Source organism: Ictidomys tridecemlineatus, chromosome 8 (assembly GCF_052094955.1).
Source record: "Ictidomys tridecemlineatus isolate mIctTri1 chromosome 8, mIctTri1.hap1, whole genome shotgun sequence".
Taxonomy (NCBI): domain Eukaryota; kingdom Metazoa; phylum Chordata; class Mammalia; order Rodentia; family Sciuridae; genus Ictidomys; species Ictidomys tridecemlineatus.
In genome coordinates this window covers 57,358,761-57,647,118 of record NC_135484.1, presented here as the reverse complement: position 1 = coordinate 57,647,118, position 288,358 = coordinate 57,358,761, and the positions used below count along the sequence as shown (strand labels likewise).

Below are 288,358 nucleotides of genomic sequence, written 5' to 3'. Positions count from 1 at the left end.
CTCTGTCAGATGAATAGTTGGCAAATATTTTCTGTAGGTTCTCTCTTCACTGATTGTTTCTTTAGCTGTGCAAAAAATTTTAGTTTGATGTCATCCCATTTGGCAAGTTTTACTTTTGCTTCCCATGTGTTGGGGTGCTTGCTGTCCAGAAAATCATTGCCTATACCAATGTCTTGAAGTATTTCCCCTATGTTTTATTCTGGTAGTTTTAGATCTTGCACTTAAGTCTTTGATCCATCTTGATTTGCTTTGTACAGGGTGAGAAAGTGGTTGAGTTTCAGACTTCTGAACTGAAGACAGAAATATCCATTTTCCCCAGCACCTTTTACTAACGAGGCTATTCTTTATCCAGTATATGTTTTTGGTGCCTCTGTAAAGAATCACTTGGCTGTTAGATATGTGGGCTTATTTTAGGATTTCTATTCTGTTCCATCAGTCTGTGTCTGTTTTGATGCCAATGCCATGTTGCTTGGGTTACTATGTCTTGAAATTAGGTATTGTAATGCCCCCAGCTCTACTCTTTTTTTTATCTTTTATAAAATTCCCATATAAATTTTAGGATTTCCTTTTCTAGTCCTGTGGAGAATGTCATTGGTATTTTGATGTGGATTGCATTGAACTTATAGATTGCTTTGGGTAGTATGGATATTTTAACAACATGCTTCTGGTACAAGAATGTGAGAGGTCTTTCCATCTTCATGTGTCTTTAGTTTCTTTCATCAATGTTTTGTCATTTTTATTGTAAAGGTCTTTTACTTCCTTGGTTAAGCTTGTTCCTGGGTATTTTTATCTTTTTTGTAGTTGTTGGGAACCAGCTTGCTTTCATGATTTCTTAGCTTTTCCATACACCAATAACAAATTTACTATCATTTTTATCTTGATTTTTGTATTCTGTTTTACTGAATTCATTTATCAGTTTAATAGTCTTTTGGAGGACCCCATAGGTTTTTCTATAGAGAATCATATCAAAGGCAAATAAGGACAACTTGACTTATTCCTTCCTAATTATATGTCTTTTCTTTCTTTCTCTTGCTTAATTGCTCTGGCAAATTTTATCAAATGCTTTTTCTGCATCTATTGAAATGTTCATATGAATTTTATCCTTCATTTTGTTGATTATAACATTTATCTTTGCATCCCTAGAATGAAACTGACCTGTTCAATGAACGACCTTTTTGATGTGCTGTAGAATCTGAGTTGCTAATAATTTGTTGAGAATTTTTGCATCTAATAAACATAGTTCTTTTTTTGTTGGTGTAATCATGTTAGGTTTTAGTAACAGAAATGTTGGCCTCATAGAATGAGTTTGGAAGGGTTCCTTCCTTAATCTTTGGGACTGAGAAAAATTAGCATTAGTTCTTCAAAAAAAAATGGGTAAAACTCAGTAAGGAAGATATCAGATCTGATTCAATCTCATTACTTGAAATTGGTCTATCTAGTTCAGTGTTTCTTTTATGTTCTCATGGGCTTTGGGTAGGTCATATGTATCCTGAAATTTTCCCATTTATTTTAGTTTTTCCAATTTGTTAGTATATAATTTTTAAAAACAATCCCTAATAATTCTTTGCATTCTCTGTTATTGGTTGTATTTTTTTTCCTTTTTCACCTGACTATATTTGAGCATTACCTTTTCTTTTTGGCTAGTCTAGCTAAAGTTTTGTCAATTGCATGGATCATTTCGAAAAACCAACCCTTTCATTGATCTTCTGTATCTTATCTATTTCATTTCTGCTCTGGTCTTTGTTATTACTTCCCTTCTTTTAATTTCAGGGTAGGTTCTTTGTTTTTTAAATCCTTGTGATGTATAGGTAAGTTGTTTATTTGAAATCTGGGATTTTTGTTTTTATGTAGGCACTTACTGCCATAGACTTCCTTGTTAGTACTGCTTTTATTGTATCCCACAAGTTTTGGTATTTATTTCCATTTTCATTTGTTTCAAGGAATTTTTAAATCCACCCTCACCCCCTTTTTGGTGATCATTCAGTAGTGGATTGAATCTTCATGTATTTGTGTAATTTCTAAAAATTTATTTTGTTAACTTCTAGCTTTATTCCATTGTGATAAGAATAGATACACAGTATGACTTTAATTTTTAAAAATTTGTTCAATTGTTTTGTAGTCTAATATATGGTCTATTCTAGGGAAAGTTCCTTGCACTGAAGTACATTCCTCAGCTTTGGGATGGAATATTCTGTAAATATCCATTGAGTCCGTTTGATTTAGAATGCTAGCATTTCCTTTTTTTCTAATATGGATGATTTGTCCATCAATGAAAGTAGGGTGTTGAAATCTTCTACTATTATAGTATCAGAGTCTACCTCTCTCCCTTTAGGTCTATTATTGTTTGTTTAATAAAATTGGGTGTTTCAACATTAGGGTTATAAGGATTTACTATCATATCTTTTTGAATTGATCCCTTGTTACACAGTGACCTTCTTTTTTCCTTAGCTTTTTCTTAAAGTCTGTTTTGCCAGGTAAGTATAGTTTTTGCTCACTTTAGATTTCCATTTGCTTGCAATATCATTTTTCATCCTTGTTAGTCTATTTGTGTATTTATTGGTAAGTTTCTTGTACTCAGAATATTGTTACATTTTGTTTTTATATCCATTCAGCCAATCTGTGTCTTTTTTTAAAAAAAAGAGAAAGAGAATTTTTCAATGTTTATTTTTTAGTTTTCAGTGGATACATCTTTATTTTTATGTGGTGCTGAGGATCGAACCCAGAGACCCACGCATGCCAGGTGAGCACGTTACTGCTTGAGCCACATCCCCAGCCCAATCTGTCTTTTAATTGGAGAATTTAGTCCATTTGCACTTAAAGTTATTATTGATAGGTGAGCATTTAGCGCCTACCATTTTGATTTTCTTCAACTTTTAAATGTTCTTTGTTCTTCATTTATTTTGTGGTTTGATGGTGGTTTACTGGATTGATAATGTTTCGTTCTTTTCTCTTTAGTGTCTACTATTGTTGGATTTATATTTTCACGAAGGTAGTTGGGTTTCTTTCACATCTAGATATAGGACTCTTTGAAGCATCTGGTCTGGTGGTTATGACTTCCTTGTTTTTGCTTGTCTTGGAAGGACTTTATTACTCATTTCCAAAGGATATCCTTGCTGGTTATAGTATTCTTGGTTGGAAGTTTGAACTCAGTATATCATTTCACTTCTTCCTGGTTTGTAGGAGGGTTTCTGCTGAGAAATCTGCTGTAAGTCTTACAGGCATACCCTTAAATATGACTTGGTGCTTTTCTCTTGCAGATTTTAGAGCTTACTCTGTCTTGTAGTTTTGCCAGTTTGACTATAATATGCTATAGTGAATATCTTTTCTAATTATGTGTATTTGGGATCTTATAAACCTCCTGTACATTAAAATCTATATCTTTTCCAATATTAAGGAAGTTTTCTGATCTTATTGAGTAGGTTTTCTGTGCCCTTAAGTTTTTGGGTTTTTTTTTAACATTTATTTATTTCTATGTGGTGCTGAGGACTGAACCCAGTGCCTCACACATGCGAGGAAAGCACTCTACCACTGAGCCACAGTTCCAAAGTTTTTTCTCCTTACCTTCAGGTATCAAAAAATGTAGATATATGGGCTGGGGTTATGGCTTAATGGTAGAGCACTTGCCTTGAATGTGTGAGGCACTGGGTTCAATTCTCAATACTGCATATCAATGAAAAAATAAAGGTCCATCAACACTTTAAATAAATAAGATTTTTTTTTTAAAAAATGTAGTTATTTGTTCAGTGCTGTCCTAAATGTCTTAAATAGTCTTTCTTTTTCATCTGACTGGTATATTGTAAGAAACCTGTTCTTCAGGTTCACATATTCATTCTTCTGCTGGATCAAGTCTGTTATTGATGAATGTTCTCATTCCTAGGAGAGGGAGAAGTGATTTCCCATCATGATTCCCCAGCAGGCGAGGGGAATGGAGGACTTCTTAGTATCAAGCAGAAAACTTCAAAAATGATGCCTAAGGAGTGATAACCAACTTTGAGAGTTCATGGTGCTTATAGCTATTCATGCTCAGTGGGAGTTAGGGTTCTTATTCTGGTGCATTCAATATTAAACACCTCATTATTGACTAAGATTTTTAATTTTTAGAACACATGAAGTTCTATTGGTTATGAAGATCTGATTTTCTCCTTATCTAAGACTCAGAGCAAAGAATTAATCTATTGCACTGTAATATTGAAGCAAGGACTTAACTGTGACTTTCAAGTATTAAATAAGATATGTGGATTTTTGAGATCTATAAAATGAGGCCAAACATCAGGAAACATGAAACACAAAGAAAATCCACAGGAATTTTCCTTTTAGAGGAAAAAGAATAAAATATTAGGGCCTTATTCAACTACTAGCAATGTGAATTATAGTAATGCAAAAGTAAATGTTTAAAGAATAAAAAGGATATGTAGAGTCAACATAAAAAATATGCGTACTGTTTCCCTCTATACAGTAATAAACATTCTTTTAACATTATTTTGCTGTATCACTACTTAAGATATTTTCCCACATGCACATATAATAATTTTTTGCAAGATTTCCTATATTGCATTCAGAAATTTTTAGCACATATGAATTCAAGAATGCAGCCAATTTTTGAAGAAAAAAGGCTTTTACCACAAAGTAAAAGAATTTTTAATAGAATTATGAAAGAGGATGTTGAAGAATTTGATTAGACAGTATTTGTAAGTATCCACTTTTTCTTTTTTGACAGTGTAGATTTTACCCTTAAGGTTTTCATAATTAAGGCAAATAAGAAAAATTGAGTAAGAACTTGAAGTGTTACAGTACTTAGACTGCAAAAATAAAACAACTCTCAGAGGTGTTTGTGGAAAATGATTTTCAAAGCACTGGGCAGAGGTCTTATTTAATTTCTGATCAGTATTCCCTTTACCTCTTCTAACTCAAAGGTTAAAAGGCATTGATGTCATTAACCTAATGGAATGTCTGACTATATTTCTGAATTCAATATTATATCTTGAAATAATTTAAGAAAAAAATCTGCACTGGAAGTTTAAAATTATCTCAAACTGTTCATGGGCTGATTGGTTGGAGGGGAGAAAGCAGGATGAGACTGGAAGAGAGAGTGGGCATGATCAATGTGTAATTCATGCACATGCATGTAGGAAAGTATAACAGTAAAACACACTTATTTGTACAATTAGAAGTGTTAATAAAAAGTATTGTTCACAAGGCTGGACCTGCAAAGTCCTGATAATTGATTTGTAGACCTATCTCAAAGAAGGGAAGGGAACTATTTTTATGTGCCAGTAACTGTTTGAGGAATTTTACATAAATAGTTTTGTCAAATTTTCTCCACCACGGACCCTAATCATTATTATTTGCATAGTGCAGAAATGGTACAGAAAGGTACTTTGGTCAAGGTTTCATGGCTGATTCATAGAAGACTTGGGAATGAAGCCTAGTTCCTGTCTCTTATTCTTTCAAGATCCTCCCTCCCCCCTTTGGCTTTCTGCAGTGTCACTTTGAGTCCATGGGGGTATTTAAAACAAATCCTTCTTGGACTTTGTCAGGTTTCCTGAGTCTGTGGATTAAGATCTTTAAAGTCTGGGAAACTCTGATTTTATTTCTTCCGGTATTACTCTGCTTCTTTCTTCTCTCTCTCTCTGTGACTCAAAATGAATGTAAACTTCCGTACTGTATCTTCTGCCTAATACCTTCACTTTTAAATTTTCTTCTCTTGTTTCTCTGACTTCACTATAGACTATTTTAAAAAGCACTAAAAGTTTCCAAGGTTGCCCTTTATTATTATGAACATAATTGTATTAGTTTTTATCTAATAATTCTAATGTTTGTGGCTCATGTTGTCTTACTTCTTTATGTACCACATTTTTTTGGGGGGGGGTGCTGGGCATTTTATTTGGAAAAAAAAATACAGAAATAATTTAAACTAGAATGATGTTTTTTTCTTTCCTGAAGTATTTCCTTCTGCAAACACCCGAGGATGATAATAGTACAAGGTCAATGTTTGATATTTGATGAGAGGTCAGTATCCTCTTTCATTGTGTCACCCTTCAGAGGCCCAGCCCTGGACCTTGGGAGGGAGTGTGCAGCTTCTAATCTCTGTTGGTACTAGACTTTAATTTTAACATACCTTCCTACCACCTCCCTGTTCTTACAAGATCACCTTGTAGCTGCTCTTTCCAGATTGGCCAGAATCTCCAGGATAAAAGAGCTTCTCTCTTCAAAATTTTGGCCTGGTAAATCCTTCTTATTTATTTCTATTATGCTTTTAAGATTAAAAAAATTTTAATCCAGATTTTGTAGGGGATGTCAGTGAAAGAATTGGTCCAAGCGACCTCATCTGCTCTTTTCAGCTGGAGGTAGCCTTCAGCTCTTCTCATGATGCCTCTTGCTACCTAGATTCCCACAGGCAAACTGTCCTTTACTGAAAAAGTTTGGATGCAGAGAAAACCGAAGCCTGATTACCACAATGAAAAGCAAGAGCTAACTAAATGCCTGGCAGGCTTCCTTCGTCCTGTGACGTTCACCTTCTGCTTTTGGTGGGCTCTCCAACTCTCGTGCACACAACAGTTCAGAAAGCTTGTGGCCAATTCACTTTCCTGGTTGGCTTGGTGGTGGGATGCAGGAGGGGAGGAAGAGATATCAACTGTGTGTAACTGAGTCTGGCTTATATTATTTTCATTAATTTGGAGAATCCATGATCAAGACCTGACCAGACCATATGCTAAGAGTCACGGAGGCTATGTTGAGGGAATAAACCACCTTTGTTCTTCCCTCTGCTTGGTGTGTTCTCTCCAGATCTTCACATGCTTTGTGCCTCACTGTGGCACAAAGGTCTCTCCTCTGGGCCCTTTCCTGACCAGCCTATCTGGTGTGGCCTCTGTTCTGTCCTCTGAGCCTGCATTATTTTCCCTCATTTACAACATTATGCATTTTTTTAAACTTTAGTTATCCCCCTCCTCTTGCACTAAAACAAGAACCTGATGGGAGCCAACAATCTCTCAGCTTCGCTTGCCATGTTCTGACTTCCTCCTTAGTTAAGATGTTCTGCCTTGTTTTCTGTAAAATATAACACTTGATTTGGTAGCACAATCTACTTTTCAAATTTTATTTTTATGAAAAGAAATTCAAGATGACTTTTTTAGCTCATGTTTTTATACTGATTTCTTGGCTGAGAATTCTTTGTGCCTAAGTGTGTTTTAAGCATTATGCTTATTTCACAAACTTACTGGGGACATAAAAAATGAATAAAAAAAATATCGGCAATTGTACTATTCTATTTTTTTTAATTTTTATCCGCCACGATCCAATTCTTATCTATATGGATAAATGTTTTTAAGTCTGAGATCTGCTGAATAAATTGACAAATATAGATATTAAATATAGTTTCTCAGAATAAGGATTTGGGTGCTTTTGTCTTCATTTTTTGTTTTATGTTTTAAATATTTAAACCTTTAAATTTTTAACTGATAGTGAAAAATGGAGTATTTTATCAAAAATTCAGTGTCTCTGAGGAAGTTGAAAATACTATTCCAACTTGCAAAGGGCAGAAGGGCAAGGAATAAAAAAATACAAGGGTAGTAACAAGATGATTTCTTATTCACCACATTCAACGAAACATGACAAATTCATGAATATAAAAGAAAAGCTTATTTGGTAAGACAAAGAATGACTTTTACAAAAAGAAGTCTTTAAGCAATGAGCAATGTATCTCCCGTTGCAGGTAATATAATACAACAATGTTACAGTTAGTAACATAATACCGGTCCTTGTAATCATACTGTGTTCAGTGTCTATTCAATTATTTAAGCCTTTAAATATTATTTTCATATCAGTTTAACCAAAAGTAGTCAATACAACCATTTGAACATTTTCATAGTGATGACACTGGATGCATTTAATCAAAATCTGGCATCTGTTTAAAAGTAGGAAATTCTCAATTTACTACATTGTACTGCATGATAAAAACAACTGGTCCAAAGAATATATTTGAAATACACACCCAGTGGATAACACTTAAAACAGAAAGAAGTTAATTATTTTTTCATGCAAAATTAGCTGAATCTCAAAACCATTAATCTGAACAAAGGAAGCAGCCACATTTTATATAATTAGGATCATACAAATACATTGTATTTGTATGATCCTAATTATATAAAATTCTAAAACAGGCAAAAATAACCTAAAGTGGCAGAAAGGCAGATTTTTGTTTGCCAGGGGAAAGGTGAACTACATGTAAAAGTATATGAGGAATCTCTTAAGCATGAGGGAAATGATTTATATTTATAAATGATTATGGTGATGATCACATGGATATATGGTTATCAAACTCAAACTTTATGCTTAATATGGGTACATTTTATTGTATGTAAATTATACCTTAAAGTTGATTGGAAAAAGATAGGCAATATAGCTTTCCCAAATTGTTATTACTGTTTTTCATCAAAACAATTCCAAACCATATGAAACATTGTTACATTATCTGTTAAAGTACTGTTAACATTCCCAATAGCCATATTTTCTTAAACTTTTTGGCATTTAGTAAACATCTTTAGAATCTTCCCGATAGGATCCTCCACACTTAAGCAAACATTCCCAGCAGACTTTGAACAAAATTGTTTTTTTGCTTATTCTCTTTGATTGTTAGTGGATATGATAGTTTTAATCATTTTAATATAAATATCTAGTTTAAAAAGTACATTGAAGGAGTAGGGCAGATTGGAGAATGCCAATTTCCTTATTTCTTAGGATAGTTATTGCAAATAATAACTTATTGAACATTTTTGTTATTTTCTTATTTTTTTTAAATGTCAGCAGAATGCATTACAATTCTTATTACACATATACAGCATAGTTTTTCATATTTCTGGTTGTATATGAAGTATGTTGACACCAATTTGTGTCTTCATTCATGTACTTTGGATAATGATGTCTGTCATATTTTACCATCCTTGCTAACCCCCTGCCCCCTTTCCCTCCCACCCCTCTGCCCTATCTAAAGTTCATCTATTCCTCCCATGCTCCCCCTCCCTACCCCACTATAATCAGCCTCCTTATATCAGAGAAAACATTTGGCATTTGGGTTTTTGGGATTGGTTAACTTCACTCAGCATTATCTTCTCCAACACCATCCATTTACCTGCAAATGCCATGATTTTATTCTCTTTTATTGCTGAGTAAAATTCCATTGTATATATGCCACATTTTTTTAATCCATTCATCTACTGAAGGGCATCTTGGTTAGCTCCATAGTTTAGCTATTGTGAATTGTGCTGCTATAACCATTGATGTGGCTGTGTCCCTGTAGTATGCTGATATTAAGTCCTCTGGGTATAGACCAAGGAGAGGGATAGCTGGGTCCAATGGTGGTTCCATTCCCAGATTTCCAAGGAATCTCCATTCTGCTTTCCTTAATGGCTGCACCAATTTGCAGTCCCACCAGCTATGTATGAGTGTACCTTTTCCCCCGCATCCTTGCCAACACTTATTGTTTGGCTCCATAATAGCTGCCATTGGAGTGAGATGATTGGAATGAGATGATATCTTAGAGTAGTTTTGATTTGCATCTCTCTAATTGCTAGAGATGATGAACATTTTTTCATATATTTGTTGATTGATTGTATATCCTCTGAGAAGTGTCTGTTCAAATCCTTGGCCCATTTATTGATTGGGTTATTTTTGTTTTTGTTTTTTGGTGCTTAGCTTTTTGAGTTCTTTATATACCCTAGAGATTAGTGCTCTGTCTTATGTGTGAGGGGTAAAAATTTGCTCCCAGGATGTATTTATGTGTATTATTATTTTTAATTGTTATTTTTCTTATATTTAGGAATTAGGTTTATATTAGCAAAATAGAGCAAAAAAAAAAAAAAAAAAAGGAGATAGAAAATCCCAGTGGGGCTGGAGGTGTGGCCTAAAGGAAGAGCATTTTCCCAGCATTTGTGAGGCCTGGATTTCAATCCCCAGCACAAAATAAAACCCAAAGCAAAATTACTTACATTGTGAACCTCACAGTAAACAGTACAGAATAAAACAAAGAAGTCTTGGAATCCGTCTGTGCTAGCAGCTTCTGTGCAGCTTGTTACAAAGTCCCTACTTTTTTTCACTCAGACTGAGAAAGTCATTAATTTTCTTCATTAATTCTGCTGATGCTGGTTCTCTTATAATAGCCATCCTGCAGCTCAGTTTGCTAGAATTGGTTTGTAGATTCTGGGTCTATTGATAACCCTTACTGACCTTGTAAAATTCAGATCCTCATTATGGCAAAAGTCCAAAGAGCTTCAAGAAACAAAATATTTTGGTACAAATATGTGATTCTGTAAACAATGGATGGAGAAGGGGTTTCTCTGCAATGAGAGGCCATGCTGCCCAAACCAACAATGTTCTTGAGAAGCCCATTTGTGTGTTTGTGTGTGTGTGTGTGTGTGTGTGTGTGTACGCGTGCATGCATTTTCCAATAGGCCACAGCTAGCTCCCTATTCCAGCATCTTTAGTACTCTCAGAAATTAAGGATAATGCCTGTGCCAACGAGAAAACACTAAATCTCATACTGATCTGTGTTGTTATGGGAATCTCTTATTGCAAAATTGAATTCCTGCATAAGAGAATTGTTCCATGCAATAAGATGTAATCTTTTAAATCTTCTACCATTGGTTTCTTAAGTCTGGAGAATTTTTAGAATTGTGAATGTGTTAGTGAAAATAACTTTGTGAAACCCAGAGAGCCAGCTTTTTATTCACATTCATAAAAACTAAATCCTTATTTCCTAGAAAAGCCAAGCAAATTATGGCATTCCCTATTGTAACTCATCAGCTCGTTAATAATTTTCATTGAGTGTCCACCCACAGTCTGCAGAAGCCTGTTTTGCATACTCTGGAGGATTAGGAGAGGAAATAACGGAGGAGGTTTATACCCCACCCCTGAGGCACATACATTTTAATTAGGATTAAATGAGAAACAGAAGAATATGGTGTGTGTCTATCCGTTCACACATATATACACATATCTACTGCCGCCTATTTTAGTCAGACATAGATTAACAAGGGATGGTGGGTGTGTTTAGGGAACAGAGGAATACCTGGATTAGAAAGTAAAATAGGAAAAGGAGAAAGACTCTTCCTCCCACCACAGAAACCAGTGTGCAGGTGTTTTCTCTACCTGCTTCAATTAGGAGGAATATCTACTTATCTGGCTTGTGATATTATCAGTCACGGATAGATATAAAATAACAAGCTCATTTTATAAGAGGTAGCAAAATGATGATGTTCTAGATCTATCAAATTTTTCTGCTTCAACCATTTATTTAGCTATGAATTCCCTAAATTCCCTAGAACCCGAAGCCTGAGGGAAAGTTGCACACAGGTTTTATTGGGAGATACAACCCAAGAGCAGCTGGAGTGAATCTGAAGGGAAATGATGTGGGAAGGAAGAAAAGCAAAGGCAGGAGTGCATGTTACTGAGCTGGCATTGCCTTGCAAAAATACACAGCTGCCTTCTTGGTCACATAGGACATCTTCCTGGGTGCCAGGGGGAGATCCTACACTTTGGAAGCGTCCATAGGGGAGGAAGGAGGCAAGTTTATCTTGATGATTTCCCATATACTATCTTTCACTGGTGAAATTTCACCTTAGGAGCTGTTATCTCCTTTATACTTCTGGAGTTACAGACTGCCCCAGGCAGCAGCTGGAGAAGCCAGATCCCTGCATTAATGGTCTAGCTCTTCATCTGGGCCCAGAAATAATGGGAGGAACCAGAGCTGTGGTGCTCACCTCCTCAGGTTGGAGCTGGGCATCAAATAACCATGTGCCAGACCCAGGCCCAGCCTGACCTCTGGGGAGGCAAGCCAGGTGGCAATGTTAGGAGAGCAGGAACAGTGGCAGTGGAATATCCAGTAGCAATTGGCCAAGGAAGAGATGGGGTATGCAAACATGAGGACATCTTATATGCTTTGAAGTACACTTCAAATAAGGAACATAAGATTAATGCTTGACTTTTTTTCTCTTCTAAATCCATGTCCACCTTCCCTTTGTTGGCCAATGGGAGCCATGGCAAGTCGTTTCCTGACTCCTGATGTGTCCCCCAAAGTCTTGGAGAACTTCCATGCTTCTGGGCATGTTTACTGCCCCACACCTGGAACGAATGCTTCTGCAGGGAGCCACGGTTCATTTTGGTGGGGAATGGTATCCAGAGCCATAGTCTGAAGTGTGAAGTAGCAGGATACAGAAGGTAAATCCAAGTGGGGAAAGAAAAATCTTGTTAAAGATTTTTGGAAAGTTTCAAAAAGCAAAAGAAAAAAATTAAGTTCTCAACAGGAAAACAATTGACAAGTGCATGAGGAAAAAGCACATGCAAAACAAGGGGACAGAAAAGAATTTCTTTGGAATGGTGACGTATTTGTGTGGAAAAACAGAAAGGGCCCATGGAAGAGTCCTGTGATGAGGGAGAGGGTAGAGGAATCGAGTCTGGAGATAAACATAATTGTCAGTATGTGTTGTGTTGCAAGCTGTGCTAACATGTTAGAATTGTGTGGATAATTAAGAATGCTTGAATTCAGGTGAGAAGCACCAATTGGGAATATAATTTGGTCACTTCCAAATGAGACGTTGACCTTGAAACAACTTTTGGGTTTAGCTTGGCAGAGCAAAGACTGCAATTCTCTGCATAGATGGTAGAAACTTAGGCAGGGGCAGTTAGGGCATGAGGGCACACCTGGAAGGTAACTACTGCAGATAGCCACGAGAATCCCTCAAGTCCCCAGAGCTGCTCTGCAGTTTCATCTACAGCTCATCTCTTGATTTCTAGCCTTGATTCCCATAGTGACCACTCATTAGGAACTCTCTTCCTCTTTTCAACTTTCTGACTTAGCTTCTCCTTCTTGGACAAGGATTCCCACTTAGTAGTGGGAGCTACCTTTTGGAAACTGAGGTCACGCCTGGTGGATCCTCAGAGTGCAGACTTGTGGACAGTGTTTTAGGACTGAATGACTTTAGAATAGGACCTCCCCAGGCAAGTTTAAAATGAGACCCTGTAAACAGTATCACATTACATAGGATAAATCTAAGCATCGGTAATGAAGACAGTCCAGATACCATGTCTTAAGTAAAAGTTTCTTCCGGTTATAAAGAGTAGCAGAGTGAGCATTTCAGGTCAATGGGACAGCTTTGATCACAGGAGGACGTGAGTCCATTCCAGGCCTCAGCTCTGCCATCCTCTGGCCAGCATGTGTATTAGATTCCTCTAGGAATCTTGTTAAAATGCAGATTGCTTTAGTATGTCTGGGGTGGGACCTGGGATTCTGATTTTTAAAGAGTTCCCAGGGGATGTGGTACTGCTGTTTCCTGATCACACTGGAGTAGTGAAACCCTAGGGTACTCTGTGCACTGTCAAGGCTAAGACTGCCACATCTGGGCTCTAACCTTCAGGAATGGGGAAGGCTGAGAGTCCCTTTGGTGTCTTAAATCTCAGGCTGGAGGTGGCATGTTATCACTTCTTACATTCTTTGGGTAAAAACTTCTATGGCTACACTCGTGTGATCTTGCTGGATAGCAGTGTATACAGCTATGGTTCTATCACTATCAAAGAGTAAAGAGCAGATGTTGGCAGACAAATGGCAGTCCCTGCCACAATGGTTTAAGATCCCCTCCCAGAGAGACCTCTGGTGGTCACCCAATCAGTTGAGGTACACTCAGAAGCGTCCAGGAGGTTTTCCAGAACAGGGCTCCAAAGCATTCTTTCCTTCAGCACATACTTGAAAAATTCCACCCCCAGAATTTTCCTGAGTGCAGAGGTGGCCTATCTGGGGGAGAGAGCGTGAGCAGGCTTTCTTTTCACTTCCATGACTTTGGAAGTGAACAAGATGACCAGATTATGTCTCTTCAAGATCTACTTGTTTAATGCTGCCTTTTTCAGTGAGAATAAATTGATGCTTCAAACCCAGTTTTATGTTATTCCGACAATGACAGGCTGGATCTGCTATGCTGCAGCTTTTTCTCTCTGATAAGTGAGATAGGATAATAATCGAGTCTAGGCAGTTGGCAAGATGCACAGGCCTGAGAGTTGAATCATAATCATAGTACATTTACAATAAAGCCCCGGTTTATTTCACAGACAAATGGCAACATTAGATGGTGAAATAGCACAAGGATATTGAATGTACAGCTTATATTGTTCATAAGTGGTATTTGCTCTTCTATTTTTATTTAAGTGATCGAAAGTGTCTGGTTTATTTACTGAAGGAAATTTTCATTTCCTGATATTCTTAATAATCAAGCAAATAGAATTAACTAAAAATGGAACAATATAATTTGCTTTAGCCAAAAGGCTAGAAGGGAAAGGAATAATCAAGTAAGCACTCATGGCTGCTTTAATATGTCCTTCATAAAAAAAAATATGAAGGCAGAGATACTAGAATGTTCTCTGAAAAAAATTAAATATGTATATTCTCCCCTCAAAATACAGGACTAGAGGACAACGAGCTGCTAGTTGGATTTTCTTCCTGGCATAGCATTTTTTTTTTGTACTGCCTTTCATTGAAATGAAAAATTTCAGTGTAAGACAAAAAAACTGGAATATAACTTGAAATCAGATAAAATCTATGTCCTTCTATTAGCTCCCAACAGTTGTTTCCAATTATTGTGACCAGATTTTCTCATTTGTGCTTTTTAGAGAAATAACATTTGTATTTTAGGAAGACAGTTGAGAATCACTTTATATAAATGCTCCAGACGGTAGCAGCAGTGTGGAAAAGTAGGAAAAGTTCTCCTTGGATTGAGTCAAAATGTAGACTTAATCCTTGCTACTGTGTTTTTTAGTAATCATGGTAAAAATAGCCAGGGTGAAGATGGTAAGGACAATAGCCTGTGTTTACAGCAGATTTACTGATTTCCAGAGCTTTCCACGTGTTAGCTCACTGAACCCTTATAAAAACTTTGCAGCAATATTTTATTTATTTATTTTTTAATAGAACCCAGGTCTTTGCATATGTTAGCCAAGCACTCTACCATTGGGCTAAACTACCAGCCCACAGTCTTCATTTTATAGTTGAGGAACAATGAACTATAAAGATGCTAAATGTTTCCGCCAAAGTCACCCAGCTAACACAGCAGACATTGCTCACAGGGTGTTTCTTCTTGATATATCACCAATGGGTATTTCCTAGCCCCCCTCAGATGAGGATGGCAGCTGGAAGGTGAGAGTGCGCCATTTCTAGATGAAAGTTTTAAGAAGTACTTTGTTCTTTCAGTTTCTGCCGGCTGAGTACAGACTGTGACCTGTGACGATCCCTGGGAGATGGTGGGGCCATAGGTGCAAGGAACCTGGGTCTCTGAGTCTTCCTTGGAATATCACATAGATGAAAAATGACCTGCTACTCTGAACCATTACATCTTTGAGGGGCTACTTATTGCTAAGGTGTAGTCCCACTGCAGGGGACTGAATCTGTATTTGAAACCAGACAGTCTGGCTGCATAGTTCACTTGGAGTAAATCACTTCTTCATCTGAAAAATGGAAAGGGCTGAGTGTGTAGTCCTGTGGTAGAGCACATGTTTGGTGTGTACAAGACCCTGGGTTCAATCCCCAACCCTAAAAAGTAAAAACAAATGATCATTACAACTCCTGTCTCCAGGCTTCTAAACCCATGTTCCTGAGGTCTATATAGGAGGCTAAATTCTGTGTAGTTCCTGATTCCATTTAGGACAGGATAAGAAGTATCCTGTCAAGGTGTTAGCCTGTGGTTTTGGTAAATAGTCTACCCAGGATCAAAGCTTGTCATGGCAAGTGCCAGAATACTCTCTTGGGGGAGTCTTGGTCATCAGCTGGGGGGCTTTCCAGGCTCCTGAATGATTGCCATGCATGGTCCTGATGAGATGTCAGGGTATGCCCAGCACATCCCGTCTCTGTGCTGTGAGACAGGCCTATCCTCTCAACTCCAGTTCCTTCCACCATGAGAGATTCTGCCAACCTACCTGACCATCTGCCCTGCCTGCATTAAAAGGGTGGTTGTAAGACAGGGTTTTGGTGTATGAAAGTGTGTTGCAAAAAGTATGGTATAAAACTATATAGTAACATTTTTTTAAATGTTTGCTCTCATTTAGAAGAGGGATTTTATTTTGTTCAAATAAATATTGAAGAAATGATCCAGATGATTTTTAAATACCCTGTGAACCATGTCTGCTAGGTTAGCTGGGTGACCTTGGCAGAGTCATTTAGCATCTTTGTGTAGCTCCTTGTTCCTCAACTATAAAATGAAGACTATGGGCTGGTAGTTTAGCTCAGGGGTAGAGTGTTTACCGAACATACGCAAAGACCTGGGTTCTATTAAAAATAAAGAAATGATCCAGTGAATATTTTTTAGAAATTAGATTTTGCAGATAAAATTCAAATATTCCATGTTCCAAGAGAGCTTTAGAAGAAATTGGAGTGAAAAATGAAGGTGGTGTTGGAGTATGAAAGTAATTACCAAAGATCACAACTGAGAAGTGTTAATAGCTGCGGATAACACATTCACTAGCAATTTTTAATGGCACAGGCTGCTGGTTCCTTTGCGGATTCTTTTATGCTGAATTATGGCACTGAAATAAACTGTTAATTACAAAATGCTGAGAGGAAGCCTTCTCAATGGTGACCTATAACTCTTATTTGCTCCTCTTTGGCAGTTGTTGCCCCAAAGCATCATAAGTGCTGTCTCTAGGGTTGAAAGTGTTTCTATAATACTAATTTTAATTCATGAGGAGAGGGCTCTTGTCCAGATCCACTTATCCTGGTCGATTTTAAGGAATTGGGTTTCAGCTTCCAGGCAAAGCAAATTCAGAATAAATTAAGATAGAAACATCAGGATAAAGAGAAGACTGATTTGCTTGAAGTACTTTTATCTGCTTGAGTCGGCGCCCATTGCAATGCACGCACACAGAGTAGCCCCCTTATCTGCAAGGAATGCATTCCAGGCCCCCAGTGGATGCCTGAAATCAGAGTCCAAGCTTCAAATGTACCATAGCTTTTCCTATGCTACCTATGATAGTTTAATTTGAAATTAGACATAGTAGGAGAGTAAAGCAGAGAATAATAGAACAATTGTAACAATATACTACAATAAGTTATGCAAAAGTGGTCTTTCTTTCAAAAATTAATTGTACTGTACTGTACCCATCCTTGTGAAAATGTGAGATGACACATGCCTATGTGATGTGAGGTAATGGGAATGACAGAGACATGGTGACAGATTATTATTGACCTTTTCCATCGATCCTGAGAAGTAGTTCTAAATAGCATGATGAAATCTTCTGTCCCAACCAGGAATTGAATCATCCCTTTGTCCAGTATATCCACACTGTATATGCAACCTGCCCGCTAGTCACTAGCCATCTCAGTTATTAGAACTACTGTCATGGTATTGTGGTTTGCATTCAAATAACCCTCAGAACATTGGGCAGTTGAAAACTTAAGAGTCATTTAATTCTACAATTTTTTATTTAATATTTTCAGACCACTGTTGATGGCCCCAAACTGAAACCCCAGAACATGAAACCAGGGATTGAGATGGGTCTACTGTGTATGCTTATACCTTAATGTTTTTTATTTTGGAATAATTTCATATTTATAGAAAATTGCAAATATAGTACAAAGTTTCTGTATCAACTCCCCTGAATGTTAGCATCTTATGCAACCACAATATATATTGTCAAAACTAAGAAATTACACTGGGATATATCAACTGCTGATTTCATTGAGATTACACTGGTGTTTCCCACTACTGTACTTCTGTGTTCCAAGGTCCTAGCCAGGATACCACATTGTGTGGAATTGTGGTATCTCCACACTCTTCTTTGGTCTGACATTTCTCAGTCTGTGTTTATTTGTTACTCTTCTCATCACATCAGATTGAAGGGTATGTACAGTGAATGTGACTCATCATGGTGATGTTAACCTTGATCACCTGGCCAAGGTACTGTTTGCCCTGTTGCTGCTACTTTGTCCCGGCTCCCCTTGCTGTTCAGCCTTTGGAAGCAGGTTACTACACCAGATAGAAGGGTGGTTTAGACTCCACCCACTTGGGGGTGAAGTATCTACATGTTATTGGGAGGTCTTTGTGAGGAGGATTTGTCTCTTCTCATAAATTTATTCAATTGTTTCTCAGTGAGGACCCAGGAATATTCATGTTGTACTTTGGGTTATAATCCAGTGCTACATTATTTATTTCATTACTCAGATCATTCCAGTTTTGTCCTGTGGAAGTTCTTTCAGGCTTGTTCCTGTGTTCCTTCCATATGCCCCATCTTTTAAACTTTCACTTAGTTTTTGAATACTTCTTTTCTGGCCTGAAAGGCTTTCCTTGTACTTTTGCTGCCTTACAGTCATTTATTATATAAGCTGTGGTTCCTTTTATCAAAGAATTGTGCTATATATTTAACAATATTCTAGAAGCTTTAATGGTGCTCTTTGTAGAGAAAATTTTGGCACAAGTGAATCTTCTTTGGGCCCAGACAGAGGATTAAATGACACCAGTATCAAATGGCCCTAAAAGGGGCTTCAGGGCATGGATCCAGAGGGTTTGATGGTGTGAGGTGTCAGGAAACCCCTCTCAGAATTTCAGCATTGATGCAGAGGAATGCAAATCTTTTTGCCCAGTCTCCCAACAGGAACTGGATACCTGAGTCCAATCAATCTAAGTCAAATAGCTTTTATGGTTATCTGTGATTGTTAGTTTTCCAGGATTAATTTTAATGCCTCTAGTGTCAACAGCTTCAGTTAGAATCTTTTCTCAGTTATAGATCACTGTTGGAAGTTGTGTGTGTGGATGTTATAGACAAAGAATAAGCTGGAGATGTCCTGTGCAGATTAGGTATCAGAGAAAGTTTGAGTCATAGTGAATTGCCTGTTAGCTGCAGTGAGATAAGGAAAGTTGCTCACTGATATTATGAAGTAGATGACTTTGGTCAGAATGTTCCTTAAATAACAAGGTTTACTGTATTTGTAGCAGGATAACATGTTAATTTATTATGTTTTATTCATACTGTTGCAGAAGATTCAAATAATAAAGAATGACTACAAATTAATCCTTTATCTCCACACTTTGTTACACACACACACACACACACACACACACACACACACACACACGCCTTTTACCCCTATATATTGGGTATTATTTTTGCTCTTGAACACTGGATTCCTAGCCTATAGAGGTCATTAACAGTTACTGGGGACTAGGGACCAAATTTGGAGGAACTAGTATGTAAACTAATTCTCTGAAAAGGAAGGGGAGGCTGTATCCTTCAAGTAAGGAAGGGGCTGTGTTGAAATTCCTAGAAATGACATCCTGGTTTGGGGGTTCTATTTAGATAGGGTTGTCTGAACTTTGGTAGAAGGGTGGGATAGGAGGCATAAGGCATCCATATTTCAGCTTGTGGACACCACTGCAGACTGCCTGGGCCATAGGAAAAGAGGCCATGGTGAAATAGCAGCTGTAGGCTGAAAACTTCTTGTGGGATGCTTTCATAATAATAGGGAGGAGAAAACCTTGAAAATGATGATAGTGTGCATCAGACTTGAATGATGGATGTGGACCAAAATTGCTTTGAGTAGAAATGACAGCATCTGAACTGTACCAATGACTTTCATGACTCACAGGACTCAGTTATAATTATGGCAATGATTTATTACAATGAAAGGATACCAAGCACAATTGCAAAGAGAACAGCACATGAGATAAAGTCTAAGGAGGCCAGGCACAGCTTCCACAGGTTCTCTTTCAGTAGAGTCACAAGATGTGCTTAATTCCCCCAGGAATGAGTTATAACAACACATGAGTAATGTTGCAAACATTGGAGACTCGGTGTCCTGGTTTTTATTTGGGGTCAATCACAGAGGCACCCTCTGCCTGGCATATATCCAAAATTCCTGACTCCTGTAAGGAAGACATGTGTTCATCATAAAACATGTGGTGCAAGTAGTTTAGAAACAGTCATTCTTATCAGTTAATGTTGGTAAACCTCACAAAATCTGAGTCCCCTGATGCTAACCAAGGGCTAGACTTCAAAATAGGCCCTCTGAAAGAGAACATCAGACTTACTGTGTAAACCCCTTTTGCACAGTATGGTTTTGGGGTTTAGATGGGGCAGTTAATAAAACAACCTTGGCACTAGTCTCCCCATCAGAATATAAGGAACACCACTGTGGTTTTGACTGGCCCTTTATTTCTACCATACCTGCAGTGTTTTTAATTTATGGAGGTGACTGAGTGACAACAAAGGTTAATGACACTGAAAGAAGAATTAATTATTTACAGCTCCCAAGGGAAGGGGGACATGACATGTCAAAGAGCCACATGAAGAAGCACTAAGTTATGTCATGAGGCAGAAGAAGTAAAAGGAAAGTCCAGCCAGGACCTTCACTGTGCTTTCCATAGGAAAAGCAAGATAGGGCATGGGAAACTGCCTAGCGTTAGCTAGTCCGAAATAATGTTGACATATCTGGGCCATATGAGTGGCTTATGTTATCTGGTGTGTTTTGTCCTTGGTTGATTTAGGGCAAGGAAAATATTGCCCTTTGTGTTTGAGTCTGATAAAGGAAGTGGTTGAGAATAGAGACTTGGGGCTGGAGGGTTTCATATATGAAAGACATATCTGTAGATGTGTTGTTTATTATTCCTAGGAGTTAACCAGCTCTGGGAGGAACAGTCACTTCCCAAACCAGTAAGGCCACAAAACGTCAAAACATAAAATAGAAGACATACTTACCTATCCTTAATCCAAGTTCTTATTGCACAACCCTCATGTAGCCACTTACAGCCCCTGAATCTCCATTGATCAATTTCCACAAATAGACAAATCTACTCATGACCAAGAGCATTTTTGGTACAATTAATGACAACTTGGACTTGTCAGAAGCTCATAGAAAAAATGGCTTATGAATATTCAAAGAAATGCTTTTAGGAACATTTGAAAAGATGATTAGAAAGAAGGATATTAGGATATTAACTAGGTAGAAAGATCTGTTTTATAAGAATAAATAAGTGATATATGAATACTGGTTAGCTATTTGGTTTAACCAGAGTATAGAGTGAAAGAAATCCAGTTAAGACAAGGAGGAAGGGGTGTTTGTCACTGATAATTCTTAAATGTGTGGATTGAGAAGCAACTGGAAGTTACCTTTTGAGTTGAAAGATGAATTCAAGCAAGGGAACAAGAATGATTAAAGTAGCCAAGGTGTAGTTTGCAGGTTGAACAAAGAGCCTTGGAGGGAATTAAGCTAGGAGCGAATAGAGGCTAAACTAAAAGAACAAAGAAAAGGAAGACAAACTCTCTAGTCTTGGCAGTGTGAATATTAGATGGCAAAAGGTGGAATTAGCCCAAGTGTCCATCAACAGATGGATAATCAAAATGCAGAATGTTCATAAAATAGAATATTATTCAACCATAAAAGTAAAATTCTTACACATAAAACATGGATAAACCTTGAGAACCACTATACAAATGAAATAAACCTTGAGGACCACTATACAAATGAAATAACTTGGACATGAAAAGACAAATGATTTATTTGAAGTATCTAGAAAAATCAAATTCATAAAGACAAAAAAATAGTGATTATCAGGGACTGGTGGGGAGGAGTGAGTGGGAGTTATTTTTTATGAGTACAGAGTTTCCATGTGGGATAGTTAAAAAGTTCTGGAAATGGAGGGGATGGTTACACAATCTTGTGAAAGTACTTGATACCCCTGAATTATTCACTAAAAGTGGTTTAAATGGTAAATTTGAGGAGATAGACACACATACATACTCAATTTTAAAAAATTATTGCTATAGATATGTAAGAGAAGCGTGAATGAGAGTGACTTTGAGGTAAGCGTGGAGAATAAGATGGTGGTGGTAATATGGTTTGTAAAATTGTCAAGGTCATAGGCTCTATAGACCTTACCTTTCTCTAGTGTGTCACTGATGCCTCCATTATGCTAGTTGAGAACTGTGTGACTATATGGTTTGGATCCAGGGAATATTAGAGATATGACAAGAAATGCATCTTTGTCGATGCTTTTTTTAAAAAAAAAACACTATATGACAATTGGTTAGGAAACTGACCTGTGTGTGTGTGTATGCATGTATGGGTGTAACATACATTATTTATGATAGTAATGAAACCATGGTGGTGTAATGCTAAGAATGTAAATCAAGGACCACAATTTTTATGAAAAAAAGTGTACCATTAGGCATCCATATCTCTGGGTTCTAGTTTTATCTCTGTTAATTGTTTGACCTTGGATGAATCACTTTCCCCATCTCCATTTGTTTTCTTAATTTATCTCTACTTTAATCTAAAAGTTTAATCTAAAATAAAATTTATTTCTATTTTTAGTAGTTATCTTTAAAATGCATGCTTATTAATGTTGTCTAAAATTAACCTGTGTCTCTACCTTTGGTGCTGGCATTGTTGACAGTCAGACTAGTGGCCAACCTTCATCCCTTGACATAGAGTTGGCTTCTCACCAAGGTGTTTGAAAATGCCAGATGCTCACATGGCCAGCTGAATTCCTTCCAGACATACACATGTGACAATCCTCTCCCATAGGCTTAAGAAAGAAGTTCGTTGGGCAGAAAACATTTTCCCATCTAGAAAGACGAAATATGTGAGGGAGCTATGAAGCTCTCTTTTTTTTTTTTCCTAATGGTTAGTTTTATGTATCAACTCATTATGGGGTGCCCAGATTAAAGAATATTTCTGGTATGTTTATGAGGGTGCTTCTGAATGATATCAGCCTTTGAATTGGTAAATGGCCTTCTCCAATGTGGGAGGGAATTGAATCCATTTACCATTGAATCAACTGAGGGCCTGATTAGGACAAAAACCAGAGGAAGGAAGACTTCCCCACTTTTTGGCTAATTGCTGGAGTTGGAATATCAATTTTCTCCTACCTGAGGTACTCCTGGCCCTCAGCTTTCAGATTTTGGATTGGATTATACAAGATAAATTCTCCTGGTTCTCTTGATATAGAATCCAGTTCATTGTAACTTTGGACTTGGACTGGATCACACCATCTGCATTCCTTGGGCTTCAGCTTGCAGAGCCTTTATGGGACTGCTCAGTCAACACAACTCACAAACCAGTCTCTCTCTCTCTCTCTCTCTCTCTCTCTCTCTCTCTCTCTCTCTCTCTCTCTCTCTCTCTCTCTCTCTTATATAAATTTATATATATATATATATATAAAATATCTCCATATTCTATTCATTCTTTCTAAGTAACCTTGAAGAGTACACTCATCTATGCTATCCTTGTTCAGCCAGATACTACTAGTTCTGCCAAGCCATCTTACAACCAGCAAGGGACAAGTCAAAAAGACCAAGTTAGTACCATGAAGATTTCAAATGTAAATTTGGAAAGAGCTTGATCTGTGGAATCATCCCTGAACTACTTGACGAAACCTAGAACTGTCTACCTTGGAACTTATTATATTAATCCCCATTATTATTTAAGCCATATTTGCTTGGATATTTTGCTTTTTGTAGCCAAAAGTATCTTAGATTTTATAATTCACTTCCCCCCAAAATACAGCTTTATAAAATAGAATTGAAACACAACCTACCCTATTAAATCTAGTAATCCGCTCCTGTGTGCTTAACGCTGCCCCTCTCCTGTTTCAGTGGATGAATTGTCCCTGCGTAGATTTGCATAGATTCTGTCCTCTTCCTCTCAGGATAGCACTTTCTTTCCTCATTGCTATTTCCCCCCTCTTTTGGATTACTCCCATCAATGTACAAATGCAGGGTAATATTTCCCATCCAAAACAGAACAAACAACAAAACCCCCTTGACTCCATCTTCCAGTTACAGTCATCACCCATTTTCTTGCCTGCCATTATACCGAAACTTTTCTGTACTCTTCTATATTTCACCTTCTCCACCAACCCTCCTATTCTCTTGACCCTCATATATTCAGAATTATCTGTTATTCTTCAGATATATTAAAGACACTAATGACTTCCATGTTACCAATCTAGTGGCCAATTCTCATTCCACATAACCTATCAGGAGCCTTTGACCCAACTGGTTACTCGCACACTGAAACATTTTATTCACTTGAGATTCCCTTTACCCTTCTTTTATGACTTTGTGCATGCTGGGGCTCTTCCTCAGTCTCCTTTGCAGGTTCTTTTCAACTTCATAACCACAATATGTTGGAGTGCCACAGGGTTTAGGCTTCAGAACTCTTCGACTCTCTCCATTCCCTGTGTGGTTTTACTAAAATCCATTTCTTTTTTTTTGTGTGTGGGGAATATTATTTTATTTATTTATTTTTTGCTATTTAATCTTTTTTTTAAAAATTTTTATTATTGGTTGTTCAAAACATTACATAGTTCTTGACATATCATATTTCATACATTTGATTCAAGTGGGTTTTAAAATCCATTTCTATGATGATGAATCTGAAATATCTCCACCCAGAGCAACAGTTTATCCAAGTGTCTAACAGACATTTAGATTTGGTTGTCTAGTGGGCATCTCAATTTTAACATTCTCTGAAAGTGTAGTTTTTATTTTCCTCTTAAAACTACTTGCATTCCTTTTTATTCTCAATAAATTGCAACTCCATTCTACATGCTCTGGCCAAAAATCTTGCAGTCATTCTTGATGCATTTTTAATCAACAATGCTTCTTCTACTTCTGCTATCCTCGTCCAAACCACTATCAACTCCCACATTATTTCAACAGATTTTAAACCAGTTGAAGATTTAATTTGGCTCTGAAATTGTTCACAAAAATATTCTTTTTTTGGGCGAGGATTATTCAGTTGGTAGAAGTTATTTGACGCCACAAATCAATAATCAACTGAAGGTAAGATCTCTTTCCTAGCATCACAGTAAGGATTATTGATTACTTCTCTTCCTATCACCTTTGTAAATATTGGCAATAAAAGCTTGACCTACTCGTTTTTCCTGAAAGATTGCTTCTAATTCTTAATAATGCTTCACCACGACAGAACTGTGACTTCCCATTTTAAATTGCACTTATGCAGTGCTACGAAGGGTGCTGCTGAAGGCTGTCTTGGTTCAACCTTGATACCTTCCAGCTTTAATAAACCGGAGGGAATTTGAAATTGCAGGAACAGCAGGCAGTCATAACTTGACCCTTGCTTGGCCTCTCACAGAGCTGAATACTGTGGCATGCATTAAATATTCAGCAACCTATTCCCAGTTTAAAACAAACGGAGGTGATCTTTTCAGGCTGTCTAGTGGGTCTGCACTACAACTGAAGAATGACTTTCCTGCTTCATTAAACATTTAGGCTACTTCTTGGCTTGGTGCAGCCGCCTGTCATCGTGACAGCAAACAGTGAGCAGCATAGACTCCCTTTTTAGTGCAGGAAAACTTCCTTCTGATTTTTATTGATGATCTTTGGCAAAGGTGACAGGAGGGGGATGGAAGTGTCAGGAAGATAAACTATTAATTCACCTAAAATCGGCACATATTCTCAAGAAACAAATGTTAGAACATTCAAATATGTGGGATGCTGGACAAGAGCGCTATGACTTCTCATTTCAGAGTACATTCTTTCTTGCTCTGTATTCTTGATGAGAGAATGAGGGATTTCTAAGGGTTTAACTAAAACCATTCATATACTGTACTAATATTAATGATGACCTAAAGACACTAAAAATTTAAACTCTTTTTCTTCCTTTTCATTTGGAGTTATTTGGCCCTTCTAAAATTTCAACATCATTATTTAAACATTTTATTATTTTGTCAGATAGTCTTAATTGGTCTATGTATGATATCGGTTGTCAACTTCATGTTTTTGTAACATGTATTCAAATGTCTTCAAGACCAGAGTCCACTGGGGACTCAACCCTTGCTCAACTGAGCTAGTTAAATGATACTGAAAATATGAACTGCTGGATGTTTATGAAGGGCTTTGAAATTGAGCTCACATTTTTTTTCCCCCAAACAGGAATTTTTGTCACTATTAAAAATACAAACAGATTTTTTGGACTCGTGATTCCTAACAGCTTTTTAAGAAACTACCACTTATACCACAAAGCTTCATGAGTTTTCTAAGTTCAAACTTAATGCTTCTTCACCATTTTTGCTTTTCTAACAATGAAAAACTGGTCTGCCATTTTTTTGGCCATGGAACACATTTGGTCATGGGTAAGATTCATGCTATGGAAGTTAGGCAATTTTTCCCTGAGCAGTCTCAAAAATTAGTTTGAATTTTTAAAATGCAACTTTTCATTCTGCAGATGACCAAGGATTACTTTAAACACACAGTTCTTGAGGCCATCAGTGCAATTTTGGTTTCTTGGGTCCTTATGACCAGTGTTGCTCGGATATTTCTTACATTAAACATTGTAGGTGCTTTCACATAATACCAGTCTTCAGTAAGGTGATTGTTCTTGCCAACCACCATGGTGCTGCTCAAAGAGCCAACAAGCAGTTTTTTGAAGATTTATTTTCTTTTTAAAAATTTAACAGATACATCAAAACATAAAAATTGTACACATGTGATATTTTGATAAGTGTATGCATTGTGTAATGCTTAAATCAAGTTAAACATACATAAGTTCCTCAAATATTTATCACTTTTTAATGGTGAATAGATTTAAAATGCTTTCTTCTAGCTTTTAGAGATGTGTAGCTCACAGTCACTCCTATAGCCACACTACTCTGTGATAGAAGAGCAGCTTCCTGCCCACTAACCAACATTTTCCCATCCTCCACTTCCCTACATTACCAGCCTCTGATAACCATCATTCTGCTCTCAACTTCTATGAAATCAAAATGTTTAGCTTTTGCCTGTGAGTGAACTCATGTGGTGCTTCTCTTTCTATATGTGACTTATTTCACTTAGCATTTCCAATTTTATCCATGTTGTGCAAGTGACAGGATTTCATTCTTTTTTTATGATTGGGTAGTATTCCATTATGTATGTGCACCATATTTTTAAATAATCCCTTTATCAGCTGAAGGACACTTGAGTTATTTCCATTTCTTGGTTAGTGTGAGTAGTGCTTCAATAAACGTGGAAGTGCAGCTATCTCTTCAACATACTGATTCCAGTTCCTTTAGCTTTAGGCCTAGGACTGGGTCACATGGTAGTTCTGTGTTTTACTGTGAGAAACGTCTATACTGTTTTCCATAATGATTGTATAATTCACATTCCCACCAACAATGCACAAGGGTTCTTCTACAGCACTTGTCACTTTCAGTTTGTTTGGTAATAGCCATTCTTACTGGAGAGGTGTGCTATCTCACTGGGATTTCAATTTGCATTTCCCTGATTAGGGTTGTTGAACATTTTTCATTTTTTCATATACTTCCTGCCATTAGTATGTCTCTTCAGAAATGTCTATTTAAGTCTATTGCTCGGTTTTTAAATTGGCTTTTTCTTTTTTTTGGTTATTGAATTTTTGAAGTTTCTTATATATTCTAGATACCAACCCCTTGTGAAATGAATAGTTTGCAGATATTTTCTCCTATTGTGTAGGATGTCTCTTCACTCGGATAATTGTTACCTGTATTGAAGCTTTTTAATTTCGTGCAATGCCATTTGTCAAGTTTTGCTCATTTCTTGTGCTTTTCAGGTCCTGTTCAAAAAAACTCCGTGCCCATTCCAATATCCTGAAGCATTTCCTCTGGTAGTTTTCTTGTTTTGAGGCTGACATTTAACTATTTGATCCATTCTGAGTTTATTTTTGTAACTGGTAAGAGATAAGGGTGTAGTCTCTCTTGTCAGTAGAGACCTAATTTTCTAGCAACATTTATTGAAAAGACTATTCTTTCCAGTGCATGTCATCAGTACCTTTGTTGGACATCAGTTTGCTATAAATGTGAGAGTTTACTTCAGAACTTTCTATTTGTACCATTGGGTTTATTTTTATTTTTTTAATGTTTTAGTTGTACACAATATCTTTATTTTGTTTATTTTTATGTGGTGTTGAGGATCGAACCCAGGGCCTCGCACATGCCAGGTGAACGCTGTACCGCTGAGCCACAGCCCCAGGCCTGTACGATTGGTTTATGTGTCTGTTTTATGCTAATACCATGCTGTTCTGATTGCTACAGCTTTGTAGCAAAAGGATGACCACTTTGCATCTTTTTGCTCAAGAAGGCTTTGATTATTTGGGTTTTGTGGTCCAATATATATTTTAGGATTTTTTTCTTTTAATTCTATGAGAAAATATCACTGGTATTTTGATAGGAATTGCACTAATTAATTAATTAATCTGGGCAGTATGGACATTTTAACAATACAGATGCTTACTATCAATGAACATGGGATGTGTTTCCATATTGTCTTTTCCAGTTGCTTTCATCAGTGTTTTATTGTTGCCACTGCATATCTTTCACTTCTTTTTAAATTTATTTCTAGATATTTCATCCTTTTGGAGCTATTGTAAATGAGACCATTTCCTTGATTTCTTCCTCAGAAAATTCACTATTTGTATACAGTAATGCAACTTATTTTTGTATGTTGATTTTTGTATCCTGCAATTTTCCATAATTTGTTTATTCTAATATATATATTATGTATAATATATATATTAGAATATACACACACATTTTTTTTTGCAAAGTCTTTGGGTTCTTTTTGCAGATCATATTATCTGCAAATAGTGACAATTTGACTATTTTCTCTTGCCTGATTTCTGGGGCTCTGATCTTATTTCTTCATCTTATTTCAGGTTTGGTTCTTATTTTCTATCTTTGAGATGTAGTGGTAGGTGGTTCGTTTGAAATCTTTTTTTTTTTTTTTTTTTTTTTTTTTTGTGGTGGTGGTGGTTGTTGGAATACTCTACTGAATGAATTTTAAATAAATAGAGGGGTTCCGGGTGCACTCACTCGCTCACTCTTGCCTTCCAGCGTGGAAGAGGACCCTTAAGGTCACAGAGCAGTCCCACCCTTGACCTGAGAAACTCATGTCCATGTGTTGTGTGATTTGTTCACTGTTTTCTTAGTTGCAGCCAGCTTTTTTGAACCCAGCTCATCTGACTAGCACAGGCATCTGGCGAGATCTCAGTGTAGTTTTGACTCTATCTCCCTATTTACTAAGATTGTTAAACATGTTTTCGTATGTCTGGTGGCCATTTGAACTTATTCTTTTGAAAATGTCCCTTAAGATCTTTTGCCCTTTTACTGAGTGGTTTTTCAAGTATGTTTTTAGTGTTATGAAATCTTTCTGTTTTTATGATGTGGACATTGCTTGCTATAAACTTTCCCTTTAGTTCTGCCGTTGTTGTAACCTACATATTTTGATATGTTTTGTCTCTATTTTCATTTGTTTTGAGAAACTTTTAAATTTCCTTCTTGTTCTTCCTAATCCATTGTCTGTTCAATTGTTAATTGCTTAATATCTATGTATTTGTTTAGCTTTTCAATATTATTGATTTTTAGATGTATTCCATTTTGGTTGGAAAAGATACTCAATATAATTTTCAGATTTTAAAAATTGGTTGACACTTGTTTTATAGTCTGTCTTATGATCTGTCCTGGAGAATGTTCCATGTGTTGATGAGAAGAATGTGTATTCTGCAGCTGCTAGATGGAATGTTCTGTACATATCTTTTAGTTCTGTTTGGTCCAGAGGGTAGTTTGACTGTTTTTGTTGATTTTTCTCTCTGGATGATCTGTCCATTGCTGAAGGTAAGGATATTAAAGTCCACAATTGTCATTATGTCTATTAATACTTGCATTATATATTTGAGTGTGCCAATATTTGGTGTACATATATTTAGAAATATTTCATCTTTTTGAATTGACCCTTAATTATGTAATGACCTTCCTTGTCTGTCTCTTGCTGCTTTTGATTTGAAGTTTTAAAATCTGATCTTAGTATGACTATTCCTGCTTTCTTTTGGATACTGTTTGCATGGAATATCTTAGTTTATTGTTTCACTTTCAGTTTATGCATGTCCTTAGAGTTGCAATGAGTTTCTTGTGAGTAATGTATAGTTGGGTCTTATCTTTTTATTCAGTCATTCTGTGTTTCTTTTTTAAAAAAAAATTTTAATATTTATTTTTTTTAGCTATAGTTGAAGACAATATAGCTAAAAAATAAAGACACAATGCCTTTATTTTTATGTGGTGCTGAGAATTGAACTCGGGGACTTGCACATGGCTAGGCGAGCGCTCTACCACTGAGCTACCATGCCAGCCCCACTCTGTGTTTCTTAATTGGAGAATTTAATTTATTTAGATTTAGGTAGTAATAGGTAAGTAAAGTCTTATTATAACTATTTTGTAACTTTTTTTTTCTAATTTTATAGCCCTTCATTTCTTACTCCCTTTCTTAGGATCTTCCTTGTGGTTAAGAGATTTCTTCTATTAGTGTTGATTTCTTGCTTGGTATTTTTGGTATTTCTAATTATAGATTTTTGCTTTGTAGTAAGTGTGAGGCTTCTAAAAAACATGTTTTGATTTTTAACTAAACTATTTTGGAATGATAACATGATTGTAAAAATAAGAAAAAAGAAACAAAAAAATACACTAATTAAACTCTAACTTGTATTCCATTCCTCCTCACATTCTGAATTTTTGGCCCCTTTTGACTCTATTTTTTGCCTATCAACATATTAATGATTTTAATTACTTCAGGTTTTAGTTCATGCTAAAGATATGAATGGTTTATGTGCCATGTTGACAATATTAGTGCATTCTAAACTTGTCTAAAAACTTACAAGTAATTATGCAATCTTCTGATGTTTTCTTCTTACTATTTAATATTGTTGTAGGGACACACGAGGCAAGGCACCAAAGATAGCAGGAAAAAGTTTTATTTGGCTTCAGCCAGGTTCAGTGGGCACAGCTTTTGTTGAAATCAACCAATCCCCTGAACCCTGAGTTCAGGTAGTTTCAGAATTTTATGTCCACTGAGTAAGAAGAGAGGCTCAGAAGTTCCCAGTCTGCAGAACTTCACATAAAGAAGCTTTTTACTTTCACTGTTCTGGGTAAGTTAACCCTTTAAGGACAACACCTGAGAAGGGGAGAGCTTCTTCTTCCCCTTTTTTCCTCCCCCTGCCAGCTGTTACCATGGAGTCCAATTGACAACTTCTCTTATCTTAAAAATGTAGACATCTCTGTGAAGCCCCAGCTCAAGGCCAGAGACCTTGCTTACACATTTCTACAAACTACTATACTGGATACGTGTTTGTGAAAAACTAGTAAAGGGGTGTCCAGCACCTGGAGTGCTGATTTCTTCCTGGTCAGGGGCCAAGTAAAACAGGGCAACATGAAAATTAGGTTTATCTACACTGAACTCTTTTGTAAAAACTCTTTTGCTGACAGTCCTAAAATCAGTCATGGTGAAGATTTCTGGAGAAGCCCAGTTAAGGCTTTTCTGTGGAGAAAGGGATTCCACTAAAATCTCTCTCTCATTTTGAAGAATCCTGTAGGTACTTCTTATAGAATAAATTTAGTGGAGGCATATTCTCTCAGCTTTTATTTGGGCATGACTTTATCATTTTTATAGTTTAGCTTTTTTGAGTGCACTATTATTGATTGGTCATTTTTTCCTTCAGTTTGGTGAAAATCTCATACCTCTTTCCTCTGGCCTGTAAGATTTCTGCTGTCAGGCATATTGGGGTTGTGTGTGTGTGTGTGTGTGTGTGTGTGTGTGTGTGTGTGTGTGTGTGTGTGTTTTGATACTTTCAGAATCTTTATTTCTCAGCTCTTGAGAGTTGAGTATAATGTCCCATGGTAAACTTGGTTGAGTTAAAACAACAACAAAAATGACCGACTTTGACCTTCCTATACCTGGCTATTTTTATTCTCTATTTTAGAAAAGCTTTCTACTATTATCTTTTTAGATAAGATTTCTATTTCCATTTCCAAGTTCTTAATGAACCCCCAATAACCTAAATATTTGCTATTTTAATGCTCTTCTAAAGTTCTCATGGTTTTTCTTCATTTCTCTTCATTCTTTTAACTTTTTCCTTCTCTTTTTCCAAATAGCCTAACTTGGAGCTCTTTTTGTTTTTTCTACCTCAGTGCTGGAGATTGAACTCGGGGCCTCCTGTATGCTATAAATGCTCTTCCACTGAACTACATTCCCCAGACCCTTAATTCTTTCTTCTGTTCGATTTATCCTGTTTTATTGCATTTTTAATTTTGCTTGGTGTATTTTTAGGCCCAGGGTTTCTGTTTGACTTTTTAAAAATGCTTCTATCTGTTAAAATATTAAATTGTTTGTTTTCTTAAAGTGTGTCAACTTTCCTTAAATTAGCTATTTGAGTTCTCCAAGACCTCACTCATACTAGTTACTGTCTGCTCCTTTTCTGGCACTTTTTTATTGTATGCAAGATTTATCTTGGTAGTAACTATATAAACATCAACACCAAAATATTTTGAAGTTGAGAGTTCTCCAAATGTTGTCTTTTTTAAGATTGTTTAGCTATTCTGTTCTTGCATATGCATAAAAATTTTACAATCCACTTGTCAATTTCTGAAAAAAACAGGAAAACCAATATTTTGATAGAAATTTTTAAATCTGTAGATTAATTTGGCAAATATTGACATCTTAACAATATTAAATTTTCCAATCTGTCTTCATATATACTTAGATTTTCCTTAATTTGCTGATAATTCATTTCCAGACTACATGTTTTGAACTTACATGTTAAATTTATTCCTATATATTTTTTGATACTAAGTAAAATTTGATCTTAATTTTATTTTTGGATTTTATATTCTAGTTTGTTTAAAAAAAGATTTTTTTCTCTACTGACCATGTGTTCTGAAAACCCGCTGAACTTGATTATCAGTTCATAAAGTCATTTTATGGATTCTTTGGATTCTGTATATACAAGGTCATATCATCCATGAATAGAGATAGAAGTGAAATAAGAAGACCTATCTGGCTGATTTAATTTATTTTTCATGTTCAAGTGTCTTAAACAGGATTTTCTTTACCATATTAAGTAGAAGTGGTGGTTTTTCCTGATTTTAGTGATTGTGATTTTTTTTTTTATTAGAGTCTCATATTTATACATAGTATTTGGGCTCCTTTTGACATAATTATACATAAAGGAGTTTCATTTCAATCCTCATTTCTTCACCCCTTTTTTCCTCTCCTCCCTCCCCCTTTACTCCCTCCTCTACATCTATTCTACTGATCTTCCTTTCACTCATTTACTTTGATTGGTACTTTCTACATATACATAAAAAAGATACTGCCTTTAGTACATTTATATATGTGTATAACATAATTCTGTTAGATTCATTCCATATTTTCTTTCCCTTTCTTCCTCCCTCCCTCTCATTCTACTTCTACTCCACATATCTTCCCTATATCTTTTCTTATTAATTAATTATTTTAATTAGGTATATAAGGCAGCAGAATGCATTTTGATTCATTGTACACAATTACAGCACAACTTTTCATTTCTCTGATTTTACACGATGTTGTATTGCACCATATGTGCAGTCATGCATGTACCTAGGGTAATACTGTCCTTCTAATTCCACTATCTTTCCTGCCCCCATATCCCCCCTCCCCTTTGCCCAAAGTTTCTCCATCCCTCCCCCCCAATTTATGGGTCAGCATCCACTTATCAGAACACTCGGTATTTGGTTTTTTGGGATTGGCTAACTTCGCTTTGCATGATATTTTCCAACTCCATCATCCATTTACCTGTAAATGCCATAATTTTATTCTCTTTTAATGTTGAGTAATATTCGTGTGTGTGTGTGTGTGTGTGTGTCAGTTTCTTTATCCATTCATCTATTGAAGGGCATCTATGTTGGTTCCACAGTTTAGCTGTTGTGAATTGAGCTGTTATAAACTTTGATGTGGCTGTGTTACTATAGTATGCAAATTTTAAGTCCTTAGAGTGTATAGACCCAGGAGTGAGATAGCTGGGTAAAATGGTGTTTCCATTCCAAGTTTTCTAAGGAAATTCCATACTGCTTTCCAGAGGGTTGCACCAATTTGCAGACCCACCAGCAATGTATGACTGTGCTTTTCCCCCAACATTTTCACCAACCCTTATTGTTGTTTGTGTTTTTGATAACTGTTATTCTTACTGGCATAAGATGAAATATTAGTTTTGATTTGCATTTCTCTAATTACTAGAGATGCTGAACATTTTTTCATATATTTGTTGATTGATTGTATATCATCTTCTGAGAAGTGTCTGTTTAGTTCCTTAGTCCATTTATTGATTGGGTTGTTTGGCTTTTTTGGTGTTAAGTTTTTTGAATTCTTCATATATCCTGGAGATTAGTGCTGTATCTGATGTGTGTGTGTGGTAAAACTTTGCTCCCAAAATGAATGCTGTCTTCACCTCATTGATTGTTTTTTGTTTTTGTTTTGCTAAGAAGCATCTTTTTAGTTTGAATCCATCCCATTTATTGATTCTTGATTTTATTTCTTGTACTTTAGGAGTCTTGTTAAGGAGGTCAGAGCCTAATTCAACATGAAGATTTGGGCCTACTTTTTCCCTTTATTAGGTGCAGGGTTTCTGGTCTAATTCCTAAGTCCTTGATCCACTGTGAGTTGAGTTTTGTGCATGGTGAGAGACAGGGGTTTATTTTCATTTTGTTGCATACGGATTCCCAGTTCTCCTAGCACTGTTTGTTGAAGAGGCTATTTTTTTCCAATGTACGTTTTTGGCACCTTTGTCTAGTATGAGATAACTGTATTTATGTGAGTTTGTCTTTGTGTCTTCTATTCTGTACCATTGATCTACATGTCTACTTTGTTGCCAATACCTTGTCATTTTTGTTATTAGAGCTTTGTAGTATAGTTTAAGGTCTGATATTGTGATGCCTCCTGCTCACTCTTTTTGCTAAGGATTGCTTGACTATTCTGGGTCTCTTATTTTTCCAAATGATTTAATGATTGCTTTTTCTATATCTATAAGGAATGACATTGGGATTTTAATTGGAATCACATTGAAATTGTATAGTGTTTTGGGTAGTACGGCCATTTTGATAATATTAATTTTGTCTATCCAAGAGCATGGGAGATCTTTCCGTCTTCTAAGGTCTCTTCAGTTTCTTTCTTTAGTGTTCTGTAGTTTTCATTGTGCAAATATTTCACCTCTTTTGTTGATTCCCAATTATTTTATTTATTTAAATTTTTATATTTATTTCTTTGTAGTTGTACACAATAACTTTATTTTATTTATTTATTTATTTTTATATGGTGCTGAGGATTGAACCCAAGGCCTTGCACGTGCGAGGCAAGAGCTCTACTGATGAGCCATAACCCTAGTCTCTTACTTAAATTTTTTTGAGGCTATTGTAAATAGGGTAAGTTTTATGTGGTTTATTTGATTCTTGTGGTTCAGAGGATTTGTCTTTCAGGGGACTCATCACTGATGTGTAGAAATGCATTTGATTTGTGGGTGTTGATTTTATATCCTGCTACTTTGCTGAATTCATTATTAATTCTAGACATTTTTTCTGGTGGAGTTTTTGGATCCTCTAAGTATTGAATCATGTTGTCAGCAAATAATGATAGTTTGAGTTCTTCTTTTCCTATTTGTATCCCTTTGATTTCTTTTGTCTAATTGCTCTGGCTAGAGTTTCATGGACTATATCGAATAGAAGTGGTGAAATAGGGCATCCATGTCTTGTCCCCATTTTTTGAGGGAATGCTTCCAATTTTTCTCCATTTAGAATGATGTTGGCCTTTGGTTTAGCATAGATAGCTTTTACAATGTTGAGGTATGTTCCTACTATCCCTAGTTTTTCTAGTGTTTTGAACATGAAAGGGTGCTGTATTTTGTCAAATGCTTTCTCTGCATCAATTGATAGTCACATAATTCTTAATCTCTAAGGCTATTGATGTGATGAATTATATTTATTGATTTCCGTATATTGAACCAAACTTGCACCCCTGGAAAGAACCCAACTTGATCATGGTGCACTATTTTTTAAATATGTTTTTGTATGTGATTTGCCAGGATTTTTTTTTTTGAGAATTTTACATCAATGTTCATCAGGGATATTGGTCTAAATTTTTCTTTCTTTGATGTGTCTCTGCCTGGTTTTGGTATCAGAATGATACTAGCTTCTTAGAATGAGTATGGAAGAGTTCCCTCTTTTTCTATTTCGAGGACTAATTTGAGGAATATTGGTATTAATTCTTCTTTGTCTTGTAGAACTCAGCTGTGAATCTGTCTGGTTCTAGGCTTTTCTTCGTTGGTTGGCTTTTGATGGCGTCTTCTATTTCCTTGCTTGATATTGATCTGTTTAAATTGTATTTGTCCTCTTGACTTAATTTGGGTTGATCATATGCCTCTAGAAATTTGTTGGTGTCTTCGAGGTTTTCTATTTTACTGGAGTATAAATTTTCAAAATAGTTTCTAAATGTCTTTTGTATTTCAATATTGTCTGTCATGATATTTCCTTTTTCATCATGAGTTTTAGTAATTTGAGTTCTCTCCTTTACATTAGGGTGGCAAAGGGTTTGTTTTATTTACTTTTTCAAGAAACCAGCTTTTTGTTTGTCAATTTTTTGATTGTTTCTTTTGTTTCAATTTCATTGATTTCTTTCCTGATTTTAATTATTTCCTGTCTTCTACTTCTTTTGATGTTGGTTTGTTCTTTTTTTCCTAGGGCTTTGAGATATAGTGTCAAGTTATTTGTTTGTTGACTTTTTCTTCTTTTAATGAATGAGCTTAATGAAGTGAACTTTCCTCTTAGCACTGCCTTCATAGAGTTCCATAGATATTGATAAGTTGTATCAGAGTTCTCATTTACTCTAATAATTTTTTAAAATCTCCTCCCTGATGTCTTCTGTTACCCATGAATCATTCAATAGCATATTGTTTAGTTTCTAGGTGTTGGAGTAACTTCTACTTTTTATTTTATCATTTATTTCTAATTTCATTCCATTATGGTCAGATAGGATGGAGGGTAGTATCTCTATTTTTTTGTATTTGCTAAAACTTGCTTTATGGCATAACATATGGCTTATTTTGGAGAAGGATCCATGTGCTGCTGAGAAGAAAGTGTATTTGCTCATTAATGGATGGAATATTCTGTATATGCCTGTAAAGTCCAAATTATTGATTGTATTATAGAGTTTTTTGTTTTTGTAGTGAGAGAGGTATATTAAAGTCACATAGTATTATTGTGTTGTGGTTTATTTGGTTCTTGTGGTTGAAAGGGTTTGTGTGATATATATAGATGCCCCATTGTTTGGGGCATAGATATTTATGACTGTTATGTGTTGTTGATGTATAAATCCCTTCAGCAGTATGAAATGTCCTTCTTTATCCTTTTTCACTAGCTTTGCTTTGAAGTCGACTTGTTATGATATGAGAATAGAAATCCCTGCTTGTTTACATGGTCCATGTGGGTGGTAAGTTTTTTTTTTCCCATGCTTTTACCTTTCTGTGGATGTCTTTTTCTGTGAGATGAGTCTCTTGAAGGTGGCATATTGTTGGGTCTTTTTTTTTTTTAATCCAATCTATCAGTCTGTCTTTTAATTGAGTTAATTCACATTCAGGGTTATTATTGAAATATGATTTGTATTCCCAGACATTTTGGCTTATTTTGGGTTTTTAACTTGGTTTCTCCTTTCATTGGCCTTTCCTTAGTGTAGTTCCTCCGTTTGCTTATTTTTATTGTTGTTTTTCATTTGCTCCTCCTGAAATATTTTGCTGAGAATGCTCTGTATTATAGGTTTTCTCACTGTAAATTCTTTTTTAAAAATTTTTCTTGAGAGAGAGGGAAAGAGAATTTTTTTAATATTTATTTTTTTTAGTTTTCAGTGGACATAACATCTTTGTATGTGGTGCTGAGGATTGAACCTGGACTGCATGCATGCCAGGCGAGCGCGCTACCGCTTGAGCCACATCCCCAGCCTAAATTCTTTTAATTTTTGTTTATCATGAAAGGTTTTTATTTTGTCATCAAATATGAAGCTTAATTTTGCTGGATATAAGATTCTTGGTTGGCATCCATTTTCTTTCAGAGCGTGGTGTATGTTGTTCCATGATCCCCTGGCTTTGAGAGTCTTGGTTGAAAAATCTTCTGAGATCCAAATTGGTCTCCCCTTATACATGATCTGATTCCTCTCTTTCAGCCTTTAAGATTCTACCTTATTCTGTATGCTAGGAATTTTCATTATAATGCCTTGGTGTAGATCTGTTATAATTTTGTACAGTTGGTGTCCTGTAAGCCTCTTATATTTTATTTTCCAATTCATTCTTCATGTTTGGGGAATTTTCTGATATTATTTCTTTGAAGAGATTGTGCATTCCTTTGGCTTGAGTCTCTGTCCCTTCCTCTATCCCAGTAAATCTTAGACTTGGTCTTTTGATGCTATCCCATTATTCTTGGATGTTCTGTTCATGGTTTTTTACCATCTTCACTGTGTTGTCAACATTATTTTCAAGATGTATATTTTGTCTTCAGTATCTGATGTTCTGTCGTTCAAGTGATGTCTGATGGTGATGCTTTATTTCATTTATTGTTTCCTTCATTTCAGGGATTTCTGATGGGTTTTTTTTTTTTCAGAATCTCTTTCTTGAGGTAATCTTTTGCTACCTGTGCTTGCTCCCTTATCTCTTTGTTGGTGTCATCCATGGTTGCCTGCATTTGTTCTCTTATCTCTTTGTTGAACTAATAAATTTTTGCCTGTATTTGCTCAGGTCATTCTTTAATTTGTAGATTATTTTAATTATGTACATTCTGAACTCCTTCTCTGACATTTCATCAACTGTGCTGTCCATGGAGTCTGTTATTGTAGTATTTTGTTTTGGGGGGGGGCATTTTCTTCCCTTGTTTTTTTCATGTTGTCTGTGTGTCTTCCTTTTCTGCAGTGTGGATCTGAGGTATTACAGTTTCTAGCCTATAATCTTGTAGTATCCATGCAGAATACCTGTACCTCACCTTGGTATTGGGCTTCCTGTCCCTGGCTAGGGTCTTAAGATGGATGCTATTGCAACTAAAGGTGGTGGTGGCAATAGCAGAGGTAACTCAAGATAGCACTGGGGATGTTCATAGAGGGATACAATCACTTTCATAGATGGGACTGAAAGGATGGGCTGCCCGTTTGGAGATGCAGCTGTCTCTAGGCCCTATCTGTTGTCCCAAGGTGGAGGCTACTGCATGGGGAGGGTATGGCAACAGCTGCAGTGTCCCAAGTTGGAGGTAGGATAGGCCTGGGCTCCATTGTGGGTCTGCTGGTTGATGGGGTGGTCGGGTGCCTAACCTTGGCCTAACCTCACACATGGGTCGGCAGGGGTGGTCCTGATCCAGGCCCTGGGATCTGGCGTGGGTCTTCCCTATATCTTTGATATCTGATCCCTTCCCCCACTGCCTTCTTTCCCTTATTTTGCTCTAACTTCCACATATGAGAGAAAACATTTGATCCTTGATATTTCTGAGTCTGGCTTATTTCACTTAGCATGATCTTCATTTTCATCCATTTACCAATAAATGCTATTATTTCATTCCTGTTTATGACTGAATAAAACTCAATTTGTGTATGTATCATATTTTCTCGATCCATTTATCTATTGACAGACAGCTGGGTTCTATAATTTGGCTGTTGTGGCACTTTATTTAGACTACTAAATGAGTTCATGGTTTCCTGAAAGTTCTTGATGTTTGGTGTGTGATTTCAATCTTCTTAATCTGGCTTTGTTTGTACTTGTCTTTCCAGAAATTTTAAGTAATCTGCTTATTTTCTCTGAGCCTGTAGACACTTCTACTATTTTAGCACTAGATGATACCCTTGGTCCTGGTTTGCCAGGAGCTCGTTGTTGGTGTGTTGTCATTGTTTCTGCACTAGAGGGTGATCCAAGTCCAGCTTTGTCCCAAATCTGCAATATATGCAGCCTAAACCAGGAAAGTGCCTAAGAGTGTGGTCTATTTCTCCCAATTTGCTCTCTGTGGTTAGTGTAGGACTCAATGCCTTCTTCACAGTCACCAGCCTCTGATCAGGCACTAAGAGGTTCTGCAAAGTTCTGGGCAGGATCACTGTGTAGGATCAGCCTCAGACTTCTATGCTACTTGTGTCTAACAATACCATAACACTGTGTCACATCCTGAGCCCCCAACCCACCTGACCCCAACACAGGGCAAGGACCAAGGCCCATACTGCTATGGACTGCCTACTGCTGAGGTGTGCTTGTGGCTCAAGACTGCTTCAATTAACCAGGTGACGCTGGCCAGAAGAAAAGTTCGATAGACCCAAGCCTTGTGTCTTCACCTGGCACTGTCTGGTATTAGGTTCTACCAGTCTGGCACCAAGTTCCAAGGCAAAGTCCTGTGCTACCTCAGTAAACCCTGTCCTACTTTCAGTAAATGGAGTCTTGCTTGATGCTATGGTGTCTGAGGTTGGGACAGCGTTGGTAAGGGCAGTCTCTTGGTCACTAGGCTGACACTAAGCTTGGTTGCACCTGAGTCTCACAGCTATAAGGACCCACACATTCTACAAGGCAGGTTCCAGGGCCACTCCAGGCTGGAAATGATATAGAGCAAAACTCCAGTCCATCCTACCAGTGTGTAGGTCTCTGCCTGATTCCAGGACAAGTCTAGAGGCTCTATGAGGTCTGGCCTGGGTATAGTGACCTTTGATATCTGCCTGGTGCTGAGCCTTACCATGGTGGGCTCAGCACTGAGCACCAAGGCAAAGTCTAGTGCTGGTTTTCATGCTCCCCACTAGGTTGATACTTACTCCCCGTTCTGCCATTCAAGTTTGGAGAAGGATAGTGGTGGCAGTTAACAACCTGGCCAACTGGAGTACTGTGACTTGGTCCAAGGTATCAGCCTTGGGGTAAGGGTCATGCTGCACTTACCAGCCTTGGGGTTTATTGTGGCAGGGCTGGTACTAGATTTCAAACTTAAGGCCTGATCCTAATTCTTTATCCCTCCCCCAAGTGGGAGGTGTTTCTTTCCACACTGTTTAAAATTGGAGAGGAGTGACTGGCAGCTCTATCCTTCCTGCCTTCTTTAGTGTATCTGTTCTTTGTAAAACACTAAAACCAGGCTTTATGCTGGTTCTTCAGTATCGTTTGGTAATGAAATTTTAAAGATGCATCTGACCTCAGAGATTGTCTAATACAGTTTCTATGTTTTGAAGATTTACTGAGGTCTAGACAGGTGGCATGAACTGCCTGAGTATTATTTCACATCTTTCTCAAATGTTCGAAATCAATTTTCTATCCCACGAGATAAGATTTTCCTATTTGTCCCCAGACTTTTGGCCTTTATGCTATTCTACTTTGTTCCACTTAACAAAATCTTTTCCAGGACATGTCTTTCTGAGTTTGTACACATCTTCCTCCTCTTCCTTGGTGTTTCTCCAGCATCAATATTTACGTGGGGCATGTTTTGACCTTTGACACTCAGATCTTGTCATATTCTGCCCTAAAAACAATTTATTAAACTGAGAAATAATCATGTTTAAACAATGCCTTACTTCTTCTAATGACAGAGTCAAGAAATGTTTCTGGAGTACTTGTTCTCTTATCATAGGGCTTTTATCCATATGATCTTTATAACCTGTTGGGGTAAGCCTTGTAGAATTAGCACACAGAAAGTGAGCATCAAGAAATTTCTTAGTTTAAGATTTGGTCTGCTTCCTTCCACTAACATCCAATTCTGACATTTGTATTTTCTTTTCAACTTTTTGTTCTATAGATTTTTCAGAAATATTTTTTCTATTCAAAGGATATGGCAAGACTTATCAATTATCCTACCTCCCATGTGTCCATCTTCAATAAAAATCCCTTTTTCCACCTTCCTTTGTAGTTTGTTGAACCTTGCATCAGAGTTACCATGCCTCACTGGCAAGTCAGAACATCAATTTATTCATTTGCATAGAGACATAAAATACACAGAATTGGCATCCCCTTTCTTGGATGGGCCTGGCTAAATCTTATATATCTAGCCCTTTGACTCACTTTTTTTTTCTAGACTTTAGACAGAATGACAGTTTCCTAAGCATGTTACTCCTTGCTGTCAGATTATGATACAATGAAGTGAAGTATAGCATTCTTGGCCACAGCCCAGGCCTAGAGTTGTACCCTGCTCACTCTGATAGGGCTTTGCCAGCACCCAGCACATGATGTGAAATAAGAGACCCTTAAGTGTTTATTTAAATTGGTCTGTTTTAATTTCCAAGTTCCTAGTAACTTTTCTCCAATGAATGTTTGGGTTGCTTATTCTCAATTTTGTTTGATTTCTCTCACTACATTTGTTAGCTTCCATCCTAGGGGACCTTTCTAGCTCTGTATTCCTTATCATCCTTGCATGATTTATTCCAAGTTTACCTAATATATAAACTTCTGGCTTCAATATTTAGTAATGTGAGTGACTTCCAGTTCTTAATAATTTCCCTATTTGCTTTTACATTTAACCATTAATAGCCCTCCTCATTTTTGCTTCTTTGCTTTCACGGTTCTCTATAGACCCCACTCTTCCTTTTAACTGGATGAAAATCCTGGGGGTAAAAAGTGTGGTCTCAAGTTTCAGGGTATACTAGCAGCTTTATCTCCCACTTATCTGGTTTCCAAAGCCAGAGTCCACTCATAATCAGAAACTTGGAACACCACATGGAACAGCAGCAGATTTCTATGCTGGCCATTGTATTCTATTCCTGGCTCCCTTCTCCATCCAGCTTCTAATACCACTTGGCAGTGGTGCCATTTAATTTGAGGGTCTTGTTGTACTTCAACCTCCTCCACTTGATCAGAAGCCAATGGACATGAGCACGATGGTTTGTGTCAAGGAAGTTTCCTTAGTAACCATTAGGAGAACTCAAGTCCCATGGATCCTCCTTCTACTGGATGTTTAATAGTTGTTGGGGCATTTTCCAGACATGACTCGGTGACCTTGATGTGACAAGTGCCTCCTTTGAGTCCTGTTAGAGTTTCTGTAGCATTTTGTACTTGCCATATTTTCCATTGCTTACAGCTCATTATGTTGCTCACCTCCCTTCTCTGTCCCTCATTGGATTGTTCTTTCCTGGAATGCAGGACTTACTCATCTCGACATTGCTCACAAGGAATGAATAAAATGCCTGTATAAGGAACTTCACAAAGTCCTCAGTAGAACCGTGGTTGAGAGTGAGGAGACTCTTTGAGGAGTGACAAACAACCACTAGGGCAGCAAAAGGACTGTCTGTAACTCAGAGGTTTGAAAATGTGTTCTGAAGTTCTGACAGCATGGTGTGCATTGTTTTCTGAAATAGTATCAAAAGGAAAGGGGCTGGATCCAGTTGTCTCAGGGTATAGACGTGACATAAAGGCAGTAGTTGTGAAAAGCAAAGAGCCACACTGACTTGCTTATCCTCAACTACCTTTTTCTATCTCAATTTCCCTCAAGTTCTTAGCTGAAGTTATTCCTCTTAGAGGAACTTTTCTAACGAGGAGAGGGATAGTGTGAGATGGACAGAAATTGTTATAGGGAGAAATGTGGCATTCTGGAGAATATGCACATTTTTTGAAAAATGTTAAAATACAGATTTGCATTTTCTGACTAGAATTGTTTGGCTTGGGGGAGGAGTAGGATTGCCACAGTGGGAATATAAATAGAAAGATCAATGTTTGGTCTCGGACTTCAAGAGTTGGACTTCTGTATCTTCAGAAAATCATGAGCTTTTAAAAGCCAAGCTCCATGGATAGAGAATTTCTTTAGTACTTTCCAAGAGTTATTCTGGTGGATAAGATCTTAATAAACTTGATGGTTTGAGAGAAATCAGTGAATGACTTAGGGTGGGTAGAATGTCTGAAAGAGAAGAAAAAAAAGAGGCGAAGCAGGTGATGAGATGTATATCCTGACATCTCCTCTTTGGGATGATGGCCAGAGAAAGGAGTCAGAGTGCAGATGCTATCACCAGTGGGTAAATGGAGGGCCTGTTGAACCTCAGCTATCACCAGTACAGGGCACAGACCAGACTATGACTCTGCAGCACAGGGACAGCCCATAGGAGGAGGATGTAGAATAAGATCAGCTAAAGAGGAAGGCCATCTCTGCTCAGGGAAGTCGTTTACTCCTTAATCCACATATTGTGTAATAACTTTTTTATTTCATAGTTGAAGAGGCTGGGGCTCCTGAAGTTTAGAATGATTTGTCCAAGTTCATCTAGGAGTTAAAATTGGTGCAAATTCAGTGTTCAACTTCAGATCAACCCTGTAACTGAACATCAGTTTCTCTGTTCCTTTAAGGTTTTATGTGGTTTTTTTTTTTTCCTGGTTTCTACTTTTTCATGTCTCAAATTAATTTCAGAATGTGCCTGTAATTCTTCCAAGGTACACACATGAAACAAATAAAATGCAGTGGTTTGACCCTATGATGTAATAACTCAATCTTTTTACTAAAGACATTGTGATAATCCCAAATGTAAAATTCCACACAGTATAAGCCCTGATAAGTTCTTTCAACTGATTTTATAAATAATTAATTTGGAGTTTGTTGGGTTTACATTTTAGCCTCCAAACTCACAAGATAATAAACAGAATATTTCAAATTCATCATACTTTGTTTGTTTTTAATTTCTCACTTGTGTGTGGTCAGAGTATAAGATAAAGATCTTCTCCCTAAACCTTTATCTTACTGGTTAATTAACAACAAAAAAATGTATTATCTATGAGAAAATTTATTTCTTTCCTTTTGGGGAGGTGGGGTGAGTACCAGGGATCTAATTTGGAGGTGCTTAACCACTGAGCCACATTCCCGGCACTTTTTATTTTAAAACACGGTCTCACTAAGTTGCTGAGGCTGTCTTTGAACTTGTGATCCTTCCACCTCAGCTCCCCAAGTTGCTGGGATTGCAGGCATGTGCCACTGCACCTGACAAAACTTCATTACTTAATTAAGATTTTTGTCATATTTTAAGTCCCCTATTTTTTTTTTCTTGAAAGTTAAAAAATGATGCATTTGTAGATTTCCAGTTTTCCTTCCAAATGTAAGGAGTTTGGAAATCACCATTCTGTCCTAACAGCGTTTAAAAGCTGAGCAGACTGAAAAATCAAGACTTCTTAGATATGTGAGAGAAGGACAGACCCTGGGCAAACTGCCGACTCCAAGATGGGAGTGACAGACAGGTAAATACAGGGACTCCTGGAACCAGTGCTGGGGCAGGAAAATCTGAACCATTATGATAAGTTGCTGGAGGTTCAGTGCTGACAACTGACAGTTAAAAACATCTGGAGGATCTGGTCACAGGGTGTCCCTACAATATTGTGAGATTTACCTCCAGGAGCTTGTCCAGGTTCTCATGGTTAAGTCTCAGAGAAATCCCCTTGCACTTTGGCAGAGGTAGAGGATAAGGAACCATATGAAATTTTTTAGAGCTCTCTGTTCTTAAGCCCTACTACCTTTTTTAATATGTGTGTGTATATTTTTTGTTAGGTGTATGGCATTTTTTACTTAAAATCTTTTCAACTCTCTTAATGAGTTTATTGAGATACAAATGTACTGTTCGTAAGTCAAGGGAGCGTCTATATAATGGATATGCTAAGAAAGGAGAGGAAATGGAATCATAAAACTATAAAAGGCATAAAATGTTCGGAAGATAAAAATTGGAACAAGGCAACGAGCAACAAGAAAACTAAGATATGGTAGATACTAATCTAATGATACCAATAATAACTTTCAATAACAATGGTCTAAATATGCCCATGAAAAGAAATGTGGTCAGAGTGGATCAAAAAAGAAGAGCCATCTATGTTGTCTACAAGTAACCACTTTAAATGTGTATTAGAAGTAAATGGATGAAGGGTTGGGAGTGTAGCTCAGTGGTAGTGCTTTGTCGGCATGTACAAGGCCCTGGGGATTAACCTCCAGCACCAAATATGTATATGTACCATGCTAAGAAAAAGAAAGCAAGGGTAGCTATGTTAATTTCAGATACAGCAGATTTTAAAGCAAGAGAAGTTATCAAGGATAAACAAAAGCATTACATAGTGATAAAGGAGTCAGTTCCCCAAGAACACATAATCCTTAATGTATATGCCCTCAAAATATACAAACTATGTGAGGCAGACACTAATAGAACTATATGTAGAAACAAATGAGTCCACATTGTGGAGATTTCACCCCTTTACTGGAAATGAACAGAGCCAGCTGGCAGAAAATCGGTAAGAACATCGTTGAACTTAACACCTTAAGTCAGCTGTGTATAATTGACTTCCCCAGTCTACTTCATGCAACCAGAGCAGAATGCACGTTCCTGTCAAGCTCACATGGAACAGATCACCTTCCAGGCCCTGAAAGACACCTTCACAAAAGAACAGAAGTCAGACAGTGTCTGCTTTCAGGCCACTTCAAAATTGAACCAGAAATCAGTAACAGAAAAATAATGGTAAAATTCCCCAAATACGTGGAGATTAAATAACACATAAGTCAAAGAATTCTCTAGAAAAAAATATTTTGAACTAAATAAAAATACAACATTTCAAACTATGGGATGTGTGAAATTAGTGCTTAGAGGGAAATTGTAATAGGAGTCCTTGTGGGTTATATGGTAGTCCTAGGCTTTTAGTTTTTGAGGAATATCCACAATACATGCAATAACTTATGTTCCCAACAAACAATATATAAGAGTTTCCTTTCTCCCCACTCTTGCCTGCATTTACAAAAAAAATTTTTTTGATAGCCATTCTAAGTTAGGTGATATCTCATGTGTTTGATTAGCATTTTCCTGATTAGTAAGAATGAGTATTATTTTCATATAGTTTTTGGTCATTTGTATGTCTTCTTTTTAGAAGTATCTATTTAGATCTATAGCCCATTTTTAATATTTGTCTGGTACTGGGGATTGAACGGAGGGGTACTTTCCCACTGAGCCACATCCCCGGCCCTTTTTAATTTTTTTATATTGAAACAGGATTTCACTAAGTTGCTTAGGTCCTCACTAAGTTTCTGAGGCTGCCTTCAAACTTGTGATCCTCCTGCCTAGCCTCCTGAGTTTCAGGGTTATGTGTCCATGCCTGGCTTGGATTACTATTATATTGTGTGTATTCAGCTGTTTGAGTTCCTCATATATTCTGGATATGAATCCCATGTTGGATGAGTAGCTTGTAAATATTTTGTCCCATTCTGTAGGTTGTCTCTTAACTCTGTTGATGATCTCTTCTGTGCAGTCTTCTTAGGTTGATATAATCCTGTATGTCTATTTTTGCTTCCATTGCCTGTGCCTTTGGGTCTGATCTGAAAAACCATTGCTTACAGCGCAGTCTTGTAGTGTTTCCTCTGTTTTCTTGTAGTGATTTCATAGTTTCAGATTTTTACATTTAGGTTTTTGATCCATTTTGAGTTGTGTGGAGTGATAGGAAGGAATCTGCATATGCGTATCCAAATTTTCCAATGCTGTTTATTAAAAAGCACCTTTGTCAAAAAACAGTTGGCTGCTTTTATTTTTTATTTATTTTTTATTTACTTTTTTGATTAAGCCTTTTATTTCAGTGGGAAAGTTGGCATTCACTTATGCTGATGCTTTTAACAGTATTCATGGTACCTATGTAAGTGGAATATCTTTGATTTTTTTTTTGGTGTGTCCTCATTATGGTTTGGATATGAGATATCCCCCCAAAACTTCTGTCAATGCAGGAACATTCAAAGGTGTTATGATTAGATTATGAGAGCTCTAACCTGTCCATCCCAGTTTGAATGAACGACTGAGTGGTAACTGTAGGCTGATGGAGCATGGCTGTAGGAGGTGGGTGACTGGGGGTAGGATGCCCTGAAAAGGTAGCCCCTTTCTTGACCCCCCCCCACTTCCTGACCCCCACCATGAGCTGAGCAGCTTTGCTCTGCTGGGCCCAAAGCAATGGAGTCTGCTGTCTATGGGCTGAAATCTCTCATACAGTGAGCCCCAAATAAACTTTTCCTCCTCCAAGTTGCTCTTACTGGGTATTTTGGTCACAGTGACATGAAAGCTGACTAGAATAGTCTGCTATAATTTCTTTAATCAGAGTTTTATAATTCTTTCATTTTAGAGATCTTTGACTTTCTTATTTTAGCTTATTCCTAAATATTTATTTTTAGTAGTTATTGTGAATGGGATTGCTTTCTTTTTTAGCAAGTTCATTATTGGTATATAAAATGCTACTTTTTGGTATGTCTATTTTTGTATCCAGCAACATGAATTTTATTATCAGCTCTAACAGCTTTTTGATGGAGTATTTAGGTTTTTCTATGTATAAAATCCTATCATCTGCAAACATGGGTAATTTAACTTCTTCCTTTCCAATTTGGCTGTCGAAAGTTTTTCTCTTGCCTAATTATTCTTACTAAGACTACCACTACTATATTAAATGAGGGTGGTAAACGTGAACATCCTTGTCTTGTTCCAGATCTAAGAAGAAATGTCTTCAGTTTTTCCCCAATAAATGATATTTGCTGTGGGTTTTTCGTATATATCCTTTAGTATTTTGAAAAAAAAAAAGTCACCTCTATGCCTGATTTGAGAGTTTTTATCATGGAGATGTTGACTCTCATCAAAAGCCTTCTCTGCATCTATTGAGATGATCATATGGTTTTGGTCCTTTCTTCTGTTGATGTGTTTTATCATATGTATTTATTTGCATATGTTGAACCATCCTTGCACCTCTAGGGTGGATCCCACTTGATCATGGTGTATGATCTTTCTGAAGTACTGCTGAAATTGGTTTGATAGTTCCCCCATGCTCCCCACCCCATGGTACTGGATATTGAACCCATGGCTTCAAGCTTGCTAGAAAAGAGCGCTACCACTGAGCTACATCCTCAGCCCTTTATGTTTTATTTTGACATAGGTTCTCATTATGTTGCCCAGCTGCCCTCAAACTTGCAATTCTCTTGCCTTGGCCTCTGAAGTAGCTGGGATTATAGGTGTTTGTGGTATTTTACTGAGAATTTTTACATTTGTGTCAAAATGTTTGTAGTTGTCTTTTTGTTGTTGTTGTATCTTTGTTTGGTTTTTGGTATCAGAGTAATGCTGGCCTGGCCTTATAAAAATTCCTTCCATTTGAATGTTTTTAGAATAGTTTAAAAGAATTAGAATTCTTTCCTTAAATGTTTTGTAGAATTCAGCAGGAAAGCCTGGACTTTTTTTTTTTTTTAAGATGGAAATCTTTTTATTACTACTTCAATCTCATCTCTCATCACTGTTATTTGTCTGTTAGATAATCTCATCTATGTCGTCTTGATTCAATTTTGGTAGGTTGTATGTGTTCAGAGATTTATCCGTTTCTTCCAGGTTTCCCAGTTTTTTTTTTTAAGCATATAATTGTTCCTAGTATTTCCTTATGATTCTTTGTATTTCTATGGCATCAGTTGTAATGTCTCTTTTTTCATCTTTGCTTTTATTTGGATCTTCCCTTTTCTTAGTTTAGCTAAAGGTTTGGCAATTTTGTTTATCCTTTGAAAAACTATCTCTTTTGTTTAGTTGGTCTTTTGTATTTTCTTCGGTTTCAATTGTATTTGTGCTGTGATCTTTATTGTGTCTTTTTAATTTGGGATTTGGCTTAGTCATCCTTTCCTCAGTTATTGGGGTACATTATTTAAGTGTTTAAGATCTTTCTATTTGATATATGAACATATTACTATAAACTGTCCTCTTTACTGCTTTGGCATAGATTTTGATATGTTGTCATTATAATTTGTCTAGAAAAATTTTTAAAATTTCTCTTTAATTTTTTCAATTACCTATTATTTAGGAGCATGTTACTACATTTCTATGTATGCCTACTTTCCATTTGTCCTCTTGTTGGTGACATGCCTGGTTGAATTGAAATTTTATTCTGCTGAAGCCTGAGAAGATACATGATATGATTTCAATTTTTAAAAACTTACTGAGACTGGATTTGTTGCCTAATGTATGATCTATCCTAAAGAATGTTTCATCTGCTGATAAGAATATGCATTCTATATCTTTTAGGTGAAATGCTTTGTAATATTTCTTACATCCATTTTTTCTCTGAAACATGGTTCAATTCAGATGTTTATTTGTTTTGTCTGGATGATATGTTAATTGAGCAAAGTTGGGTGTTAGAGTCCCCAACTCTTATTGTATTGAATTCTACTCTCCATTTAGATCAAATAAAATTTGTTGTATATATTATTTCAGTGGTTACATGTTATGTTCATACATATTTAAAACTGTTGTATCACCTTGTGAAGTTGATCCTCATATCAAAACAATGACTTTTTTTTACAGTTTTTGATTAAAAGTCTGTTTTTCTATTTGGAGATATTCAGTTTTGATTTCCATTTGTGTGATAAATCTTTTTCTAGCTCTTCACTTTGTCCATATATATTTTTCTTAATGATGTGAATATTTTGTAGGCAACTTATAATTTGGTCATCTTTTTTAATCCATTAGTCCAGTCTCTTGTAATTGGTAAATTTAATCTATTTATACGCCAGGTTATTATTGGTGGGTAAGGAGTACCTCCTGTTATTTTGTTTTCTGCTTGTTTTGTATACTTTTCATTCCTTTACAGTGCTTATTTATTTTTAAGACTTAGTATTTTCTTTCATGCAAGGTTTAAGTCTGTATGTGCTTTTCTAGTGAGCTTTGTGTTTGTGTGTTTACATCCTTTTGTTTCTGGTGTATAACATCCTAAAGTATTTCTTGTAGGGTTGATAGGGTGCTGATGATTTCCCTCAGCTAATGCTTATCTAGTAAAGACTTTATTTCTTCTTCTTTTCTGAGGGATACTTTTGCTGGATATACTGTTCTTGGATGGTGGTGTGGTTTTTTTTCCCCCCAAAACTTTGACTACATTGTTTCCCTGTCTTCTGGTCTATAGTGTTTCTGCTGAGAAAGCTGCTATAAGTCTAATGAACATTCCCTTATGTATGACTTGATACTTTCATTGTTTAGAATTATTTGTCTTATATTTTTGACAAAGTCTTTTCTGATTGAATATAGTGGGGGTCCTTTGAGCTTATTCTATCTGGATGTCCATATCTCGTTAAAGATTTTGTCTTTTATTGCAGGAAATAAGTTTTCAATGACTTTTCTCTTCTGGAATTCCCACAATGTGAATGTTTGTTCATTTAATGGTGTCCGTAAACCTTGTAAGCAATTTAAAAGACGTGTTTAGAAATTTTATCTTCTGCTTGATGTACTGGATATACTGTTCTTGTCTGGAGGTTTTTTTTTTTTTTCCTGTTGTAGAAGTTCTCTCTCTCTATATATATAATATATTTTTTAATTGATGTTTTTAACTCCAAGATTTCAGATTGTTTTTTTTAATGATTTCTTTCTCTTTGGTGAATTTCTCCTTCATATCCTGAATTGTTTTTTCATTGTATTGTCTGTCTGTATTCTCTTGCATCTCCCTGTAAGCACTTCATAGATTTCCTTCAAATCTGGATCTATTTCTGGAGAATTATTGTTTTCCTTTGGAGATATCATGTTTCTTTTGTTGATTCTGGTATAGTGTTCATCTCTTCTAATTTTAGAGCTTTTGTAAGAAAAGGTTTTGTTTCATTTAGATGGGATATAGGGTGTCATTTAAATAGGGTCTTTAACTTTGGTTATAGATACGCCCCAAATGGTAGTCTCTGTGACTTGTTCAGCTCTGATTGATGTCAGCAGTGTCTGAGGGCCTCAGCAGTCTAGACTGCAGCAGTTTATGACAAGAGTTGAAAATGACTTCACAGTATATGTCAGCTTCCAAAGGTGTGTGTCGTCAGGCTGCACAGAGTTGAACTCTGATGCAGTGGGGCTTAGTGGTCAGGATATGGAGAGGGCTGTGCTCAAGTACCTCCAGGCAAGCACAGGTGACACCAAGAGTTGTGTGTCAGCAGCCATGGTCCTTAATTCATATGATATGAAGTATTCCTTCCTTAGGACTCTAAAGATGTCCAGCAGCCACTGTTCTTGTGCCACAGGACAGAATGGAACCTTCCCCAGTCCCATGGAATGAGCACAGGTAACGCTGGGATTTATGACCACAGAAACCATGGACTTAAAGTTATGGGCCTTAAAGGGATCTTCCCTAGGTTCTTAGGGTAATTGTGAGTGGGGTTTGTAGCACTGGTAGCAGCTTTCCTTGAGCTGTAGGACCTAGATGGTGTATTCTCCAGGTCCTAAGGGATAAATGCAAATGATGCCAGGGTTTCTGGGACCAGCAGCTGGGTTCCAAGTCTATGGGCTGTGAAGGAGGCATTCTCCAAGCTCCCCAGGACATGTGCTGTTAATGTTTGGTCTTGTGGCACTAGTATCCATGTTACTGGAGGTATAGAATGTGGAAGAAACCTTTTCTACTTCTCACAGGTTAAATATGGATAGTGGCAGCAAATAGTTTGGTATTTGTGGTCCTGAAACTGCAGGATACACATGAGAATGTCCCTAGTTCAGGCAGGGTATGCTCAGATGGGGCTGCGCCTTGGGGCATTGGTAGCCATGGTCTTAGAGCTACAAGATATTTATGGGAACTTCCTTCCAAGCTTCCCAGAGAACAAGCTTGGATAATGACAAGCCCTTTTGTGTGAGTAGCTGCAGTCCCAAAGCTATGGGTTTGGGAGAGGATCTTCCTTGCTTTCTGCTGGGTGAACACAGGTGGTTCTGGGGGTTGAGGTACAAATGGTGTATTTCTGGGGTTATATGGTATATTTGGGAGCTTCTCTGGATTCTGAGGGATACATACGTGCAGCTGATTCCAGACTTTTGGCATCAACATCCCTGGTCTCAAGACTATGGGTTGGGGAGGAGACTCACCCACATTCCCACGGGATGAGTGGAAGTGGTGCCCAGAGCTGGGGCCTCTAGGAGTGTTTCTGGAGCTGCAGGATGCAGTTGGGACTTTCCTGGTTCCTGATGAACAATTTTTGCTGAAGCCAAGACTCTGCACCAGCAGCTGCAATCTCAAGGCTGTGAGCTGGGGAGGAGACTGTTTAGTTCCTCTAGGGCAAGGGTGGGTGGGGCTACGGCTTGTGGCTATGGCAGCTGCTGGTCCTGAAGCTGCAGGACACAGACAGGGCTATTTTATGCCTTGTGAAGCATGCACAAGCCTAAGGCTCTGGGGGGCACTAAGTGGCTTACCACTGGCCTCTAAAATAATATGGTATCTGGCAGTGGCTGTTGTAGCAGCTTAGGTTCTGGGGCTTGATGGAGGCCCAATGCAAGTTCCTTTCTTGGAGCAGGCAGTCACTCTTGGACCAGCCAGTTCCCCAAACCAGATTTAAAGGGCTTGAGAACTGTGGGGATTCTCCAGCAGTTAGGATTACCAGTTTTCTGCTATGATTGAGGGTGTTGGCACTTTGCCTGCTTACCTGTTCCCAGCAGTGTGGAGTCATCTGCACCCCACATCCCATTCTTGCCAGGAAGCTGAGGGCAAAGTTGTAAATTCTTCTATTCAGCAATTTTCCTGACGACAACCCGATGACTGGATACCATAGCACACACCTGTAATCCCAATGGCTCTGGCAGCTGAGGCGGGAGGATTGTAAATTTGAGGCCAGCCGTAGCAATTTAGGCCCTAAGCAATTTAGCAGTCTCTCAAAACAAGAAAATAAAATAAAGGGATGGAGATGTAGCTCAGTGCTCAGCTGTAGAGTGCCCCTGGGTTAAATCTCTAGTACAACAACAACAACAACAACAACAACAACAACACACTGTACACCGATTATAGCCCAATCAACCTTAAGAGGTATTGGGTAATGATTAGGGATAATCATTCAGAGTCCCCTGTAATGTCTGTGAATTCATTTAACATTAGCATTTTGGTATACATTATAGGTCCTTGTTATGGTTTCAATATTGGGTGTCCCCAAAGCTCATGTGTGAGACAATGCAAGAAAACTTAGAGGTGAAATGATTGGGTTATGAGAGCCTGAACCTGGTCAGTGCCTTAATCCCTTGATAGGGATTAACTGAGTGCTGACTGTAGGCAGGTAGGGTGTGGCTGGGAGAGGTGAGTCCAGTCAGTGGGAGCATGATTTGGGGGGTATATATTTTGTGAGTTTGGCTTAATCTCTGCTTCCTGGTTTCACATTCCCCTCTGCTTTCCTCTGCACACACTTCAGCCATGATGTTCTGCCTCTGGCCCTGAGGAATGGAGTCAACCATCTATGGACCGAGACCCATGAAATTGAGTCCCTGAATAAACTTTTCCTCCTCTAATTGTTCTCGACAAATCTTTTGGTCACAATGGCAAAAAAAAAAAAGTTAATTAAAACTGTCCTCTTCCCCTCCACTTGAAATTGGCAGCTCCTTAAAAACTAAACATACCCTCACCGTATGATCCAGCAATCGCATTCTTTGGTATTTACTCCAAGCAGTTGAAAACTTGTATCCTCATAAAAACCTGCACACGGATATTTATACCAGTTTTAGCCATAACTGCCCCAAAGTTGGAAGCAACCAAGATGTCCTGTAAGTGAAATAGATAAACTGTAATATACCTGGACAATGGAATATTATTCAGCACTAAAAAGAAATGAGTCATTAAGCCATGAAAAACAGGGAGGAAATTTAAATGCAATATTACTAAGTCAAACCAATCTGAAAAGACTATATTCTATAATTCCAACTATGTAACATTCTGGAAAAAGGCAAAAAAAAAATGGAGACAATTAAAAGATCAGTGGTTGCCAGGTTTGGTAGGGGAGGGATGAATAGGTGGAGCATAGAGGATTTTTAAGAGTATCATATAAACTATGATTACTGCCTTAACAGGTACATGTCAGTAGATGTCTGTCCAAACCCATAGAATGTACAGCACCAAGTGGGAACCCTAATGTTAACTATGGACTTTGGATAATAATGTATTCATTAATTATGTGCACTAGCCCTGAACTGCCCCAGTCCTTTCTGATCATTAATGAAACCTTTAGTGTAATGCAATTTTAAATAAGATACATTTATAATCACAGCAGGAGTACAACATCATTATAGAAACTCGGAAGAAAAAAGTTCTTATAGCTTCCCTTAAGAACCAACACCATTTTGATATTTTGGATCAGCGATTCTTCAAGTTGTCTACACCAGAATCACTCACGAAGCTTGTTAAAATAAAAGAACAGACACTGGCTTTCTTCCGCTGTCTCAGAATCTCTGGGAAGTATCCCATGGATTTATAATTTAAACAAGGACTCCAGGTGGTTCTTCTTTGTAGCAGCCAGGACATTAATTTGCCAGCTACCCGGGGGGATCATTTTACCACCCATTCATCCTGGGAGTGGGTGGTGGTGGTTGGGGGGATGATGGGAGGCAATCCAAGCTTAGCTGCAGAGACATTCTCTGTGTAAAGGCAGTAGGAAGCCCCTGAAGGCTCAGAGTAGGAGTGGACCCAATTTTACTTGCTTTTTCAAGCTTTAGAGTTAATGAGCAGAGAGAATTTTTTTTTTTTTTTTTTTTTTTGCAGGGTAGGGTGGGTACCAAGGATTGAACTTGTGGGCACTTGGCTACTGAGCCACATGCTTAGCCCAATTTTATATTTTATTTAGAGACAGGATGTCACAGGAAAAAAGCACCTCACTTTTTGCTGAGGCTGGCTTTGAACTCACAATTCTCCTGCCTTAGCCTCGCTTGCCACTAGTATTACAGGTGTGCACCACTGTGTCCTGGCTTAGCAGAGAGTTTGAGGGGAGCAAGATTTGGAGTCGGGAAGACAAATTATAAAGCACTAGGAGGAGAAAAGATACATTTAAGGCATATTTAGAATTTAAAATTGGTAGAACTTGGTGATGACTGGATTTAGGAAGGGAAAATCAAGACCTCATCTAGCTTAGCAGGTAGGATAGATGGTAAGGACTACTCATTGAGAGGGACACACAGGCACTTTATTTACATACATCTTTTATTATAATTTGTCTCAAGTACTTTCACCCCAAAGTGGTGTTTGTGCATCTTAGGTAAAATATAACGATCTTTAAATTATGAGGTAATAATCAAGAGGAAAAAGTAGTCACTTTACAGTGGAGGAGACTGGCAGAGCCCATCTTAACCGAATGATCCAAGTCGATCTCACCAGGAATAAGACATATCAGCACCTTGTGCCCCCTGATGTGAGGTACTGGGAAGGGCACAACCTAGAGGTGTTCTTGCCCAAAATGCATAGCCTCAGTCGAGTTATGAGAAGACATCAAACTCTAAATGATATTCTACAAAATAAATGACCAGTCTTCTTCACATGTATCATGGTCATTAGAAGATAAGACTGAGGCACTATGTCATAGATGGAAGAAATCATGAAGCCATGGTAATTATGGCAATTCAGGTTCTTGGGGTTGAAAAAGGATAGTGAGAGAACAAAATTTAAGGTGTGGAAATTAGTTAAAAGTGTCATATCAGTGGTAGTTTCTGGGTTTGAGAATTGTACAATGCTAAGGTTGTGGGTGATGTCAATATTAGGGAAATCTGGATGAAGCACATATGGATACTCTGCACTTTTAAAGCAAGTTTTCTTAATCACAAAGTTCAAAATTATAAGTAACATTCATTTCACAACAATTTAAAAATATTAGTAAAAGATATATATATATATATATTTACTAAAGATATGCAGCTTCTGAGACAAAATGCAGGTGCTTAAAACAATGTATAGGTACCTTGGCCAGTGTATGTGGGAATTAGTTCTGGTTCTGTGTGCCTAACCATTTTGTTAATCCATCAGTTAAGAGTGGTTCAAGCTGCAAAGTCTTTCTCCATTACTTCTATCCGAGCTCTTAGCTGGGGTTCTTGAGATTGTGCGATCACTGAGGGTAGAACCCCTGAGTGACAGGTAAGGCCACACAAAAGCACACATGGGCTGAGACACCAAGAGCAGGAGTAACAGGTAGGCAAACTTTCTTGCAATATCTACCCCCTAATGTCCATTTTGGAATCATACCTTCATTATACCTACCTCCCTACTCTGAGTACTCTCTCCCTTAGTGAGTAAACCTTAAACCCACTTTACCCAAGGACCATCATCCTTCATAGCCCTGCTCTTCATTTGGGAATAGCAAAATCAGTAGCAACCTGTAGTTGTTAGCAAATGATGAAGCCCCTCCCAGTTATCTTCATCTCAAGACACTGCATTTAGCACCTCTTGGATAAATTAGGGAGTTTTATACTCTGAGGTAGACCTGAGAAGCGACAGAGCTAGGGGGGTCCCAGATGTTCTAGTTCTGTACTTCTGAGAGAGTTGCAGGGCTGGGATCCTGTGGAAAATTGCCAATTACTACCCCAATAATACCCAAACTTCATGGGAGAAGTAACAAGGCCTTACTTGTGTTAACTTCCATCATTTTCTCTGGAATTTAGGGTTACGTTTGATGCTGACCTTGTTTTCTGGGTAACCTCAGTTTGACTATGTTCTCAGAGTGGTTAGAAGCTCTTTTCTTTGATATTTGCCAAAGCCTTCAGTGAAACTAGAAGACGGCATATTTTCATTGTCAACTATATTCGACTCACTTTCCAAGTCATATGTTTATAATTCCTAGGATTATTTGGCACGATAACTTCCACAAATGGCCACCAGCAGATTTTCTCTTGCTTAGTTCCTGTAATAAAACAAGAGCCTTCTTTGTCATTTACCATTGTTAATGGAGCCTGCTAGCCCTCGCCTCTCCTGCCCCTCTGGGCTGCAGGACCCTGTTGACAGGAAGCCCTGAATTCCTCAGCATATTGAAGCCAGAGAGGTGGGTGCAGGACAGGGATCAGCAGGTCTGACTTGATCTAAGGGAGGGTCAGCTTCCCCTGAGATGTGAACTCCTGCATAAGTTCTGCAGCTTAAAATAGTCCTGTCCTCTGACCCAAGCTGATATGCAAGCTTTTATCTCCTTTGCCCTGTCACCTGCCTCTTCCACTCCATCACACTTCTGCAGGTGGCTATTCCTGGATGGCACTCATCCAGGGACTTATTGCTCCTTTCTCTCTCTTACTACAAGAGTTTATTACGACAAACTTATTGAAATATAATTTACATACCATGAAATTCACTCCCCTTAAAGGATACAATTCATTGACTTTTTGAGAGTAAATATACCAAGTTGTACAACCATCACCTTAATCTAGTTTTCAAATATTTTCATTATGGGAGGAAGATTCTTTGTATGCTTAGTAAATCTCCAGTTTCATTCCCAACATCACCTACCCAATAATCTACAATTTGTCCTAATAGAAGTTTCTGGACATTTCACCTAAAATAGAATCATACTTTACATGGTCATTTGTGTCTGGCTTCTTTCACCTGGCTAGTTCCCACTTCAGGCTCTGCCTGATGTTCCTGCCCCCCCATCCTGTACCCCACACCTTTGCCCACTATCTTGTCATTTTTGTTTAGGTCTTTGTTTACATGTTGCTTCCTTGAGGAGGCCTGACTTCTTTGGCTAAAATAGCATACTTTCTCATGGACTATTCACTTGTCCTGGTTTGTTTCTTCATAGCTCTTGATTTCTAAAATTCTGTTTTCTGCTTATTTTATTAGTGGACTAAGTGGAAAAATGTGTGTTGTTTTTGGGCTGCTATAACAAAATACCATAATCTGGGTAGCTTATAAATAAAAAAATTTATTTGAGAATTCTGGAGGCTAGGAAGTCCAAGATCAAGGCACTGACAGATTTGGTTCATAGATGACAACTTTCTTGCTGTGCCTTCACATGGTATGAGGGATGAGGTGGTCTCTCTGACTTCTTTTATAGGAGCAGAGCCCTCATGGCCTGATCATCTCCTAAAGACTCCACTTCCTATTAGGATTTCAATATAGAGATTTTAGAGATAAACAAATATCTAGACCATAACAGTCTCAGGGTCCAACTGCCAGCGTCCAACTGTCCTTGTCCACTTCATCTGGGTAACACTGGGCCTTTGCCAAATGGATTCAGGTTACTATATGATTGCTAAGGTTGCGTGAGGACACACACACGGTGCACAGAACAGAGTGGCAAAGGGTAAATGCTCAGTAAAACATTTATCACCAGTCTCCTCCCCTGGAAAGTCACTTATGAGGGCAGGACTTTCCTTGTACCTCCAGTCCCTGAGGATGAAAGGATGCAGAGTGTACCTAAATACTCCTCATCCATCAGCCTTAGTCCTCATTCCACTGGTCTGACCACACTTGATCCTCTGACTTTTACCCCTTCCTGTCCCCTCATAGCTACCCAGCCTGTCCTTAACCACCTTTGAGTCTTTGCAAGTCTTTCTGGGCATTAGCTGTGTGGCCTGCCATGGGGGAGCTGCTAAGGCTGCTAAGACTGTTGACCATGGACAGATTGGTGACAGGCTTCCTTAGCTGAAATTTAACCTTTTCTAACTAGTAGCACCATCTGTGCATAGTTGCTTAAGTTCCGTAGGAGTATTAAGAAACATGATTAATTAGAGTTTTATAATATTCCAAGTATGGATACATTTAACAGCACAAATATGACTATCCCAAGGTAACAAATGCTCTGTGGCATTCAGCTAGGCCCATTGACAGGGCTGTTAGACCACGTGTGCAAGGGTAGAACTACCTCCCCCTCCCCCCCCCCCAACACCACAGACCAATGTTTCTGGAAAAGAGTCTAATCTCAAATCTTACTTCCAATGTTTAAAGCTTAAAAGACACCTTTTAGTTTATGGGAGGAGTTACTGAGTTAAAATTGAGATTGAAAAATTAGGCTGGAAAAGAGATCTTGTAATTGGAAGCAATCGTGTGCTAGGCACTCATCAACACATTACTTTCTTTATTCTACTTCACTGCCAGTTACCAAATGAAAGAGTTGGGACTTGAGCCCAGGCCTGACTCTGAAGCTCAGACCTTCCACACCAAACTTCTACTTTCTACTTGTAAGTAGGAGAACTCAGTGGGAAAGGATTGTTGGATCCTGCACAAGCTAGAAAATGCTCCCCAGCATGTCAGCTGGTAGCTGCACCTCTAGTGACTCACCCAGTTCAGGAAAGGGCTGCCTTGGGCAAGAGTATTTTATTGCTTTTTCTCTGCTGCACTAGTTAGAGGTTTCTTTGTAGTTGGCCAGTGTGAGCATCTCTCTGATAGACTGTTGTCAGTCTCCACATGCTCTGCACTAGAGGCATAGCTTTTCTCCTGAGGTTATAATGAATCAGATGTTCAATGACAGCTGCTTTATGCATATACTCGAACAGTAACAGCATGATTCTAGAAGAGAGAAACCAGCATGATTCTAGAAGAGAGAAACCAAGTTATGGTCACCTTGGTATGGTTACACTTGGTATGGTTACACTTGGTATGGAGTAATCCACTAAGTAGATTTTTTGACCATGACTTGAAAAGTAGAGCACTTAAATTATGTTTATGAGATTTGGAAGATAGGACTTACTTGCAGTTTTATATACAGTTAAGATACTTCATGTAAAATGATTACTTTCATCATATCTGATAAAGCAAGACAAACTGTTTTCTTATAAATTAGATCAGCATTTCACAAACTGACACTCAAAGTAACATTATTATTTTGGGGTGGGGAGTACCAGGGATTAAACTCGGGGTCACTAAACCACTAAGCCCCCAGCTCTATTTTATTTAGATAGGGTCTGAGTCGCATAGGGTCTTGCTGTTGCTAAGGCTGGCTTTGAATTTGCGATCTTCCTGCCTCAGCCTCCCAAGCCGCTGGGATCATAGGTATGCACCACAGTGCTTGGCCAAAGTAACATTATTTGATGTAATTTTTTGTTTTAATATCACAAGTGAAAGTTTGAGGGATGGCATATCCTCACCTTAAAAGATTCTTGGGGAATGGGATGAACCCAAACTGTTTCTTCTTAATTTTGCATGTTTGTTTTTAAATAATGACTATTTTAATTTCCAAGAAGCGGTTAAAGGAGGTGAAACAGCTCGGGAAAGGCTAAAAATTCTGACTGTAAATTTGGATGAGTTCATCTTTGGATAATTTACATGGGGGGCCTCTGTTTCATATCTGAGGCATTCTGATTTCCAGGAACATTCTGTAACCAAATCAATTTGTGATCAGATAGGTGAGTAATTTGAATTTTCCACCTCACAGATTTTTAAAAGGAGGCAGCCAAACCAAGAGTCCCACATCAGATCATCACCCCTATCTGAGTGATAATGTTTAAGCAGTGAGCCGCCTCTAACAGCTTCACTAGAGACTGGGGAGTGGGAATGGACAAGCTCAACTTCTTTTCAGTGCTTACATTCTATGATTCAAGGGTTTGGAAACTAATGAGTTGCACAAAGATGAAATGCTCTATTCCCATGGTCAACTGCACTTCAAGTGATGCCCTTCAATGCAAAGGAACCAAAAATAAAGCCTCCTATTCTTAAATAGCATTTATTAGTATTGCAATGAAGTCTTTCATGAGAAGAGTTCTCACATTTATTTAAGGAATATATAGGTTACGGTTATAGAAGCAAAGTTCACTGAGTTATGTATGAGGATGCCCGGCTATGACCCTTAATTCAGCAATCTAGTATTCACACGTTGCTGACATTGAGCTATTTATCCAAACATGCCTTTTAAAATTTTTAAAAATATGTGCCTGGATAGGGTGGGAAAAGAAACGCCAAGGGCTTGCTAAAAAGGAGAAGCCTAAAAAAGATAAAATTCCCACAGTAGTTCTGTTCAACTGTAGTCTGTGTGCAGGAACAGTGCCCATGTGGGGAGCATTGTGCCCAGTGGTTTCTCGGTTGGAACGGTGTGAAAGCCCTTGAAGTTTTCTGTGGCTGTTGGAGGAGCAGGAAATCCCGTTTACTGAATCCAGTCAATGTTCAGGCATCGCGCTATGAACGCAAACATATCTGAGACTTCTTCTATCACTTTGGCTGTGGGTTTCCCCGCCCCGTGGCCAGCCTTGGTGTCCACATGGATGAGCAGGGGGTTGCTCTGCTTCCGGCTGCGGCCCACCACATACTGTAGGGTGGCAATGAACTTCAGGGAGTGGAGCGGGACCACCCGGTCATCGTGATCAGCAGTGAGGAGAAGCATGGACGGGTACTGGACGCCATCCGCCTCGGGCAGCCTCACGTTGTGCAGTGGGGAGTATCTGAAAGGCAAAGGCACTTGTGTGAGATTTTTGTCACAAGCAGAGTTGATCAAGAGGATGATCGGGAAAGATCAGTGTGGCACAGGGATCTGTGTAGTATACCAGCCATTAGTTTGGATCTGGCATGTCCTCCAAAAGCTCGTGTGTCAAAGACTTGGTTGCCAATGCAGCAGTGCCCAGAGAGACTTTTGAGGAGTGATTAGACCACGAGGGCTCTGACTTTCTCACTGGATTAATGCATTTGATGAATTAATAATTTGAATGGGGCTACTGGGAGGAGATGGAAACAGTAGGACGGAGGAGCGTGGCTGAAGGAAGTAGGTCCTTTGGTACCAATGTCTTGTCCCTGACCCCTTCCTCTTTGCTTCTCTGCCTCACCCTGCTACCATGATGTTTCTATCCTGGAGTCGGCCAACTATGGACTTAAACCTTGGAAACCATGAGCCAAAAATAAACCTTTCCTTCTGTATTTGCTGGGTATTCTGGTCACAATGACAGAAAGCTAATATACCAGTCTAACTTTACTAGCAAGGAGGATTTCTGTTGCCTAATATGTGAGTGGCATGGCAGTCTGCTTGCTCATCATTTGGGCCATCACCAGGAAGGGCTACTGAAAACAGGAGCTATGTCATTTATGTAGCTTTAACTTTGTGCATATAGTTTGGCTTATTTCAACAGCCCTTTCTAAGTTTCTTACGTAATATTTCACTCAGTGTTTAGAGCTGTATCTTTTCGTATTCTTTTTAGTTGGACTAATGACTTGTTTTTTGAAAGTAGAGTGTGACTATTTAGCTATTAATCTTTTGTTGAACTTCAAAGCCAGTGTACAGTGGCTTTCTTGCCCTTATCCCTATAAAGCCTTTATTTCAGGCTCAGCTTTGCAACCTCAGGAAGAGCATGTGTCTTTCTTGTCTACAAACCAAGGAAGCCCAGGTGAGCTCCTGAGCCTCTTGCTGGCTCTCAGTCCAGCAGAAAAGAAACTGCCTTTGGCCAATGGAGAGAAATTTAGTGGAAGAGGAACCCTTTGAAATACAAAAGTTTCCAAGGTAAGTTAACAAAAACAGTAAATTAGACATTTCTTGAGCCTTAATCACTATCTGTACATTATATCCAATGTTATATTTTTCAATGTATTCAGTATTAATGATTTTAATTAACTGTTTCAGCAGAGTTTTATTTTGAAGTGTAGTAAAAACAGTATAAAATTTTCTTAGCTCACCAAGTCAAAGCTAAAACACGGGGAGTTTGTTTTCCCAGTACCTAACATGGGAGATGGCAATGGATCTGCTTCCCGACCAAACCCCTCCTCCACATAAGGGGAACATTCTACGGGGAACAAATGTGGAAAACTCGGTGCCTATTAAAAATACTCCCCACTTTGAGATTCATAGGCAATATCACAGATGTGGTAAGTTTTGAAACTACAGAGTGGTTTCAAAATTTTTAGGAGCTGGTCTGTAGAAAGAACAGGCTGTTTATTAGGCTTTATTTACCCTAGACATTCCCAGACTCGGAGGTCCAGCTCTTTTGGGAGAAAACACCTTTTAATATTCTAGATGGGGCTCCAAGGGATGCACTCCAGAGTTCCCATATGGTACTTTCTAGCTAATTTAGCTGTAGGTAAATGAGATCTAAGCTCATTTAGTAACAGAAGGTAAAAGGAAAATAAAGCCCTGCGAGATCAGAGTTAGAAAATTGAAATCTGAGGTAGGAATATCACAGAAGAAAAAATCCAAACTTATTTCAAATGAGTTTACACAGGATTTATTTCCCTGGGTGCATGTTGTCACTTGATAATTTGAACCATAGCTTCTTTGGGTATGCAGCTTCTACCAATGTGTGTCAGGGAGGCCATTTGAGTATTTTAAAGTAACAACTTTCACAGTGAACTTTTTTTCCCCCTTAGAGAACAGAATGCAATAGTTTCAAAGTACTCAATTAAAAAATTCAGTCATTTTAATTATGAGAGTCATAAAAAACAAATTAAAAATGACCAAGTTATTTTGAGAATGTTGGGATGGGAAAACAGGCCTCTTGTGCCAGTCCAAGGAGTGTTCCTAAATGATGCTGATAAATAATCCCCAAATTTTGTTATTTACTCATTGTTACCACCAAAGTGGCTGAGGGCTATGAATGAAGAAAGTTGTACAATATTAGAGTAATGAAACTTGTAGTTTCAAATATGTAGTTACCCTGAGCACAAAAGGAGTTTAATTATGTTTGCATGTGTTCTTTTATGTCCTTATTTCTTGATTTAGAAAAGGAAATTCCACATACTGATACAATGTATGATGACACCTTTTTGTATTAGTTTCTGATTACTGTAGTAACAAATTATTATCCACCAACTTAGCAGCTTAAAAAAGACTTCTTATCTCACAATTCTGTGAGTTAGCTCAGTTGGGTTCTCTGGGTCTCTTAAGGACATTGGTGGGCTCTTAATAGGAAACTGGAAAAAAATGTACTTTCAGGCTCAGTTTGTTGGCAGAACTGTCCTATGCAGTTGTAGAACTAAAGTTCCCTTTACGTGATGGCTGTTGTTCTATCTGCAAAGTACCTATAAAATAGTTCTTAACTGAATAACTAAGGACAGGAATCCTGGAGGGCCATCTTTGCAATATTGCCTATCACACCTTTAAAGTTTGTTTTTGTTAAAGACCATATTAAAACAAGGTGGAAGGTATTCCCTTCTGTTCTTGTAGTAAATTATATGCAAATAAAACACACCAAGGGGACAAAGCATCGGATACTAATTCTGTTGACTATTAGGATATCAAATCATTAATACCATATGTCAATCAAAACATACTTAACGAGCCATTCAAAGTGTTGTTTGCTGTCTGAGCACCCATAGTCGGTGGTCCAGGCATGACCGATGGTATATTTATGGAACTTCAGCATGTCCATTACTCCAACTTGGGCAATAACACAACCAAAGAGGTCAGGACGCTGATTTGCACAAGCAGCTGAAAACCAAGAAAGAAACATCTAAATATACAAAGCAACACGATTTGTTCCCCAAAGTTAATCTCAATGAGGTGAGGGTGTTATCAGAAAAGATTGAGGACTTCATGAGGAACCTATGTCCCCTTCTCTCCAACCATGTGCATTCATAGCTGGTGGGGGTAGTTAAGATCTTAGGCCCTGTTTTGCCTCAAGCTAGTCCTGAAACGCAGCTTAAGGCTTTAACCAATATTGGCTCATCATCTCTTGTTTTTCAAACTTTAAAACAATATTAAACAGATATTTATTGAATATTTACCATGTGGGGCACTAGGCCTATACTGTTTCGGTGACTAAATCTAGTGGGGAAGATCAAGAAGTGAATGAGCCACTACAACTGAAGTATGGCAATCACTACTGCTGGGAAAGTGTGGTATGAGGTGGGTAACATCAAAGCTGGCAGGACTAGGAACCAGTTAAGGAATTTGGATTTTTCCTGTGTCTGGCAATAAAACAGTTCCCACACACCTTTTTGATTTCAACCCTGAATTCTCACCCCTCCCCTTGGTTTATCCTCTGCCTCTAGGATGAAAGCCCCAGGAAGGTAGAGATGTTCTACATAGGCCTAGTATCTGAAAAAATGCCTGGCACTTCTCAGTGTCCAATAAATATTTGATGAAGAACCAAATGATTGTCAATATCCCTTCCAAATTAAATTATTTTGGACCTTGATGGGAATTTTTCTTTGGAAGACTAGTATAAAACCCAGAGCCTCATATGTGCTAGGCAAGTGCTCTACCACTGAGCTACATCTGAGCCTGGAAATGATTTTGTTTTTTAAATGACTACATCTTAGAATAGGCATTTAGGTTTTGAAATGACAGCATCTTGCAAAGACATGGACAAATGAATGCTCTGTCCCCGGACCACCCCCTCCCAAAAGTGGACTTGTCACATATATTTAAGTGTCGATGTGCTCTTCTACACACGTATGATGACACTTCACATCCTAAATGACAAGGGGTACAGGGCACAGTCCAGGCCTATCGCATACATTCATGACAGTATTGAATGCTACTAAGGAAAAAAAAAATTAGAAAAAGCTGTATACAAGTAGTGCCACATAGAAGAGCAGAACTCAGAATCACAGTACCAGGTTTAACCCCAGCTTTCAGTTGTGTGACAACGATGAGCTTTTCAACCACTCAGTGCCTCCCTGGACAATAACTGTGCATATCAAGGGCTTGGACATAGGAGTGGCTCCCACTTGCTGAGTACCTAAGAATGACTAGAATTAACTATTTCATTCCTATAAGGCTATGGCTCTATTCTAAATACCCCATCTTTCATGGCCTCTCTCAGCAGCCAACAGCATAATGTTCAAGGAGGATACATCTTACAAGTTCTGAACAGCACAATAGGCTCATCAGCTCTGTGCTGGCTGAAACCTTGATCCCACAGTGGGGGAAGGTCTCGTTTCCTATTTATCAGGTACCCCAATAAAAATGGTTTTGCTTTCTTTGTACCAGTATAAATCAGGCAATCCTATCTGGAGACCCCATAAGGGTCACTTGGTAGGTACAAAGAGTAAAATTCAGTTCTTACCCACTAAGAGGCCTCCATTTGAACCTCCGTTAATGGTCAGCCTTTTGGGAGACGTGTAGCCTTCCTTGATCAGATACTCAGCAGCACACTGAAAGTCATCAAAGCAGTTTTGTTTGTTGGCCAAGATACCACCTATGATGTGCCAAAGTGAAAGGTAGTTAATTAACAAAAGGGCACAGTTTCAACTATGGATCAATCTAAACAATGGTGGCTAAAACAACATTTAAAGAAATGCCTCAATTGAGGTTTTATGTGCTGTGGAAATCTACAATGAATACCCCTGGACTTGCAGGCCCAAATTCACACATATGGTGAATTTGGATTTTATTAAAACCCTTAGAACTTAAAAGGCAAGTGCCCCAAAGAGGACAGATCTGTTTTGTGAGAGAAGGATGGCATCAGAAAGAATCTCTATTTTGGAGAAGCTGAAGGTAAAATGAAACAAGGCCTCTATTAGGGAGCTCAGCCCTCCTCCCTGCAGGAGTCTGTAGTGGGTACATGATCCGATTTTGCCCTGGGTTACTAATTTACAGTAACAGTAGGAATTGGGTGGTGACGTGGTGCTTCTCCATTCTTAGATGAAATAAGACCTCAAGGTTTTAGTGTCTATAAGCCATTCCAATGTATTAAACAACCCTCCCCCCCCCCCCCCCCGCAGAGAAACAGCTATGGGGGTCTTGGAATATCTACAAGGCCAAAGGCATGTCCTCAAAGGAACAGATGTCTGAAATAACTGCCTCTGAAATGAACCACTTTTGCAGAAATTCAATTAAAGATGAAGCAGTGCTATTGAAGAAATGTTTTCATATCAAAACAAATGTTATTAAAATCTTAAGAAATTATCAGTGAATTTGAACAGTTAGGATTACTTAGTTTTCAGGAAAAATGTCACTTGGGGATCATGGCTATACCTTTAAGACCATTAAACTCTAGGAACAGAAGGAATTTACATTTATCAATGTTCTATATACTAGGCTGTAACTGGTCCATTTCTGGTCCTTTTACTGTGTCATCTTTGAGAAAGCTTATGAATCAATCTATTTTTAGTCAAGCTCCAACTTGTCTGACTCCTATGACTTTGGAAAATAAGTTGGTTCAAGTTAATAAACAGGGGAAAAAGTCAGCCAGGACCCAGGCATCTTCCTTATCAGACGGCGGTGGCCCCTGATGACCAGAGGGGCTTAAAGGAGAAAACCTTAGTTCTTTCAGGATTCCAGGAACTGGTGGCCCCCTTCGTCCCAGTAGGCCTTGTTATAAAGGACAGCAGGGAACTAGGAAGGTGGCAGAAGTGGAAGTCCTGACTCATACCGTCCTCAAGGACAGAGGACCAAGGCAAGTGCAGAATGCCCTCATCAGACCACTGGCTGGTCTATGAATTCAATTCTAGCTACAGAAAAGCCAGGTCAGGGTGGTGGGACTTTCCACATACAAAGAAATGGAAGAGAAAGGGTTTTAAAAGAGGTGATTATTTAGAGAAAAAAAAGGAAACTATGACCCTCTGGGGTATGAAGCTGAGTACTAGCCAGTCAACTCAAATATGTGCTTCAGGAGGCCAGAATATCTCAGTAGTGAGAGGACAAGGGGATACCCACACTGGGAGGAGAGCTGTAGACAGCTCTCTTAGGAGCAAATGACCTGCTTTGAAGTCTTTTTTGAGACAGATGAATAATACTGAATTTTTACAAGCAAGGCTGCCAGGAAAAATACCAAAAAGCTTCAAGAATCACTTTTGATGCTCATAATTAAAAATGCACCTTGTACGCTGCTCAAAAATCCCAAGTTTTGATTATGGTCTTATGGGGAATACTTCTGAAAAATATGTGCTTTGTTATCAGACTACAAAAGAAAGCAAAATGTGAACAGAATGGGTTATTTTTAAAGGGGGGCAGTGCCTGCAATGTGTTTGAAAATTATTTTTCATTTGTCTCAACAAAATGCCTTTCTGCTCCTCACCCCCTCAGCCCATTTAAATGGGAAGGTCAGCACATCCTGAGCTTGGACTGTGCCAGACAAAACAGCCCACCTTTATGCCACGTCTCTCCATATTCACCGCCACCCCTGATGTTGGCCACAGCAAGAACGCCACCCATGTGCCTCACGAAAATGAGCCTGGATACACTGAGGAATAGAGAAGACAGTTAACCTCCCAGCAACTATCTGCTAAGCACTGCTGAGCTCTCTCCATCACAAAAAATCAAATGTATCCCTGAAAACACTATATGCGTAATAGAATCTAAATACCAGCCCAATTTTTATATTACTTGATTATAATAAAATATTAATGTTTATACTGCAAAGCTCAGATGTTTTCATGAACATTCATTATGTTTCACTTTTCTTACCAATAAATACTTCACTATGCAGACAACAAAAATCAGAGGCCCTCATTTTACACGGAATCTATCTTTGCAACAAGGCCAGCTCAAGCAAGAATAGTCGGGGGCTTGCAGGTGCAACAGACAATGGCCCCCCGATCTCATTTTTTTCTTTTCCAGTTCTAAAGAACTTTGGATGTTAAACTAGTCAATAAAGGAAATAAGAGGATAACAAGCTCACAGACTGGAAAATAAGAACAGTTCTCAGGGCTAGAGAATACTTTGTAGAAATAAAAATAAAAATTACACAAAGCTTCTAAGTTCTTCAGAAAATTTGGATTTTGTTTCTTCCCTTTTCACTGTGAAAAGGCCGAGTGATGTTTCTTTTTCTATTAGTTAATTTTTGCCTTGAATTGTTTGAGAATTTTATAATTCTCAGTAATGGGAAAAAGGAGGGCTTCTGCAAACCTAAAGCTCTAGGTGGCTTCAGTTTTAATTTCCTCGATGTTATGATGAAGAGGAAAGATAACTAAAATTGGGTATGGTTGGCCTGATGACATCTACCCCAATTTGCCAAATTCATTTTCAGTCACTTGGTCTTCTACACTTCATGCATCTCTAATGGGCTCTTTTTGAAATTACTATTACATTCACATGGTTCTGGGTGAAATGGTCTGGGACTCAACTTGATTTTCAGCACAGAGGTTTAATAAGTACAAAGGAACAAAGGTCAGTGCTTCTAGCTACAGTAGATCCACTCAGTGATCAGTGTGGTCTAGATCCCTATTGGGACCACAGGAATGGGGCTTGGGATGCGTTTCTCATTATTCACTGGCATGTGTTCACTGCCCTTACGCTCAAGCATCATTGACTTAAAGGTGAAGCCTATAATTTTATCACAGAATAAATATGGCATGTGGTTTTACCACATAGATATGAAGTACTAATGAGATCGCAAATCTCTGCCTGGGGAGTCCAGCTGGGGGCTGCTGTCACCTAGGGTTCACGCCGTGCCTGGGACATGGCGCTGTCAGAATGAATAGTTTCGGTAATAACATTCTCCTAGTGTCCCTTTAGTTCAGGGACACAAATCAATCATTTTATACAAAAACCTCCATTAGCTCCTAACAAACTCTTTAGCCAGATGTTTAAAAAAGTCCACAATTTGATTATAAATCACTTGAGGAGGGCAGGGACCATGTTTTATATTTCATTCTATAATAATGAGTGGCTTTAGTCATTGAATACTCAAAACAATAGCTTTCTTGCACTCTACTCTGGGATAGCTGGTTGAACCCATTCCAAATTTATGTCCTGATGGTTATCAGTCTATGAATCTCTTCCCAAATAAAAAAGATCCTGGGTGAATCTGTGAATCAGATTTTATGTGATGCTCTATTTAGAAGTTGGTTTAAAGCTGGTGTTGCTTGTAGAAAACTTTTTATTAAAAACACTCAAAGCAAATTCCATACTAAGGAATGGGATATTAAAATCAAGTTTGCAAAAATACTGACAGTGTTTTACATAAATAATGGCAATATGTAAACGTAGATACCCCTGCCCTCCAAACATAAGTTATCTGGGAAATAATCACAAACAATAAGCACATAACAGTTTAAAATGAATAACAGATTTTTCAGAAAATATTTATGGCTGAATATTAAGACATTGTATTTTAAGTCTCTGCTGGTAAAAAAAAAAAAAAATCATCTGAAACATGCCCACTGAAGAGAATTCTGGGGTAAAGGCTGATTTGGTAATAAACGACAGTGAAGACAGGTGCTTCCTTTTTTCAAGACCTCAATTGATACTAATCTTTTGTAGACAGGCTAAAGCCTCTAAATCTAGTGCTCAACTTTACACTGAGAACGTTTTTTTTTTTTTTAAAAACAAGATTAGCTTGTCATTACATTTCCTGCAATTCCTGAGCAAAAATTCAAATAGTTATCAAATACATTCCTTCCTTGTAAGAAAACAATCAAGAAATATGTAATTGAGTATGTTAGAGATGATTTAGTAGACCAGTCTCTGGTTCCTTTCCACTATGTAAAGATCAAACACATGTCAAGTTCAAGAGTGTCCCACGCTTACCTGTAGTTGGGTGTAATAGATATGTTGAAGCCACCGTAGCCATATAAGAAAGCAGGATGAGAGCCGTCTAATTTTATGCCTTTTTTATGCACAATGAACATTGGAATCTTTGTACCATCCTTGCTAGGGTAGAAAATCTAGAATAAAAGAAAGCAGAATACTCAGATTTAGCATCTCTCGGTAAATACTTGCATACTTTTAAATGGGAAAAAGAGGTGGTACTCTCCTCATGTATAGAAGCACAGTGAAAATCTAGCACCATTAAAGGGCTATTGATAGTGAGGCATCTTTCAATTTTATGGGGATAGTTTAAAGAGCCTGGGTCTGAAAATAAGGAGACTGGATTTGAATTCTTATTCCATAGCTATCTAGTTAGACACAAGTCATTGATCCTCCCTCAGCCCTTCACCCCAAAATGAGGCCATCAGGCCCACCTCTTAGGGCCTTCACAGGTCACGTGAGAGAATAGGCATTCAGTTCTCTGCTCAGTATCCTTCTTGGCATTGGAAAAGTTAGATTCTGCCTATCTTTTCAAGCAACTTAATATAGGGAGACTTCTTGAAAACAAATTTCACATTTGGCTTCCTCCCCTAAAAAGTGAAGGCACTTAATACATCTTCATTTTTTCTATGCTTGACTACTAAAAAAATGTTAGCAACGAGAAGACATTAACTTAAGCTGGTGAAGAACACCATAGAAATCCTATTATTCCTGGGTAAACAAGGATATTTTCTCCAGTATTGACAATGAAGGCTCCTCAAACCTCCCCGAATCTGGGCCACCTTGGGCAAGTTCAGTCAACATCTCCATATTCATTACTTTTGAATAAAGGATTAAGAGAAAAAGGATAAGGAAGGGAACATTAAATGCTATTCAAGCGATAAGCCATAGAATAAATGATAAGCCACGAAAAGCCGATAATGGCTTCTTCCAGACAGAAAAGCTGCAAATCGTTTTCCCTTCAGGCAAACATGGCGTCTTTACCCTGACACTTGGAAAGTGCCTTAGCTCAGAAACTTCTTGCTGACCTCCCCTGTGAGCCTTCATGCTTTGTATGACCTGGAGCTAAATTGAATCTACAGCTTTTGATGGCAGCAGTTCTGCAGCAGAAAGTAGCCACAAAATCCTTGGAGATGATTGGGAAGGGAAACACCATGGATTTAGGGGGAGGGGGTGCAGGACTGTGATAAGTGCTCCAAGGCTGGTCATCCTCTGCATCCTGTCAGTGAACAGTATGACTAAAAAGCATCTGTTTCTGACTTTGGAGAGAAAGGTAAAGAAAGTAAATGTGGCAGTTTAGGAATCACGGTGCCTGCTCTGCAGAGTAGACAGTTTTGTTTGAAGTTATTTAGTGTTGGCAGCCACTGATGGAGCTGTGTGAGTGGGTTCAAGTAAATGCAGACTAAGAGGAACCATCCTGAAGTGGCTGGCTGGGCTAATGAGCTGGAACACAAGGCCTTCACCTCTGAGATGGGAAGAAAGGACGGTTCTTTAGCCACAGAGGCACAACATCAAAGCAAATGAATCATGTCTCATAGGATGCCACCCTAACTGAATCATCTGCTCAAATCGGTGTTCCTTCCAGCCACCTGCCAACTGCCATCTCTCTGCAAGCCCCTGCCCAGCTTTCCCTCCCAGGCTGGCCTCCCCTGTGCCCCTTGCTCTCACCCAGCTGCACTGATGCATCTCATCTCTGCCAATTCTAAGACCCTGCGCCTGTTCTCAAGTGTTCTGTCTCTTGATGCTTCATGATGATTCTACTCCTCCTCTCATACCACTTTTCCTGCTACCTCTTGTAAGATTTCCAAAGCCTGCAAACTGGCCTGCCATTCTCTCATCTGGCTGCAGGACCAACACATCCTTTCAGAATACCATCAAAAGTCCAAAGCCCCCATATGCCTGTAGGTGCAGAAATAAATCCACACTTTGGATTGGTGTGATTCTGATGTTAAGATAACAGTATTCTGAACTGTCCAAAAGTGAAAGGGCATTGTAAAGATGATTTTACTGTGGGCAAGAAAATGCCTTACAAAAAGGCTGTTGCAGTCTTAAAATATACATACCACTTACATGTGTATATACATTTTATCCAATCCCTTTCTATGCATTCAAACATAGCAGCCGTTCTATGCCATTTCCATATATGGAATGGCACTGGACCCTAAACTAACCCTAAACCTGACTCTTCAATAAAAGAGCAAACTGAACCCTGAGTCTTTTGATAACTATGGAAGGAATCCCTGTGGGCATTTTGGAAACAGTCATTAAAAACAGTCCAGGAATTCGCCATTAAGTATTGTTCACCGCTTTGTTCTTGAAGCCATTTTGTTAGATTAGAAGGAGAAACTAGCAAATTCCTTGCTTCTATTTGCTTCCCTCAAACCTCACCAAAAAGCTCCACCTCAAAGTCTGCACCAGTGTTTTATCAGACTTATTGCCTAAGTATCTATGAAGAACCCGTTAGAAATACTGTTTCCTAGGCATCAGCCCAGAAGATGGAGTCCCCAAACCTATAGATTTAGCATGTTTCCTGTATGCTCTGTGGCAGGGAAATGGGCTCATCCAAACTGGCCACAGCATTTGCTTTTATCATTTTCTCTATGCTCACAAGTTAATGTAAACTAAAACCAGAAATTTCCCCACCATTTTTGATAACTTCAATATGGGACTCTTTTAACCCAGTTCTCCTGTGATTTCCCTTAGGGACTTTTATGATGAGGATGATGCTGTCCAACACCCTGACCAGACACTCAAATGTTGCAAGATCAAGACCTTCACTTAACTCCATTCTACCCCATTTCATTTAAATGTTTGTCATGTCTATTATGGCCAGGCACACGGCTAAGCCCTGGAGAGGCAAAGAGAAACAGGACCTGCAGAGCCCCCTCACAGCATACACCCATCACCTTGGCTCTCAGAGCTGGCAGCTGATCCGCAAGGACCTCTCACTCTGACCAACCTGCTTGTTCACTGCCCTTCCTTCCTTTTCCTCCTAGGGTATCTGCTCTTATTATTTTTTTAAAACTCTTTTCATGACAATCAGTACCTTCTGTTCTCTGGCTGTCAGCTTCTCTCATGCTTTCTGGCTCAGCTCAGGAAACCTTGACAGCCCTGTAAATGTCACTCATGCCTGAAGTCCTCTAATCCTAATCCTAACCCACTGCATTTGTTCTCCTCTTCTGAGTATCTGGACACTTGGGAGATCCCAACCCACTTCATCACAAATTAGTAATACCTAAGCTGGGCTCTGGAATTATGCCTTCTTTTTTCCTCTCCTTAAATGAATTTTTCATATCTTTCCCTTCCCATGTCTTCCTTAATGTCTCCCTACCCACCCACAATCAACTCCAGAGTACCTATTTCCTACTTCCTTCCACACCTAACACCACCCACTTGCATTCCCTTCAGTTTGTATGTGGCCTGTCTCCAAAGAGGCCATTCGCCTGGAGCTCTTAAAACACCCTCTTCAGACCTCTACAACCCAGAGAAAAGAAGGATCGCCCAGTCTTGATTCCATTCCTTACCGCCTCCAACACTACCATGCTCCTTCAGTTACCACTATTTTTGTATTTTCTCTTTCCCTGGCATACAGACTCACATTTCTCCTAGTCTATATAAGAAAAAGAAACTTGTGCATCACCTTGTCTGCTCCTCAAACTGAATTTCCATCTCCCTCTTCCTTCCTGACCAAACCTATCCAGAGCAACCCATGCCACGGCTCACCACTTCCCTACCTTGTGTGCTCCTCTATCCCAGCCACCACTGCTCTTTCAAGGGTCATGCGACAGTGTTTTGGTCTTTTCCCTTGCACGTCCATCTCTACCTCTACTGAGGGGTGTATGTCCTTCCCAGATTTTTCATAAGCCTACAGAGAAACACCTATTTATACATGTTCACAAACACATAGGTTATTTATATAGTGATAAAAAGAACCCGGCTAATAATGGGCTACAACTTACCTGCCCTCCGACTCCTCACTAAGCAAGATTACCATGGAATTATGTTTTAAACCACCCAGATTTACCTCATTTAAAAAGTGAATGGGCAGGTGGTGTGTGCCTGTAATCCCAACAGCTTGGGAAGCTGACGTAGGAACTTTGTAAGTTCAAAGTCAGCTTGAGCAACTTAGTGAGGCCCTAATCAACTTTCTGAGACCTTGTCTCAAAAAAAAAAAAAAAAAAAAAAGGGTTAGGGATGTGACTCAATGGTTAAGTGCTCCTGGTTCAATCCCCAGTACCAAAAGGAAAAAAAAAAAAAAAGAGTGGCTGTTCACACATTTATAATTTGCTCACTGATGCAATCAAAAGTCATCATGCCACTCATCTATGTATGTCACATGAGAGCCATTCACTCTTAGTGAACAGTTACCAGAGCTTAAATGTTGGTTTTCCATTCTCTGATGGCTTATTGTTACCAAAATATTCAGGTTCAAGTTAAAAAGCAAAACTGTTTCCATTTCTCACACTTGTAACCAATGAGAGAGCTGCCAATATATACCCATTCTTCCTTTAAAATTTATTCTTAAAATATTCAAAAAATTTTAAATGGGCACTTAACAATTGCACATATTTATTAATTACAATGTGACATTTCTATACGTGTGTACAATGTGTAGACATCAGCAAAATGTGGATCTGCTGAGCTGCTTGTCTTCTTGTCTGCTTCTGCAGCATCCAGGGGAAGGCCAGGATGGGCTATCTAGTCCCTAAGACGACCAGCACCACTGTCACCACACCAGGGTGAACTTGGAAGACGAAGGGGCTCTGGTTAAGCTGGTGAAAACCATGAGGACCAATTATAGTGACCGATATCATGAGAGCTACTCTCACTGGGCAGAGGCAACATCCTGGGTTCAAAACCTGTGACTCGCAATGCCAGGCTGGAAAAGGAGAGGGCCATAGAACTTGTCACTAAACTCAGCTAAATATACACTGTTAAGTTTTCTGTACTTAAAAATTCTTCAACAAAACAATACAGATGAAAAAAGTTTTTGTTATAACTCACAGCAGTGTGGCAATGTTATTCCACATTTAAATTGGAGAACACTAGGCACAAGGCTATAAGGAAGCACAGCCTCAGTGAAACTCATGCTGTTTCTTGACAGAGGACAGAAAATGGTATTTTCTAAGCAGTTACAAGACTGAGTCACCCGGGAAAGAAAGCCAGTGTCAATTCTTTTTCAGCTTTGAGGAAATAAGGCGATAATCCCAAATCCTGAGACTTTAAAATATTTTAGACACAAGAACAGGTTGTCACTCTAGGACCTCATCCAAGCCTGTTAATAACTCTTATTTTTCAAATGACAAAATAAAATCCAAGAAAATAAATACTACTAAGGCACGGGGCGTGGTGGCGCACACCTGAAATCCCAGTGGCTCAGGAGGCTAAGGCAGGAGGATCTTGAGTTCAAAGCCAACCTCAGTGACAGTGAGGCGCTAAGCATCTGAGACCCTGTCTCTAAATAAAATACAAAATAAGGCTGGGGATGTGGCTCAATGGTTGAGTGCCCGAGTTCAATTCCCAGTAGCAAAAAAACAAACAAAACAAAACAAAAAAAAAAAAACAACCCACTAAGGTAACACTCCTGGCTTATGGCGAATTACTACCAATGTCTCTCAGGTTCCTGGTCCTGAGTTTTTCCCTACTGTATCATAAAGTAATTTACTTCAATCTATTATTACTTCAATCTATTATTGTAAGTATCTTTTAAAAAAATATTTTTTTTTGTAGTTGTAGATGGTCAGAATGCTTTTATTTTATTTGTTAATTTTTTATGTGGTGCGGAGGATTGAACCCAGTGCCTCATGCATGCTAGGCAAGCGCTCTGCCACTAAACTATACAAGGTGTAACTATTCAAAATACTCTAAACGTTACAACGTCTGGCATGGATTTAACACATTTGATTTTTCTCCGCTCAATAAAAGGACCACGTGTCAAGGAATCCAGGGGACAAATACATTCCGTTAGAGGTATCATGTCTTATTTATAAGCTTTTCTACTTTCATTATGCTCTTTAAAAGGGAATCATTTAAACATTTCAAAGCTGTATTCCAGATATAGGGACTGTATGACTATTTTAGCAAAATCAGTCTTCTTGGAAAGATGATCCTCCACAGAGTTAGCACTGCCATCTTGAAGATGAATTATTAAAACAAGAAAAATCCCATTATATCTTGCCATGCCATTCTTACAAAAAATTTCAATAGTATTTCTTAAAAGACTTAACAGGTTGATGATATTTGGATCTGAGGCCTCAAGAAGGAACTGAAATTAGATAAGGTCATCAGGGTACGGCCCACATGATGGGACTAGTGGTTTTAAAGGAGAGGAAGAGAAACCTGAACTGACCATGCTTGTCCTCTCTCGCCATCTGAAGCCTCTGCTGTGATCTGATGCGGCACGAAGGCCTCAGCAGACATGATGCCATGCTCTTGGGCCTCGAAGTCTCCAGAACTATGAGCTAAATACACCACTATTTCTTTTCATTCTTTATAAACATTAGTGACCAGTATAATAAACCACTGCTCCTCATTAATTAGCCAATCTCAGGTAATTTGTGGTAGCATCAGAAAACAGATGAAGATGGTAATCAAATTGAAAAATAGCTTCTAACTTTGCATGTTTAAAACCACGTTCTGATGAATGTTTGATAAGGGCTCACGCATCCTTGAGCTGAATTCTTTAAATTAAAAGGACTACTAAAGAAAAGAAAGTTTACATTTATGTAAAGCCCATAGTCTAACAGTTCAGAAATAACCCATCTCTATTGCCAAGCTTGGCTTTCCAGAGGCATCTACAAATATAAGGGGGTTTACCTCAGGAAGAGTGTTTGGGCCCAAGATGGCCATCACTGAATACATGCTAGCTGTCTTAACATGTGACTGGCTTCAGAGAAATGCAATAAAAAGGTCTTCCCTTAGAGGAAAAAGAAGAGCAAGGAAACAAGGAATCAAGGAAACATCACTGTTCTTTGAAGTGAATGACAGTAGTTATGGAAAGACCAACTATCTCCCCTGAAATATTATTCCTCGACATGAATATATTTAGTAATAAAACTAATTTCTCTAAAACAAATATGTGCAGCATTTAAGTTCCTCCAATCTTCAAGGATATATCCGATCTAGTTCTGATTCCGTGATCTCTGAGGCAACACGAGGACTCTTGTTATCACATGTATTAGGAGATGCTCCTATATGAAAGAAGGAGGTAACTGAAGAGGGCAAGCCCTTTGGAGAGAAGAATGTCTGGCACCAGCAACTCCTGCCTAATTTTAGAGCCTGACATGTTTAAGGAGAATGTTCATAAAAGGGTGTTGAATTCCCTCTTTTATCAGAGTTGACAGAGGCCACTTGTGTGGCCTGTACTAAGTGTGGCCAATAAATCTGACAAGGAGCAGAACAGCCCAGAGATTCCACAGTCAAGACAAGGAGGGAATAAGACATTCCATTACCCAAAGAAGTGAGTGGAAGGCAACCTCTGTGCCTCAATTACTTTGCAAAACAAGTCTGTGAAGAACTTTCTGGGACTTAGGAAAAGGTACTGCATGTTTCTGTGCTGTGCTAAGGTTAAAAACACTAGCCTGGCATAAGAAGATCGTGATCCTGTCTATTTTCCAGGCATTTAATTTTGGAAGAGTGGGGAGGAGTTTAATAGTCACCTTTAGGCAGAAAATATAACAGGGGAGTCTAATGTAGATTGCTTAGCTTTTCAAATGACGGCTGGACATTTGTGCAACACTGGAGATTCGGCAGGGCACCTCAATAACCAGTTAGCCCATTTAAAAATCTATTTTCATTCTTGAGCGCCAGCAATGTGCTAAGTGCTGAACTGACAGTCTCTGTAGAAACTCATCAGCCCTCTCAAGCGCTGCCATCTCTTTTCTGGAATAATAAACTTGTTTCTGTTTCAAACTGGGGAGTAAGCTGTGGAATAGAAAGGGGGAAGTTCTGAACATAAAGAGAGGAGCAGTGTTGGAGGCAAATGATCTTTAATAGGCTGTTGGATTTTAGAGGTGGGCAGGTGTTTTGAGGTAGAAAGCCATGCAAGACTAAAATGAACACATTTGGCTCAACTGTAGAAGAGAAAAGTTGGTATCAGTTCCACTGTTCTATTCTGTGGTCAATGAAAACACATCATCAGAGGGCACTACCCAGAAGTCCAGAAATGGCCTTGTAATGAGGCTCACTTCAATGTCTAACAGCAGCATGATAAATCCGTTGTTGGGGGTCATGAGCTCTGCACTGATTGTGATCGGATCAATATCTGCTGAATAAATCAATGAAGCAGAACTACATAGTAAACATTCTTTGTGACTCCCAAATATTGACACCAGCTTGCCTCAGCTCCAGAGGCTCAAAGCCATCCTGGCTGCCTCTTCCCTATCTTATCCCTGTCAACATGGTGGCCTTGCCTGCTAACATGACTCCTGCTGCCAGTCTTTGGGCACCTATTACTAGATTAACCCCTTGAAATTAACTCCTTTTAATCTAGGCCATTCTCCTACTGAAAATATATGGTGCCTCTCATTCTCATTGTCTAAAAGATGAAGAGTTTTAGGTGAAGATACTCTCTGCCTTTGGCCTTGGTGAATCCTCCCCGGCATCAACTGTCATCTCTAGTGAAACTGCCACTTCATGGATCCAGAGCCCCCAAGTCACATGCCTTTACACACCAAATCATAACTGAAAAGAAAAATCCGTTCTTATTTCCTTGTTTGATACCCTCCTTCACTCAATGTAGGCACTCCCAAAGCCACATCTCAGCAAGTTTACCCTCTGCTTGCCTATTTTGAGTAATGAGAAAGAAACATAAAATACCATAAATAGCTATTCATTTTATTTTGGAGCCTCTTAAAGAATGATTCCTTATCTGAAAATGTTTAAATAACCAAAACCACAAGAAACAGAAGTGAGTCAAGGTCCTAGAGAAAGAACCCAGGGATAGACATTCCTATGCAAGCTAATTATTAACTGAAGTTCCCACAGGTTAAAAAACAAATGTTAAGATGCCTGCCAGGTTCTATATTTTTCAAAATAGAATTTCCCTTTTAGTCAAAATACATGTTATTTATTCTGCTTGATTTGTTTAGAAAACTTATCTAGTTCTTACCAACCAAATCTCCTAAGGACTTTAGAAATATCTTCTCCTTTTCATCCACATAGGTGGTCTACACTATGGGTACTCTCATCTTTTAGCTGACATCATTCTGACACACAGAAATAACTAACTCAAGCTAGGTATGGTGGCACATGCCTACAAACCTAGAGACTCAAGAGGCTGGGGCATGAGGATCACAAGTTCAAGGCCAGCCTTAGCAATTTAGCAAGACCTGGTCTCAAAAGAGGATTGGGGATGTAGCTCAATGACATAGTGCCCTTGGGATCAACCCCCAGTGCTAACAAGCAAACAACAACAAAAAACTAACTAGCCCAAGTCATGCATCTTGTAAATGATGGCATCAACATTTGAACATAGGTCTCTGGTTCCAGAGTCCATGCTCTCAGTCACCATTAACAAGAGGGTGGCAAATCCTCCATGGGCCCCCTGAGGAACCCTCTCTGGCACTGCTATTGTGCTCTCAAGTGTTTCTCTTCCAGGGCTGTGTAACTACTTGCCTCTATATCTAGCACAGTACCATAAGAAAGTATGCACTTAGAAAACACAGTTGATAAATGCAGAGGTGAATGCTCAAGCTGGACCCTATATTTTAATCAAATAATATAAGAAAAATATTTAAATGGCATTTCATTATACATCCATATAAATAGAGCAGCCTAGAGAGTCTGGCTTCAAAATGCTTATAATCTGAAAAAGTAATAAAATAAAAAATTAACCCTGATTGAGGCCCTTCAGAGATTGTCTAAGCTTTTTAAGGTCACAAATTTCCAAGTTATTACTAATAAAAAGTATTTAACATCTGACACTTTCCTTATGTATACCTGTTAATTAATAGTAATTTAGCAATGCCGGGGCAGGAGAGCTTTATGGCTCTCCAGCTGTTTAGTTATGGTAATTTACTGCATGAGATTGCACCTGCATAATAAAAACCCTGACAAGGATACTTGAAATCCATTTCAAATCCTCATTAACTCAAAACTATAGCGGACCACTTGTTTTATTGCATTAGAAAAATAAAATGATCGCCATGCTGAAAAGACAAACTCTGGCCAGAATGTTCATTAATGGAACAGAAGAGAACTATGCAGCTCTAAACATTTGTGGCTGGTAGTTATTCACTCCTTAAAAGGGTTGAGCTATTAGAGAGAGATATTAATAAGGAGAAAGCAGAGCTGGGTCTGTGCTGTCAAGCAGTTTCATGCGAGTGTATGGGTGTGTGTGGGGCGGATTAGACAGGACAGCACAAAGCCAAGTGTGTCCCTGAACTGAGGAAAGAACTGAAAGAAGTCCTAGAACTAGAGACCTGGCATAATGTCCAATTACTATTTTGCTTTTTCTTGTTTGCCCATTCAAGGGGAAAAATGACATGCGGTGAGACACTCGGGAGCACATGTATATGAGATTTTTTTACTGCAGAAAACGAGTGACTGGAATACTGAAAAGGTGAATTTGGCAGTAAAATTCTCTGGCACAGAGACATTTTACTCCTGTTTCTGTGGGACAAACCTAAAAATACTGCTATTATACTCCGATCTGAGTCTCTCAGACCAAAATAAATCCTCCACATGAGTAAGAGGCAACAAGCAGCCCATCACAGATGGTTTCCAGTTACTTAAGGAACAATCATTAGGAAGCCCAGGAGCACTTCACTCTCCCCCCCACCCCCCCCCCACCCCCGCTGGGAAATGCTGGGAAACGTGAGGCCAGAAGTGGCCACAAGCTGGTGAAGGCAGGTGCAAAGAGGTGGCCAATTAGAAGAGACTAACTCCAGGTGGAGAGACAGCATCACAAACAGCCACTGGGAAGCAATTCACCAGGGGGCAGAAAAAAGAAGGGAGAAAAGGCAGGCAAATCACAAAGTCTGGATACCTGCTGTGAAGGTACAAGATCAAATTCTTTTTGATTTACATTCTAAACTCGGCTGTGAGAAATGCCGTTTTGTATTTGTGCAGTAGAATAACAGCTGCGGAAATCTAGTGCAATTATATCCTTTTACCCTAAGCCCTATCATGATAAAAAGATCTTGTGTTTTGCTTTGAAGTGTTTTGAAACACAGGAAAATATACTTTTAATCACATGTGGTTTTTACTGTCAGCAGTAGTTAGGAGAAATGAAAGCTGAAGATGAATAAGTGAACCAGGTTCATGGAAGAATACCGTATGCTGTACTGATGATAGATGGCATTTGGAACGTGGACAAGGAAGATCGGGCAATGACAGAACATCAGGGTATGTGCAGAGAAGCTAATGGAGCTAGCACACTGAGTACAAAACCTCACCATTTAATGAATTCCATGTAACATTTCTATCACCGAGGAATTGATAAACAAGGGAGACCCCTCAATCCATTAGAAGCAGCTGGGCTCTTGGGCCCCACCCACATAGCCTCTTCAATTCATAGCTACCTGATGACACTCACTGGCTTCACTCAGTCAAATGCTCTCAGCTAATCCCAACACTGACCTGCTCATCCCCCCACCTCCTTCTCCTCCATGCCATCCCCCTCAAACCTGGGTTCCAGTATAAAAGTTTGCCCGGCTCCTCTTTATCCCCTGATACCTTAAATGTTAGTATCCCTTGAGACTTTGATCTTCTCTTCTTTCCATACACAGATGTGCCCATGGGTTCACTGACCACCATGACTACCACCAGCCTTTATGACTGTCTCTGGCTCCTGACCCTCATTCTCTGAGCACTGGGCAGGGTTGGTCCCAGGTATATCCTACCTGGGCACTTTTAAGTCTTGCCCCATTTGGGTGGCAGACCAGGCCTGTAGGGTCTGAACCTGGCTCTCTTTCGAGGCTGCTCTCCTGCCATGGCTTCTTGCTTCCATCGGGTGCTGGTGACCTCCGCTGTTGTGTGGGCTGTTCTCCCCCTGGAGCCCCTCCCCTGGCTCCCGGGAACTTTTTTTCCAGGAAGCCTCCTTCCAGAGCAGTCTTAGATAGATGGTCCACATTCTAAGCTCCCACAGGCCCTGAGAACAACTATAATATAGTACCTCCATAAAATGGCTGCAAATGTTTTATTACATTCCCGTTTTCCCCAGTAAACACTATCCTTATATTCCCAGCACGGCCAACACTGTCAGCTACAAAGCATAGGGCTTAAAAAAAGTTTGGGAAATAATTATTTTTATTTGCTTAAGCAATCCTTTCGCCAAGCCATTCTAAACCCTCACTTCAAAATGACTTCTCACCTGACAATTTTCATTTTATTAAATTAGGACTGAACAGCATCACTATCACTGTCTTTAGCTTCTCTCCATGGGGGTGACTAACAAAGCGAGGAAGGACATTTTATAAGAAACAAAAAAATGGTAGTAAATGTTCATTTTCTGACACTATCTGTATTGTGTGGACAAGACCAATTACCCTACAAGAGGGAGACAGTCAAACAGAAATATTACAGGTTTTATAGGTTCCTGGCAACAATAAGATTATTTCAGAGTCCACCATCTATCATGGCCTCTCTCTTTCATGCTCCAAGCATTTATATGTATCTTCCCTGTCCTCTGAGGATAGTTCAATGGGCAAAACCAAATTCTAGTGGCGAGACAGATAAACACAAGAACAAATGACAATGTACTGTCAGCTGGCAAGAAGCGCCATGGAGAAATGAAGCTGGGATCGGGACGAGGCAGTAGGAAAGGGCTGCTGTACGCAGGGTGGAGCGTGCCGTCTCTGATCCATGCACTCAGAGCAAGTGAAGGAGTGGCTGAGAGTCGGGTGGACTCCCAAGCAGAGAGGGCTGGGACAGGGAGGGTATGTGGGCAAAACCAGGGGACCAGTATGGCTGCAGCTGAATGATGGAGACTGAGTGGCTGGAGAAGATTTAGACAGGGAAAGAGCAGGGGCCAGACTGTGGGGTCTTGGGGGCATTATTCAAGGTCAAACCAGCAGACAAACATAATAGTAGGGGACATGCTGTTTATTAAGAGGCCACACTATCCTAGGAAACAATGGCCCATACTTCCTTTGTACCGCTGAGCTCAGAACTGGCTGCCCTGCCCACTAACATTAGCCCCTACCAGGAAGTTAGCTTGCTAATTTATCAAGACTGACATAAACTTTTACCCAAACTGACACCATCACAACTATCAATACTGTGGGATAGTGCATTTACAAGAGGCCACAATCTACCAATGTCACCCCAAGGAAGAAGTCCTTTCATTGATGAATGAGCACACAGTATTAAAGTGCTGCTTCCTTACCTCCAACATCTGCCCCTGTCCCTCACAGACTGTAAGCATTCAGTGTGGGAACCCTGGATCCAAATGGGTGCACAGAGGAGTGATGCATGCCTGAAAGCCTGAGGGGAAGCGGGCCTGTAAAGGCCACACAGATTAGCCTGGGGTTATCAGTAGCTCACCTCAGGCTGGACAGAAGCTCTGACTGGCCGTTCTATATGCTCTTTATTAAGTAAAGTAGAAAAATAAATGTTACTTAATGAAAAAAAGTGTGCTCAGGATGCAAACTCTCCCATGGTTTTGAGTCTTCCAGAGAAAATAATAAGGCCCCTGGAGGAGAAGAAAGAAAAGGACTATTCACTAGTTTTTTATTTATTTTTTTTTTTAAGAGCTGTTTGCATTTGTAAAGAAAATGCTTGGAAAAATGAAAGCTTAAATTAATGGAATGGATGTCTCTAGACAGGATTTTAGATGCTGTGGTAAAAGGACGGGGACTGTATAGAGATGACACCCAGATTCTACCAATGCCTGTCCTGCATTCTCTGGGAAAGGCAGTTGGCAGGGCTTGTCCTGGGTGCTCTGTTTCTCTCCTTCCTGCACAGAGGACTGGCCACACACTCCCTTCCCACTTCCAAGGTAGTCTGCCCTCAGAACATGTGTTGGAAGTTACATGCCTAGCTAGGATGGGGGCTGTTACTTCTAGACAGAAGGAATGAGGGCCACCATAGTAGGTTAAATGCGCTCTCTGTGAGCCACAGGAATAGGGGAGGCTTGGGTAGGAAGGTCCCTTCCTGCAGTGAAGGGACATGGAGAAGAGCCTAGGCTGATGTGTGACAAACAGGATGCCAAAATGAGGGACTAAACTGCTCTGGCTTTGGAGCTGGGGATGAAGTTTAGTGGTACAGCGCTTGCCTAACTCTTGCCTAAGGCCCCGCGTTCACTCCCCAGCACCGCAAATTAAAAGAAAAGAAAATCTCAGGCTAACTCTTCAAGATTCTGGAGGTGCTTGTTAACCTCAATGATCTAGCTTATCCTAACTGACAGAAAAGAACAACCAGGTAAGAATCTAATTGTTAAGAAAGAGAAAATTCCAATGCTCAATATTTGAGTATTCCCACTCCTAAACTGAGCACATAACAAAGAACATAAAGATTTCAAGATTTCAAAACTAAGTTTTAAGTTTTAGTTGAAATTCAAAAAGGGTCTGTAAAAATGTAGATGAGAATTCAGAGCCTATGAAGTCTCAGGAGGGAAAGTATGGGGCTGGCTAGTAGCTGCTCCCCAACTCCAGAGCCCCTAGGCACTGACACAGTGTGTTCTTTCTTCCTTTATGGAAGAATGGAGAAAATGCTCCTCCTCTGTGAAAGGCAGTCCTCCATTGGATCTTTGAATCTCCCTCACCTCCTTAAGCTCAGCTCCTGTAGTGGGTCCTTGCTTACTGGGACCAATCCATCAACACCAAAACAATGTGATTTTTCCCACTTAGTAAGACATGCCACAGACCTCATGCAGCCCTCTTGCCCCATGCAAAAAGATCTCCCAAGACTGTCTGCACACATGGTCTCCATTTCTCCCATTCTCATGCCTCTTCCCTGAGGCCACAAATGTTATACAAAACTGTATTGTAGAGTAAGTTTTTATGAAATAAAGAAAATTTATTTTTTGGATTGATTAGTTTTCTTGGCACAGCTATACCAGTTAGTCTACAGGAATAATAAAAAAAAAAAAAGAAAGAAAAATGGAAAAGTAATCTGGAGAAGAAAGAGAATGGGGAGAGTGGGAAGTTGATATAAACCACAGCTGTTAAAAGTCAGAGACACTCAAACCACTCAAGAATTCTTTACTTAAAAAAAATTATTTTTAATTTAAGCTTTTGATATTGTAGCACTAATATGAGATTGTTTCTTGGTAGGAAATTAATGCATGAAAGCAAAGCAAATCCTCCCCACCCATCAATCACACCCACTCATAAGGAACCAATGCTATGGGTGCCATGTACATTGTCTCCTGTCTTTCTCAGTTTAACCTGTCCAGTCACCGGTCTGCCCCACTGCTTGCTAAAAATGCTCTTGTTAAGATCAACAATGAATCCTCCCTGTCAAATCCAGGAACACTTTCCCTTCTTCATTTGACCTCATTTGAGCACCGGGTACTGTATGCTACTCTTGTAGATGTGGGGCTCCTCAGGGCTCAGTTCTGAGCCTTCTCCACTCTCTACATTCTCCCCCACCTTGAGATTGTGTCCCCATCCCTGAATTTTAATAACACATTGAAGTGGAAGATTCTCACACTTATAACACAGATCTCTCCTGCAAGCATAAGACTCAAATATCTAACTCTCTACCTGACTTCACCATTAGTTTAAAAGGTACCAAAAAATTAGCATGCTCAAAACATTTTCCCTCTTGAACCCTCCCTACCCAACCCATTACCAACTCATTCATAAATGGTACCAGTTGCTTTAATTTGAAATCTCAGTGTCATCCTTTCCTCTCACCTTCCAGCATGTAATCCCTTAGCATGTCCATGCCAGGGATGGTCCAACTTCCAGGTACATTCAAACCCATTTCCCCCATGTCCCAATTTCTACTTTAGTCCAGCCTACCTTATCTCTTTCCTGGTTCCCTCACACGGGTATCTGTTCTCCACAACATGAAAGAGGATAATTTCTTAAGTCAGAACCATGTACTTTTCAGTACAAAAACCCTGCATTGACTCCCACCACATTTGGAATAAATCTGAAATCCTGAACATGGCCATGTGCCCTACCTTCCCTATGCCCACTGTCCATTCCTCCTCCCTCACTGGGTCCCAGTCTCTCAGAGACTCAGTGTTTTGTTCTTGGGGTCTTTGCCTTAATATTCTGGGATTCCCATCCCATTTCACATGATTAGTTCCCTTTGGGCCTCTAGACTTCCATTTAAGTGAAAACTTAGGGTGATTTCATGACCCCCCCTGTTTATAGTGGCCCCCAACTATTCTTTGCTGAGGTCCTTCTACCAATCTGCAATGTAGATGCTTATTTTCTGCTTGTTTTATTCCTCATAGGGGCAAAAACCACAGCCTTTAAGTCACTGCTATATTCTACTGTTTAGCACAATGCTTGGCCCATAGTAAATTTTTAATGAACGCACACTGAAGGGATGAATGAAAGTGGTTCTTCCCCATCCCAGCTCCACGTTAATGCTGAGAGAGAATTGCTGATGGGAGGTGAGCCTCTGGTGGCTGTAAATGGACTGGAGTACGGTAAAACCAGACAGGTGAGCAGAGGCAGCTCCAGCAATGCCCCAGAACACTCTTTTGTCCCTTCCACCTCTGAGACTTTCCAGCTTTAGAGTCAAAATTGGCACGTTCAACAATGAGAATCTGCAGATTCTCAAACAACATACTGTATGGGATTTAGGTTATTTATACTTTCCCCCAATTTCTTCCCAATACTTAAATTAGCTAAATGCACATTTCATTCTGGAGTTGAACTTGATAGATCCTATGCACAAGATAAAAAAAACTTGAAGGTCCAGACGCAGGCAGCTTGTGCATGATGATTTCTCACTTACACCCTAATTTTCTGTCTGAAGTCCAATTATAGAATCACCTCCAACTTGAACTGGGACCAAAGATATTCTGTTTAAAAACATGCTTTTATACATATTCATACTTATGTCTACTCATATTCACTCACGTGTATACAAATGTACACAGCTAAAGGCAGGAAGGACACAGAACATCATCTATTACTTAACTTAGCAGAACTGATAGATGATCTTAAGTGCTCCAGAATTAATATGGGCTGCATTTAAATTCAGACTGAGTAGACAATTTACAGTTCTTGATTTTGAGACATGAACCAGGGTTAAGTGAGACAGTCTTTCTAGGTCTTAATAAAGCCATGATGTTTTATATACATTTTTACGTGAAGACTCAGAACTAATTACCTCAGGGTACTCAACTGTTGAACTATGACAGTCTGGTGAGAGAAGCCAGCCCAGCCTTGCAGGACAGCTTTCCTCCAGCTTACCTCTGAAGAAATGAGATGTGCCCAGAGCACGCAGGCCCAGGCCCTGACATCCATTTTATTTTGTCAAGTGACAGCTGAAGACATCCTCCGCTATCTTTCCGTTTTAGACTGACTTCCCGAGGCAGAAACAAGAAGAAAAGCTTCTAGAGAGAAATAGTGAGGTGCTTGAACACTGAAAAATGTGTAGAATTTGGAAAATGGAGTCAAGGAAAGGAATAGTCCCAGGATGAATCGTGAAGGAAAAAGATATTAAACAGAGGTGAGACAGATTGGTGGGCAGGGTCTCAGCTGGGAGGGCTTGGGGCTTCTCAGGGAGGCGGCACCCAGACCGGGCCACAGAGGTACCTAGGGGAGCTCCCACCTGACACAGATAATGACTAGGAACCCACACGAATCCTGTGCAGTACCTCCTTCTGCCTTCCACGTCATCACGTTTATAACCATGGCGACATTTCTGGTCTACCCTGTAAATTTAGTCAGCACTGAGTGTGAACAGAGAAAGTCCACTTCCTAAGTACAGGTAAGGTACACTTAATCCAAATCAAAAGATGATCCTTGTGGAAATGGAAAACTTTTTCTCTCTTCTTCACAGTCCAATGACAGTTAGGCCAATAATGCTTTTTCCTCCAGGGAGATAATGGAATAGCCACAGTGCTGGATCTATTTTTATTCACCCCATCATCTTTCCACCATCAATGTAACTCCAGGGAAGGCACAGGAGGGGACGGGAGGGGAGATAAAGGGTGGAGAGAAACTGTAGCAGGTAGAGAGTCCACACGGAGCTGCTCTTTTCTCTTTTTGCCATAAAAGACAAGAGTATAGAGCAGGAAAGCAAAAACAGTTCTGCAGCTGGCTGCTCAAAATGTCCCCCTGGGTCTTAGCAATGGTACTGATAGAAAAGCAGGAAGAGATTACCCTCATCTTTCTCCTGCTCAGCCTTCTGAATGCAGAGAAAATTTAAAGCACCGAAAGATTCCTATTTCCAAATGTCCTCCTAATTCTACAATTTCTTTATCTAAATTCACCTATTTAGAAGACAGAAAACATGAATAGACCCTGGGAATATAAGCAGACCTGCAAGAAAGAGCCATGGCAAGTTGCTTTCTTTGGATACAGAAGTTGCTACCCAGACTCACTGCATAAGAAGCAGAGGTCTGAGGCTAGTTTACAAAATAAAGCTATGAATATTTCTGAATATGAGTACCAGTAGGGATGCGCAGACAAGAACAGAGACATAAATACTTAAGTTTTATTTCATTTAAAATGTATTGTATTTTTTTTTGTGTGTGTGGGGTACCAGGGATTGAACTCAGGGGCGCTCAACTACTGAGCCACATCCCCAGTCCTATTTTGTATTTTATTTAGAGACAGAGTCTCACTAAGTTGCTTAATGCCTCATTTTTGCTGAGGCTGGCTTCAAACTCACAATCCTCCTGCCTCAGTCTCCTGAGTTGCTGGGATTACAGGTAGGCACCAGTGTGCCTGGCTTAAAATATATTTTAAATGGGGGTTCAAGCTGCCACATGGTGGCCAACATTTCAGACATTAAATAAAGCTCCATAAATATAAAAGAGTGTGTGTGTGTGTGTGTGTGTGTGTGTGTGTGTATGTGTATATGTGTGTGTGTGTGTGTATGAGAGACAGAGAGAGAGAGAGACACCAATAAACAAATGGGTGAGGCAGTGAAATCTCCATTAATATGTAACAAGGAGACTGGAAGTGAACATTAAAATACATCATAAACTATTTATCACTTAAAATTATTTATGAGTTATTAAATAAATAATATTTATAAATCATAAACATATGAATTTGTGGGCTGTGTCTCCCCTTTTTATACAGGCAGTATTTCTATTATTTAATAGGTTCCATAAGGGAACCTATCCAGTCCTCACCAGATACTTGAAACATTCTTTTAGAGATAAGGAAGCTTAGGAAATTAAAGGCCATTAGTCTAATTTGTTTCTTGCAGAGGTAAAACAAAAACAAGAATAAATCCTGAGCTATAAAGAGAACAAACAACTTTTATTGATAACAAAATGTAAAGGATTAGCACAGGTCTGGAATTCAGAATTCTAGCCTTGGATGCCAATTAGTGGTGTAACTTTTGTCAAGGCCTTGGCACTCAGTTTCAGTTTCCTCCTCTGTAAAAGCTGAGGATTGACTCACTTAGACAAGCTCTAATATGTGTATGATTAGAAAGTATGTTTATTCATCCATTTTTTGTTACTGTAATAAAATACTTGGGGCAGGCTAACTTTTATCTAGTGAAAAGGCTTATTTAGTTTTGGCCTCTGCTGAGGGCCTGTGGTGGATGACTTCACAATGGCAAGTGAATGTGGAGGAGGAGGGCACATCTTCAAATTGGAAGCCAAAGACAGATCCAGGGGTCCAGCTCATTCTTAGAACAACTTACTCTCAGGAGCTCTTAGGTGAGTCACCTTAGATCCTCAATCCCTTCCAAGGGCAGCTTATTCAATGACCTAAGGACCTCTCACTGGGCCCCATCTCTTAAAAGTCCACCCTCAATACCACTATTCTAGGGACAAAGTTCCTAAGACAAGAACCTTTGGGGACACATTCAAACCACATCCAAACCAAAGGAGCATGTGACTTTGTCCTGAGGCCTAAATCACATCCGTGGTATGCCATACTACCTAGGGAAAAGCAGAGGAGGCAGCTTTGAAAACAGGGACCTCATCACCTCCCTGTGGGCTGACGCACACCATGCTTCCTTTCCAAACAGCAGGCTTCTCAATGAACCGTGCCACAGCCTTCAAAGGAATGGTACAGAAAGGCACCTGGGAGTGGTGATCCCAGCTCTGACTCTGGTGCAGAATCAGTCACCTGGAGCTTACCCCACTTCCACACGGTGCCAGATAACCTGTCAGTTAATCGTAAAGCTCAAATATTCCCTTATATCACACTTCATGTTATGGAAGCAATATTAAACTTATTTCTTCATGGGAGAAGCATCTCCTCATAAGATGTTTCTGTCTTTATAGTGTGTGATTTCTGCTGTTGATGATTATAATATCTGAAAAGTCAAGTTTTTCCAAACCTGATCCTGGGAATGAGTTACCTGGCCACCAGGTGGCATTGAGCCCCTTGGTCTCAGGGCCCACACCTAAAAGTCTGTTGACTGCCAGCCTGTTTTGGGGAGGACTGCTATTTGTCCCTATTATCCATTCCTCTGTTTCTTTGAATAATCAAGCCCTAATTTTTAGCTGGACACACTTTTTTCCCCTGGGAGTAAAGTTGCAGCTTAAACCTCTGTGCAATTAGGTCTTAAGTAGGTTTTCACCAATTAACACATGAGCCTATATAATGCACACCACCTTCTAGCAAACATCCTTAGAAACCAGCCGGCGTGTACCCATTCTCATTTCTTCCCTACTGCCACCTCTGCTGGTTGGAAAGTGAATGTAACATGGCTGAAACTCCAGCAGCCACCTGGACACTGGGACAGAAGCCATCCACATAAGCAGAAATAGCAAGAGAGGATGTAGGATTCCTCCCTCTTTGGACACCTAGTTGGCCCAGGACTGCCCCCCAGCCATTCTCTTATGCAAGAGGGAAATAAACTATCTCCTTCATGGATGTTTTGATGTTATTTTTCCTGTAGCTTACAGCTGAACCTACACTGAAAAATATAGCTCAAGATTCAAATTCATTTATAGAATCAGAAAGTTATTAAAACGACAACAGATAAATGCCATTAGTAAACATATAACGCCACTAGTTCAATTCTATTAAGAAGTGAGCTCCTACTGTGTGTGTGTGTGTGTGTGTGTGTGTGTGTGTGTGTGTGTGTGTGTGTGTGTGTTTCTGGGGACTGAACCCAGGGCCCCATGCATGCCAAGTAAGCACTCTACCAACTGAGGTATAGAATAATGAAATATCATTCTGTTCTAAGATGGTTTTCTAGCAAACAGTTGGAGCTAGTTGTTAGCTATGGCTACCCTGAAATTCATCCACCTTGAGATCAGCAAAGCTCAGCAACAGTAACTTTTATGAATCTCAAAAAATCTCATCACTCTTAGAACCAAATTTAAACCTAGGTAAGTGGTTTTATTACATCAGCAAACTTAGCAATATCTGTGATTTCTGAATACCTAGAATTTTGTATATGGGTGAACAAATCTACAAAGAGTACAACTATCACTATGATATGGAGTTTATGCATAGCCTGATCTCAGAGTTAGGGCCTCAAGTATGACACACAACATTACTCACAAGCTATAAACCAAGGTGGCCTTCTGGAACTGAATCTAAGCCATTCATTTTAAGTCAACACCTAGTTGACTCACTACCATCTCAGCAAGGCAAGCCTGCAAAGCAGAACTGCCATGATACTGAGCCACGTGTGGTACCATGTCCCACATTCCCCACAGGAATGGGGCTTCTTCTCCTGGTGCCCTCCCTAAGCAGTAAGTGACCAGGCACAGGTTGAGCTGCTTTCCTGGTCCCCATCTCAATACAGAACACATTCATAATTCAAATAAGATCTTTTCCTGGTCAGAAAAACTCAGAGGAAGAGCACAGGACTGAGGAAGCTGTGGATATTCATCCACCTTGTTGTAGGGAAGCCCCACAGAAGGCTTAGGAAATCTCCCTAGGATTCTCACTGCAGGGATTTTACACAACTACCCAAACAGGGTGGCTCCACTCTCAAGGTTTCTCTGTGGTTTTTACATAGTATGGGTTAAATATTCTCAGGTTGCTGCAAGGTCATGTTTTTTAGTTGGAGAAGAGAATTTAGGTATAGTGGTATGAAATCTGCGGCAGCTACAGAGTTGGGTCACATTTCTCTATTATAAGGTAACAAGAAACATCTTTTAGAGTCAAATATTCCATCTTTTAGAGTCAAATTATTCCAATACTACTGACATGCAGAAAGGAGGAAAGGGACATAAACATGTGTAGTCTGAATGTGAACACTGTGCCTTCAAACTGGAAGGCTGCATCACACTGAAAATTCTAAAGCAGGGCAGGAATCTGATTGTGCAAGGATATGTCACCATGAAAGACAATGTAAAAAGTCACACCAGTACTTAGGCAATGAATTGTCAAGAACAAATGATTCCATTGCAGATAATTTCCTAATCACTTATAATAAGCACAGTGACTCCTCAAAAGCTTCTTTTGGAAAGTGCTCCCCCATTCACTTTCCCCTGCTGTGTTCTGAAGATTTCTGACCAATACCCAATGGCATGAACACAATTCTACAGAAATAAATTGTCATTAGTTCAATAATCAGCTCACCAAGGATGTGTGTGAGTCAATACTCCATGTGCCATGAGCTCAGAGCAGAGGTTAGTATTAAAACATTAATTAATGTTCTGAAAATCCTGTATGATGGCAACCACAAATTAGTTATCACCAAGGTTAGGAAATTGTAGACAAAAAAAAATCCAAATGTAAATTTAAAGAAAAATATTACTGTTGCTCTGACCTCAAGGCTCAAGGTATGCTGTTAAACCCAAAAGATTCATCTAATGGAACATTTCTATTCAGCAAACCATCTTAAGGATGGTCTTGATGCACCATAATAGGTAATGCTCGGAAGAGGAACACTCCTAAGTGTAACATTAGAAGAATACAGGTAATGAAGTCTATGTTAGGTACATATCATCTTTACTGTTTTCTGTTTGTGATTTAAGTGTGCTTCCCTCCATAAAATATGGTTACTAAGATTCTCCTAATTCATTCTTTTACAAAAAGTGAAAACTGCTGTGAATAGAGTTTGCTCATAGTATACTCAGTTAACTGGTTTTTTCAGGTCTGTGAATTTTGCCTTTTAGTTGGAGAGGAGAAAATGTCCTCCAGATGGCTGGCTGAAGGACAGGGAGACTCTCAGAAGCCAGAAAGTGCATCTTGCTACACTATGTTCCTTTGTTTTGCCACATTCAACCACAGTGCACTATTTCATCCCCAAATCATACAAGGCAAAGGCCACCTCATCACACAGAGCACTGAGGGTGTGTGTCTTCTTGAATTTACGAAATTATGAAATTCCACTGCAATCCAAAGGCAGAGGCAGTCTCTGCACGAGGGTGGGGGTAACTGCTCACGAATCTCAGGGGAACTGGGAATCCTGAAGGCAGACAACCTTCTCAGCCCTGCCCAACTTCCACCCAACCAGGAAGGAGTCCTCCTTGACTCTGGTAGGAAGTCCCCACACTCCACAGTGCTGGGGAAGCCCACACTCTTCCCTGGACCATGGTGACAACCTTAGGTGGGCTATCTTTTCTGATCTGCATGTTTCACCTCTCCAGTCTGTCAGTTTCCCAGGGGCACCACCAGTATCTGGCAGGTCTCTGAATTCCAACAGTCCCTGACATTGTATCTATTGTTATAAACACTGTATTTACTGATCCATTGCAAATTTGATAAACCTGTCTGAAAGTCAATTCTTTAATTTTTTTTAAAGTTTGTTCTTTTTAGATATACATGACAGGAGAGTGTACTTTGACATATTATACATACATGGAGTATTCTAATTAGGATCCCATTTTTGTGGTTGTACATAATGGAATTTCATTGATGGTGTATTTATATTATAAACATAGGAAGTTATGAAACTCAATTCTTACATGTACCTCTGATGGTAAAAGAAACAGTTTTTTTTAGAACTGTTTTTCAAAATTTTACTTCTGATACAAATCAATTTCTACCCATACATATAATTAGGAATGTATAAAGGATATATAGACAGAAGTTTTACTCTATGTCTATCAAAAAATATGACACCAGATCCTTCATCTTTCCAGTTAAAATGTGTAGTGTCTTAAGGAAATACAGACCCCACAAGGAACTGGCCCCCATGGCTTATTTAGCCACATTTCTAGAACCTTTCCATTCTTCTTTCCTTAGCTTTTTTATTTTTACTAGCTACACCTCCAGGTAGGCAGTACTATTAAAAGATGTGCATGGTCATTACCCTCATTAATTAATGTCCGACAACGATGCAGGTTAATCTGTACTGCAGCATTTGCTCAAAATAATAAAATACCTCACAGAAGGGAAAAAGAAATGCCAATGCCCAGGGATATTCTTTTTAAATAAAAAATGGAATAAATATAAACCTCAGAGTCAAGTGGAATAAAAAAATGACAATATCCTAAAAATAAGTGAAAACAAAAATAGACTCTTTTCCCCCAAATCCTGTGGTTTCTATTCCATGCCTGCAGGATGTTTTCTGTCCACTTACAAATCCCTCTCCAGAGCCCCAATCACCCTCACTGAGAAGTGAGAGTTATGTTCTGTTTGAGAAGTGGACTCCATGGCACCTGCCAAGGAATCCAGGTGAACTCCAAAGGCAGCTGAACACTCGAGCACAGACAGTTTGTTGGAAAGCGGGGAAGAGAATAGTGGGTTTTGGATGGAGCTGAGGAAGCTACATAACAGAGACAGAGAGGAAAAGGGGGTTTCTCTGGAGTAATTCTGCCCAAATCTAGGGCAGCCAAGAATGTTCTTGAGAGCAGAAGTGGGGACACCTACAGGGTGCTCCCTGGGTGTCCTTGGCAGTAAGTAATAAGAGAGGTACATCTATTCTCAATGGGGACACACAGGCAAGGACTAGAATCAGGCCCTGACCAGGCCAAATTTAAGAGCCGATAGGAAAGATTTGTACACATGGAGAAAAGGGACAACAGTAAAGAATGACACCCTAAAAGTGAACAGATTCGTAAAGTGTAAGCAATCTGATGAGCCATGGTACACCAGACACAGGCTGCAGGCCCTACAAGAAATCTTCCAGGCAATGGCTCACCTTGAAAATGAAACTAGTCAGAAGTAAGCAAAATTGATACAGAAAACTGTTAAGTCTGCTATTTCTTATTTCTGTTGAGAGAAACAGACGGTATTCAGTGTGCCAGACCCTTACTATGCACTATCTCATATTAATCACAAAGGAATCCTGAAAACTAGGTAAATAGCTCTATTTCACTGTTGGGAAAAAAAACACCGTGGCACAAGGTTACATGAAGACTACAGGGCAGATCTCCGGCTTGCCAGGCGGGGCTTCTTGACCAAAGCCCAGTGCTTCTGATATTCAACACTATTTACACACAAAATTATTCTTAAAGGCCAAACATACTAAATATTTTAGGCTTCATCTAAACTGCAACACTGTAATCTGTGTTGCAGTCACTGTGTAAAATGCAGAAGCAGCCACGGAGAGCATGGTGGAGGCCACAGCGACTCTCCAACAAGACAGGCGGCCAACTCTCAACATGGAACAGGGGAAGGCACACCACAATCCTGATCCAAATCCAACACTCGACCTGTTTTTGTGAAAGCTTTGCTTATGACCTAGATCTAGTCCATCAACTGGACTATTTCTAGACAATTGAAGGATAATTTGCCAAATGACAATGTTCTGGTTTCATGAAAGGATCTTTGGAAGTGTCCAAGATGCTTAATCCAAGATCTGTTCTAATCTTCCTTCACAAGCAACATTCTGATTCCTAATCTGTGGTCTGCATGGCCCAGCCCCACAAGATAACCACGGGGAGCACTACTGGTAACCTCTCACTGCTAAGGAACAGAGATGTTCTTCGTCATCAACCAAACAGTGACTCAGTTTCTGGGAGACTCAGTACCCTTGGGGCACTAAAAAAAAAAAACAAAAAAAAACAAAGAAGAGATTCTTCACTTGAAAAGATGTTGAGAGAAGGAGCTTGTGGTAACACAACAACTAACTAGTTAATTTAACCACTTAAATATGTTACTGAGTGCCTACTCTATGCCAAGCAGAAATCTGTAGGAACTTCAGACTGAAAATACTGACTCGCAGCACCTGAGAGAACACTTTCCACAGAGCAAATCTTTCAAAGATCTGAGTGAGAACATTAACCATTTTCAAGTAAGTAGACAGACACAGACAAACGGTGTTGCTTTGATAGCTACTGCAATAAGAGCCCCGAGACAAAGAACTTGGCTTCTTGTCAAGAATAGCAGCCACAGAGCAGAACCCATAAGCTCTGAGAGGGCAGGGACTATGCCAGGCTCACTGCTGAGTTTTCAGCGTCTGGCTCAATGCCCGGAAACAACAGGGGCTCCAAAGACATTTGTCATCTATATTACTATGGATTACCTCTGTGGCTTCTGACAAAGTAGAGTGGGAACAGCCCAGCCAGCCCCCAAGTCACATCTCCCAACTCTCACAGTAATAAGATCAGAATCTCCATACCTGGATTGTCTGGTAATCAGAAGCATCGATTCCTTTCACGGTCACCTCTCGGAAAACTCTGGGCTCCAGTTCCTCTTTGGTAAGATCACAGTGATAAATGATACCTGAAAGGAGAAGTCCTAGATTAGTCCACAAGATTCACCAACAGAGACCAGGGCAATGAGGGCCACAAAGCACAACTGTGTGCCAGGCAAGGCAAGACAGGAGAAGACTCAGGGTCCCAGTCAATCACTACTGAAACAGAAGGGTCACTGTCCCAGAAAGGGCTGACAACAGAGATTGGCACAAGGGGTGTCCTGTGAGAGTTCACCCTCCTCCTTACCCATGAATGCCACCCCTCTTTCTATAACACTACCCTGAGCACACACCACAGAAGATTCTAATTCACTTTGCAAAACAAGAAAGGGTAAAACACCCAACTGTGGAAACTTAACATATCTTCTCCAAGCAGGTCACTTAAAAGTGCAAGACAAAAAAACCCCAGAAACTTCACCTGGGGCCTTCTGCCCAAAAGGCAATTGACAGAAAACTCCAATGACTTGCCCAAGATTAACAGCCAGTCAGGCTTCACTTGAAGCGTACCTTGAGGCTGCTGCTACTTGCCACTTACTTATCCTAGGACACACATACGGATAGCAGAGGGGGCCCAAAGATGATCATAGTCACTTTGGAACTGCTTTTTCAATTTTGATGATCTCAGTAGCAACACAAAGTGATTAATATACACCAAAAATTTCAGCTTATTTAACCACTAATTAAAATTGCATTTCCTGAATTTAATGCTACTCTCTAACATTTAAGAACGAAATCAAAGAAATAAGTGAGACGAGTCATTAATGTCTGCAAACAATGGCACTGCTGTGGTTTAGGAAACAGAATTAGAGTGGCTGGTGTGAAAACAGTACTTTCCCACATAATGCTTTAAACATATGCTGTCAAGCATATGAAAAATTGATTTTGTGATCCCAGTACTTGCTGGAAAACTGGAAACCAAACGGTACTCCCCCGGGGCACATTTAAATTGACTGATCATGCATTAAAATGGCGACACATTCTTTCTTCCAACTCCTCTGTGTATGTACCTCACTAACAGCTAAGAAACAATACTCTGCCCCCCATTGGCAAGGAGTAATATATTTATATTCATTAACAGCATGACAGCTAGTCTATATCAATGTATTTCAATTCTCCTGCTTATAAACTATTTCAAGGTTACTAAAATTAGATGTCTGGTTAACACTGGCAGTAAGAAGACATATAACATGACTAAAGTATTGACTTTCTTAATTTAAGTCATATTTGGATTATGTCACTTGCAGGAAAATGGATGGTGCTTGGGAACATTACGTTAAGTGGAATTAGCCAACTCACAAAGTCAAGGATATGTTTTCTCTCATATGTGGAAGCTAGAGAGGAAAAAAGGAAAAGAAAGGTGGTGGTAAAGGGAAATTGAGGGAAGATCAGTACAGTAGAGGAAAGAGACTGAGGGCAGGAGGAGAAGGAAAGGGGAAATATTGGGGAATGATATCGGCTGGATTCTATTGTTATACAGTGTGCATATACAAATATGCAACAACAAATCCCACTATTATGTACAATTATAATGCACCAATAAAAATATTTGGATATTCGTTAGAATACAGCTTTATATGTAACGTACCTCCAAGCACACTCTGCGCCGCAGGCCGATTAACTACATACACTGAACAACGTTCTTGACTGTATAAATAATCTGGAGAGCAAAAGGCTCTCTTCAGACACACTTTAATTTTCAAGAGCTTTTTGATCAGTACCTAGGACCCATCGCAAACACAAAAAGCACCTAAATCCTTGAAAGAAAGTCTCCAAACAAACAAAAAGAAGACAGAGTGCAGCCCATGCCATGTGCCATTTGAGCACCTGATTCAGCTGCAACTTTCCACAAACTGTAGTTCAGAAAATGAACTTAGGAGCCAGAATTGTCGGCTCAGTGACCTCACCCAAGTCACCCAAATACTAGAATGCAAATCCTTAATGAAGGATAAGGAATAGGAGATGGCACTCTTCATGCCTGTTTATCTAGAAAAGTTAAGATGTCAACTCCAACAGCTGCAGGAAGTAAACAAATAACAGGGGCTGATCATTATTCAAAGAAAGGGTGTCAAATACTGTTTCTATTCTGTGCAAGGGTACACAATGGGTCCTGGAGGGAGACTGGGTTAAACCTGAAGGAATCAGTCCTTAATACATTTTACTAAAGCTTTATATGTATCAATCCACCTGGGTTAGCCTAGGCTAGCCCACTGCACATTCACACCATAACTGAAGCACTGTGACCTGCTGATGCTGGTGTCCTATCTGTTTTGGCTCTATGGGGAAAGAACAAAGAAGATGGAGTTTGAAGGAAACATTGTAGAATCATGAAGAACAGAACCAGTTAGATGCTCTCTGGGCAACAAATGTCAAGGTTTAAGGCTGAAAGAGAAAATTGGATTATGGAATTTCCTTAGGGCCAGAAGTCGTCTCTAGACTTGAGATGATTCCAGATGAAAACAGCACTTCAACAAGGCCATTCTGGCAGTGGGACGGAGGCAGGTAGATCAGCCGGCATGTCCCTAGTATAATCTGAAATAATGGAAGGAGGGAGGCACTCTAGGGGAAGTGCACAAGAACCAGGGGGGTCTTGAAAGCTGCTATGTGGAGGGAAGGCAAGGGAGGTCTGTAGACACCAGTTTATCCGATTATAGTTTGGGTTTAATGCTATTAAAAGAAAACAAGTCCCCTAAAAAGTTCCTGTCTTTCCCAAACAGCCTGTGAAGGCTTTTTAGATTTCATCCCTGCCTCCCAGAGCCATGCCTGTGGCACTCCTGTCCTGGATTATTAAAAGAGGCACATCTCTCTGGAGCTAACCTTGGGCAACCCCCAGGGTTCCCCAAGCACAGAATTAATCAGTTCAACTGCTAAGAGGTTTGAGCTACAGAGAATCAGTGCATCATGCTACAAATTGCCCTGGCTGCCTGTTTTCTCCCAAGTGTGACTTAAGGTGCAAAAGTCACAAACGGCCTTGGCTCAGGATGCATCTTCTCCATGTACCTCCATGGGAAACAAGATTAGCTGGCATGCACCTGCCAGATGTACCTCATATTCACAGCGGGAAACTGGGGCTATACTTATTTGTGACCCTGCGGCTTTACTTATAATTCGTGTCTCTGCTGTTGACTGTAGTGAACGGCTAATCTTCAGAGGCCAGCATGTGTGCTCATGACGTGTATATACACACACTGACAATTCTTCCTTTTCTGAGATAGATTTGAATTATCTGACTTTTTTTTCCTTTTCACCTTAGAAGGTCTGAGTCTGAAAGCCCCTTTCTCTGGTTTTCGATAACAAGTTGCATTTAAGAAGAAAAAGAGAGAAAGATGGAGGCAAAATGACGAAGAGACAAAGGAGACAAAACAAGCATTACAGTAACAAATTAAGGCTTGTTCGGAAGCTGCCTGGTGCTACAGAACCAGGAACACACTTCTCCTTCCAGACTTCACAGCCACAGTCATGGGTAATATTTCTTTGCTTGCACAGAACCCATCATTTTATACTAGGACAATGAGCCCTTTCTTCCCCTAGGTTATGATGAGCTTGTCCCTGAAATAAATGGCCACATGGGGTCACTGAAGGAGTTTTATAGGCCTCTGGGGATGCTGGCTTTCATTAACAGCAGGTGAGTCACCCCCTCTCCCCTGGCCTGTGCTCTTCTTTGCTCTTTATTCATTTAAACCGTTCAAGATATGAGATTTTTCCAAAGTAAAATTTTGGGAACCAATATGAGTTTGAGGAGATAAATGTGGCCCCTGCAGCAGTGGGGTGAGTGTGGTCATCTGGAGAAAATGGATTCTTCCGTCTGCTCACTGGCTGCTGCTGCCCTCCAGGCTCCAGGGTGAAAAGGGAAGAGAGGGTGGGGGACACAGCCAGACAGGGAGTTCCGACTCCAGGCCTTGGGCATGGTTTCCACATGCCTGGGACTCTTTTCCCAGCCACCCCACCCCCCCAATCTTCTGCAAGGTGTTTGGGAAAGCAAAGCCTGCCAGGTCTACTCTCAGACCTACTTACAGAACATCATTCTCTTAGTTTTAATAACCCTGACAGCAACCTGTCACCACGATAAGATTTCTCATCCATTGCCAGCTCTGTGACTCAGAGGCTCAAAGGAAAAGTGGATGAGGCATTACTGTGATCTGGCCAAATCCCAGAGGAGGATGGAGGTACTTGCACCTGCCGAACTCTCTCCTGCAACTGCCTAATTCTCTAATGAACTAACGACTGCAACAAAATTGGGTGGGACAAAAAGTGCCGAAGGAGCTCAACAAATAAATAAGGAAAGTGCAGACATTTTTCAGCCAGACTGCTTTTAAGACAGGATCTGCCTGGTCAGTTGCAAATTGCCAACTAAGTCAGACTCCTGGGGACAAATCACAGAATGTGTACAGCTGTGACTGTATACCAACAGTACAGTGGAGTGGTAGAGGAAAAAAAGAAACAAAGCAGAATGAACGTGGCCAACTTTTTAAAAACTTGAAAATTCCAGCTATTCAGGAGGCTGAGGTAGAGGATCATGAGTTGGAGGCCAGCCTAGGCAACTTATTAAGACCTTGTCTCAAAATAAAAAAATCTTACAAGTGTACTTCCTTTCCCACTAGAACCAAAATAACACACTTTTTTTTTTCCATAAGGTTAAGACTAGAAGCATATTTTAAATCAGTTTACCAACTGCCAGATTTAATAATGTTGGGGGGCTACAGGTATTATGTTTTATTTTTGTTACCTACACTCTGTGTCCTTGTGGAGTGGATAGACCAAAAGGCTGAACTGAGGGTGGTATGTATTGGCACCAATTTTTAATCAACTTAGAACAATAGTTGTTCCCGTCCCCAGAAGAACAGACTCAGAATACAAGATCGATGAGGGTGCACTTCTAGGTGTTCACATTTTCCTTTGTTCTGAGCATCTGTTTTTACTCTTTTATTCCCATTAAGTAATCTGGGCTACAAAACAGCCTGTGTGATTTGCAATAACAGCACTGTATTTCCATTTACCAAAAGAAATCCCTTGTCTGATTTTTTTCGAGTGACTAGCAGTGAAGAGACCCTCACCTGGAGATAAGAAGGAAGTGAACTGGTAGAAGATCTCAGTGTCCTTTTTCTGTCCGCTGTACCCCACGATGCTGCCGACCTCGAGCGGGAAGGTCTTGAGGAGAGCACCGGTGGTCAGGTCGTGCAGCTGCAGAATGTTCTTCACGTCGTGGAGGTAGCACAGGACCAGGAAGTTGGACCTGACACAAGCTACCCATTCTGAAAAGGCACAGAGGGAGGAGAAAAATCCAATGACTTGAAAATAAGTGAAAGATTTATTAATTAATTGAACAGCACAGTTCTAGAGCTCTCCATGGTGCTACTGAAGCAAAGAGACATGCAAGAGTCATTTTATAATTGATTTTAACCATTCATTTAGTTTCAGCCGATTTCTCTAATAAGTGATTATAACGGATATGTTCAGAGGAAACAAAACATCCTCCACCTGGGGTCAGGGCTTGCGTTGACAAACAACCCTGCTGCTATGGTTTGCATAAATGTCCCCCAAAGCTCACAGTGGAAGGTTTGGTCCCCAGTCTGTAGTGCTGTTAGGAGGTGGTGGAATTTGAGGTGGGGCCTAATGATAGGGACTCAGGTCCTTGGGGTGTGCCCTTGAAGGGGATACTGCACTGCCTCTCCTTCTCTCTTTTTGCTTCCTGACTACCATGATGTGAGCAACCTTCTCTCCATGAACTCCCACCATGATGTGCTATTTCATCACAGGCCAGAAGCAATAGGGTCAAGTGGCCATGGACTGAAACCTACTAAACTATTAGCCAAAACAATATCCTTATAAGCCGATTCTTTCAGGTATTATGTCATAGCAATGGAAAGCTGACTAGCATACCTTCCTACATATTTTGTATTCAACATCAAGCTGTGGGGTGAGGTAGAAAGAACAAAAATTAAATTGTGAGTCATGTTTGAAAGGGTTGATGATTTGACAAGAATGTATGAAGTCCTTGGTTTATATCAGATACCCAGCCACTCTGCAAGGTCCCAGAGCGATAAGTAGGAAGATGAGGTCATTTCTATCCTTGAGATACAGTCCTAAAAATACAAGTAGTAAAATGCAGACCAAAAGTAAGTGGTTTATTGAGGGTCCAAAATAAGTAAATCCTTAAGCAGGGTTGAAGTCTATCTTAAGTACAGGTGTGTAGACATGGGGGTGGGGTGTCAGAGGGGTTAACAGGGAAAGGATACCTTTCTAGGGGACAAGGTGATGGAAATGCATGAGACTCAAGGAAAGAAGGGCAGAGTGGAGAGAGAGGAAAGAATGATGAATGAGTGAATGAGCAGCTGGGAGGCTAGAAGGGAGGAAGACTAGTAAGCTGTTCAGTTCCGTGGTGGGTGGTGATGCTGGTGGAGGTATGATGGGGCATGTGGATGGCAGGTAGAGGGGAGTTCAGTCAGCTGTTACTGAGGAGCCACTGAATAGAACGGCAAAAAGACAAATTCATAAAGGATGTGTCTTTTTATTTTATTTATTATTTACTTTTTGTGACTTGATCTCCCTATGTTGCCTGAGCTGGTCTTTTTTTTTTTTTTTAAACGGTACTGGAGATTGAATCCAGGGGTATTCTACCACTGAGTTATACTCCCAGCCCTTTTTATGTTCAGACAAGGCCTCACTTAAGTTGCTGAGGCTGGCTTCAAACTTGTGATCCTCCTGCCTCTGCCTCTTGAGTTGCTGAGATTATAGCTGTGTACCATGATGCCCCTCTCTGAGGATGTAAATATCTGACAGTTGAATGCAGAATGGAAGTCTACAGAAGGAGGGAGGGTAGTGTGAACACTAGTACAACAAGCCAGTCAGAACTCTGGGGATAAAGCCTTCACAGGGAAGTACAGACCTGAAAGGCACTAACTTCCCAAGAAGAATCATCAGGCCTTGCTGACTGCAGGGATGGGAGAGTGGGGTACAGAAATGACTTCTCCTCAACTCCCAGGATGGCAATGGGCATTGACAGTGCTCAGTGGACAGTGCTCCTGGGACGGGAGAGGTCAGCGAGGGGATGAGAAAAGGGGAAAATAGGACTGCAGGCACAGAGCTCAGCCTGGGGTAGGGCAGGCCATCCAGAGGGAGGGATGCCGTCACCTGGAAGTAGGCTAGGGCTGCAGGGAGCAGTTCAAACATGTTGAAAAGCCTTTCCTGGGTTTCATGGTGGGCTTCTTGACACTGTTTGCTTTCACAACCCAAGAAACCAGCCATTCACACTTACAATGTTATCATTTACCCACATGAACATTCCCCAGGGGGAACTCTCAGCTCACCAGGGCTCCTAATCTGGGGTTGCTTGAAGAACCAAGGCAAACTTTTCCTCAAGTGAGGATATAAAGCAGTCTCACAACCCAAGGCGATCTGCTCATTCTCTAACAGGGCTTTCTTTTTAAGAGCACCTGAATCAAGCAATACATTTCACAAGTCTTAATGTTTTTTTTTTTTTAATATTTTTTTGGACTTTTATTTATTTGTACATGCTGTTGAGAATCGAACCCAGTGCCTCCCACATGCTAGGCAAGCGCTCTACCACTAGGCTACAAGCCCAGCCCCACAAGGCTTAAATGTTTTAAAGAGAGAAAAGTATGAGAAAAAACTCAAGTAAATCACAGCTGTCAAAGAAGAGTCAATCTGTGTTAACTATGAGTACATCAGAATTACAAAGCAGACAGTGAATAAGAAAAGGACAAGGAGATTTGTAGACTGTCATTAATAAAAGCTCTGACTTTATAGCTGTACTTTATGACTCATCTCTAGTTTTTATTCTCGGTAGGGCATTCTGTGCTAATGATATATAGCAAATTCAACTGTGCTTCTCTTTTGAGTTGATGAGTTCTAGTGAATATTGAAGATTTCCCCTTTCCGGTCTAAAGAACTTATAACCTTTCAGAGGAAGGTTAAAAAAAAAAAATCACCCCTCCCAACTCCAACAATTAATTTGCATTTCACTAGATCAACCAATGAGAGAGGATGCCACCTTAAGGCAGTTAAAAATCTCCTTTTAAGCTTTAGGTGGCAGAAATTCAGATGCCTTAGGAAATATTTACAACATCCAAGATGGCTTGCGCTATAGGAATCACTATTCCAACCCGATTTGCACCTACAAAGCACCAGGGTACTTACATGGAGACTTATATCACCCTAGTCTATCTGACCCCACCAACGCAAGCGTCAACGCCCGCACCTGGAGCCGAGTGCAGTCTGGCTCTCAGGGAGCTCTGGCTATGGGCTGGCTGTGACTATCCTTATGGGAATATTCCTGCCTCAATGTGGAAAAAGCCATGGGCCTTTCAGAGTGAGTGACTTATTCCAGGACTCATGGGACCCTAATCCAAATACAAAAATGGGTCAGAGTGTATAGAAGGTTTTCGGGAGATAGATGAGATGATTTGCTAAGAGCAAGCACTTGCCACGTGTCTCCCTTCCCATTTGGGAAAGAATGGCAGGGTTACTCCCTTCTACTGACCCCAGCCTGAGAGAGAGAAAGTACTGGTGCCTCACTGAAACCAGTGAAATGATGGGGACATGAACTGGAAATCTAGAAGGTAGAAGAGCTGGCTAACAATAGAAGAAGAGCCTGGGATGGTCTGCAGCCTTGGGGTTGCACAAGGGGACTGTAGAAACAAGCAGGCAACGGTTGTTTTGGGTCCTCTCTAATAAAACTGGCTGCAGGGGTGTGAGATCTCAGTGCAAGAGGGTGGCAGGATATGGTCAGATACCCAGGGCTGAGGAGAAGCTCAGGCAAACTAATGCTTCCTCCAGAACCAAGAGAATTGTGGAAACAAGGGCCCAGCAGTAAGTGCCCACAGGAAAAGGTGACCCTGAGAGTCAGCTGTAATCATCTGCAGCTCACTCCAAGCAATGGCAAAACTAAAATACCTGCCAGGCACAGAGAACACATCACCGTCAGCCAGTTAGAAAGAGTCCCTTTTGAGTCCAGGACACGAACCTAGACCTGCCTGACTCCAACACTCTACTTTTGTTCACGAAAGCCAAACAGCAGGACTACTTGTTCTGACACAGAGCGTTATGCAGGCTGGGTATGTGTTTTCCGAATTATAGAACATACACCTTTGCATTTCAGAATGGTCCTCGTATTCTCATTCGGTCCATCAGTAGAAGTTCACATGCAACAAATAAGCTGTGTTGGCCTAAGAATACTTAACTCCCCTTTGTATTTTTTTTTTCAAAAAAAAAAAAAAAAGCTCCCAAGTTAGTCAATCTTCTAACCAAATTAAGCTTTCATGCAATAAATAATTTATAGAACAGCATATCATTTTGGAAAAATCAGAGAAAATGAATAAAAGGGGATTGAAAGACACTGTGGGACACAACTAATATAGAAGGGAGGTTCTCAAGAGGTTAATGTGGTTCAGTACACAAAACAGTAATTACAATGGTTTTCAATTAAATCTGACAATAGTCTATTTTCTAATAAGAGGGCTGTAAACCCATCTGCAGATCAACAACAGGTATAATGCAAGCAGCAGAAGATTATTCAAAAGCTTAAAGCCCAGGGTTGTGAACCTAAACAGTTCAAGAAATTAAATGTTGGTGATTATCATCAGACAATAAGAAAACAAAGAAAACTGCTATTTAAAAAAAGTAACACTTTTAATAGTCTGAATTCATACCTTTATGATTTTTACTCTGCATTTCCACATGATCTCATAGTAAGCTACCAAAGTGTCACACAGCAAGGATTTGGATGTACTCTTCAGATAATTTATTCCTGATTAGAGGTCAAAGGTTCTTTACCTTGTAACCAGTCACCGGAGAATGAGATGCACCAACCTGTTAGTGTTCTCACCAAAAACAAAGCACGGATTTCAAGTGGCTTGTGATCTTACCCAAGACATCTTTCTCGTGCTCGGGAACAAGCACTTTCCACTTAGACTCGTCAGGATCCGTGAAGTCAATGTTGATCAGGCGATAGTTGGGAGAATGGCGATTCGTCTTGAATGTGAACACTGTCCCCTCGTTAGTGACATAGTCATATTCTCCTTCAAAGTTGTCGATTAGTTTCACCCACTTCAGGATTCCTGGTGAAGAACAAAACACTCCCATCACCATTTTTTTTTAAATGTCAAACAATGATGTAGGTTTGTATATGGAGGGGGGATGTTTTCTATCTTCAGAACACGAGGTAGAGATGATATCTGGAAGTTCTAAGGCACGAGAAAGAGGAAAGGGGCCCCTGAATAGGCTAGCGGTGAGGGGAGAGAAAGAACCTCCCCTACCCCAATCCACTGGGAAGACATGGATTTCAAAATGTATCTGACATAAACAATCAGAGAATATCTCAAAAATTTTATAAACAAGAAAGTTCTTTGACTTTAAACTACTGAAAGGCCCAGCTAGATTTGAGGTATCTCTAATCGCCTTTCAATTTCACAGTGAAATTGCTACTTTAACTTGGATAGTTCAGTTATATTCCTTGTGTTTTTCTTGAGTACTTTACATTCATGATCTCATTCACAGCATATCTTTATATAAGATGTTATTTAATAAAACTTGTTAGGGAAAATACGATTTTACCCTAGAGAGTTCTGTGTCACACACGTTACAGTTAAAACCCCAGCTTTTGGGCTGAGACTTGAGCTCACTAGTAGAGCACTTAGCTAGGACTCACAAGGCCCTACGTTCAAATCCCCAGAATCACTAAACAACCCAGTCCTCTCAATATTTAGCTGTGTGTCTTTGAGCCATCTTTTTATCCCCTACTAGGACTCCTTTCTTTTCAACTGTCAACTAGAAATACTAATGGAATGTGAAAATTATAACCATGACTACTAGTACTTAACTCCATAGTAAAATGCAAATTATTTCTAAGTAAGTGATTGGAACTGAGTCTAAGAAAGACCAGTAGTTTAAAAATAAAATAAAATAAAATAAAACACCCCCCCCAAAATAAAACACTATAGCTTTTCTATATTCTAGCAATAAGCAATTAGAAAATGGGGGTGAGTGTACCTCATTTACAACAGAAGCAAATATAAAACACCTAGGAATGCATTTAACAAGAAATGTCAAGTCTATATAAAAAAAAAAATCTCTAAAATTTTTCTAAGAAAACTTAAAAATTAAAAAAAAAGAACACTTATAACTAGAAATGTATACCATATTCCTAAATGGAAAGGCCCAACATTTCAAAGGTGCAGATAGTTTCAGAGGAAATGTATAAAATTTAAATTCTAATCAAAATCCAGATGAGATTTATAGGGAATCTGACATCATCATTCTAAATTTCTTCTGGAAGAACATACAGACGGAAAATTATTACATTTTTGTTCATAAAAGGAGGAAACTCTTACACCCTGATATTCCAACCAAGTCCTTCACATCCAGTAGGAAACCATCCTCCTGACTTTGAGAATTTCTCACTTTTCTTTGTATCTTTTCTGCCGTTATTTGCATCCATAAACACCAGAGCTTTGCCTCATTTTTGAACTTTATATAGAATGAAATCATAATTCATATTCTTTAGCATCTGACTTCTTTCACTTGACATTATGTTTATGAGATTATTCATCTTTTGGTTATTGCTATTAACTGTTGGCTACATCTTACTGGGCTTAAAAAACACTTGGTATTAATTCAGTCTTTTTAAATTTATTGAGAAAAGCTCTGTAACCTAATTTTTTTAAAAATTGTTTTTTTTAAGTGTTTTGTGTACAACTGCAAAGAAGGTTTGTTCTGTGATAACTGGGTATGATTTGCTAAATATGCCTCTTGGATCATTTGTTAATTATAGTGTTCAAATCTTCCAAGTACTTACTGATTTCTTTTTGGCCATTTGTTCTATCATAGCTTATTTTAAAAAATGTCCCTCTGCAATGATCAAGAATGTGAACAACAATAAATACAGGCAAGGTTGTGGTGAGAAAGTAAACTTGTACATTTCTGGTGGGACTGTAGACTAGTACAACCACTCTGGAAAGCAGTTTGGATTCCTCAGAATACTAGGGATGGAACCACCATAAGAACCAGTTATCCCACTCCTTGGTATGTTCCCCAAAGATCTAAAATTGGTATACTCCAGCAATACAGCCACCTCAATGTCTATAGCAGGACAATTCACAATAGCTGAATTATGGAATCAACCGAGATGCCCATTAATAGATGAATGGATTAAGAAACTGTGATATTGTATGTGTGTGTATATATACATACAATGGAGTTTTACTCATTCATTAAAAAAAAAAAAAGAATGAAATTACGGAATTTGCTGGTAAATAGATGGAAGTGGAAAACATCATGCTAAGTGAAATTAGCCAAACAGAAACTCAAAGGTTAAAATGTTTTCTGTCATATGCAGAAGCTAGAATAAAATAAAGGAAAGGGGGAGGGAAGGATAGGATATATACAGAAAGAATCAAATATAAATTAATAGATGAACAAAAGGGGAGGGAGAATGGAGGGGAAAGTGGGAAATCATGAATTGAAATCTGTTTCCTTGCAGGTATGAGTTTGTCAGGATGAACCCAAATATATAACTATAAATTTCTAACAAAAAAGAAAAAAGAAAGAAAATGCCCTTCTGCAACTGTGGGTTTGTCTTCTTATAACTGTATGTCTATTCATCTCTGCCCCCTACATTTTGAAATTATGCTGCTAGATATACACAGAAATATTATACTTAAACAAAAGTGAATTGAACCTTTTATGATTATCAAGTTTTATCTCTACTTAGATATGTCTGCTTTGATATGAAGATAACTACATCACTCTCATGGCACTACCTGAGACCAATTATTATTCACTTTCTCTTTTGCTTTGTTAAGTGCTCAAACATTTTTTTCGGGGGATGGGGAGCTTTTCTAGTTGTCCTCTGCAGACTGGTTGGACCCAATGTTTAGTTTATCATGTCTGAAAGGAGTTTGTTCTTATTCATGACTAATAACATGTTTTTCCATCCTTGGTGGGCAACATTCTAGTTACTTTTTAATATTTACATTCTATTTCACTAAATCTCTCTTTAGCTGTGTTTAATCTCCTCTCCTGTTCAGTCTTCTTGAGATCTTGTTTCTTATTCTGATTCCAAGCTTACTTCTTGTTTGTTTATTTTACAGCAGCATTATGCTGTTTATTTTTAAAAAGTATATTTAACATATTTATTTTATACTGAGAATCTGATAATTCCAGTCTGGTGCTCCTGGTAATTCTATCTCTTATGGTGAATGTCTTTGTCTGATTTAGGCTATTAAATATGAACTGCTGATTTCCCTTGAAACTCTTATCTGTGGGAATTCTTAGAGGCCTGGGCTGAAGTGGCACTCTTCCAGAGAAGATCTGTATTTGCCTCGGCTTGCCTCTGGAATGCAGCCAACCCGGGAGCACATTAAATTTAATTCTTGGCTTGAAGACTTCGGGACCTCACAGGCACCATCAGTTTGACTAACTTGCACACAACTGCTCTCATGGTTTAGGAGGAAAATTCACATTTCATTTTCCCTCATCTGTCCTTAGGGCCAAGGTGAAGACAGGCAAGTTTCCTTACTATACCCTGCACACTCCTGCCCTGACACTGCAGGTTTACTGATCAACCACCTTTATGCTGAGGGCACCTCTCATTAGAATCTCCACCATGGAGAAACATGGGCCGAATTTCCCATCCAGCTGGCCCCAGCAGAACCACTGGGACAATCCACCTTCCATCCTAAATTCCCTGCTTTCATTCTGGTTTTGGTCTCTATGGTTTCCTTTATTTTGTGTGAAAGTAGCAATGCACTTGGAAACATACTTTATAGACATTTTACATCATTTCAACTATTTCCACTGGGAGATTATTCAGAATATTGAATCTGCCCAATTACCAGAAACAGTTTTTAAATCAATTTTCATAAACGGCTAAACTTTGCATGTGAGTTACAATTGTATTTTTTTTCAAACTACTAACCTCAAAAGACTACTCAGCAGGTGATCCACTCAAAGGTAAATTAAATTTTAGTTCACACACAACAAGGCTTTAACAATAAACTCCATACCTTAAAAGAACAATAACATAAAACAGGATCAAGCCATGCAAAGTTTTAAGATAATCAGAAAGGCTCATTTGTTTATAATAAGGATGATGAAACATAATTTTATCAACCAGGACATTTGTAGACACAAAATCTTAGTTCAGTGAAATGTCAGATTCCTGAAATATTTTCCTGACAATAAAGCATTTCTTTATTGTCATCTAATGGTTTCTGCCTAAAATGGTCTTGCAGCCAGTGGTATTTAGTGTATACTAAATACCACAAGTATGCACCAGAGGCAAAATCAGGTAGAAATTTCATTCAGGACTGCTGAATACACAGATGCCTCTGAAGATGTGGCACAGGTATTTAAGTAATCAAGTTCCAATGAACACCAAGACTTCACTCTGGTCATTTTCTGTTACCACATTCTGAAGCAGTAACTCAATTATAAATTCATACTGTGAGTCAAAAGCTCATTCAGAATAAGCAAGCCATAAAATCTGATATACAGTCCAAAATGTAGGCCCTCATGGGGCAGGAAGTTTTTTTAAAAAGCTCATGAAATCCTTTTACTCTTTGAAATACTGCCTCTGGGTTTTGATAAAGAAATAATTGATGAGAAAAGGTATTTCAATGGGACAATGAGACTCATTCATTTTTGCTACACACAAGGGAGAACCATGTTGATTTAAATGGAAAACAAAAAAATTCCTTTGAAACAAACAGTCATGGCTTAGCTTTGTAACCCTTTCCCTTTTTGCCCATTTTCTCTGAAGTTGTTTTGTCTGTGTCACTATTCACTCTGAAGCCAAAAGAATTAAATTTCTGAACCTCTCCACATTAAAGTTAAACTTGCTTTTTATAAAGCTGCTTCTTGGTGGGGACTGATTTGTTTACCGAGTGATTAGCTTAAAACAAATCCTCTTAGGCTTTTCCTAGAGCAAAGACATATTTTCATTCCTTTCTTTGAAAATCATCAAGGAGATTAACTGCTTTTCATAGAAAATGATGAAGTTCTCTTAATAGTACTTTAGTGCTTTTTATACTTTATAACAACTATATAGGCTTGACACATCACAATACAACAAACTCAAGGTGTGTGGGGACTGAGGGGCAAGAGGCTGCTGTCCTCTGGCCGGAAGGTCCTCCTTTGTCCTGCTCTGATACACAGTAATGATTAGAACCCAGGCTGGTGCCCACACTGGCCTGGATCTGAATCTTTAAATGGCACTGGGAAAGCTAGTTGGGCTCACAGCTTGGTTTCCTGGGGAGAGTAACCCGTGCTCCTCACAGTTTGCTGAGACTGAATGGATTATCAACACACATAGCTCAGAACCTGGCACACAGGAAATGTTCCATGCAAATAGGTACCATTATTCCAGATAACCACAGTATTCTTCAAGTGGCAGAAGTAAATGGAATGTGATGGTTCTGAAGAGAAGGATTTACTGAGACTAAACTTTTAAAATCTAATCTAGAAAAAGTCTTTATAACTTAAAAAATAAGTAATAATGTCACTGGGCATGGTGTTGCATGCCTGTAATCCCAGTGGCTCAGGAGACTGAGGCACTAGGTAACTCAGTGAGACCCTGTCTCTAAATTAAGTAAAATAAGTAAATAAATAAATAAAAGGACGCGGGGTGGGGGGAGTGGGGGGGGTAAGCCGACCTGGGGATGTGGCTCAGTGGCCTAGTGCCCCAGAGTTCAATCCCAGTACTTGCCCCACAAAAGCATTAATGTTATCATTAGTATTTTTCTCTTTTATATCAAATTTCATATTTTACTTCTTATTTTCATGCAGTCTTTTGGTGTTCTAATTCTTTTTTTTCCTGCATCTGCATCCCCACTCAGGAAGCCGTCATTTTCTACCAGCCCCCTGACTTCTCACAGGAGTCCTCTTCCCCTATTGGCCTGGCTTTTAACATTCAGATGACATGCTAAGCTTAGAACAGATCATTTGCCTACAACTTCTTGAAGGTGTATCTCCTGTTTCCCACTCTACTCCCAAAGGATGCCCACCCCACGGGACATGAACTACAGGGTCAATATCATCTCCACTACCTAAAAACAGGAGCTCACCCCCCTGTATTAGCCAGTGATGACAAATACTGAATTTTCTTTTATGGTTACACGCTACCATTTAGTGTAGATGAATTTGTGCAGGAGAGAGTTAATTTTCTTTATTGACATGAAAGGATTAAAATAAAGCCATGGAAAGTACCAATCAATATGAAGTGATCAAATGTGCAGCAAAAAAGGAAAAATCAGAGAGATAGGTGAGTCAAAGTCTGGATGCAGTACAGGGTGTACTTATAGAAACCAGGCAGCAGCAGCAACCCCCTTCCTTCCCAAGTCACTTCATTAATGCTGTGATGGGAGCAGAGACCACTTCAGGCCTGTTGAAGAAGTGTGTTGAGTTAATAGCAAGAAGGACCTCAGATTTATTCAGTTCTCTTCACCTAACAATTGCCTCTTACGGATTCTATTCAAAACCTGGGTCATAATTTCAAATCGATTCAACACAGGGACAAATGGCCAGCTTCTATTTTGCTGCTGATAATCCTATAAAGTAGGATATAAAGTATTTGAATAAAGTAACTGCAAAAAAAAAAAATGAAAGAAACAAAGAGAAAAGGAAAACTACAAGAAAGAAAACAGAGAGGGAGTTTAGAGATGTCCTGCCTCTGAGCCTGGGGCTGCAGATAGAGTCACAGCACCTCTGACAATCCCCAGAATCCGGCACTGACAAGTTCCATGCTACTGTCCATAGGGCAGGAGCCCTGGAAGGACAGGGACCATGGCTGCCATCATCTCCGGTGCCCAACAGGAGGGCATCCAAACACGTCTGCTCCCTAACAACATAAAACACAGTTCCAGATCTTAGACTAATCTTGCCTAGAGTTGTCTATAATTAAAGACAACAAAAGGAACCAATTTTAAATTTTAAAAGAATTAGTAGTATCTTCTACTTTTCTAATCAAATACTTAGAAACTTATGCCTAATTTGAATATATTCATATACTTATAAATATATTCATATTTTAAAGTATAAGTTCACTTAAATTTTCATGTAAACTTTTAAATGTTCATATATTTGGGAGATAAGAGATAGCTCTGAGGCCTGATATTTAAATGTAAGGTAGAAAATATGTGGAAATTAATGCTAAATTTAGTTTAAGTATATGAAGCAACTTTACATATTCAAAATAGGATTATTTATAGCAACCTCAGGAAACAAAGTATATGGTTTTTTTCCCAAAATAAGTGATTTAATTTAGAAAAGTAGAGAAAAATATAACTAAAAAAATCAAGACAGATATCATTTTCTTGTAAGGTTGGGGATGATTACTTTCCACTTATCTGCAGGCATCAATCATATTAAGAATCAGAAGAGTCAAGATTCAGCTGACTTTTTTTTCCTGAATAATAATAATAATAGCCTGGTATCCTTAGTTATATCTTGATACTTCTTCACTTTTGATTTTAAACAAACAACAGAAAAATAAAAAGCAGAAAATCTGCTCAAACAAAACATAGGACCGAAACACGGTCTGCAACACACCATTCTCTCAGGGTTTAGAAAGGACAAAAAAAAAAAAATGCTCACAAGTAAATTAATTAACAGGTATAAAGGAGGATGGCTCATAAAGCAGCCATCTGGACACAAGGATCACTAAGGGACAAGCTGGTGCACACTTACCACTAGGCACTGGGGTCTCCACAGAGAACAAGACAGATTTGGTCCCTGGGCCCATGAGGTGCACAGATCTACACACCAAATGATTTTGAGCACAGTAGGGGAGAGGAAAGGGCAACACATAGAGAAAAGTGTCTACCAAAAACACAAGGGCACCTGGGAACCTCAGAGGCAGACACCTTGCATCCCAAAGCAGAATGAGGCCACTGCAAACAAGCTTCTATGTTAGCCAGTGGAGAAGAAGGGAATGTTCTTTGTAGAGCGCCTGCTGTCAATCGTTTTGAAGAGTTAAAAACATACATAAACCTCTAAGCCCCAGATAATAAGCTTAATATCACTTCTCCAGAGCGGTGCACATAATATGGTGGGCCACGGGAAGCACCTGTTCAGACCAGACAAGGAAAAGGAGCAACTGCAGCTACTAACTATGCAACCAATGTCTTCAGATTATCCTGAGGTAAAGCACTGTAAACAGCAGAAGTAAAGTTCTCCCAAGAGAGGCAAAGGACAACAGGAAACCTGCCCTCTTCATAAGGCAGCTAGTAGGATGGACAGCATGGGAGAGAACAGCAATTCAAACTTATATGACAAAATGATTCTAGTTTTATGAGATCCCAAGATTTGATGGATCCCTATAATAATGGAGCTTTGCTCTCTCTGTGCTTTTTCTATGACATTAAATTGCTCCTGGACACTTATTTTGTGCTTCTCATTTCAAAAGGCATCTGGGTAGAAGGTTTTCTTGAGACACAAAGGTACAAACATGTTAGGAAAGAGCCACCTATGCAGTTTTGTGGTGTATTAATAAAGAATTAATCTAGATGAAAATGCTGATAATTTTCCCTGCCTTTAAGGAAAAAAAGATTAAAGTCAGAGCAGAAAGACTCTAGGATTATCAAAAATGGTGCAGATTCAGTAATAAAAAGCAGAGGTTTCATGACATGGGGCTTAATTTTCATTCATCAGCTGCTCTTAACTAACTCATCCGACATTTGTGTTCATGAATTTAAGTTCAAGGCTAATTACCCTTTGCCTTCATTTAAAAAGGATAATAAAAATGGGGAGCAAGTAAGGAAATAGCAAGAGGGAGGAGGACACTCTCATAGCAGGGCACGTAACCCCTGAGCTGTCAATTTTCAACCTGTACAGTGAGACATCCTCCCACATGGTCTCCACTGGAGGAGCACGTATTTGTTTCTCCCAGATTAAAGGACTCTTCTAATTATGAATCTGGTTTTGCAAGTTAATACCAAAGCCTGAATTTAGAGCAGTTTTGTCTTTGTTTTTAAGAGCAGTTTTGATAACTGAAATTAAAAAAATAAAAATAAAACATGCCCTCAATTTCCGTTTCTTTGTAATCTAAAACAAAAGTGTGATGCTTCCAAATATTCCCCTTTCAGATAAGGGGGGAAAAAAAAAACAAGGAATAAAGAAGAAATACTTGAGAACCTGCTATGGGCCAGGAAGTCTGCTGAGCCCTTCTCTATGCATTTCCAGCATTTTTCACAATTCTCTGTGAGGCAGACACTATTCTCCTATTTGCACACATGGGCATCTTAAGAGTGGGGGAAAACAAACTTCCAGGGTCACCAGTTATTGAGTGATGGAACAAATTTAAATTCAAATATAACCTAAAGCTTAAAGCTTAGTAGTAATTACTGTCCCAAGATACCCAACTATAATTGACAGGAACTATTTGAATAATTTTAATGATCACTGTATATCTACAACGTCTTCTTTTAGACCCCCTTTTAGAGATTAAATTTACTTAATCTCTTCAATAATTAAACACATACAGTACAGTTAGTACTCTATATCTGCAGGTTCTGCATCCTCTGGCTCAACCAGCCAGATTGAAAATATTTGGAAAAAAAAAAAATTGCAACTGTACCGAACACGTACAGACATTATTCTTGTCGTTATTTCCTAAACAGTATAGCATTGCAACTAATGTAACAGCACTGTATTAGCTATTATGAGTAATCTGGAGATGATGTGAAAGATACAGAAGAATATGTGTAGGGCTTATGCAAATACAATACCATTTAATATAAGGGATTTGAGCATCTGCCAAGGGTCCTGGAACCAACCCCCATGGAAGCCAAGGGACAATTGTACTTGTTTCTTTAAACAGTCATAATAATCACATTACCAACCCATAATGAACCAGTGATCAATTAACAAACAAGATCTCTCTTAATCTTGTCCTGTGCAATTGATTTCTGAACCCAAGGGCAAAACTGATCCCCACTGGGTCAATCCTTACAACTGTCCAGAGTTTCCAGAATCCCAGGACTGCCATTCAAAAGAATAACTCCTCTGAGGTTTGTTATCCACAAATTCAATGCTAGTAAAGCAATAATTTAAGAGAGATGACAAGCCCCACACTGTACCTGAAACCTGGCAGCTATTACTGGAGAAGGCTCTTGACTAACCCATTAGTGTCCAGCAGACCAGCTTCAAATCCACCTCTCCCATTATCCACTCCCAATTCTGCTTTCTTATCCTCAGGACATGACCTACTTTCCCAAATGCCTCAGTGAACTTATAACACTGTCAGTTTAGTGACCTTGGGAAAAAGTGAAACCAGGATAGTATCATAAGATGTGTTGGCTCTTACTTTCCAGGTGGTTTTCCATGAGCTCACTGAGATGGTCTTTTTGCTATTAAAATGGCTAGGCTGATGTCTCCAGTTAATCAAACAGTAACCTAAGTGTTGCTGTGAAGACATTCTGTAGATGTGATTAAAATCCACAATCGGTTGATTTTAAGCAAGGGAGATTATCCCTCTGGACCTGCCAATCAGTGAAAAAGCCTCAAGGACAGATCTGAGGCTTCCCTAGAGAAGAGGAAATTCCACCTCTGGACAATAGTACCAGACTATCCGTCCTTCTGAAGGCTGGCCCTACAGATCTCAGAATTGTCTAACTGTTTTTCACAATCACATAAGCCAATTCCTTATAATAAATCTCTTAATATACACCAACTACTGGTTCTGCTTCTCTGATACATTCACTCATAAAGCACCTCAGAATAACTTTAGTAAAAAATGTGTCTGTCCTTTGTGACTCCAAGAGAGAGAGTCCCAAGAAAATTTGTATTTACACACAGATACAGCAGATGGATTTATTTCATATCATGACACAATAATCTTAAAGTTTCTCTGGAAGACTTAAGAAAAAAAGAGAACAATTTGGAAAACAATTATACTAACATTTACGGGGGTAGCCCTGTGTCAGTCTCTTCATTTAAGCTGCACAAAAGCCTCCCTAGGAAGCAGAGAAGTCAACTGTCAGTAATTCAAGAAAGACCATGTTGGAAGACAGGCTAGGATCTGGCTTACTCTGTAAATAGGCTCTGACAATCTGAATGCATCTAAGCTGTGATATTATGATATACATCATATATTTAAAATCTATAGATATATTATATGTAAAATATGTATATATGAATGTGTGTGTGTGTGCATGTGTGAGAGAGAGAGAAAAAGAAAGATTGATATTGTCCATGGTTTCTGGCTCATAACTCCCATAGCCCTTGTAATATCTAAATGATTAGAACAGTAAGGTTAAATTATTGGGCCTTTTGTCCCTGGTTTCTGAAGCAGCATCAGAGTGATAAAGGTCAAAATCTTTTGTTATAATGTTGGGGCATTTAGGTCTCAGAAACCAGTCTGTGTATGTCTGTCTCTGTCTGTTTCTCTCTCTGACCTTCTCCTGCCCTCCTTTCCTCTGTTCCTTTTTCTCTCCAAGGAAGGTCACAGGGATGAGATTTTCTCTTCACCAAGGTGGATCATAATAAAAACTAAAAACACATTCTTATCTTCCCCTACTTTCCTGCCTTTGTGGTAGCCACAAAGAAATTCTCCGACAGTTAACCACAGGTGCCCTGTTTCAGTCCTGCTCAAAGCCTCAAGGAAGGAATGCTGCACAGAGAGGCCAAGAAGAATCTGAACAGACAGACCTCGCTGTGTTTCCCCACTGGTATCATTACATCACACCCCTTTTACCCAATCACATTTGTGCATGGTTGTCCATGCGTCAACCATGCTTATGCAAGCCCCCAAAGGGCTTCCAAACAGCTGAACAGGTGGAGGCTTGCATAAAGGTGAACAAAAACAGGCCAGGAGTTTAACAAAGTCCAACTCCATGTCCCAGAAGTTCCTGCACTGGGACCCTTTCAGATCTCACTCTCTATATTTCTTCACCTGGCTGCTTGTCTCCTTTAAAATATCCTTTAAAATAAACTAGCAAATTTAAGTATAGTATTTTTCTCCATTCTGTGAGCTACTCTTGCAAATTAACTGAACACAATGAGTGGGAAGTAGAAGCCCCAATTGATAGCCAGTAAGTCAGAAATCCAGAGTCTGGACTTGTGACTAGATCTTAAGTGGGGGCAATCTCATGGGACTGATTGCAGGATCTGATGCTATCTCTGGGAAGATGGGGTCACAACGGAATTGAATTGAAGGACGTCCAGCTGGTAAACCACTGCAGACAGATTGCTTGCTTGTTGGTGGGGAGAAATGCCCCCCTACATTTTGAGGTCACAGAATTGATCTTTTTTTGTGAGCACACAGTAAGAGACAGTTTGTTTTTTCTTTTTGCGTCTTCACATAGCCACTGAGGGTTTCTCAGATGCTTCTCCTCTGTGTTCTCATATTTCTTCATGGCTACACTGTCTAGAATCTTGTTTTTGAGGGCCTAGTGCACCTCCACACCATGTTCCTTTTGGAATCCCAATCTCTATGTATTGCATTCTCTTCTCTAATTCCTAACACTGATAAAATGAGAGCGGGGTGAAAAAAGGGAAAGATAAGGACATTGGGAAGGAAACAAAAAAAGTTTCCTTGAGTTTAGGCAGTATTCACCTGTTTCATTCAATGTATACTGCTCTTTTTTTAAAGTGCATGAAGCGCGTGTGTGGAGACGTCTGTGGCGCTGGCGGCCCCTGGGGCCTGAGGAGGTAGTGTGGCTGCGGGTTTTGCCCAGGGAGCGTGTTCGGGGCTGTTTCTTGGCCGGCTTCACAGGGACGCCACTGATCAGCGCCGGATGTGACCTTCTCCTCGGACGATTCAAGTTCTTAAAAAGTTTCAGTGTACATTTGAGGTTTGAAATGAACATTTGCCAGGGTTGATAAGATTGCTACCAAGACACAAGAGACTCTTAGGGTACCATATCTTACAGGCATGTGATTAGTCTGTGAATTACCTCTGCACTAACTCCAAGACAGGCCCTGAGTTGCATAAAGGAATTAGCCCCTTTCAGGTCACCATGATGGTGTATAATGTGAGGGGGATTATGTAGAGGAGAATCTAATATGGAGAATGGGGCAAGATGAGGCATGAAGGTCAAGATGAAGAGGAACTTCTTAAGGAGGGGGCAAAGACCCGGCCCAGTAAGAGGTAAAAGCCAACCGAGCCTTCATAGGCAGTGGCCACAGGATTGAAACGGGGCTTGGGAGAGACAGTCAGGACCCACCCGTTGCACTGGTCACCCGGCAAAGGGAACGGTCACCATTTGCATGGGACACCACCATAGCAGAGAACTGACGTCACGGGCAGAGGAGATAACTTCATTGAAACCAGCGGCGACAGGTGTGTAATCCCCTAGCCATCCCTCTCCACACAGCGGGGAAACCTTAAAGGCCCCTCCCAGCTCTCCCGTGAGCACGATAGCCAGACCGAGGGAATCAGGAGTGGCGCGGGACTCGTGGCGCGTGGAACTCTGGGCTACCACTCCCACCAGTGCTGACAACTGAGGTCTCTTGCACCGGTTACCGGGGGCGAAGCTACCAGAGGGCAAGCAAATTCGCTGGGGGTTCTCAGCCCCGAGCTCTACAAACTTAGGGTCTGAGGGAGGCAAACAGGGAGAGTGTGCCCAGTAGTTCATGAAAACAGGGCTCCCAGGAGCAGCAGACCTGGTGTGTAGCCAGTATTGTGGTGAGCATCAGGTGAGCATCAGGTGAGCGGGCCCTGGCTTGAGGAAACACAAGAGAAGGCCCTAGACACTCAGGATTGGAGACCCGTCCAGTCTGGGAGGAAGAGCTGCTGCACAGTGATTGGTTCCCACCTACTGAGAGGAGAAGCTGGGCCCAGTGAGCACAGCTCCACCTACTGGAAGAGAAGTTAATCGAACTCTATGACTGCATTTATTATTATTATTATTATTTTTTAATTTGGGTTTTTTTTCTTTCATTTTCATTTTTTTGTTGTTGTTTTTTAACTTTTTTAATGTTTTAATTTTTTAAAATTTTTTAATTTTATTATTATTATTTTTTAAATTTTCATTTTCATTTTTTTATTATCATTATTATTTTTTTAAATTTTTTTCTTTCTTTATTTTCTATTTTTTTCTCTTTTGTCTTTTCAATTTTCTTATTCCCCATCCCTTGAATTCTACCTGCCTACTCTCATTCTCTTTAGTGACTTCTTCCCTTCTCTTCTAATATCTTTCCTCCCAAGCATCAAATAAATTTATAAGAGTAAACAGTAACTCAGCAGTCAAACAGAACAAGAAGTAACATGAGCAGCATAAAAAAGCAAGGAAGAAAAGGAGTACAAACAATGCAGGACAGCCTAAATATTCAGGAGGACCTAGAGTCATCAGAAAAATGGTCATATAAAGAACTCAAGGAATACCTTAGACAGATGGAATGGAACCTTAAAGAGGATACAAGACAGCAAATTCAAACAGTGAAAGAACACATTGAAAATGAATTACATAAACAGATAAATGAAGAAGTTAAGCATCTTTATCAGGAGATAGAGATTATAAAAAATAATCGACAATAATTCTAGAAATGAAGGAAACAATAAACCAAATTAAAAACTCAATTGAGAGATTCACTAACAGAGTGGAGCAAGTAGAAGCCAGAACATAAGATAATGAAGACAAAATATATCATCTTGAAAAGAGTCTAGCCAACTCAGAAAGGCTGGTAAAAAATCACGAGAAAAACATCCAAGAGATATGGGATAACATAAAAAAAACCAAACTTACGAGTCATCAGGATAGAGGAAGGTACAGAGTTTCAAACCAAGGGAAAGAGTAACCTGCTGAATGAAATAATTACAGAAAACTTTCCAGAAATAAAAAAGGAAACGGATATACAAATTGTAGATGCATACAGGACACTGAGCACACAAAATCACAGTAGACCAACGCCAAGACACATTGTTATGAAGATATCCAATATACAGAACAAACAGAAAATATTAAAAGCTACAAGAGAAAGGAGGCAGATTACATTCAGGGGTAAACCTATAAGGTTAACAACGAATTATCTCGCTGAAAGCGAGAAGATCCTGGAACAACGTATTTCAAACACTGAAAAACAATGGATGCCAACCAAGAATTCTGTATCCAGCAAAATTAAGCTTCAGGTACGACAACGAAATAAAAATCTTTCATGATAAACAAAAGCTAAAAGAATTTGCAGCCAGAAAACCAGCATTGCAAAGCGTCTTGAGCAAAACACTATATGAGGAAGAAATGAAAAACAACAACCAAAACCATCAGTGGGAAGTGCCTCGGTAATGACAGAGGGCGGGGGGAGGGGGAAAGTTAATCATGGAGAAACAAACTAAATTAAAAAAAAAAGATAAATAATCAAACATGGCTGGCAGTACAAACCATATATCAATAGTAACTCTAAATGTTAATGGCTTAAACTCTCCAATAAAGCGACATAGGCTGGTAACATGGATTAAAAAAACAAATCCAAGAATATGTTGCCTCCAGGAGATACATCTGATTGGAAAAGACATACACAGGCTGAAGGTGAAAGGTTGGAAAAAAATATACCACGCACACGGTCCTTGTAAGCAAGCAGGGGTGGCCATCCTCATATCGAATAAAATCGACTTCAAGACTAAGTTAATCAAAAGGGATAAGGAAGGACATTATATACTGTTAAAAGGAACCATTCACCAACAAGAAATAACAATTATCAATGTTTATGCACCGAATAATGGTGCTGCGACATTCATAAAACAAATTCTCCTCAAGTTCAAGAATCAAATAGACCACAACACAATAATTATGGGTGACTTCAACACACCTCTCTCACCATTGGACAGATCCTCCAAACAAAAGTTGAATAAAGAAACTATAGAACTCAATATCACAATCAATAACCTAGACTTAACTGACATATATAGAATATATCAACCATCATCAAGTGGATATACTTTTTTCTCAGCAGCACATGGATCCTTCTCAAAAATAGACCATATATTATGCCATAGGGCAACCCTCAGTAAATATAAAGGGGTGGAGATAATACCATGCATTTTATCTGATCATAATGGAATGAAACTGGAAATCAATGATAAAAGAAGGGAGGAAAAATCCTACATCACATGGAAAATGAACAATATGTTACTGAATGATCAGTGGGTTACAGAAGACATAAAGGAGGAAATCAAAAAATTCTTAGAGATAAATGAAAATACAGACACAACATATCGGAATCTATGGGACACAATGAAAGCAGTTTTAAGAGGGAAATTCATTGCCTGGAGGTCATTCCTCCAAAAAAGAAAAAACCAACAAATAAATGAGCTCATACTTCATCTCAAAGCCCTAGAAAAGGAAGAGCAAAACAACAGCAAATGTAGCAGAAGGCAAGAAATAATTAAAATCAGAGCGGAAATCAACGAAATTGAAACAAAAAAAACTATTGAAAAAATTAACAAAACTAAAAGTTGGTTCTTCGAAAAAATAAATAAGATCGACAGACCCTTAGCCATGCTAATGAAAAGAAGACAGAGAACTCAAATTACTAACATACGGGATGAAAAAGGCAATATCACAACAGATGCTACAGAAATACAGAAGACAATTGGAAATTATTTTGAAAACCTATATTCCAATAAAATAGAAGATAGTGAAGACATTGATAAATTTCTTAAGTCATATGATTTGCCCAGACTGAGTCAGGAGGATACACACAATTTGAACAGACCAATAGCAATGGATGAAATAGAAGAAGCAATCAAAAGACTACCAACCAAGAAAAGCCCAGGACTGGATGGGTATACAGTGGAATTTTACAAAACCTTTAAAGAAGAATTAACACCAATACTTTTCAAGTTATTTCAGGAAATAGAAAAAGAGGGAGCTCTGCCAAATTCATTCTATGAGGCCAATCACCCTGATTCCGAAACCAGACAAAGACACCTCAAAGAAAGAAAACTACAGACCAATATCTCTGATGAACCTAGATGCAAAAATCCTCAATAAAATTCTGGCGAATCGGATACAAAGGCACATCAAAAAAATTGTGCACCATGATCAAGTAGGATTCATCCCTGGGATGCAAGGATGGTTCAATATACAGAAATCAATAAATGTTATTCACCACATCAATAGACTTAAAGATAAGAACCATATGATCATCTCGATAGACGCAGAAAAAGTATTCGACAAAGTACAGCATCCCTTTATGTTCAAAACTCTCGAAAAACTAGGGATAACAGGAACTTTCCTCGACATTGTAAAAGCTATCTATGCTAAGCCTCAGGCTAGCATCATTCTAAATGGAGAAAAATTGAAGGCATTCCCTCTAAAATCTGGAACAAGACAGGGATGCCCTCTATCACCACTTGTATTCAATATAGTTCTCGAAACACTGGACAGAGCAATTAGACGAAAGAAATTAAAGGCATAAAAATAGGAAAAGAAGAATTTAAATTATCACTATTTGTGGATGACATGATTCTATACCTAGAAGACCCAAAACGGTCTACAAAAAAACTACTAGAACTAATAAATGAATTCAACAAAGTGGCAGGATATAAAATCAACACACATAAATCAAAGGCATTTCTGTATATCAGCGACAAAACTTCTGAAACGGAAATGAGGAAAAACACTCCATTCACAATACCCTCAAAGAAAATAAGATACTTGGGAATCAACCTAACAAAAGAGGTGAGAGATTTATACAAGAAAACTACAGAACCCTAAAGAGAGAGATAGAAGATCTTAGAAGATGGAAAAATGTACCCTGTTCATGGATAGGCAGAACTAACATCATCAAAATGGCGATATTACCCAAAGTTCTCTACAGGTTTAATGCGATGCCAATCAAAATCCCAAGGGCATTTCTTGTAGAAATAGACAAAGCAATCATGAAATTAATATGGAAAAATAAAAGACCCAGAATAGCAAAAGTAATTCTAAGCAGGAAGTGTGAATCAGGCGGTGTAGCAATACCAGATTTCAAACTATATTACAGAGCAATAGTAACAAAAACAGCATGGTACTGGTACCAAAACAGGCGGGTGGATCAATGGTTCAGAATAGAGGACACAGAGACTAATCCACAAAGCTACAACTATCTTATATTTGATAAAGGAGCTAAAAGCGTGCAATAGAGGAAGGATAGCATCTTCAACAAATGGTGTTGGGAAAACTGGAAATCCATATGCAACAAAATGAAACTGAATTCCCTCCTCTCGCCATGCACAAAAGTTAACTCAAAGTGGATCAAGGAGCTAAATATCAAATCAGAGACACGGCATCTGATAATAGAAAAAGTTGGCTCCAATCTACATATTGTGGGGTCGGGCTCCAAATTCCTTAATAGGACACCCATAGCACAAGAGTTAATAACAAGAATCAACAAATGGGACTTACTTAAACTGAAAAGTTTTTTCTCAGCAAGAGAAAAAATAAGAGAGGTAAATAGGGAGCCTACATCATGGGAACAAATTTTTACTCCTCACACTTCAGATAGAGCCCTAATATCCAGAGTATACAAAGAACTCAAAAAATTAGACAATAAGATAACAAATAACCCAATCAACAAATGGGCCAAGGACCTGAACAGACACTTCTCACAGGAGGACATACAATCAATCAACAAGTACATGAAAAAATGCTCACCATCTCTAGCAGTCAGAGAAATGCAAATCAAAACCACCCTAAGATACCATCTCACTCCAGTAAGATTGGCAGCCATCATGAAGTCCAACAACAACAAGTGCTGGTGAGGATGTGGGGAAAAGGGTACTCTTGTACATTGCTGGTGGGACTGCAAACTGGTGTGGGCAATTTGGAAAGCAGTTTGGAGATTCCTGGGAAAGCTGGAAATGGAACCACCATTTGACCCAGCTATTGCCCTTCTCAGACTATTCCCTGAAGACCTTAAAAGAGCGTACTACAGGGATACTGCCACATCGATGTTCATAGCAGCACAATTCACAATTGCTAGACTGTGGAACCAACCCAGATGCCCTTCAATAGATGAATGGATAAAAAAAATGTGGCATTAATACACCATGGAGTATTATGCAGCACTAAAAAGTGACAAAATAATGGAATTTGCAGGGAAATGGATGGCACTAGAGCAGATTATGCTTAGTGAAGCTAGCCAATCCATAAAAAACAAATACCAAATGTCTTCTTTGATATAATGAGAGCAACTAAAAACAGAGCAGGGAGGAAGAGCAGCAGGAAAAGATTAACATTAAACAGAGACATGAGGTGGGAGGGAAAGGGAGAGAAAAGGGAAATTGCATGGAAATGGAGGGAGATCCTCATTGTTATACAAAATTACATATAAGAGGTTGTGAGGGGAATGGGAAAATAAACAAGGAGAGAAATGAATTATAGTAGATGGGGTAGAGAGAGAAGAAGGGAGAGGAGGGGAGGGAAGATAGTAGAGGATAGGAAAGGTAGCAGTATACAGCAGTTACTAATATGGCATTATGTAAAAATGTGGATGCGTAACCAATGTGATTCTGCAATCTGTATTTGGGGTAAAAATGGGAGTTCATAACCTACTTGAATCTAATGTATGAAATATGATATGTCAAGAGCTTTGTAATGTTTTGAACAACCAATAAAAAAAAGAAAAAAAAAGAAAGTGCATGAAGCAATAATAGTTTAATATACAAGTACATGCATGGAATTTTGTCCCTATTTGAAGCAAGTTAAGCAATTTGTATTTTTTAATTTGTTAACTTGCATCCTTTAATAACATAAGCCTACTTAATAATTTAAAGACATAATGCAGTTATAAATAGAAAATGAAAACAGTGTTCTCTTGAGGAAGAACACTATAATTGGAATTTTTAATAAACTGGAGAAAGGTTAGGTCCTTTCTACCATCTCAGAATCACATAGGAACTGTGTGCGGAACAGCAACACTACTTCATTCACATTCAATCCTAAGAGGTTTGCTCAGTTCTATGCAGATATAGTGGTGAGGAATGTCAGAGAATGTGAACACTGACATGGTTGTTATAGTTTTCTTGAGACCAAAATGGGTGTATCTATTTTTATTTTTAACTGAAGACAATAACACAGCTTTATCAAATGGAGATATATATTTAACACCAGAAAAAAAAGGTTGCTGACTTCATCCAGCTTTTTGTTTGAATGATGCTCTGTAGTATCTAAGAATGTCAGCATGTGGATTGGCTCAGAAGTTTAAAAATGACAGGATGCCCAATCAGAAGTAAATATTTTCATATAATCATGTAATGCAGGTTTAGATACTAAAGAGGTTAAATAAATTATTACAGAAATGCACTCAATATTGTACATTTTGAAAATCTGCATCAAGCATCTCTACAATATATTTATTTTTCATTAACCAGAACATGGTATAATTAGTTCAGTGCCCTTATCCAGATGTCAGCCTGTCTGACAGAGATTCAGGGTCTATCTGAGGCATAGTAAATTATGCTATTGCAAAGCTTTCACACTTTGATGACAGTGCTGGTATGATAGATGTTGGAAGATAACATTAAAAATGAACCATCTTCAGAATGTGTAACTGGCTGGTTCTATGCTTCCATTCCAACACATAAGTCTTCAGGAAGTAAAATCAGGCTGTTATTGTGCATGTAGCTCTGTACTGAGGAGCTGTCTGTTAATCTGGCAAATCTTTCTTTTCTAATAACCCCTCACCTGTGACAGTTTGCACCATTACATCTAGATAGTTATAAGACTTTACAAACCAATGGGCAGCTTCTCCCTAACACTCTTCATCTGGATAATTTCACACTCAAGTGCACAAAACATGGTTAACCTCACTCTACAAAGAAAATGCTTCGTCCCATTTTTCTTCATTTTATAAGAAAGAATAAAATCATATGAACTGAGATGATATGGTAGAATGGAAGAAGATTTCTTGGAAAATCAATTAGAAAATCAAAATAATTGCTTTTTCATGGAGCTTCCTGGAATAATTATCTGTGTCTGAAAAATAACATACCAGTGATGCCATTGGATTCCTGCTGCAGGTCACAGTACCAGAGTCGGTTCACTGGATCACATCCCTCCCTTATTGATAACAAGACATAGCGCCCATCATCAGATAACTACAAAGGAGACAAAAACAGTGCAGAGGCCTGATCAGAACAGACTTTTTGTGAGAAGATTGTTAAGTGTTAAATAAAAAACTAAGGTTAACTTCAAATGCAGTGTCTTTACCCGAAACTTAGGATCTGATTAAAAAAAATAAATAAATCTTAATAAGAAAAAAAAATACATCAATTTCAATTTATTTCAGTCTTAAAGAAAACATACCGAGTTACTTAAGTAAAAAATATCAATAGGTGCAACTGAATGTTATGAATCCCATGTGATTTTTTAATTTCAATCCTTCATCTATTCTTTAACTGAAAATATGTGCAATCTGTCTTTGGAACATTGGCATCTTTGACTTTTAAGTTTGTTTATAGGTTACATATTTTAAAAGTCATTGTCCTAAATGAGTAAGAATGAGAGAAGTGGGTGTAGATACAAGACGTCCACTGGTCACATGAGCAAGTTTCCACTGAATAACTTGTTATGCACATCTTTAGTCACCTCTACCACAAGATCTGAGACGAAAGGTCTGTGCTTCTGAGGATTTCCCTTTTGAGTATGAAATCAGCAGAATCTTGGGTAGTGAAAAAAATCTTGATTAAAAATCCATTGCAACAAACAATATGTTATTGAGTTGTCAAAGTGTAAAAAAGTGGTATCAAACTATTAAAAAAAAATCCTTTTGCAACTAATTTTTTTTCATTAAACTTTTAAAGTTAGTCCATGTTGGTATATGTAATTCTAATTCATTCTTTCTAACCCCTGCACACTATTAAACCCTGATTCCTCTTCCAGCCATAATATATTTAGATTGTTTCCATTTTTGTACTATTACAAACAATTCTTCAGAAAAAATTTTAAGCTTTATCTGTGACCTAAAGTGCATCCCAGGACATAGAAACAGAAGTAACATTGCTCAGAGTAAGATATACACATATTCAAATATTATTAGATGTTGCCAAATTATTCTCCAAAGTGGTTGTACCAATTTATGGTGTTACATGGCAGTAGTTTAAGACTATACACTACTATATACTATACTATACAGACTATATATACTATGTATATGACTATTCCACACCCTTATTATGATGTTATTTTGTTAGACATTATTCAAGATGTTTCTGTGATGATGTTTTTAAGATGAGATTACATTTAAATGAGTGAACTTGGAGTAAAGCACCTTTTACTCCCAAGTGTGGGTGGGCCTCCTTCAATCAAGTGAAGGACTTATAAGAACTAATCCTTCCCTGAGAAAGAGGGGAGGAAAATCAGCCAGTAGACTGCTTTTAGACTCAATTGAAACCCTTCCTTAAGTCTCCATCCTGTAGATTTAGGACTTGTCATGCTTCCAATCACAGAAATGGATTCTTTAAAATCCTGTCTACACACACACTTGCATACATACCCTGTTGGTTCTTCTTCTCTGGAGAACCTTAACACAATACCAAGTGTTATTCATCTTTCATTTCTTTCATTCAATAGATATTTATTAGACATCTATTATGTGCAAGACATGCTTCTAGATATTAAAGATACAACAGGGAACAACTTTGAAAAAAATGCTACATCTAATAAAGGAGAAAAACATATAAATATGGAAATAGCAATGTGTTACTAGGCTTTTTGATGCTGTAACAAGTAACTAGAAGGAAAGGTTTATGTTAGCTCTTGGCTTCAGAGGTTTCTGTCTACAGTTAGTTGGCTTCAAAGCACAAACATCATGGCAGAAGGGTATGGTGGAGGAAAGTCACTCAGCTCACAGCACAAGGAAGCTAAGAGAGGGTGTGGGAAAACGTCAGGGGCAAGGTATAGTCCCTATGGACATACCCGCTAGTGACCTAACTTCCTCTAGCCATGTCCCACCTACTTACAGCTTCCCCTACCACCCCACCCCAACATCCATTCCAATTGCTAATCCATCAAATGGATTAATGTATTGATGAATTTAGACCTCTCATGTTCCAACCATTTCCTAAAAGCTACACCTCTGGAGACCAGGCCATTAACAAATGAGCTTTTGGGTGACATTCCTCCAGATCCAACCCATACTGTGCAGTGATAAATGCCATGGAGAACACTAACAGGTTTTAGTAAGGAGGATAAGATGTGTGGGGAAGGACTGCAGTGTTAAATACAGCAGTCATGGCACGCCCATTAAGAAGGTATCTTTCCACTGTTTTCTGACATGTACTGTTTCAGATGAGAAATCATGTCATTTCTTATTTTTGTTTCCCGTATGTAATGTGTTTTTTATTCTCACTGCTTTTAACATTTTCTCGTTATCTTTGGTTTTCTGCAAATTGATTATAATGAACTTTGCTTAACAGCCTGTTTGTGATTTGTTGGGCTCCTTAGATCTGTGGGTTTGAACAGTTCATCAAATTTGCAACAGTTTTGGCCATGTATTTCTGATGTACATTCTTTTGTCCCCTTATCCCTACCTGGTTTTGTCCTACAGGTCAATGAGCTGGTATCTTATTTGTTTTAGTTTTTCTCTTTGTGATTTTAGTTTCAAGTGTCCTGTTTTCAAATTCACTGATGTTTTCTTTTATAGTATCTAACTACTGTTGAACTTATGCAGAAATTCTTTCATTTTAGAATTTATTATCTCTAGACAAATGCAACTCATATTTGTTTTTTCTACTTCTTTGCTTTATATTAAAATTTTCTAAAAATTTATAGCTCTCAGGTTGTGTTCTTAGCTTGAGTTATGAAATATCATTCAATTAAAATTATTTTTATAATAACTTTTTAAAAGTCCCTATATGTTAATTCTGTCATTTTTGGATCTATTTCTACTAATTTTTCTCATGGTTATGTCATATTTTTCTACTTCCTTAAACATATAGTAACTTAAAATTGGATTCTGGACATTTTGAATGTTGTCTGAATATTTTTCATTCTAATATGACTTTAAAACATTTGAGACAATTAGTTTCTTAATACATCAGCTGGATCCATTCAAGGTTTGCTTTCAAGCTTTGCCGAGTAAGGTGTATAAACCTACTGCTAAGATATGGCTTCCCTAGGGTCTCTGTTGAAAATGCTGTGTGTTCACAGATCTTTCCACTCTGATCAAAATGTGAACATCTCCCAGCCTTGTCAAACCTTTGGTAGTTGTCAGTTTATAGCTCTCAAGTTGTGTTCTTAGCTTGAGTTATGGAATCTCATTCACTTCATAGCCAAACACACAAAGGGATTTAAAGGCCAATTTTGAGACTCTTAATGGATAGTTCCGGCCTTTGGCACTCTGCCCTGAAAATTCCAGTGGCTTCAGTCTATTTGGATCCTAATTCAGTGAGACTGTAATCTCAGAGTTCCTCATCCTTGTGCTAGGGTCCAAAATACTCTCAGGCAGAAAGCTGGGGCAATTACAGGACTCTCCTCTCATGGGTCAGATCTGGGTGACAAATGACCAATATCTGAAAACAGTTGCTTGTCTACCTCACACAGTTTTCTAGCTATAAATGGCAGGAGGGCTAGTCAGTACCAGTTACCCCATGGTGGTTGTCATTGTGAACATTTTGAATGTTGTCTGAATAATTCATTTCATAAAAATCTACTATTTATGTCAATAAAACATTAACAAAAACAAAATCCTAGGAACTAACCAGACTGTCTCTTGCAATTTAATTTTTAAAATACAATCTAAGAATCTGTATTTTTAATTCATTAACTATTTTGCTGATATGACTTCCATACTCTTCATTTTGAGTATTCCATTCAACATGCTTTTCTCCTTTTTTCTTTATTTTATCAGTTTGACTTTCTCTCATTTTATTTTTGGTGCTGGGGTTGAACTCAGTTGTATTTCTAAGCACACACTCGACCACTGAGCTACCCCTTTCCCTGTATCAGTATAAATTTCTTTATATTTTTCCTTCTTTGATTGGTTTATAAGTTATACATTCTGTTTTTCCTTAAGCTTTAGTTTTTATATGCTTTAACTTTAGCTTAAAGAAAAACAGAATGTATAAGTTTTAGCTTTATAAATAGCTAATAAGCTATGTTCAGAATTTCAATCCCACCTTTTTAGGCCATCCAGTATTAAGAATATCATCAGCAATCTCTCAATTATAATTTTATTAAACAAAATCGAAAGCAGCCTCATTAACAATACTTCAAGCTTTTGTTCTCTTGTCCTTTAAATAAAGACAGAATCTGTAGAGCTTAGTGCTTAAAGTCATGCTACATCAATTGTAAATGATGGCTAATTCAGCTGTATCGATTCAGTCAAGAAAAAGACAGAACAGTAAAAATCACTGCAAGAACCACTGTCTCCAGCACATCTAATGAGCTCTTCTCAGCATTTCTGGCTGGACTCAATAGTTGTAGCAGTTTATATTTAATCTAAGGCAGGAAGTTCCAAAGCACACTGCTGTTAGAATGCTAACTAACTCAGTCTTCTTCCCTATGATTCTCTTCATTACAATTCAGAGATATTCTATAGGCACTAAAATTTGCTAAACTGGAAACACCTTACAGTGCTCAAGGTCTCATATCACAAAATCATTTCCAAGTCATTTGCTCCAAAATATACAGATTAGAAATACACTTTTTCCCACTAAAATTTAATCAATTGTAACACTTTCCTAATGACAGCCTCACAAGACTATTTCAAGGTCATTTGAAAGATGATTTTGGGGAATATTTGGGAGAAGGTAAAAATCTTGTTGAGGAAGACTTTTGAATATGAACAGAATAAAGTGATTTTCCTGAATGATAAAGGAAAAACAAAACAGCAGGAAAATCAAGGGCCCATTGGGTCTTTAAAAACAGCACAAATTCCACTTTGCAAAATGTTATTTTTTCAAAGCAATATGACAGCAACTAGAATAACTGTTCTCTGGAAGCTATTAATCTGATTTACAAACACTGATGTTTTGCAATTAACATTAACCTGACCAATTACAAAATATATAATTCCTATATTAATGCTTTTCACACTTTTCTTCTACTTTATGTTTGTATCATTAAGTCAATTTTTAAAAATCACTTCATTTCATAAAAATCTACCATTTATGTAAATAAAACATTAAGAAAAACAAAATCCTAGGAACTAACAAAAATGAAAAATTGATATTTGCTGTTATTAAATTGATAACTTGCATTTCTAATATTGCCAACAGGGAGGAAAGCTAAAACTCTTTACCATTCTTATTACTGTCAATTTTTAATATACACATTAGTTTGACAGTTTAATTCTATGAAGTCATTTGGATTACATTTTGAGTATGGACCAATATTTAGAAAATGTTAATGAAGGAAGAAAGTACTTCTATCTGTATTGATAAAAGTATTTGTACAAAGGGAAAAAAAAATCTAGTTCTACAAGGAATGTGGTATTCTACAGAGAGGTAAATACCATTGGTAATTCACTGGTACTTAGTTTTTTCATTCTCCATCACCAGACAAACATTTGAGGGAGAGAGGAAAAGAACAAGGAAAAAGGCCACCCTCTGAACTCCTGCTCTAGTGACTGTCTGAAGGCCTACTTCCCCGGGAGATGGGAGGAGCAGAGCCCGCTCCCTAGGCTTAGGGAATACCTCATTCTTCCCTCTTTCCTTGGCTCCTCTTCCCTGGCAGATTTCCCTGAAACTTAACTTCTGATCGGAGCAGCATTTGGGTTTGAGTGAAAGGGAAAGGCCCCTTATCTGCTTACTTTGGCTAACGCTACTTGGAAATATCACTAGTAATTGTAAAATGGACCCTCTGGGTGGTCCAGCCCAGTTCATCAAAGGTAACTACCAGACAGAGGTTCAAGGACAAAAACCTCCTGATAACAAAGTATATTCCTTTGTGCAGAGTGAAGGGACATGGCCACTGTCACCAAAGGCAGCTGGTTTAAATAGGAAAATCTAGGTCCCAGTCAACTTTCCATCTCTTCTGTGACACCAACCACAACCAGCCACTATTCAGGGGAGTCAGGGCTGAGACTGTTTATTCAATCAGCACTTACTGAGGTCCATCTGGTGTCTTCTGCTGAACTAGGCTGGAATACACAGATCCATAGGACAGGGATTTCACGAGCTCAGGATGAGATAGAAGACAAAGAATGATCCATATTGTGGGACATTAATAGCAGGAAACATAAAGTATGAGGGAGTGTTGGAAAAGAGCATATAACAGGGAGGAGGTTGGGAAGAAGAGTGAGATCTGGGAAGGCTACTGATAAGGATGGTCCTTTACTGCCTCCTGAAGGAGAGAGAGAATTCTCCTAAAAGAAGTTGCTTGAGATTTTCCATTCTTCCACTGCTATGCTAGTATAGGAATCCAGTACAGAGAGCTGTCTAATACACATTTGAGCTATACACACTCATTCTCAGGTGCATATCTCTGTGACAGTCATCAGCATACATACTAGATGCAGGGCAAGCCACCCTCTAGGACCGACACATTCATCCCTTGCTGGGTGCTGGAGCAGACAGCTTTCAGCTGAGAATCTGTAGAGGACTCCTCCTCACGTTGAAGTGCATGACCTCCCCCTAGGTCATTACACTCTTTTGGGTTCATCAGAGATACAAGGAATGGTTAATTCAGGAGACCCAGATGAGTGTCCTCCCTGGGGTCAGCAGAAGGCTGAAGGGTTAACCTAGATTAGCTCCCTGAAAAACTGGCAAGGCCTCAGTAACGAGTGTGTTGCAGCTCACCTTCTCCCTCTGGGCCTTCACTCCCTACCAAAGCAGAGACTTTGAAAGTACTCACACTAAACTTACAGTGCACAACCTTTGACCTCTGCATCTGCCTCCCAGGAAACCTGACCAGTAACAGCATGCCAGATATCAATGACACCCTGTAAATACTCAGTGTGTGGAACAGCAAAGCCATGGCCACTGTAGTTCCACCCAGTCGTCTGGGCAGGCCCAAGCAGAACACGTCTCCCTGCCTGAGTGCTGAATCAGGATTCTACAGATGGAGAACCAAGATAACTGATTTTTACTGCTAATAAGGTAGACATAAAAGAATGTGGCTTAGGGCTATGAATCAGCTGAGCTGTGAACTCCAACCCCTCATGTCTAGCTGTGGAAAAACTCATCAAAAACCACTGCTCTGCAGGGAGGTCAGAGGAATGGGAAAGAAGCGTTCCCTCCACCCTCTGTGGCTTCTCCCCTTGGCATATTTCATACTAACTTGAGAAACCTTCAGAAGTGTTGGCTTCTGTTTTTGAAGAGGTCACCCAATGGTTACTGGCAGACTCATATACATTTACCAAAAAACAGGGCACTGCATTTTACACTTTTATAAAAGAAGCTACATTAATTCATTAACTTTTAATTGTGCATACTGTAGTATCAGGCTCCACTGAGACAGTGATATTTACCAAGAAAATCTTTGATAAATATCAAACATTAGAGTATGCATTTTCTATTTTATTCTGTTAGGTTCACACACGCTGGTCTCACACACACACTATTCAGGCAACTTAGCATAACCAGAAATATAACTCCTCCAAACCCATAAAGAGAAAACCCACAGAATTTAGAGAAAAATAAACAGCAGCCAGGAGAATCTAGTTCCAAATAAATGGTCTTACAGTTAATGTCTTCAGTTAGTGGCTCATGTAAGTGTGATTTATTTGGATCAGCCCTGGTCAAACTACTCCATTTTTACAGGAGTTTGTCAGATCTACCTCAGGTCATTTGATTGACATGTGTGAATCTACAGAAAAAAAAAATGTGTGGAACGGATATTACTGTATCAATAATAGAAATTTCCCTGAAAAATGGGATCTTTATTTTTAAAAATAAACCTCTGTTATTATTTTGATTACCAGCAAAATAAAACTTTAAAAGCTGACGAACGCTCAGTCAGTACTATTTCCTGATACAATAGCTGGGTTTTTCCAATGATCCAAGTGAGCGAGGCTTCCTTCCTGCTAAGGGAGATCCAGAGAAAAGTGTTTAACATTTTCCTCTCTAATCGCTTAACTATGAAATTAGATGCCCTTCAAGACAGGAAACAAACTAATATTTATGTATACAAAGAAATGTAGCCTTTTATCAAATATATTATTTTCAAAGAAAAACTCAAAAACTATTTTATGCTGGAGCTGCTCAACTCAAGTCATGTGGTCTTGGGTTAATAACTAAATCTTCATGGACATGAAATTTCTTCATATGTATAATTTTTCCACTTAGAAGATGAAGAAAGTTTTTCTATGATTTGAATCTACATGCACTTCTTCAGGCTGAGGAAAGTGTCTTCTTTTCTATGTTACAATAAAAGAATTAATTGCGTATTCATAAGGTATACTAAAAAGTGGTGACACTTGAAATTGTCCCAGATACTAACAAAAGAAGTGAAAGTGAATTTTAATAGCTTTGAGAGTTCATCATGTTCCTCTCAGAGCAGGAAACTTCATCAAATTTATTTTACTGACTCGTTTGGATTCCTTTCACAATAGTTGTGAATCATAACAACATTCCTTTAATCCTTTAATATTAATTATGTTTCCGACACTTAATTTTTGGGAAAACTTTTAAATGTCAAACTAACCACCTACAATGATGGCTTTTCATAAACGGGACTCATTTATGGATTTATAATGAAAAAGAGTGTCAGTAAGAGAAGCACAGAAGAATCCACAGGCACGTGCAAGTATGTATTAAACTAACATTTCTAACAGGCAGCAGTCATTAGATCGCATTAGCCAGCTTTCCCAGTTCAGTATGGCACAACAGCAATGGGGAAAAAAGAAATCAATCCAAGCAACACATGAGGTGCTACTTTACACGCAAAAAAGAGAGGAGGAAATTCTATAAAAAGAAAACCCATTCAAATTAAAATAAATAATGTAAATCTTGATACCATCTAGCCACTAACATTTCTAATCTCTTCTGGTGGTTTCTCTGGCAGAGAAGCATAGTTATTTAATAATCTACTGTCTGTTTTCTTTTTTCTCTTACTGAGCAATAACATGGGTCAGGTGAGAAAAGTGATTAATCACTAAATCCAATATTATTACATGTTGAGCATCTCTACTCCCAAAATCTGAAATCCAAAATATTCTAGTATCTGAAACTTTTTGAGCACTGATATGTCACCACACCTGACCCCATGTAACAGTTCATAATCAAAATGCAGGTGCACGAACAATGTTGTATAAAATTACCATCAGAGCTGGGTACGATGGTGCATGCTTGTGATCCCAGCGGCTCAGCAGGGAGGATCATGAGTTCAAAGCCAGCCTCAGCAACGGCAAGGCGCTAAGCAAATCAGTGAGACCCTGTCTCTAAATAAAATATAAAATAGGGCTGGGGATATGGTTCAGTGGTTCAGTGCCCCTGAGTTCAATCCCTGGTATCAAAAAAACAAAAACAAAAGCAAACAAAAAATTACCATCAGGTTATGTATGTAAATTGTATATAAAACATAAATGAATTTTTGCTTAGACTTGGATCCTATCTTCAAGGTGTCTTATTAAGTATATGCAAATATTACAAAATCAGGAAAAATCAGAAATCCAAAACCTCTTCTGGTCCCAAGTATTCTGGATAAGGAATATTCAACCTATACTACAAAAACATCTCTCCTGTCAAGAGCTGTTTTATGGCTAGAGAGCAGCATTACCCTGCTTGCTTTAGCCCCATGTAGGTCTGCAGTTTGGCATCCAGCTTTTCTGTCTCCCGACCAGGCTGCAGAGATTATCCCATGTTCTAATCAGCATGGTGGGTGTTACCACAGAAGGCAGTGCTAAGGACAGGAAGACGGTGGTGGACACTAGAAAAGGGATTACTAGGTACTAGGGGAAATAAATGCATGAACTGTGCCAACTAGGAATAAGATTGCTGAACCATTTCAGCTCCAAGTCAAAAATACTCAAGAAGTAAGGGGCAGGAGAAGATGTCCTTAGGAACATCCCTGGCCTTTCCTGTGGATGTTCTGTAAGGTGAGACCCTGCTGGTCCTCACATGCATGAACTTGAATAGAAAGAAAAAGGCAGTGAACATTACTGAGTGCCAGCTGTGAGTCAAGCATCAAGCGATGCACTTTCCATGTTAATGTGTGTAATATGTGTATTATATACATATAATTATGCATATAGTTTTTTGTAATTACTAAAGGTGACAAGTGAACATATCAAAATGGTTCATGGTGATATATGCCAAGATTTAGGATTACATTTGTTAAAACAAACAAAAACAACAAAAAAAATACTTTTTTCACAAATTAGGTACAGTAGAAGCAGGTTCTCCATGTAGGCTAGATCATCACACAGAGGCTTGGCATTTTCTCCTTCCTCCTTTCTAAAGCGGCTTCATGCACTTCCACAATCTTCATTCTAGAGCACCCTCTGCTGGGAACAGTGGCTCAACATGTTTGATATCTTTAGAACGCCTCACCATCAAACACCAAATGCTCACAATGGACCAAAATAGAGATTTTTAAAATTTTATCCAACAGAATCTTCTAAAACACAACCACATCTATCCCTCCACAATCCTGCACTTCAACTAAAGCCTCATGGTCTATATCAAATAACTGACATTTCTGTCCATCAGAGCCAATGCCTGCTATCTGTTTTGTGCTACACCCTGGGGGCACAAGGGAGCTTTAGTTCCTGAGCACAGTAAGTAGTCTAGCATGTTCAGGAAGGACTGAGGGCAGGAGGTGGCCCAAGGTCTTCACAAGCAGGTGAGGCAGGCAGTGGTAAACACAGCCTCTCCTTGCAGGATGAGGTAACCCACAGATGGGGCTTCCCTTGTGACAAGAGGCCCCAGGAAAGAGCTGGCCTTAAGTTATCTTAAAAGATCCCTGCTGGAAAAGAACAGAAGGGGAGCAGCAGGGAGGTGTGAATCTCAAGGGAATACTGCCAGGAGCAGAAGCCTTGGGGAGGATGGGGCAGTGCAAACGGTCAGCCAGAGAGTGCATGACCCAGACAGGGGAACAACAGCAGAGAGACTCCCAGAACTGAGGGCATCTCACTAAAAGAGTACCATTGGGGTAGCTGGCATATGGGCACACGCATGACAGTAACAGGCCAAGACAGACACACAAACTATTGCAGATGAGCAAAGATCCCATCCCTTTCTCTATTTCCTCCCCTGTGTGCCTTCTGGAGAAACTAAAATAGGATAATTGGGCTTGGGAAAGGGAAGCAACATGCAAATTGGAGAGTGATATTTTGTTTTGAATTGCAATGGCACTTTGATAATTCTATCACTCAAAAGGGACCAGGCTGGGTGAGGTGGCACATGTCTGTAATCCCAGCAGCTTGGGAGGCTGAGGCAGGAAGATGTTGACTTCAAAGCCAGCCTCAGCAATGGGCACTAAGTAACTCAGTGAGGCCCTGTCTCTAAATATAATACAAAACAGGAATGGGGATGTGGCTCAGTGGTTGAGTGCCCCTGAGTTCAATCTCAGTACCCACCTCTCCACACACACACCCCCGCTCCCCCCCCCCAAAAAAAAGTATCCGGAAGCTCTGGATTCTCCCAGAAGGAAGAAAATCTTTTGGTGTGGGGGTAGATGTGCCCCCAAAGGCAGCATGTTGGAAAGCCACAATCGTTTCTCACAGGAAATCACTGAATTCTCCCTGCCCAAGGCAAGAAAGACCTGTCCTCTAAGGAAGGCAGAGAAGGCATCTGTGAAGGCAGGAAAATGAGTTATCATAGCACCCGCAGGGAGATATGAAGGGAAGTTCTCAGTGAACTTGGATTGCGGCTGTCAGCCAGCCAGAAAGACTGACACCCGTGCAGCTCCTGCCCTCTCCACAGCATCCCTCCACCCAAACCCACAAACCCAGCTCTGCACGCCCCACTTCTCACACCCAGCAGCTATGTGCTCAGCCAGAAGCCTGCTTCAGGAATCTATGAGAAACTGTGACAAATCCTCCTTCCACACACTTTCAGAGCTGAAAAAGCCCTGGAGGAAACCAAGAAAAGAGACATGGACAGATGAAGGGACTCTCCTGAGGCCACACAGGTGGCACTAGAATAAAAACCGCCTGATTTGTTTCAGTACCTCTCTAGCACTGTAACTGTGGCTCTTTAGTTCCAGGGCAAATACTTTAGAAATAAAAGCAACAACTGCAGCACATGCCTTTGGGTGTGGTTATTACAAAGAAGACCACCACATTGCCCTAAGATCTGACGGATATGTTAGTGAGCTTTGTGTTGCTATGACCAAAATACATGACAAGAACAACTTAGAGGAGGAAAAGTTTGTTTGGGGCTAACATGTTCAGAGGTCTCAGTCCACAGATGGCTGATTCCATTGCTCTGGCCCAAGGTGAGGGAGCACATGAAGGACAAAAGCCCAGCAGAGGAAAGTTGCTTGTCTCATGGTGGGATCCGGAAGCAGAGCAGGAGAAGAGGGGGTTGTAAGAGGATGAACCCTTCCAAGGCAGGCCTTCAATGACCCACCTCCTCCAGCCACACTTGATCTACCTACAGTTGCCACCCAGTTAGACCCTTCAAACTAGAATGGACCGATGAGGTCACAGCTCTCACAGTCCATACACTTTACCTCTGAACATTCCTGCATTAACACAGGAGCTTTTGGAGGACACTTCATATCCAAACCATAACAGCAGGTCACTAAATAAAGGCCAGGTTTGATTTCTAATGTGTATTCCAGCCATGGGTGCTTCTGGCCCACACGGATCTATAACACACCAGCTGCTTGGACTCTCCCGATTTTAGCACACTTCTTTGAAAGGCACAAGAAACATCCACTTTGGCACCTTTTTCATAATATGGATTTTTCTGGGTAAAAGATTTGCAACTGAACTATCAATTTAGGGTGGGCCTGAGACTTCTGAAGCCTTTATCCCTACAGAGCTATGAAACTCATGTTTTAATGACAGAGTGCTCCTCTATGTGACAAGATACTTCACTTTGATCACAATGATCATACATGGCTAGACCAGGAAGCTTCAGTCACCTAGGATGCCAGATATGCCTCACCACGCCTGGAAACTGGTAGACTGACATGGTCATAGCAAGACCCCCCAAATAGTTGGAATATGGCTTAAGGGGAGTCTACCCATACCCAATTATTAAGGGTTTTAGTCAGGTTTTTATCACTGTGACTAAATACCCAACAAGAACAAAGTAGAGAAGGATGAGTTTATTTTGGCTCCTGGTTTCCATAGCCAACCTCATACCTCTGAGCCTGAAGTGAGGCAGAACATCATGGCAGAAGGGCATGGTGGAGGAAGGAGCTCAGCACATGGCAACAAGGGAGCGGAAAGGGCTCTGCTTATTAGGGACAAAATAAATGCCTCCAGGAACCTACTTCCTCTAGCTACATCCTACCTGCCTATAGTTACTATCCAGTTAATCCATATCAGCATAATCCACTGATTAGGTTAAAGCTCTCATAATTAATTTCCCTCTGAACTTTCTTGCATTGTCTCACACATGAGCTTTAGGGGGCACCTCATAGACTTCTTCCACATAATTCACTAATTAGGGCCTCGATCCAAGTTAAAATTCCTTGGACTCACTCTATATGTCCATTTATTTATTTCATTTATTACTTCTACACAGAACAGATGCATCCTTCACTTACTAGTACTCTTTAAATAATCATTACTATTTTTGTGTGACCTCCTTGTTTTTGTCCAGCCAGCAAGGCAAGTTGCATGGTGGTCAAAGATACAGATACTTTGGAATCTAATATATCCAGCAATGAACTTGCAAGGTAATGCCTTAGTTAGTATTTTATCTTGTCTATGCATGGAGCAATCATTTCCTTCCCAATGTTGTGGTCGAAATTATATTAGACACGTTACATTGTGTATGCATCTATTAAATGAACAGCAAAAGGATCATCTGAATTATTTAAATCTGCTTTTCTTTTTATTGTCTGGCTAACAGAATTGAATATACGTACCTTAAATGCCTATATGACACGGCTCCTATTTGTAAGCACTAGCTGCCCAAAGCAGCCTTGCAATCAGACTAGGGAAGCAACCCAAGTGTCCCAGGATGAAGGGAAAAACAACACATAGTATATCATGGAATACTGTTCAGCCAAAGAAAAGGGGGAAGGAAATTATGACATGTGCTACACATGCATGAACCTTGAGTATATGATGCTAAGTGAAGTAAGCCAGTTATAAAAGGATATAGAAGTGTCTAGAATAGTCCAACGTGAAGAGACAGAAGGTAGAACTGTGGCTGATAGGTAGCCGGGAGTGAAGGAAAAGGGAGTAATTTTTGTATGATGGGTACAGAGTTTCAGTTTTTCATATTTTGTTGACAGAGGATGGTGATGACCACATAGCAGTGAGAATGTTTCTAATGCCACTACATTGGATACTTTGAAATGATACATTTTATGTTATGTATTTTTACTATAATTGGAAAAAAAACTCATGTAAAAGTAGCTGCTTCCATCAAGTGCTAGTAAGATGACTCAAGTAGCTAGAGGGGTACACGGTATGGTGTCTCTGCTTTCTTTTAGACTTATGTGCTGAAATATATTAATATTTTGGCATTTATTTTCAATATTCACATTACTCTATCAACCAAATTTCTGCTGCAATGAAATTATTAGCTTTGAAGCTTAAAAATTTTACTTGAAAGAGTTAAGTATCTCTTTGATTTTATGAAGAATCCAGAGGCAATAAAATTTGATTATTAAAATGAACTATTTTAAGTTTTCCTCATTAACACCACTCTCAAATAAGGTAAAAATACAGGACTTCACATTTTAATTTTTTTAGTGGCACACTTATCCCCCTAATTGCATTTTCACTCAAAGGTAAAAATGTGTATTACTTTTATAAATAAACATCTATGATCTGCGTTAAGCAGAAAGCTTAAGTCCTTAAATTGAGGAGAAGCTGGAGGAGGGAAAAAACTTAGTAGAAACAATCTATTAGATCCTAGATATCAGGAAAGCCACTAAAAGCAAATAGGTATGAACAGTGACATTAGTGTCTACAGCCAGGAAAGTTGGTGAGGAGACAGATGGAAGAAAAAGCACACACAAAAAAGAAGTGCATTTGAAGAAAATAAAATATAAGTCCTACAAATTCATTTTTAACATATTCCAGTAAAATCTGGAAAACCCTTTCTTGAAGATCCAGATGGTAAATATTTTCCTCCCTGTGGATCACATGCCTTCTGTGGCAAATTCCCAAGTCCGATGAGTGTGGGTGGATGGGCTCCAATAAAATTTTCTTTATAAAAACAGACACCAGGCCAGATCTGGCCTGAGGGCAATAGTTTACTGACCCTTGGTCTAGAAAAAACAAAATAAATAAAGAAAAGGACAACTGGATATGTAGTGTATTAACACACAGGGATAGAATATCACCAATTCTCATTCTGCCTCTCAATGAATCAAAACCGTTTAAACCCCAGAAATAAAAAATTTAAATGTCTCTTTCCTAGCAAAGTTCTAATTATCTTTCAGAGAAGAGGTAAGTGCATCCATGAGCCAAAAAAAGTTTGTATTGGATCACTCATTCCTACTAAGAATGAGAAAATAAGTTCCCACACCCACATTAAGATACTCGGAAATTTTCTCTTTAACAACAAATATTTCTTAGTACCCAGACATAAACTAGCAAGAGCCAGATTCTTCCTCTTAGCACCCCAAGTTTCTTCACGGCTGACTCTCAAGATTACAGAATACAACCTGGGACAGTAAGTTCAGGACACATCACTTCATTGGAGGTTGGTTACTGGCAAGACTCCTGAGGAATGCATGAACATTTACAGATGGAAAGTGTCTACAAGATGCTAATTCTAATGTGTAAACAAAATGCATGGAAAGAGCACAGTTGTGTAAAAAAGGAAGACACCTCTCTGTCTCACATATGCACATTCTCACTTGTGTGTATGTAAAGAAAAATTTTAGGTTACTTTGCTCACCCCTGAATAGAATTCTGAGTTTTGAACTGCTCATGTTTTACTTTACATTATTGTCTTTTATATTTGTGTGTGTACTACTTTTAGTATTCAGATTTTTACACTGAGATCACTGTTAAAAGGTTTATCACCTTTGTCATTAAGAATCAATTTAAATATCAATATTTTTTTTTAAAAGAATATTGACTCAGGGCTGGATTTATGGCTCAGTGGTAGAGCACTTGCCTAGCACGTGCGAGGCCCTGGGTTCAATCCTCGGTACCACATATAAATAGATAAAATAAAAGTCCATTGACAATTAAAAAAAAAAAATACTAAAAAATAAAAAAAAAATTGACTCAAAGGACTTTTGCCATCCATAAAGATCACTGCATAACAAGAATATACCATTTATATTGATTTAATATTTTTGACACATGATTTTTGAAGGTAAAAATCTCATAGCTGTATACTACCTCAGCTCCTCCCATCCACTTAGGCTCCTCAGGAAACTCAGCACACAAGATGTCTTCTGACTGATCAGTCCCCAGGACATGGTAGCAGAGCTTTTGGTGGAGATTGGTGGATGTCTCTGTGCCTGAGGAGTTAAAAATGTATACTGAAGTGCAGTTGGCAATTTTAAGAAAATCAGTTTCACCTATGTTATACAATGCTAGAAACAATTAAAATGTTAACTGTCTGGTTGCAGGATTGATGAACAAAAGTCAACTGCTTTCAGACACCAGCAATGAACAAGAAGAGTCTGAAATTACAAACACAATACTACTTCCATTAGTACCTAATCAAATGAAAGAAAGAAAGGTATATATCTAACAAAATATGTACAAGATCTGTATGAGGAACACTGTAAAACTTGATGAAAATAAAAGAGTAAATGAAGAATGAGCCCACACTTATGAATAGGAAGAGTCAATAATGTCAAGATGTCATTATTCCTTCCAACTTGACATATAGATTCACTATGATTCCAACCAAAATCTCAGCAAGGTGTTTTGTGGATTTAGACAAACTCATTTTGAAGTTGATATGAACAGGCAAAAAAGACTCAGAATAGCCAACACATTATTAAAGGTAAAGAACAAAGTTGGAGGACTGATACCAATTGACTTCAAGACATGCTATTTAAAGCTACAGTCATCAAGACAATGTGATATCAGTAGAAAGAATAAATACACAGATCAATGGAACAGAAATGAACTCCAGAAAAAGACCCACACAATGGAACCAAGAAAACACAATGGAGAGAACAATCATTTCAACAAAGGCAGCAGAAATGGTGGGGCATCACATGTTGAGAGAGGGAGGTGTAGGAGAGGAAAAGAAAGATCTGGACAAAGACTTTACACCTTTCACAAAAAAATTAAATCACAGACATAAATGTAAAACACACTACACTACTACAATAAAACTCCCAAAAGAAAATAGGAGAAAATCTACACGAACATGGATTTGGTGATAACTTTTTAGATACAACAAAAGCATAATCCATGAGATAAATAATTGATAAACTAGAATTCATTAAAATTGAAAAGTTATGCTTGGCAAAGGATATTATCAAAAGAATGAAAAGACAAGTCAGTGTCTGGGAAAAATGTTTGAAAAACCTATCTGATATAGAACTATTGTTCAAAATACAGAAAGAACTAATACTGAAAAATAAGAAAATAAACAACCTGATCAAATACTGGGACAAAAACCTTAAAGAAGATATACAGATGGCAAAGAAGCATATGAAAATATGCTCCACATAGTACATGATCAGGGAGAGGCAAATTATATCAAAAGAACTATTACACACCTATGAGAACAGCCAAAATCCAGGACGTGGATAACACCAAATAGTGGTGAAGATATAAAGCCACAGGAACTCTCATTCTTGGCTGGTGGGAATACAAAATGGTGCAGCCACTCTTTGGAAGAGTTTGAGAGGTTTCTTATAGAAGTACACGTACACTTACCACATGATGCAACCACGGTGCTCCTTAATATTTAACCAAAGGAACAAATTGTATGTCCACACAAAAACTTACCCACAATTTTTACAGCAATTTTATGCGTAACTGTCAAAACCTGGAATCAACTAAACTATCCTTGTGTAGGTAAATGAATACACTGTGGTACATGTAGAATAGGTGGACCAATAATTTAAAATATTTTTTAAATATTTTTTTAGTTGTAGGTAGAAATACCACCTTTATTTATTTTTTATGTGGTACTGAGGATCAAACCCACAGCCTCATGTATGCTAGGCAAGCACTCTACCACTAAGCCACAACTTCAGTCCCCAGAATCTTTTTATGGTAGTGAAAATACTCTGTATGATACTATAATGCTAAATACATGGCATTATGTCCAAAACCACAGAACACACAATAAGAGCACACCCTAATGTAAGCTAATGTATCATTATCACCATTTAGGTGATAATGCTGTGTCAATATAGATTCATCATTTATAACAAATGTACCACACTGATGGAGAAGGCTATGCGTATATACGGACAGGCAGTAGGTATGGGGGAAATCTGTTTCTTCCTCTAATTTTGCTATGAATTCAAGTTTATTAAAAAAATAAATATCTAGTTGCACATCCACCTAAAAGTAGTACTGCTGATTTTAGAGATAGTTATAAGACTGAACTTTAGTTTTTCATTATGAAAACAAGAAGTTATCAGAGCAATGAAAGAAAAAAGATATAATATAAGAAAATATTTATGGCACTTTGGAGATATTCATAGTTTTCCGGGAACCCTGTTAAGAAGCACAACATGAATTGCTTAATTCACAAGGCCCCATTATAGTCTCAGAGGCTACACAGACCCTCTCAATAAGAGGGCAGAAAAATTACAGCGGGGAGATGATGTTGGCTTTCTTAAGTCAATCTCATTTACTAATTATTATTATTATTTTTGCCACTTAAGGCTGAAGAGAAATAACAACTTTCATGCTTCTCAGAAGTTAACTTAATAACACTGTACTTTAATAAAACTCAGCCAATTGTGCTTTTCTTATTTTTTGTCTCCCAGAGCTTGGAAATAACCAACACTGTCTAACTCTGGAGCACTCTTAACACAGACAGCTAATTCAGTACAGGGCACAGATGTCTTTCTTTAGCCAACATTCTTGAACAAAAAGCCTACTCTTAGCTCCTCTTGTAGGTCATTGGTGAGTTAAGGAAAAGGTCTTACAGTAGTAGCCTCATCAAAAGGCAGCAAAAGCTAAAAGCGGCCAAAGGAGAAGAAAAGCATTGTAACCTTATTCTCAATTCAACTGGATGGGAAAACAGAAAAGAAATCAAGCATATCTAAAGATGACAAAGATACAGCAAGTCACGATAAGGGGATCACATATAGAAGAAAACCCCAGAGCAGCATACTCTGTCCTGTCTTCCCAAATTCTCCAGCAAGTCACTGAGCCCCTGTACCCAACCTCCTAAACTTTAATAGATTGTACAAATCAGCTGTACGACCATGAAGATAAGAAGAGACTACAACATACCATGTGGAAATGTGGGTAGCATAATGTAGATGATGCTGACGGCTTATACCAGTAAGACCCAAGGATGTGTCCTGTCTGGGGAGATTAAGATTGAAGGGGAAAGGGGCTGGGTTGTAGCTCAGTGGTACAGTGCTAGCCTTACATGTTCAAGACACTGAGTTGGATCCTCAGCACCTTATAAAAATAAACAAATAAAATAAAGGTATTGTGAAGGGGAAAGGAGGAATACAATAGGATCTTTGTGCAACCAAAGAAAACAATAAAAGTATGACCAGGAAGGAGGAAAGAGGAAACCAAAATACAATTAACAGGTGACTGTAACTACTGAACAGAGAGATGAGATTACTGCAGCAACAGGTTTTACAATTACTGAGCGTCATCCAATAGAGTGGTGTTGTTAAAAAATCCATCTTCTCCAATAATCCCTGGGAGACATAACACAACTAAGGAGGACCCATACTAGGGGCATGATGGCCCCACATTTCTGAACCTATTTCCTTACCCTTTGAAAAGGGATGGCCCTATGACACTCTGGCTAACAGAATGCAGAGAAATTAGAGTGACCAGTCTAGGCATCAAAAGGCTTGTGCCTTCCAGCTCTCCCTCTTGGAATCCACTCCTGAGTCACCAAGTAAACAAGCCTGGGCCAGTCTACTAGCAGATGAGACCACACAGATCCAAGCTGAGATAGCCCAGTAGTCCCAGGCCAGGCCCCAGACATGTGAGAGCCAAGCCAAGATCAGACAACTGACTTGCAGCTGGCCACACACATGTCAGCCCTTAGCTAAGCCCAGAACTGCCTGGTCAACCCAGGGATCAGAAGAAAAAAAAAAAAAGGCTATTATTCTAAACTAAGAATAAGTTTTGATGTGGTCTATTACATAGCAAAGCCAACTGACACAATGCCCTTTGAGAAAACCTGGCTTTAGCCTAAATAACCTCTAGGTAGAATTTAGCTTCTTTTTCAGTCTTGGGAAGTCACACCTCCTTTTGAGGAAATACGTGCTTCACTGAAGTCTTTACATACCATCACTCTTTCCATCCTGTTGAGGGTATGAGTTGTAGAACATTCCCTTCCCGTCGTGGGTCCAGGCCATACAGCTGAACTTGACTCTTTCAAGCACATCAGGAAGTTCTTTGGCACCTTCGACTTTCATGAACTTGATCGTTACCCAGTCTGAGCCACTGGCACTCAGACCATAGGCAAAATATTCACCATCTTCACTGAAGGCATAACCTATGGGACACAGAACCAATCAGATGGTGAAATGGGACACAACTCCTAGCCTTGCGTGCTATCCTCCATGCTGACCAACAAAGCTGTTTGCCATTAACACAGAAGCAGAAAATGGCAGCAGAATAATCAGGAAGGCTAATAGTGAGCAACCCTAGGGTTCGGCCCAGGTCTTACAGGAATCACTCTTATGACCCTGGACAAGGTCCCTAACCTCTCTAGGTCTTAGTTTCTTCACTGGTAAAAGGAAGCATAGGATTACATGTCCAGAAAGTTGCTTCCATTTTGAAATTTTTATAATTTGATAGGCAGTTCAGTTAAAAGCAGAGCTCATCTGAGACTTCTAGCATATTTTATTCATATGCTAAAGGGAATAAGGGGAAAAGAAAACTGCTTTTAGAGTAATGACTGAATTATGACACAAACCACATAATAGAATTAAATTGTAGCTATTAAGTCATTTTTGGGACAGACTCCAGACTATTTGAAATCCCTCTTCACAACCTCATTTTCAGAGCATTACTGGCACCCAAAGATTGATGGCCACACTATCTGACATCATAGGCCCAGGTAAGTAGAGCTTGAGGATTTGCAATAAATGCTCATTACATACACATTTCAAAAGTGACCAAAAAGCAACACAGTTGTGTCATGTCCAGTCTTTAGGACCCGAAGACAGAACATTCTTACCACTGTGGAATGTTTCTGAACAAATATTTACATGTTTTATGTCATCTTTTACAATTATGAGGTATGTACAGCATTTGATACCACATCTACTAATACAAACTCCAACACCAGAGATTTCCTCTTAGGAATTTTGCTAAACTTTACTGTGGATTGAAAACTGTAAGAAGCTCAACTATTACCAGAGGTTTTCTACTCTTCTGCACAGAATTTTAATAGGAGATTAGTTTAAAATTTCATGAAACCTACTTATTAATACTTGTGAGTCCTATATAGCATCCAGGCTCATATATATGTAAATGCAAAATAAGAGTCTGAAAGGTAATGAGAGAGAAGAAAGATATTCACCTTTTATTGTACAGAACAGAACACTGTAGTGTTTGGATTATTTCTACATAGTTAGAAAATGTTCAGGAAAAATTTTCAAAAAACATTTTGATTTAAAATATATTTCTAAAAAAATCATGTACTAAAAAAAAAGGCTTGACATGTTTATTCATAGTGTCATTTCCCTATAATACCACTCTGAGAAAACTCATCAACTGAGGCCAGGTCTTGTTCCTAATTCACCTTCTCACCCATCAGGGCCTTGTATGCAGCAAATATTCCATAAAGAAGCCACTGGAATGCATCAACAGGACAAGAGGCAAGCCTCTGTTATAATAATGAAGTCCTTACTCATCATATATAGATTGTAAGATATATCTTGGTGAAAACTAAACAATTCCTATACAAAATACATTATGGCAACACAACCAGTATACGGAATTCATTAAAACTACAGACTTAGATTTATGGAACACTTTTTATCAAGGTGCTGGTGTCTTTCAATACTGATTCAATAAAGATCCATTATTTACATACTCAAAATTATTCTGGGGAAGGAACACAGCACTACGGAGAAACCCAGTCACTGTTCTCAATTCTAGAGAGCCAAACTTGTAACTCTGCTTTATCCACAGAACAGATGGAACTCTAGGGGAAATGCTGAGCCAGCTTAGACACCTGTATTGTTAGAGAACAGGGCATCAAGCAATCCAATTTCTACAAGGCTGTTTGTACTTATTTTTTTTTTACTTTTAATTCTAACATACTGGAGGTTAACTAGGCTTTAAATCTCTGATTATTCCCCCCGCCCCCAAGGAAACCGATTTGGTAATATTCTTTTCTGATTTCCTTTTATAATTGGAACATTCTTTATACAGCTTAAATTTCTTATAAAAGAGGATGTAAGTTTCTCTAATCACTGATAGGCCTAAGGGATGTTATAGGAAATAATATTGATACTTCAAGATCCCAGAAGCTAATTTGGGTCCAGTGGAAATTATTATTCTCCAGTTCCGCTTCATGCCACCAGAGTGAGAAAGATGAATGTGACTATTCATGTGTTCTAAATATATTGTTCAAAAGTTAGCTTTCCTAATATTGTGTGTGCATCTGCTCTACAATATGGTTCGGACCCTGCCTGGCATTTCAGAGGTGAAGGCACGGCACTAACTTCAGATCTGTGAGTAAAACTTAGGCCCTCCTGAGGGTCTGGTGTACCACTCACCTCGGAGAGCCACTGTTCCATCGTCAGACAGTATGTTGGGGTCAAGAAACACTCTGGCCTCACCCTCTAAAGAATCTTGCACGTATAATACTCGTTGGTTCTGCAAACCTGTATTATAAAAATAAAAATACCTAGGGACAGAGATGGTCTTTATTTAGTTTAACTCCATACAATAAAATGCCCCAGCTAAACACATAAGCAAAGAAATAAAACTTCAAACAAAACCCCAAACATAGAAAGGTACAACTTTAATTGGCCTCGACAGGGACATGAAGGCCCCAAGTGTGAAAAGGCCTACCAATTCCCTATACCTAGAACTTATGACCTGAACTGCATTCTGTATGCAAATAATTTATTGTAATTCTGCACATTAGCTATATAGAGACAAACACTGATTTGCTAAAATTAAAACTAATATTCAAGATAAAATAGTAACTTTTTCTTTTAATTGAAGAAGCAAGCAGATTTTCTAAAATAAAATTCTAGTTTGCTTCCCTGGCTAGCCTGCTAAGGTATGGGGCCAGTGCACTTGTTTGATAAAGGGCAAAACTGCATATATTTCAGGATTTGTGGGACATACATATTATGAAAGCAGCTGTGGCCAATACAGAAATAAATGGGCATGGCTGTGTTCCAATTAGACTTTATCAAAAAAAAACAGGTGGCAGGCAGGGTCTGGCATGCAGGCTCTACTTTAGAGATCTCTGCAAGTGGGGGAAGGGCCTAAGAAATCCTAAAGCAAATATGTAATGGTGGCTTCAAAGAGATTTAAAAAAAGAACAAGAGAATACATTTAAGTAGGTGTTAAAAGAGAGGAACAAGAGGGCTGAACTCAGAGACTCCACTTCCTGACCCATTTCATCATTCTTAGAAGGATAAATGCAAATAATAAAATGTTCTCAAGTAGCAGTATAAGCCAAAGATAATTAATTTTAGAGGCAAACACATCTCTATTGTTTATGAATCATCCTATCTTATCAACTACTAGCCACAGGACAACAATGATTTCCTATAATCTAGTTCTTTATAGGACATATCTCTACTAAACTTTAAACTTCTTAACCATTACTTTACGAATTTGGATCAAACCTAAAAGAATAAAAATACACTACTCATATATTCAAGCACAGAATTAATTCCCATTATAATCAAATTATAAGCTGTTTAGAACTTGTATTTTAAAATTTAAGAAAGCATTCAACTGAAAAATAGAAAATGAAATGAAAGCAATCCCACATACCGCTTTCCTTTCTTGAAGTGGCAACTATACTTGGGATAGTCGTACAGTTCAGTCATTCTCTCTTTGTATAAACCTCTGATGGGACACTGCTCGAGAAAGGGCACAGTGATCTTGTTCTGGGCCTCCACGAAGGCCTGTGGAGAAACCAAAATGGACAAAGCTGATCACATGTAAGATTTCCCATGTGGAATGTTATCCATTAATATGTACCAGCAAAATCATGTCTTTCCCTTAATAAAAACTCTTACATGGAACTAACCCAACTAATGCTTACAGAGCAAATCTTAACTCATTCAAAATCACAAAAATCCTATAGAGAAGATTCTTTTATCAGGCCAACTTTACAGATAAGAAAACTGAGGCTCCAAGTGTTCAAAATCTGCCTAACATTAAATAGGCAGGGAGTAGCAGAACCAGCTCCTCAACCTATGCTCTCCACAAACATACTCTGCTTGAAAGTGATCTGTTTACAGTGCCAAAGTTCTTGTTCAACAGGTGTCGCTCCCAGAAGAAATCAAAGAGAAAATGAGATATCCAGACACTACTACACTGATTTTGTTTTTGACTTACTATTCAAGACCTACCACCATATCAACTCCAGAGAACTTTGTTAAAATTTGCAACCAAAGAATATTTTTTAAGAAATGGAAATTGGCATTGAATAAGAATATGGACAATGGTTTATAAGAAGGGTAAGAGATGGCCTGAAGCATTCAGGAGTTCTTGGCAGCAAAGGCAGGGAAAGGGGCTGTTTAAAAAGATCAGTTGTATCCAAGCACACCCTATTTATAACTAAGCAGTTAGAATATTTATGGTACTATAAAAACTTGGCCACACAATAATTCATGTCTGGCTGTTGGTAAGAAATAAGAATAACTGTGTCAGCTCTAAATTCAACAGAAAGTTTCGTCAGACATCTATACATAAGTAAATCATTAGGGAAAAACTTCAGGAAACAATTAAGAATGTATTTATATGGCACAGATTTATTATTACCAGTCCAATTCTGGACACATTATCAAGCTTTCAGGGGCCATCTGAACTCAGAATGTTCTTTTAAGGGCTTTGGGTTCCCCTACCCAAACCACCAACCCTGAGCTAAAGAATCATTTTGTGCTGAGAAGCTATTCTAAATTTCATTAATGTTCACAATGCACTTGAAAAAAGAAAGAATGTAAAGCATGAATATAGTGATTAACAACAATTTTGCAAGAGGACCAATTCAAGAAAAATAAAATTGTTATGGGTTACAATTTTTATCAGGCAGAAAATAAAATTTGTTGAGTTCTACAGAATATATTCTCATCTGTCTATTGTGAAGACTTGGCAAACTGCCTTGGCCTGTTTTCCTAAGGCCCTTGAACTAAAAAAGATTTTAAAGATATTTTTAAAGAACAGGGGGCAGAGGGACCAACAGAGACCCACTGTTACCTTGTGGATTACAATGCGGCCCAGTACATAAAGAGTTTGCTGACCCCACTACATCTCACTAAAAAGAGTGTGAAGGAAGAAAATAGCTTTTGGTTTTAGTTACAAAACTGATGCATATCTGAGAAGCCACACAGTGGCAGTAGCAGTTTGAAGATCATGAAGTGTGTCCAAGAGCAATGATCTCATTTTACGGTGGAAAGAAGTATTATGCCTACTTCACAGACAGGGAGATGGAAGCATGTGGTATAAAAGACCCTGGTCAAGGTCAAGCAGTGAGTTAGCAACATCTTTGAGGCTGGCATTGCTATATATCAGTCACAATAACAGAGACTGATGTTGAATGTGAGGATGAAGCAGATCCACTGGGAGAAGAAAGGGGCAGCCTGGGTCTCCTGTGATTTCTTCCTACTTGGGCTAGGCTAGGCTAGGCTCAACTAGGCTAGGCTAGGCTAGGCTGGGCTGGGCTGGCTGGGCTGGCTGGGCTGGGCAGGGCAGGGCAGGGCTGGGCAGGACAAGCAGATCAGGGAGCTGGGGCATCCATGTGGACTTAACTAAAACCTAGCATGCATGAAGAAACTAAGGATAGAAGGAACTTATCATAAAGGTCATATATGACAAACTCAAAGTTAACATCATAGTGAATGGAGAAAACCTGAAAGTATTTCCTTTAAAATACGGAACAAGATAAAAACGTCCACTCTCACCACTCCTATTCAATATAGTATTAGATATTCTAGACTGAGTAATTAGGCAAGAGAAGAAAATAAAAGGTCTAAAAACAGGAAAGAAAGAAGTCCAATCATCACTATTTGCAGATGATATGATCCTATACTTAGAAGATTCAAAAAGTTCCACCTGAAGACTGCTAGAGCTAAGAAACAAACTCAGCAAAGTAGCCGGTTACAAAATCAACATATAAAAATCAATAGCTTCTCTATATACAAATAATGAACCTGCTCAGAAAGAAATCAGGGAAAATAATCCCATTCACAATAGCCTCAAAAAATGAAAAAATAAAACCTAGGAATAAATCTAACCAAGAAGGTGAAAGACATCTACACTGAAAACTAAAGAACACTGAAGAAAGAAATTGGAACTCAAGGAAAGAACTCCCATGTTCATAGATAGAAAGAATGAATATGGTTAAAATTGTTAAAATGGCCATATTACCAAAAGCAATATATAACTCAATGCAATTCCCATCAAAATACCAATTACATGCTTCACAAAATTAGAAAAAAAAAAAAAAAACAGTCCTAAAATTCATTTGGAAAAACAAAAGACCAGAATAGCCAAAGCAACTCAAAGCCAAAAAAGCATCAATGGAGGCATCACAAAACCCGGCTTCAAGTTATACTCCAGAGCTATAGTAACAAAACCTTCATGGTACTAGCACAAAAACAGGCACACAGACCAATGGTACAGAACAGAAGACAATGGGACAAACCCGATGTCTACAGTTGGCGGATCCTAAACAAAGGCACCTAAAACATACATTGTAGAAAAGACAGCCTCTGTAACACATGGTGCTGGGAAAACTGGTTATCAATGTGTAGAAGAATGAGACTAGGCCCTTATCTTTCACCCTGCACAAAAGTCAACTCAAAATGGAGCAAAGACCTAGGACTTAAACCAGAAACTGCAACTTCTAGAAGAAAATGTTGGATCAACATTCAAACATAAAGCAGGGGCTTCCTCAACAGGATTCCAAAAGCTCAGAAAATAATGCTGAGCTTCAATAGATAGATAATAATTAAAAATTTTATTCACAGCAAAGGAAACAATTAAGAATGTGAAAAGAAAACCTACAGAATGGGAGGAAAATCTTTGCTAGCTACTCTTCTGACAGAAGATTATATAAAGAACTAAAAAACTCACCATCAAAAAGATAAAAATCCAGCAAATGGGCAAATGAATTAAATACATGCTTCTCAAAAGAAATATAAATGGCCAATAAAAATATGAAAAAACATGTTCAACGTCTTTAGCAATTAGGGAAAAGCAAATAAAAACTATACCAATGTTTCACCTCACTCCATTTAGAATGGCAGCCTTGAAGAATACAAACAATAAATGGTAGAGAAGAGGTGGGGGATGGGGGAAAGGAACACACTGATGGTAGGACTATAAATTATTATAACCACTGTGGAGATCGTTTGGAGGTTCCTCAAAAGACTAGGCATGGAACCACCATATGACTCAGCTATATCACTCCTTGGTATTTATCCTAAAGAATTAAAGTCAGCATACTACAGTGATACATGCATACCCATGTTTACAGCAGCACAATTCACAATAGCCAAATTATGAAACCAGCCTTGGTGTCTATCAATGGAGGAATGAATAAAGAAAATATGATACACACACACACACATATTATATATATATATACACACACACACACACACACACACAAACACACACACATACACAGTGGAGTTTTATCTGGTCATATAGAAGAATGAAATTATGTTATTTGTAGGAAAATAGATGGAACTTGAGAAAGTCAAGGGCCATATATTTTCTCATATGTAGAAGCTAGAGAAGAAAAAGGAAAAGAAAGATTGGGGGGTGTACCTCATGAAAATCAAAGGGAGATTAGTAGAAGAAGAGGGGGAGGAGGAAGGAGGACAGGCAAAGGAGAAATACTTGAAACAAAAATGATCAAATTATACTGTTATATCATGTGCACACATGAATATGGAATAACGAGTCCCACTTTTTTATGATTATAATGCACCAATAAAAAATTTTAAAAAGACCTTGGTGTGTAGTGCTGATCTTGGCATTGTGGAGGGAGGTAGGTGATGAATCCAAGGCAAGATCTTTGCCACGAGAGCTCGAATTCTACTGGGAGAGCAAACCCAAGCCATAGGATTGCAGAGGGTGGCTGATTCTGAGAATATACGCAGGGGAATCAGTGGGGCCACACTGCTACTCACAGCATCATGTGTAGCCCAGCACTGGTCCCTCAACTGTCGGCTACCAGCCTGTTCATGATGAGATGAGTACAGATTCCAGGGTGAGTACTGAGAACCTTTGTAGCAATGTGACATTGTTGCAGCACTTTGTTATATTTTACAACCTCAATCCAAAATGGTTTAGAAACTGACAAATCAACCTTTTGTACAGATCTTGGTGGGCAGTTACTTAAACAGGTGGGCAGGCAAGCCCTTCTGCAGGGGTCTAGAATTGAGGTCTGAGAACTAAGATTGAGTAGCAATGTAAGGTGGGACAGAGTGCCCCAGAAAGGTGAAACCACAGGTGTAGGGTCCCTGGCAGAGGGAGGAGGTTGGCAAGTATGAAAAGTGAGATCAGGGACACGGAGGGAGGGAGACAGGAGGTGCTGGCTGAGGGTAGAGGATACTGCACCTTATAGCCAGATAAGAAGCTTCCATCTTTGACAAAAGTGCAAAAAAGCCATGGCTGGTTAAGGAGACTTTTAGGAAAAACATGTTTATCTTTTTAAAAGATTAGCCTGCATTGGATGAAGAAGAGACTGGGGCTGGGGAACAAAAAGTGGAACCAGGAAGGCCAATTATGAGACTGGGGCAGTCCAGGTGAGAGGCCAAGTAGAACAGCTGGCCTCTTGAAGGAGCAGGAACAACTATTGTAATAGGAATAGACACAGAAAATGTGCACAGTGCACATCAGTTTGCAGTTTTGATGTCTACTTTCTAGAAAGGCTTTCCAGAACATTCTAAGTAAGTAGTCTGAACGCTAAGTAGGTTCTCACACTGAGACCCCAGCAGGCTGATGGTCTTGACTGGTCTCACCTTTTCCTCTGCGGAATCTTGAGGACAACACTCTAATGCTGAACTGCATTCAGGCTGCTCTTAGGCCTTGGCAGGTGCAAAGGTCATAGGATGCTCAGTTCATTTTTCTATTTTCTTTGCAAAGTTGTGTGCTTCAATGGTTTCTCTATTTTGCTTTGTTTTTTTGACATCACAGTATAATCACAAATACTATGACGGAATCCAGCTTACCTAAAAGCAGATCCACTGCCTTTTCTCATATAATATTTTCATAAAACACAATACCAGGCTTAATAATGCTATTAAATAATTTTAAGATTAATACATCCAATTTTGTGGCCTACCATCCACAAATGTTCATCTACTGCTTTAAGTAGAGTGGTACTTAAAATATGTACTCTTCCAAGTCAAGTATCTAGATGCAAAATCAAAAAATATTCAAATTCCTAAAAGTCTCAAGTTCTAACATGACACACATCTTTGTACTTCGGAAAATTTTTCTCATGAAGATGGTAGCACATTTTCTGTAAAGAGGCTTTGCTAAATTTAGAGTTTCAAAGAATGTCTAATATTTCTAATACTTTAATCAGGAAAATACCTTGTCATTTATGTATATATTAATTCTTGATCTGTGTGGCTTCTTGGTCTAAAAACTAGAACAAATTTGGGCAAAAGGGATAAGAATAAAAGAAATAAAAATACTGGAAGAATCACATGGTGATAAAGAAGCACAGTGAGGCAAATGCAGAATCTTTGGTCTTCAAGGAGTTTTATCATGCACAGTCACAAATCAGGATTTATTATAATAACTGACACATGAAAGTTCATTTATGATGCATGGAGCTGAGCTTCTCTAAAGGGGACTAACATTTTAGATTTTATAATGGAGACTAACTGGAACACATTTTCCTAGCAAAGAGTAACTACTCAAAACTAAGAAATCCTATTCATATCTCATTTGATTTGACTATTGTAAGGCTTAAAAACCAAGCAAAATCAATAGAGCTATTATGGATAACAGTATGGAAGTTTCTCAAAAAAGTAGAACTACCATATGATCCAGTTTCTACTAAAAGTAGAACTACCATATGATCCAGCAATTCCACTACTGGGTATATATCCAAAAGGGATGAAATCACACAAAAGAGAGATTTGCATGCCCATGTTTACTGCAACACTAGTCACAACAGTCAAAATACAGAATCAATATATAATCTTCAGTGGGTGAATGGATACTTACACACGAGAATATTATTCAGTCATAAAAATACACGAAACCCTGTTATTAGCAGCAACATGGATAGAATTGGAGGTCGTTATGTTAAGTGAAACAAGTCGAGCACAGAAGGGCAAATATTTTTTCTCACTTGCTTGAAGAAATTGTGAAAGAAGAAAACTGAATAGTGGTCACTAGAGACAGGGAAAGGTAAATTGGAAGGGGAACAGAAAGAAGGTCAATAAAGGACACCAAAAACACAGAGTGAAGGAATCACAACTGGTTCTCCTTCAGTTCTTCCTATTTGGGGGCAAAACAATCTAGGATATATTTCACAATGACTAGATGAGCACAAAATTCCCAGCACATAAAAATGACTAATGGTTAGAAGAGATGGAAATGCCTATTATCCCTGATTTGATGATCACATTGTAAACAGGTATTGAATAGCCATAATATACCCTGTAAAGATGAACAAATTGAAAATAATCTTTAAAACCAGTTTTCAATTCTAGAAATCTGCTGTACAACATTGTGCACATAGTTAATACTGTATTGTACACATAAAAAATTTGTTACAAGGGTGGAAATCGTGTTAAATGGGCCTATCACAATTTAAAGGGGCGGGAGAAGCAAGCTCCCTGGCAGAGGGTGAGTGAGAGTCATTTACTCCTCCTGCCTTTAAAAAGAATGTTTTCAAGTTGTCCCCACAAACACTGCACTTTAACATACAAAATACTCAAGTCTGATGAGATAAGCCAGGCACAGAACAACAAATACCTCATGATTTCACTTACATGTGGAATCTAGAAGGGTTAAGATCACAGAAAAAGTAAAATGGAAGTAACCAGAGGTTGGGATGAAGTTACTGGGGAGATGCTGGTCCAAGGACACGGAATTTCAATTAGATGTAAGTTCAAGCCATCTACTGTACATTATGGTGACTATAGCTAATGACAATACACTGCACACCTGAAAACTGCTTACAGAGTTGATTTTAAAGTGTTCTTGCCACAAAAATGATAAGCATGTGAGGCATAGTATGTGGCAAATACCTTGATTTAGCCATTCCACAATGTATACATAGGGCAAAACAATGTGTTGCACACTGTATATAAACATAAGAATTTTTTTCTTATTAATTGAATACATATATGTACACACACACATATATATACACACTTAGGCAATACAGACATAAGTAGGCCCACTTACAGATTGCTCCACATCTAAATTCGTACATTCTAACTGCCTTTCTAAGCAGAAGTATAAATTTAAAAAAAACAAGCTGGTGGTGTAGCTTGGTAGTAGAGCATTTGTCTTGTATGTGCTAGGTCCTGGGTTCAATACCTAGGAAGCCACCAAAATAGATAGATAGATAGATAAATAATACAGGTCATGAAAAAACATAAAACCATCCTATTCTTTTACAATTCTTACGTAAATGAATAAGCATGATGCTCACAGTGACTCATTAACTAAATATTTATACAAAACAATGTGATATGGCACATGGTGATTAACAAGATGAATTAGGGATAAAGATAAATGCTTTGAGAGTGCCAGAGAATAAAGGCAGGGGAAACTACCTCCAGGAGGGTTGAGTTGGCAGGGGGTGGTGTGGTCTGCAGGAGGTCAAGGTGACCAGGAGGGACTTCTGTGGGGAGACCTGCTTTTCATGTGTCAACCTCCCCTTTCCAACTACCAACAAAAACCAGGCATGGTATAATCCACACCCCGTGAACTCTGAGGAGTTTCTGCTACATGTATAGTTGGCACTCTGCACCCACACTAGATTTGACCAACTGTGAATTAAAAGCATTTTGGGAGGAAAATGATTTCCTTACTAAACATGTATGAACTTTTTTCCCTTGTCACTTTTCCTGAAACAATACAGTAAAATAACTATGGATGCAGCACTGTATTATGTATATAATCAACCTAGAGAAGATTTAAAGTATATAGGAGAATATATGTAGGTTATATGCAAATATTACACCATTTCATATGAGGGACTTGAGCATCTGGGGCTTTGGTATCCAGGAGTGGTCCTGGAATCAATCCCCTGCAGACACCCAGGGATGAGAATGATATACAGAAGACCTAGTTAAAGAATTAGGAGAGCTCTGGAGAAAGTGGCTGGTGTCCCAGCAAAGCCTGGCAAGAATCCCAGCCTAGGTGATGGGCTGAGTGTCCAGGAGGCCAGGGGGGCAGCAGTCTTGAATCCCCCTCACTTCAGCAAAATTCAGAAGCTACTCTCCATGAGCAGGGATCCCCATATAGCAAGAAGGGGCAAAGCTCACCCAAAGCTGAGGACTAAGGCCCAAGAGCACAGGAGTTACCTAGAAGACTGGAAGTTGGTCATGCCAAACAGAGAAAGAGATACTTCTGCTTTCCAGGAAACACATCTATAAATTGAGACTACAGAAGATTGGGAAAAGGTGCTTTCCAAGGGTAATATGAGGAATCTCTACCCCCTCTCTTCCAAAAAAAAAAAAGTTCTCTTTTCCAGTACTCACTGAACATGAACAAAAACCTTAAACCCCAAGAAGAAAAGCTTGTTCAGGATAGCAGTGACCTCATTGCCACGAACCTCAACTAAGTGAGGTGCCTTTCTCTTCCTGGCCCACAACCCCCCCACTCATTCCTGAGGAGAAATATCTAATTCAATTCATGAGAGCCCAGATCCTTTTGACTTGTCCTTTAAAGTGACAGCCCCATCTCCTTTAGGACCACCTGCTCTCGGGTAAGGAGAACTCATAATAGGGAGCTGCTAAGCTACACAAGGTCAGCAGGCCGGGTGGGGCCTTCTAGAAGGCCAGTGAGGGCTCTTTCTACATTCTCAGCCCATTCCCAACTTGTTCCCTTACTGGGGCTAGTTATTATCAACCATGGACAATGGAAACAGAGATGCTCATTTTAACCCCAGGATAAAGCTTTGTTTTCAATACTAGTCATTACCAGGAAATACAAATCAAAGCTAAAATTTTAATCCCATTTATCTCAGATTCTACTGAGCAGAAACCTGGTAAGAAAAGTGGCTATTTGCACCTCAAATCCAAACCCAAACTTCAATTACATATGGATTATGAAGAAAGTAAACACATCCACATCCTTTCTTGAATGATCCTGTTATCAGTGAGGAAGTCCAAAGGAAAATAAGAATACTTGGAAAATAGGAAAAACAATATACACTGAAGATCATGGGATATGGCCAAAAGAAACCTATTTCTTTCTGATACTTTGGAGTCAGAGAGGGGTGTCTGATCTTTGCGGGCCAATCAGAGCACCTCAGCCCCAGATCCTGGGCTCCAAGATATCCTTGCAGGAAAAAGCTGCAGCTGTCCTTAGCATGACTTGCACACACTCCAGAGGAGCCCACCTGTTCTACTCCCACAGCAGTTACTTTGGGAATGCACAGGACCAGGCCTGAGAAACTGAGTGTGCTTGTCTAGATATGCCACCTACACAATGTACTCAAGGAGGAACATCTGGCCCAGGTGAGGTGCTCTGTACGCAAATAAAAGGGCTGGGTCCAGAAAATGACAGTTATGTCTTCAAAGAATCTGAAGCTGACTTTCTTTCTCCATCAGATCTTATCATATGCAACTGTGCACTCTCAGTAAGGATCCTGGGTTCCTGTAGCTGGCACCTCCATAACACAGATATTACAGAAACCACTATTTTCTATGCTAACTCCCTTCTACTTTCTTCAATATAAGTAAACTCTGTTTGTTTTTATTAGCAGTGTTTCCCCCATCAATTTCCCTCTATGAGCAACAGTCAATAAACTAGTTGTGAACCCTAGCAAAGCAATCAGAAAGGGTTTTTTTCAGGAGCAGAGCTGAACACTGGCAGATAGAAGTCATCTCATCTTAGGAGAGATGGGGCTGTTAAGGACTGTGTGAAACCTAGAGATAAGACCCATCTTTCCTTATCACATAGGAGAAGTGGCTAAAAACAAAATGATTAAAGATGAGCAGAGGACCTAAGAGACAAAGAGACTGATTCCCAGAAATACCAAGTGCACCCTGGTCCAGACTAGCATAAATGCATTCACCCTGGACTCCAATTCTGTGAGCTACGCAGCTCTTCTTCTTATAGGAGCCAGACTGAGCTGGGTTTAAGATGCTGTTCATCAACAGTCCTGGTTACAATAGCCCTCCCAGGGGCCATGAGTTTGCTGAGCAATGTGAGGCTGGATGACCAGGAACAGGCCTGGAGGAGGAGGAACTCAGAGGAGTTTGACTGCAGACTATCACCTGGAACTAGAATAAGTTATTTGCACTAAAGGGATTTACCATTAGATTAAAAAAAAATGAAATTAAACATTCAAATCAAAAAGTGTTTGGAGTAAAAAAAAGTTAATGAACTAAGAAATTTTTAAAAGTATAAATTTTATGTCATAGAGCTGCTTCTTTAAAAGAAAGGTTTGTAGTTAGATGTACCAAAGGTCTGGCTAAACTAATCACAAAAAGGGGGAAAAAGTTATAGATACTCAGAAATTAGGAATGACAAAGAAATGTAACCACAGACAGGGAGAGTAAAGTCATTTCAAGAGAATAACCCCTGCCAGTAAAGTTGAAAACTTTAACAAGATGAATAATTTTCTAAGGAACATGAATGACTAAAAGTGATCCAACAGGAAAATCTGAGCAGAGCAATAACCATGAATAAAGTGGGGAAAATAGCCTAAGGATTAATAAAAAGACTTATCCTGGGTCGCTGTAAAAACAAGATCTTTCAGTGGTTCCAGAAGCAGATAATTTCTATGCTATTTAATGATTGGTGCTAAGGCAACAGTGAACATTTATTAAGCACTTATTGTGTGCCTGTAGCTTTGAAGAATGGTTCAAAAACACTTATTTAATTTTCACCACAACTATGTAAGGTGGTTTTCTCCAAATTATAGGCCAGAAAATTGAAGCTTGGAGAGGCTAAAAACATGGCCTCACATCCAGTAAAACTGTGGAGCTATAATTCAAACCTGTCTTTCTACTTCTAAAGAACTACCTCAAGGATGGGAATACAGATCTCTACTGAAATCAGATGCTCCAGAAGCAGAGCATCTGTGTTTTTAACGACTGCCCCAGATGATTTTTTTGAGTGTGTACTTTTCCCCATTAGACATGACAGAATGGGATAGTAAAATGAATTTTAGGCAACTAAATATGAAAAAAATTAAATAAACAAAGTAGGTTCAAAGAAGTCATAATTATCTTATTTCTTTAGCTATAAGCTGTTTTCCCAAAGATAAGTATGTCTGTCTTTTATCTATTCTTTTTGTTTTTTTCTTTTACATTATTGGAGATGGAACCAAGGGCCTTGCACCTGCTATGCAAGTGCTCTCCCACTGAACTACACCACTAGCCCCTAGATACTGTATGTCATGTCAACATTCCTTACAGAAAAACCACATCACTGATACCAAAGCTGAGTAACTGCCCACAGGGAAACTATTAATGGCAAGTACTTCAAGCACTTTGAAGGCAGAATTAGACAGGCAGACAGGCAAGGGTAACAGAGGGATTGAAAATATTAACGTCTTCACAGCTTTTCCTTCAACCTTATCAAGATAACCTGCCCCTGCTCCAACCTATTGCTTAGGTCATATGTCCCAGGGATTGTCCCTCCATACAGGAAGTTATAAAAGTTGTTAATTAATGTACCCAGGGTCTCCTTCCTGCCTGGATCACTCCATTTGGCGCCCCTGTCTGTTTGCTTCTCACCTTTGGTCATCCCACCTGGCCCTAGTCATGCAGGAAGGGAGAGATAAGAAGGAAGAGAGCAGGAGAACAAAGAAAATCAACAATGAATAAAAGAGGCAGAATGCGCTTACTTTTCGGGATACCAGAATACTAGCTATGGCCCACTTCTCCCTCTGAGGAGAAGTCTATGTTATCCCTTTATAAATAAATCCGACTTTATATGTTTGCCTTGGTGTGCTTCTCAAGTGTTATACAACAACACGTGAGGAAGCAGAACTCGTTACTGGTAACCAGTAGTATCAATTTTATCTGTGGTTTAGGTCTGCTCTTCTACAATGGAGGTTTCCACAACAGTAAATGAATGGGGCTAGATTCCTAGCCTCGACTCAAGATGCAGCCCGGTTCCTCTGGGCACTGACCTCTGGCTTGGCCACCTGCAACCTCTGGTCCTCCCAGGGTAGCAAGTAAATTCTATACTGGCACACACAACATCTGTGTCTTACGACGGTGTATCCACATCATTTAACCTAATACTTGGCACAGGAAACAGAGGGTAAATTGATGACAGAAGGTCGAGGGGAGGAAGGGAAAAAGAGGGGATGGAGCAAATAGAAAGAGAGGATGAGGCCACGCTTCCTCCTGTCTAAGTGAGACAGGCTGCTTTCCTGCCACTCCAGGAGCTTCTACAAAAACCTCCTCTGACTGATGCCGTGTGGAGGGACATGTACACATCCAGAGTTTGGCCAATCAAGACTTCCTCTCTGGGGATGCAGTCACTTGAAAAGGGTATTGAATCAGTGAAAATCATCAATGCATTAGCAGCATTGGATGAAGAGTGAGAATTCCTGCCCTAGGATCTAGTTGCTCAAGCCTGGCCTTCAGTCCATCCCTACAACTGTCCTCATATCCTTATCATAAGCCTCCTATTTCCATAACTTGGCCAGAATTGGACTCCACTGCTTGCATTGAAAACACGGTTAGAGAAAGCAAAAAGAAAGGAGGTAGAAAAAGAAAAGAAAAAGTTAGTGCTTAGAAGAAAAGCATGACCTAGTATCAGCAACTTCCTCATACCTTTGACAATTATCCCAGCCAGAAATTAAAAGGAATTTGTATCCTAAGTACATATTTCAAGTGTGGACTTATGGGAAGTATGTTTATAGACTAATGAGGCTAAACATCCCCGTGAGAAGTAATGAGACATTTGAGACATAAGAAGTCTTGAAGATTGAGATAATGGGTGGTAATATATTTGCTGGAAGCATTTCCTGCCTGCACTAAAGAAGAGATGACACACGGTAGCAAGTATCAATCCAGGTCCTTATGTGAAACATTAATGAATGGGTGAAAGGGCGTTTCGCAGGCTAGCTTTATGGGTGGGATTCACAAGGTACTAATTAAAAGAGATCTGATCAAATTGCTTTAAGGTGGTCTTTGCCTAGTTTAATCACTACGCTCAGAACAATGAAACCACACTTAAAAGTCACAGCTCCATTCAAAAGTTAATGTCAAGAATGCATCTTTTTTGTGAAAAACACAGAATTCAAAAGGAAATTGGGCTGCGTTTCTGGATGAAATAAAGAGATGAGGCTATGAAGTTCAATAGTCCAACTAAACAACTAAGGGAGCAGAATCGGACCATCTGCATTCCAAAGGGTTTAAGCAACAGTGCCAAACAGCACCCTCTTCACTGGCATGTGAAAAAGACTTCTACAACCATTCTCACTTGGGTGTCATTACACCTTGCAGCTAAGTGAATATATATGATTTTATTAATAGACAAAGAAAATGAATCCCCATTTGGTAACTTCCTGGCCACAGAAGAAAACAGAAGACCAAAGTGTGTGTCTTCTGACTTCTGGTCCCAAATGACAGATATTCCATCTTCCACGTAGAAGCACTGGACATCACAGGATAGAGGAATGATCCACAAAGTCTTCAAGGAACAAAGTTAACCAAAACGAGTTTCTTCATACCTGAGATTCCCAATATCCTTCAGCTCCAATATTCAGCCTTCACGGCTGCCTTCTGGCTTAGAAACATTTAACTAGCCTTCAAGGTACTGAAAGTTTCAGGAGTGAGCTTCTTGCTTACTTGTTCTTGGTCAGTCTGACAATGCTGTGGCCTGACAGGGACAGGCAACAACAGAGGAAATCCTGCTCACATGGGTCCATACTATTATTCTTTCAGAGTTTGGCTCTGCACCCACTCTAGGGAAAGCACTAGATCCAGGTGAACTTGGGCCAGACTAAAACCGGAGAGGAACACAAACTCCTGCTACAGCCCTCCCAGGATTAAACTTAAAGAACAAACACAAAAGCAAGCAAAAAACAAAAAACTGATTTCAGAAGAAGGGCACCATGGAAGGCAGGTTAACCCCCCTAAACTCTGTTCTCCACTGATCTCTGTGACATTATAAAATATCTACATTGAAATGCTAGGATGCTTCAATAGGTTGAGATGATCAGAAATCCTTTAAGATCTAGATCTTTCCTGCTAAAGAAACAGCTCTGGTACAAGGGAAGAGGAGAGGGAATTTCCAGGTTTTCTACCCTGTAAGACTGCTTCTAAGAGTCCCTTCCCAGCAGATATAGGGCTGCCTCTAACTGTTCGTGGGAAGGGAGAGCATATAATGTACTATAAGATCTAAAGTGTGTCTTCCTTTCATCCCCTCTGAAACAAATGGAAATTTTATTTTATTGTTTTAGAAGGAATGACTACATACAAAACTTTTGTTGTTCCTGGTGTTTGTTCCTGTTAAGAGTTCTCTCAGGATCCACAAAGGAAATGTACTGTCATTATTCTCATTTTGTCCAGGGTAGTACTCAAGTGTGGAAAAATTAGTCTTCAGATATAAGCAGCTGATAGTGTACATTTGGTTAACTAGTGTTCCCAAGCCCCAGGACAGTCTCAGTAAAATTTTGACTTGACAGTTAATTATAAGTAAAGTGGCTATACCTTGTAAGGTGTGAATGTCTCCTTTATCTATATATCTCCTTCAGTTACTCAGTAAACTCCTGGAATATTCAGTTAAGAGGATAAAGCCAAAATAACGTAGTGTAGAATAGGGAGACTAAGGTTATGACGACATGGCTTCTCTATCTGGACCATGGATCTTTTGTGATTGCAAAGCCAAGTCAGAGAAGGAAAAGGCAAGAATTTAATCACTATCAGGAAGGGAGCAAAGGGTATATGTAATGTGAACTGCCTGGTAGCATGTGGGTGAAGAGGCCAGGAAGAATAAATATTAATACAATATTTCCCCAGTGATCTAAGATTCTGCCCAGATGATGAAAGCAATGGGAACAAACTCCAAAGACCACAATGCAGGGCAAGTGGAAGGACAGGTCCCTTGCCAGTATACAAGCCTGCCCAGCTCCTCCTAGACATGATACTGATTTTTCAAAGTCACAGGACTTGGCAACTGGGCCATCACTGATCTCAGAGAGAATGGTTTTCGTAAGCTCCTCAACCTGGAGTAGCATTATGTACTGAGAAACCCATAAGGATAAAATACAGCACCGTGTAGCAACACAACACATTGTAGAATTTCAGCAATTCACTTTTACTCCTGGTGGCTGGCTGGAGGCCAGGGCTTGCTGCTGCTACCAGTATTACAGGAGAGGATCAATCATACTGCACATTGCTAGCTCAGGAAAAGATCAACATTCAAAGTTCCAAGTATGACTTCCATTGAATGAGCACTGCCTTCACACCAGTCAAGCCAAAAATTGTTAACAGAACCTCTGAGTTGAGGACCTTTCTGTATACTGATGGGAGATGTTACAAAGAAGTGTAACAAAGGTAAAGGTGTTGCCACGGAGAGGGGCTTGTTAGTAGCAGAAAGAGAGAGAGGGAGATGGAGATGGCTCATGATAAAATAGGACCTGAACTGGTCATACACAAAGGGGCCAGGAGACCAACTGAGGGAGAAAAAAGTTGAGTAGGGCTCAAAGTGTGGGGTTTGGAGTTTGTGGTTTTGTTTGAAATGAAAAGTAAGTACACATACTAGAGGGAAATCAGGAAGGTGAAGATTAGGAAGTCAACTATATGCAGATGAATTTCAGTGGGAAATGGGAGGTGCCGCAGTCTGGCTGGGCAATGGCCCTCAACAGGGAGGGAATGGATCCTTCTTATTACTAGACTGTAGGCTCAAATTATAAAAACTTTGGGGTACACCAAAACTGCTGCAAACTTCTAGAAGCTGCAGAGGATAAGCTGGAAATGCCCATGGAATGGGAAGCACGGGTCTTTGAAGCCTGCCCATCTTGGCTTTGAATCACTGTAATGGCTGCAAACTGCCTCCCTCACACGTCATACTGAAAATTTCCATGGTTACCTGATGTCCCATTCATACCACTGAGATTTCACTATGGTTTATACATTTCAAGAGCATAGCACACTTCAATGTCTAAAAAGGTTTGAAGCCTGAGTTTTGCCTTTATCTTACTTTTGATGTTTGGTTTGTATTTCCTACAGAGTCTCCTAGAATAGTTTTCACAAAGGTATTTTAAGTCGTCGTAGTCATTTGGAGCACTGTGACCTTGCATCCTTCTCTCAGTGTTCTACCATAGCCACTTTTTCATGTTACTGGGCAATCTCGATAGCTCAGTGAGTTAACAAATTCATACCAGCTCATTAAGAAAATATATTCTATTATGTGCAATCACTTCCCTCATTGGGAAATGATTATTTCAGTTTTTCCCTATAACCAATGAAGCCACAAACTTGCCCTTTTCCAGATCTCCCCAACAATTTCTCTATTTTTGTTTTGTTTCTTGTTTGTTTTCTTTAATGCTGGGAAACAAATCTACAGCCTTGAGCATGCAGGGCAAACGCTCTACCACTGACCTTCATCCACATCCCCAGAACTTCCCTTTCCTGACAGTGACATTACTACCGTCCCAGTAGGCTTGCTCTCCTTTTTATCCTCAGGTATTTGCTTTTTGTTATTCATATTTGCTTTTTCTTATTATCAAATGGATTCTTTTTTCATTATTGATGGTATGTACTACCGATTTTATGTTTACTTTGTACAGAGTTGCTTTATTGAACTAATTTTGATAAATTTTCGGTTATTTCCCTTAGGTTTTCCCAATGCATGAATATATAATCTGCAATTAATGATAATGTTGTTTTCTCTTCCACCATATTTTGATTCATGTTTTATTTCATTGGTTAAAGCATGGCAGGACATATAAAAATAATGACAGAGAACATTCTGCCTTAGTGTAATCTTGTTCAAGCAGTTGAATCCCACTTTTAGCTTTGAATTTTAAGTTTTGTTTTTTTTTAAAGAGAGTGAGAGAGGGAGAGAGAGAGAAAATTTTAATATTTATTTATTTTTTTTAGTTATCAGCGGACACAACATCTTTGTTTTTTTTGTATGTGGTGCTGGGGATTGAAACCGGGCCGCACGTATGCCAGGCGAGCGTGCTACCGCTTGAGCCACATCCCCAGCCCCAGAATTTTAAGTTTTTTTTAATATCAATTAGTATAATTATAAAGCTTTATACAATTTTCTATTAATATTAAATTGCTCTTGAATTCCTGTGACAAAATCTGATGGTTTTTAATCTGCTCATTTTTATTTATATTTTTTACACATACTCTTACAAAAAAGAGTGCATGTCTTCATTGTCCAATATGGTAGGCACTAGCCCCCTGTGGCTCCTGAGCACTGAAATATGGCTGAAATGATGCGATGTGTCAATTACACAGTGGAATCTAAAAAATCAGTTTTTAAAAAAAGATTGTAAAAACATCTTAATATTTTATACTGATTACATGTAGGAATAATTCGGAGGGCTGGGAATGTAGTTTGGTGGTACAGCACTTGCCTAGTACACACAAGGGCCTGGGGTCAAGCCCCAACATTGGCAAAAAAAGAGGAATGATTTGGATATACTGTACAAAATAAAACTAATTTCATTCCTTACTTTTTACATGTGGTTACAATAAATTAAATTACATATGCATTATCTATCTGTTAGGCAGTACTGGTCTACTGTTTCCTCTTTAAAAACATTTCTGTTAAGTTTTCCTGTCAGAGTTGAATCTGCTTCATAGAATCAATCGAGTGGTTTGCGATTTGCAATCTGAAATATCTGCTACAAAACAGGGTTATACGGGCACCGGCAGCTTGAAAGGATTCACCCAGATTCAACCCCCTCCTATCCCTGTTTTTAAAAAATATTCCAAGATACCAGTTTGTCCCAAGATTCTTTTATAAAGAATAAAGCCTTACATGCCAGGCACTGTCAAAATTAGGTAACCTAGACTAAATACACGATTGAATCAAAGATTGACTGATAGCATTTCAGATCTCAGTATAAAACAGCTACAAATGTTTCCCACTTCTGACAGGTTTTTATTGAAAAATGTAACAAGCAGCCTTTGTTTTGGAGGTGATGTTAACATTCTCTTCACACCAAGGCATGGCCAATGCACCCTGTGGGTATGCTTATGACCACCAGCAGAAAATGTTCCTGCTGCTTTTCTGTTCATTAAAAAAAAACACCATGGGGGCTGAGGGTGTTGTTCAGATAGACCCCTGCTTAGCATGGGGGGGGGGCCTGGGTTCATTCCCTACCACCTCACCACAAAAAAAAGAAAAGAAAAATACACCCTACTATCCTTTTGATCTGAGAACAAAATTTAACCCTTTCAATTCCAAATGACACACTAGCCCATATCAATAACAAGCCTGTTTAGAGGAGTAAGAGAGGTGTGTATTTAACAGGCAGTGAGATGGCATGGGCTGCCCACCCTGACACCTATGGCATGCTGTCACACAGGTTACTGTGGGTATGGGGGATGGTCCAGGGTCCGGGCATGAAAGCTCACAAAGTCCCATGGCAAGCATGGACATGAATAAAGTCCTACAGACTGCATCCCAAGCTATTATAGCCTCAAGTCTCCCTACTTTGAATTTAACACAAACTTGATAATCACCTGAGCTATCTAGGAACACACTAGATAAGTGACCATGGGCAACTCAATCACTTAGTACCTCAATTTCTGCATCCATAAAATGGAAAAAATAAAAAAGATCTACTCAAGAGTTAGAGAATTAAATGAGACAGGGTGCATAAAACTCTCGAGAAATTATCTGGCACACAGTAAGCATCCTATAAATGTATACCACAAAATTAATAGCATATACTTCAATGTCATTAGCTTCTATCAAGGGCTGACTGCAAGCTTGCTAATTGGAAGCTTGACATTAATGAGTTCACTGATGAGCAGCTTCATCCACTAATTGGAAGCTTGGCATTAGTAAGTAGCTTGTCATCCATGGGACCAGCTACTACCAACTAAGGAACACCAAAGTGTACATCTTCAATGAAGAACAAAGTCCGCTGTGGCTGAATTGATCAATCACTAAAAAAGGCTGGCAAACTCCAGGGTGTACCTCAGGCTTCAGGCAAAGATATCATCATGTCCTTGGGGACAGGTCTACCAGGGATACTTGGGAAGTTCATGTTCTTCCCTGGTGCTTTCTATCCATTACAGTTACACAACTGCCTGCAACTCTCCACTCCCAGCCTCAATCCCTTGGTCTCAGCTTAGTCCAATGCAGGTGGTCAAGGTCACCTGTAGGTGACAGTTGAGGCAACAACCCACACCTGTTTACCTCTACCCCTGGTCTTAACTGCAGAGCCAGAGCCTTCCCTACTCCCAAAGACACTCCTCTGTTTCTCACCTTGGAATTTCTACCCATTCACCTAAAACCCAAGGCCTCTTTGAAGAAAAATGAAAACACAAATGTCAACCACTCTTACCCACAAGACCTCTGTCTTTCTTGAAGGAATTAGAAAAGGAAGAGAATGTATGGTTATAGAATAAAGTAACGACCATTAGAAAATCTGGAGATGGTAGTATACCGACTTCAGGAATAAAGGATAAGGAAAGCTGTCAGGGCTTCCATAGAAAAGCAAGGAGAAGAGACTCCAGTTGCAAAGAAAGGTGAGGATGGTAGAAAGGAAAGCAGGCAAGCCAGGGTGGCATAGAAGAAAGAAGGGAGAGATGGCCAAGGGCTTTACTCCAGTAAGAATGATCTCCTCCTGCCTCCACTTTCTCCTCTGCCATCCATCACCATGTCCCTGCCTGGCACCCCTCTCTCACACACGCCTTTCCTTGTCAAAGAAGGGAGGTCCTGATTCCATTAACCAGGCACACATCAGGAGAGGATGCTTTCTGGAAAATCCAAATGGCTTTGTGAATCTGAACCTGGGAATATGACCTCAGTTCTTCAGGAAACATTAGTATGTGTGATGGCAAAGGTCCACATGATGAGGAGGAGCTAAGGAACAGGGTTTTGGAGGCTGGACTGGAAATTGCCCAGAGAGCTTTGACATTTTTCTTTTTATCGTTTTTTTTTAAATGTATTCTGGGACTGTAAACAAGTTCCAACTTCTGGAATGGTGAGTGCATCAGAAATAGTACACATGTTCTCATGCACTGAGTTAATATGTACTATGGTCAAAAATAAGAGTCCAAGATCTTGAGGTGAATTTGAGAAACATCATTCCTCCTCGCAAGCAAGCTTAATTAACCACTTAAAGTATGTATAAATAATGACCTTCATTCAAAGACAGGAAAAAACTATCCAGAGGACATAGCAATTAGGGGCAGCTTTGTTAATGAAATGAAACTTTAGATGATTCCTTGGAATAATATCCTTTTCTCCAAAAGAACAGAATGCATTGTTTTTATAACAAAAAAAAAAAAAAGAGAAATTCTCCCCTCCACCACATTACCTTTATAAAATATAAGAATGTTCATATATTTTAATTTAGTTCTTGTTTGTTGTGTTAAAATCAAAAGGTAGCCTAAGCTCAGCATTCAGCTTGCAAAACAGCATTTGTTCAATATGTAAGACTTTCTCTCCTTAGGGAAAAAAAAATGCATTAGGCAATTTTTTCTTCAGATCATCTTTCTTCAGTGAAAATCCATTTCCTTCCTTCCTTCCTAATCCTTTCATTTCAAATACTTGGTTCATTAGTGTCATGACAAACTAATAAGTTACTTTACTTTCCCCTGAAGACTATACAAACTTTGGTCATTTTCCCCATGAATCATCTGACAAAAAGTGGTAGTACCACCAGGCACACACACCATCCTGTGGCAGAAAAAACAGACAGGAGAGAGAGGCTAGAAAGACTGACAACTGCAGTCTAGGCTGACTACTAAGCCTGCTTATCTTTAATTATGAGCCGAAATTACCTTGGTTTGTTCGCTGTCTGGGTCTTCAAGCCAAGCATAAGGGTCACAAATTTTATGCCCATGATAATCCTGTACCTGCAAAAGACAATATGGAGCTGTTAGATAATTAGGGCCTAAACCCAATTAAAATTAGTATTTTCTCAATGTGATGGAGAAATAGGAAAGGGACAAAAAATACTAACTAATTGGCTCACTGGCAACATGTCTGCCCAAATTACCACATGAACCAAAATTGGCAGGTTCTCAAAGGTGTCAAGCCACTCTTTGTGAAAAGAACATTTTAGCTGCAGAGGGAAGAAAGATGAAAGGTCAGAATGGGAAACTGCTCTGACTGAACAACACAAAACAAAGGCCTGCTGCTGTGCTAAAGAAACTCGAAAATGTGCAGTCAGGGGCAAAGCACAGGACACAATACTGTGGGCACATGAGGAGGGCACTCTGAGAAGAAGCCACCACACGTGCTTGTTTTCCTGCTCCTGCTAAGCGTTGCCTGTGATCAGAAAGTCTCCCTACAATACAGCATATGGTCAGTTTTGTTTTTAAGTCTCAAGTACCAAAAAGGAAGTCACTAATACGTGGCAGAATGATTGTCACCGGCTAAAAATGGTGGTTTACGTGCAATGAAGACTTTTTAAACTGAAGCCTTCTTCTTGTTATACACTATTACAAAATGCCTTTGTTCACTTACAGCAAGACATGAAAGCATAACCATTTAAACTATCCTGGTATATGAAGAAATAAAATTGCTTTGGGTAAGCTGGGTGGGCAGTATGGCCTGTAAATCCAGGGACTCAGAGGGCTAAAGCAGGAGGATTACAAATTCAAGGCCATTTAGACAACCTGTCTCAAAATATAAAGGCCTGCAGATGTAGCTCAGCAGTAGAGTGCCACTGGACTCCATCCCCACTACCAAGGTGGGGTGAGGGGCTGCTTTGCATAAGTAGAGCCTGCCAGAGGGGAGCCATCCCATCTGGGAAGCTTCTGACTGCACAAATTCCAGGGCCTGGCCTCAGGGATTAGTTAAGGGAGCTGGAAGGAACAACTGGGCCAATTTGTCACCACTCTCCAGATCATGATGCCTAAAGAACTTATTCAAAAGAAAACCTCTCCCCCTCAAACTATCAAGATTAATCCAATCCACTGAAGCCACAATGACAAAGTCTTTCCAATCAAGCCCGTAACCAATGCGAGTCTTCCAGTCAAGGCTTTCTGCACAAGGTTATTGGCAAGGTTACCTCTGTCTTGGATTGAGTTTTTAATATCTCTTGCTTTGTTTGAAAATATCAAAAGGTAAGGGTCACTCCTTCTAGCAAAGTATCCTAGAAAAGTAACATCTGAATGCCATTTTTCGCCCTGGCTAAAGTTCCAGCATAACCACTGCCAGGTGAGAACAACCTCCATGGCCTACAGCACCAGGCTTTCTGCATCTGTCTAACTGATGCAGGTGAGAGAACTCCCGAGGAAAGGGACAGATGAAGCAGAACATGCTGGAACTATTCTCACTATACAACTGACTGTCAAGAGCAAGGAATGTAAAACCTGACTAAAATCTCTCCTGATGGGTCTTCATAAAATTACCAATTTTCAATTTTACCTCTTTGGAGTTTAGCTGTCACCACGGAATGAAAGCTTTTCATCTCATCTGCAAGTCTTATATTTTACACACCTTGGTTATAAAACAGGCTTAAAATAACAATTCTCTTTTCCTTGGAAATATGAAATCAAAAAAATTTTTGAAAGTTGTAAAGGATCTCCAACCCAGTATGCAAGATCTGTGCCAGACCTGGGATTAAGATTAAGATTAGATAGAGATCAGATACTAAAAAAATGTCCTAAGGCATACCCAGGAACTTAACTTTTTACAAAAAAAAAGGTAGAAAAGATTAACTAGAAATCATGTTAACTATATGACTAAGAGAAGGTACTGATTGCCAAATGCTAGACTCAAAGTAATAAATATTCACTGAATATCCACAACTCTGGAAGAGGGTTGTGGACATTCTTATTTCACAGATTATGAAATGCAATTCAGAGAGGTTAATAAGAGTGAAGGCCAACAGATTTACTGTTTATATTGGAGATTATGAGTTAAATTTGTGCCATAGATTTCACCCACATTACTTCATTTGATCCTCACTGTGAAGTCATCTGCCAGATGAGGAACCTGAAGCTGGAGAGAACTAAAGCAATTAACAAAGGTCTGAGGGTTAACAAGTAGGACTGCAACCCACCCACAGCTAACTACAAAGCCTATGGATCTAAGATCCTGCTGTATCATTCAGCAAATGAGCAGGGTGTGGTGGGAAAAGGCAGGTGCACAGCTAGACTGGGAATCAGAATCCTGTGTATGGTATACCAAGCTATCTACTGAATGGCATCTACCACTAAAGAAACAGCCATATCTTCCCAGACCTGGCTCTGTCATCTAAAGCAGACTGAGGTTGGTCATTGAAAAGACATTTTAACGAGGACAAGAAATTTTCAGCGCGATCCCACAGTCAATTCCAGAAGCTGTGGCCCACACACCACCCTAGTTTTTTTTTTTTTTTATAAGACCATACCCTACAATTGGGGTGGTCTCACAGACACATTCCTTGAATGCAAATCATATAATATGTCTGGTTCTTCCATCTGATTGTAAGTTTGCAAACCATTCCTCACCTCCTCAAGAGGTTTTATTTATTTATTTTTTTAAAAAATATTTATTTATTTTTCTAGTTTTCAGCGGACACAACATCTTTGTTCATATGTGGTGCTGAGGATTGAACCCCGGCTGCACGTATGCCAGGCGAGCTGCCGCTTGAGCCACATCCCCAGCCCCTCAAGAGGTTTTAAAACAGAGGCCTGAGAAGGCACTGTGTTAGGTAACCCTGTTCCATGTTTTATCTATACTGAACAACAGCTGGCCCGCTGCTTTCAGGATAAAATATAGACACACTCTGCTGGAAGAACCTATTAAACCTGGTCCTGCTCCTCTTCCCAGCCTCATTCAAGCTTACCCATAAATGAATGGCCTAGTCACAATGGCCTTCCTAATACTACAAACAAATGCAATTCTACAACCAACCAGGCCTCCATAACTATCTTTATTTTAGTCTCAACTTCAGGAATGTCCTTCCTCCCTATCCAACTGGTTAACTCCCAATCTCAATTCACCTATTATTTCCTCCTTCTGATGGAAATCAGCTCCATTCTCTTTTGTGTTCTCCTTCCAGTACTCTTCCATCATGGTGTGAGCAACACTGAATATCCTGACAAACACTGATGGAAAAAGGTCATAGAACTGCACAGGAAGTGTCATGGTTTCCAAATTTTTACCCAAGAAGGCAGAAATCCACCAAAAGTGTTTCATGCTCTAATCCATAGTTCAGCAGGAAACTGCGAAGCATGTGGCTGAAAGATGCTCAAGTGAGAAAGAGAGCTATAGCCATCTCTAGTGCTGGTGAGAAACGAACCCATGTTCCAAGTCAAATGCATAAGTCAATCCTAGGGCTTAGTGACTAGAACCCTGATTCAGGAAAAAGGCAGCCCATGCAGGCTGCCAGGGATAGTGTAAGTACACTAAGTGAAGAGGATCTAGGCTGGACCCCAGCTGTGTTCCCTCAGCCACTAGACTTAGTTATTAAGAGTTCTTTGGTGAGAAGAAACTATAGAGAATATTAAAATTCAGAGTATAACCTTCCAAGTTGTTTATAATCTTTTAAATGTTCTTATAAAATCCCTAATTAACCCTTTCAGAAACTGTTGAACACAGAAAAACCAACTATAGGATTTTGCTACACAGAATAGCGGAGAACTAAGCAAGATGCAACCACCCTAAAAAACAAAACAAATCTAAAATTGTATTACTGCAGAAACAAGTAAGCCCTAAGGTCAGTCTTAATGGTCCATATATGTGAAAAAATAAGCCTGTAACAGGTATATCTGAAAAAAGTCACCTAGCTAGTGAATGAAAAAAACAGAATTAGCAATCTGTCCTCTTTCCCATTCTAGCAGTATGGTTTTACTCCCATATACAAAGGAAACAAACCTTTGGGACTCAGGGAAAGAACTTCTTGGGCTGTTAGGGTAAATTTACTAAGTGAACAGCTGAACAGACTTAAGAGACATGGTTCCCAGATGGCCAGTGGGAATGAGATACACTTGGAAGTCTTCACTTACAACAATATGTCCTTTAATGCCTTGGCACCCTTTACCCCAATGTGAGATGTGCTTTAGAGTACAAATTTTCTGGCACAAATCAGGTCAAAGTAAACAAAAAAAAAAAAAATGAGAAGTGTATCATACAAAAATATTTTTCTAATTCTATTTTAAGTGACCTGAGAAATTTGGCTATCTGTACAAGAATCATGACCACAATGTCTGGATTCAATCCAGCTCTTAAAATGCCAAACTAATTTTACACCAGAATAGAGGTGTCTGCTCAGAATTTCACTCCCTGGATCTCAATAATTACCTCGAATTCTTCTGCAGCTTAGGTAAATGACTAACTCCCCGCTAGGCAAAACTTACTTTGAAAAAGGCCATCCCCCATGACCCCTCAACTCCCTGTCTTGTGTAAGAAAACTTACACCAGCCCTGTGACAATAGCGGGTCCCTGCTTTTCTTTCCCTATGACTCTGTCTGGGTCTTTGCGCCCCGGGCAACCAACGCCCAGCACTCCGCTCAGGACTGGGCAGACTTAAAACAGAATGAATGAGCTTCAACTCCAAGGACTTCAAAATTCTAAGTTTTAAAAGTTTGCTTCTGTTTTTAAATCTTACATCATCTCACACGAACACACATGCACACACCGGCGTACACTTTCTCCTACCACCATATTTAAGAGGCTTCTCTAGTCAAAAAGCAATGACACCTTCTGTCTTCCTAGTCCCTTAAGGCGCCCCTTCCTAGCCGGGCGTCTGCCCTTGACCCCATTGATTTTAGGAAGCGGTGCTGACCACGGACTCGGCCGCCAGCAGACCGCCAGCAGACCATCAGCGACCGCCAGCCGGGCCCCCGCGCCCCCGGCCCGTTTCTTGCAAACAAAGGCCGAGGGGGAGGGGAGGGACGCAGGGGCTAGGGGCTGCAGGGAGATGAGCCGCAGGCGGCGGTCGGCCAGGCGGGGCGGGCACCGGCGGTCCGGAGCCCGGTGGACTCGGCAGGGGTACTCACCACGGTCTCGTCGCGGTACACGTCGGGGTACTGGAAGGACAGCATGGCCGGGGACGGGCAGGAATACGTGGAGGGCGCGGGTTCCCGGAGCGGACGCGAGAGGGCTGGGCTGGCCGCGGGGCGACTCAGGGGCGCGGGGCTGCGGCCGGGCGGTGGCGGCGGACGGACGGCTCTGGGACAGCGCGCTCTCGACCACTCTGGCGGCGCGGTGCGAGGATGTGAGCCTAGCAGGAAGCAGCTGTCGGCGAGGCCGGGAGCCCCTCCCCGCCGGGCGGGCCTAAACGGCGGCAAGAGGGAGAGAACTCGCCGTGCGGGCGCCAAGTCTGGCGCACAGCTCCCTCTGCAGGAGCGCCGGCCACGGCCGCGCCGCCCGGGCGCACGGAGGAGCACGCCGGGTACGCGCCGCGCCCGCGCCGGCCGCCCGCCCGCCTATCCGCCGGGCCTCCGCGCCCCGCTCTGCCGCGGCAGCGCTCTGGAAGGAAACTCAGGCTTTGCCTATTGATGGATTGCCTCATCTTATCCAGCCGCCCTTTTTCCGGGCCGAGGAGGGTTGGGGAAGGGAGACTTTCTTTTCCTCTGCTCCTGCGGTGGCCTAATTTCCATTGCCTGCGATTCTGGACTTGGAAGGAAGAAGTAAAGATCGTGATAAGCGTGGAAGAAACTCCCTCCACCCCAGCACCCCTGGTGGACAACGGCTGGTTCCGCATCGAGATTTTGGAGGTTCTTTGAGTTGTTCTCAGGGCAATGGATGAGCCCCTATTTGAAATCTACTGATTGAGAAGGGACCAAGGTGGCGGGGTTGCATATGATCTAGGATATTTTACTCCTTCTGCTGGTTCCTTCCCTTGGCTCCTGTTTATACATGTTGAGCACCTACTGCTACCCTTGTGAGAGAAAAACAGTAAACACGATGCTTCACTCAAACCCTTGAAATTTTAATAGTTACATTTCTTCATCTTTGAGCTAGTGAAGGTGTATATTTTGGTCTTGTTCTCTAGATCACCCAGAGAAGGCTATTCAGCTCCAGTCATCCAAGCTGTTGTGTGTACACAGTGGGTTTTCTATCCCTGGCTTCTTACAAGTCCTGGAAAAGGGTTTGGGTGGGGCCAGAAAGTCCCTCTTGTCCTGAACGTGAACATGTAACTCTTGTACACTTGTGTCTTCTATTTCTTTTGTGGTATCATTTCAGTCCATGCCTCGCCCTTTAGTCAGCGTTTCTAATCATGGTAGGGTGGGTAATGATCATTTTCTGTATCTGTTCCTAGATTCATCTTTTAGGTCATCCCAAAATTCTCAGTCCTGGGAGAACTCATGCTGTTGATGCTGAATAGTGGAAACACACACAGGGGCTGAGGACCCTGCAGTTCCTGGTCCCAGTTACCACCCCCACCCAGGAACTGCTTATTGGTGCACCTTGCTGCCACTTGTGAGGGGGTTCTTTAAGAGCATCTCAGAGACACTTGAGCCAGCAGATCCTCTAATAAGAAACAGTTAATGCTTATTTTTTTAAAAGCACCAGGATGTTGTCCTATTTAAACTTTCTGATATGAAACCTAATATTATTCCAATTTGACTGTTGTAGTTATTGGACTGACTTTTGTCTAGAGCTTCACAAATAGTAAAAGAGCCAGGATTCAACCCAGGTTTCACTATGCCAGCACTCATTCTAAACCACTCTGATGGCCTCTCTTTTTAGAAACAAGTAGGTGTATTCTGTATTCTATAAGGGTATCCACTAGGAGGGGAAACTTCCCTGGGATTTCAACTTAGAGGACTGAGGTAGAAAGTATGGCAATTGTGGTACTCAAAGGACAAATCAAACCTCAGGTATCATCCTTTTCCCTTCCAGTCAGACATCCAGGTGCCTGACTCCTTTGGGCCCTGAAAGTTAAAGATTTGTGTGTGTGTGGCACAGATGCAGTGGGCTAGAGCAACAAATTGCACACAGGTGAGATGAGTGGAAAGGAAGGTAAGAGAGCATACATTCCCCTCCCAACCACTGGACACTTGATTGTGTTGTCTCCTTTAATTCTATAACAAAGCCCATTTTATAGGTAAGGAAAAAGAACCCCATCAGGTGGAAAGCTTTTAGGTCATTGCACAGCCAAGACAGAATCAAGATTCAACTTCATCAATTTTGTCCATAGAAAAAAATGAAGAGAAAGGAAGTATTTGAGCTGTCTCAAAAATTGAAGTACTATCTGCAGAATAAACACCAGAGTGCTCTGTCATTACAGCTTGTTTTTAAGGGAATTTTAGAATTAACACAGAAAATTCATGCTCTAACCTAGAGCAACCCATTCCTAGAACTCTAGGCCTGGAATAGGGTGGAGACTGGGGTGGGGAGTGAGACACAGAAGGACTCTAGGGCAGCCTTCAGCCTCTCCTCTATGATGTGACCTCAAACTTTGTGCCCCATTCATTTATGCAGTCACCCCCTAAGAGGCAGGCTAGTGACCATGTCCTGCTCCTTGGCTCTCAGTTCTCCTTGAGTTGCTTATCAAAACATTCCTCCTACCCACATGCAGTCTCTTCAGGAGAGGAATTCTGGGAAACACACAGGGATATTCAGTTGGTGGGGGGGTGGAAGCTAAACTCCATCTCACTGTCTACTTGCCACACTCAAGACAGGGACTGACTGCATTCACCCAGAGGAAGAAGTGTCTTTATTCTTGAGAGACTGCACCTGCCCAGGGAAAGCATATATTTTCAATTCACACAAGGGTGCCATCTTATTAGCACACCCTTAAAGACTCAAGTTTGCATGATGCCTGGACAATTCACCTTTTAATTTGACTCTGATTTCCAGGTAGCTAGCTAATCTATTGACTAGTAGAATGCAGTCATTTTGGACTACTTTCCCCCAAGATTTACTTTACTTTTCCTGTGTAACTTTTACTGAAAATGCCTATGTATTCTTTTACAACTAATCTCTGCATAGCATCCCAAAGTGTGAAACAGTTCCTAGAAAGAGTAATGTCCTCTTTCTGGCTTTGATACTAACTGGTTTTCTGGCTTTGAATGAGTCTATTATATCCTCAGTACCTTAGTTCACATTTGAGACAAATGAATCAGGTGATTTCAAAGAATTCTAAGGCTTTATTCTAAGTGAGAGCTACAGTGGAAATATAGGAACCTCAAAACTAACTCTGAATTAAGAATGAAATTGCCTGTGGGGAGTGCTGTCCTTACCTTATGAAAAGATTGACGTTAAGACTGGGCAGTGATCATCTACCTACTGAAAGGACTTTATAATTTCTTTGGTTTTCAAACTGTTCACAAGGGCAGACTTGGCTCTAAGGGCTGTTGCTGGGCCTGTAGTCTAAACTGAACTTGTAGATCTAACCTTTTTAGGAACTATTACTGTTCCCTTCTAATACCATTCTCTCAGTATAGACAAGGTTAAAGAGATACGTGAGGTGGCTGGAATTATAGCTGGGAAGTCCAGCTCTCCACCCTATTCCTCTCCTTCTCAGCTTAATGCCTGGCTGAATTAGGTACTAAATGAGAGGATAAGGCTGAATTCAGCCCAGGTGAAAAAAAAAAACACATGGGCAGAGAAGGCAGATCAAGAATGAATCTGGCCTGGCTCCGTGGCGCATGCCTGTAATCCCAGCAGCTTGGGAGGCTGAGGTAGAAGGATTGTGAGTTCAAAGCCAACCTCAGCAAAAGTGAGGTGCTAAGCAACTCAGTGAGACCCTGTCTCTAAATGAAATACAAAATACGGCTGGGGATGTGGCTCAGTGGCCAAGTACCCCTGAATTCAATCCCTGGTTACCACCCCCCCCCAAAAAAAGAATGAATCTGACCAAATTAAGAGAAAGAAGGCAGGGGATTATGTGTGGATGGAATATCATAAGAATATAAGGAAAGTCAGGGGAGTAGAAGAAGGACATGGAGAGGGAGAGAGGAGAGACAGGAAGGGGAGGGGAGGAATATTGGGTGAATTCAATAAAATCATGTTATATGCATATATATATATATATATATATATATATATATATATATATATACATACATACACCATAGGGAATCTCATCTTTATTTATATGTAAAAGTACCAATCAAAAATAATAATTGGCAGAGTAGAGGAAGAGGGAGAGATGAGGAGAGAAAAAGCAGGGAAATGGGGATTGAAACCAAATTTCATGTGTGCACAATTCTGTCATAATGAACCCAACTACTACGTAAAACTATAATGCTCTAATTTAAAAGAAAAAAAATCTGGAGAATTTTCCCACTTAAGTTCATTGAACATATTTATACTCTTTCTAATGAAATTCTTAAGATGGGAATATTGGTATATTAGGAGAGAGGAATCTTTTTTCATATGGTGTTTTTAGGAGAAAATGCAGGTGTGGTCCTGCATATAAAATGAACTTGGTTTATTAAAATAGAGAAAGATAAAATTATCTATTCACCTGCTATTTTAAATTACAAACTGAAAACTCAAAACAATTCAGTAAATATAATAGGTGATAGAAGAATGTATCATTTTTAAACTACTGGCTCTGAAGTTAAAGATGTAGGAGAATAGGACCACAGAAAGGGAGAAAAAATGAGAAGCACAATAGACAGAGCATCACAGATTTGCTAATATCAGGAAAGGTTTAAAAAAAAGTATATGGACAAAGTGCTTTGAAGACAAATAATAAACACATGAAAATAGGCAGAAAATCAACTAGACACGCTTTATAATGTCGTTTCCTTTTATGCTCTTAAGAAAGATTGCCCTGAAAACAAATGACCATCAGAATTGTCTATCACAAAGGGCCATCTTTAAAGGAAAGTATCTTGTTGCTTTTGGGAAACCTAACCCAGAGGATTTGTGATGATTAAATAACTGATGATTTAACTCAATCAAACACCATGAGCAGGATCTATATTGGTTTTTTGTCCATTAGCATTCAGCAATATATTCCACTTCTTTGCTGTCCTCTATATTGCAAGGAGCAATATAATTGCAAGCCTGTAAACTACCTTTCATAAACTCCCTTGTGAGCTTATTTCTGTCCAGGTCTACCAAAGGAAAAAAATAGAGATTAAAGGAGGAAGGAGGAGAGACACTTCTTTTTGCTTAAATTCTCATAATGGCAAGAAACTGCAAATCACTAAAATCTCATGCAATACCAGCACAGATGGGTCATCGGGGGCGGGGTGGGGGGGTGGGGGGGGTGGTGGGATCTTGGGCCCCAGCAGCATCAGCGAATTCAGCAAAGGGACTATGGACTCCCAGGCTCTTGCAGAATCAGTGAACGTGCAGGGTAAGGACTTTTAAGTAGTAGCAGCAATCAGGACAGCACAATGGAACTGATCATTGTTCACATGGATCCTGCATGATACTGCCTTTTCCTTCCCCAGCCTTAGGAATAATACTGGCTCTGACAATTATGAATCTCCAGGCAACATCACTTTTTTGTTTTTGTTTTAAACTCTTCCAGGCCATCCCATTGTAGAACAAATTCCTTATACTAATGTCTCTGTTTGGAATATCTAGTATGGTGTTTTTTTTCTGTCTAGACACTTTGTACCATGAATATGAGAAAGAAAAAATAACAGGCAACATATTTAGACTCTGACGGTTTTACATATTGGAAAAATGAAACATAGAAAATAAATGCTAAGATATTAAATGTTTCAAGGGAAAAAATGTGATCTCCACAATAGCAAGCTGCAAGAAAGTGTAAAAATAACAAGCTTGATTTGGAAAATATAAAATGTAACTTTTAGAAATGAAAAACTGTTATAAGAAAAAAGTGGTGGATAATTTAAAAATCAAATTAGAAAGTTAAAGGGAGAATTCATGAAATAAAAAGTAGCTCTAAGATAACACCAAATTCAACAAAAAGAGTTGGAAAATGTGAAAGAAAAGGAGAAATATGAAAGTAGAAACATCATTTGACATCTCTGAATTAAAAACAAAATTCCTTAATTATTCATGAAAAAAAACCCTGAGGAAAAGTAGGAATAGAATATTCTTACTCAAAGATAACCAAAAACCCAAAAACAAACAAAATAGATAAAAAGAGGGGGGGGGACCAAAAACCTATCTATCACCAACATCATTTAAAATATGGAAACATTAGAAGTATCTTCCTTATGGTATCAAAAGAAGAATGAACATGTCACCCTCACCACCTCTACTTCATATTGCACCAGAGGGTTAGAAAGAAGAAAATAAATATTTTTATATAAATGTTTATTTACTCACAGAAAGGAAAAAAAACCCCTGCCATTAATTATTCCAAATAATAAGAGAGTTATGCATTGTGGCTTGGATATATGATCAACATACAAAAGTCAAGTGTATTTTATTTTCAACAATTAGAAAAATTATAATTTTTAAAGAGACACCAGTTTAATAGCAAGAAAAAATGTATAAAGTATCTGAAAATAAAATTTAAAAACTTGGTAAGACCAGATTATAAAAAAATTAGATGACTTTCCTGAAAAACATTTAAAATAAAACCTAAATAAATGGAGAAATATCCCATGCTCATGGATTGCTATATCTAATATTGAAAAGATGTCAGTTAGCCACAAATTGAATTATAGATACAATGTAATTATAGTTAAAATACCAGTATTTAAATTAATTTACAGAATATAGGATACAAAGTTTTAATTAGGAAAAAATTTAAAAAGGAAAGAAAATTATAACATCTAACATAACTTGAGAATATAGACATCAAACTTCTAAAAATATTAGTATAGAAAGGATAATCCATCATGGTCTAGTTGATTTCTCCATGGCATACAAGATTGGTTTGATTAAAAACAAGAAAATCACTTATTTGCCACTTTAAAAGCAAAAAAAATCATGTAATAATTTAAATTTCTGTAGAAAATATTTAATAAAATTTAACACCACTTACTAATTACACAGAAAAATAGTATGATTGTATAAATATATGATTTTTAAAATCTAAGTTTAAATTATTCGAATTTTAGGAAGCTGCTGGTTATAAAATGAGTATATAAAAGCCATTATATTGATATGTATGATAAATGAAGCCATCTTCCTACTTCACTCTACCAAATTGCTGGGATTGCACCTAGGCTGCCTAAGTGTTCTGAAGGTAAGTTTATACACATGTGCACCACTATACACATACAAAAATGTGAGCATTTGCATAAGAATATCAAATTAGGAACCAAACACATATATATCAATTTAAGTAGAGATGGTGGTATATGCACATAATAGATTAAGCAATGCATACTATTATAAAATAATATCTTAATATTCACTTGACTTTACCAGAAAAATAAGAAACTAAAGTGAAACTGATAGGCTTACTGAGTTTGCGATAGACATTTCTTCAAAACAGAAGATATTAGTTTTCAAGAGAGCTTTTTGAAGTTAAAGTGGCAATATTATGAAAAACAAACAGGCCTGCGTTTTCCCTAATGTTTTGCAGGTGCAAAAGTTGAATAAATACTTAACTGGAGCTAAAAATAAAAAATCAAGATGTCATAGTCTGTACGGAATGTTTCTGTGTGTGTGTGTGTGTGTGTGTGTGTGTGTGTGTGTGTCTGTGCGTGCGTTGTCTACATTTCAATCTTTGACAGCATTTATTGATTTCTTGTTTTTGTCCACTCAACTGAAAGTTATGGTGGAAATAAATGGTTTTAAATTCATCTTGAATTTTGTGGCATAGCCTGGTATTACAGACACAAGCCATTCCACATTGTTTTACAGACTTGTTTTTATTAACTTACCTCTCAGACAACAGGGAATCTTTTCACTAGATAGCCCACTAAACTGGTGCCGATTCAGAGTACCCTTTGGGAATTTTGGGGACCATAGGCTGGTCTCATTGATCAATTACATGTGGCAGAAGGGAGAAATGATATCCTCCTCAGAAGCAATGCTTAAAGCTGCTCTATGTGACTAAGATCCAAGAACCCAGAACGGATTTGAAGCCTGAAAGGGCAAAAGGCAGATATGGAAGTCAGGTAATGAGCTCTAGAGTTGGGAGTCAGGGAAGTCAGTTTCTATAACTTGTGAACTGTAAAACAGAAAAGGATGCAGAGAGGGACAGGAGGGACTTAGAGGAGGTCCTGAGTGATTGAGCACTGTTCACATTACTTACAGTGTTCACCCTCAGCAATCACTTGTGGTTTATTTAAGGGCCAAAAGCAAGAGAGCAGGGCAGGAGCAATCCTGCAGCATGTCAAAGCTCAGGGTGAAACACCAGAAAGCATGCTGACTGCAATGGAAGGAAAATCTCCAGTTCTATAAATATTGCCTGCCAAAAGGGAAGCTCCCTTGAGGCTTCCCTAAGCAGTCACCCAGAGCCTCAAGATGTCTTTCTGTATTTCTTTCTAAGACCTTACAGGTTACAGCACAGGGTTTCAGGGGTTTAGATGTTGGTGAGATATATAGGTGTCTTAGAGTTCTGGAGTTTCTTCTCTCAAGACTTGCTGTCCATTGGCTTAAAGGACAGCGATCCTGGTTCTTTCAGGACACTTTTCACAGCTCAGACAGGGCAATGGATTTAAATAAGAACTTTCACAGTGAAAACAGCTCACTTGTCCTTTCTACCCCTCGTATGGGGACAAATCAAACAGATCATTCACAGCACACTCATTCTTTTAAAAGATAAAGCCTAATGAATTTGGTCCAGTAGTTGAAGGAGGAAGCAATGTCTTTACCTTCTCTCCACCTTGGAGCAGAGTGGGACATCCTCCCCTTTGAGTGGCTGGCAGAAGATGTGGGGTAAGGCTTCTCAAGGACCTCAGTACATAGTCAAGTCCCCTACAAGCTGAGAAGAGGTAGACAGAGGACAAAGATGAGTGTTAGGATTTCACCTGGATGGAAGGATCTGAGGTGCCAGTTGCAGACTCCTAGAAGAGCATCTGGGATGCAATTTGTTGTGGTCTTTTACTTCTGTCTCCAGGGTCTGAAAAGGGCCAGCTGCCTATAGGTCCATCTTCTTTGAAGTGGAGACTAATATCTAACTAGCATTTTTAAAACTTACTCATCAAGAACATGGGGTTGCTGATCATTTCTTTATCTTCTCAGAACAACCCTAATCTCTCAGGGAGCCCCCGCTCCTTATTCTATAGTGTTCTCTGGCTGGGGATGTAGCCCAATGGCAGAGTGCATGCCTAGTGTGTGCAAGACCTGGGTTTGATCCCTAGTGTGAAAAAGGAGAAGGAGGAGGAGGAGGTGGAAGTGGAGGAAGAGGAGGAGGAGGAGGAGGAGGAGGAGGAGGAGGAGGAGGAGGAGGAGGAGGAGGAGGAGGAGGAGGAGGAGTGGTGGGGGGGGGAGGAGGAAACTGGGATTATAGGTGAGTATGACTCCCACCCTCCAGCATCTTCTTCAAGTCTCTGAGTTGTGGTTTATATTTGAACCTGCTAAACTCTCTTTTAAGACCTGGCCATTTGGTGTCTCAAAGTTCACCGCACTGCCCTCTGCTGGCCTGACTCAGAGTTGGTAGCTGTTCTTGTGCTGAACTAGGATAGCTTTGATTAAGTACTAGACTCATAATGACAGATTCAGTTTGCATCAATTGCTGGACCAACCCCTATTGTCTGGCTCCCTTTCCTTGTCTAGTGAAATTTCCTATTTCTTAAGAACTTGGAAACTTTATACTCTTAGGTTCTGCAAATGTTGTACAATGCTCCTGGAAAGGGACACTGCCTTCTGAAGTCTACTTACCTGCTCATAGCTTAATCCCTGTAGTGACATGTTCTTCTAAGGCCCGGGATTGAGGTTTCCTCTGTTTTTTTAAGCCATGGACCATTTCTTGGTCCTGAAGTATGTTGACCACTATGCCACCTAGATCCTTAAAAGGGAGTTAGAAAAACTTTCCCTGGGGTGCCCAAGAAGTTTGCGATGAAACAAATTGCTTCCCACAGAATCACCCACCACTGCCTCATCCTATGCCTATAACACAAGACTGTTTGCCTGTCTACTCTAGAAAGAATGCATACATTTAAAAAATTATCTACTAATAAGGTCTTCTTTCATCACAATAAAGTATAAACACAGGTATGAATTTGTCAGGTGACTAAAAGTTTGCATAATATTTAAAAACTGAAAAAGAATAGAGTTTTTTCCCCCTCTCTATCCCTCTTCACCATCTTAGGCAGCTCTTCAGAATTCATTCTCTTAGAATGTTTGAAATTTTGTGTGTATGTGTGTATTAGTATGTACCTTTCCATCATCTTGTCAACAGGCTTTCATAAATCTAAGAGTTCTTGATCAGATTTTTTAAACAATACACAGCAATCTTTAATCCCTTGAAAACATTAAACATATTTATAATAAATTCACTTTTCTTGAATTCTCTTTGTTGTAATTTTAGAAAGCAACTTAAATCAAATGGGAATTCTCACTTTTATAGTCATACACACATAAGTGTATGGCTAAAAGTAGCTTTATAAATAAACAGACATTTATTCAAATGAATTTACTTTCATTTATTTTTGAATGCTTAAACGTCTCGTAAATATCATCCCCAACCTGCCAGTCTTCATTCTCTTTCTTCTACTCTCACCACCTTCTCAAACCTTTCTGTGAGCCTGTTATTTCTACCTTAAAAAATAGACATTTAAAGAGATATTCAGGTTTCAGTTATTTTAGAATAAATTTATATCAATGTCTGCTCTATGTAGCTGTGTTTGCATTATGAGCAGTACATCTTAGTACACAAGCACCTCCTTTGTCCTGATAAATAAGTAGTGTGATAACAGCAAATATTGACATAACATAGGTTGTTTTTTTCTTTCTTTTATCTTTACAATTATTTTATCTTTTAGAAATATCATTATTTTAATATTTGCCAGGCTATTATTTTGGAATATCTTATTTTTATAGAAAAATTTTGATCAAATACAAAAATATGGCATCATTATACAGCATTATATAATGCTAATGCTAACTTAGTCTGGTGGTTTTTTTGTGTGTAGGGGGTATACCAGGGATTGAACTCAGGGACTTGACCACTGAGCCAGACCCCCAGCCCTATTTTGTATTTTATTTAAAGACAAAGTTCAGATTTTTTAATATATATTTTTAGTTGTCAATGGGCTTTTATTTTATTTACTTATATATGGTACTGAGAATCAAACCCAGTACCCCACACATGCTAGGCAAATGCTCTACCACTGAACCACAACCCCAGCCCTCTTGATCAGATTTTTATTTGCTGTCCTACAGGATCTGACATCCCACTAAAATTGCCTATCCTTCCAATTAGCATCCTAGCCTCAATTCTGAGCTTGAGCCAATATTGCTCTGTTTGCCTAAAACATTTCTTTTGCATCTGTGCAGGTTTTCAGAGTGATCTGTTCCTTATATATCAATTTACATTGTTTCATTGACACTGACCTTTCTGGATTTATCCAAATCTCTCTACTAAGAAACATTGTGCTTTTTAGCATGCAGAAGTACACCTAGGAGACTGGACAAAAGAATCACTTGAAAGATAAAATGAAATATTGATTCAACCATCAAAATTTTGCCCAGTTTTCCCTTATAATATCAAAATGTAAATATTTCTCAAGGAATAGTGAGAGGCGCCTATATTTCTTCAACCTATGTGATCCTCTGCTCAATCTCCTCTGGCTCTCAGCACAACAGATATAGACATGTAACATGTAAGTACAAGGAGTTAAATTAAATGATAGAATCACAAGATATAAAAGAAATGCAATATGTCATCTTGTTCCCAAACAAGTATTATGTTAGGATTTTGATGGGCACTTCAGGAATAAGTATTTCGTTTCATAAATATTTACTTCATGCCTTCCACATTCCTAATACCATGGTAAGAGCTGGAAACTTGATTACAATGTGACAAACACAGTCTGTGCTCCTAGATTCAGGAGGGGAGAGTGACAGGCTACTCTAATTTAGAGCTATGAGTCCTATAGGACAAGGTGCTGTAGGAGCAGAGCACATAGTCTTGAAGGGACAGAGAAAGGTTCATGAAGGTAGTAATATCTAAGCTGAAATCTGAAGAATGAGTAAGAATTAACCAGGTATAAGTCTGGAGGGGGGTGGGAAGACAGGTGAACAATGTTGAAGGGAGCATCTTACTGAGTGCTGAGGGATAGTGATATGTTGGAGGGAATGTGAAAGTTCCTTATGGTTGGAGCACATAGAGCAATGTGGAAATGAGAAGAGGTGAAGCCGGAAAAGGAAACTGGCCAAATTGTGCAGATTTCCCTTATTCACAGGGAACTAGGAGAGTTGAACTCTGGATTTATAGTAAGTAATATTTATAGTGTCTGAGTCAGATGTTATCATGGATGAGATAAAAATTAGGAATCATGTGCAGTGGTGCATGCCTGTAATCCCAGTGGCTTGGGAGGCTGATGCAGGAGGATTGTGAGTTCAAAGCCAGCCTCAGCAACTTAGTGAGGCCTCAACCAACTCAGTGAGACCTTGTCTCTAAATAAAATATAGAAAGGGCTGAGGATGTGGCTCAGTAGTTAAGTGTCCCTGGGTTCAATTCCTAGTACCAAAAAAAAAAAAAAAAAAAAAAAATATATATATATATATATATATATATATATATGAATTAGGTTTGGCTTTGCTGCTATAACATAGATCCTAAAAGTTTATGAGAGAATAGAAAGTTTATTTCTTTCTCACTTTACAGGACTGAGCAGTTTCAGGTCAGCTGCAGAGGTGCGAAAGAGGGAAGGTGGGCTTTTTGCCTTGCAGCAACCCTGGGTGACTGCAGTTGTGCTATCTTAAACACAGGGCTTCTAATGTCATCACTCCAGGAGACTGGGAGGGGATCAAGGGATTGTGAGTAGGTGGTTTTTATGAGCTAGGCTGAAAGTAGCACACACTGCTTCCTTTCACATTCCAGTACTCAGTCACACGGCTTCACCAAACTGCAAGGGAACCTGGGAAATGAAGCCCAGTTATTACTCAAGAAGGAGAGGAAGTGGATTTGGGGGAACAACTGGCAGTCTCTGTCTGGATTGTGAAAGGAAAAGCCAAAGACTGCAAATCTGAATCACTGCTCATACCTTTGCCTCTGAGCACTTTGTCTAGTTGCCTCTGACCATCTCTCATAGTCCTTGCCATTTTTCAATTTCTAGTTCCCTCACACAAATGTATCCAGCTCCTCTTGGGTGATTTATGTCAGCCCTAGGCACCTAGATTTCCTCAACCTATGTGATCCTTTGCTCAATCTTCTCTGCCTCTCAGCACAATATCTGTTTGCTTACCTGGCTCAGCCTGTTCTAAGAAACGAGTCCAACTTTGATGGTCAGTTGGGATAACCAGATGCGCTGGTTGATGAGTCAGTAGGTGGCACTCTGTGTCAGCAAGACAGCCATTGAAAAACAACGCAGGCTGAGTGAGCATGAGCACTCAGGCACGCTCAGGAGAACCCCACCACACTGGCTCACCCGACCTACTTCCTCAAGGCTGAACTTTCAAAAGCACGGCCACACCCAGGCTGACCAGTGGATTGTTGAAAACAGGGATGTCAACATGCTCTGAACTGCCTGCCAACAACAACATTTCCTTTGTGTTGCTGCTTTCTTCATGTTGCACTCAGGAAGGGCAAAGAAGTTTGACCTGTCTGGGTTGGAGAACACTGTGAGCACTCTCCTTGGGGGTTTCTCTCCCTGAGTTACATACAGAAAGAGGCCTGCGTGTTTTTAAATGAGAATTGAGGCGGCAACTTTCATAACCACTGATTAGCCCTGTTTACTATTAGGAAATCCTAGGATCCCCATCAAAGGCCTCATTGTTTGGCTCTCTGTCTCTTTCCCTTTGTGACCTTACTAAGGTAGCCTTTCCTTCAGTTCATCTCATTTCTCACAGTACTATTAAGGTGTAGACGAAAGTGGTAAAAGAAAGATTTGGAGATAGCTCTCCTCATTAAGAGCTTAAACTTTATATTTAGCAGCCCTAAGGAGGGAAGGGGAATCTGCTGATGAAGAACTTGTTTTTATCTATGTGCATGTGTATCCCTTGGTTCTGTCTCTTTTTTGGGTCCAAATTCAAACATTTAAAACTCACATGCCTGTGCTTATTATTCATGAAATCTCCATGTCATGATAAACAAAACAGGTAGCTTCATAGACAAAGGAGAAGAATACCAAGCTTCTTATTGGTCTTCATTTATTTTATAAGTCTCCCAGACATAACAGGCAAGGAATTGATTTCCCCTATTTCCAATTCGTACAGTACTCTATATGAGAGATTAGTATTTTGAAGTCATCTAAAAACTTTGTATATTTATTATTGATCATCTGATCCTTAGCTGTATTTCAAATTAAGATGGCTGGATGAAAATAATAGTTCTTTCCTTAGTAATGCCCAACTCTTCTTCAGTTAGTCTTTTTTTTAAAAAACGACCTTTCCCCCAAAACATTTCTTCTAAGAAATGCTTTCTCATTCACATCTACTTGACTCATAGTGTCTCTTTATATTTTTCACTCATATCACAGACCTGGCTAGGTCTGTGGATCTGAGGAGAGGCCAGGTCATGCTGACAAAATGATGCCTAAATCTCAATGATTTAAATCAACAAAAGTGTGTTTCTCCTTTGTGCTCCATGTCCAGGGTGGATCAGGAGGGGCTTCTGTGCATGTCAACAGGGGCTTCATCCCAATATGGGTTCCACGATCACAGAGCTAAGATAGGGGAACACATACTGCCTTTGAAAGCTTCTGTGTGGAAGTGATATGGCACCTCTGTTCATATATCACAGATCAAAGTCACATGATCACAATTAACTGCAAATTGATAAGAAGTATAGATTAAAGGAACAGACACTGCCTTCCATTTGAATAAGTTTCACAATTTTCAAGTTCTCAGATACCTCAGAGGCACAGAAAGAGTAGGTTAATGCTTTCCTCGTTGAATATATATATAAAAACCCAAAACTTAGAGATATTACTTTTTTTTAAGAGCGAATAACTTTCCTTTAGCTTAGATTATCATAATTGCCAGTTTTTTCTTTTTAACTTTCTACAACTTTTTAACATTGTAGATTGGTGCTCCATAGCCACAGGTTCTGCACCTTCAGATTTATCCAACTGCAGATTAAAAATAGTTTCCAAAAATAATTTGCCACAACACTGGCTCACCAGACCAGTACATGTACATGTACTGAACATGTACAGATTGCCCATCAGTTTCTAAACAGTACAGTACCACAGCCATTTGCATAGCATTTATTTAGTATGAGGTAGTATAAGTAATCTAGACATGATGAAATGATACAGGAGGCTCCATCACCTACATGAGTTTGAGAGTAAATGGGATATAGGAAAATAAGCAATGAACTAACTCCACGGCCCAACCATATTCTAGTCTCACGTCTCTCACCCTTGGAGTGACCTTGGGAAAGTCACTTAGCCCTTCCAGGCTCTTTTATCATGAAAAACAAAAACAAACAAACAAATAAACAATAACAAAAACCACAGGGAGAAATGTGGATGGAGTCCTAAGGACTTTTTCAACTACAGAAGTTTGTGATTTGTGGATGAGATTTATTATTTATGATTATTGCCAACAGGTGGCAGCAAAGTCCCAATTTTTAGTGAGTTGAAAGAGAAATTAAAACTACCATGAAAAGGGACATTCGGAACCTGTCTTTTCTATCTTTACTTTTTAACTTAGATGAGGAAGGGTGGACAAAGAATCCAGAAGTTTCTCTTTTAGATCTCTTTCTTCCTCCCTCCCTCCCTTCTTTCCTCTCTCTCTTTCTCTTTCTCTCTCTCTCTCTCTCTCTCTCTCTCTGTCTTTTGTGGTGCTGAAGATTGAACCTTGGGCATGCTAGTAACCCTCTACTACTGAGCTACACTCCAGTCTCAGGAGTTTCTTATTAAATATTGGATAAGCTTGTTATTTTTTATATTAAAATAAGTTGGGCAAAAGTTTGTATACATAGCAAAATTATAATGTCATTACATTTCACATTTTGCTATATCTCCCAGTAAAATGAATCCCATAGAACTTTGGAAGAATGTAAAACCTTATTTGTGAATTAAAATTCTCTGGATTTTAACAGTGTGAAGTGAATGAACTGGTTTTGGAACTTTGAAATTTACTGTCTGTAAGACTTCTTCTAGAAACATTAATTTAAACATGTGTATGAATTTATTAAAGTGTCAAAACAAATATATTTACGCCATTTGATTCCATTGCATTTAATATTGTTAACAAAGCAATGATTTGTGAAACTGGCAAATGCTATGGAAAAGACTCTTGTAGTTTCTGTGCTGCAGGAAGAGTCTGTTAAAAGAATTTATAATTTTAATAAAATGGATATTAGATAGTATGCTTATCTATGAAAATTAAAGAGAAGGTATGCAAACTATTGCCCTGAATTCTTCTTGAATTATAGATTTGTGTATTCAGCTGCCTCCTTGACTTTTCTTCTTAGCTTTATTTAGTATAGACCAAAATAGTACTTAATGTGAACATGCAAATTTAAGAGATGAAGATAATGAGGTCCTTTGACCTGCAGATTTAATAGCATTATTTATTAGCAGTGTTGGAATTATAATTATTTTATAATTATATTTAAAGAACATGTTTGTTTAAATCAACCATCATCAGAAAGTAGCCAATAGGCAAAAGGAAAACTAAAAAGGAATAAAAGATGCCATCTTGGTTCACTGGGTGTATATGATTAATTAAAAAATCGGAAAAAAAACTCTTAAGCTTTTATAGAAGTTCATTCTTCTTAGATATTCCTATTTTACAGCCAAAGAGATTTATTGGTAAAATGGTTGGCATGAAGCCTTAGATCCTTCAAACTGCATTTGCAATTTTGTACTTACTAGTATTTCCATTATCCATGTGCTATATTTCACTTATTCTTCCAGACAAGGCCTAACTCATTGTCTATAGCTGCCTTGTTCAATAAGGTACCTACTAGCCACATATAAGATACAAAATGAATGCACAAAACGTTTAGTACTCAGTTGCACTAGCCACATTTCAAGTGCCCAGTAGCCACATCTGATGACCTGATTGGACAGCACAAGTAGAATTTATTTCCATCATTACTAAAAGTTCTACTAAACTGGACATCGTGGTGCATGCCCATAATTCCAAGTTACTCGAGGGTCTAAGGTGGGAGGATCATGAGTTGGAGAACAGCCTAGACAATTTAGCATCTCAACAACAAAATTGTTCTACTGTATAATGCTTTTCTAGAATGTAGAACACTAGGGCTGTGGGTCTGTAGGTGTCACCTTCTGTATAGATACTGTCCAACTTCTATAACTCAAAAAAACATAAAATACACATTTGAAGGAAATTATATATTTGCTTTCAATTTGCTCTTCTCAACCAATGAATTTTCTTTGTGTAGCTAAGTTGATGCTGTTAATTATTATTTGGATAGTTGGAGTGTATCACAAGAAATAAAATATTGCGATACTTGTGAAAGAAAATGTCTCTCAATGAAAGCCTTTTCTAAGATAATTTTCCCTCACTTAATATAGGAGAATTTTTTTTCTTCCCTCCAGAAAAAGCTCGCTATTCTCTTGTGTAACTAATAGAGTTTATAATCTAGCTATTATCAGACAGTTTTGACATCAAATTGAAAAGGTGGACAGCAGCACAATAGGTTAATCTTTGACCCTGGGCATCCTTCCTATGTTTAAGAAGCTCAGGTACAGTATACACAATCATAGTGGATCCGGAGGGACAACTGGTCATTGGTCTGTGAGTGAAACTTTTTTATGTGACTAGTTCTTCAGGCTTTAGAACAGCCATGGTTAGGCGGCCAACTGAAAATAACTACTTGTTCTTCAGGGACTGGAGTAGCAATAGCCCATTTCAATTGAAAGACTTTCTCCCCAGTGTCAATACCTGCATTATTTTGTGTTGGCATGATATTTTAGAATAACATCTCAGAAAACTATTGTCTCCTTTTCACAGGCTAAAATAATATGTATAGAGGCTCCCAGTAAGGATGAATCTTTGATGGGTGGCAGGATAGTTCTTAAAGTTTACATGTCATTCTTGGTGAACATTTCCAGATGGGATCTTTGGATCCAGTATTTGGGCTGGTGCATCATCTTTTCGTGATGACCAGTAATGACTGGATTTATTTTTAATTTGTTTGAAATGTTAGATTAAATATAGGTTGATTACCCCTTATGAAAAATGCTTGGGACCAGAAGTATTTCAGATTTCAGATTTTTTTTTTTGATTTTGGAATATTTGCATGTACTTAATGAAATATCTTGGGGGTTGGGACCCAAGTATAAACATGAAATTCATTTATGTTTCATATAGGCTTCATACACACAGCTTGAAGGTTATCTTATAGCACATCTTAAATAATTTTGTGCATGAAACAAAATTCATGCACATTAAACCATCAAAGTATTGGTGTCATGTCAGCACTCAAAAAGTTTCAGATTTTGGAGTGTTTCAAAGTTCAGATTTTTGGATTCGGGATGCTAAACTTCTAATAAAAAATTATTCTAAATCATCACAACTTAGTCCTGAGAGTCCTGGATCGGGAGTCAAGAAGCCTGACTTTTCTCTAGAATGGATTTGCTTGGTTCTCAAAGCAAGGTGTTAAAAGATCTAGCACCCTTGCCTACAAGGTAGACTCAATGAAGGCATCTTAGTGACATCAGAAAACCCCAGTCACTCAAAAAGTGAAGAGAAAGTAAAAAAAATTCTTCCCCTGAAGTTGGTATCTACCATCCACTGGTGTTGCTGAGGCTGAAAGGCATATCACATGCTTTCTATCTCTGGGATGTTCCTGGCTGTAAATTGAAAACTTGCTCAGACTTTGAGCCAGTGGAAGTCTAGATATACCTTCTCTGACATTCTAGGTCTAATGAGAAGCTTTAAAGTAAAGAGTCAAGAAATATAAGACTGGGGTTGTAGCTTGGTGGTAGAGCACTTGCCTAGCATATGTGAGGCACTGGGTTCTATCCTTAGCACTGCATAAAAATAAATAAAAAATGATAATTATTAAACAAAAGAAATATAAATAACTTTTAAAGTATTTATTCAGCCCTGCCTATATCTAGATGACTTTAAAATTGAAGTCAGTGAGTGGTATTAGGCAATTATATAAAATTTCTGGTTTTGAGTTTGAGTCTTCCTTAGGAATTAAACAATCAAAAACAAGGGCATACTGCAAGCAGAGAGGAAGGTCTTTTATGTGGGTTCTTGTGTTCAACTGGCATTTTGGGACAGTGGCTCCTCCCAAGTTTTTTTTGGGGGGTGTGGTGTCAAGGGGCTGTGTTTGCCTTCTGGTTTTATCAGCTTCTTCCTAATTCATTCATAAAATAAAGGGTGTGGATGTGTAAATTTCCAAGGCCTCTTCCAGTCTTCAGATGTATCTCTTTTTTTTCATAAAAATTTATTGCGAGAGTATATTATGATAGAATTTTTATGGTAACACTCATCCACAAAGGCTGTTGCATATTTCTCCAATAATCATAACTTACAGTTTAAAGAAATCTTTAATCCTAACATTGGAATATTAGATCGCATGCCTCTTATCCCTACTTCATCTTTTTTCGAGGGATTAAACTAAGGAGCACTTGGCCACTAAGCCACATTCTCAGCCTTATTTTATATTTTATTTAGAGACAGGGTCTTACTGAGTTGCTTAGCAGCTCACTTTTGCTGAGGCTGGCTTTGAACTCGCAATCCTCCTATCTTGGCTTCCCGAGCTGCTGGGATTACAGGTACGTACCACCACACCCACCCCTACTTCATCTACTTTTTAATATCAAACTTTGCATTTTAAAATAGTTTTAAATTTGCAGAAAAGTTGCAAAGATAGTCACAGAATGCCCATATAATTTACATCCAGTTTCCCTACTATTTTATTTTTAATATGTTTTTTAGTTGTAGATGGAAACAATGCCTTTATTCTATTTATTTATTTTCATGTGATGCTGAGGATCAAACCCAGTGCCTCACACATGGTAAGCAAGCACTCCACCACTGAACTACAACCCTATCCCCTCCCTTACTATTAACATCTCAAATTACTCTGGTACATTGGCCAATATCAATACATGGATGTTAACTAAAGTCCATATTGTGCTCATATTTCTTTAGGCTTTACCTAATATTTTTTTTCTGTTCCAGAAAGTATCCCATTCAGAATACTATATTGCATTTAATTGTCTTGTCTCCTTAGGGTCTTCATGATTGTGACAGCTTCTTGGACTTGACACTTTTGATGATCTTGACAATTTTGTGGAGTGTTCTTAAGGTATTTTGTAGAATGCCTCTCTACTTGGATTCGTCTGACATTTCTCTCATGATTCGACAAGAGCCATGGGTATCAGGGAGAAAGACCACAGAGGTGAAGTGCCTTCCTTGGCACATCATCTGAAGGGCATATGCTACCAGCAAGATTTTTGTCATCACTGCTCTTAATCTTGAGCATCTGAGATAGTGTTTGTCAGACGTCTCCACTGTCAAGTTACTCCTTATTCCACCTCTCCTTTCTGAAATCATTGGATGAAAAATCACTGCACAGACCACACTTAGGGTGGGGGAAGATTTAACTTATCTTCAAGTCATCATAAACTGAACTTTAGAGTCATATCTTCTCAATATTTAACCAGGGATTTGTCCCCCCCCCACCTTTTTAGGAACAAGAAATTACTAAATTGTGAATGTTCACACCCAAACATAATATTTTTAGACTTTTATTTTCACTTATTTAATAAAATTATAGGAGTAATTTGTTTATTATGGTAAAAAATTAAAAGAATACAGAAATATATAATGTAAACATTGAAGTTCTTCTGGGCTCTGCATAGAATAGAATTTATTACATGACATATTTTCACTATTTATCTGCCACTGTACATAATAATTGCTTTTTAAAAAGATGATGAGAAAAGATTTTATCCACTAATCATGCCAAAAAAGAAGATGCTGAATCTGATATCCAAGTCTTTGCAAGCATATCCAACACACCACACTCAACAGTTTTGATGATGAAAGAATTTCTGTGGGATAAGTTTGATGTCTTCAACAACTCTCCTAATATTCCCTTTTATATCATGATATGAGAAAATATACCCCTGACAACAATTACTCATTCCTGAAATATGACTCAAATTTATTGTGGATTATTATATGATTAAATAAAGTTTGAAGTATTGTGCCAGGAAATTCTAAAAAACAAAAAGTAATCATTTAACTGGGGATGTAGCTCATTGGTAGAGTGCTTGCCTAGCATGTGCCAGCCTCTGGGTTTGATCCCCAGTACCAAGAAACAAACAAACAAATAAAAAAAAACTTACAGGATTTATTTCCATTATTTGCCCTTCAAGATACATAAAAAATATTTCATGACTTTAACCTTAGGTACGTGCAGAATTTTGCAATATTTTTCACTTTATGTTACACAAATATTTTTCTATGTTCACCCAGCATACCTATCATTTCATGGTTGCCTAATATTTTTATAGTATTGATATTTCACTATTTGGTCAGCCTTTCCTGTTGGAAATTTAGATTCAAGTTTTAGATAATATAATGCTACTCTGAGCACATCTCTTTATATTTAGAGATGCTTTCCAATAATATCATTTTCTACTTGGGTTATTTTCTTCTTTTTTTTTTTTAACATTAACTTGTATTAAAGTGTATATATACAGTAACATATACATATATATGTATACATATATACATGCACTTAAAATAAGCACAGCACTTAATGAATACTTAATACTGAACACATTTATATGACCTAGATTTTAAACAACAGAATATTTATAGCACCTCAAAATATTCTCACATCATGTTCACTTCTGGCCACTCATCCCAAGTCAAATGATAATCATTATCTTGATTCTTTTTTCTTAAATTTGTTTTTAACTGTTACATAAAAACATAAAAATTATACAGATTTCTGGAGTAATGTCATGGGTTATTTTCTTAAGATATATTTCCAAATGTTGCCTGGCATTTGATACGCATTGTTAAGTTGTTCTCCAAAAGAAATGCTGCCAAGTGATGAAGCCTGGAATGGTAAATGGATAAGCCTTTTGTTCTGAAGCCCTGCCAACACTGTAATGATGAAATTCCATTAGTGCTAGGCAACAAAACACAGATTTATTTCCTATTTTTCTGGTAAATGTTGGAGTTATTTGGAAATCTCTCTTTACTAACATAGGACACGTGACATCAATCCATGTATCATGCCGCTAGGGCCATGACTGTATTCATAGGGAGCAGAAACCCACTGCAGGCCACTAACTGCCATTTAGAGTGGTCCCATTATCCTCCTACCTCTCACTTTTTTTTTTTTTTTTCCTAATTAGATTCTGATCTGCTGAAACTAAAACAGGACCAACAGTCGAGAAAATACCATAGTAAACTCCCAAGTTAAACCACCTCAAATGGACTCGGTTTTTCTACAGGGAAGTGGGCAGGATGGGGCTGACATCTTTGCTTGAAGAGAAGAGCGAATGGTCCCCTTACAAGGGAGATTCCCCAGGGGGCTCCCTCTCCCTCAGCAAGCACACCCACAGTCATTGGTGTTGATGATCAAGAGAACCAAACTAACCCCAAAGTAAAAGCCGCCCCATGATACATTGTGAGCAAAACAAATTGCTGAATAAAGTGTGAACACCATCTGTTCCGGTTGCTCAAGACATTCCATTGCTACAAAAATACAAAAAGTCTCTCTTTTCAGATGCAACTTCCAAAAAAACAGCTCCAAAGTGAGTTCCCTCCTGCCGTCTGAACTTTGACAATTACGTGAAATAAAGGACAAAGAAGGGGTTATCAATACTAATTTATCAATGGGAGTGTGTTCTCTGCTTTCCCGATGCGTCTTGAAGCCTTCAAATGGCACCATTGTCCTCTTAGATGGAGCTGGCCAGGCAATCCCCAGGAATCTTTGTAGCCTCCCTTGAAAAACATTTAAAACAAACAAGCTCCTTTCTCTTCCATAGACAGTACAAGCAATATTAATGGTTATCTACCTGTGATAAGCACAACAGTCTCATTTTACCTAACTTGAAAGGGTCATCTGTACTGTCCAGCCCAATTAACTTGTCTTACTCTCACACAAGAAAGGAAGGTTACTGAAAGGCCACATCTTGCTTTATATCTTGGCTTCTCTGATCAAAGGCCATCAAAGCATCAGGCCAATAAAGGCAGAGCCTGCTTTTTTAGGCCACTCGCGTAGTACTACATATAGGAGGCTGTGGGGTTTTACTGAAAGACTCAGAAACCAAGATGGGATTTCATATGTATAGGGCCTTCCAGGGGTTGAGAGAGGCCCCAGGCCACTTCCCAATTTTACAACAGGGTTATAAAAATCGTAGTAGATTTTAAATATTTATGGCTAATAAATTAATGGTGTTAATACCAAAGCAGTTTAATATAATTGGGCTTTTCATAAAATAATTTACAGGATTTATTTTTTAAAAATGCTTGATTCAGAGTACACGATCGATAGTATGCCGTAATGGGACAGAAGCTTCTATCTGAACAATGAGCATCTTCTGCCAATTTTTTCTGTGTATTGTTTAAACTTCCTTTGAGGGAAATCACCAAAAGTATACATTTGAAACTCGGGGTGCGCCAGAGGCCTGATTAAATTGCCAGTGGTTCCACTGGGATTCCTGTCTGCATACTTCAAGCAAGTCACAAAACTCACAGCTTGTCGGCTCTGCAGAGCGATCCGTGCTACAGTCAATTGTCTCCTCGGTATCTCTTAGAGTATTTGATTCTGTGTCATAGGGTTCTAATGCTAAAAGGAAATTTGAAAAAAAACCTCATTTATTTATTCTCCATTTCTTGCAAAGCTGGACTCAGAATCACTACAGATGCCTGGCGACATATATGCCAGTACAGTTCTTGCTTCCTCTGATGATGCACTTTGATATTTATAAATTTGAATTTTAAAAGGAAAATTAAATGGGACTGGGGTTATTCAATTTAGGAAAAAGAATTTGGCAGAGCTGCCTGATGTCCCATATGGATGACCTTCTCTGGTAATTTTTTTTTCTTTTTCTATTTCTAAGTACCAGGGATTGAACCCAGGGCCTTCAGCACGCTAGGCAAACGCTCTACCACTGAGCTGTGCGCCTAATTCAGTTATTAAAATCTCTCTGTCCAACGGCTCTCACACTCATGATGCTTGAGCCCAGATTAAACACTACAGGGCATTCCTATAGCACGAATCTTGTCGAAATACATACCTGATCTCCAGATTTAGATTTGACAAGCCTGGCAAAGGTAAGCAGTGGTTGATGTCTTCAAGTATCTAAATATTCTCTGAATAGTTTAAAATCACATTTTCTACATTTATTCTAAGAATAGAAATGAATAAGTGGATTGAAACTAACACTAAGAATACATTCCAGACAGGAGACTTGCTAAACTTCAGAATGTTCTGCCAAGAATATCTATGGCGTTGTATCCTCTGATGGAGTGAGGATCCTAAAAACAACAGTTTTCCTTGATGTCAGTGATTTGAGCTTACTCTGGTTCAATAGAAGAATGAATGGAGAAAAATTATTAAGGTCACTTAAAACTTTTAAAGCATGACAAGCAATGATTTAAAAAATCAGTTGGCTGGATGTAGTAGCACAGGCCTATAATCTTAGCTACTCTGTAAACTGAGGCAAGGGGATTACAAATTGGAGGACAGCCTGGGCAATTTAGTAAATCAGTCTCTCAAAATAAAAATGGCTGGGAATGTAACTCAGTGGTAAAACACTTGCCTAGCATGTGTGAGGCTGGGTTCAAGACTGCAAAATGAATGAATGAATGAATGAATGAATGAATGAATGAATTTTCCTGAAATATAGCTAATATATGTGCCCCAGCCATGGGGTTGGGCAAGTTACTCCTTTCTCAAGATCCCAATTTAGCTGGATAGACAGAGTCCTGACTTGAATTTTAAAAGTACATCCAAATATGTCTCTTGTTATTTTTAAAAATCCGGTCAGAGTTTGAGTTCTGTTGTCTTGAGGCATTTTGAAAATGAAAGTCCAATATATAGAAAGGAAGGAAAGCCAACAAGAGAAGAATCTGAGACTATGAGATCCCCCCACCCTGCCTTTTCCTGAAGTAAGAGATTGCAAATGGACACGGTGGTAGAAGATGAGCCCAGCAAATACTGCCTTGACCCTCTATCTTCTGGACTTGACTCAGTCCCATTTATAGGCAGAGTTACTATTCAAATCAAATAAATGCCCACACCAAAGTGTCTATGCCTGTATTTATGAACAAAGAGTCTTAACACTTACTTAAGCAATGGATCTACTTTAAAAAAAAAAAACTGCTTTGAGAATATCTTTTGGCACCACCATACTGGTAGGTGGAATTATAGATCCACGTAGAGGTCCAAATCCTAATCTCTGAAATATCCTACATGATAAAGGTAGAACTAAGTTTGCAGATGCCTCCAAAAAGGAATGCAGACTTGCTAACATCTAGATATTAGCCAATGAAACCCATGTTTGAATTTCATTCACAGGACTGTAAAATTATACATTTGCATTATTTCAATCACACATTTTTGTGGTTGTTACTGTAGCTATAGAAAAGAAAACTAATACATTTGCTCGACAATTCCACAAGATATTCCTTTTACCATCTAAGTAGTCAGTCCATTGGAAGAACAAAACCTGAGCCCTCATTATTTAGTGGCTTGTACCCGTCTTTCATGGCAAAGAAGACTATTTGTAATACTTCACTCTTTCACTTCAAAATAGAGCCACTGATCAACATCACAGCTGGATATACTTATCTCTCCCAAGTCCCCAACAAAGCTGTCCTCAGGTTTCCCTAAATATGTGACTTTTTCTTTTGTCCAGAGCACTAGTAGAAAACTTTCACATGCCTGACACATTTTATTGGGACTACTCAGACTTTGCCTCCAATCCCTGTGAAGGAGCTATGGCTTTCATGATACCCCTTTATTTCTAATTCAGAACTGGGGACACAAATGAGAGACGACTTTTCACAGAAATAGTCATTCTAATTTAAACAAAATATAAATAATGCACAACAAGTTCTCAACACCTGCATTCCAAGACAGAAAGTATATGGTACATTAGGCCAGTTAAAAAGTTGATTAATTTTCTTATCCTATTAGTTTTTTTGTGTTTGCATTTTAGGTTCATCAAACTCACTAATATTCCAGAAGAGGAACTAAAGTTCTCTCTGTGGAAAGGATAAACAATTCATCCCTCAAATTATTCTTTAGTTTTTGTTTCTGTAAAATGACATTTTATAGAACCTTAATTATAAGTTTATAAGAACCATACTCTTTAGCAAAGGAATTGGATGGGAGGAGGTGAATGTTTTCAGGGGCTGGGGTGTAGCTCAATGGTAGAGCCCTTGCTTACTGTGAGGCCCTGGGTTCAATCCCCAGGTCTGCTAAAGAAAAGAAGAGAGAATGCTTTTGAATTGTGTCATAGTCATGGGAGATATGAGCTGGGAACAAGTTTTAGTTTTACTTGGTTTCTTTATTAGTTCAGTGCTATGATAGCAGAAGTTTATTACTTGTCTAGATGAATTATTACATTCAATAATTTCATTTTACAGATGAAAAAGTGGAGTCAGAAAAGATGAAAGAAATTGCCTTACACAGTCAGTACTTAGTAAAGCCAAGATTTAAATCCAGCCTCTGGGATTCTATAGCTCTAGTTTCTAACCGTAAAACTTTTAAAAAAATTAAATTTTATTTTTTGTGGTGTTGGGGTTTGAACCTTACTCATGAAACTATATCATCTCTTAAAGGATGCTGTCTACCATGAATAGATGCTTATCATGCAATGATCTTGTACGAGATTGCTTCAAGTAAGCAGGTCCCTTCACATCAGGAATATTCCTAACTTTTTTCTCCACAAATCTAAGTCCTACTAAACACTCAGGGCTCAACTCATTTTGTTTCCCTCCTAATGCAAGCAGGTGTGCAGGAGTCATGTGCACTTTCCTTTATATACAGGAAATAGCTGTATCCTTTGCAACAACTAGCACAGGGTTTTGCCCATAATAGGCAGTTGCTGGCTAATGGAAATTGCCCTGGTCCTTGTCTCAGAAGAACAGTGCTTGAATCTCTGCTTTTTAAATTATTGGCAGTGTGGACAAGCATTTAGTGACCTCATCTGAAAAGAAAAATAAGTAATGCTGGATGTGTTGGCATACCCCTGTAAGCTCTGTGATTCAAGAGGCTAAGGCAGGAGGATCACAAGTCTGAGGCCAGTCTCAGCTTGGTGAGATAAATAAAATAAAGTAAAAGACTGGGGAAAGAGCTCAGTGGTAAAGAGCCCCTGAGTTTAATCCCAAGTACCAAAAAAAAAAAAAAAAAGGTAAGACTCTTCTTACATATATAAATATTTGTTATCAAGATAAAAATGTGCTGTTGTTTGTAAAAGCACTTTGTAAGGTGAAGTACTACAAGGAACAATAGGATTAAGTTAAATCAGTTTTGTATTGCATGTTTTGAGATTGTTGAACTGTGTCCAAATGTGTACATGAGCACATTTTCATGAGTGTATTATAGTGCCATTGAGGAAGGCCATGGAGGAGCAGGATTGTTTGCCCTAGTAAAGAGAAGGCTGAAGTGAGTTTTCAAAACAAACCCCAAGTGTTTGTCTGTTCAATAGACAATTGTGAGCAACTCCACGGAGTTGCTGGCCTTAAATTAGAGCCAAAAGGGATTTGGTCCAGACATAAGGAAATGCTTCACGAACATAAAGACTGTGAAACCTACCATTAAGGGAAATTGTGGAGACAAATAACAGCCACAAATAAGTTACTTGATGCTGCCAAATTGACCAAGGAGAAAAAGAAACATGTTTATTTTTCAAAATGTGGATGTTCTGAAGCAATTAAACATCTTCCTTCACTAAATTCACATATTTTTGGTCTTGATGGCACTATAAAATTATAATTTTTTAAAGAGATTTAAAAAATGAGAGAGGGCATCTCTTCTATTGAAAAAAAAAGAGAACGAAATGAAGAAGCTATAAAAATAGAAACTATTCAAGAATACATACTTATAAACTACTATAAATATTTATATAAAGATAACAAACTCTCCAATCAATTGCCTTAATGAAATAAAGGTCATTCCATGTGTATCCCTTCCGTCTTCCTCATAGAGGCCACTATCCCCAGTGACCATCGTCCTGTCTTTATATTTGAGCCTCCACCTTTGTTAACTTAGCATAGCCAAAGATGGGTATCTAGAAGGCCCAGTCGTTATAAGAATCTGTATGGATGTTACATAGAACAGCAAGTGCTACTACAGCCAGAATTTCAGTTGAGCTGTACTTTGTGGCTTTCAAAAGGATGAGACCATCTCTATGATGATGACAGAATAGTGACAGCAAATGTAACCTGAGTCCAGTTAAAGGTCACTGACCAAGCTCCACACTCTACAATAAGCTTATCAGGGCCATCTCTTGAAATAATAGTCACTTCCAGGTCTCCTTCATCTTCTTCACTCTTTGCCTTCCTCCCTCCTCCCCACCAGAGCCCACCTTCACCTCCCCGGGTGCATCCTTCAGCAAGGTTCTCCCTTTTCTTGGGCTTTTCCTGTTTTCATCACAAAGCCCTCAATGTCCTCTAACAGAGTATCTTCATCTAACCTTGAGCCAAAGGCCATTCTTGCTTCAGGGGGGGAAAAAAAAAGGAAAAAAAAAAAAAAAAGAAAATCACTTCCTTATAAAAGGAGAGGGTGAAGTTTTAACATAAATGACAAATTTATAGATTAAGCAATTCCATTTCATAATTTTCCTTAGAGAATCTGGATGTAAAAAAAAAAAAAAAGTTTCCATCATTCTGGGGCATCTTTCCTCTGGCAGCTTTCCTTTCAATTCCACAACCAAATTCTCCTAACATGTAGAAGTAGATTGTCCAACAAATGTGTCTATTGAATCTGCCAAAATGAATGCTGAAATAGACTTATGCCACCACTGTCCTGGGGGTCTTGTGACATTTCAGCCACTTATTATATTGAGCAGTTATGTACCAAGTTCCAAGATCAGCAGTATATAAAAAATAAAAAATGATCGGTCTTTTTCATTTTAGCAAATGTAACGGATTGATAGCCAAAGACCAGATTATTTATGCAGAGAAATTATTGTCAAAAATCTCAAAGTAAACATGATGCAGGACTGTTTGTGGATGGGTGTGTGCCTAATGTGTTCATTTATAGTTTACACCAGAGTTTACCTGCAGTGTCTTTCAGTTTCTTTGCAGAGTGCCTTCAGTTCAAGCCACTAGGGGAAGTTGCAGTGGGTGAGACTCTGGGGTCAGGGAGTATTCTGAGCACACTGAAGCTGAGTCCTTCATTATGACCTACATGTCCTGTATCATCTGTCTCCAGATCTCGCTTAGCTGCATCCCCTAATAACTTTCCTCCTGCCTTGCTGTGCTCCAGTCACACCAGCCTTTCTGCTCCTTACATTGGCCAAGTTCCTGTTCAGTTTTCATCCATGATGCTCCCTCTGCCTGGCACTCCTATCTACATACTTGCATGGCTCCTTTCTTTACTTCATTTGGGTCTCTGTTCAGATCTTCCCTTCTCAGAGACCATCTCCAGTCACCCCATCTATGAGAGATGACACATCTCCTATTCTTGCTTTAGTCTTCTTTATGAACCTTATATACATTGTTTATTTACAATTATGTCCTTAAAAAATCGTACAATATCTGGCACATGGTTGTTGCCCAATAAATAATCACTAACTAATGAGCAGATGGATGGCTACTCAATCTAATGTTGGGATTTTACAGATCCACAAATATTTTTTCCCATTTATTTCATCTGTTCTTTTTAGTTATACATGACAGTAGAATGTATTCTGACATATCATACATACATGGAGTATGACTTCCCATTCTTGTGGTTGTACATGATGTGGAATTACACTGGTTGTGTATTCATATATGAACATAGGAAAGTTATGTTCAATTCATTCTACTGTCTTTCCTATTTCCATCCCCCATCCCTTTCCTTAATTCCCCTTTGTCTAATCCAGTGAGTTTCTACCCACCCCCTTTATTGTTTGTTAGTATCCACATATCAGAGAGAGCATTCAGCCTTTGGTTTTTTGGGATTGGTTAATTTCACTTAGCATGATTGTCTATAGTTCTATCCATTTACTGACAAATGCCATAATTTCATTCATCTATATGGCTGAGAAATACTCCATTGTGAATGTACCACATTTTCTTTATCCATTCATCTGTTGAAAGTCAACTAGGTTGGTTCCATAGCTTTCCTGTTGTGAATTGAGTGGCTATAAACATTGATGTGGTGGCATCACTATAGTATGCTAATTTTAAGTCCTTTGGGTATGGACAGAGGAGTCGGGTAACTGGATCAAGTGGGGTTCCATTCCAAGTTTTCTAAGAAATCTCCATACTGCTTTCCAGAGTGATTGCACCAATTGTCAGTCCCATCAGCAATGTGTGGGTGTACCTTAAGCCACATCCTTGACAATATTTATTGTTACTTGTTTTCTTGACAATTGCCTTTCTGACTGAAGTGAGATGGAATCTCAGTGTGGTTTTAATTTGCATTTCTCTAATTGCTAGAGATGTTGAACATTTTTTCATATGTTTGTTGACAGCAGATCCACAAATATTATATTATGATTACTACTGGAAGTCTCATCTTCTGTTCCTCAATGGTTTTTATTATTTCCACTTTCCTTAAATTCAAATCTCTCCGCTTTCCCATTCATTCAGCATCATGTGCTCCCTACAATGCTGGGAAATCTCCTGTCATGAGACTTATCTAAGCAAGGTGTTTCTCCCCCAAACACTGTGGATGAAAAACTCAACAGCTGTTTTGGTTAGCATCCATTAAAATATTGTAAAAAGGTTTCTTTACTAAAAGATTTCAAACAGAAACTGGAACCCCATCTTTACAAGCATTTCACCTAAACAAGTTATAGATTTTGGAAATACTAGGTTCAAACTCAAACCTAGTTTCCTACTTTTTGCTAAGATCTTACGTGAGAAAATTTAAGATGGAATCTATCTATGGCAATTTGATGGTCTCTTTTTGGAAACATCCCAAAGCCCGAGTAAGACCAATAATATTCCTTCAGGACATTCTACTGATATAATTCTTGAGAAAGAAGGCAGAGACTAGCTAGCATTTATTAAGTGCCTACTTTATTCCATGCACAGACATGTGGATTTGTAAGTTCACTGACACCTACCACAGGTTCCTATGTTATGCGTTACTTGAGAAGGTAATCAGAATACTAGTAACCTTTGCACCTACCTCTTGTACCTGAGCATCCTACAAGCTATAAAAACACACGTTCTGGGCACAGTGGTACATTCATTTAATCCTAGAGACTCAGGAGGCTGAGACAGGAGGATAGAAAGTTCAAAGCCAGTCCCAGCAACTTAGTAACACTCTGTCTTAAAATAAAAATGTAAAGGGCTAGGGATGTGGCTCAATTCCCAGTACCAAAATAAATAAAATAAAATACATGTTATTTCTTCAATGACTATACACATTATAATCATGTGCCATACAACAATGTGTTGGTCAGTGCCAGATTGCTATATGATTATATTCTCATGAGATTATAATGAAGCTGAAAACTTCCTATTGCCTAGTAACCTTGCAGCACGTGTGTGGTGATTCTTTAGTAGACAAAACTTACTGTGCCATGACCGAATAAAATTATAGGACACACAATTATATACCATACATAGTACTTGAGAATGATACTAAATGACTGTTATTGGTTTGAATATTTACTTTAGTATACTTTCTATTGTTATTTCAGGGTTCACTCCTTCTTCTTGTAAAAAAAAAAAGTTACTATAAAACATTGTCCAGTGTTAGGCAACAGTGTCACTGTGTTTCTCACATCTCTTGATTGTACCAAGAAGCCACGTGAAGAGAGTGTCCCAGCCCACCTGGCACTGTACGAGCAAACTCTATGATGTTCTCATAATGATAAAATTGCCTAACGATGTGTTTATCAGAACTTATCCAATTGTTAAGATGCAGGAGGCTAAGAGGCTGTTAAGAATGGAGGCTAGGGATGGGGATGTGGCTCAAGTGGTAGCACGCTCACCTGGCATGCGTGGGGCGCTGGGTTCAATTCTCAGCACCACACAAAAATAAAAATAAAGATGTTGTGTCCACCGAAAACTAAAATATAAATATTAAAAAATTCTCTCCCTCTCTTTCTTTAAAACAAAACAAAACAAAAAAAGAATGGAGGCTAAAAGACTGTAAAATATATCAGCTTAAATAAGTGATTTCTATTTCATGTAGCAGTCCAAGGCAGCTCTGGTAGGGCTGGGAAGGCATCACTGCCCTGTGAGGTTACTTGGGAGCTGCTTTTGGGAACTTCTTTCCCATGACTTTACCCAAGAACCAGGGCAGAACCACTCACTTCCTGGGAAGTCATCCAGGAAGCAGGATTATGGTTTGTTTCTGCCATTGTCAACATGTGTCCTATCTAGGTCCCAGGTAGATAACTGTTGCCATTTCTAAGCCAGAAGGAAGAAGAAAAGAGGAAGTTCAGGCTAAACACCTTCATCTTTAAGGCAAAGATCCAGAGCTACAAATAACCATTCTTTCCTTACCTTCCATTGGTGAGAATTTAGTCACATGTCATTCCTGCAAAGGAGGCTGGGAAATGTAGTCTTTAGCTGGGTGGGTGGCCAGCCACCCAGCTAAACTTAGAGGGAATTCCATTACTAAGAAGATGAGGAGAACAGTTCCTGGAGGATGGCTGGCAGTCTTTTGCCAAACCAGGTTATTAATTACTTGGATTCTGGACCTGAGGAATAAGTCTTCTGGGTGATAAAGTAGACATTTGCATGTTCTTGGCTGCCTAGAATCTTTTGAACAATTTTACTGAGTTTGCAAAACTTCTTACTCTGTAATTACTGGTTCTCCTGAGTAAAGGCATTAGATTTCTTTCCCAGGATCTCTTAGGAATCCACTTCCCAGTGGGGTTGGCCACAGAAGCATTGATCTGGGGACAGCATTGGTACTGGTTCTGGTGTTAGTTTTAGAAACCCTCACGTCTACATTCAGTTGGAATCCCTTGGTATTGGGTTGGGCAGTTTTTCTGGCTGTGTCATTGCTAAGCCTAACTCTCTTGCCCTACCAAAGAATCTCTCCTAATATTCTTTACTGATTTGTTGGGGAGTTTTGGATGGAATGTCCACATGTGGGAAAGTAGGACCCCTCCCTGTATGATAGTGTTTGTCAGGAATAGAAGAAAAGGGATGGCAGGGTACAGGAAGAATGTCCTGGTACAAAATTCCAAGGTATCCTAAAATTCTAAATTGAATCAGGCTCCCAGGTCACTTTGAAGGTAAATTTGTTCATGTAGAAGTGTAGAAGCAGTTTGTTAACTTGATTTATAACTTGAAAATTTAGACATTGGGATATAACCTTTTGTTTGTCCTCTTACCCCAAGGTCAAGAAATGTTAGGGACAGGCCTGGCAGGGAGTACATTATCAATGACTTCAAAGAGCAAAAAGAGGGCCATGTATGGGAACTCGCTTAAGAGTCAGAAAGGAATTATTCCTGAAGGTTATTCACTTATGCTTTTAGTCACTCTTGATACCAATGGTCAAAGAGAAACACTAGAGACTTTGGGACATTACAACGCTGATGAAAGCAGACATTAAAGACCTTAAGGGGAGCATCGATTACTGCATCATCTTTTATTATCACTGCTTTACACTAATGTAGCTGGTAATTGGATCCACCACTGTTCTTGGCTCCAAAAAAGGGCAGCTCTTGCCATCAGCACATTCCCTCAGCTATAAATGGCCAAGACCATCCCCTGAAGAAAGAGTCATCCATTACTTTTCCACCTCTAGGTGAGACCCTCCTGATAATTTCACGTATGGAAAAGTGTAGGGCTTTGCCAGCAGCATTGGCTCACGTGTGACACTCATGCCTGACTTTGCTACAGAGAGGCATGAGGGTGTTATTTACAATGTTGAACCGTTGATGTGCACATTGCTTAGGAATTCCTGAAATTGGGTAGAAGAAAAAAAACTATGTGTATCTCCTTAAGTACAAAGTGAATTGTGGAAAGCTAATGTTCTCCCTCCTGCCACACCCCATGCCCTGCCTTTGGCTTTGGTGCAGTTCCCTACATATGATAGTGTGACCTGTGATTTTGTGACTTAATGATGTTGTGAAAATTGGCTGCACTTTCAACTGTGCATTAAATGCATCCTGACTTTTGTGAGGTGCATTAAAATGTATCTTGACTTTTCCTAATTTAAAACTAGAGATGAATTTATAGGGGAAGACCCTATCATGCCGGGACTGCAGAAAAAAATATTACTGAGATATTCTTGACTAGATTAATACTGTGTTTTTTTTTTCCAAAATACCTGATAACAACCACTTCAAAAGATGTGCCCTTGGGTTCCCCTGCTCATAAGAGGAATAATTAATTAGATTTATTTAAGCAAAGATAACCCAGAAGAGGAAGTTTATGTGTTCATAACCAATTAAGAGAGCTTTCTTCCCAAATTTTGACTTGGTTTGAATTTCTTATGCTTTGGACCTTGCACTTAGAACACAAGTAGACGTTGGGTGTGGTGGCTCACACGTGTTATCCCAGTAACTCAGGAGGCTGAGGTAGAAGGATCACGATTCCAGGCCAGCCTGGGCAGTCTAGCAAGAACCTGTGTCAAAATAAAATAAAAGGGATTGGGATGTAGTTCAGTGGTTAGAGTGCTCTTGGGTTCAATCCCTAGTACAAAACACACCAAAACAAACAAAAATACCATGTAGAAAATGTTTGTGTGTTTCTTATTCTCCTCTGCCTCTTTTAGAGGTAAAGCATTCTAACTCAGGATGTGGATATTGGTTAATTTTTCAATCAGTTATATCCCAGTAATGGTTTTTGTGTCCGAAGATCTTTACTTTTATCTCAGTCATTGTGGACAGTGGGTTAATCCAGGACTTTATCTTCAGAGATTAAGGCAGTAGTTTCTGAATAAGTTTTTTAAAATGATCTTGCTTAATTAAAGGGCTTCACTAGATAGGGTTCTTTCTCATCAGAGAGCCCGGGTGCTGCTGGCTGTGATTTCCTGTGTCAAACTCCCTCTCACTCCTCACGTTTGTGTGAGAACACTGGAGAAACCGTGTCTCAGTACTGCCACCTGTGGCTCTTGTCTGCCTGCACTCAACTGGACAGAATGTTAAACAGAAATGCCAATATACAACTTTAGTGGAAAAGGTTAGTGCTAGATTATATTTTTTCTTCATAATCTATATACTGTTTTTTTTTTTTCTGGTATAAGAGATCGAACCCAGAGGCATTTTACCACTAAGCTACATTCTTAGTCCTTTAATTTATTTATTTTTTATTTTGAGACAGGTTCTTGTTATGTTGTTGAGGCTGACATCAAACTTTAGATTTTCCTGCCTTAGATTCCCAAGTCACTGGAATTATAGGCATGTGCCACTGTACCTGACCATAATCTGTACTTGATATTCTCTTTAAATATTGCATAGATTTCAGTCTTGGGACAGGTTCAAAATCTATACTTGATATTCTCTTTAAATATTCCATAGATTTCAGTCTTGGGCCAGGACCCAACTTCTTGCATGTAAGAGGCACAAAAGGCTTTAATAAATATTGGATAAAGTGAATTAAATGGGATTGAAATAAGCCCCCATATTTCAAGAGACTGAGACCTCTTAGGGATTGTTTGGTTGTTAAAACCAGAAATCTAGATGACTAGCTCAGGCCAAAAAAGGAAATTTATTGGAAGGATGTATGGATTTCTTTATAAGGAAATGTACAATGGGTTGGAAACTCACCAGAAATGAAGAAAAATGCTTTTTGTAAGTTCTTTAATTTTTTGGAAAAAAACCCAACAAACCCTGCTCTTTTCTCTGTCTCTCTCTCCCTCTCTTTCTCCTTTTTGGACTTCTCAATGTACATGAAAGAAAATAACATTCCTAACCTAACCCCACATAAGCACCTCTTTCAAGAGCTTAGTATATGGCAACTATAGCCATTCTGTTCTCAATGCATGGGCACTGGCTTTCTTTCAAGCATTTGACAGACATCATTGTCAAGCAGAATTCTTCCCCACTGAGCTTGGTTGCTGCTTCACATTCTTTTTAATACAGAATTCCCGACAGCCACGCCAGTTTGAAGATGGCTCTCTCTGTTCCAAATCCTCTTTCAATGGACAGTCCTTGAAACGGTTTAAGGTAGCCGTAGGATCTTCTGCTCCAAGCTCAATATCTCGAATTTCTTGAATCATGTGACAGGGGTATAAGCCTTCCCTATCTCCTGGTAACAATAGAATTGCATAAGAAATTCACTTAATTTACAAAAATTCAATAGTATCTTAGTTGCAGCAATAACAACAAAAGTGAAGGAGGAGAAACTTTGTCCTCTTAGATTCTATAATTGAGGTAAAAAAATTGAACTGACAAAAGACATATTAAAAGGAGAAAACAGGCCAGGCATGGTGGTGCATGCCTGTAATCCTAACGGCTTGAGAGGTGGAGGCAGGAGGATCGCAAAAGTTCAAAGCCAGTCTCAGCAATTTAGGGAGGTACTTAGCAACTCAATGAGACCCTGTCTCTAAATAAAACACACACAAAAAAACAAAATAGTCTTGGGGATATGGTTTAGTGGTTGAGTGCCCCTGAATTCAATCCCTGGTACCAAAAAAAAAAAAGACATAATAAATTTTATTTGATGTTGATATGTTTATGTGGCATGAGAGTTTTTGTACAAAAAAGTGAAAACCCCAAAAGAAGCAGTTAGACTCAGGACTTATATACTGTTTTAACAATGGGCAATAAATTTTATGGAGAAGTAAAAAGGTATAGGAAAAGGATTTTAGGCTTCTAGGGGTAGTAATTTAAGGGAAAATGAGTAGGAAATGTATGGGGGAAACTAATGGAAAAATAAAAGTTATTTCAGTAAGGTTTATTTGTGCTGGTATTGTTTTGGACAAGGTATCTTCCCAAAGCTCCCATTAATGCAGAAATATTAAGAGGTAAAAAATTAGATTATGAGAGCTGTAGCCTAATCAGTTCATCCTTGTTTAAGTGGTCTGACTGGGTAGTAGCTAGGCAGGTGGGTCCCTAGGGATGTGCCCTGGAAAGGTTCATCTTCCCTTTTGTCCTTTCCCTGCTTCTCTCTTTCTGCTTCCTGGCCACCATGATGTGCTTCCTGACCTTGGGCTCAGAGCTGTGGAGAAAGCCATTTATGGACTGAGACTTCTGGACCTGTGAGTCCCAGATAGACTTTTTCTGTTCTAAGTTGTTCTTGTCGGGTATTTTAGTCACAGTGACGCTAACGCTGACTAAAACAGCACCTTTTTTTAAAAATGGGAAATATATATCCTGCTTTTAAGCAGAAAGGGGAAGGGCAGAAAGCCCTTCTTGCAGCTGCTGTTCTCAATTGCCTTCATCAAAAAATACTGAATATGCAAACGTGGCAGGTTTTGAGGTGGTGTTTTCTGATCCACTTTCATGCTCATCATTCCAACCAGATTTATAGTAAACCAGGGCAGGGAACCCATATACAGGGAAATGAAAGGAGTTAATGTCTACTGTTTGACCTGGACCCAGGTCCTGACAATGTAAAATCAGGTTAAGGAGTTTTCAAGGATATGCTCGTTCATACATCATTTTTAGTGTGGTGACTTTAGAACTTGTGCCCCACTAAAATGAAATTCCACTCTGTTCTCTTCTGACAGAGGTCCTATCTGCCCTTCTCTTCCTTAGAGAATGGACTTGGGAGGTGGACACAGGGCTCACATGTGGTCTCAGCAGCAGAAGTTATCGTGGTTATTCTCTCATCAGCTCTAGATGCTATAGTTCTGCCTATGCAGCATATCAATACCCTAGCAATTACTGAAAACCAAAAGGCTTGACTTTCCTCAAACCTGCAACCATAAAACCAGAAAGAAATGTACCCACTTATAACATGAATTAAAAAAATATACATATATATATAGCTTCTATTTAGCTCCTGTTGTTGTTGATCTGCATTAACTTACCCCATTGCACCACTGTGGTGTGACCTACTATGATTTATAAGATAATTCAAGCAAAAGGATATTGAATAGGGCTCAATACCAAGAAGCCACCTAGTAAATGTTTCTCTATCTCGTCCTCCACAGTGTTTTATTGTACACAGGTACAGCCTTTACCTGAACCACTGTTAATTTTACCTTATAGTTTCTGGTTCATACTTTAAGCCTACCCTTTGGTCAGGGTTCTATCATCCAATGTATTTACTGTTCCTCCCAGGTCTTCATGCTTCTCTTTGGACAACTGACTGTTTGGCAGAGTTGTCTTCCTTTTTTATGTGTCCAAATCTGGGTAAGATTAGGCACACCTGGACAAAACCCCATCTTGATAGAGACAAACTTTTCTTATACTGTACCACACAGAGTGCTAAACATTTAAAAACATTCTAAAGTGTTATTTAATGATCTTTAAAAAGTTACAGGTAGCAAGCTGAAACAACAGAACGTAATCATTATAGCTGGGCATCTGTTATATCACGAAGATTTTCTATGTCAATTAATTCTCCAATAACAGAAGAGAAAGAAAAGAACAAGAGAATTACTGTTCTGTTGTTCATCCATTTTCTCTCAAATTTAAGGTAGATAAGAACCTGTTTTGCTATTTCATCTTTGACAGCTTTGAGCAGCTTGGCTCTCCTGAGGCTTTTACTAAGCCTGCGCATGTAATAAAGCAGGAAAGCACAAAAAATTCACAAAAGGGTAGGGGATGTGGCTTAGTGGCAGAGTACTTGCCTAGCATGTACTGGGCCCTGGTTTGATCCCCAGAACCACAAAATAAATACATAAATAAAATAATTTTAAAAAGGAGAAAAGATCTTTTCAGAAGATATTCCAACCCAAATGATTAAGGATCACACAAACTATACAAGACATGGAGTCTTTGGAGAGATTGGAGATATCCATGAGGGAGAAAGAATTGACCTGTATTATCTCAGAAAAGCTTCTAGTGCCCTGTGATACAAAATATAATGCACAGGGCAGGGCAGACATGAAGAGAAAGAAAAGAACCTGATTCTTTAAAAAGCGGGGGAAAGCTGTAAATAGAACTTCAAGAATGAGCATTGGGCTTCAAGTGTCTCCATTTAAATATGGATAATTTTAAAATGGAAAAAAGATTTGGATGATTTAGCTCTGATATACCCTACCCTCCTTGCATTTTCAAAAGGTGAAGGTCCACATTTAAAAAAAAAAACACAGAGATTAATCAGGGAATGCACACAAACACACAAATATACATATAAATATATCATGTGTATTTATGTATTATATGTATGTATACATATGAAAGATCAAGATTGAAATACATCCTGATGTTGTATAAGTTTACTGTAGTTAAGAAATATGGGTCTGGGGCTGTAGCTCAGTGGTCGAGCGCTTGCCTTGCATGCGTGAGACCCTGGGTTCAATCCCCAGAACCACATAAAAATAAACAAATAAAGATATTGTGTCCATCTACAACTAAAAAAATATTAAAAAGAAAAAAGAAATATGGCTGGAAAGCCAATAGCCTTTCATAATTGCATGATTGGAGTTTTGTGCTATTTGAAATACACACACCCACACACACCCACATGCACATATGGTCAAGTCGACTATGCCTGATAGTCCCAATGGAGAGACCCTATAGACATTATACATACATACACATTATACATACATAAAACTATAAAACACTGCGTAGAACTTTCAGGCCTGGTCTCCAATGTGGGATTGTGCAGGGCATGAGGTATGAGTCCTTGTTTGGATACTTGTTGTTTTCCCTTGACTAAAATTTTTTGAGTTTCAATTTTTCATACTTGAAACTGGTAAAATAGTGGAGAAATGACAATACATAATACTTTGTACAGTCTAGGCAAATTATGCATTATTAGTGTACATTTTGCTGTTGACTTTCAGCTCTTAACCAAACACTTCCAAAAATCCTATCAAGATTCATGAATATTGTCATCCTTTCAAATTATTTAGTAGACAAGAAAATAAGCATGAAGGAAAATTTTATTTCTTAAGCCAAGAATTCCTACCGGTGTTGTTTGTTTATTCATTAATTTTTCAATAATCAGGAGAACAGAAATCATGGAAACTTCAATAAAAAGAACTCAACTTAGAAAAATTAATGCAGCCAGAAAACAAATTCCAATGTGCAATTTTTGTTTTGGGGTGGGCTATCAGGGATTGAACTCAGGGGCACTGGGCCACTGAGCCACATCCCTAGCCATATTTTGTATTTTATTTAGAGACAGAGTTTCAGTGAGTTGCTTAGTGCCTAGCCTGGCTTTGAACTCATGATCCTAGTGTTTTGCCTCCCGGGCCACTGGGATTAGAGGCCTGCACCACTGGGCCTGGCCCAAGTGCACTTTTATAACTCAGAAAAAGTGATTCTCTTTGTTAAGCTCTGTCAGGCTTACCCCTAGGGGTCACTATCCTAGGCAAATTATATTAATTATCAGCCCAAGTTGAAAGCTGGAAATAAAAATACCTCCAGGTATTTTGAAAAGAAAGAGATTTACTACAGGAGATGGTCTTTTAACACTACTGAAGAGCACCGCTGAAATCATGGAGCAGCTGAATGAACTGCCAGTGCTTAGATAGTTTCCCACACTCACCTTCTCCTCAACAGCTGTGCTTGGCAGTAGAAAACAAACGGAAAGGATCAAAGCTATAGTTCATCTCTACCCATGTCTGCAGCCAAAAAGACGGTAAGAAATGTCTATGTCTTCTATACACAGGTGAGCAAGGTATGAGGCACTTGCTTGTGAATTTTGGGTTTGAATTCCTTAAGTTGATAGTGGTATTTTGTGTTCTGGGTAATCAGGCAAACGTAAGTACTGAGTCACTTTCTTTATTTATGAACCTCTTTAACAAGAGACACCAAGGTTTGATGTAAACATTTTGCCTTGTCAGTATCATTTTAAGAATGATGAAAATAATTTTAAAAACTGAGATAAAACAAGAATATTCTTTGCCACTAAAGAGAGAAATGAAGAAATAGCTACTTCACTGCCATTTATCTCTTATGTCCTAGAAATTTCCAAGCTTGCAAAGTATTTATTAAAGTGAGATTGAGGGACCTGGTTAGAAGAGGGTTATCCTGTCTTTGAACTGGAAAGTCCCCTGAACCTTGCTCTAGATGGTAGCTTCGGGGGCTGCCCAATGCAATGCAGCCTCATGGAAGTTGAAATTGAAAGTTGGTTCAGAAATCACGAAGTTAACAAAGTTCAGTCAATAGAATCTCAAAAAATAATAAAAATTTCTGTACGTCTTTTATGTAGATGTGTTGTATAATTTAATATTAAGGTACATATCCTGATCATATTTCCTCACTGGTATTCACACCCCTAAAGCTTACCGTTCTTTTCCTTAGTTTTCCTCCTGCAAACCCAGGCAAATTATTAGATTTTTTTTTTTTTTTTAAAGTTGGCAGATGTCTTTTGGACTGCCACCCTATTGCGATATTCAGGTAAGGACAAGCCGGGGCAGGGAGGGAAGCAGTGGGCCTGTGTAAATTTGCCTTCTGGCCCTGTTCTCCCTTCATGTGCTCTGAATGGCGATGGCAGCAGAGCCGAGAGCTGGAGCTCAGCCACACGCTCCTGTACCGGGTGCGAGGGCATCCGTTGTGCTCAGCGTGGTTGGTTTCTGACGGTTTACAGCTGCTGGATCGGCACTTATTTCTTTTCAAAATGACTCAGATCCTTATGTTCTGTTGCTCTGGGGTAATACCTATGACAAATATCAGGATGTGATGGCACTGGGCTGGAGAGAGTGGACGTGACAACTAGCACTTGCTAGGAGGTAGTTACAAGAGTGTCCCTCAGTCTGGTGACTCAGTTGACCCAAATCCCAGATACTGATGTGTTTCATTCCTATAAGCACTCAACCTTGCCTCCAATGTTAAATAACAAGAGAGTTCATAAGAGTTGAATTTTATGACACGGATTTTGGTGTCTATAGGGTCTCTCCATTGGGACTATCAGGCATAGTCAACTTGACCAATTCTTAGAGGACACTATTATTAATTGCTCACAACTCTTGAAACTTATGACATGCCAGACACTTCCCTACAGGTTCATGTCATGTAATGCTATGAGATGGGTGCTATTATCATTTTTATAACCCTTGTATGATGGAAACTGATGCACAGAGGGCTTAAGTAACTTGTTCGAGGACACACAGCTGTGGTATTATCAGAATCTGGGTAGATGGGATGAGAATCTTTCCCAGTAACTTGTATTTCTATGATCACTCTGTTCTCCTGGCCTCAAGCCATTAGATGTGAGAGTGAATTTAAAAGTTAAAGAGCAACCTATTCATTGCTGGGATAAGGAAAATGAAGCCAGAGAATGATTAAATGATTGTCCTGAGGATCTACATCTGGTTTGTGGCAAAACCAAGACTAGAGCCAATGTTGTTCTTTCTATTACCTCACACTTTGGCTTTTCTCTGCCCATTGTTCTTTATTGCTAATGAATCACCAAGTCTTGTTCACTTCCTTCTCCGCTTTTCTGATCTCTGTCCCTTCCTTCCTATCCCCAAAACCAGGCTTGGGTTAGCCTTTGCCTGGAAGATTGTGCCTGAGTGGCCTCAGGACTGCCTGTCTACTTTCTTTCAATTGGGAAGAAATCAGAGGCAAAGTAATTAGTAATCACAAAATCTACCTTTCAAAAAATGTTGGTTGTCTACTCCATTCAGTCATTTCCTGAATGTTGCCAAATTTCTTCTTTGTAATTGCTAATTGTTATTTTAAAAACATCCCCGAACATTATTAATGCTCAGCTCTCCCTTGCAATCAGAGGCAATTATTAAAACACAGTTTACATTAACCTGGAGTTTCTGTGCTGTGCTGTGTGAGTTCTTCTTCCTTTTGGCTGACTTCTCATCCCTGGCAAAAATAAATTAAGGAATTTTTAACTAGGCATGGTGGCACAGTCCTCTAACCCAGCTACTCAGGAGACTGAGGCAGGAAGATTGGAAGTTTGAGGCCAGTGTGGACAACTTTTTGAGACCCTTTCTCAAAATAAAAAAATAAAAGGGCTGGAATTAGCTCAGTGGTAAAGCACCCCTGGGTTCAATTCTTAAAAAAAAAAATTAAGAAAAAAAAATTCTTTTTGCCAGGATGAGAAATAAGGGTGAGCCATTCTCCTGTCTGATTTATTTCCCATCCCTCACAAAAATTTCTTAATTTATTTTTGTCCAACCTTAAGAAATCTTTAAAAAACATCAAATTCTTCATTGCAAAACACCCAGTACATGTAAATAATTGTGAAAGAAAAGAAATCAAACCCCAGATACTTATTCATTCAAACCAAGGTTAGTGCATCATTGAGTATTATTTTTCTTCTATGTATAGAATTTTCTTTTTTTTTTGATATATGAGTTTGGGAAAACAGTTAATTTTTCTTTTTTTTTGGTAAAATGTGGCTGAAGAGAGGTAACTGTCTTAGAAGACCCAAAAAACTCTACCAGAAAACTTTTAGGACTCATTAATGAATTTAGCAACGTAGCAGGATATAAAATTAATACCCATAAATAAATTGCATTCTTATATACCAATGATGAATCAAGTGAAAGAGAAATTAGAAAAACTATTTCATTCACAATAGCCTCAAAAAATATTTGGGAATCAATATAACAAAAGATGTGAAAGATCTCTATAATGAAACCTTCAGAACACTAAAGAAAGAAATTGAAAACATCTTAGAAGATGGCCAGATATCCATTTTTCTTGGATAGGTAGAATTAATGTTGTCAAAATGGCCATACTACCACAAAGGCTATACATATTTAATGCAATTTGTTTTAAAATTCCAATGATGTTCTTCATAGAAATAGAATAATTAGTTATGAAATTCATTTGGAAAAATAAGAGGCCCAGAATAGCCAAAGCAATCCTTAGCAAAAAAAAAAAGTGAAGCAGGAGGCACCACAATACCAGACCTTAAACTATACTACAGAGCAATAGTAACAACAACAGCATGATATTGGCACCAAAACATATCTGAAGACTAATGGTACAGAATAGAAGACACAGAGACAAACCTACATAAATAGAATTATCTCATATTAGACAAAGGTGCCATAAACATATATTGGAGAAAAGATAGCCACTTCAATGAGTGGTGCTAGGAACACTGGAAATCTATATGTAGCAGAATGTAATTAAATCCCTAGCTCTCACCCACAAAATACAACTCAAAGGGAATCAAGAATGTAGGCATTAGACCAAAGACCCTGAACCTACTAGGAGAAAATGTAGGCTCAACTCTTTAACATGTCGGCCTGGGAATGAACTTCCTATAGTGCAAGAAGTAAAATCAAGAATCAGTAAATGGGATGGTATCAAGCTAAAAGCTTCTTCACAGCAAAGGAAACAATAAAAAATGTGAAGACAGACCCTGCAGAACGGGAGAAAATTCTTGCCACCTGCTCCTCAGATAGAGCATTAATCTCCAGGATATTATAAAAGACTCAAAAAACTTAACACCAACAGTAAATAAATACCCCAATCAATAAACAGGCAAAGGAATTGAACAGGTAATTCACAGAAGAAGAAATACAAATGGTCAACAAATATATTTAAAAAAATGTTCAACAACTCTAGTAATTAAAGAAATGCAAATTAAAACTCCACTGAGATTTCATCTCACTTCAGTCAGAATGGAAATTATCAAGAATATAATCAACAATAAATGTTGGTGAGGATGTGGGGAAAAGGCACACTCATGCATTGCTGGTGGGACTGCAAATTAGTGCAACCACTCTGGAAAGCGGTATGGAGATTTCTCAGAACTCTTGGAATGGAACCACATTTGACCCAGTTATCCCACTCCTCAGCATATACCTAAGGGACTTGAAATCAACATGTTACAGTGATGCAGCCACAGTAATGTTTATATGTGGATACTAACACACAATAAGAGGCGAGGGAAGAATAGAAGTTCATTGGATTAGACAAAGGGGGATGAGGGAAGGGGTGGGGGATGGGAAAAGATAGTAGAATGAATCCGGATATAACTTTCCTATGTTTATATATAAATACATGTCCAGTGTAACTCTACATTATGTTCAACCACAAAACTGGATCCCAATTAGAATAAATTATACTCTACATATGTATGTCGAAACACACTCCACCGTCCTACATATCTAAAAAGAACAAACAAAAAAAGAAAAAAGAGAGGTAACCCTCATAAGTTTCTTGGAAGGATTAAATGAGAATATATACAAATATATCTGGAACATAATAATTGCTCAATAAATGGTAGCTATAAGATGTTTTTATTTATTCTTCAATCTCCTGGAATTAGTTTAGATGCAAAATATAAAATAGGGAAAAGATTTAATTTTCCCCCTTAGTAGTTAAGCAATCGATTCACTTCTTCAAAATTAATCTTTTAATTTTGAGATAATTGTAGAGACTCATGAAGGTATAACAAATAATACAGAGGGATCCTTTTATCCCTTACTGATTTTCTCTAAGTGATCACATCTTCCAACACTATAGTACAATATCAACTAGAAAGATAAAGAACATTTGCTGGTAAAAATAGACATATCGACCAATAGTACCTCATAGAAGACACTGAGACAAACCCACATAAATACACTTATCTCATACTAGAAAAAGGTGCCAAAAACATATATTGGAGAAAAGATACCCTCTTCAACAAATGGTGCTTGGAAAACTGGAAATCCATATGCAGCAAAATGAAACTAAACCTGTCTCTCTCACCATGCACAAAACTCAACTCAAAGTGAATCAAAGACCTAGGAATTATACCAGAGACCCTACATCTAATAGAAGAAAAAGTAGGCCCAAATATTCATCATGTTGTACTAGGCCTGACTTCCTTAACAAGACTCCTAAAGCGCAAGAAATAAAATCAAGAATCAATAAATGGGGTGGATTCAAACTAAAAAGCTTTATCTCAGCAAAATAAACAATCAATGAGGTAAAGAGAGAGGCTATATTTTGGGAGCAAATTTTTGCCATACACACATCAGATAGAGCACTAATATCCAAGATGTATAAAGAACTCAAAACACTTACCACCCCTTTATCAAATATAAGAAAGTTGTAATTTTGTGGATTGGTCTCTGTGTCCTCTATTCTGTACCATTGGTCCACCTGTCTGTTTTGGTACCAGTACCATGCTGTTTTTGTTACTATTGCTCTGTAGTACAGTTTGAACTCTGGTATCGCTATACCTCCAGATTCACACTTCCTGCTTAGAATTGCTTTTGCTATTCTGGGTATTTTGTTTTTCCATATGAATTTCATGATAGCTTTATATATTTCTACAAGAAATGCCATTGGGATTTTGATTGGCATTGCGTTGAACCTGTAGAGAACTTTTGGTAATATTGCCATTTTGATGATTTTGATTCTGTAGTTTTCTTTCTTTGAAGTGTCTTTGTCTGGTTTCAGGATCAGGGTGATGTTGGCCTCATAGAATGAATTTGGAAGAGCTCCTTCTTTTTCTATTTCTTGAAATAGCTTGAAAAGTATTGGTATTAATTCTTCTTTGAAGGTTTTGTAAAACTCCACTGTATACCCATCCGGTCCAGGGTTTTTCTTGGTTGGTAGTCTTTTGATGGCTTCTTCTATTTCTTCCTTTGTTATTGGTCTGTTTAAATTGTGTGTGTCTTCCTGACTCAATCTGGGCAGATCATATGACTTAAGAAATTTATCAATATCTTCACTGTCTTCTATTTTATTGGAATATAGGGTTTCAAAATACTTTCTAATTATCTTCTGTATTTCTGTAGTGTCTGTTGTGATATTGCCTTTTTCATCCCGTATGTTAGTAATTTGAGTTTTCTCTCTTCTTCTCTTCGTTAGCATGGCTAAGGGTCTGTCGATCTTATTTATTTTTTCAAAGAACCAACTTTTAGTTTTATCAATTTTTTCAATGGTTTTTTTGTTTCAATTTCGTTGATTTCCGCTCTGATTTTAATTATTTCTTGTCTTCTGCTATATTTGCTGTTGTTTTGCTCTTCCTTTTCTAGGGTTTTGAGATGTAGTGTGAGTTCATTTATTTGTTGTTTTTTTCTTTATTTGAGGTATGAACTCCAGGAAATGAATTTCCCTCTTAAAACTGCTTTCATTGTGTCCCATAGATTCCGGTATGTTGTGTCTGAATTGTCGTTTATCTCCAAGAATTTTTTGATTTCCTCCTTTATGTCTTCTGTAACCCATTCATCATTCAAAAACATATTGTTTATTTTCCATGTGATGCAGGATTTTTCCTTCCTTCTTTTATCATTGATTTCCAGTTTCATTCCATTATGATCAGATATGGTCCATGGTATTATCTCCACATCTTTATATTTACTAAGAGTTGCACTATAGCATAATATATGATCTATCTTTGAGTAAGATCCATGTGCTGCTGAGAACATGTATCCACTTGATGATGGTTGATATATTCTATATATGTTGGTTAAGTCTAGGTTATTGATTGTGTCATTGAGTTCTATAGTTTCTTTATTCAGCTTTTGTCTGGAGGATCTGCCTAATGATGAGAGCGGTGTGTTGAAGTCACCCATAATTATTGTGTTGTGGTCTATTTGGCTCTTGAACTTGAGGAGAGTTTGCTTTATGAACGTTGCCGCACCATTGTTTGGTGCATACAAATTGATAATTGTTATGTCTTGTTGATGGATGTTTCCTTTTAACAGGATATAGTGTCCTTCTTTATCCCTTTTGATTAACTTAGGTTTGAAGTTGATTTTATTTGATATGAGTATGGCCACTCCTGCTTGCTTCCAAAGGCCATATGAGTGGTATGATTTTTCCCAACCTTTCACCTTCAGCCTGTGTATGTCTTTTCCTATCATATGAGTCTCCTGAAGGCAGCATATTGTTGGATTTGTTTTTTTGATCCAGGTTACTAGCTTGTGTCTCTTGATTGGTGAGTTTAGTCCATTAACATTTAAGGTTACAATTGAAATATGATTTGTACTTCCAGTCATGTTTACTTATTTATTTATTTTAGTTTGGCTAGTTTTTACTTTTTGGTTATTTTCCTCCCCCTTTACTGAGATACCTCCCGCTGTTAGTTTTGGGCACTATTTTTCCATTCCTCTTCTTGTAGAATTTTGCCCAAAATGCTTTGCAGTGCTGGTTTTCTGGCTGCGAATTCTTTTAGCTTTTATTTATCATGAAAGATTTTAATTTCATTGTCAAATCTGAAGCTTAATTTTGCTGGATACAGTATTCTTGGTTGGAATCTATTATTTTTCAGCGTTTGAAATACATTGTTTCAGGATCTTCTTGCTTTCAAAGTCTGTGATGAAAAATCAGTCATTGACCTAATTGGTTTACCCCTGAATGTAATCTGCCTCCTTTCTCTCGTAGCTTTTAATATTCTCTCCTTGTTTTGTATGTTGGCTATCTTCATAATTATATGTCTTGGAGTTGGTCTATTATGGTTTTGGATGTTTGGGGTCCTGTAGGCTTCCAGGATTTGGCAATCTATTCCATCTTTCATCTCTGGGAAGTTTTCTAGGATTATTTCATTTAATAATTTGTCCATTCCTTTGGTTTGAACCTCTGTGCCTTCTTCTATCCCAATGACTCTCAAATTTGGTTTTTTGATGAGATCCCATATCTCTTGGATAGATTGCTTGTGAGATTTAAGCATCTTTTCTATGTTGACTATATTCTTTTCAACTTGATAAACTTTGTCTTCATTATCTGATGTTCTGACTTCTACTTGATCTAGTCTATTTGTAATATTCTCGTTAGAGTTTTTAATCTGGTTTATGGTTTCTTGCATTTCTAGGATTACTGTGTTTTTTTTTAAGATCTCTATTTCCTGGTAAAGCTCGTTCTTTGCAGTTTGAATTTGCTTGTTTAGTTCGTTTTCAAAATATACTTTCAATGCTTGGACTTGCTGTCTCATGTCTTCTCTAATATTCCATTCCATCTGAGTTAGGTATGCCTTGATTTCTTTCCCTGTCCATGTTTCTGATGCTTCTAGGTCCTCCTGTAGATTTAAGTTGTCCTGCATTATCTATAATCCTTTTTTCCCTTGTTTTTTCATGTTGTTCACATTACTTTCCAGCTCTGTTTGACTGCTTTGTAACTGCTTTCTCATCTACATTTGTTTTGGCTTTGTATATCTCTCTTGTCTCTCCTTTGTGGTGGGAGATTATGCCTAGAGATGTTGGGCTTTATTGTACTTTAGAGCTGATTCATTCAATTTATAAAGGGCTTCCGTATTCTGTATGCATATAGTGATTTGTTGTTTGTTCTTAGGACTTTAGGTTAGGTGCTATGAAGATATAAGGGTTAGTATGTCTTGGCTACTTTAGAAGGTTGCTCGACTGAAGGGGGATACTAACTGTCGATTGGATCAGGGTGTTGGTAGTAGCTAGGTATTTAGGAACCCTATAGACAGCCTCGAAACATTCACCTATTTGCATTTAGACAATTACATGTAATGGAGGACATAATGCTTGGGATGAAAGTTGGGGGAAGGGGAAGGAAGGTGCTCTTGAAAAGAAAGAAGGAGAGGGAGTTAGATAGCATAGAGGAGAATGGAAAGAACAATAAAACTTGAAAGGGGAAAAAAAGAGGGAAAAGGGGAGAGAAAAAATAAAATAAAATAAAATAAGAAATAAAATTAGGTCTTAGAGATCCATTTTCTTCTCTTCCCGTAGGCAGAGCTGTGCCCTCTGAGCTGAGTTTTGCCCTCAATGTGTCGACAGCAATCCCTGTAAGGTGGCTCCTGAGAGTCTCTCAATCCTGTTGGTCCAGAGCCGTTTCACTTCTATAGCCCCTCCTCCCCTTCCTCCTGCCAGCCAGGAGGACATAATGGTGCAAGTGGCTGAGGCATGAGGATTGCAAGCTTGAGGGCAGTCTGGGCAACTTAGTGAAGTCCTCTCTCAAAATAAAATAAAATAAAATAAAATAAATAGGACTGGATATGTAGCTCAGCAGTACAATATTTGTTTAGCCTGTGTAATGTTCTGGGTTTAATTCCCACTACTGAAATAAAAAAAAAAAAAGAAAAGAAAATCCCTATGACTCTTATTAGCCCAAAGACAAATTAACTTCATATATAGTTAGGCTGAGCAATTCCTTTTGAGGCTATCAGCCGGGGGGGGGGGGGCATGTGTAACTGTACAATACTGATGAGATGATTGGAAGTAAAATCTTTATTAGAGTGAATTTAGAAAAGAATATGGGAAAAGAAATTGGATACACCATGGAGAACTTTGTGAGGGATTTTCCTCTAAAGGGAATATTGAAATATGATAATGATTATTAGATAGGACAGTGGAATCAGAAGGATATTTTTGGGATGTTTGGTAGTGGGAATTGACCTCATGGGTGCTTTATTTACGACAGAGCTACTTCATCAGGACCACCAAGCTGTTTTAAACAGGGCCTCAGTACGTTGCATAGACTGGCCTCAAATTTGCTGAGACCAGACTTGGACTTGTGATTCTCCTGCCTCAGCCTCCTGAGTCTCTGGGATTATAAATATACACCACCACACCCAGCTAGAGGGAAAATGGATGAAGCTGAAAAAAGAGATGCTAAAGTGACAGAGAAAGAGCCTAGCGCAAACATGGAGAGGTGGTCAGTACATAGCAACATGGACAACTTCACCCAGAATAGCAGTGGAGAGGCACAGAAAATGGCTCTGGATGTAGGCAGACGAAGAGATAGGATGGAAGCTTGACTTTTGACTGTACCTGTTTTAAGAGGGAAAGAGGGAGAAAAGGTCATAGACAGTGAGGATGAAGAATAAGTTTGAAAGAGGGAGGAAAACAAGGTGGGAAAAAGATGACATAGGTCAGTGAGCGAATGGACTAAGGACATGTAATATCATTACTCTGGGGCTCTATAGGTACAAGACCACTTGAATCTTGGGACATGATTTAAAGTGAGACCAGTCAACAGAGTTAAGTGTATTTCTCCAGCTTCATCCAGCTTTTGGAGCTAAGCCTGTGCCACATTTGCACACCAGCATGAGTGAATTGTTACACTGAATTATAACCAAGGTGTTTCAGCTATCTGTTGTGATATCACAAATCCCCAAATGTCATCACTTTTAGGCAACAATTTATTATTCTCCCAACTCTATGATTTAACTCATTGGTTCTCCTGCTGCACAAGGTGTCAAGCAAGACTGCAGTAAGAAGGTGGACTTGAGGGCTGGGGATGTGGCTCAAGAGGTAGCGCGCTCACCTGGTATGCGTGTGGCCTGGGTTCGATCCTCAGCACCACATACAAATAAAGATGTTGTGTCCGCTGAGAACTAAAAAATAAATATTAAAAAAATTCTCTCTCTCTTAAATTTTTTTTTTTAAAAAAAGAAGGTGGACTTGATTGAGATGACATGTTTGCAATCATACATCACATATCTACCTCTGGAAGGCTGGCCTGGAAGAATGGGCTCAGCTGGGGTGTTGGGGTGGCTAGCCCTCTCCCTCTCCATGTCTGTGTGGTCTCAAGACCTCTTCCATTCCACCCCGACTCTCCAGCAGTAGCTCAGAGCACCAAAAGTTAAAAAGCATAAGTTTCTAATACTTCTTGAGGCTCAGGCTTAAAACTGGCCTGCATCACTTCTGCCACATTCTGCTGGTTGGAAGTGGGAGAGGACTATAAGGTGCACTACATCAGGGACTGTCCTTGGAAATCAGCTACCAGAACCAACCCTCCTGTCACTGATTCACATCTCTCCCACATGTAAAGAATATTCATTCCTTCCCCAAGACGCCCAAACTTTTATCTCAGTACAGCATCAAGCATAGGCTTTGAAGTCCAGGATGTTGAAATCATGTGTAGAGAGGTAATGCATATATGTTAATTAGTTGGATTAGCCATTCAAGACACACACACACACACACACACACACACACACACATTTCAAAGCACCATGCTGTATATTATAATATGTGTGAGACCATTTTTTAGGAAGCAATTATTAAAAATTTTAAAAAGAATAATATAGTTTTTATATCTACAAATAATAATAATTATTAATATGGAAGAGTTTTAGGTATTGGTGATGCCAAATTCTAAGACAGTGCTTCTCATTCTCAGCTACACACTACCATAAATTTTAAGATCTTTTAAAAAATTTCCAGTGCCTACGCATCTTCCCAAACCAATGAAATCAACATTATTTTTGTGGTAGTTCTGAAAAATCCATTTTAAAAAACTTGTCATGTGATTCTAGTAATCCATCTAGGGCTGTAGATTTATCATAATTGGGTTATTTGTGAAGTGCCTACCACAATCTATGTCAAATGGAATCCTAAATCTTATGTTCCCTCACTTTGCATTACTAAATTTTATGAGATACAAACTATTGTCTCTATTTCACAGATGAAAAACAGAGGCTTGGAAAGGTTAACCAGAGCCACCTGATAGCAAATATATATTTGCCAAGCTGGGAATATAACCCAGGGGAGCTTTACCACTTAGCTACATCCTGAATGCTTTTTACTTTTTAAATTTCAAGACAGGGTCTTGCTAAGTTGCTTAGGACTTTGCTGAGTTGCTGATGTTGGCCTTGAAGTTGTGATCCTTCTGGCTCAGCCTCCCAAGTTGCTGGGAATACAGGCCTGCACCACTGAATGAATTGTAAAGCCTGAGTCTTAGCAACTAATTTGTTTTCCCCAACAAATGTGTTGATTTGTGGAAACATAAAAGATACTTTAAGTCAGACATGGTTGCACATGTCTGCAATCCCAGCAACTCTAGAGGCTGAGGCAAGAGGATCACAAGTTCCAGGCCAGCTAGGAACTTAGCAATACTCTGTTTTGAAATAAAAAGGGATGTAGATATTGCTCAAGGATAGAGTGCCCCCGAGTTCAATCCTCAGTGTGGGGAGATGGCTGGGGCAGATAATTTAAAGAGTTCTTAGAAACATGTTTAATTTCTGTTCTGTAACAAGTAATTATGTGTATTGATCATATATTATTATTATTTATTTGCTTTATGACCAACGAAGGTAAAAAAAATCTGCTTTAATATCAGCTGATGTCACTTTCTTATTAGTTAAAATTTTATGTGATCCAAACCCAATTAGGCAAAAGAGATTCCAGGGTATTCACACAGCCTGAGTACTGTTAAAGTTAATCTGAAAATTATTTTTCTTTTTATTTAGCACATACTTAATTTTACTCATTTAGAGTAACCTATGTGAAACATTTTTAGAAAGTAAGGCACTGGATAAAAATTTAGAACAGCAAAATAAAAACCATGTTAAGTGTTAGTTATGAATAAAATTCGACCTGCACAGTCAAATAGTTGACTCACATGACAAATAGCTGCATGGATGAACAAAGGACAAATGTATTTGGGGTTTGGGAAATTAATATTCCTAACCATTGAAGACAGCATCAGGAAAGAAAAGCAGGACTTCACACACATAATTTCATTTAGTCATCACCATAACTCTATGACAGAGGTTTTACTGGCATTAACACTTATCATAGGAAGACATTGAAGTTTCAAGAAATTAAATAATACCCAAGTTTAAGGGGCTGGAATGATCATTATTCAAATTTAGAGCTGTTTGTTTTAAAGCCTTTTTTCTGCCCACCACTCTAAACTACTGAAGTGCTGGGGACATTTTTTCTAGCACACATTTTGGAAAACCAACTTGAGCTATCTTGGGCAGAAAGAAGGTTTTTATTAGAAGAATCACAGAATAAAGGGAAGGTCTGCAGAAGTCAGGGTTGTTCTGAGCACACTAGTGGTGGGAACCAAGAAGAAGAGGCACCCAGGCTAGGCCCAGGTCTCTGCTTCGTTCCACTCTCTCTCTTCCAGAAGAGGGCTTTTCTCTCTGTTTGTTGGGGGTGTGGGTTAGGGGAGGACGGCATGATGGTCACCAGGAACCCCCAGACTCAAATCCTTCTTCCTTCATGACTTGAGAGCTGCCCCCCCATGCTTGTCTTTTCACTTAAAATCTCATCTGTAAACTGATTTTAATGTGCAGCACAATAAATCTCTCTGGACAAAGAAAAGCAAAGTGTCCCTATGGTTTTGGAACACAGCATCCTAAGGAGGTGCCAGCTGGCCTGGGTGATGAATGGTCAGCCTGGTACCTGTAAGAAGACAAGGGTGGAGGTCTAACACATCCTCCCGGCCTTTATCCAGCTCTGCTCACAGCTCTGGCCAGTCACCATTTTGCTGTTACTAACAGTTTCCAGAAGACACACATGTCATTTCAAAAATATGTATGTGTGTGTATGTGTAAACATATATATATGTACACATGTATACATACTCACACACACATATACTCACACACACATATAAATAAATCTTGTGTCAATACACAATCAGGTTCTTAATGCTTTAAGGATGATTCTGAAGACATTTTTGCTTGTTTTTCCTCTCAATCTGATTAAACCAGATATTAGTAGTAGAAAAATGGACTGAACTAACATTATGACTGTGCAGTCTTTCGCAGGCCTTTTAAGGCAGTGTAGTACAGCAGCGACCACAGTAATATTCCTCCTCCTCCTCCTTTTCCTTCTTCCTTTTCTTCCTCCTCCTCCTCCTCCTTCTCCTCCTCCTCCTTCTCCTCCTTCTCCTCCTCCTTCTCCTCTTCCTCCCCCTCCTTCTTTCCCCTTCTCTCTCTCTCTTTTTCTTTTGTGGTACCAGGGACTGAATTCAGGGACACTTATCCACTGAGCCACATCTCTAGCCCTTTTGATTTTGTTATCTTGAGACAAGCTCTTGCTACGTTGCTCAGGCTGGCCTTGAACTTGAGATCTTCCTGCCTCAACCTCCTGAGTCACTGGGATTACAGGTGTGCACCACTGTGCCTAGCTCTTTCCCTTCTTTGGCCAAGGATCTCCTTGTTTAAACAAATGTATCCAATTTCCTAACATATAAAAGAGGTAAAACACGGCTTGAACTTTTTCCTAAGGGACTTCAAAATGGGGCCAGCACCATTGTTTTCCTCACGGCAGTGACACAGAAGGGCTTCCTTAGGACAGAATTTCAACACCCAGGGAATGAAAGGATCCTGCACTAGAAGCCAGGAAACTTGTGTTCAAGGTCTGGTTCTGTTAGTAATTAGTTGTGTAACCCTCAGCAAGACATTTAGCTTCTTTTTCCAGTGGTAAAATTAGGCTTTTCTCTCTAACTTCCAAGAGATTTTTAAGAGTAAATGGTATACCATACAATAATCATGGGTGACTTCAACACACCTCTCTCACCACTGGACAGATCTTCCAAACAAAAGTTAAATAAGGAAACTATAGAACTCAATAACACAATTAACAACCTAGACTTAATTGACATATATAGACTATGCCACCCAACATCAAGTAGTTACACCTTTTTCTCAGCAGCACATGGAACCTTCTCAAAAATAGACCATATATTATGTCACAGGGCAACTCTTAGACAATATAAAGGGGTAGAGATAATACCATGCATCTTATCTGATCATAATGGAATAAAACTGAAAATCAATGATAAAAGAAGGAAGGAAACATCAAGCATCACTTGGAGAATGAACAATAGGATGCTGAATGATCAATGGGTTTTAGAAGACATCAAGGAGGAAATTAAAAACTTCCTAGAGTTAAATGAAAACACAGACACAACATATCGGAATCTATGGGACACATTGAAAGCAGTTCTAAGAGGAAAATTCATCACTTGGAGTTCATTCCTCAAAAAAAGAAAAAACCAACAAATAAATGATCTCTTACTTCATCTCAAAATCCTAGAAAAAGAAGAGCAAAACAACAGCAAAAGAAGTAGAAGGCAAGAAATAATTAAAATCAGAGCTGAAATTAATGAAATTGAAACAAAAGAAAAAATTGAAAAAATTGATAAAACTAAAAGTTGGTTCTTTGAAAAAATAAATAAAATCGACAGGCCCTTAGCCATGCTAATGAAGAGAAGAAGAGAGAGAACTCAAATTACTAACGTACGGGATGAAAAAGGTAATATCACAACAGACACTTCAGAAATACAGAAGATAATCAGAAATTATTTTGAATCCTTATACTCCAATAAAATAGAAGATAGTGAAGGCATAGATAAATTCCTTAAGTCTTATGATCTGCCCAGATTGAGTCAGGAGGATATAGACAACCTAAACAGACCAATAACAATAGAGGAAATAGAAGAAACCATCAAAAGATTACCAACTAAGAAAAGCCCAGGACCGGATGGGTATACAGCAGAGTTTTACAAAACCTTTAAAGAGGAACTAACACCAATACTTTTCAAGCTATTTCAGGAAATAGAAAAAGAGGGAGAACTTCCAAATTCATTCTACGAGGCCAACATCACCCTGATTCTGAAACCAGACAAAGACACTTCAAAGAAAGAAAACTACAGACCAATATCTCTAATGAACCTTGACGCAAAAATCCTCAATAAAATTCTGGCGAATCGGATTCAGATACATATCAAAAAAATTATACACCATGATCAAGTAGGATTCATCCCTGGGATGCAAGGCTGGTTCAATATACGGAAATCAATAAATGTTATTCACCACATCAATAGACTTAAAAATAAGAACCATATGATCATCTCGATAGATGCAGAAAAAGCATTCGACAAAGTTCAGCATCCCTTTATGTTCAAAACTCTAGAAAAATTAGGGATAACCGGAACATACCTCAACATTGTAAAAGCAATCTATGATAAGCCACAGGCCAGCATCATTCTGAATGGAGAAAAATTGAAGGCATTCCCTCTAAGATCTGGTACAAGACAGGGATGCCCTCTCTCACCACTTCTGTTCAACATAGTCCTTGAAACACTGGCCAGAGCAATTAGACAGACGAAAGAAATTAAAGGCATAAAAATAGGAAAAGAAGAACTTAAATTATCACTATTTGCAGATGATATGATCCTATACCTAGCAGACCCAAAAGGGTCTACAAAGAAGCTATTAGAGCTAATAAATGAATTCAGCAAAGTGGCAGGATATAAGATCAACACGCATAAATCAAAGGCGTTCCTGTATATCAGCGACAAATCCTCTGAAACGGAAATGAGGACAACTACTCCATTCACAATATCCCCCCCAAAAATAAAATACTTGGGAATCAACCTAACAAGAGAGGTGAAAGATTTATATAATGAAAATTACAGAACCCTAAAGAAAGACATAGAAGAAGACCTTAGAAGATGGAGAAATATACCCCGCTCATGGATAGGCAGAACTAACATCATCAAAATGGCGATATTACCAAAAGTTCTCTATAAGTTCAATGCAATACCAATCAAAATCCCAACAGCATTTCTTGTAGAAATAGATAAAAGAATCATGAAGTTCATATGGAATAATAAAAGACCCAGAATAGCCAAAACATTGCTAAGCAGGAAGTGTGAATCAGGCGGTATAGCGATACCAGACTTCAAACTATACTACAGAGCAATAGTAACAAAAACAGCATGGTACTGGTACCAAAACAGGCGGGTGGACCAATGGTACAGAATAGAGGACACAGTAACCAATCCACAAAACTACAACTACCTTATAATTGATAAAGGGGCTAAAAGCATGCAATGGAGGAAGGATAGCATCTTCAACAAATGGTGCTGGGAAAACTGGAAATCCATTTGCATCAAAATGAATCTGAATCCCTATCTCTCGCCATGTACAAAAGTTAACTCAAAATGGATCAAGGAGCTTGATATTAAATCAGAGACACGGCATCTGATAGAAGAAAAAGTTGGCTACGATCTACATACTGTGGGATCGGGCCCCAAATTCCTCAATAGGACACCCATAGCGCAAGAGTTAACAACTAGAATCAACAAATGGGACTTACTCAAACTAAAAAGTTTTTTCTCAGCAAAAGAAACAATAAAAGAGATAAATACGGAGCCTACATCCTGGGAACAAATCTTTAATCCACACACTTCAGATAGAGCCCTAATAACAAGAATATACAAAGAACTCAAAAAATTAGACAATAAGATAACAAATAACCCAATCAATAATGGGCCAAGGACCTGAATAGACACTTCTCAGAGGAGGACATACAATCAATCAATAAGTACATGAAGAAATGCTCACCATCGCCAGCAGTCAGAGAAATTGCAAATCAAAACTACCCTAAGATACCATCTCACTCCAGTAAGATTGGCAGCCATTAGGAAGTCAAACAACAATAAGTGCTGGAGAGGATGCGGAAAAAAGGGCACTCTTGTTCATTGTTGGTGGGACTGCAAATTGGTGCAGCCAATTTGGAAAGCAGTATGGAGATTTCTTGGAAAGCTGGGAATGGAACCACCATTTGACCCAGCTATTCCCCTTCTCGGTCTATTCCCTAAAGACTTAAAAAGAACATGCTACAGGGACACTGCTGCATCGATGTTCATAGCAGCACAATTCACGATAGCAAGATTGTAGAACCAACCTAGATATCCTTCAATAGATGAATGGATAAAAAAAATGTGGCATTTATACACAATGAAGTATTACTCTGCATTAAGAAACGACAAAATCATAGAATTTGGAGGGAAATGGATGGCATTAGAGCAGATTATGCTAAGTGAAGCTAGTCAATCCTTAAAAAACAAATACCAAATGACCCCCTTGATATAAGGGGAGTAAACAAGGACAGGGTAGGGACGAAGAGCTTGAGAAGAAGATTTACATTAAACAGGGATGAGAGGAGGGAGGGAAAGGGAGTGAGAATGATATATAAGAGGAAAGGAAGGGTAAGACAAGATAATACAAATGGAAGAAATGATTTACAGTAGAAGGGGTAGAGAGAGAAAAGGGGAGGGGAGGGGAGGGGAGGGGGGATAGTAGAGAATAGGACTGACAGGAGAATACATCAGACACTAGAAAAGCAATATGTCAATCAATGGAAGGGTAACTGATGTGATACAGCAATCTGTATACGGGGTAAAGTTGGGAGTTCATAACCCACTTGAATCAAACTGTGAAAGATGATGTATTAAGAACTGTGTAATGTTTTGAACGACCAACAATAAAAAAAAAGAGTAAATGGTATAATAGATACGAAAATGCTTTACACATAGTAAAAATTAGAATAAGCACATAAAATTAATGCCTCACTGCATTTTGTATTATCAGTTTTCCATTGCCATGACAAAATGCCTGAGAAAATCAATTCAGAGGAGGAAAGATTTATTTTGGCCTATAGTTTTAGAAGTTTCAGTCCATGGTCAGCTGGGTTCATTGTTTCTGAACCTGTGATGAAGCATCATGGTGGAAGTGTGTAGTGTAGTAAAGCTTCTCACCTCATGGTAGCCGTGAAACAGAGAGGAAAGGCCAGGGACAAGATATAGTTTAGAAGAGCACACCCCCAAGGACCCAGTCCCTTCAATAAGCTTCCACTTCCTACAGTGTCCACCATTTTCCAGTAGTCCATTTGGCTATGAATCCATCAACAGATTCACCTACTATTCAAGTTAGAGCCTTCATGATCCAATTACTCTCTCCATACTCCTCAGACCACTCCTGTATTGAGAACCGAGGCTTCAACACAAGAGCCTTTGAGGGACATTCCAGATGCAAACCATACCATATTTATATATAAAAAATTATATGCTGCTGCAAATGAACCTTATAATCTAGGAAATAAAAATAAAGAAAAATACTCTATTTAAAATTTTTTGTAAACCAGACTTGGTGATGCACACTTTTAATACCCCATGCTTGTAACACCAAGGCAAGAAGATTAGGAAAAGAATTCTTTTTATGATTCTAATATCATTGAGGTAGAATAAATATATTAATATGAAATATACATTTTTTTGTATATATATGTATATGACAATGTCAACTTTACCTATTATCTGATGTTGGCAAGGTGACCTGCAATGAGTTTGGTGCTTGGTCCTTTAGACAACACTTTGGGAGGAAAAGGAAAAGAAGAAAACAAGTCTAGAAGATAAAGATAAAATTTAAGATCAGTATGATAACGGCCCATTAACTCTTGGGAAAAGATCACTTGAGTAAATTGGCATCACCATCGATCAGAGTGACTAGTAACAAAATTACTCTAGAAACAGGGTGGAAACTCCATGAAACGAAGGCGGAGCTGTAAAATATCAATCTATTTTTACCTGCTGTTAAGAAAGGAAATGAGTTAGCACTGCTCAAGTGTTGAATTTCCACTTGCTAAACGTAGCAATGAGAATCACACTTTCAGGAGTTAACCGGCCAAGGGAATGCATCTTCTTTTCAACAGTTTCATGTCATTGGTTCAAATGGCGTAATGTTTCTCATATAAAGAACTTCAGAAGAGTAAATCCATTAGGGAAAGGGGTGGAATTTATTGTCCTCCAAGGCTGGGCATTTAAACAGACCACAACTGTACTGGAACACAAAATGGCCTTGTGTTTGACGATCGTCAATTCCAGATTTGCAACAGGCACTATGAGAAACACACAAACTTCCCTAGTATTTACCCCACCTCTGTTCACTCTAGGAACTGTGTGCTTCTTTGTGTTTGTATCTCACCAAACGCCAAGTAGGTTGTTCTCAGGAGATTAGAGGGAAAAGTCATGTTCTTCGGGTCAAACATTTCAATTTAATTTTTATTTATTTTTCCAGTAAAATCTGTACTTTCTAAATTTCTGCAACAGTGGAAAAAAAATAAAATCTACAAACTGACACATAATTTCTGTTGCTCACCTCAGAAACTTCCTGAAAACATCATTGACAAGTTATAGCATTTTCCTCAAATAAGCCCAATATTTTTTTCTTCCTTTTACTCTATAGCCTAAAAAGAAAGCCCCTCTACCGTTTCTACAAGTATCAACAGGTCAAGGGAAAGCTGTTTATTTTTCTCCTGAAGCACATTAATGCTACCAACCAATAACAGCAGCCTTTCAGCTTCAGAATACCCGACTGCAAGGAGCCAGCCACCACTCCCAGGGAGTCCCAACAATCTCTTTTCACCCCAGGCTACTCCCAAAATGGTTTTCTTCTTTTCTTTTAGGGCCTCTTTTCCCATTCACTGATATTCACCCCTAACCCCTAGTTTACTTTAGGAAGAATGGAAAGGGCTCAGGGCCACCTTAGAGTTGGGCTATGGGAAGTTAAAGGTGTAAGCTTGTAGAACAAGCATTGGATACTTGGAGTTAAACCTCATTACCTACCACACCCCTCAGACCAGGACATATTTTTTCACAGTCTTCCTAACTGGGAAACTATTTTAAAAATAAATTTAAATATAGAAATTAAAATAAATTATTTTTCTCATGAATGTTCTAGACTGTCTTGGTATTAGCTAGAAAACTTGGTGCTCATTGTCAGTGAGTCCTAGTTTTTACACAGGAGTTGACTTTTTGTGTCTATGACACAACTGACTTAATTTGTTCAATCAGCTCTATGACCAGGAGTGCTAAGTTTAATCAAGGTGAGTCTCACATGGTGTGGGTTATGCGGGGAGCCAAGCAAAACTAAACTGGAAATACCTTGGTCATTCCAGAAAAGTAAGTTCTAGTGTGGGTGGACCTGCAGTGCTTTCCATAGCAGCTGGATCTTTGTGAATCCACTCTAGACTTACCCCAGCATCTCACAGTAGCTGGAACAACTCTTGTGGCCTCTTTATTTCCTCTCCTTCTCCTCTTCTTCTTATCATTATTTCTCCTCCTCCTCCTCCTCCTCCTGCTTCCTTTTTCTTTCCCTTCCCCTCCTCCCTCCCCTCCTCCCTTCCCCACCCCTCATCTCTTCCTTTTCCTTCTTTTTCTGATCAATCTTAAAGTCTTTTCTCTACTCAATTCCTGGGGTTATGTTTGTCATTAATTCCACTACCAACAGCAGTTCTTCATTAAAATTCTGAAAGGTAGTCAGAAAATTCAGAAACGATTTAAGCCAGAAAGTTGCTAGAATTCAGAGCAATTGGAGAAGAGACATGATCTTTCCTAGGATACACAGCTAATTTTTTTCCCAAGTCAATGGAAAAGCCCAGATTTCTGAACTATGATGATCCACTGCTTTTTTCTATTGTACCAATTCAATCTTCACCTAAGATAATTGTGGATGTACAACTTTGTTTCTCCCACACTGGGGGTTGAACTAGGGGCACTTTACCACTAAACCGCATCCCAACCCCATTTTATGTTTTTATTTTGAGACAGAGTCTTCTATGTTGCTGAGAGTCTCACTAAATTGCTGACACTGGCCTTGAACTTGTGATCCTCCTGTCTTAGCCTCTCCAGTTGCTGGGATTACAGGTGTGCATGGTAGTGACAGGGTAGTGTGCATGGTAGTGCATCTGGATGTGGCTGTACAACTTTAGTCTTTCTCTATAAAAATAGATTTCCCTCCCATCTTTCCTTCTCCACCCAGTGTAGGAACCATAACTCATTCATCTTTTCACACTGAGCATCTCACATAGTGCTTGACAAGCAGTTTGGTGCTGAACAACATTATGCATCACCTTGTTAACCGTTTCTCTAACCTGTTCATGAATATGAACCCGAACTTGATTACAATTCCTCAAAGGCCTAAACTATACATATTATTTTGAAGATGTTACAGTTCCTAGCAGAGTTTAGAGCATGCATTTTTTTTTTAATTAAGAGCAGAGAACAATGTCAGAGAATGACATCAATCCACTTTTCTAAAGAGGTACTGTGGCTGAATAACCACATCCCAAATGTGCCTATGTCCTAAATCCCTGGGACCTGTAATCATTGCCTGATATGGCAAAAGGAACTTTGCAGATGTGATTGAGTTAAGAGTTTAGTGATGGGGAGATTTAAGGGTTTTGAGAGGGGGAGATTATCCTGGCTTATCCAGAAGGGCAGAGTGTCATTTTGTCCTGGTCTTTATAAGAGGGATGCAAGAGGAGTCAGATTAAAGGGAAAGGTCATGCAATCATGGAAGCAGAGATTAGAGTGATCTGCTTTGAAGGTGAGGGAAGGGGACATAAGCCAAGCACTATAGGTGGCCACCAGGATGAAGAAAGCAAGGAACCGGATTTCCCTCAGAGGAATGTCCTAGAAGATGCCCTGCTGACATCTTGCCATTAGCCTGGGGAAGTGGCTTTGGACCTCTGACCTCTAGAACTCTAAGAGAGTAAGTGTGTGTTGTTTTGAGTCACCAAGTTTATAACACTTTGTTATAGCAGAATTATAGGAGACTGACCCAGTGTCATGAAGGTACTTTCTACAAACTGAAAAAAAAAAGTAATATACAAACACATATATGACAAAAATGTTGAATGATGGAAAGGAAGGGACTTTGAAAAATTATCTATCTGGTCATCTAACTTGGAGTAAAGGAGAATTTGTGGGATAGATGGTGGATGTTTGTCCATCCTGTTTTTTGAAGGTTTCTAGGACAATGATTCCATTTTATTTTATTTTTATTCATACTGTCAGGAGATAAAAATTATGCTTGCCTTTCATTCACTTAAAACACATATGATTTATTTTTTGTTTTTTTTCCCCAAAGTCAGGGGCTGGGGGCAGAGCTGTGTGGTTGGTAGACTGCCACTTCACCTGTAATCTTCCTGATACAGATTTGAATCTGGTGATACAAGTAGTTGCAGTCAAGCAAAACAATCCAATAAGCAGATGGTTTTGGAGACAAAATATCTAGTTTTCTTTAAGCCAAGTCACTTCTGCTGTGGTCTAGCCCTGTACTCAATTCTACTTTTTAATCCCCCTATTTGTGGGGTGTGTATGTCTGTGTGTTATTCATCTGAACTATGCTTACCCTTTGCTTATGAAACATGTGAATTGGAAAGCTGTTCTCAAAAATGAGCTCCCTCCTGGAGAATTTCCCAAAGCTCAGCTTGCTTTAATTACTTAACCAAGAAGTTTTCAATGAACTGTTTTGAACCTGGCATTCGCAATACATTAGCCTTGTACTGAGCGATAGCTTTATGACAGGAAGCTTTGTTAACTGGACCACCCGGGGGATGCAGCATAAATAGAACATGGCTGCCTGTAGACTTAAGAATGTAGGCTCCTCTGGACATGTCACACCTGTGTTCCCTCAGCTGCCCCAGCTCCTGTGCATTTCCCATGTAATTCAAGGTGTTGAACTTAGTCCATTGAGCTTTGCATCAATAACCCCAATTATGGGTCCTTCTCAGGCCCGTAGGCCAGAAACCTCTTCCCACGTGGTCTGAAGGTGCTGGAAGCCTAGGCAGACTGTGCATGCAGCAGACACTTGAGATAATGATGCAACAACTTTAACATAGCTTGAGAATAAAGCCTTTAGGATTTCTCAAATAGCCCATTTCAGTTTTCACTCAATTTACCATCTTCATAATCAAAAGTGAAATAAAAATATTATTTAAGTTAAAAGACCAGAACACTTTAAACACAATTTCTCTTTCTTTTTTTAATGAGCATTTTACTCTTTTAATAACTTCTTTTGAGTATATAATACTATTATCAAAATTTGGATACTATTATATCAGACAACTTTTTTTTTCCCCTGTAATTTCTATCTATTTGGTTAATGTTTTAAATAAATTGATCGTCATAGTTTGCCTCACTACACTACATTCCTTCTTTTGGAAAGGGGTCATTTCTTTTTGCTTTTTTCAAAATGTTTTACTCATGTATTCATTTATTTAGTGGCATGGGGCATGGAACCCAGGGCCTTGTGCATGTTAGACAATTTCTATAGACCCCCAGCCCTTTTTATTTTTATTTTGAGACAGGATCTTGCTAAGTTGCTCAGGCTAGTCTGAGACTTATGATTCTCCTGTCTCAGCCTGCCAATAGTTGGGATAACAGGTGAGTCCTACTCTGGATAAAACTTTTATTTTTAACTGACAAATAAAATATAGGGTACAATGCCCTATTTTGATTCATATATACATTGTGGAATGATTAGATCAGGTTAATCAACATACCCATGAGGTCATATGCTAATCATTTCATGATAGTTATGTTATGATTTGAATTTGAAATGTCCAACAGCTCATGTGTTGAAGGTGTGGTTTCCAGTGCTGCAGTGTGCAGAGGTGGGGGGAAGTAGGTCATCACTGCTCTTGAAGGGAACATTTTTGTCCCCAGTCTCTTCTCTCTCTTACTTTTCTGCTTCTGGCCACCATGAGGTAAGCAGCCTTGTTCCACCACACACTCTTTACCATGACGTTCTGCCTCACCACAGACTCAGAAACAATGGAGCTAGCTGTCCGTGGACTGAAACTTCTGAAATCATGAACCAAAAGAAATCTTTCCTCCTTTAAGTTGATTTCCTCAGATATTTTGTCACAGTGATGAAAGGTTTGACCATCACAGGTGAAAATATTTAAAATCCACTCAGTAAATTTGAAATGCATTATATATTATTAACTATAGTTGCTGTGATATGCAATAGCTCACCAGAACTTATTCCTCCTATCTATCTGTTCAAACTGTGTACTCTTTGAACAACGTTTCCCTTTCCCTGTCCATTCCCCACACTCAGCCCCTAGTAAACACCACCATTCCATCCTCTACTTCTATGGACTACCTCTTTTAGATTCCACATAAAAGCCAGATCATGCTATATTTATCTTTCTGGGTCTGGCATAAGTTTAGAGCTTTGAGAATCATCCATTTTGTTGCAAATGACAGATTTTCTTTCTGAATAGTATTGTATTGTGTATATATACCACATCTTTAAATCCACCCATTCATGGAGGGGCATTTTGGGTATTTCCGTATCTTGGCTATTGTAAATGATGTTGTAATGAATATGAAAGTGTAAACATTTCTTGTACATGAGTGATTTAAAATCCTTTTGATGTATACCAGAAGTGGAATAGCTGAATCACATAGTAACTGAAGCTTTATTTTTTGGAGAAAATTTCATATTGTTTTCCAAAAAGCTGTATTACTTTATATTCCCTTTTTCACATCCTCATCAACACTTATTTATTTTTTATTTTTTTTGGTATCAGGGATTGAACTCAGGGACATTGGGCCACTGAGCCACATCCTAGCCCTATTTTGTATCTTATTAAGAGATAGAGTCTCACTGAGTTGCTTGGTGGCTTGCCTTTGATGAGGCTGGCTTTGAACTCATGATCCTCCTGCCTCAGTCTCCAGAGCCACTGGGATTACGGTCATGCACCACTGCTCCCAGCTTAGTTTATATTTTTGATAATAGGTTTTCTAACAGGTGTGGATATCTCATTGTGATTTTAGTTTGCATTTCTTCAATTACTAGATTGAAGTATATAAACATTTTTCCACATACCTGTTAGCCATTTTTATATCTTCTTTTAAGAAATTCCTGTTTGAGTTTTTTTTTTTGGTCCATTTTTAAATCATCAGGTTATTTGCCTTTTCTTCCCCCTATTGAGTTATTTGAATTTCTTATATGCTTTGGATGTTGACTCTTTATCGAGTGGTGTGATTTGCAAATATTTTCTCCCAATCTTGGTTGTCTCTTCATTTTGTTGATTATTTCCTTTGCTGACCAGAAACTTTTTAGCCATCCCATTTGTTTACTTTTTCTTTTATTGCCTGTACTTTGGGGGATCATATCCAAAAAATCATTACCCAGACCAATGTAATAAAGCTTTTCCTCTCTGTTTTCTTTAGTGATTTTAGAGCTTCAAGTCTTACATTTAAGTCTTTAATCTATTTTGAGTTGATTTTTGTTTGAGGGGTGAAAATGGATTCCCATTTCATTCTTCTTAGAGGGTAGCCTGTTTTCTTCAATCATTTATTGAAGTTACTTGTCTTTCCCCATTGTATATTCTTGGCATGTTCGTGAAAAAAATAAGCTGACCAGGATTCATGGATTTATTCCTGGGATTTCTATATCATTCCATTGGTTGATGTTTCTATTTTTATACTATGGCTTTAGAGTATGTTTTGAAATCAGGTAGTGTGATATGCCAGCCTTGATCTTTTTATTCAAGATTGCTTTGGCTATGGCAAGTCTTTTGTGGTTTCTTATGACTTTAAGAAAAAAATTTTTTTTTCTGTGAAGGACATTGGAATTTTGATAGAAATTGCATTGAGTCTGTATCACTTTGAGTGTTACAAACATTTTAATAATATTAATCTTTCTAATTCATGAACAGGAATATATTTTCATTTATTTGTGTCATTTTCATTTTATTTCATCAATGTTTGATGGTTTTCAGTATACAAATCCTTTTCCACCTTGATTAGACTTATTTCTAAGTATTTATTCTTTTGATGCTATTGAAAATGAGATTATTTTCTTAATTTCTTTTTCAGAAATTCATCTATAGAAATGCTAATGATTTTCTTTTGCTGGTTTTATATCTTACTACATCACTGAATCCATTTATCAGCTTTCTGTTGGAGTGTTAGAGTTTTCTCTATATAAGATTGTCTTCAGCAGAGACAATTTCACTTCTTTTTCTGTTTGACAGTTATCACTTTTTTATTTAAAATCCACTTCTTCCTCAATTTTGTAGTAAGATCATAAGGGTAGAATGCATGAGCATGACTTAAATATTAAATTTTGTTCCTTTGGTGACAGTGATTGGCCTAAGGGTGATGATCTAAGATGCACTAATCGGAGTAAGTTTTGAACTTTCTCTGGGACAAAATATTTGTTCTTAGGTAGATTTAAATCTCAGTATTAGATCCATTCGCTGAGAAAACAGAGACCTGAACTGGAGAATGACAATCTGGTTCTTGGTTATGTTGTGTGAATCCTGAATCAAGTCTCACTTGGATTAGCTACATAAGCCAGTAAATTCCCCTTTTTTGTTGTTGTAATACTCTTGAGTTGGGTTTTTGTCACTTGCAAATGAAGGAATATTTATTATCATAATGACACTGAAAGTTCAGATATTGTTCAAATACCATGTTTTAATGACGTTTATGAAAGTGGGGAATTTGAACTGACATTAAGTCCTTAATTGTAAGCATCTTCTAGAGCTTTCTCAGAAATCAGGGAGATGGGATTCTTGCTATTATATCAGCATACTTAAAAATAAACAAAAATCTGTTTATTTGTTCTTGAATTTGTTTCTAAATTTTTTTCTTTATTTGTTTGTAAATATTTAGTGGCTTCTGTATGAAAATGGTTAAAATGATCCTGTTTGTTTAAGCAGGCACCATTTCTTTATCAAGTTGTATTGGATATGAAAGTATTAGATACATTCTTGTTATAAAATTGAAGTTAAAAGTAAAAATAACAGCATATTTTTGTCTATGTGCATTTCTGTCAGAAATAAGATATAATATTTAGACAAATGGTGAGTTTTTAGAATAATATTACATAGAATTATAATCTATATTCTGATTGCTTCCTACTGAATATTAGATTAGCTTTTACCAATAGATAGATCCTACTAAAATTTTTTATATTTTCTTTTTTGATGGCGCTGTATGGATATTTATTTTATTTTTTATTTTAGATACACATGACAGTAGAGTGTATTTTGACATGGAGTAAAACTTATTCTAATTAGGATCCCATTCTTATGGTTGTACTTGATGTAAATCTCAGTATTGGATCCATTGGAGTTTCACTGATTGAGTATTCATATTGAACATAGGAAAGTTATGTCAGATTCATCCTACTATCTTTTCTATTCCCATCTCTCCTCCCTACCCTTCAATCCCCTTTGTCTAATCTAATGAACTTCTATTCTTCCCACCCTCCAAAGGTTTTATATTTTCCTTGGAAATTTTAAGTTTATCTTCATTTGAGAGTTTATTTAGTCTCCCTTCCAAAGGTGTGTGACAGTGAACCCTTCAAGCAACTATGGTATTGTTGCAATTGTGTTTTTTTAAAGATACAATTTTTAGATTAAAAAATCCCATTAGAGGGAGATCCAAGATGGCGGGCCAGAGGGTGTCCCTTTGTGACCTGGGACTCAAGTAGTGAGAACACTGCTTCTCTGCGAGTGATATTCCTGTTCCTGCATGGGAATCATGGTCAACGTGCCTGTCCAGGGCTTCAGGCCTCAGTGTCAGAGTTGGTCTCACAATTACTTGCCCATGCAAGACTACCAGGCACCCCAGTGGGATCATCAGCACCCGAGTAGAACTTTCAGCCACCCATCCGAGCAGAAATCACGGATGCCTTTCCCAAGCAGGGCATCCCACAGCTTCCCATGCGCAGGAACTCTGGCTGCCACTCCCATGCTACCAAAGTGGGGCTCCCCTGGTGGCTGCCATCTTGAGACTCTGCAGCAGCAGAGATAGTCCCCTGTGTGTGGTTACCTGCCTGCACACAGGAACTTTATACAAGCTCTGAAATCAGCTAACAGCCACACACTGCACACCACAGAGCTCGGCTGAAACTCATTGGCCAATGCCATTGCACAGCTCCACCCACCTGACCCGACACCACACAGCTGAAAGCAGGTGACTCCATTGTGGGTGTTGTTCCATGACTTGGGACTTTACCATCCTGAGGACGAAGATACCATCTAACAACAGATGGCTGCACCTATTGGAAGAGAAGGGAAGCAGGAAAGATACTTATCTCCAACCAAAACAAGCCCTGTTTCATCCTTTAAGATTTTTTCTTTCCCTGTCCTTCTCTACCCTCCTGCCCTCACATCCCCAACATATGAAAACCAAGTACCTTGCATTTATTAGGATTTTGAGGTTTAGGACATCTGTATAGTATACTACAATTGTTTTGTATATTCTTTTTTTCTTTTTTTCCCACCAATTTCTACTATTTTAACATTTTTAAATTTTCTTAATATATATGTGTGTTTGTTTTATGTACTCTACTGTCTTCACACTTACTTGTCTACCCCAAATCACTTCCTTTCCTTTCTCCTGCCACTAATCTTTAGATTTTGCTTTCACACTTCCTAAAATATAATAACTCTATATCCTTACCTCCTACTTCCTCAGCATATCATCCTATTCCTCACCCCCAGTTCTTTGTCCACCATCAGAAACTATAAATACTTTTATAAACCTACTGAGTATATATAGATAATAATTGAATTCACCATTTCTGTACATTGTGACCAAACTGTAAACATCTTAATAGCAAACATTTGTTTTTAGGGTGTATATTGTTTATATTGGGATCTGTTAACATTGTCCTTCACCTCAAAGGAGAGGTGTATTGGGTCCCTACAGGGTCAAAACAGTAATGCCTCAGATCCACAGTGCTAGAAAAGAAGACACATAAGCAATATGAAAAGACAAGGGAAGAAAGTGTCCCAAACAAATCAAGATACCAAATTATTAGAATCCATGGCCAGCACAGCCTGAAAAATTACAGAGAAGGAATTCAGGATGTACATAATTAAAATGTTCTGCAAATTAAATGATGATATAAGGGGAGCAAATACAGGCAACAAAAGATCATTTTGACAAAGAGCTACATAAACAAATACAAAAAGCAAAAGATTACTTCAATGGGGAGATAGAGGTTCGGAAACAAACAAACAAGCAAAAATCCTTGAAATGAAAGAAACAATAAACCAAATTAAAAGTTCAATTGAAAGCATCACCAACAGATGAGAACACTTGGAAGACAGGACCTCAGACAATGAAGACAAAATATATAATCTTAAAAAGAATGTAGACCACACAGTGAAAGGTAAGAAATAATTGGAAAAACATTCAAGAAATCATGGGATAGCATAAAAAGACCAAATTTAAGAGTTATTGGGATAGAGTAGGCATAGAGTTCCAAACCAAAGGAATGAGTAATCTATTCAATGAAATAATATAAGAAAAATTTCCAAACATGAAGAATCAATTGGAAAACCGAATTCAGGAGGCTTACAGGATGCCAAATGTACAAAGTAACAACAGATCCACACCAAGGCATATTATAATGAAAATGCCTAACATACAGAATAAAAAAGCCACGAGAGAAAGGAATCAGTTTACATATAGGGAGAAACCAATTAGATCATGTGCAGATTTTCAACCCAGACCCTGAAAGCTAGAAGACCCTGAAACAACAAATATCAAGCTTTGAAAGAAAATGGATGCCAACCAAGAATCTTATATTCAGCAAAATTAAGCTTTAGATTTGATGATGAAATTAAAACCTTCCATGACAAACAAAAGTTAAAAGAATTTACAACTCAAAAACCTGCACTACAGAACATCCTCAGCAAAATCCATAAAGAGGAATTGAAAAACAACAATGAAAATCAGCAAAGGAAAATATTAAACTAAAAGAAAAACTAATCAAAAGAGAAACCAAGTCAAGTTAAATATAAAAAATAAACAAAAATGGCTGGAAATACAAATCATGTCTTAATAATAACCCTGAATGTTAATAGCCTAAACTCACTAATCAAAAGACATACACTGGCAGATTGGATAAAAAAACAAAAAACATAAAAAGACCCAACACAATATGCTGCCTCCAAGAGGCTCATCTCATAGGACATCCACAGACTGAAGTTGAAAGGTTGGGAAAAATCATACCACTCACATGGACTACAGAAACAAGTAGGGGTTTCCTTCACCTTAGCAAATAAAGTAGACGTCAAGCCAAAGTTAATCAAAAGGGAAAAAGAAGGACATTTCATACTGCGTAAGGGAAACATTTGTCAACAAGACATAACAATAATAAATTTATATGCCCTAAACAATGAAACATCTACATTCATCAAACAAACTCTTTTCAACTTCAAGAGTTAAATAGACCATAACACAATAATTCCTGGTGACTTTAACACACCTCTTTTACCACTGTATAGATTGTCCAAACAAAAGCAAAACAAAGAAACTATAGAACTCAATAATACAATCAATAATTTAGACTTAACTGACATATATAGAATATTTCATCCTTAAATGAATGAATACATTTTCTTCTCAGCAGCACATGGATCCTTCTCTAAAATAGATCATATATTATGCCACAAAACAACTCTTAGCAAATATAAAAAAAAGTAGAGATACTACCCTGCATTCTATCAGATCATAATGGAGTGAAATTAGAAGCAAAACTTACTCCAACACCTGGAGATCAAATAATATGCTACTGAATGAACAATGGATGGCAAGTGACATCAAGGAGGAAAACACAGATATAATGTATTAAAATCTCTGGGACACTATGAACACAGTACTAAGAGGAAAGTTAATTCCATGGAGTTAATTTCTTAAAAGAAGAAAAAGTCAACAAATAAATGACTTAACATTACATTTCAAAGCCCCAGAAAAAGAAGAACAAATCCACACCAAAAGCAGTAGAAGACAGGAGATAATTAAAATCAGAGCTGAAATCAATGAAATTGAAACAAAAGAAACAATTGAAAAATTGACAAAACAAAAAGTTGGTGCTTTGAAAAAATAAATAAAATTGACAAACCCTTAGCCATGCTAATGAAGAGAAGGAAAGAGAAAACTCAAATTACTAACATACATGATGAAAAAGGAAATATCACAACAGACACTACAGAAATACAGAAGATAATTCGAAGTTATTTTGAAAATATGTTCTCCAAAAAAATAGAAACTATCAAAGGCACTGTGAAATTTCTAGAGCCATATGATTTGCCCAAATTGAATCAGAAAGATATACACAATTTAAACAGATCAATTTCAAGTGATGAAATAGAAGACGCCATCAGAAGCCTACCAACCAAGAAAAGCCCAGGATTGGATGAATACAAAGCTGAATTCTATAAGACCTTTAAAGAATAACTAATACCAATACTCTTCAGTTTATTTAAGGAAATAGAAAAAGAGGGAGCACTTCCAAACTCATTCTCTGAGGCCAATATCACCTTGATTCCAAAACCAGACAGAGACACATCATATGATGGTGGAATGTGATAAACATCATTATACAAAGTACATGTATGAAGACACAAATTGGTGTGAATATACTTTATATATAACCAGAGATATGAAAAAATGTTCTCTATATGTGTAATATGAATTGTAATGCATTCTGCTGTCATATATATTAAAAATCAATAAAAAGAAATAAAGAAAGAAAACTTCAGACAAATATCTCTCATGAACATAGATGCAAAAATTCTCAATAAAATTCTGGCAAATTAAATACAAAAGCATATTAAAAGATAGTGCACCATGATCAAGTAGGGTTCATCCCAGGGATGCAAGGTTGGTTCAACATCAATAAATGTAATAAATCATATCAATAGACTTAAAGATAAGAACCATATAATCATCTCAATAGATGCAAAAAAAAAAAGCATACAACACCCCTTCAAGCTCAAAACACCAGAAAAACTAGGGATAACAGGAACATATCTCAATGTCATAAAAACTATCTATGCTAAGCCCCAGGCCAACATCATTCTAAATGGAGAAAAATTGAAAGCATTCCATCTAAAAACTGGAACAAGACAGGGATGCACTCTTTCACCACTTCTATTTAACATAATTCTTGAAACACTGGCCAGAGCAATTAGCAGATGAAAGAAATTAAAGTGATACAGATAGGAAAAGAAGAACTCAAATTAGCACTATTTGCCAACAATATAATTCTATACCTAGAAGAACCAAAAAATTCTACCAGAAAACTTCTAAAACTAATAAATGAATTCAGCAAAGTAGCAGGATACAAAATCAACATCGATAAATCAAAGGCATTCCTGTATATCAGTGACAAATCCTCTGAAAGGGAAATAAGGAAAACTATCCCATTTACGATAGCCTCAAAAAATTTAAAATACTTGGGAATCAACCTAAAAAAAAAAAAAGAGGTGAAAGTCCTGTACAATGAAAACTACAGAACACCAAAGAAAGAAATTAAAGAAGACCTTAGAAGATGGAAAGATCTACCTTGTTCTTGGATAGGCAGAATTAATATTGTCAACATGGCATACTACCAAAAGCATTATACAGATTTAATGCAATTCCAATCAAAATCCCAATGACATTCCTCAGAGAAATAGAAAAAGCAGTCATGAAATTCATCTGGAAAAATAAGAGACCCAGAACAGCTAAAGCAATCCTGAGCCAAGAAAAGTGAAGCAGGTTTCATCACTATACTAGATGTTAAACTATACTACAGAGCAATAGTAACAAAAACAGCATAGTATTGGCACCAAAATAGACTGGTAGACCAATAGTACAGAATAGAGGACACAGAGACTAACCCACATAATTATAGTTATCTTATATTAGACAAAGTTGCCAAAAACAAACATTGGAGAAAAGATAGCCTCTTTAACAAATGGTGCTGGGAAAACTGGAAATCCATATGCAACAAAATGAAATTAAACCCCTATCTCTCACCATGCACAAAACTCATCTCAAAGTGAATCAAGGTTCTAGGAATTGAACCAGAGACTCTGCACCTAATAGAAGGAAAAGTAGGCCCAAATCTCCATCATATAAGATTAGGCTCCTACTTCTTTAATAAGACTCTTATAGTAAGAATTAAAATCAAGAATTAATAATTGAGATGGATTCAAACTAAAAAGCTTCTTCTTAGCAAAAGAAACAATCCGTGAGTTGAATAGAGAGCTTAGAGCTTGGGAGCAAATTTTTAGCCCTCACACATCAGATAGAGCACTAATCACTAGGGTATACAAAGAACTCAAAAAGCTAAACACCAAAAAATCCAAATAACCCAATCAATAAATGGGCCAAGGTACTGAATAGACATTTCTCAGAAGAGGATATACAATCAATCAACAAATATATGAAAAAATGTTCAACATCTCTAGCAATTAGAGAAATGCAAATCAAAACTACTCTAATATTTCATCTCCAGTCAGAATGACAGCTATTAAGAATACAAACAATAATAAGTGTTGACGAGGATGTGGGAGAAAAGTCACACTCATACACTGCTGGTGGGACTGCAAATTGGTGCAGCCAATATAGAAAGCAGTATGGAGATACCTTGAAAAAACTGGGAATGGAACCACCATTTGACCCAGCTATCCCTCTCCTCGTCTATATCCAAAGGACTTAAAAACAGCATATTATAGTAACACAGCCACATCAATGTTTATAGAAGCACAATTTACAATAGCTAAACTGTGGAACCAACCTAGATGCCCTTCAGTGGGTGAATGGATAAAGAAAATGTGGTATATATACACAATGGAATGTTAACTCAGCAATAAAAGAGAATAAAATCATGGCATTTATAGGAAAATGAATGGAGTTGGAGAATATACTGCAAAGTGAAGTTAGCCAATTCCCAAAACCAAATGCTGAATGTTTTCTCTGATATAAGGAGGCTGATTCATAGTGGGGTTGGGAGGGGGAGCATGGGAGGATTAGAGTAACTCTAGGTAGGGTAAAAGGGAAGGAGGGGGAGGGAGGAGGCATGGGGATAGAAAGATGGTGGAATGAGAAGGACATCATTATCCTAAGTACACGTATGAAGACACAAATGGTGTGACTCTACATTGTGTACAATCAGAGATATGAAAAATTGTGCTCTATATTTGTAATATGAATTGTAATGCATTCTGCTGTTATATATAACAAATTAACATAAAAAATTAAAAATTAAAAAAAGACAATCTCAAAAAAAATCCCACTAGATAAGGTAACTTTAAAATCAAATAAGAAAAAATAGCATACATAAGCCATAATAAAGTATTTCTAGACATTGATATATATATATATATATATATATATATATTGACAAATTCTAAAATTTGAAATAGTTAATGTTGATGACTTATTTAAAATTTTATTCCCTGTATTCTTGGCAAGCTTCTACATGCCTTTCTTGCCTCTCTTTTTCTTTGTTCCTCAGCTTCTTTGATACTTTTTATTTCTCTTTCATTTCACTAAATTATTAATTTGAACATATCAACCTACCATTTTCATATGTCATAAATAGTGGAATTTTTAGTAATTTTATATGGTTCAACCTGATGCTACTTATTTATTTATTTATTTATTTATTTTGGTACCAGGGATTGAACTCAGGGTCACTTAACCACTGAGCCACATCCCCAGCACTATTTTGTATTTTATTTAGAGACAGGGTCTCAATGAGTACCTTAGTGCCTCACCATTGTTGAGGCTGCTTTGAACTCATGATCCTTCTGCCTCAGCCTCCCAACCTGCTGGGATTACAGGCATGAGCCTCCATGCCCGGGCCTCTGATGCTACTTAATTTTTAAAGAAAATTTTTTAGTTTCTCATTTCAACTTCCAGGCTCTTCCTACCATAATGTTTATAAATAAATCCAATTTTTAAGTGTATTTAAAACAATACATTCTTTTTTCTAGGACAGAAAAAAAATAGTAACCAAAAAAGAGAAAAAATGCTGAAGTTCTAATCCTTAGTATATTAGAATGTGACCTGATTGGCAATAGGGTCTGCTTGGAGGTAATCAAATTAAAATGAGGTAACTAGAGTGGGCTTTATCCTTTACAGCTGGTGTCCTTATGAAAAGGGAAGTTTGGACCCAAGACAAGCACAGAGGGAAGAAGACACGGAGGGACACAAAGGGAGAAGGTGACTGTGTGACTGGAGTGCAGCATCTACAAGCCAAGAAATGCCAAGGATGGGGTGAGCACCACCTGAAGTCAAAAGAGGCAAAGGAGAAGTCCACTCAGAGAGCATGGTCCTGACATCCCTTGATTTCAGACTTCAAGTCCCCCCAAACTGTGAGTGAATAGCTCTCTGTGTCCTAGGCTATCCAGTTTTGGGTACACCTTGTGGAAGTCTTAGAAAATAAATATTCCAGCTATTGGCACATGGACTTTGCAATGGCTTACCAGCTCTCAAATAAAAGTTGGCAATTGCTAAGTGTGCTTCTCGCCCACCCTGGCAGTGGGACTAAACCCAGGAGCACTCTCCTGCTGAGCTACATACTCAATCCTTTATAGTTTTTATTTTAAGACAGGGTCTTGCTAAGTTGGTTGGCCTTAAACTGGCCATCCTCCTGCCTTAGCCTCCTGAGTAGCTGGATAACAGGTATGTGCCACCACATCCTGTTGATTGCTATTATTAAGTAACACTTATCTCTATCTTCAGAAATCAAAGGACAAATAGATGGATAGGGAAGTCCCTTTTGCTCAGTCTACATGAGAAAATTTCTTTGCAATATTATTTGAAGAAATATGAAATAGAGTTCTAATGAGTATTTACTCTTTTTTGGAAATTCTAGTCACAGTTACATGCGTCCTATTTAAAAGACAGGACACTAATTTCATAATACCAATTTTAGATTGATATATATCGAAATAATCTCAATATGTTAGAAATATTTTAGTAGCATAAGATCATTTTAAAGGTCTTTCATATCATAACAGACAGAACCTACTTTTATGGTTGCAGAAAATAGTTATCTGCTCTAGTAAGCATTAAGAGAAATTATACTATAACTTTACTAATGATGAAAAACTCAGACAAATAAATGTCTGCAACTACTCAAATTCTGTGGGCCCAGTCCAAAATCCTCAGTAAAAAGCAACCATAGATGGGTTCAAAATAATATATACTGTGACATTGTACATGGAAATATGGCATATTTTTGAGACAAATATGACTGAATACCTGTGTGTACCATTACAATTACTGTTACTTTGGCTTTCATACTGATAAGAATATGGTCAGATAACTAAAATAGTTTTTCTTCCTTCTCTCACTTTTTCCTTTAAAGCGTTCATGCTATTTTTTTTTTTTTTGTAGGGGGGTGGTACTGGGAATTGAACCCAGGGGTACTTAGCCACTGAGCCACATCTCCGGTCCTTTTTAAAATTTTTATTTAGAAATAGGGTTTTGCTGAGTTGCTTAGTGCCTCGCTGAGTTGCTTAGTGCCTCGCTAAGTTGCTGAGGTTGGCTTTGAATTCACAATCCTCCTGCCTCAGCCTCTCTAGCTGCTGGGATTATGCTATTTTTTATTGATGACAATGTTAACATTTTGGTATCTTTCCCAAGTATATTGCAAAAAATACATCAATAAAAACAAAGTTAGCTAGGTGGGGGGGGTCTGAGGCAGGAGGACTAAAAGTTCAAGGTCAACCTGGGCAACTTTGAAAGACCCTGTCTGAAAATAAAAAGGGTAGAGTGCTTGCCTAGCCCAGCTAGGATGTTTTTTTCTTTCAATACTGGGGATTGAATCCAGGGTCTTGCCCTTGCTGTGCAAATGCTCAACAACTAAGCCAATCTGCATCAGGATTTTGTAAAAGTTGAAAGAAAGGGGACACAGAATGAACTGTCTTTTTAGTTCTAATGAAATACAGGTAATATATATATTTAAATATATATTTTTAGTTATAGATAGACCTTTATTTATTTATTTATATGCTGTGCTGAAAGTTGAAACCAGTGCCTCATATGTGCTAGGCAACCACTCTATCACTGAGCTACAACTCCAGCCCAGAGGTATATTTTTTAAAAATATGAAAAAGTGGTACTACTATTTTTTGCATATTCTTCTATTTGATCTGACTATATTTTTATTCGAAGGAAAGTCCCAAAGTCCAAGTGTGGTCTAAGGTAATTAACCTTAAGGAAACTTGGACAGTATTAAAAGTCAAATTAAAAAAAAAAAACAACTGTCATCAGCTCAATCTTGGTTTGTAAGTAGGAAAAACTGTCAATTTAAAAAAAAAAAATAGTTACAAAGAAATGAAGAAGTGATTTTTTTACTCAGCATGTTTTGTTCTTGTGGAAATCACTGAGAGAAAAAAAATCCCAGTGGAAAGTTATTTGAAAATGCATGGAAGACTAAGCTGTCATTAGGAAGGAATTAATTAAGAGTAAAGGAGACTGTAAAATGAACATGCATGCATAGACTCATTATCTTTGCATCTATCTTCTGTATTGTAAATCTTCATTGTTTCTTTAAACATCTCAGGCCACTTCTTCAGTCATTATCACTCCCTCTCATTGAGCCCTCCAATTCCCTCACTGTGCTCAGATAGTGAGAGGAGATTAAGCATGATGCATACCAGAAGGCGTAGTAATTTGAAATGCCTTCCAAAATCAATTAGAAATCAGTTTGGGGTTATCAGTGGGGGTGGGAACATAATTGCAGGTAATTGAGAATTGACTGTGCACGTATGCTGGGTGTACGCTTGTTTTTGTGCCTGTTGATATCATTCTGTGAAATGAGGACAAAGTCTGCACATTATGGGCTGCTTCTGGTTTATTTTATGGTAGGATATGCAACTGACATCACAGACTACAACAGAGGGGAGCTGATATTCTTCAATAAGGTGTAGACTTGCTAACTCAAGTGCAGCTCATAGTCTCTTGGGTGGTGGTGTGGCTCCCCTCCAGAACATGCTAATGAGTTGACCTCGTTATTTTTATCTACATGTCTCAACCTATAGTGGGCTTGAAATGTGTCAACCAAATGGAAATAGTGATTTTAATTCTTCCCCTACTTTTTTTTTTTTTTGCTGGGGAAAAATATTGACCAAATTATGTTACATGCATAGTCATGCATGCATGACTATGTAGCAAAGAATCCCACCATTATGTATAATTATAAGGCATCAATAAAATATGGAAAAAAAACCTTATCAAATTATAATCAAAAACTTCTCCCCTTTTTTCTCCCCTCGCTTCCTTCTTCTCTTTTGATTTTTTTTTGTAGACATATATGCATTACAACTCTCTTTGGATTAATAAGGTTCCATACTGCACCTTGCTTGACTTTTGCCTGAGGGAATCCCAACTTATTCTAATATAAGAAGTATAAACTAGGCATGGTAGAGCACACCTGTGATCCCCAGTGACTCAGAAGGCTGAGGCAAGAGGATCACAAGTTTGAGGACAGCCTCAGTAATTTAGTCCAATCTTGTCTCAAAATAAAAAAACAAAAAGAACCCCCCCCCCCAAAAAAAAAGAAAGAATATGGAGGAGTAAGTAGGCATCTTTTATTTCTGGGATGCAGTCCTTTCCAGAAACCATTTTAAAAAGTGTTTTATTTTTTATTTTTTTTATTTGATATTTGGCTCATACTTTTAAAAACTGCCTAGCTTTATCTAAGAAGTCTTGTAAGGTACTGAGTGGATCTGACTCTGACATCCCTAACTCAGATGAATGGCCTCATTTTCACTGACTTTCACTTTGACATACATATTTTTGAAAGCTTTTCTCCTTCCCTTCCTTTTTAAAATTGGATGTGTCAAACATGCCCTGACTGCTTTCGCATAGCCTATCTGTCTGAGGAAGGAGTGCTGGAAAATTCACATTTAAACAGCACTTCCAAGAGTTCTTAATGATGTGGTGCTGAAAGGCGGCTGGCCCAAGTCCAAGTCTGGGGTTTCACTGCTTGGGCAGGAAGGGCAATGTGGTCCTAAGGGGAAGGAAAAAAAAAAAAAAAACAACAACAACTATATTCTGTATATCCTGCAAAAGAAAAAATGACAAATTTAAATGTAATATTTAAAATGCTTCCTTCTTTATTTCAAAGCAAATGCATTTAGTAGCTGATTAACTCCCAATGGTTAAAATTATGAGCTCAAGACGTTTGCCTTAGTTTAGACAAAAACCTCTAAGTGGCCTACTTTCATTTTCGTCTGGTTGAACAGTTTGTGGTTGTAATATTTGAAAGAGTCTTTTTTTTTTTCTTTAAATGATCGTGGTAAGGGAGTAAAAAAAAATTTAAATCAAATTTCAATTTTGAAACACTTCTTCTGGAGGGACCACTGTCTTAATTGTTCTCATAAGAACACAGAGAGTGATATCAATCATAGAAATTCCTTTTTGCCTCCAAAGCAATAGAAAGTTACACCAACTTCCCAGAGCCCAGGAGAAAAGAAAAAAAAAAAATGCAGGCAAGTTTTGCACAAGTCCTCAGATTAACTGCACATTTTGTTTGTCACAAATTGTAAAACACAATCTTGCCTGTCTGAGGTAGAAAGAGCAGGGAGTTAACTGCTCTCAAGGAAAATGGTGGTGATGTTGGGCCACATGCCAGGTGACAAGGGGATTACTTAGAGATGATGTGTGTTCTCTCGTGATCCCTCAAACTCGTCTTGTACGATTAACGGCCTGGTTGGGAGGTGAAGGCTAGGACAGACAAATTATTATAGCAGCTTTTCTTCACAACTGAGTCATCTGTTAAATAAAATCTATGGGAAAAGCTGATGCCATAAAAGTAGTGAGATAGTATCACCAAGGCATTATCGCCCTTGCTCTCCTTGAACTCAGAGACTTAATGATCTTCAAATAAGTCGTATTTAAACAGACCCTTTTTCAAATGAAATAAAGGACTGCAGAGTTTATTTAATAACCACCACAAACATGAAGTGAGTGGTGTAGAAAAACTCTGCTTTCATGACTTCCTTTTGATAGCAGAATGTGCTGAGTAAGCCTTCGACTCCTGAAGCTAACTTTTTTTTTCTTGTTCTATTTTCTGCCCTTTAATCTTTTTAATTCCCCCTCCCCCCCCAAAAAAAATTCTTGGTACTGCCTTTAGAATTTTGAACATAAGTCATCTTATTTATTTATTTAGGGCCAAAGAAAGCTGGTTAGTGGAAGTTAATCATCTCAGAAGCTGCTCAAGGACAGCTTGAGGTTTGAGGATGGTACCCTTATGCCATTCATTATTCCAGTACAAAATGCAGTGGGAGACGGCTTGTAACTCTCTATCCAAGAATCACTGCATAGAAAAGGAGCAGGCTGTCATCTGCTTTACAATGCACTGGCATTCTTTGATATCTCTGCTTGACTTTTCTAAAGCTCCCTGAAGCCTGAAATCACTCTGAGGAGTATCCACTACATATGATGGCTTTTTGTCTCTGTGCAGATTCCTACATAATTGTATTTCCTTATTATTTCTTTCTTTTGGGGGTGGTGGTGGTGGTGGTGGTTACAGATTCCTTTGAGAATCTGGTCAGAAAAACATATGAACACACACACACACACACACACACACACACACACAGAGTTACATATCTTGTTAGGGAGTTTCATGTCTGTCCATCAATCCTCACTGCACATACAGACTACACTTTGATGAATCCACCTAGTGTTTTTATAACTTTTCTAGGCTGCCTGTATTTTATTGGATTTTTTTTTTTTTGGCAAGGGAATCAAGAAACTTAAAAAGAAAAATTTATAAGAATGAGATTTCTTGAAATGGAAAGGTAATAAACAAACGAAGAAACAAAATTAAAAACCCAACAACCCCCCAAGTTCCAATTTCTTTAGGAAAATCTGTCTCATAAATCAATTTTTCAGGTGTCTACATTTTACTCTTCATTGTTGTTCTGGTCCTTTGCTTCACTCTGTGGCCTCTACCTGCTCTTCTATCTTTCTACTCACTGACCCCAACACAGCACTTTCTTATCTTTTCTTAGATAAGAATGTCACCAGGGTGACAATATTGTTAACTGCATTCTCATTTAATTTGTGAAACCAAGTCTTTTTCTTCCCATGTATGCAATTTTCACAGGATATTGTCCCCCTTTTTTTGAAAAGAACTTCAAGAAGAATAAGTTCTGAACTCACAAAAGATTTTCTTTCTCCTGCGTGCTACAGATAGAGTACATTGACTCATTTCATATACAGAAGATTGTTCTTGTTTGCATCAATATCAGTTTGCCTTTCTACTTCTGTAAAAAGTTAAGACTAAGTGAGTTTCACACCCACTACCCCTTTAGCATCTTGTTCTCTGCTCCACATGCTACCATGAACAGCCTCTGTAAGATCTCCCAGGCTCCCATCCTGTAGGAAGAGTCTCTTATTGAAACACATTTTCCTTAGTGTGCAATTTTCCAGTCTTCCACTAGTTGGGGCTCTATACAAAGAAAAGAAAACTCAGGAGCTCCTAACAATTGTTTACTAACAAAACACTATGCCTGATGTCTCTAACCTATTTTCTGAGTCCCTGAAAATAAGCTTGTTAATTTCATTTTGGTTTCAATATTCCAATTATGAGACTGTATTATATTGTCAGATCAGCTGTGCTTGCTTTGCTTACCTCGATCAGGGAAATCTAAGCTTTTGGTACCCAGTTCATCCAATGCATAGTTATTATAAAATATGTAATTATCAAGTGCATAAGTGCAAAGAGCTGAGCACACGAGTGGTAAGACCATCTTCTTTATACATTTTTTTAGTTTGTTTTTTAGCATAGGGCAGTGACCATTTGTCTTGGAAACCTTCTTGCACAAAATCCTGCCCCAAATAAACACTTCATGAATGTTGTTTGATTGGAGTCTTTCTAGACTTTAGAAGGTACTTTCTGCACCAGCCTAAGGATCAGAGTTTGGACAGTATTATCCCAATTCAGTTCTCTTTGGAAAACTCTTGGGAAAATGTCTTGGTCCATACTAATGTTTTGTTCTCCCTCTCAGCTTAACTGACTCTTGTGTCAGGTTGAAAGATTACCTTGGATCGTCACAAATAATCAAGGTTTTCCAGTGGTTTGCTTACACTTGCTTTTTGTTTTGGGTTTGTTTATCCTGTCTCTCTCCACCTCCCCCGAGATCCTTTGACAAATCTGATAAACAATGCCTTTTTCTTGCTCAAGGCAGAAAGTCCAGTTGAATACAATGGGAGGCCAGACTTGGCTGAAATGCTGCTGCAGGTGCTCCCAGCATTGTGGTCATTTAAACCAGATGCTGGGGAGCTGAAGCACCTGCTTCCCTTCTCTGTGTTTGCTCCCCGGACTGCACTCCTGGGTTGGCAAGGCCAGGACCCAGGCTGAAGAGAATGGTGTGCCCACTGTAGCAGCCCTGTGGCAGATAAACGGATGGTACTGGAAACAGTTCCACAAAGTCTCCCTTCAAATCCTCAAACACTTACAGTATGTTTGCTCTTCTGCATCTCTCTTCCCTGATCTGACACCTCTAAAAACACATATGCACCCACCCACACGCACATGCCACCTGACAACAGAGCCTACTTCAAGCAGCCTCTTGGAGACCATTCTGTTTTTCTCTGAGTTATATTATTTAGATAGAAAAGACTGGCCATGGACAAGAGTGATGATTTTTATGGTTCTGATAACAAGGAGACAGATGCCGAAAGTCTTGCACAGCCTCAGATTTTATGAACATTTCTATAGGTGTCATAAATCTTTGAACAATCTACAAAGAACATTAAATCTTCTGTCCTGGATGTTGAATGTTACATAAGAGATCAGGAAGAAATCGGTCCCGTGGGGAGATTACTATGCTATAATCTGCTAGTGAGGTTGGTTCTGGTATTTTTACTAAAATGACTCTATGTTATATTATTTCAGTTCTAAATATTAGTTATACATTGACTGCAGCCATGTGTGTGTGTGTGTGTGTGTGTGTGTGTGTGTGTGTGTTAATTCAAACTCTATGAGTCAAGTTTTGTCCTGTTGTTAATATTTTTATTTTCACTTTCAATGTTTCTTTTGTCCAAATGCAGAGTTAATCCTTGGCATTTATACAGAAGGATATATTTTTTCTCTGTGTCCTTGTACTCTCCCCCAGAGCCAACTGATTTGCCTTGGACTCAAAGCCCTAACCCTGTTCCTCACTGAAGGCTTTCATGTAAATATGTGATGGCCCTAGAGCCAGCCGTTACCTTAGCACTTCTCAAGGCCCTTAACTCCAACTCCACCCTTTTAGAGAGGTTGTCTCCTGTCTGTGAGCTTCTACTTGTACCAGAGCTTGTGGAAGTCCTTTAAATCTGTTTTATGGTAGCTCTGTGATACATACCTATTTTCTTTTTCCTCCTTCCCTTTCTTCCTCCATTCTTTCCTTCCTTCCTTCTCTCCCTTGCCCCTTTGTCCTTCCTTCAGGGGTTTGGACCCAAGGCCTCATGCTTGCTAAGCACATGCTCTAACCACTGAACTACACCCTTAGCTGATGGAGTCTTCTTCTTCTTGCATGCTCAGAGCCAGCATACACTCAAAAGAATGATCATTGAAGTAACCAACAACCCGGGGTAGGTTTGTGGGCATGAGAGGCCAGCAGAGGTGGCAGGGTGGGAGAAGAGTAACAAATCAGAAGAAGCTAGTGGAGTTAAGGAAGATGAGAGATATGTGGTATTAGGTGAAAATTCTTTGAAATTAATCAAAGGCTCACAATGTATTTTCAAAAAGTTGAAAGAAAACAGTGGGGATACTTGTCTTTCTCCCTTTAAAGCCTCATTAGTAGAGACACCAAGACACAGCAAAACTAGAGAGAGAGTATAGTTCTGGTAGTGAGAAAGGGAACTCTAGACTTTCTGACCTGCAGATGTGTTGTATAGTAGAGTTTGGAATCTACTTTGGGGTACATAATGGGGTGGATGGAGTTGCTTCGAAGGAGACAAATATGCGAAGGGAGATTACAACCTAAGATAAACCATGCATCTTTTATTTAATATCATTGGAACTGTTTTCACTTATCTGCATGACTCTTTCTTTTGTGCCTCTTAATTTGTCCTTGAAGTTCTGTATCTAATCATTAGTTGAGCAACCAATAATTCTCCCTCAGTCCCCCACCCCTTTTTACAACCAACTTTAATCTTTGACTCAGTGAAAAACATGTTTCCCCTATCATAACTGGTTTAACAAAAATTCTCTTTCAAGTTTAGATTACTCAGATACAATGGCTTTCCTGCAGCTTCATGCTGGAGAAAGGAATTTACATTAGAAAAGAGAGATTTATGATAGCATTGAATTTCCATTTGAATATGGAGAGTTAATAACATGCATATGTTTTTTTATTATTATTATTTTAAGGTTTAAGCTATGCCATAGGCAAAAGGAAAGCTGGAAACTGCGGGGCTGGCAGGGCTCAATGAATAATTTTATCTGGATTTCATTCACAAACAGCAGCTCACTCCTCGGGAAAGGACCTGTGCGTCTCCCCAGATCGGAACTGGAGTAAGTGCCAGGATTTCCTGATTTGTTTACATTTCTCAAAAAACTTTTTTCCCCCGGACCAGGACAGAATTAGACTTCCTTTTCCACTTTTGGCTCCTTCCAAGCTATTCTTGCTCAAGGTATTCTCTCCCCTTTCCCTGCATTCTTCTTTGTTGAAGTCTCAGCTGGGTTCTTTGTCTCACAAAAACACCAAGAGGCAATGAAAGATGTTGGCAGAGGAACAATGGTCGTAATGACAACAATAAGGCCACCGTGGCTGGATTTTCCTGGACCCAACACAGTTTGATCGGACTTTACGTTTCAAATCTGCTGTCCTGTCTCTTCCGAATGCTTGGAGACAATTCTGAGAGGCCCACGTGGGATACATCCAGTGGCCTTGCCAAAGTCCTTAAGCTCTAGAAGGAGGAATTGAAGTCACCTCTTTTCACACAAACCCTACTGCAGAGACCTGCCACCCAGTGGGGAAGCTTCAACTAGATCCAAGCAGGGGACACAAATTCTTCCTCTTCAGGGGCCAGACTTGTGGGGACTAGCACCTCTATTCTACCCTATTATCCTCTTTGTCCTATTTTCACTTTCACCATCTTGACTATCTATCTATAATTGTTAACAAAACTTGTTTTGAAAATGTATTCTAAGCTCCTTTGTTTATAAGTGTTTTGCAATCTGAAGCTTAATTCTTTTTCTTAATAAGAGGAGTGCAGGTCGTGGTCGATGTCCAATCTTCATGTATAAAAGGCAACCAGATCTTATTGGGGGCCCACAAATAAGAATAAAGCAGGGAAACCTAGAAGACTTTTGAGAGACGGGGTAGGGTCTCTGACAGGGAGGTGTACCTTTCCTGCTTATTGATACCCCCACTGTCTCTGGTTTCTGAGGCTAAAGGCCTCTTGATTTTACCAGTCAACTCATCTGTTTGTTTTGGATATCAAGGATTGAACCTGGGGGTGCTTAACCCCTGAGCCACATTCCCAGCTGTTTTTATATTTTATTCTGAGACAGGGTCTTGCAAAGTTTCTTGGGGCCACGCCAAGTTGCTGAGGCTGGCTTTGAATTTGTGATTTTTCCTGCCTCAGCCCCCTGATCTGCGGGGATTACAGGCATGTGCCACCATGCTTGGTTTTATCTCTGTTTTTACACATGTCTGCCATCCTGGCCCTGTGGATAATTGAGAATTACCTTAGAGTAGCCCGATGCTCCCTTTCCCTCGCACCTTGGGTTCTCAGGACTGTCAGTATCACCTGTTCTTTCTGTTTTCTTGGAAAAGAAACCCAGCTCTAGGCAGAGTCAGATAGCTTTACTTGCACTGGGAGATAATACTAGATATTGGCACCACAGCATATGGTATATATGTTTGTACCCTAACAGTAGAAGACATCTTAAAGTGAAGGAATGACACTCTGACTAGGGAATTTAAAGAATTCTTTTTTAAAAAGGTCCTTAAAGAAGTACATTTCTTCCAAGTGCTCTTGACATCAAATCATTTGGAGGGTGGTTTTAAATAAAAATTACAGAAGCCCAATTTTTTTGGACTAAGTTTTTGTAGTAGGTCCCCAACAGACAAGGCTAAAAACCAATGGAGTCACTCATGCTAAAGTTCCATGTAACCAAGCTGAAACTGTTTATTTGAACTTCTGAGAAATCAGAATTAGAGGGATAACAGCCAAATTTCCCAAACAGTCAGTTTCAATTGGCATAATGAAGTTTCCTCTGCCTTAATTCTCTCACAAAAAAGTAACCCTCTATTAACCAGTTAGTTTTCTATTTTTCCATCTCCTTTTCCTTGCCTTATAAGAAAAGTTACTTTGAAATGACCAATACATTTTGTTTTGGTTTGAGTTATTTTTTTTTTCTGTAGCTTTTTTCTGTCTATAAATCAAACTCCTCTGTTTGGAATACTTATTCTGTTTTATGGAGTGTTACTCAAGTCTAGAATCAAAAATGAAGCCAATTAAGAGCATGACACTGGCTGAGGATGTAGCTAAGTGGCAGAGCCTTTTCTAAGCTGGTGAAGGCCCTGTGTTCAATGCCCAGCACCAAACAAACAAATCAATCAAAACAACAACAACAAAATCACACCAAATTGTTGTAATTTTGTTCTTCAATTATCATATGCGTTAAGTCAGCCATGTATGTTTGTGTATAGCTGTACATATCCAAAGGCAATGGATATGTGCAGAGACAGCAAGATCCTGCTGCTGTGCTGACAGCCTCTCCTGAAATATGCACTAAAATACCGAGTTATGAATCAAGACAATATTTAGCTATTCTGCAATTTCCTTCTAGTGAAACTCATTGGTTGAGTGCTTACCTAGCATGCATGAGGCTCTAGGTTCAACCCCCAGCACTGAGGAAAGGAAAGAAAAAAGAATGAAGCATCCTTTTTTCCTTTGAGTGCTGAGGATGGAACTCAGAGCCTCATGCATGCTACCCAAGTGCTTCTGCCACTAAGCCACATCCCTAGCCCCATGAAACATCCTTAAATAGCATTATTCCCTCAAGAGACTATGTGAGTGCCTACTTCTAAGAAGGCTAAATCAGTCTCTCTCTTCTATGACCTCCTTCAAAGAGAGATTGAAGAAACCACCACATTTTCACTATAAACCTAAATACACTTTAAGGTGTACCTAGAAGACTAATGTGGACAAAGAGTTTGAATGAACACCAGCACATTTAGACACTCTAGGGAATTAACATGTTTTCTTTTATTTCCCCCTATTGGTTTCAGAGACAGGATTGTAGGCAAAAGTGTTACAAAAGAAACTAAAGTTTAATCTTTTGAGGATTTGAAGGATTCTGTCCTTTAAGCTTTGGAGTGTCATCTTCAATAAGCACTTGTGAAATGATCAGACAACAAGTTGTCAGTGAAGCATGTATTCCAAAATCCCATAATGTCTTCACCAGGGTTTAGGGAAAGATATGAAATGAGGACCAATGTGAAGTCTTTGCTCTAAGGTGGGGAAAAAAAAATCCCACAAACAAACCAACATGTGTAATCAGAAGGGAGAAACGTCAGGTTTAGGATAAGGGTAACAGAAAACTAAAAGATTATTTAACTCACATAAAGAAATGTTTCATACGGTGTTTACAAGTACTGCAGAAATATATTTTCCAATATGTTTCATCTATTATTGAACATTTTTATTTCTGGGTCTTTATTTTAAAAGAAGATCAGATGTAAGCAGCTTACCTGAGATAATTTTCTCTACATATATGAACAGAAGATTTCTGCAGGACTTGGATTTCTCTAGTTTGCCTGTTTGTGTACTGGTACTGAACCTAGGGGTGCTCTTCCACTGAGCTACCTCCTCAGACTTTTATTTTTATTTTGAGACAGGGTCTTGCAAAATTGCTGAGACTGGCCTCAAACTTGTGGTCCTCCTGCCTCAGCCTGCTGAGTGACTGGGATTATAGGCATGTGCCATGGTGCCTGGCATATTTCTCAAGTTCTAATAAACAAGTCCAACTGGCTCATCTGGCTGAAGGGTGGCTTAGGATTTCTTGGTTCGTGCTAAGGCTGACAGAGGGGTTCGGTGGGCCTGTCTCCAATGCCAGCCCAGATTCCTGCAGACAGGAAACGTGGCTTGGCTCCGGGATAGCTACAGTGTCTCAGGGGCTGGGGGCACCAAAGATCAGATGGATTTCAGCATAGAAAATCTAGGTACTGATTTTGCCTGACACTTGCTAGAAGTTTGAGCAGGTCATGTCAAACGGCCACATGTCAAAGTGTGAATTGTGGCTGACAGCATCACCTCCATAGCTGCTACTGGAAGATTTTTCTTCTCTTGTAAAAGGTAGAACTGCATTTTTCCTGGAGCTGGCAAAGAAATGCATTTCCTATCCCTCATTTATCTGCCTGTCTTTTTATTTCGATAAATAAATATTGTCTTTTGAATAAAATGTAAAAAACCCAAAAAACAAAAAAACCAAAAAATAAATACAGCCGTTTCCGGGCCTACATAAAAATATTTTCTTTTCATAATTGCCACACTTCCATGACTCCACATGTGTACTTGAGTGGGTGAGGGGGTGAGGGCAGAGTCCAATTGTACAGAAATGACTCTGAATTCTTACAAAAGGGGGATTTTGCCTCATAGTACTCGTTATCTAGAGTCTACTAGAGTCTTCACTGAATGAGCAGCCTGTTTGTCTTTAAGAAGTTACTGTATACATGTCCTCTGCCTTCTGATATTTCCAAAGGAGGCTGAGGGGGAATTGCTGTCTGAGCCATGGCTTCTGAGTAGGCCTTGTCTGTAGAAAGCCAGGCGAGTCTCCAGGCATGTGGACTGCGGTCAGCCTGAGGTGAGGTGAGGGCCAGCAGTGTGAGTTAGCAGATTCAGGAAGTATGTCCTGTAGGTCTTTCTCTAGTTTGCATTTGACTTATTTATTTTGCATTCAGAACCTGTGTGTGTGGCCCAATGCAAAGCCTGGAGGCATATGCTCATGTTGGGGTGGGGGGTGAACAGTGATATCCTAAGACCCACTGTTGAAGACTGGAGAACTGTGTTAGTATAACCAGCTTGAAGATTTGGCCTTCCTGAAACATCCCCACATTGCACGGTTGACAGATGAGTGCAAAGACTACATTTCACAGGAGAGAAAGCTAGGACTCCCAGGGAACTTGTGACCGCTCAAGGCTACTGTGTGATTCACTGGCAAAACAAGATGAAATCACTCGGTTTCCAGCTGTGGACCCAGATGAGCCTGGGCATTTTTGAGAGGATGGCAAAACTGTCTTCCTTATTTTCTTTCCTCCACCCCCATCCAGCTCTGATACATCTTGCCAGCATTTCAAGTTGGACACACTTAGCCCCCCTAGAAACAAAGGGACCTTGGCTGGGACAAAGTTCACACCCACCACGCCCACCCCTCTTGGGCAGTCTCCTTATCTCTCCTTGGAGTGTGATTTAGCAGCACATGACATTCAGATATGATAACTGAACTCTATTACTTTGGGGAAGACTCCTAACAAAAAATGCTTGTTAGAATAGCTCTGTTGATGATAGCTATGTGTTGTTATCTTGGAAGAGGATGGAAAATAACCCAGAGCCCAGAGCTGTTTTGGATGGCTAAAGTGAATGCCAAACTCCACGAAGATCTGTCCACCCGCTGAGAAGATCCTTCAAGGCCTGACAGCTACTGAGCTGGCACTTCTTAGCAGCCATCGCCTACATTCTGTTTTCTGCTTCGTCAGCTCTCTAATCCTGCAAGTTTCATTATTAGGATTTCCTGCTACATTTTTCGTTTTCAGTTACAGATTGACTGGGGACTGCCAGTACGTCTGGCCTACTGAGGTTTGCTGGTAGATTGTCCTCGTAAGAGCCACTATTGTGAAGGTTCAGTTTTTAAGGGCAACGAAGAGGAGCAATTCTACTAAATTCTACCGCCTCGTTACTTGTGATAGCCTGAAACTATGCATCAAACAGAAAGATGGACTTCTTTTATATGAGCCTCGTGAAAATCTTAATCAATCAAATAAACAGGCCAACCCGAACCAAACACACAACCCCACCGGTGAATTTACGATGAGCCTAGACTTAGCCCAGGCTGGTGACTGAAAATTGACATCCAGTTCAAGGATTCATTTTCCCTTTTCTCAATATTGAATGGAACTCTCTTTTAAGGGCTTATAATTTATTGTCTAAAATTGGAACTGTGACAAATTCAAAGCAGGGTGAAAGGAAGTCTACAAAACAATGGCACTGAAATTCTCCCAGGGCTTTTTCAATTGTGAGAATTCAGTGCACCTGAGCTGTTATGGTGGCAGCGTGCCTAAGGCTGTATTTTTTAATCTACATTTAAGGAGGTGGCCTCCATTGGTAGATTGGACACTGATGGGGATTTTCTTTTATTTTGTTGAAAAATTATACAATTTCCTGGGGATGAAGAAACAGGGTACACAAGCCCTGTATATAAATGCAATTTCCAGTACATATTCCAGTTCTTAAAGCAAAGCTTTGGGGACTCTGAGAATTTACTATGCATCAGGAATTGTACAACAGCATTACATTCGTGAATTCTTTTGGTTTTCACAACAATATTTTAAAAAAATTTTTTTAGGTGTAGATGGACACAACATCTGTATTTCATTTACTTAAATCTATATGATGTTGAGGATCGAACCCAGTGCCTCACACGTACCAGGAGAGCACTCTACCACTGAGCCACAACCCCAGCCCCCCACAACAATATTGCTTATTGTACTATTATTATTTCTGTTTTACAGATAAAGAAACAAGGCACTTAAGTCCCTTTCCTAAAGTCACATAGCTAGTGAGTGACAGAGTCAGGATATGAACTCTGACAGTCTCACTCTATTGCCATATCCTTAACCATTTGGCAACACTGCCTTCTAAGAAAGTTAGTTTGTCTAGTAGATTCAAGGATATCCAATATTGAAGACCTAGTAGAATTGGTTTTTCGTTCCAAAGAGACCAGAATATTTAGAGACAAATCCAGGCATCTTTCTACAGCTGAATAATTAGGCAGGCCAGAGAAGTGAGGTCCTGCTATGTTCTTGCTACACAGTTGACATTCCCAGTTTTATTTAGCTTTATTTCCAACCTGCCCATTTCTGAAAATGATTGAAGAGGCATATATGCAAATATCTCTTCTAGGCCTCTACTGAGCTCCAGTCTCATTCTAACCACCTTCTAAATATTACTGCTGAATTCATGTCTTCATGTACCTCAAATATCTACTGTGAACTTTCCATCCCCACCCCAAACTAGCTCTTCACTTTGACATCTCCATATCTGTACTGGTAACATTCAGTCACCCAGACTCTAAAGCTCAGGGTCAATTTTCACTTGTACCTTTCCTGTACTATCTTCTGCCTCAACCTCTTCCCCAAGCAAACATGTGATCAATCATTAAGTCCTGTGAATCCTTCTTGCTGTATCTGTTTCTACCCATTCCCACTACAAGGTACCAAATTTCTAAAACCAAAGTTTGGGTTAAATTTCTAACGAGGCTGCCTACCTTTAGCCTCTCTGCCCTGAATACAGTCACCAGGGTGAAGTGGAGATTCAATAACTTTGAGAATGCTTTTTGTGTTCTCTTATGTGCCAGGCACTGTTCTAAGCTGGAGACATATCACTGAATCAACAGACAAGAATCCTGTCCTGGGAAGCTACTGAAGTGTCTGAAATGGCTGCAGGCCTTCCCTACTGAAAGCAAACCCAAGCAGCAAGGTGATATCCCATGATTCTATGTTACCCAGCAAATTGCTTTCAAAATCTTGATTTGGAAACCGAATACTCCATAATTAGACTTAGCTTTCCTTTTCTGGTCGCTCTTCATCAGCAATTTCTCTGTCTTGAGCACCATAGAGACTTTTTATAATCTTCCCTAGCACACAAGAACTCCCCCACAGCCCTGCCTGGCTCCTGCTGGTCCTGCTGTTTGGGATGGATGTCCCTCCTTCACCCTCCCCTAGCCCAGTATTCCTGCTTTCAGTCACCACAAAGTTCTCTGCCTCTGATAGTGGCCAGATCATGGGATAGGCATGTCCCTTCCCACTTCCTGCTCTGGCCAGATCCTGTCCTGCCCTTAGGCTGGAGGGATTTAAAGAGCCCACAGCCCAACTCTTTGGTCAAAAGCTCCTTTGCCATACTTTGGTCTGTTTACACCCTCTCCCCACCCCAGCTTTCCGCTTTGGTCTTGAGATCTCACTTTGGTTCTCAGGCTCAGCACCCAAGCCTGTGCCACACTTGTGGCTTCCTACTCCACACATCCTACAGGGTATACTCGGAATAAAATCCTGCCCCTGAGCTCCACCCTGATGACTGAGACCCTAAGGTCGGGAAGATTTTGCAGGTTTTAATAGCTTACCCACCTCTTTGGAAACTGGATTACTGTGGTTCATTCATTCAACAATCAGTGAAGCTTCAATGATGCTCTCCTATGTGCCAGGGGCTAGCCATACAACACAGAACAAGAATAACAATTCCCACTTTCCATGATGGGGCAAGTGGTTGAATAAAGAAGCAAGATAATTTGGGTGAGTGGGAAAGACCATGGAGACACATAGTAGATTCCAAACCAATGATACACTATGATCATTATCATATGTGACTTTGGGCATAATTCTTCCAATATTTTATGTTCAAAAGATGTAGTTAGATACAATGATTTCTAAAATGTTTTCTAGCTATAAAACTTGATGATGACTGGGAAGAACACCCTGGAAAACTTTAGAAAGGTGAAGAGTCTTCAGCTGTTGGGCAGCTTTTCCTCAGTGGGTAAACTTGTCAGCGTTGGAGATTCTTCTATGGCATAGGCAACAATGTACAATATGTTATTTTCTTTTTTAAAAATATTTTTAGCTATTGATAAACCTTAACTTTATCCATTTATTTATATGCAGTGCTGAGAATTGAACCCAATGCCTCACACATGCTAGGCAAGTGCTCCACCACTGAGCCACAACTCTAGCCCCAATGTTATTGTTCAGTGATGAAGCAATCATGCATTAATAGGTATTAATAAGGAATTTTGAGTTCATAAAGAGCAATAATGTTTTATTCGAATGTGCACCTACAATAGTAAGTGTGGTCAAGCATGGGAAGAAAGAGAATTCTCATGTACTTCCTGTGGGTGTGGGCATCAGTACAGATTCTGTGAAGAGTAATGACCCAGTCATTTTGCCCCTGGAGAAATTAGCACAGGTGCACAAAGGTACTTTTTTAAGAATATCTGTGGAAGTTCTATGTGTCATAAAATATCTGAAGCAAACCTAGTGCCTATTAACAGGAGAAGGAATAAATGATTTGTGGTATATTCATGAATATCGTTAAAATAATGGAGCTACATCTACAAATTTCCATTTGGAAATCTTGAAAACACAATAGTTAGTGAAAAAGTTGCACAATTGTAATGTAGTATGATACTTCCTAGATAAACAATTTGTTAATAGGTAGTTGTGGATATTCATGTCATGTGAAAGTTAAAAGCATACATAGGAAACACCAAATTCAAAATAGGGGTTAACTCCAAGAGGATTGGAGGCAGGGGAGAAGAATTAGGAATAATATATATAGGAGCTTTAACTGAATATGAACATTTTTTTTTCTCCTTAAAAATGTTTGAAAGGGGGCTGGGGTGTAACTCAGTGGTAGAGCGTTTGCCTAGCACATGTGAAGCACTGGGTTTGATCCTCAGCACCACATATAAATAAACAAAATAAAGGTATTGTGTCCATCTACAACTAAAAATATTTTTAAAAAATTTAAAATAAATAGAGCAAAATATTAAGATTTAAAAAGCTGGACTCAAAGATCAATGTTTAGTATTAGTCTATTCTTTTTATATATGTATAAAATTACTAATAAAATAAACCCTATTAAAATATGCCTGTGATTAGTTGGATTTGAAGGAAAACACAATTCAATCTACTAGTGAAGGGGCTATCTAAAACCTAAATCTTACTGTTTATTTTCTTGCTCTCATAGGAAAAAATATCTGGATTCAGTTTGTGAGACTAAATGGCAAAGGTGATAATGAGTAACAATGGAAATAATTAAGATGACACATTTCGAAAAGTGTTTGTACCCCTACATCCTGGAAGTGTAAAGCTTTATTTTCACATTAGACAGATTTTTCTCTTACCAAATGCCCATTTAGGTATTTAACTGTGCATTGTCTTTTATTTTCATTTAAATGTTTCCCATAATTTTCTTCCCAACTAAACTGAACCAGTATCCTGATCGTCCAGTTTTCAGTCTAAATTTTTTTCTAGTACATTGTTTTCATACTCAGTAAATTTTTTTTTGAGAGGATGAACAAATAATCATAGTTTTAATGCATCAATTTCTATCATGTAAGTAAACTTTCTACTTCCTCTGAGCATAGCAGAATTATTGACCTGCTAAAGAATTTGATCTTCTGGACCTGAGAGGCTTAGGCAGGAGGATCACAAATTCTGGACTAGCATCAGCAATTTGAAAAGGTCAGCAACTTAGCTAGATCCTGTCTCAAAATAAAAAAATAAAAAAATGAAAAAATAAGGTAATAGGGCTGGAGATGATGCTCAGTGGTTAAACACGTATGAGTTCAATCTCTTGTACTACCCCACCAAAAAAAAAAAATAATAATAATTTGGTCTTTTGTAGAGAGTAAGACATGATTATTATTCTTTTCTTGATATCGTGATATGCAGGTATCAGTTTGCAAAACATTACAAATAAACCAGCAAACAAATCTGGTTGTCTATTCCAAAGTTTATAAAAATGCACCCTTCATGGCCGAGTGTGTTGGCACTCACCTATAATCCCAGTGACTCAGGAGGCTGAGGCAAGAGGATCACAAGTTCTAGGACAGCTTCAGCAATTTAGTGAAACCCCCCCATTACAAAAAAAAAAAAAAAAAAGAAGAAGAAGAAGAAGAAGAAGAGAAAAATGGACTCCAAATGTATCTCAGGGGTAAACTGCTCTTGGATTCAATCCCTGGTATCAAAAACAAAACAAAAAATCCCAAAAAACCAAAACACACCCTTCATACTGTTTTCTGGACAAGGCAGTGGGCTTGTAGGCCCCTCCCAGCATAATGTAAACTGGTTCCTAACATGCTGCCTGAATCATTCCTTCACATTCAGGAAGTATGTCTTACCCTTTCTCTGTTCTGTCTTGATTGACACTTATATTTTTTTCAAAGGCAAACATAAGATTTGTAACATACAGACCTGTATATTCATTGAATTCTCAATGATGGCCAGAAAAATTAGAGGATACAGGCAAATTTTTCAGCAATGTGGATTAAAGCAATCTTTATTTTTCGCTAATACTGAGTCTGGCTTTGAGGTTCTGTATTTCCACCAGATATAAAGCCAAGCCTTTGTAGTGTGTTTTAGTTTTTTTTTCCTCTCCATTTTTTTTTTTGATGTGAGCTGGCATCTCTCATGAAAAGATAAAGGCATCAATTAACTATACTACCAAACCTCAAGGATAAAAGCTATTGTTGTGAACAGGAGTTAGGCACACACATGGTATCAAGTAAGAGTCTGGAAAGAGACTGCTGCCAAGGAAAACAGATGTCTGTCTCCTTTAAGGAGACCAAATTATGTGTATATTAGCTATTGCTAATCTCCTGATTGATTCAACAATGATGGTATTGATGAGCTAATTTGAGTTGATTGCAAGCTGCCACTACCATTGTCACAATAAAATTTAAAAACATTTGCCTCAACCAACTGCTTCAACAAGGACAACGAAAGAGAAAAGGATGCCCGGAACCCAGAAACGATAAAGGGTCAGACAGGCTCCGATCCACCCCTCTGCTGTGAAGGCAAAAGTCCAGATGTGGGTAGGAGAGGAATTCCCCCACATAACAATGAGTAATAACGACTAGCTCACAATCATAGGATGCATGAGACAATGATGAATTGTATATTACAAGCCTATAGAAGACAATCAAAATGGTCACTTTCTTCCTAGTGGGATCCACTTGCAAAATTGGAACAGAAAAAAAATTCCGCTAGAGGTTTTTGCGCACTGTTTTTCCTGTTTTCCTGACATGGTTATAAATAAGAAAAAGTGCAGATGTTCAGATTCTCTTCTGTGTCCCATGACTCTGTGTTTTATCCTTTTATTGGGTTCCTCTTACTGTTCCTTTTATGTTGTTGTGGTGTTTTTAAACTCCCCTGCACATGCTGTCCTTGGGACCTTTTCTTTCTCTCTTTCAAATGCGCTTGTCATTTCTCAGCATTATTGGGAGGAGAGGAAGAAGAGAGTTTGGCATAGATCAGGAGCCAGAATCAAAAAGAGCAGGGTAAAGTAGAGTGTGTCTGAAAAGGAGACCAGAATACATCCTGCCAAAGCTCAGGCCACTCTCTCTGCCTCCTTAGAGGCCAGTGTGGTCCTTGTTCACATTCACACTGAGGGCACACATCTAGAAATGAGTTGACTGGGAGGAGGTTAATTAACGTCGGCATGACCTGATCATGAGCACTTGGGAAAAGTTCTGAAGTCAGTCTAGAAGTTCAGGTTCACTTTTGCAAGGATCCCAGTATAACAAGTGATACCTTGAATATCAATACAAGATTAGACCCAAACTGTGGCCTGTTCTGAAGCTCAGCTCCCTGCGGCCCCTTCCCCAGGATTTAAGGAGTGGACTTTGTAAGAGGTCTCTTGGCTGAATGAGCCATTTCAGCAATTTCAACATCGTTTGAACAGCAGTGGGTTCGTTGTTTCCTCTTTCTTTGTATCAGTTCCTCTGGCAAAGCCATGTTAACCTGTGTGTTGGACCCAGGCTCTTTTTTTTTTTTTTTTTTTTTTTTTGCTTTTTCATCTGAATAGCCTCACTCTCCCACAGTCTGAAGAGAGATTCACAGCTCCTATTAACAGTCAGGAAAAGTGATGTCCGAGCTCCTGGCCTTCACTTCACTGTTCAAGACTGTGTCTACAAGATACCAAACACCTAGATGTTTCCAGATTTGGATTATTGGCCTGCCTTGATGCCAAACATCTGGAGAGTGGAAAACATCAGGATGTTTGGCATCAAGCAGACAAAGCATCTGGATGACGGCTTGAGTTTTTCACTTTTTAACTAGATGTTTGGTGTCATGTAGACACAAGCTGAGGCTCTGACTTCATCCTATAACAGCCCCCAGGCTGCCAGGCTGGCTCCAGATTCCCTTTATTACAACTGACATTTTTACAAGAAAACTTTGCTTTCTGTGTGATGCCTGTTGCGCTTATGCTCGGAAACAGATTCTTTGCTCAGACAAGAAAACAGCCCAAATTGACCCCCAAGGGCCACATGCTTCAGCACTGCTTGGAAAAAGCTGGAGAATTTCAGAATCGCTACTATCTCTGTGAGCAAAATCAGGTCACCTCCTTTGGTAAGAGGGGGTGGCTAGGGAGCAAAGGTCTCTGAAGCTGTTCTAACTACCTTCGATTTGGCTCACTCCCATTTCAGTCAAAGAATATTGTTTCCAGGCTGGCAAAGAGGGTGCTTCCTATTTGGTTGGAGAGAGCTTAATGATTAATGGTCAAACGTCCCGTAAGATATACCAGTCAACCTCTACATGAAATGGCAAGAGTGGTTTAGAAAACACCATTTATTTTTCCTCCAGAATTTTTAATCAAATAAGACTGAGAAAAATAAGACGCTTAGCTTTGTCTCGATTGAAAAAAAAGAGTTTCACAATCACAATGAAGGCCCAGCACTCCCCCACCTTGGAATAACTGTGCTAATGACGAAAGTAAATTATCAACAGCTACTTATTGACCACCTTCCGTGCACCTAGCTGTCATGAACCGTCTGACTTCACACCTCTTCTCAGCCCTGCTCTTGCCAAGCATACTTATTAGCTTCTGCCATGAGCTCACTCTGCCCACTCACTGTGAACAGCTCTTCTCAAAGGCACAGAAGGATCTCTGGCCTTCAAAGCTATTGGCACAGGTTCAAGCTACACTTTTTCCTCGTATCCCTCCATGTCTGGCATAGGAGATTCCTTGCCTGTATCTTTTTCTTTGACGGCTCAATCCTTGGCTTGTGTTTTCAGTCTTCACTTGAGTCCTCGTCATTTATAGGTTAGCTTTGGAGGCTAGATTTTTTATCTCTGGGCTCCAATCTCCCCAACTCTGAGTGATGCCTATTAGCTATTGGAATTACAGCGTTTGCTTCTTCCTGCCTTCCTTAATAGAAACCACTTGTTGAGTACAGGATCTAGCACTGAGTTGACCTTTTAAATGTACTACTAACTTATTTAATTCTCACAAGAGGTTGGTGATATAAACTGCTATTTTTTGCAGAGTAGGAATTAAGATTTGAAACAATGTTAACAGTTTGCCCAACATCACAAGACAGAAACTGCCAGAGAATTCAGTCCTGGGTTGTTTCCAAAGCATAGACAGTAACCACTGATCTGTATTGCCTCCCTTTGCCTTCAAGACTTGACCATTTGCTCCAGTGGCCTGTAGGACATATCCATGTGACTTTAGCACTTTGAATTTTTTTAAATTGTCTAACATTGATGGACCATCTGCCTGTCATTAATTTACTCTCTTCTTTATTGGGTAATGTATCTGAGGTGTCCACTCTGTGGTAGGTGCTTTGTTTTGTGCTGAGAATAAAATGGTGAACAAGAAATGACCCAGGCTCTGCCTTCATAGGCAGACTGGCTTGGTACCTAGTAAGGGAAACAGATAATTTACAAGGCAATTTTGATGAAGTATAATAAGCCTGGTGACCCAATAAGCTGCTAATAGTAACTGGTAGCTAAATTCTCTGTCCTGAGTTCTTTTGGTCTTGCCTGCTCCTAATCCTATTTGGTCTCCTTCTACTCCCCTGACTCAGCTGACGTGGAGTAGTCAAATAGGAGGCTCATCCTCACCCTGAACTGAAGGAGATGGAAGGACCTTAGGCCACCATCTAGGGAGAACAGAGAATTGAGTTCTACTTCCCTGATTGGGAACCTCCTGACTCAGTCAACTCCAGAGCTCCTACATGTCCTTTTGGACCTCCTTTGCAGCTTTGGAGGTAAGGATTCTGGGATTTTAGGAATAGGGATTCTTGTCAGAATTTTCATTAGAGGTTAGTATAGTCTAAAAGGTGCAGTAAATAGGCTGCAGTTTCTCCCTAAGTTACCTTTCTCTGTGTGGTTCAGGTGTTCTCTAGGATTGGGCCCACAGTATTCCTTCAGAATTGTTCATGCCTCTGCCTCTTGGCAGGGGTCCTATAACCTCTGGTGCATAGGAATTCTGACTTGGATTGCTGTTCACAATCCCTTTCTGCAATGTTTCATCCCTCAGATGGGACCTTGTGATGCCACTGTTTTCCTGAATCTCACACAAACTTGCAGCACAAGAATTTACATTGAGTGTGGGACCCTCAAGTGGATTCAGGATTCAAGATCATTGTCTGTAGCCTAGTCAATTTGCCCTTGACCTTCTTTATTACTGGTGATTTTCTTGGAAATATTGAAGACTAAAAGTGAATATAATCTCTCTTGGCACAGTGATGGTATGTGTAAATAAATGTCCAATAAATATTTGTTGAATTAAAACAGGTAAAGTTAAAGCCAGTACCCAAGAAGCACAGATTGTCACACATACAAGATCCTCAATACCTATTTGCTGATTTGAATTCATTTAAATTGAAATGAACTACAGTCTACCTAGGAAGATAAGATTTATGGCTATAAAACAACTAATGAGCTAGATGCAGTGGTGTGTACCTGTAATCCCAGCAATTTGGAAAGCCAAGGCAGGAGGATAACAAGTTTGAGGCCAGCCTCAGCAACTTAGCTAGGCTGTAAACTATTTAGTGGGATCCTGTCTCATAATAAAAAATAAAGAGGGCAGGGAATGTAGCCCAGTGGAAAAGTGTCCCTGAGTTCAATCCCAGTACCAAAATTCAATCAGTCAGTCACTCAATTAATAAGCAATAACAATACATTGATGTTTCCTTTTGATATCAACTGCTCTGTGAATAAAGGAGATAGTCCTAAGAAATCAAAATTGTTAGCAAAAAAACTAGTAGAAGATGAAGGACTTGAAATGGACTTAGGCTATTAATGTATTTCATGTTTTTCCAAATGATTCTATAGAAGATATACCATTCCCTCAAAAAAAGTTAAACAAGTTAAGAGATTAAATGGTGTTCAGAAATGAAATGATAGGTTCATTCCAAGTTTGGCAAATCTAATTGCCTGCCATATGCCTGCTTTACTGTTAAGAAGTAGAGTTAGGACATGGTTAAAACAGGAATTGTGTCCCCTTGGACACCATGTTGGTGTATGTGAACTGTAAGTAAGAAATCAAAAGACAACGTAGTAAGTTCTTGAAAAGGATCATGTAATAAATGCTATGGAAACTTGTTGAATGAGTGATAAAATCTACCTTTCTAGTTATGGCAGGAGTGGGAGGACACTGGTGAGGAAATATTATAGGACCTGAGTCTTGAAAAAGGACTCTTAGCTCACTGTCCTGGAGGGAGAGAGAAAGCACCCAAGAAGAAATTGCAGGGACAATGACTTAAATTGGCAATGAACACAGCATATGTTGAGGGTGACAAGGCAGGTTAAGAACAGGCTGTGAAGTACCTGTAGCACCTTGCCCAAGGTGGCTGAAGGGGGACTTCCGAAGCCTTGTGCTGGCTTGTACTTCTAGACCATGGATTCCAGAGACCTTTCTCTTTACTTTTCTTCTTCTCTTTTTAGCATCCATACCTGCTAAGCTCTTATTGCCTTAATTCATTTTGGGTGTAGGAACTAGCTCCAGCAAAGTCCAAAATGGAGGGCTGTAGCTCCTGTCTGCTGTCCACAAGGATGTTCATTTCAATTCATTTCAGGCAATCTTGATTCTTTCCCTATAGTTGGATCCTGCCTTTGTTCTCACGGGAGAAAAATCTAAAAGAAGGATGTCCTGGGGTGCTCTCCCAGAGTCAGAATAATTGGGTTTGCACTCTCTCAATAATGTCCAGAAAAGTTCAAAGCATTTTGCTGCATATAGGGACAGAAAAAGTATGGGTCTTACCAACATGATATTTATTTCTGGCCCCTGGCTCCAGAAATACTTATTTTTAAAGATAGCAAAGGATCAAAGCTGTGCATGTTAAATTATACTTCACATATTATAGACTTGCAAGGTCTAGGACATGCTAAGCAAATGATAAAGCACTGACCTATGTATTACTGAGCTATCTCAAGAAAAGAGATTTATTTCTTACAGTTCTGAAGCCTGAAAAGACTAATGTCAAGGTGCCACATCTAGTGAGGAACTTCTTGCTGTGTTATAACATGACAGAGACCTCACGTAGTGAGAGATCACCTCCAGAGGGGGCTTACTTTTACACCAAAGCCAGACCTTAGCTAACTAGCATATCCATTAATGGCATTCATCCATTCATGGAGGCAGAGTTCCCATGACCTAATAACCTCTTAGAGCTCCCACTTTCCAATATCATCCCAGTGACAATTACATTTCAACATGAACTTTGGAGAAGAAATTGAAACCATAACATATACCTTCATCTAATTTGTATTTATAGTTATTTATTTATTAAGCAGACTTGTCTAACTTCCCAGGAAACACACAGCAGTCACCATCACCTCCAAATTCCCATCTTTCTGCTTTTGAGGTAAGTGAAACACACAATGATCTATTTCTAGAAGTGAATGCTTCACGATCTCTTTCATTTTAGTCTATGATAGAAAAATATAATGCTGTGCATCATCCCAGCTGTTTGCCTGTGGAAGTGGCTGCTGGATAATGAAAAGAAACTGGTCCAGGGGCTGCTTCATGGAGGCCAAGACCTTGGCATGATAGTAACCCACTTGTTTAGTCCCTTGATTTGTAAGCTCTGATTTTTGCTAAAATTTTTTAGTGTCAGCAATGAATCATTTAAATACAAATACAAAGGGAAGAATAGCACAAAAGTTACTATTAGCTCAGAGTTTAATGGGGATTGAGAGCTAACCCAGGTAAAGAGGAACCTGGGTATGACCTAGAACACACCAAGGATAAAAGAGGGGCAGAGAGGAAAGCAGGAGGAAAGGAATGGTGGCACCAACGGTGGGTCTGCCTTCTTCAAATTTTGCCAAAGTCCTGTTTCAGCTTTGATCACACTCGTCCCAAATATTGCCTTTCTCCCATGTGTCAGTGATTTATCACAATGACAAAATACTTGAGATATACAATGCAAAGAAGGAAAGATTTATTTTGGCTCACAGTTTCAGAGGTATTAGTCCATAGTTGGCTGGCACCACTGATTTTAGACTTGTGGCAAGGCAGTATATTATAACAGAGAGCATGTGGTAGAAGAGAGCCATTCATTTCATGACAGCCAATAAGGAGAGAAAGAGATTGAGATAGCTAGCTAGGTAGGTAGGTAGATAGAGAAACCAGAGTCCTAATACATCATTCAGTGACAAGCCCCCAGTAACCTACTTCCTCTGAGCACCATTTCTTGAAGTTTTCACCACTTCCTAATTGTGGCACAAGCTGGGACTAAGCCTTTAACACATGAGCTTTTGGAGGACAATCCAGATATACACTATAAAACTCCAGCATATATTATGAATCTACACAAAGACTGGGTATTAAAAAGTAAAGTGGTAAGAAGTATGAATAAAGCATCTGTCTTTGCAGAGAACATTTTCCTACATGAATTGAAAGGCATCTTTTGAGATATTTCTGTGACAAGGATTTAGTACATGAATCCATGTAGTTGGATAATTCTGTCCCTCTTTGTTTTCTTCTCTGTAGGCCAGAAGTGAGCAAGCATTTCTGTAAAGGACCAGATAGTAATTTTTTCTAGAAAGTGGCACTGGGGATTAAGCCCAGGGCCTCAGGCATGATAGGCAGTCTTTACCACTGAGCTACATTTCAGCAGCTAGTAGACAGTTACAGGTCCATATAATCTCTGTAGCAACAGTTCAGCTGTTGTGGTATTCATAGACACCACATAAGCAAATGAAAATGGATGTGGAACAATAAAACTTTACTTATAAAAGCAGGTGGTAGGCTATATTTGGCCCATGGGCTGAGGTACATAACCTCCATGGAAAAAACCTTACATGCTCATTAATCCAAAATGAGAGTTGAATGTGGAAAAGAATGAAGCATTTATGCTTGCAGGGCAGGATGAAAATCAGAGATGTGAAGACAGATCCTACTCTAGGACTTGATGCTGAACATAAACATTGACCCAGGGACTCAAGGAAGTTGTAGTATGTCTGGAAAGTTTCCCACAGTAGAATGTAAGAGGAAAAATCAAGACTTAGTTAAGGCAAATGGTCCACGGAATGGTATTTCTGTGAGGATCTTTCTATCCTCACTGACAGATCTGAAACTCTGCTTGTCTGTGTAAGGTTACTTGTTTATTTATTTTTTGGTGGTACTGGGGATTAACCCAGAGCCTGGTTCATTCCAGGAAAGTTCTGTACCACTGAGCTACATCCTCATCCCCAAGATTTTGCTTTTCCTTCAGAAGTTTTCATCAGACTTTTGCCATAGCAATTGTCACATATGAGATGACACCAAGAACCAGTAGTCTGCAAAAATACTGCATAGTTGTCATAGGCTGTATTTTTACATTTTACTAAAATACTTCTTTGACCACATATCAATTTATCTCTATCTTTAAGGATGTGAGACTATGTTCATTTAGATGTCTGTGGTTTATGAAGTGGGACCATCTAATAAATAGTACTTTCTGAATTTCTCCAGGGGCTACACATGGACTCCAAATATTAACAATATATATATAACTCAAAATATAATAGAAAGATGAGCAAACTTGTTAGGATTATAAAACATTAATTAATTGTATCTTTTATTGAAGCATGAGCATATTTAGAGGTCAAATATTTCTTCATGTGTGGCCCTGCCTATGTTAACTACTAAAACTACATTCTACGTTTAAATTAAAGGTATCTAAATATAAACACTTTATGTTAATTGTACCAGTAGCAATCTACTTCACTCAATTATGCTTCCATTTTCATTTTGTTTTTACAGGAAGTAGAATCCTTGTGTCACCAGATAGAACTGTAGGTAAGACCAGGATTTCTTGTTTGTAATAAGTGTGTTGTTTGCATTATGCCTTTTAACATTTATCCTAAATCAACCCTTTAATCTAGGAGTCTTTGATCCTAGTTCCTTTCCAGAGTCTTCAACACCAGAACTTCCCCCGGTTATTCTTGTGTAAATCGATATCATGGATGTTAGAGGGCAATAAATGAACAATGCCACTTCTAGTATTTATAACAACAGGGATTATTAACTTAATTACCTTATCCTTTTGAAATATTTGAAGAAGACTTGTGACCTCTGGGACACCAGCAGTAGTCACCTAATCTATTTCCTCAGTTAAAGCAGCCGAGTCTGTAGCAGGCATCCCAATGTGGTCTGGCTTATTGCAACCACTGTGTGCAGCCAGCGGTGTTAGGTCTTCTCGGAATTCTAAAGGCAGAGCACTGCTTTTAGGAGGGCTGTATTGTATTAGCAAGTTAAATTTCAAAATTAAATTTGGGGACAAATGTGGAAGTGTCAGTTTTTTTTTCTTTTGTAAGAGGAGGACAATAAATCTTACATCTATCATGTCTGTAATCTTCAAAAAGAAAGGATATTTGACACCAAAATAGTACATAGGAAACCATGTCAAACAAAAGAATAGATCTTTATAGAAAAAAATCCCTTTATTGTTTTTATTTTTTTTCCACTTCAATATATATTGGGGAGCAAATGCAGAAATCCTAAAGAAAACCAAAAGAATTAGGAAATATTAAAATCTTCACTAGAATTAATAAGGTCGTGTTTAGTTCAAAATCATTGAAAACTGTTTCTTTCTGGTAGGTGAAGTTAAAAAAAGTGAATGGCTTGAAAAAGTCTTGGCTGAAAATCTGAAAGTCAACGGTCATATCTTTTCTCTCCTATGTGGAAGCTTGAGAGAAAAGAGGAAAGAAAAGGTAGGGGAATCACAGAAGGGAGACCAGTAGAGTAGAGGAAGGGGAAGTGGGGTAGGAGGGGGGAGGAAGCAGGGAATGGGGAGATACTGGGGAACAAAACTGACCAAATTACATTGTTATATTGTGTGGATGTATAAATATTTAACAATGTATACCACTGTTATGTACAATTATAATGAATCAATTTAAAAAAATGTGGGAGAAAAAGGTTTTGCTAGGAGTGTAGCTTAGTGGTAGTATAATTGCCTAACATATATGAGGCCCTGGGTTTGATTCCCAGCAATGAAGAAAGGAAGGAAGGCAGGGAGGGAGGGAGGGAGGGAGGAAGAAAGAAACAAGAAAAGAGAAAAACATAAAAAACAAAAGAAATAAATCTCAAGCTCTGTAATTCTATGGGACATGTTTCTTCAAAAGGAAGGACTGTCCTTAGACCGTCATCCCTGGAATTACACTGCAGGGAAATTCATCTGGCTATTTTGTAAACTTTTCAGGCGATCAAATGAAAGTCATTATCAAGAAGACTATAAATATAGTGATTTTTTAACTGGTAGTAATATTAATAATTAGATACAAATATTAAGAATGACAGTCTTTTCTATATATAGCACTATTTCCTGGTTGGTCTATTTTTAAAGCATTTTTAAGTGGAAAAATTATCATACCCCACAGAACAAAAACTTTACAAGAGATGTTTTCAGCTTCTTCCTATCCAATTCTCATTTCCTGTCTGCTGGCCTCAGGGGCATAACCCAACAAAATTTCAAAAGCTCTTGGAAAAAAGAGAGAGAGAGAGAGAGAGGGAGAGGGAGAGAGAAAGTGTGTGTGCTGAGAGGGTGGACATGGAAGGACAGTAAAATAAAAACAGATTAAAAATGTCCCTCTTTTGGTAATTTGTCTATTTCTTCCAAAGGTTCAGACACACACATGCTCTGGCTTTGTGAATTTTGCTGGAATAGGCAGAGGCTGATTGATGATGTGCTGTGATGAGGGAATCCAGTGGAAGCATTCACTGAAGGAACATGAATGGTTTGGGAGACACCAAAGCTATTTTATCATCAGGATTATCAATGACTAAGCTAGTATAAACATCATCACCTAATCTATTACAGGGCAAAAAACATGGAGCATACTAACGGGGACTCAATTGGGTATAATCCATGGATTCAACACCGTTTGGAGTGGGATGGCGAGGCCAAGAGAGCATCACAGAGTGGAGATGCAGGTTAGAAAGGGCAGGGGCAGCTATGTCAAGAGTACATCCAGCCACAGAAGGGAATATGGCTAGGGATGTGCTTCTGCAGAGAGCAGGAATCTTTAAAAAGTGAAATCCTCCCACTGTGAGATTCTACAGCAATACAGGAAACTGACATTAGGATCTGAGCCTTCCTGTAAATGGAGAATCTAAAAGAAAATCTAAAAGAAAAAAAAGAACCACATATTTATCAGTGGAGATGTTTTCCAAGATTTCTTATTCTGTAAGAGTCAGGGACAAACTTACGTGGAATAAAACAAGGAGTCAGAGAATAGTAATACTAGAAGATAGAAATAGAGCATATGTAAGATACTCTCTTAGAACATTGATGATGGTCTGTCAGAAGGAGTGGGTTGGTAATGAGTTAATGAAAAGAAGACCAATTAACACAGTTCATTTACTAAATAAGAATTGTTTCAGGCACCGTGCTGAAGGTTCTCTCTATTCACTAAGCAAATCTGTGCTTCTGAAAAAGAACAGGGTAGATTGATAAGGAAGTCACTTATAGATATAGCTGCCTTTTGTTACCACCATTGGCAAATTCACTATCTTTATTGTGCATTCCAAGTGACTAATATCCATAGATTGTCCTCTGGTTATTAAAAGGAAAGAAGTCTAAATACCAAAAAAGGATAAACAACACACAGATAAATATTTTGAAATGCTCCAGATTTGGAAAGTCCTAATACATTGCTAAAGTTTCAACATTTTCCTTGCCACAGAATGACTCCTCTGAGAACAAAGTAATTGTTGACTTCAAAGAATTTTGAGGAAGTTCAGTGGATGGAAAGAATTTGGTTGGCAACGGGTTGAATCAAATCTAGAGTTTTTCTTTCTATCACGTGTGTGTGTGTGTGTTTGTGTGTGTGTGTGTGTGTATGCACAAAGCATATGGATATTTCTACTTAATTCACTACCTGAAGTGTTTCTTGATATTGAAAATGCACTGGAGAAAGAAGGAACGGTGGTGGGTGCCTGTGATGCCAGCTATTCAGGAGGCTTAGGCAGGAGGATTGCTAGTTCGAGACCAGCTTGGGCAACTTAGCAAGACCCTATCTCAAAAAATAAAAAGGGCCAGGGATGCATCTCAGTAGTATGGTACTTGTCTAAGCATGAGGCCCTAGGGTCAACCCCTGCATTAAAAAAAAAAAAAAAAAAAAAGCCCAGAGAATGGCAATATTCTCCTTATTTGGTAACATGCAAAGTGGTCTCTGGGTTGTTTCTCACCTGGCACATGGACAATGTTAGTTATGGACAGCGGGGTTGCCAAGCTGTCCTCTGGTTATTAAAAGGAAAGAAGTCTAAATACCAAAAAAGAATCATATGGGGAACTTCAAAAATATTCTTGGGTTTAACCACAATCCTGCTGAATCAGGCTCTCCAGAAGAGGAGAAAACAAATACATATGTATTTGTACAAGTGATATTGACACCATTCTGAATGTATACTTATATTTATTTTAGATTGGCAGTGAATCTTGGGATTTGCTCACCTAAAACAGCTTAATTGATACTCTGGGTAAGTGACGGCTACCTATTCCTATTGAAGTTATCCCCTCCATAACAACAGATCTGCACTTTAACACTATCGGAATCACGTCTCCAAATTCACCACATGAGACCCTACTTTGCTATCTCACCTGGCAAAGAACACATTCCTCTGTGAAATGCTGCAAGATCCTAGCCAATCTGGCCTCGGAATGGCCTTGACGATAGGACCCTGAAATGGCTGTAGGAATTACACCTTAATATCTCTCCTCAGCAAATGCCAACCTAGATTCCAAATAACCAATTCATACCTAGAAAAACCTCTTGAATTACACATGAGATATTAAGAATAAACTCTTGGTTTCTTCCATTGATTCTGCCTTTTAAAACTTTGGCTATTTATACAGTTTTGGGTTTTAGAAATCTACCCAGCATAAGCCCAGCCTAGCAGTTTGATGAAGTGTTCTACCAGAAAGAACTCAATGCAGAAGACAAGGGCACTCAGCTCCCTGCTGAGATCTTGAGATCCCAGCTGCTTGGAGTTTTGAGCATGAAGTATCACTGGAGGACAACCCACTTCAATTGCTGATTTTCCTTTCTTTAGACATAGTTTTGGTAAGTAAGCTCCACCAGCATCTCATGTGGTGTGTTTATGATTTTGGCAGAATAGAGCCAGGCATTTCAAGATCTCAACAATCGGTCCTTTCCTGGAGAGACA

The 288,358-nt window shown here is 38.8% G+C and overlaps 1 protein-coding gene and 1 long non-coding RNA gene across 2 annotated transcripts; one reads left to right on the top strand and one right to left on the bottom strand.

The window, feature by feature from the left end:
* Positions 1–61,089: 61,089 nt before the first annotated feature.
* Positions 61,090–179,191, bottom strand: Prep (prolyl endopeptidase). Its single transcript, XM_005330129.5, has 15 exons — positions 178,910–179,191; positions 173,756–173,830; positions 152,421–152,554; positions 151,181–151,311; positions 148,735–148,944; positions 144,666–144,787; positions 128,286–128,391; positions 107,243–107,434; positions 102,413–102,610; positions 97,287–97,390; positions 70,770–70,906; positions 68,387–68,481; positions 66,364–66,495; positions 64,625–64,781; positions 61,090–61,815 (listed from the first exon to the last, which is right to left on the bottom strand). Exons 1-15 carry the CDS (start codon positions 178,952–178,954, stop codon positions 61,521–61,523), a joined length of 2,133 nt encoding a protein of 710 aa, XP_005330186.2. The 5' UTR covers positions 178,955–179,191; the 3' UTR covers positions 61,090–61,520.
* LOC144366134 (uncharacterized) lies at positions 61,885–68,660 on the top strand. Its single transcript, XR_013424992.1, has 2 exons — positions 61,885–62,861; positions 68,325–68,660. It is a non-coding gene; the product is annotated as an uncharacterized LOC144366134 (long non-coding RNA).
* Positions 179,192–288,358: the final 109,167 nt, after the last annotated feature.

Bases quoted from the DNA above. Each gene is read 5' to 3' on its own strand.
- Prep (XM_005330129.5), bottom strand. From the start codon at position 178,954: ATGCTGTCCTTCCAGTACCCCGACGTGTACCGCGACGAGACCGTG. The intron at 152,555-173,755 runs GTAATTTCGGCT...GTTTCTCCACAG, and splicing joins CAGACAGCGAACAAACCAAG to GCCTTCGTGGAGGCCCAGAA. The intron at 68,482-70,769 runs GTAAGCGTGGGA...TCTATTCCTCAG, and splicing joins TCTATTACACCCAACTACAG to TGTATCCAGGCTCATTTTCG.